This window comes from Scyliorhinus torazame, chromosome 3 (genome assembly GCF_047496885.1).
Source record: "Scyliorhinus torazame isolate Kashiwa2021f chromosome 3, sScyTor2.1, whole genome shotgun sequence".
In the NCBI taxonomy this organism is placed as follows: Eukaryota; Metazoa; Chordata; class Chondrichthyes; order Carcharhiniformes; family Scyliorhinidae; genus Scyliorhinus; species Scyliorhinus torazame.
The window spans coordinates 2758727-3017952 of record NC_092709.1 but is presented as its reverse complement, the minus strand read 5'-3'; the positions used below and the strand labels follow the sequence as shown (position 1 = coordinate 3017952).

Below are 259226 nucleotides of genomic sequence, written 5' to 3'. Positions count from 1 at the left end.
ACTGTCCCTCAGCCCCGCCCCGCCCACTGCCCCGCGGCCCCGCCCCGCCCCGCCCAAAGCCCCGCAGCCCCGCCCCGCCCACTGCCCCGCCCCCCACTGTCCCTCAGCCCCGCCCCGCCCACTGCCCCGTCCCCCACTGCCCCACAGCCTCGCCCCGCCCACTGCCCCGCCCCCCACTGCCCCACAGCCCCGCCCCGCCCACTGCCCCACAGCCCCGCCCAAAGCCCCGCAGCCCCGCCCCACCCACTGCCCCGCAGCCCCGCCCCGCCCACTGCCCCGCCCCCCACTGTCCCTCAGCCCCGCCCCGCCCACTGCCCCGCCCCCCACTGCCCCACAGCCCCGCCCCGCCCAAAGCCCCGCAGCCCCGCCCCGCCCGCTGCCCCGACCCCCACTGCCCCGCAGCCCCGCCCCGCCCACTGCCCCGCAGCCCCGCCCCGCCCACTGCCCCGCCCCCCCACTGCCCCGCGGCCCCGCCCCCCACTGCCCCGCAGCCCCGCCCACTGCCCAGCAGCCCCGCCCCGCCCACTGCCCCGCAGCCCCGCCCCGCCCACTGCCCCGCCCCCCCACTGCCCCGCGGCCCCGCCCCGCCCACTGCCCCGCGGCCCCGCCCCGCCCCACCCACTGCCCCGCCCCCCACTGCCCCACAGCCCCGCCCCGCCCACTGCCCCGCAGCCCCGCCCCGCCCACTGCCCCACAGCCCCGCCCAAAGCCCCGCAGCCCCGCCCCACCCACTGCCCCGCAGCCCCGCCCCGCCCACTGCCCCGCCCCCCACTGTCCCTCAGCCCCGCCCCGCCCACTGCCCCGCCCCCCACTGTCCCACAGCCCCGCCCCGCCCACTGCCCCGCCCCCCACTGCCCCACAGCCCCGCCCCGCCCACTGCCCCACAGCCCCGCCCCGCCCACTGCCCCACAGCCCCGCCCAAAGCCCCGCAGCCCCGCCCCACCCACTGCCCCGCAGCCCCGCCCCGCCCACTGCCCCGCCCCCCACTGCCCCACAGCCCCGCCCCGCCCACTGCCCCACAGCCCCGCCCCGCCCACTGCCCCACAGCCCCGCCCAAAGCCCCACAGCCCCGCCCCGCCCAAAGCCCCGCAGCCCCGCCCCGCCCACTGCCCCGCCCCCCACTGCCCCGCAGCCCCGCCCACTGCCCCGCGGTCCCACCCCTCCCACTGCCCCGCGGCCCCACCCCGCCCACTGCCCCGCAGCCCCGCCCACTGCCCCGCGGCCCCACCCCGCCCACTGCCCCGCGGCCCCACCCCGCCCACTGCCCCACCCCACACAGCCCCCTCCCACAGCCCCACCCCACCGCCCACTGCCCCGCAGCCCCGCCCCCCACAGCCCCCTCCCACAGCCCCCCTCCCACAGCCCCACCCCACCGCACACTGCCCCGCAGCCCCGCCCCGCCCACTGCCCTGCCCCCCGCATCCCCCCCACTGCCCCGCCCCCCCACAGCCCCCCTCCCACAGCCCCACCCCACCGCACACTGCCCCGCAGCCCCGCCCCGCCCACTGCCCCGCCCCCTGCATCCCCCCCCACTGCCCCGCCCCCCCACAGCCCCCCTCCCACAGCCCCACCCCACCGCACACTGCCCTGCAGTCCCGCCCCGCCCACTGCCCCGCCCCCCACAGCCCCCCCACTGCCCCGCCCCCCACAGCCCCCCTCCCACAGCCCCACCCCACCGCACACTGCCCCGCAGCCCCGCCCCGCCCACTGCCCCCCCCACTGCCCCGCGGCCCCACCCCACCCACTGCCCCGCCACGCCCACTGCCCCACCCACTGCCCCGCGGCCCCACCCCGCCCACTGCCCCACCCCGCCCACTGCCCCGCCCACTGCCCCGCCCCGCCCACTGTCCCGCCCCCCCACTCACTACCCCCACCCCGCGGCCTGGCCTTGCCCCCGGAGCTGATACGCATGCGCTAGCTCCCCTCGACAAATGGGGGTACAGTGCGCAGGCGCGATGGTGACCGGGGGAGGGGGAGGGGGATGGTGTTGGCAGCTAATAACCGTCATCATTAATGTTTATTCCCAGCAGCCTGACACTAACGCTGTGTTACTGTGGAAATTAATTCACCTGCCAACAGCCGCACCCAATCCAAACTCTTCACTTCCTGTCTAATGTTATGGGAATCTGCCTTTCCCCAGGTTAGCGCGAGCGTTACCCTCATCCCCGTCCAAAACTACCCGAAAGCTGACTGCGTTGTGCTCACTATTCCCAAGCTGCTCCCCCACTGTCCGGGCTCATTCCCCAATGCCAGCGATGGAGCATCAATGACGACAGACGAGAGTCGTAAGAGTAAACAGTGGCTTTAATCAGCTAAAAGACACCTGCTGGCAGCCGGAGCCAGAATCAGGGCAGGGCTGGAGGTTAGCCAGCTTCATACTGGAGCCCGAGGGGCGGAGCCACAGGCGGAGCCAGAATGAGGGCGGGGCTGGAGGTTAGCCAGCTTTATACTGGAGCTCTAGGGGCGGAGCCACAGGCGGAGCCAGAATGAGGGCAGGGCTGGAGGTTAGCCAGCTTTATACTGGAGCTCGAGGGGCGGAGCCACAGGCGGAGCCAGAATGAGGGCGGGGCTGGAGGTTAGCCAGCTTTATGCTGGAGCTCGAGGGGCGGAGCCACAGGCGGAGCCAGAATGAGGGCGGGGCTGGAGGTTAGCCAGCTTTATACTGGAGCTCGAGGGGCGGAGCCACAGGCGGAGCCAGAATGAGGGCGGGGCTGGAGGTTAGCCAGCTTTATACTGGAGCCCGGGGGGCGGAGCCACAGGCGGAGCCAGCAGGGACAACCCCAGACATGTAACAAACAGTAAGAACAGTAAGTACAATATAATACAGTGGTTTACCACATTCACCCCCTGTCAAAAAAGAGTCCGGCGGGAGGTGAAGTGGACGGGTTGAGTTATAGATCGAGTCTGTCGGGGGCTTTGACTTTCCGCTGTGATCGCCTCAGTCCCGGCTGTGGTGAGGACACTGGTGTCGGATGAACTGTTGAGGCCTGCGTGTCCGGGAGCGTGATAAGTAGCAACGGAGGGAGACAGTGTAGAATCGGGGGTAGTGGTGATGGTCACTGGGGAACCTGCGGGTGCCAAGTCCCGAAGGGAGACTGTGTCCTCCCGCCCGTCATAGTGTGCCACGTAGGCCTATTGGGGGTTTGCATGGAGGAGAAGGACCCGTTCGACCAGGGGATATGACTTGTGACTGCTCGCATGCTTCCGGAGGAGGACGGGCCCTTGAACCATCAGCCAGGACGGGAGCGAGACCCCTGAGGTGGACTTCCTGGGGAAGTCAAACATCCTCTCATGAGGGGTCACATTGGTGGCGGTACACAGGAGCGACCGGATGGAGTGGAGCGCATCGGGAAGGACCTCCTGCCAGTGGGAGACAGGGAGACTTCTAGACCGTAGGGCAAGAAGGTCGGCCTTCCAGACCGTCACGTTCTCCCTCTCCACCTGTCCATTTTCCCGGGGGTTGTAGCTGGTAGTCCTGCTTGAGGCGATGCCATTGCTAAGCAGGAACTGACGCAGCTCATCACTCATGAAGGAGGAACCCCGATCGCTATGGATGTAAGTGGGGAAACCGAACAAGGTGAAGAGGCCGTGCAGGGCCTTGATGATTGTGGCAGAGAACATAGATCATGACAGCACAATACAGGCCCTTCGGCCCTCAATGTTGCGCCGACCTGTGAAACCACTCCAAAGCCCATCTACACTATTCCCTTATCGTCCATATGTCTATCCAATGACCATTTTAATGCCCTTAGTGTTGGCGAGTCCACTACTGTTGCAGGCAGGGCATTCCACACCCTTACTACTCTCTGAGTAAAGAACCTACCTCTGACATCTGTCCTATATCTATCTCCCCTCAATTTAAAGCTATGTCCCCTCATGCTAGACATCACCATCCGAGGAAAAGGGCTCTCACTGTCCACGCTATCCAATTCTCTGATCGTCTTGTATGCCTCAATTAAGTCACCTCTTAACCTTCTTCTCTCTAACGAAAACAGCCTCAAGTCCCTCAGTCTTTCCTCATAAGATCTTCCCTCCATACCAGGCAACATTCTGGTAAATCTCCTCTGCACCCTTTCCAATGCTTCCACATCCTTCCTATAATGCGGCGACCAGAATTGCACGCAATACTCCAAATGCGGCCGCACCAGAGTTTTGTACAGCTGCAACATGACCTCATGGCTCCGAAACTCAATCCCTCTACCAATAAAAGCTAACACACCGTACACCTTCTTAACAACCCTCTCAACCTGGGTGGCAACTTTCAGGGATCTATGTACATGGACACCGAGATCTCTCTGCTCATCCACACTGCCAAGAATCTTACCATTAGCCCAGTACTCTGTCTTCCTGTTATTCCTTCCAAAATGAATCACCTCACACTTTTCTGCATTAAACTCCATTTGCCACCTCTCAGCCCAGCGCTGCAGCTTATGTGTCCCTCTGTAACTTGTAACATCCTTCCGCACTGTCCACAACTCCACCGACTTTAGTGTCATTTGCAAATTTACTCACCCATCCTTCTACTCCCTCCTCCAGGTCATTTATAAAAATGACAAACAGCAGTGGCCCCAAAACAGATCCTTGTAGTACACCACGAGTAACTGGACTCCAGTCTGAACATTTCCCATCAACCACCACCCTTTGTCTTCTTCCAGCTAGCCAATTTCTGATCCAAACTGCTAAATCACCCTGAATCCCATGCCTCCGTATTTTCTGCAGTAGACTACCGTGGGGAACCTTATCAAATGCCTTACTGAAATCCATATACACCACATCAACTGCTTTACCCTCATCCACCTGTTTGGTCACCTTCTCAAAGAACTCAATAAGGTTTGTGAGGCACGACCTACCCTTCACAAAACCGTGTTGACTATCTCTAATCAAATTATTCCTTTCCAGATGATTATACATCTTATCTCGACTTCCGGGTGCGGCGATGACCAGCTAAGTCGCACGTTTCGGCAGCTCCCGGTGGAACGAACTTTTGGGCTCTTAATAGGAGCCCCAACGGCAATTTTAATGGCTAAAAACACTGTGCGGTAAACCAGAAGGGAATTCCCCCTGGACACGGATGGAAAAAGGAGAGGAAAGTGGCCGGATTGCAGAGGATCCTCTAGAGCAGCGGCAAGGAAGGCAGGCACAAAGCAAGATGGCGTCGGAAGGTGGCCGTCTAGTATGGGGCCCTGACCAACAAGAGTTCCTGCGGTGTGGAAGAACTTAAAAAGGAGATGAAGAAGGAGCTGCTGGCCCCGATATTACAGGCGATTGAAGGGCTAAAGGAGGAGCAAAAGACCCAGGAGCAGGAGCTTCGGGTCGTGAAGGCAAAGGCCGCTGAAAATGAAGATGAAATACAGGGCCTGGTGGTGAAGACAGAGATGCACGAGGCACAGCATAAAAGGTGTGTGGAAAGGCTGGAGGTGCTGGAGAATAATGTGAGGAGGAAGAATTTAAGGATTCTTGGTCTTCCCGAAGGTGCAGAAGGGGCGGACGTCGGGGCATATGTGAGCACGATGCTGCACTCGTTAATGGGATCGGAGGCTCCGACGGGCCCGTTGGAGGTGGAGGGAGCTTATCGAGTTATGGCGCGAAGACCGAGGGCTGGAGAAATACCTCGAGCCATAGTGGTGAGATTTCTCCGATATAATGACAGAGAGATGGTCCTCAGATGGGCGAAGAAAACTTGGAGCAGTAGGTGGGAGAACGCGGTGATCTGCGTATATCAAGATTGGAGTGCGGAGGTGGCGAGAAGGAGGGCAAGTTTTAATCGGGCCAAGGCGGTGCTTCACAAAAGGAAGGTCAAATTTGGAATGTTGCAGCCGGCAATACTGTGGGGTCACACACCAAGGGAAGCACCACTACTTTGAGACGGCAGAAGAGGCGTGGACATTTATTGTGGCGGAGAAGCTGGAATAGGCGGGCCAGAAAAAGAATGTTTGGGACAAAGTGGTGGGGTGATTACGTGGGGTGAAGGGGGAGAAAAAGGGGGAAGGGATGATCTCTCAAATTGTTAATCTTGCGACCCTGTAACTTTTCTCTCTTCCCCATGTCGTGGGGGAGAGGGGGGGGGGGAGGATGAGGAATTGTGGGCGCCGGCCATTAGGGGTGGGGCCAAGTGGGAAACGCGGGCTTTGTTCCCGCGCTATGGTAATCATGGCGGGAACAGGGAAGCAGGAAGGAGGGGGCCTCGCACAGTGGGGGCGAGGTCACGGGGGGAAGCCGAGGTCAGCCAGAGTTTGCTGACTTCTGGGAGCAACATGGGGGGTGCAATTACGCTAGAAAAGGATCTAGCGGGGGGGGGGGGGTTAACTGGGTTGCTGCTGCTGGGGAGAAGGGGGAGCTGGTATGGGGTGGGGTGGTCGAGGCGGGAGGGCGCCGTCGGGGGGAGATACGGCTACGTGGTAACCGGGTGAGGAGCTGGATTAAAAAAGGGTATGGCTAGTCGACAAGGGGGGGGGGGGGGGTAAAGAGCCCCCCAACCCGGCTGATCACGTGGAATGTGAGAGGGCTGAACGGGCCGATTAAAAGGGCACGGGTACTCGCACACTAAAGAAATTAAAGGCAGATGTAGTTATGTTGCAGGAGACGCATTTGACACTGATAGACCAGGTCAGACTACGCAAAGGATGGGTGGGGCGGGTGTTTCATTCGGGGTTAGACGCAAAGAACAGGGGGGTGGGTATATTAGTGGGGAAACGGGTACTGTTTCAGGCAAAGACCGTAGTGGCGGATAGTGGGGGTAGATACGTGATGGTGAGTGGCAGATTGCAAGGGGAGGCGGTGGTTCTAGTGAACGTATATGCCCCGAACTGGGATGATGCCAATTTTATGAGGCGTATGTTGGGACGTATCCCGGACCTAGAGGCGGGAAAGTTGGTAATGGGTGGAGACTTCAATACGGTGCTGGACCCAGGGCGGGACAGATCGAGGTTCAGGGCCGGGAGGAGGCCGGCTGCAGCTAGGGTGCTCAAGGACTTTATGGAGCAGATGGGCGGAGTAGACCCCTGTAGATTTAGCAGGCCTAGGAGTAAGGAGTTCTCGTTTTTCTTCTATGTACATAAAGTATATTCACGGATAGACTTTTTTGTTTTGGGAAGGGCGCTGATCCCGAAGGTGACGGGGACGGAGTACATGGCTATAGCTATCTCGGACCACGCTCCACATTGGGTGGACCTGGAGATAGGGGAGGAAAAAGAACAGCACCCGCCCTGGAGAATGGACATGGGATTATTGGCAGATGAGGGGGTATGTTTAAGGGTGAGGGGGTGTATTGAAAGGTACTTGGAGCTTAATGACAGTGGGGAGGTTCAGGTGGGAGTGGTCTGGGAGGCGTTGAAGGCAGTGGTTAGAGGGGAGCTGATATCTATTAGGGCACATAAAGGAAAGCAGGAGGGTAGGGAAAGGGAGCGGTTGTTGAAAGAACTTTTGAGGGTGGACAGACAATATGCGGAGGCACCGGAGGAGGGACTGGACAGGGAAAGGCAAAGGCTACATGTAGAATTTGACTTGTTGACTACGGGTAATGCAGAGGCACAATGGAGGAGGGCACAGGGTGTACAGTACGGATATGGGGAGAAGGCGAGCAGGTTGCTGGCCCACCAACTGAGGAAAAGGGGAACAGCGAGGGAGATAGGGCGGGTGAGAGATGAGGAGGGAGAGATGGAGCGGGGAGCGGAGAGAGTGAATGGGGTGTTCAAGGCATTCTACGAAAGATTATATAAAGCTCAGCCCCCGGAAGGGAAGGAGAGAATGATGTGCTTTCTGGATCAGCTGGAATTCCCTAAGGTGGAGGAGCAGGAGAGGGTGGGACTGGGAGCACAGATTGAGATGGAGGAGGTAATGAAAGGGATTGGGAGCATGCAGGCGGGGTAGGCCCCGGGACCAGACGGATTCCCGGTGGAATCTTATAGGAAGTATATGGACTTGCTGGCCCCGCTTCTGACGAGAACCTTGAATGAGGCTAGGGAAAGGGGGCAGTTGCCCCCGACTATGTCAGAGGCAACGATATCGCTCCTCCTAAAGAAGGAAAAAGACCCGTTGCAATGCGGGTCCTATAGGCCCATTTCTCTTTTAAATGTGGATGCTAAGATTCTGGCCAAGGTAATGGCGATGAGGATAGAGGACTGTGTCCCGGGGGTGGTTCATGAGGACCAAACTGGGTTTGTGAAGGGGGAGACAGCTGATCACGAACATACGGAGGTTGCTAGGGGTAATGATGATGCCCCCGCCAGAGGGGGAAGCGGAGATAGTGGTGGCGATGGATGCCGAGAAAGCATTTGATAGAGTGGAGTGGGATTATCTGTGGGAGGTGCTGAGGAGATTTGGCTTTGGAGATGGGTATATCGGATGGGTACAGTTGCTGTATAGGGCACCGATGGCGAGTGTGGTTACGAATGGACGGGGGTCTGATTATTTCCGGCTTTACAGAGGGACGAGGCAGGGGTTGTCCCCTGTCTCCGTTATTGTTTGCACTGGCGATTGAGCCCCTGGCCATAGCACTGAGGGGTTCCAGGAAGTGGAGGGGAGTGTTTAGGGGAGGAGAAGAACACCGGGTATCTTTGTATGCGGATGATTTGTTGTTGTATGTGGCGGACCCGGTGGAGGGGATGCCAGAGATAATGCGGATACTTTGGGAGTTTGGGGATTTTTCGGGGTATAAATTGAACATGGGGAAAAATGAGTTGTTTGTGGTGCATCCAGGGGAGCAGAGCAGGGAAATAGAGGATTTACCGCTGAGGAAGGTAACAAGAGACTTCCGGTACTTGGAGATTCAGATAGCCAAGAATTGGGGAACCTTACACCGGCTTAATTTAACACGATTGGTGGAACAGATGGAGGAGGACTTCAAGAGATGGGACATGGTGTCCCTGTCACTGGCAGGTAGGGTGCAGGCGATTAAAATGGTGGTTCTCCCGAGATTCCTCTTTGTGTTTCAGTGCCTCCCGGTGATGGTCACGAAGGTGTTTTTTAAAAGAATCGAGAAAAGCATCATGAGTTTTGTGTGGGCCGGGAAGATCCCGAGAGTGAGGAGGGGGTTCTTGCAGCGTAGTAGGGATAGGGGGGGCTGGCACTACCGAGCTTAAGTGATTATTACTGGGCCGCCAATATTTCAATAGTGTGTAAGTGGATGGGAGAAGGGGAGGGAGCGGAGTGGAAGAGATTGGAGAGGGCGTCCTGCAGGGGGACTAGCCTACAGGCAATGGTGACGGCACCGTTGCCGTTCTCACTGAAGAAATACACTACAAGCCCGGTGGTGGTGGCAACATTAAAAATTTGGGGACAGTGGAGACGGCATGGGGGAAGGGCGGGAGCCTCGGTGCGGTCCCCGATAAGAAATAACCATAGGTTTGTTCCGGGGAGAATGGATGGGGGATTTGGAGCATGGCAAAGAGCTGGGGTAGTACAATTGAGAGATCTGTTCGTAGATGGGACGTTTGCGAGTCTGGGAGCACTGACGGAAAAATATGGGTTGCCCCAAGGGAATGCATTTCGGTATATGCAACTGAGGGCTTTTGCGAGGCAACAGGTGAGGGGAATTCCCGCAGCTCCCGACGCAGGAGGTGCAGGATAGAGTGATCGCAGAGACATGGGTGGGGGATGGTAGGGTGTCGGACATATACAGGGAAATGAGGGACGAGGGGGAGATCATGGTGGATGAGCTGAAAGGGAAATGGGAAGAAGAGCTGGGGGAGGAGATTGAGGAGGGGCTGTGGGCTGATGCCCTATGTAGGGTAAACTCGTTGTCCTCGTGTGCCAGGCTAAGCCTGATACAATTCAAGGTTCTACACAGGGCGCATATGACTGGAGCACAGCTCAGTAAATTTTTCGGGGTAGAGGATAGGTGTGGGAGATGCTCGAGAAGCCCAGCGAATCACACCCACATGTTCTGGTCATGTCCGGCATTACAGGGGTTCTGGGTGGGGGTGGCGAAGGTGCTTTCGAAGGTGGTGGGGGTCCGGGTCGAGCCAAGCTGGGGGTTGGCTATATTCGGGGTTGCAGAAGAGCCGGGAGTGCAGGAGAGGCGAGAGAGGCTGATGGTTTGGCGTTTGCGTCCCTAGTAGCCCGGCGCAGGATATTGCTTATGTGGAAGGAAGCCAAACCCCCGGGCGTGGAGACCTGGATAAACGACATGGCAGGGTTTATAAAGTTAGAACGGATCAAGTTCGTATTAAGGGGTTCGGCTCAAGGGTTCACCAGGCGGTGGCAACCGTTCGTCGACTACCTCACAGAACGATAGAGGGAATGAAAAAGAAAGAAAGACAACAGCAGCAACCCAGGGGGGGGGGGGGGGGGAGGAGGGGAGGATCCGGACGGGCTCTCAGGGATGTCATTGGATATGTATAGACATTTGTTATAGGTAATGTATATTGGACTGTTGGATTGTATCTTTGGAGAGTAACTATTTTTGACCAGGCAGTTGCCATTTAGTTTTGTTTTTGTTTCTGTTTATATATAATTTATTTATTTGTTTAAAAAACTGGCCACTGTTATTTATATTGCTTTATTGTTGTTTAAAAGAAAAAACTATGAACTGTTATGTTTGGCCACAAAATCTTGATAAAATATATTTTTTTTAAAAAATACATCCTATCTCTTATAAACCTTTCCAAGATTTTGCTCACAACAGAAGTAAGGCTCACTGGTCTATAGTTACCGGGGTTATCTCTACTCCTCTTCTTGAACAAGGGGACAACATTTGCTATCCTCCAGTATTCTGGTACTATTCCTGTAGACAAAGATGACTTAAAGATCAAAGCCAAAGGCTCAGCAATCTCCTCCCTAGCTTCCCAGAGAATCCTAGGATAAATCCCATCTGGCCCAGGGGACTTATCTATTTTCACATTTTCCAGAATTTCTAACACCTCCTCCTTATGAACCTCAAGCCCTTCTAGTCTAGTAGCCTGAATCTCAGTATTCTCCTCGACAACATTGTCTTTTTCCTGTGTGAATCCCACTACTGTCCTTGACTAGCCCTACTCTTACCCTAGTCATTTGTTTATTCCTGACATATCTATAGAAAGCTTTAGGGTTATCCTTGATCCTACCTGCCAAAGACTTCTCATGTCCCCTCCTGGCTCTTCTTAGCTCTCTCTTTAGGTCCTTCGTCGCTAACTTGTAACTCTCGAGCTCCCTTACTGAACCCTCATGTCTCATCTTTACATAAGCCTCCTTCTTCCTCTTGACAAGTGTTTCGACTGCTTTATTAAACCACGGTTCCCTTGCTCGACCACTTCCTCCCTGCCTGACAGGTACATACTTATCAAGGACACGCAGTAGCTGTTCCTTGAACAAGCTCCACATTTCCATTGTGCCCATCCCCTGCAGTTTTCCTCCCCATCTGATGCATCCTAAGTCTTGCCTCATCGCATCATAATTGCCTTTCCCCCAGATATAACTCTTGCCCTGCGGTATATACCTATCCCTTTCCATCACTAAAGTAAACTTAATCGAATTGTGGTCACTATCACCAAAGTGAAATGAATGAAAATGAAATGAAAATCGCTTATTGTCACGAGTAGGCTTCAATGAAGTTACTGTGAAAAGCCCCTAGTCACCGCATTCCGGAGCCTGTTCAGGGAGGCTGTTACGGGAATTGAACCGTGCTGCTGGCCTGCCTTGGTCTGCTTTCAAAGCCAGCGATTTAGCCCTGTGCTAAACAGCCAAGTGCTCACCTACCTCCAATCTAACACCTGTCCTGGTTCATTACCCATTACCAAATCCAATATATCCTCGCCTCTCGTTGGCCTATCTACATACTGTGTCAGGAAACCCTCCTGCACACATTGGACAAAAACGGACCCATCTAAAGTACTCGAACTATAGCGTTTCCAGTCAATATTTGGAAAGTTAAAGTCCCCCATAACAACTACCCTGTTGCTTTCGCTCCTATCCAGAATCATCTTTGCAATCCTTTCCTCTACATCTCTGGAACGTTTCAGAGGCCTATAGAAAACCCCTAACAGGGTGACCTCTCCTTTCCTGTTTCTAACCTCAGCCCATACTACCTCAATCGACGAGTCCTCATCAAATGTCCTTTCTGCCACCGTAATACTGTCCTTGACTAACAGTGCCACCCCCCCCCTCTTTTACCACCTTCCCTGAGCTTACTGAAATATCTAAACCCCAGCACCTGCAGCAACCATTCCTGTCCCTGCTCTATCCATGTCTCCGAAATGGCCACAACATCAAGGTCCCAGGTACCAACCCATGCCGCAAGTTCACCCACCTTATTCCGGATGCTCCTGGCATTGAAGAAGACACACTTTAAACCACCTTCCTGCCTGCCGGTACACTCCTGCAACTTTGAAACCTTACTCATGACCTCACTCCTCTCAACCTCCTGTATACTGGAGCTACAATTCAGGTTCCCAAGCCCCTGCTGAACTAGTTTAAACCCTCCCGAAGAGGATTAGCAAATTTCCCCTCCAGGATATTGGTACCCCTCTGGTCCAGGTGTAGACCATCCCGTTTGTAGAGACCATAAGACCATAAGACATAGGAGCGGAAGTAAGGCCATTTGGCCCATCGAGTCCACTCCACCATTCAATCATGGCTGATTTCAACTCCATTTACCCACTTACCATAGCCCTTAATTCCTTGAGAAATCAAGAATTTATCAACTTCTGTCTTAAAGACACTCAACGTCCCGGCCTCCACCGCCCTCTGTGGCAATGAATCCCACAGACCCACCACTCTCTGGCTGAAGAAATTTCTCCTCATCTCTGTTCTAAAGTGACTCACTTTTATTCTAAGGCTGTGCCCCCGGGTCCTAGTCTCCCCTGCTAATGGAAACAACTTCCCTACGTCCACGCTATCTAAGCCATTCATTATCTTGTAAGTTTCTATTAGATCTCCCCTCAACCTCCTAAACTCCAATGAATATAATCCCAGGATCCTCAGACGTTCATCGTATGTTAGGCCTACCATTCCTGGGATCATCCGTGTGAATCTCCGCTGGGCCCGCTCCAGTGCCAGTATGTCCTTCCTGAGGTGAGGGGCCCAATATTGCTCACAGAATTCTAAATGGGGCCGAACTAATGCTTTATAAAGCTTCAGAAGTACATCCCTGCTTTTATATTCCAAGCCTCTTGAGATAAATGACAACATTGCATTTGCTTTCTTAATTACGGACTCAACCTGCAAGTTTACCTTTAGAGAATCCTGGACTAAGACTCCCAAGTCCCTTTGCACGTCAGCATTATGAATTTTGTCACCATTTAGAAAATAGTCCATGCCTCTATTCTTTTTTCCAAAGTGCAAGACCTCGCACTTGCCCACGTTGAATTTCATCAGCCATTTCTTGGACCACTCTCCTAAACTGTCTAAATCTTTCTGCAGCCTCCCCACCTCCTCCATACTACCTGCCCCTCCACCTATCTTTGTATCATCGGCAAACTTAGCCAGAATGCCCCCAGTCCCGTCATCTAGATCGTTAATATATAAAGAGAACAGCTGTGGCCCCAACACTGAACCCTGCAGGACACCACTCGTCACCGGTTGCCATTCCGAAAAAGAACCTTTTATCCCAACTCTCTGCCTTCTGCCTGACAGCCTATCGTCAATCCATGTTAGTACCTTGCCTCGAATACCATGGGCCCTTATTTTACTCAGCAGTCTCCCGTAAGGCACCTTATCAAAGGCCTTTTGGAAGTCAAGATAGATAACATCCATTGGCTCTCCTTGGTCTAACCTATTTGTTATCTCTTCAAAGAACTCTAACAGGTTTGTCAGGCACGACCTCCCCTTACTAAATCCATGTTGACTTGTCCTAATCCGACCCTGCACTTCCAAGAATTTAGAAATCTCATCCTTAACAATGGATTCTAGAATCTTGCCAACAACCGAGGTTAGGCTAATTGGCCTATAATTTTCCATCTTTTTCCTTGTTCCCTTCTTGAACAGGGGGGTTACAACAGCGATTTTCCAATCCTCTGGGACTTTCCCTGACTCCAGTGACTTTTGAAAGATCATAACTAACGCATCCACTATTTCTTCAGCTATCTCCTTTAGAACTCTAGGATGTAGCCCATCTGGGCCCGGAGATTTATCAATTTTGAGACCTCTTAGTTTCTCTAGCACTTTCTCCTTTGTGATGGCTACCATATTCAACTCTGCCCCCTGACTCTCCGGAATTATTGGGATATTATTCATGTCTCCTACTGTGAAGACTGACGCAAAGTACTTATTTAGTTCCTCAGCTATTTCCTTGTTTCCCATCACTAGATTACCAGCGTCATTTTGGAGCGGCCCAATGTCTACTTTTGCCTCCCGTTTGTTTTTAATGTATTTAAAGAAACTTTTACTATCATTCCTAATGTTACTGGCTAGCCTACCTTCATAATTGATCCTCTCTTTTCTGATTTCTCTCTTTGTTATCCTCTGTTTGTTTTTGTAGCCTTCCCAATCTTCTGACTTCCCACTACTCTTTGCCACATTATAGGCTTTCTCTTTTGCTTTGATGCATTCCCTAACTTCCTTTGTCAGCCATGGCTGCCTAATCCCCCCTCTGATAACCTTTCTTTTCTTTGGGATGAACCTCTGTACTGTGTCCTCAATTACTCCCAGAAACTCCTGCCATTGCTGTTCTACTGTCTTTCCCACTAGGCTCTGCTCCCAGTCGATTTTCGTCAGTTCCTCCCTCATGCCCCTGTAGTTACCTTTATTTTACTGTAACACCTTTACATCTGATTCTCCCTTCTTTCTTTCAAATTGGAGATTGAATTCTACCATATTATGATCACTGCCTCCTAAGTGTTCCCTTACTTTAAGATCTTTAATCAAGTCTGGCTCATTACATAACACTAAGTCCAGAATGGCCTGTTCCCTCGTGGGCTCCATCACAAGCTGTTCCAAAAAGCCCTCCTGTAAACATTCAATGAATTCCCTTTCCTTGGGTCCACTGGCAGCATTATTTACCCAGTCCACCTGCATATTGAAGTCCCCCATGATCACTGTGACCTTGCCTTTCTTTTTTTTTAAAAATAGTTTATTGAAATTTTTTTTTCCCTGAGCAACATTTTTCCCGCTTACAAAACAAACGAAATGATAACAATAACAAAACAGAAATTTTTAACTTTTTAACAATAATAATAATAATAATACACAAGTAACAAAACCTCATACTCTATTGACCTATACTCAACTAAACCTCCTCCCCCCCCCCCCCCCCTCCCCCTGGGTTGCTGCTGCTGGTCATCTGTCTTCCCTCTAACGTTCCCCTAGGTAGTCGAGAAATGGCTGCCACCGCCTGGTGAACCCTTGAGCCGATCCTCTCAGGGCAAACTTTATCTGCTCCAGTTTAATGAACCCCGCCATATCGTTTACCCAGGCCTCCAGTCCGGGGGGTTTCGCCTCCTTCCACATGAGTAGGATCCTGCGCCGGGCTACTAGGGACGCAAAGGCCACGACATCGGCCTCTTTCGCCTCCTGCACTCCCGGCTCTTCCGCAACTCCAAATAGAGCTAACCCCCAGCCTGGTTTGACCCGGGCATTCACCACCTGCGAGATCACTCCCGTCACTCCCTTCCAATATCCTTCCAGTGCCGGGCACGCCCAAAACATATGTGCGTGGTTTACCGGGCTCCCGCCACACCTCCCACATCTGTCCTCCACTCCAAAGAACTTGCTCAATCTTGCCCCTGTTATGTGTGCTCTATGTAGCACCTTAAATTGAATCAGGCTAAGCCTGGCGCATGAAGAAGAGGAGTTTACCCTGCTTAGGGCATCAGCCCACATACCCTCTTCTATCTCCTCCCCTAATTCTTCTTCCCACTTTCCCTTTAGTTCTCCCACCGACTCCTCCCCCTCTTCCCTCATCTCTCTGTAAATCTCTGACACCTTGCCCTCTCTGACCCACACCCCTGAAAGCACCCTGTCCTGTATCCCCTGTGTCGGGAGCCGAGGAAATTCCCTCACCTGTTGTCTAGTAAACGCCCTCACCTGCATATATCTCAAGAAATTTCCCCGGGGTAACTTATACTTTTCCTCCAGTGCTCCCAAGCTCGCAAAAGTCCCATCTATGAATAAATCTCCCACCTTCCTAATTCCCAACTGGTACCAGCTCTGAAATCCTCCATCCATTCTTCCTGGGGCGAACCTATGGTTGTTCCTGATAGGGGACCCCACCAGGGCTCCCCGCACCCCACTCTGTCGCCTCCACTGTCCCCATATGTTCAGTGTTGCCGCCACCACCGGGTTCGTGGTATACTTTTTAGGTGAGAGCGGTAGCGGCGCCGTCACCAGCGCCTCTAAACTCGTCCCTTTACAGGACCTTCTCTCCAGCCTTTTCCACGCCGCTCCCTCACCCTCCATCATCCATTTACGTATCATTGCCACATTGGCGGCCCAATAGTAATCACCCAAGTTCGGTAGTGCCAATCCTCCTCTGTCCCTACTACGCTGAAGGAACCCCCTCCTTACTCTCGGAACTTTCCCTGCCCACACAAAGCTCGTAATGCTCCTGTCTATTTTATTAAAAAAGGTCCTGGTGATTAAAATAGGGAGACATTGAAATACAAATAAGAACCTCGGGAGGACCATCATCTTAATTGCTTGCACCCTGCCCGCCAGCGATAGAGGCTGCATGTTCCACCTCTTAAAGTCCTCCTCCATTTGTTCTACCAGCCGTGTCAGATTAAGTCTGTGCAAGGTTCCTCAGCTCCTAGCGATCTGAATCCCCAAGTATCGGAAGTTTCTTTCCACTTTCCTTAGCGGTAAGCCTTCTATCTCTCTACTCTGGTCCCCTGGATGTATCACATATAATTCACTCTTCCCCATGTTTAGCCTATACCCTGAAAATTCCCCGAACCTCCTCAAAATTCGCATAACCTCTATCATCCCCCCCGCTGGGTCCGACACGTATAACAATAGGTCATCCGTGTATAACGAGACTCGGTGTTCTTCTCCCCCTCTAGTCACTCCTCTCCATTTCCTGGAGTCTCTCAACACCATGGCCAGAGGTTCAATTGCCAACGCGAACAACAATGGAGACAGCGGGCATCCCTGTCTTGTTCCCCTATATAATCGGAAATACTCCGATCTATGTCGACCTGTAACTACGCTTGCCGTTGGAGCCACATAAAGTAGTCTAACCCAGCGAATAAACCCGTTCCCAAACCCAAACCTCCTTAACACTTCCCATAAATACTCCCACTCCACCCTATCAAATGCCATCTCTGCGTCCATTGCCGCCACTATCTCTGCCTCCCCCTCCACTGAGGGCATCATTATCACCCCTAATAGTCGTCGCACGTTAACATTCAATTGTCTCCCTTTTACGAACCCTGTCTGGTCTTCGTGCACCACCCCTGGGACACAGTCCTCTATCCTCGATGCCAGTACCTTTGCCAGCAATTTGGCGTCCACGTTCAATAGTGAAATAGGTCTATAGGACCCACACTGCAACGGATCTTTGTCCCTCTTCAAAATTAGCGATATCTTCGCCTCCGACATCGTCGGGGGTAGTGTCCCCCCTTCCCTGGCCTCATTGAACGTCCTCGCTAACAACGGGGCCAACAAGTCCACATATTTTCTATAGAATTCCACCGGGAACCCATCCGGCCCCGGGGCCTTCCCTGCTTGCATGCTTCCCAGTCCCTTAATAACCTCGTCCACCTCAATCTGCGCCCCCAGGCCTGCCACCGCCTGCTCCTCCACTTTCGGGAACCTCAATTGGTCCAGGAACTGCCGCATCCCCTCCTCTCCCTCTGATGGCTGAGACCTATACAGTTCCTCATAAAAGGTCTTAAACACCTCATTTATCTTTCCTGCCCTTCGCACAGTGTCTCCCCTTTCATCCCTAATTCCTCCTATCTCCCTCGCTGCTGCCCTCTTTCGCAGTTGGTGCGCCAACAGGCGACGAGCCTTTTCCCCATATTCATACCTCCTCCCCTGTGCCTTCCTCCACAGTACCTCCACCTTTCTGGTGGTCAGAAGGTCAAACTCGGTCTGGAGTCGTCTCCTCTCCCTGTACAGTCCCTCCTCCGGGGCCTCTGCAAATTCGCTGTCCACCCTTAAAATCTCCCCCAGTAATCTATCCCTTTCCTTGGCCTCTGTTTTCCTTTTGTGGGCCCCAATAGAAATCAGCTCTCCTCTGACCACCGCTTTTAGTGCTTCCCAGACCACTCCCACAGGGACCTTGTCGTCGTCATTGACCTCCAGGTATCTCTCAATACACCCCCTCACTCTTGCACACACTCCCTCATCCGTCATCAGTCCCACATCTAATCGCAGAGTGTTCTCTGCTCCCTGTCCTCTCCTACTTCCAGGTCCACCCAATGTGGGGCATGGTCCGAAACCGCTATGGCTGAGTACTCAGCTTCTTCCACCCTAGAGATCAACGACCTTCCTAAAACAAAAAAATCTATCCGGGAGTACACTTTATGGACATGGGAGAAGAAGGAAAACTCCCCAGCCCTAGGTCTAAGAAATCGCCATGGATCCACTCCCCCCATTTGGTCCATAAGCCCCTTAAGTACCTTGGCCGCTGCCGGCCTTCTTCCGGTCCTTGAGCTGGATCTATCTAGCCCCGGGTCCAGCACCGTATTGAAGTCCCCTCCTAAAATCAAATTTCCTGCCTCCAGGTCCGGAATACGCCCCAGCATCCGTCTCATGAACCCCGCATCGTCCCAATTTGGGGCATACACATTAACCAACACGACCTCCATTCCCTCCAGCCTACCACTCACCATTACATATCTACCTCCACTATCTGCTACGATGTTCTTTGCTTCAAATACTACCCATTTTCCCACCAAAATGGCCACCCCTCTGTTCTTTGCGTCCAGTCCTGAGTGGAACACCTGTCCCACCCATCCTTTCCTTAGCCTAACTTGGTCCGCCACCTTTAGGTGCGTCTTTTGGAGCATAACCACGTCTGCCCTTAGTCCTTTCAAATGCGCGAGCACTCGGGCCCTTTTTATCGGTCCATTCAGGCCTCTCACGTTCCACGTGATCAGCCTCACTGGGGGGCTACCTGCCCCCTCCTGTGTCGACTAGACATTACCTTCTCTAGGTCAGTCCCATATCCCGCCTCCGCGCTCCTGCTTGCTCCCCCAGCGTCGCATTCCGCCCCCGACCACCCACTCTTTAGCCATTTCCTTTTGGATTTCCGCAGCAGCAACCCAGTTGTCCCCTTCCCCCCCCTCTCCCCCCCCCCCCCCCCCGCTAGATCCCTATCTAGCTTGATTGCTCCCCCCATATCACTTCCGTAAGTCAGCTGACTTTAACTGACCCCGGCTACTCCTGCTCGCTCCTCGGCCCCCCCGGTGTGAGGGAACTCCCATCCGCCTTGCGCCTGTTTTCCCGCCTTATTCTTTCTGGCGCGGGAACATCCCTTTACCTGACCCGCCTCTTATGGCGCAGCTCCCTTTCCCCTCCCCCTCTCCTTCCCCATTCTCCGACTATGTCCCGCCTTTCCCCCCTCACCGGCGCCCACATTTCCCCAGTGTCCCCCCCTTCCCTGTTTACTTCTCGATTAACTTTCACCATCACATTAACAAAAACAACAATAACAGTTCCCTGCAGCATCAGTCCCTCAGTTCCGGTCCAGTTTCTCTTCATTGATGAAGGACCATGCTTCCTCCACCATCTCAAAATAATAGTGTCTCTCCTGATACGTGACCCATAGTCTTGCCGGCTGCAGCATCCCAAACTTCACCTTCCTTTTGTGCAAAACCTCTTTGGCTCGGTTGAAGCTCGCCCTCCTTCTCGCCACCTCCGCACTCCAATCCTGGTATACCCGTACCACAGCATTCTCCCATCTGCTACTCCGCACCTTTTCAGCTCATCTCAGGACCTCTTCTCTGTCCTTAAGGCGGTAGAATCGCACGATTATCGCCCTCGGTGGTTCTCCCGCTTTTGGTCTTCTCGCCGGAATCCGATTTGCCCACTCCACCTCCATGGGGCCCGCAGGGGCCTCAGCACCCATCAGTGAGCTCAGCATCTTACTTGCGTACGCTCCACAGTCCACTCCTTCCACACCCTCCGGGAGACCTAGTATCCTAAGGTTCTTCCTTCGCGCTCCATTTTCAAGGGCCTCAATCCTGTCAGCACACTTTTTATGAAGTGCCTCGTGCGTCTGAGTCTTAACCGCCAGGCCCAGGACCTCGTCTTCAATACCTGACACCTTCTGCTCCACCACGCGAAGCTCAGTCTCCTGGGTCTTTAATGTCTCCTTAAGCCCCTCAATTGCCTGTAACATTGGGGTCATTACCTCCTTCTTCAGCAGATCCACGCACCGTCTCACAACCTCGTCCGGCTCAGGCCCCCATGTCGCCTGCGATTTCTCCACCGCCATTTTGTTCTCCACTCCCTCTGACCTTGTGGTTGAAGATTCTTCGGGCTGCAGCCGCCGCCGCCGGTTTTTCCCTCCGTCGTTCGGGGGGGGACTCCCTTCCCATGCACCTCACACCGGGTTTTTCGGCCGGCAAAGTCCCCGTTGGGGCTCTTAAAAGAGCCCGAAGTTCCGTCGGAGCTGGAGCCGCCGAAACGTGAGGCTAGCTCATCCCCGCCGCAACCGGAAGTGTGACCATGCCTTTCTGACATGCACTTCCTATTTTGTGGTGCATCTTGTGCCCCTGGTCCTGACCACTGTTAGGAGGCCTGTACATAACTCCCATTATGGTTTTTTTGCCTTTGTGGTTCCTCAACTCTACCCACACAGACTCCACATCATCTGACCCTATGTCGTTTAGTGCTATTGATTTAATTTCATTCCTAATTAACAAGGCAACCCCGCCCCCTCTGCCTACCTCTCTGTCTTTTCGATAGGTTGTGAATCCCTGGATGTTTAAATGCCAGTCCCGAACCCCCTGCAACCACGTCTCTGTGATGCCTACCACATCATACCTGCCAGTCACAATCTGGGCCACAAGCTCATCTACCTTGTTCCGTACACTGCGCGCATTTAAATATAGCACCTTTAATTCTCTATTGACCGTCCCTTTTTGTTTTCTTAGTGTGGTGGACCTTGGTTTACTGTGCCTTTCCATACACTGTGTCATATTTTGTGGGATGGGGACTATCGTAACCTCTCCTGAGTTCTGTCTTTTCGTGCTTTTTTGTATTCCTAAGCAGCTACGCTTCCCACTGATTACTTCACCTCTTGGTTCCCTGACTTTCCCTTCCCCCCCAATCTCTAGTTTAAAGTCCTATTGACCACCCTATTTACTCTTTTCGCCAGAACACTGGTCCCAGCTCGGTTCAGGTGGAGACCATCCCAACGGTATAGGTCCCCCCTGTCCCAAAACTGATGCCAGTGTCCCATGAAAAGGAACCCCTCTTTCCCACACCACTCTTTCAGCCACGTGTTAACTTCCCTTATTCTTGCCTCCCTATGCCAATTTGCACGTGGCTCGGGCAGTAATCCGGAGATTATGACCCTTGAGGACCTGTTTTTTAATTTGAACCCTAGCTCTTTATAATCTCGAAACAGGTCCCACCGACCCCAGAATGAGCCCCAATTATCCAGAAGTCTGAAACCCTCCCACCTGCACCATCCCTGTAGCCACGAGTTCAACTCCTCTCTCTCCCTATTCCTCGTCTCGCTATCACGTGGCACGGGTAACAACCCAGAGATAATAACTCTGTTTATCCTAGGGCAGCACAGTAGCATGCTGGATAGCACAATTGCTTCACAGCTCAAGGGTCCCAGGTTCGATTCCGGCTTGGGTCACTGTCTGTGCGGAGTCTGCACATCCTCCCCGTGTGTGCGTGGGTTTCCTCCGGGTGCTCCGGTTTCCTCCCAAAGTCCAAAGATGTGCAGGTTAGGTGGATTGGCCATGATAAATTGCCCTTAGTGTCCAAAATTGCCCTTAGTGTTGGGTAGGGTTACTGGGGATAGGGTGGAGGTGTTGACCTTGGGTCGGGTGCTCTTTCCAAGAGCCGGTGCAGCCTCGATGGGCCGAATGGCCTCCTTCTGCACTGTAAATTCTATGATATGATAATCTATGATAGATCTAAGTTTCCACCCTAGCTCACTGAATTCCTGCCTTACATCCCTATCCCTTTTCCTACCTATGTCGTTGGTACCTATGTGGACCACGACTTGGGGCTGCTCCCCCTCCCCCTTAAGGATCCCGAAAACATGATCCGAGACATCACGCACCCTGGCACCTGGGAGGCAACACACTAACCGCGAGTCTCTCTCGTTCCCACAGAATCTCCTATTTATCCCCCTAACTATGGAGCCTCCACTGACTAATGCTTTACTCCTCTCCCCCCTTCCCTTCTGAGCAACAGGGACAGACTCTGTGCCAGAGACCTGTACCCCATGGCTTACCCCTGGTAAGTCCCCCCCCCCCCCCCAACACTATCCAAAGCGGTATACTTGTTACTAAGGGGAACGACCACAGGGGATCCCTGTACTGACTGCTTCCTCCCAGCCCCTCTCACCGTCACCCATCTATCTTTATTCTTCGGAATAACTACATCCCTGAAGCTTCTATCTATGACCACCTCTGCCTCCCGAATGATCCGAAGTTCATCCTGTTCCAGTTCCCTAACGCCGTTTCTGAGGAGCTGGAGGTGGCTGCACTTCCCACAGATGAAATCAGCAGGGACACTGACGGCGTCCCTCACCTCAAACATTCTGCAGGAGGAACATTGCACTCCCTTCCCTGCCAACCCCTCTTGATAAAAAAAGAAAAAGAAAGAAAGAGCTTACCTGTTATTCACTCCCCTTCTCAGCAAGCACTCACTCAGCAACCTCTGCGCCCCGCACGATAACACCTGAGGGAAAATAAAAGAAAAACTACTTACCAGTCAACAGCCAGTCCCTTACCTGCAGGCTGTGACGTCACGGTTCAACTTCTTTCGACTTCTACCTGCCCTCGAGCCTTCCTCTTGATCTTAACAGCAGTTGGGTTTTTTTTGGTTAGAGGAGGGGGTAGGGAGGGAAACACTGAAGAAGTGTTTCGGGTTTAAGTGTCACTTGACAACAGCTCCTCCACAAACCACCTTCAAGTTAGGGTGAGCACACAGACGTATGCAAATTTCCCCCGCAACAGCCAATCAGCAGCTCTGTTCTACTGCCCTCTGTTGGATGCTTGTCTTCACTTGAACAGCTAGAGTCTCTTGCTGAGGTACACCTTCAAGTTAGGGTGGGCACACGGACGTATGCAAATTTCCCCTGCAACAGGTTATGTCAGGGCACGGGATGGCGAAAGGGAAATGTGAGTACTCCTCAATGATGTTGAGAAAGTACACATTATGGTCAGTGGAGGAGAGGGGCCCTTTGAAATCGATGCTGAGGTGCTCAAAGGGGCGGGAGGCCTTTACCAGGTGTGCTTTATCCGGCCAATAGAAGTGCGGTTTGCACTCCGCGCAGACCTGGCAGTCCCTGGTCATGGTCCTGACCTCCTCGATGGAGTAAGGTATGTTGCGGGCCTTGATAAAATGGTAAAAATGGGTGACCCCCGGGTGACAGAGGTCATTGTGGAGGGCCCAAAGTCAGCCTACTTGTGCGCTGGCACATGTACCGCGGGATAGGGCATCTGGGGGCTCATTGAGCTTCCCAGGTCGATACAAGATATCATAATTATAGTTGGAGAGTTCCATCCTCCACCTTAGGATCTTGTCATTCTTGATCTTGCCCCGCTGCGTATTGTTAAACATGAAAGCAACCGACCGTTGGTCAGTGAGGAGAGTGAATCGCCTGCCGGCCAGGTAATGCCTCCAATGTCGCACAGCTTCCACAATGGCCTGGGCTTCCTTTTCGATGGAGGAGTGTCGAATTTCGGAACCCTGGAGGGTACGGGAGAAGAAAGCCATGGGCCTGCCCGCCTGGTTGAGGGTAGCGGTCAGAGCAAAGTCAGACGCATCGCTCTCCACCTGGCACGGGATGGACTCGTCCACAGCATGCATCGTGGCTTTGGCAATATCTGCCTTGATGCGGTTGAAGGCCAGGCGGGCCTCAGCCATCAGGGGAAAAATGGTGGATTTAATGAGTGGGCATTTAATGACTTGTCCGCATAATTGGGGACCCACTGGGCATAATAGGAAAAGAACCCCAGGCATATCTTCAGGGCCTTGGGGCAGTGGGGGGAGTGGAAGTTCCAGGAGGGGGCGCATGCGGTCGGGATCGGGCCCTGGGACTCCGTTTTCCACAACGTAGCCAAGGATGGCTAGGCGGGTTGTGCGGAAAACGCACTTCTCCTTATTGTAGGTTAGGTTAAGGAGCTTGGCGGTGTGGAGGAAATGTTGGAGGTTAACGTCATGGTCCTGCTGATCATGGCCGCAGATGGTGACATTATCCAGATACGGGAACGTGGCCCGCAGCCCGTACTGGTCAACCAAATTCAGCTTGCGATTCTCCGGGGTGCTGTCGCCTCATGGCAAGGACATGCCTAGCATACACCTCGTTGACTTCCTTAACATACTGCCCCTTCAACAGTGTTATCGCATCCTCGAACAAGGTAGCGCCTCTGATAAGAAGGAAAACCTGCGGGCTCACCCGGGAGTTGAGGACTCACAGCTTGTGGGTCTCAGTGACGGCAGTGGCTGAGGAATCAATGTAAGATTTGAAGCAGCTTAGCCAGTGTTCAAACGTGGCAGTGGCGTCGGCTGCGTGGGGGTCAAGCTCCAGGCGATCAGGCTTGAGCGAGGGATCCATCTTAAAATTTTAGCTGATTAAATTGATGAACCATCAATGGCGACAGACGTGACTCGGAAGAGTAAACTGTGGCTTTAATCAGCTAAAAGACACCTGCTGGCAGCCAGTCCCAGAATGAGGGCGGGGCTGGAGGTTAACTACCTTTATACTTAAGCCCGAGGGGCGGAACCAGCAGGGACTAACCCAGGCATGTACCAAACAGTAAGTACCATAAGTAAGAACAGTATGTACAATATAATACAGTGGTTCACCACAGCCAGATCCAGTACTGCCCCTTCCGAGTTGGACCATCTACATATTGCATCAAGAAGCCTTCATGGAAACACCTTACACTCTGTCCCACCCATACCCCTAGCACTAAGTGAGTCCCAGTCAATGTTGGGGAAATTAAAATCCCCAACACAAGAACCTCCGGTGGCCGCGATGTGCTCAGTCGATGCCCATCAGGTGGTTCTCCACCCAGTTGGTTCCAACGTCGCCAATTTCTTTGAGGTTTTGGCCCCAAAAGCCACCTAAAACTCCCCCAAATATAAAAGGCACGAACAACGACGACGAGGGGGAAGGAAAATGCCGGCAGTTCGGAGGGACGACGAGAAGGCAGAAGCGGAGGAAAGGGGCAGGAGCAAGGGGCGGGCGGATCAGCGGCCCCACGAGGCGAGGAGGAGGCCCAGGCAAACCAGGAGAGGGGAAGGTAGGCAACCGCGAGCAGGAGCGGACAACGACATTCCCCCCCCTGCACGGGACGGATGGAGGAGCGTTTTAAAAAGGAACTGACCGCTATGAAGGAAGTGATCAAAATGGAGTTCCAGGTGTTGGTGAAGGAGGTGGTGACGGAGGTGATAGCCACTCTTCAGCACACAATAAGACGACCTGGGACAGAAGGTGGAGGCCCAGGAGAAGACAATCCTGGACCTGGAGAAGGCGTCGACGGACCAGGGCGACAGGATCGTGGCTCTGGAGGCCGAGGTGAAGAGGCTGGTGTCGGCCCAGGAAAACTTAATGGGAAGGTCGCGAACCAGGAGAACAGGTCCAGGCGGCAAAATATCCACATCATAGGTCTGCCAGAGGGAATTGAGGGAATGGACCCAACGCTACATCACCCAAATGCTGGGCAATTTAGTTGGGAGGGAGAGCTTTCCAAGCCCCCCAGAAGGTGACAGAGCACACAGGTCGCTCCGGCCTGAACCCAAAACTGGGGATCAGTCGAGAGAGATAATTGCAAAACTGCACTGATACCAGGACTGGGAAAAAAATCCTGAGGTGGGCCTGACAGACGAATTCATGTTCATGGGAAGGGCACAGAATCAGGGATTATCACGACATTGGTGCGGACCTGGCAAAAAAGAGAGCCGAATTCAACAGTGAGACTGGCGCTCAACAAAAAAGGGGTGCGATTTGGCATGCTGTTCCCGCTGGCCAGACTCTGGGTGACATACCAGAGGAAGGAACATTATTTGGGCACCCTGGCAGAGGCTGACGAGTTTGTCAAAGCGAACAACTTGGAGGGAGAGCAGACGCGGCAGCGGTGAAGCTGGCTGGGACAGAGGGAGAAGAGGAATGAGAGTGGAGGACGGACCGAATACAAGGACTGTAATGTGAACTATGTTTTTGGGCGGGTCTGTGCTGCCTCGTTTTTGTTTTCACCTTTTTCAGTTTGAAGATGGGAATGAGAGAAGGGATTGAGAATAGGGGAAGCAGCTAAGGGGGCGAGGTCGGGAATGGAGACAGGTAGGCAGGTTGTTCGCTGATTATGGAGGAGGGCGACAGTGCCCACTGACCAACCGATCAAACCGCAGAACAGGGAGGAAGACGGGCATGGCTAGAGAATTGGGAGCATTCATGGAGCAGATAGGGCGGTGGATGCGTGGAGGTACCTGCGCCCAGGACAAAAGGAGTTCTCGTTCTTTTCACAAGTGCACAAGGTATACACCCGTAGCGACTTCTTTGCAGTGGGGAAATCGGTGCTTCCAAGAATTGTAGGAGCAGAATACTCCGCAATCGTCATCTCCGACCACGCTCCACTCCACATGGATGTGATGTTGGAGACGGGCCAGGCCCAGCACCCCATGTGGAGGCTGGACACGGACAGCCTGGCCGACAAGGCCTTCTGTCAAAAAATATCGCGGGCCATAGCGATTACCTGAGTAACAACCAAAACGGGGAGGTTTCACGCTCCATGTTCTAAAAGGCACTGAAGGCTGTGATTAGAAGAGAGATTGTAGCCTACAAGGCAAGCAGAGATAGGGAAGACAGGCAGCAGCTGGTTAACTCCATCTTGGAGGGCGACATAAAGTATTCTGAGACCCCGACGGCAGAACTGCTGGCGAGAGGAAAAAGCTACAAGTGGACTTTAACCTGTTATCCACCAGGAAAGCAGTGCAGCAACTCCGCCAAACCTTCTAGCACAGTGGTTAGCACAGTTGCTTCACAGCTCCAGGGTCCCAGGTTGATTCCCGGCTTGGGTCACTGTCTGTGCGGGGTCCACACGTTCTCCTTGTGTGTGAGTGGGTTTCCTCCGGGTGCTCCGGTTTCCTCCCACAGTCCAAAGATGTGCAGTTTAGGTGTGTCGTGTTAGGTACACTGGTCTAACACTGGCTGCAACTGGATGCAGCTTAGATCAGAAAGATACTCCAGACCTTGAAGTTAGTTCAATCAGGTTTATTGAACTAATAGCACAGTTAGCACAGTTCTCTGTGAGTTCGACTCTCTGCTAACTTAAGTGTGGTTACTCTGTCTGACTGAACCAGACTAGCTCTTAGCCACGTGGTGGAGGTGTGAGGTTGTAACAACAACCTTGACTGACTCTCCAGATGTTTATCAGTGGAAAGAGGCGGAGTGTGAGTGCCTCATGTCTTTTATAGTCAGATCCCACCCCTGAGTGTCCTGCCTGCTCATTGGTCATGTCCTGTTCTCTGTGTCCATTAGCTGCTTGTCTGTATATCATTATGTGTGTGTCTGCATATCATGACATCTCCCCTTTTTTTATGTTTGGATGACATATGTGAACGTATTTACAAGAATAGGCCAATATTAACATATATACATGCAGTGGATGTGAACATATGTAAATGTGAAAACAGCTGTCTAATGCGAGAACACAGAACATAGCAAACAGAACAAATGTTCGTAAGTCCAGTCTCTGTGGCTTGCGTCTGATCCTGGTCGACCGCCGGAGAGGTGGTGGTGGGGACGACAGCGCCTTGATGGGCGGGATTGAAGCCTGACTGGTGGCCTCGTGAGTCGAGATATCAGGAGGTGGCAAAACAACAGAAGGAAACGGAGAAGAATGTGTTGCGATCAGGCAACTTTGCGCAGTGCCCGTCTGTTTCGTCGCACAACAGAACCATCAGCCAGGCGCACAACATATGAGCGGGGGGCAGCCTGTCGAACAACGACAGCTGGAGCTGACCAGCCTCCATCAGGGATCTTGACCCGAACAGTGTCTGACGGGGATAACACGGGCAAATCGGTGGCATGAGCATCATAGCCCTGTTTTTGCCGGTCTCGGAGTTGCTGCACCTTCTGCAGCACCGGGAGGTGATCCAGGTTGGGCACGTGTATGACTGGAAGTGTCGTTCGCAGGTCGCTGTTCATCAGGAGTTGAGCCGGTGACATGCCAAAGCTTCATTTGGCCCTGTTCAGCTTCAGGACATTGGTGTGGACACGGCGGAATACCTGCTGGAGACGGGAAACATGCTCCTCAAGGATCGTGGACCATATGATGACGTCATCCACGTACACATGAACCCCTTCGATGCCCTCCATCATCTGCTCCATGATGCGATGAAATATCTCCGATGCCGAGACGATGCCGAACGGCAAACGGTTATAGCAGTACCTGCCAAACGGTGTGTTGAAGGTGCAGAGCCTTCTGCTGGACTCATCCAGCTGGATTTGCCAGAATCCATGTGACAAAGAACAAAGAACAAAGAAATGTACAGCACAGGAACAGGCCCTTCGGCCCTCCAAGCCCGTGCCGACCATGCTGCCCGACTAAACTACAATCTTCTACACTTCCTAGGTCCGTATCCTTCTATTCCCATCCTATTCATGTATTTGTCAAGATGCCCCTTAAATGTCCCTATCGTCCCTGCTTCCACCACCTCCTCCGGCAGCGAGTTCCAGGCACCCACTACCCTCTGCGTAAAAAACTTGCCTCGTACATCTACTCTAAACCTTGCCCCTCTCACCTTAAACGCATCTAAATTCGTGAAAAACCGTGCATGTGCCATCTCACTGGTGGGTTCTTCACTGGTGAGTGTTCACGCATTGTATTCTGGTTGAAATCCTTGGGATCAATGCAGATGCGCAGGTCTCCAGAGGGTTTTTTAACCACCACCATCGAGCTGACCCAGTCAGTCGGTTCGGTTACCCTGGAAATGATCCCCTGCTGCTGCAGCTCCTCGAGCTGTTCCTTCAGGCGCTCCTTCAGCGGAGCCGGGACCCGGCATGGTGCATGGACCACTGGCTTGGCATTAGGTCGCAGTAGGATCTTGTACCGATATGGCAAAGTGCCCATCCCGTCAAACACATCTGGATACTGAGCGAGGATGTCGTCAATGCCAGCTTGAAGATCCCCGTTGGAGGATGTAGTTGAATAAACCCGCTGCACCAGGTTTAGCGTTTTGCAGGCACGCGCGCCCAGTAGGGATGCCCTGTCCGGCTTGACAATTTCAAAACTTAGCCATGCGTGGGTGCTCCGGTTGGAGACGAGTAGATGGCAGGACCCCAGTTCCGTGATGGCATTACCGTTATAGTCCAGGAGCTGGCAGGCTGCTGGAAGGACCTTGGGGGGCTTCTTGATGCGTTTGAAGTCTGCCTGTGAAAGGAGGTTGGCAGAAGCACCTGTGTCCAGCTTGGACTGGATGGAGCAGCGGTTGACCTGCATCACCGCTCGCCATTCGCCCGCAGAATCCACAGCGAGGATGGACTGAATGCGAGATGAGTTAGGTGTGGCATGTTCACGTGTGGGAATGATGCCCACTCGGTACGCGGACTCCAGGCACTCGTTCTCTGGATCCGTTGTACTGCCAGGATCAGAATCCTGTAATCGTCGTTGCACATTCTGGACGCACCATCGTTGGAATTGGGAGCGCTGGCCCCTGACTGGTGGTGCAGACCTGCACAAGCCTGCATAGTGTCCAGGCTTCCCGCAGTTTAAACATCGCCTGCCTCTTGCAGGGCACTGTCCCTTTAAGTGGCCCTTGCCACAGTTCAGTGCGGTCGGCAGATGTCTGCACCTGCGCAGTGTGGGTTTCGGCCGCTTCGTTATCCCGTTCGCATCGCGCCTGCGTGGGGCTCCGGGAAAAGCACGCGAGATGGTCGCTGTCTCAATGCTGAGGCGCTGCATCCGGGAGATGGCCTGCACACTCAGTGCCTCGCGGGGGGCAAGTTTCTCATTTTCAGCCAATTTGTATTGAGAATACCGATTTTTTGCGTGCTCATGCACTGTACATGTTTCAATCGCGACTGGCAGGGTCATATACTCGATTTTTAAGAGCTGCTCTCTCAGAGGATCAGAATGAACTCCAAACACGATTTGGTCTCTGATCAGGAAGTCAGCAATATCACCAAAGTTGCAGGACAGCGCTAGCAGGCGGAGGCTAGTTAAGAAGGCTTTCAAAGATTCATCTTTGCCTTGAAGACGTTGTTTGAATGTGTAGCGCTCGAAGATTTCATTGGTGTCCACTTCACAGTGACTATCGAACTTGTCCAGGGTGGTCTGAAACTTTGTCTTTTCCTGGCCTTCGGTGAAGTTAAACGAGTTTGCACTGAGTGCTTAATTTGGTGCATTTGAGTGCTATAGTGAGAGTTTGGTGACTGAGGGAGTTAGGTGAGGAGGAGGTAAGCTGCTCCTTTCATTTTGTTTCCTACATTTCCGCAAAGAACGAGAAGGGAGCCAGGAATTTACAGAGAGTGCAGCTGACTGGGAGCAGAGTCGGAGGGCGGAGATCCAGTTGGTCCACAGGGCAGCTATATTCTGTAAGGTAAGAGGGGATGGAGGCTAGGCCAGTTGCATGCTCCTCCTGTAGGATGTGGATGGTGAGGGAAACCACCGGTGTCCCCGCTGACTATACCTGCGGGAAGTGCACCCAACTCCAGCTCCTCAGAGACCGTGTCAGGGAACTGGAGCTGGAGCTGGATGAACTTCGGATCATCCGGGAGGCAGAGGATTGGATTGGATTAGATTTGTTTATTGTCACGTGTTCCGAGGTACAGTGAAAAGTATTTTTCTGCAAGCAGCTCAACAGATCATTAAGTACATGAGAAGAAAAGGGAATAAAAGAAAATACATAATAGGGCAACACAACATATACAATGAAACTACAAAAGCACTGGCATTGGATGAAGCATACAGGGTGTAGTGTTAATGAAATCAGTCCATAAGAGGGTCATTTAGGAGTCTGGTGACAGTGGGGAAGAAGCTGTTTTTGAGTCTGTTCGTGCGTGTTCTCGGACTTCTGTATCTCCTGCCCGATGGAAGAAGTTGGAAGAGTGAGTAAGACGGGTGGGCGGGATCTTTGATTATGCTGCCCGCTTTCCCCAGGCAGCGGGAGGAGTAGATGGAGTCAAAGGATGGGAGGTGGGTTTGTGTGATGGACTGGGCAGTGTTCACGACTCTCTGAAGTTTCTTGTGGTCCTGGGCCGAGCGGTTGCCATACCAGGCTGTGATGCAGCCCGATAGGATGCTTTCTATGGTGCATCTGTAAAAGTTGGTAAGAGTCAATGTGGACATGCCGAATTTCCTTAGTTTCCTGAGGAAGTATAGGCGCTGTTGTGCTTTCTTGGTGGTAGCGTCGACGTGGGTGGACCAGGACAGAATTTTGAAGATGTGCACCCCTAGGAATTTGAAACTGCTAACCATCTCCACCTCGGCCCCGTTGATGCTGACAGGGGTGTGTGTGTACAGTACTTTGCTTCCTGAAGTCAATTACCAGCTCTTTAGTTTTGCTGGCATTGAGGGAGAGATTGTTATTGCTACACCACTCCACTAGGTTCTCTATCTCCCTCCTGTATTCGGACTCATCGTTATTCGAGATCCGGCCCACTATGGTCGTATCGTCAGCAAACTTGTAGATGGAGTTGGAACCAAGTTTTGCCACGCAGTCGTGTGTGTACAGGGAGTAGAGTATGGGGCGAAGTACGCAGCCTTGCGGGGCGCCGGTGTTGAGGACTATTGTGGAGGAGGTGTTGTTGTTCATTCTGACTGATTGTGGTCTGTTGGTCAGAAAATCGAGGATCCAGTTGCAGAGTGGGGAGCCAAGTCCTAGGTTTTGGAGCTTTGATATGAGCTTGGCTGGGATTATGGTGTTGAAGGCGGAGCTGTAGTCAATAAATAGGAGTCTAATGTAGGAGTCCTTGTTTTCGAGATGCTCTAGGGATGAGTGTAGGGCCAGGGAAATGGTGTCTGATGTGGACCGGTTGCAGCGGTATGCGAATTGCAGTGGATCAAGGCGTTCTGGGAGTATGGAGGTGATGCGCTTAATGATCAACCTCTCAAAGCACTTCATTACGACTGAAGTCAGGGCCACTGGACGGTAGTCATTGAGGCACGTTGCCTGGTTCTTCTTTGGTACCGGTATGATGGTGGTCTTCTTGAAGCAGGTGGGACCTCGGAGTGGTGTAGGGACAGGTTAAAGATGTCCGCGAACACCTCTGCCAGCTGGTCCGCGCAGGCTCTGAGTGCACGACCAGGGATCCCGACTGGGCCCGTCGCCTTCCGAGGGTTCACTTTCAGGAAGGCCAATCTGACTTTGGAAGCTGTGATGGTGGGTATGGGTGAGTTATGGGCTGCTGGGGCACTCGCCAGCGGATTGTTGGTTACCTGCTTGAACCGAGCATAGAATGCATTGAGTTCATCAGGGAGGGGTGCGCTGCTGCCAGAGATACTGTTCGGCTTCGCTTTGTAGCCCGTTATGTTGTTTAGTCCTTGCCACAACAGCCGAGAGTCTGTCTGTGGGGTGATAGAGAAGAGTTACAGGGAGGTAACCACACCCAAGGTACAGGACAAGAGTAGCTGGGTTACAGTCAGGGGAAAGAAAACAAACAGGCAGACAGTGCAGGGATCCCTCGTGGCCGTTCCCCTTCAAAACAAGTATACCGTTTTGGATGCTGTTGGGGGAGATGACCTACCGGGGGAAGGCCCTAGCGGCCAGATCTCTGGCACTGAGTCTGGCTCTGGGGCTCAGAAGGGAAGGGGGGAGAATAGAAAAGCAATAGTAGTAGGCCATTCAATGGTCAGGGGAATAAATAGGAGATTCTGTGGTCGCGAGCGAGACTCCCGGAAGGTATGTTGCCTCCCGGGTGCCAGGGTCAGGGATATCTTGGATCGGGTCTTCAGGATCCTTAAGGGGGAGGGTGAGCAGCCAGAAGTCGTGGTGCACATTGGTACCAACAACATAGGTAGGAAAAGGGGTGTGGAGGTAATAAACAAGTTTAGGGAGTTAGGCTGGAAGTTAAAAGCCAGGACAGACAGAGTTGTCATCTCTGGTTTGTTGCCGGTGCCACGTGATAGCGAGGCTAGGAATAGGGAGAGAGTGCAGTTGAACACGTGGCTGCAGGAATGGTGTAGGAGGGAGGGCTTCAGGTATTTGGATAATTGGAGCATTCTGGGGAAGGTGGGACCTGTACAAGCCGGTCCTTCCCAGCACCTGAACCAGAGGGGCATCAATATCCTGGGAGGGAGGTTTTCTAGTACTCTTCGGGAGGGTTTAAACTAATTTGGCAGGGGAATGGGAACCGGATTTGTAGTCCAGCAACTAAGGTAGCCGATATTCAGGACGCCAAAGCGTGTAGTGAGGCAGTGGGGAAGGGAACACTGACAAAGGAGAGTACTTGCAGGCACGGAGATGGGTTGAAGTGTGTATACTTCAACGCAAGAAGCATCAGGAATAAGGTGGGTAAACGTAAGGCATGGATCGGTACTTGGGACTACGATGTGGTGGCCATCACGGAAACTTGGATAGAAGAGGGGCAGAAATGGTTGTTGGAGGTCCCTGGTTATAGATGTTTCAATAAGATTAGGGAGGGTGGTAAAAGAGGTGGGGGGAGGGGGGGGGGGTGGCATTGTGAATTAGAGATCGTATAACAGGACTTCCGGGTGCGGCGATGACCAGCTGAGTCGCACATTTCGGCAGCTCCCTGTGAAACGGACTTTTGGGCTCTTGATAGGAGCCCCAACGGCAATTTTGACGGCTAAAAACACTGTGTGGTAAACCAGAAGGGAATCCCCCCTGGATACGGATGGAAAAAGGAGGGGGAAGTGGCCAGATTGCAGTGGATCCTTTAGAACAGCGGCAAGGAAGGCAAGCAAAAACCAAGATGGCGTCGGAAGGTGGCAGTTTAACATGGGGCCCTGAACAACAAGAGTTCTTGAAATGCTGTGTGGAAGAGATCAAAAAGGAAATGAAGAAAGAGCTGTTGGCCCCGATACTACAGGCGATCGAAGGGCTAAAGGAGGAACAAAAGACCCAGGAGCGGGAGCTTCGGGTCGTGAAGGCAAAGGCAGCCGAGAATGAGGACGATATACAGGGCCTGGTGGTGAAGACGGAGACGCAGGAGGCACATCAGAAACGATGTGTGGAAAGGTTGGAGGCACTGGAAAACAACGCAAAGAGGAACAACCTGAGGATTCTTGGTCTTCCTGAAGGTGTGGAGGGAGCGGATGTCGGGGCATATGTGAGCACGATGCTGCACTCGTTAATGGGAGCGGAGGCCCCGGCAGGTCCGTTGGAGGTGGAGGGAGCATACCGAGTGATGGCGCGAGGACCGAGAGCAGGAGAAATTCCCAGAGCCATAGTGGTGAGATTCCTCCGTTTTAAGGATAGAGAAATGGTCCTTAGATGGGCGAAGAAAACTCGGAGTAGTAAATGGGAGAACGCGGTGATCCGCGTTTATCAAGACTGGAGTGCGGAGGTGGCGAGAAGGAGGGCGAGCTTTAATCGGGCCAAGGCGGTGCTTCATAAAAAGAAGATAAAATTTGGAATGCTGCAACCGGCAAGACTGTGTGTCACATATCGAGAGAGGCACCACTACTTTGAGACGGCGGATGAAGCGTGGACTTTTATTGTGGAAGAAAAACTGGAATGAGCGGGTTATTAAAAAGAACGTTTGAACAAAGTGGTGGGGCGAATGTGGGGGGCAAAGAGGGGTTTTATGTACTAATCCTGCGATGTGGTAACTTTTCTCTCTCCCACAGGTGGTGATGGGGGAGGAGGGGAGGTGGAGGAGATGGGGCGTTGGCCATTGGGGGCGGGGCCAAGGGAGAAGCGCGGGCTTGGTTCCCGCGCTATGATAATCATGGCGGGAATAGAGAAGCAGGAAGGAGGGGGCGTCGCACGGTGCGAGCCGAGGTCACGGGGGGAAGCCAAGGTCAGCCAGAGTTTGCTGACTTCTGGGAGCAACATGGGGGGAGTAATTACGCTAGCGGGGGATCTAGCGGGAGGGGGTGGGAGGGGGGAATTACTGGGTTGCTGCTGCTGGGGAGAGGGGGGAGCTGGTATGGGAGAGGATGGGCGGGGGGGGCACCGCCTGGGGGAGATACAGCTGCGTGGGAACCGGGTGAGGAGCTGGAAAAAGGTGATGGCTAATCGACAAGAGGGGGGGGTAGGAAGCCCCCCAACTCGGCTGATCACGTGGAACGTGAGAGGGCTGAACGGGCCGATAAAGAGGGCACGGGTACTCGCACACCTTAAGAAACTTAAGGCAGATGTGGTTATGTTACAGGAAACGCACCTGAAACTGATAGACCAGGTTAGGCTACGCAAAGGATGGGTGGGGCAGGTGTTCCATTCGGGGCTAGATGCGAAAAACAGGGGGGTGGCTATATTAGTGGGGAAGCGGGTAATGTTCGAGGCAAAGACTATAGTGGCGGATAACGGGGGCAGATACGTGATGGTGAGTGGCAAACTACAGGGGGAGACGGTGGTTTTGGTAAACGTATATGCCCCGAACTGGGATGATGCCAATTTTATGAGGCGGATGCTAGGACGCATTCCGGACCTAGAGATGGGAAAGCTGATAATGGGGGGAGATTTTAATACGGTGTTGGAACCAGGGCTGGATAGGTCGAAGTCCAGGACTGGAAGGAGGCCGGCAGCAGCCAAGGTACTTAAAGATTTTATGGAGCAGATGGGAGGTGTAGACCCGTGGAGATTTAGCAGACCTAGGAGTAAGGAGTTCTCGTTTTTCTCCTATGTCCATAAAGTCTACTCGCGAATAGACTTTTTTGTGCTGGGTAGGGCATTGATCCCGAAGGTGAGGGGAACGGAGTATACGGCTATAGCCATTTCGGATCACGCTCCACACTGGGTGGACTTGGAGATAGGGGAGGAAACAGGAGGGCGCCCACCCTGGAGAATGGACATGGGACTAATGGCAGATGAGGGGGTGTGTCTAAGGGTGAGGGGGTGCATTGAAAAGTACTTGGAACTCAATGATAATGGGGAGGTCCAGGTGGGAGTGGTCTGGGAGGCGTTGAAGGCGGTGGTTAGAGGGGAGCTGATATCAATAAGGGCACATAAAGGGAAGCAGGAGAGTAAGGAACGGGAGCGGTTGTTGCAAGAACTTTTGAGGGTGGACAGACAATATGCGGAAGCACCGGAGGAGGGACTGTACAGGGAAAGGCAAAGGCTACATGTAGAATTTGACTTGCTGACTACAGGCACTGCAGAGGCACAATGGAGGAAGGCACAGGGTGTACAGTACGAATATGGGGAGAAGGCGAGCAGGTTGCTGGCACACCAATTGAGGAAAAGGGGAGCAGCGAGGGAAATAGGGGAAGTGAGGGATGAGGAAGGAGAGATGGAGCGGGGAGCGGAGAGAGTGAATGGAGTGTTCAAGACATTTTATAAAAAATTATATGAAGCTCAACCCCCGGATGGGAGGGAGAGAATGATGGGCTTCTTGGATCGGCTGGAATTTCCCAAGGTGGAAGAGCAGGAAAGGGTGGGACTGGGAGCACAGATCGAGGTAGAAGAAGTGGTGAAAGGAATTAGGAGCATGCAGGCGGGAAAGGCCCCGGGACCGGATGGATTCCCAGTCGAATTCTATAGAAAATATGTGGACTTGCTCGCCCCGGTACTGACGAGGACCTTTAATGAGGCAAAGGAAAGGGGACAACTGCCCCCGACTATGTCTGAAGCAACGATATCGCTTCTCTTAAAGAAGGAAAAGGACCCGCTACAATGCGGGTCCTATAGACCTATTTCCCTCCTAAATGTAGATGCCAAGGTCCTGGCCAAAGTAATGGCAATGAGAATAGAGGAATGTGTCCCGGGGGTGGTCCACGAGGACCAAACTGGGTTTGTGAAGGGGAGACAGCTGAACACGAATATACGGAGGTTGTTAGGGGTAATGATGATGGCCCCACCAGAGGGAGAAACGGAGATAGTAGTGGCGATGGATGCCGAGAAAGCATTTGATAGAGTGGAGTGGGATTATTTGTGGGAGGTGTTGAGGAGATTTGGTTTTGGAGAGGGGTATGTTAGATGGGTGCAGCTGTTGTATAGGGCCCCAGTGGCGAGCGTGGTCACGAATGGACGGGGATCTGCATATTTTCGGCTCCATAGAGGGACAAGGCAGGGATGCCCTCTGTCCCCATTATTGTTTGCACTGGCGATTGAGTCCCTGGCGATAGCGTTGAGGGGTTCCAAGAAGTGGAGGGGAGTACTTAGGGGAGGAGAAGAGCACCGGGTATCTTTGTATGCGGACGATTTGCTACTATACGTGGCGGACCCGGCGGAGGGGATGCCAGAAATAATGCGGATACTTGGGGAGTTTGGAGATTTTTCAGGGTATAAATTGAACATGGGGAAAAGTGAGTTGTTTGTGGTGCATCCAGGGGAGCAGAGTAGAGAAATAGAGGACCTACCGTTGAGGAAGGTAACAAGGGACTTTCGTTACCTGGGGATCCAGATAGCTAAGAATTGGGGCACATTGCATAGGTTAAATTTAACGCGGTTGGTGGAACAGATGGAGGAGGATTTCAAGAGATGGGATATGGTATCCCTGTCAATGGCAGGGAGGGTGCAGGCGGTTAAGATGGTGGTCCTCCCGAGATTCCTCTTTGTGTTTCAGTGCCTCCCGGTGGTGATCACGAAGGCTTTTTTTAAAAGGATTGAAAAGAGCATCATGGGTTTTGTGTGGGCCGGGAAGACCCCGAGAGTGAGGAAGGGATTCTTACAGCGTAGCAGGGATAGGGGGGGGCTGGCACTACCGAGCCTAAGTGAGTATTATTGGGCCGCTAATATTTCAATGGTGAGTAAGTGGATGGGAGAGGAGGAGGGAGCGGCGTGGAAGAGATTAGAGAGGGCGTCCTGTAGGGGGACTAGCCTACAGGCTATGGTGACAGCCCCATTGCCGTTCTCACCGAGGAACTACACCACAAGCCCGGTGGTGGTGGCTACACTGAAGATTTGGGGACAGTGGAGACGGCATAGGGGAAAGACTGGAGCCTTGGGGGGGGGTCCCCGATAAGAAACAACCATAGGTTTGCCCCGGGGGGAATGGATGGGGGATATGGAATGTGGCAAAGAGCAGGAATAACGCAACTGAAAGATCTGTTTGTGGATGGGAAGTTCACGAGTCTGGGAGCGCTGACCGAGAAATATGGGTTGCCCCAAGGGAATGCATTCAGGTATATGCAACTGAGGGCTTTTGCGAGGCAACAGGTGAGGGAATTCCCGCAGCTCCCGACACAAGAGGTGCAGGACAGAGTGATCTCAAAGACATGGGTGGGGGATGGTAAGGTGTCAGATATATATAGGGAAATGAGGGACGAAGGGGAGACTATGGTAGATGAACTAAAAGGGAAATGGGAAGAAGAGCTGGCGGAGGAGATCGAGGAGGGGCTGTGGGCAGATGCCCTAAGCAGGGTAAACTCGTCGTCCTCGTGTGCCAGGCTAAGCCTGATTCAGTTTAAGGTATTACACAGGGCACATATGACTGGAGCACGGCTCAGTAAATTTTTTGGGGTGGAGGATAGGTGTGCGAGGTGCTCGAGAAGCCCAGCGAATCATACCCATATGTTTTGGTCATGCCCGGCACTACAGGGGTTTTGGATGGGGGTGACAAAGGTGCTTTCAAAAGTAGTAGGAGTCCGGGTCGAATCAAGCTGGGGGTTGGCTATATTTGGGGTTGCACAAGAGCCGGGAGTGCAGGAGGCGAGAGAGGCCGATGTTTTGGCCTTTGCGTCCCTAGTAGCCCGGCGCAGGATATTGCTAATGTGGAAAGAAGCCAAGCCCCCGGGGGTGGAGACCTGGATAAATGACATGGCGGGGTTTATAAAGCTAGAGCGGATTAAGTTCGTCCTAAGGGGGTCGGCTCAAGGGTTCACCAGGCGGTGGAAACCGTTCGTCGAATACCTCGCAGAAAGATAGACGGAATGGGAAAAAGAAGGCAGCAGCAGCAGCCCAGGGTCGGGGGGGGGGGGGGGGGGGGAGGAGGAGGAACCAGAAGGACTCTCAGGGTTGTTGATATATACTGTATAGTATGTATAGGTCGTTGCTACAGATAATTATATATTGGACTGTTAAATTATATTTTTGGAGAGTGTTACTTGTAACAAGGCAGTTGCCAATTAGGGCTAGTTTTCATTTTTGTTATTTATTATTTATTCATTTTTTTTGTTTGTTTTGTTTATAAAATAGGTCATTGTTATTTGTGTTGTTATAATATTGTGTAAAGGATGCACAATGTACTGTGTTGGTTGACCAAAAATTTTCAATAAAATATTTAATAAAAAAAAAAGAGATCGTATAACAGCTGCAGAAAGACAGTTCGAGGAGTATCAGCCTACTGAGGTAGTATGGGTTGAAGTCAGAAATAGGAAAGGAGCAGTCACCTTGTGTGGTAGTATGTATTAGGGGTCATGTGGGACTGGAAGCCCTAATGTCATTGGCTGACAGATCCCGGGTCCTGGTTGGCCGTTGACCTCTAGCTCCGCCCTGAAGGCGGAGTATAAGAAGCCGGAGTCTTTCCCCGCAGGCCAGTTTACTGTCGAGCTGCGGGGGAACAGACACGCTTAATAAAGCCTCATCGACTTCACTCTATTCGTCTCTCGGAGTCTTTGTGCGCCACAATTTATTAAGCGTGCGTAAAAAGGACTATGGAGCTCAGGATCATCCCGGAATGCCTGAGGATCAGCCCCCACGCAGTGAACGCGGCAGCAGCCTTCAAGCACTGGCAGACTTGTTTCGAGGCCTACCTCAGAACGGCCACCGGCCGGGTCACAGAAGACCAAAAACTACAGGTCCTGCACTCGAGGTTAAGCACGGAGATTTTCTCCCTCATCGAAGACGCGGAGGATTTCCAGACGGCGTTCGCAGCACTGAAAAGTCTCTATGTCCGCCCAGTTAACCAAATCTACGCTCGCTACCAGCTCGCGACGAGACGGCAAAGTCCCGGAGAATCGATTGACGAATTCTACGCTGCGCTGCTGATTTTGGGACTAGCCTGCAGCTGCCCTTCGGTGAATGCAAATGAACACACGGACATGTTAATGCACGATGCTTTTGTGGCAGGTATGAACTCCTCCCAAATCCGCCAAAGACTTCTAGAAAAAGAGTCGCTAGGACTCTCAGAGGCACGGGCCCTAGCAGCCTCCCTAGACGTGGCCGCACGTAATACCCGCGCCTACGGCCCCGACTGCGCGGCAGCCCATTGGACTCCGTACGTACCCGTCGCGACAAACCCACCCCCCCCCCCTGGACACCCCACAGGCTTGCGCGGTCCAAACGCCAAGTCGCACCGGGGGCGCCCGCTGCTATTTCTGCGGCCAGGCGAAACACCCCCGGCAGCGCTGCCCGGCCCGCACAGCAATCTGCAAGAGCTGCGGGAAAAAGGGCCATTTCGCGGTTGTGTGCCGGTCCCGCGAGGTCGCCGCTGTCCCGGGAGAACAGGGAGCCCAGCACGCCACTTACGCTCCCCAACCCCCCCAGCGCCCCATGTACGACCCGCAGGCGCAGCCACTCTGGGTCCCGACCACCGCGGTCCCGGGAGAACAGGGAGCCCTGCACGCCGCTTACGCTCCCCAACACCCCCCCCCCCCCGTGCCCCATGTATGACCCGCCGGCGCTACCACTTTGGGTCCCGACCACCGCTCTCCCCGGAGAAGAGGGAGTTCTGCGCGGCTCTAACGCCCCCAAACCCCCCCCCCCGCGCCCCACGTATGACCCGCCGGCGCTACCAATTTGGGTCCCGACCACCGATGTCCCCAGAGATGAGGGAGCCCCGCGCGTCCCTAACGCTCCCCAACCCCCCCAGCGCCCCATGTGCGACCCGCAGGCGCCGCCATTTTGGGTCCCGGCCACCACGAGGGGAGGAACGGCGCCGCCATCTTGGACCACCCCAGACCTGTGCGACGCATGGGGGCAGCCATCTTGTTCACCCCCGACGCCATCTTGTGACCCCCCCCAGCCATGTGCGATGCATGGGTGCTAATAAACGGGCACGAGACACCATGCCTAGTCGACTCCGGGAGCACGGAGAGCTTTATCCACCCCGACACGGTAAGACGCTGTTCCTTGACCACCTATCCCAGCGCACAAAAGATTTCCCTAGCTGCAGGATCCCACTCCGTACAGATCAAAGGTTTCTGCATAGTTACCCTAACGGTGCAGGGGAGGGAGTTCCAAAACTACAAACTACACGTCCTTCCCCAACTCTGCGCCCCCACATTACTGGGATTAGATTTCCAGTGCAATCTACAGAGCCTTACGTTCAAATTCGGCGGCCCAATACCCCCACTCACTATCTGCGGCCTCGCAACCCTCAAGGTGCAACCCCTGTCCTTGTTTGCGAACCTCACCCCGGATTGCAAACCCGTCGCCACTAGGAGCAGACGGTACAGCGCCCAGGACCGGACCTTCATTCGGTCCGAAGTCCAGCGGCTACTAAAGGAAGGCATAATCCAGGCCAGCAATAGTCCCTGGAGAGCACAGGTGGTAGTAGTGAAGACAGGGGAGAAACAAAGGATGGTCATAGACTATAGCCAGACCATCAACAGGTACACACAACTAGACGCGTACCCTCTCCCCCGCATATCCGACACGGTCAATCGGATTGCCCAATATAAAGTCTTCTCCAGCGTGGACCTCAAGTCCGCCTACCATCAGCTCCCCATCTGCCCAAGTGACCGCAAGTACACAGCCTTCGAGGCAGACGGGCGATTATACCATTTCCTAAGGGTCCCATTTGGCGCCACAAACGGGGTCTCGGTCTTCCAACGGGAGATGGACCGAATGGTTGATCAACATGGGTTGCGGGCCACGTTCCCGTATCTCGACAATGTAACCATCTGCGGCCACGACCAGCAGGACCACGACGCCAACCTCCAAAAATTCCTCCAGACCGCCAAAGCCTTGAACCTCACGTACAACGAGGACAAGTGCGTTTTTAGCACCAACCGGCTAGCCATCCTGGGCTACGTAGTGCACAATGGGATAATAGGCCCCGACCCCGAACGTATGCGCGCCCTCATGGAATTTCCCCTCCCGCACTGCCCAAAAGCCCTGAAACGATGCCTGGGGTTTTTTTCATACTACGCCCAGTGGGTCCCCCAGTATGCAGACAAGGCCCACCCCTAATACAGACCAAGACCTTCCCTCTGTCGACAGAGGCTTGCCAGGCCTTCAGCCGCATCAAAGCGGATATCGCAAAGGCCACGATGCGCGCCATCGACGAGTCCCTCCCCTTCCAGGTCGAGAGCGACGCCTCCGACGTAGCTCTAGCGGCCACCCTTAACCAAGCGGGCAGACCTGTGGCCTTTTTCTCCCGAACCCTCCACGCTTCAGAAATCCGCCACTCCTCAGTGGAAAAGGAAGCCCAAGCTATAGTGGAAGCTGTGCGACATTGGAGGCATTACCTGGCCGGCAGGAGATTCACTCTCCTCACCGACCAACGGTCGGTAGGTAGCCTTCATGTTCGATAATGCACTGCGGGGCAAAATCAAAAACGACAAGATCTTAAGGTGGAGGATCGAGCTCTCGACCTTCAAATACGAGATCTTGTACCGTCCCGGAAAGCTGAACGAGCCGTCCGAAGCCCTATCCCGCGGCACATGTGCCAACGCACAAATTAACCGCCTCCAAACCCTCCACGAGGACCTCTGCCACCCGGGGGTCACTCGGTTTTTCCACTTTATCAAGTCCCGCAACCTCCCATACTCTTTAGAGGAGGTCCGTACAGTCACAAGGAACTGCCACATCTGTGCAGAATGCAAACCGCATTTTTTCAGGCCGGATGGTGCGCACCTGATCAAGGCTTCCCGCCCCTTTGAACGCCTTAGTCTGGATTTCAAAGGGCCCCTCCCCTCCACCGACCGCAACACATACTTCCTTAATGTGGTGGACGAGTACTCTCGCTTCCCATCCGCCATCCCCTGCTCTGACATGACCGCGGCCACTGTCATTAAAGCCCTGAACACCATCTTCACACTGTTCGGTTACCCCGCATACGTCCACAGCGACAGGGGGTCCTCTTTCATGAGTGACGAGCTGTGCCAGTTCCTGCTCAGCAAGGGCATAGCCTCAAGCAGGACGACCAGCTACAACCCCCGGGGGAACGGGCAAGTAGAGAGGGAGAACGGCACGGTCTGGAAGACCGTCCTACTGGCCCTACGGTCCAGGGACCTCCCAGTTTCACGGTGGCAGGAGGTCCTCCCGGACGCTCTCCACTCCATCCGGTCGCTATTGTGTACGAGCACTAATCAAACGCCTCATGAGTGTCTCCTTGTCTTCCCTAGGAAGTCCTCCTCTGGAACGTCGCTGCCGACCTGGCTGGCGGCCCCAGGACCCATCTTGCTCCGAAAGCAGGTGCGGGCACACAAGGCGGACCCGTTGGTCGAAAGGGTTCACCTCCTCCAAGCGAACCCGCAGTACGCTTACGTGGAGTACCCCGACGGCCGACAGGACACGGTCTCCCTGTGAGATGTGGCGCCCGCCGGCAACACACACACCCCCCCGACACCATTCACCCAACCCCCCCCCCCTTCCTGCCACCGCCGCACCCCGCGACCGCCCCCTTCCCAGGAGGATCGGTCCCCCTCCCCTCAGGCCCGACCAAGAATAAAGCCCAAGCTGAAACCGTAAGGCTCCCGGAGACGACAACACCGGAACAAGCACCACCACCACCACCGGGGCCGAGGCGATCGACACGGACGACCAGACCGCCCGACCGACTCGTGGCGTCGATCTAAAACAATATATGGACTTTTCACAAGAACATTTTGCTTTTTCTCCCGATACCTTCTGTAAATAGTTGAAACAGGACAAAATTGTACATACTGTATTGCCATATGAATGTTTTCCTCCCAGGACCAGCCCTGTAAACCCTTACCACCATGCGAAGCATCACCCCGCCGGGTTCATTTTTGACAAGGGGTGAATGTGGTAGTATGTATTAGGGGTCATGTGGGACTGGAAGCCCTAATGGCATTGGCTGACAGATCCCGGGTCCTGGTTGGCCGTTGACCTCTAGCTCCGCCCTGAAGGCGGAGTATAAGAAGCCGGAGTCCTCCCCCGCAGGCCAGTCTACTATCGAGCTGCGGGGGAACAGACACGCTTAATAAAGCCTCATCGACTTCACTCTATTCGTCTCTCGGAGTCTTTGTGCGCTACAATTTGTTAGGAGTTTTCTATAGGCCAATAGTAGCAGAGATGTGGAGGAACAGATTGGGAAACAGATTTTGGAACGGTGCAGGAGTCACAGGGTAGTAGTCATGGGTGACTTCAACTTCCCAAACATTGAGTGGAACTCTTTAGATCAAATAGTTTGGATGGGGTGGTGTTTGTGCTGTGTGTCCAGGAAGCTTTTCTAACACAGTGTGTAGATTGTCAGACCAGAGGGGAGGCCATATTGGATTTGCTACTTGGTAATGAACCAGGGCAAGTGATAGATTTGTTAGTGGGGGAGCATTTTGGAGATAGTGACCACAATTCTGTGACTTTCACTTTAGTAATGGAGAGGGATAGGTGTGTGCAACAGGGCAAGGTTTACAATTGGGGGAAAGGTAAATACGATGTTGTCAGACAAGAATTGAAGTGCATAAGTTGGGAACATAGACTGTCAGGGAAGGACACAAGTGAAATGTGGAACTTGTTCAAGGAACAGGTACTACGTGTCCTTGATATGTATGTCCCTGTCAGGCAGGGAAGAGATGGTCGAGTGAGGGAACCATGGTTGACAAGAGAAGTTGAATGTCTTATTGAGAGGAAGAAGGAGACTTATGTAAGGCTGAGGAAACAAGGTTCAGACAGGGCGCTGGAGGGATACAAGATAGCCAGGAGGGAACTGAAGAAAGGATCCTGGGATTATATTCATTGGAGTTTAGGAGGTTGAGGGGAGATCTAATAGAAACTTACAAGATAATGAATGGCTTAGATAGGGTGGATGTAGGGAAGTTGTTTCCATTAGCAGGGGAGACTAGGACCCGGGGGCACAGCCTTAGAATAAAAGGGAGTCACTTTAGAACAGAGATGAGGAGAAATTTCTTCAGCCAGAGAGTGGTGGGTCTGTGGAATTAATTGCCACAGAGGGCGGTGGAGGCCGGGACGTTGAGTGTCTTTAAGACAGAAGTTGATAAATTCTTGATTTCTCGAGGAATTAAGGGCTATGGAGAGAGAGCGGGTAAATGGAGTTGAAATCAGCCATGATTGAATGGTGGAGTGGACTCGATGGGCTGAATGGCCTTACTTCCGCTCCTATGTCTTATGGTCTAAAGGGATTAGGAGAGCTAAGAGAGTGCATGAACAATCTTTGGCGGGTAGGACCAAGGAAAACCCCAAGGCCTTTTACACATATGTGAGAAATATGAGAATGACTAGAGCGAGGGTAGGTCCGATCAAGGACAGTAGCGGGAGATTGTGTATTGAGTCTGAAGGGATAGGAGAGGTCTTGAACGAGTACTTTTCTTCAGTATTTACAAATGAGAGGGGCCATATTGTTGGAGAGGACAGTGTGAAACAGACTGGTAAGCTTGAGGAAATACTTGTTAGGAAGGAAGATGTGTTGGGCATTTTGAAAAACTTGAGGATAGACAAGTCCCCCAGGCCTGACGGGATATACCCAAGGATTCTATGGGAAGCAAAAGATGAAATTGCAGAGCCGTTGGCAATGATCTTTTCGTCCTCACTGTCAATAGGGGTGGTACCAGGGGATTGGAGAGTGGCAAATGTCGTGCCCCTGTTCAAAAAAGGGACTAGGGATAACCCTGGGAATTACAGGCCAGTTAGTCTTACTTCAGTGGTAGGCAAAGTAATGGAAAGGGTACTGAAGGATAGGATTTCTGAGCATCTGGAAAGACACTGCTTGATTAGGGATAGTCAGCACGGATTTGTAAGGGGTAGGTCTTGCCTTACAAATCTTATTGAATTCTTTGAGGAGGTGACCAAGCATGTGGATGAAGGTAAAGCAGTGGATGTAGTGTACATGGATTTTAGTAAGGCATTTGATAAGGTTCCCCATGGTAGGCTTATGCAGAAAGTAAGGAGGCATGGGATAGTGGGAAGTTTGGCCAGTTGGATAACGAACAGGCTAACCGATAGAAGTCAGAGAGTGGTGGTGGATGGCAAATATTCAGCCTGGATCCCAGTTACCAGTGGCGTACCGCAGGGATCAGTTCTGGGTCCTCTGCTGTTTGTGATTTTCATTAATGACTTGGATGAGGGAGTTGAAGGGTGGGTCAGTAAATTTGCAGACGATACGAAGATTGGTGGAGTTGTGGATAGTGAGGAGGGCTGTTGTCGGCTGCAAAGAGACATAGATAGGATGCAGAGCTGGGCTGAGAAGTGGCAGATGGAGTTTAACCCTGAAAAGTGTGAGGTTGTCCATTTTGGAAGGACAAATATGAATGCGGAATACAGGGTTAACGGTAGAGTTCTTGGCAATGTGGAGGAGCAGAGAGATCTTGGGGTCTATGTTCATACATCTTTGAAAGTTGCCACTCAAGTGGATAGAGCTGTGAAGAAGGCCTATGGTGTGCTAGCGTTCATTAACAGAGGGATTGAATTTAAGAGCCGTGAGGTGATGATGCAGCTGTACAAAACTTTGGTAAGGCCACATTTGGAGTACTGTGTACAGTTCTGGTCGCCTCATTTTAGGAAGGATGTGGAAGCTTTGGAAAAGGTGCAAAGGAGATTTACCAGAATGTTGCCTGGAATGGAGAGTAGGTCTTACGAGGAAAGGTTGAGGGTGCTAGGCCTTTTCTCATTAGAACGGAGAAGGATGAGGGGCAACTTGATAGAGGTTTATAAGATGATCAGGGGAATAGATAGAGTAGACAGTCAGACACTTTTTCCCCGGATGGAACAAACCATTACAAGGGGATATAAATTTAAGGTGAATGGTGGAAGATATAGGGGGGATGTCAGAGGTAGGTTCTTTACCCAGAGAGTAGTGGGGGCATGGAATGCACTGCCTGTGGAAGTAGTTGAGTCGTAAACATTAGGGACCTTCAAGCAGCTATTGGATAGGTACATGGATTACGGTAGAATGCTGTAGTCTAGATTAGTTTGTTCTTCAGGGCAGCACGGTAGCATTGTGGATAGCACAATTGCTTCACAGCTCCAGGGTCCCAGGTTCGATTCCGGCTTGGGTCATTGTCTGTGCGGAGTCTGCACCGTCCATCGCGGAGGCTTACACGGCCGGCGGGGAGGAATGGAATGCCCCCACAGCACAGGCCCGCCCGCGGATCGGTGGGCCCCGATTGCGGGCCAGGTCACCGTGGGGGCACCCCCCCCCCCCCCGGGGCCATATCTCCCCCCCCCCCTCCAGGACCCCGGAGCCCGCCCGCGCCGCCAGGTCCCGCGGTAAGGGACCAACTCCAATTTACGCTGGCGGGACCAGCATAGAACGGGCGGGACTTTGGCCTATCGCGGGCCGGAGAATCGGCGGGGGGGGCCCGCTGACCGGCGCGCGTGATTCCCGCCCCCGCCAAATCTCCGGCGCCAGCGGGGGCGGGATTCACGCTGCCCCCCGGCGATTCTCCAACCCGGCGGGGAGTCGGAGAATCCCGCCCCTTGTATCCCAGAATTCTGACATAATAAACTGCTTTTTGTACTTATACTCAGACCTTCGTGTGAATATTTTCACCTCTAACAGACTTCATCCTTGCCATGAGGCTGCAAGAGAGAACCCGATCATGAGTCGCGTGGTTTTATACCGTTTCCCCAAGGTGATGTGAACTGTCTGATTTGCATTAACCCTTTACAGAGAATTCTAGAGCTAAGGGCCTTGGACGTTGAATAGGTGACTACCTTTGGTGGAGTGTTTAAAATCAACCATGCTAAAGTGGCAAAATTGGAGGAGCACAGATATTTCTGAAAATTAGAGGAGGTCATGAAGTGATTTGAAAACAAGGAAGAGAATTTTTAAATTAGCTGTGATACTAAACTGTGTGTGTGTAGGTCGGTGAGCAGAGGGCCTGAGGGCTGAAAGGGATTTGGTACCAGTTAGGACACACAACAGGAGTATTGAATGATCTCAGGTTTATGGATGATGGGAAGTTGGCAAGTCACAATAGTCAAACCCAGATGCTGATTAATGGTGGAGTGGGAATGTTTAATGTGGGGTTCAGACTGGAGAGGTCCGGATGGACGTGGCTGAGCGCCTGGAGCTCTGCTGTTCTTTCTTGCATTTTTATATTCTTTATAAAGGTAGCCACATGGGTGAACTTGTGAAAATGGAGCAGAATATCCCAACCATAAGGTTTACATCTCTTTCCAAGACATTGACAATTCAGAATGACTCTAGCTGGATTGTGTTGTGTTGTATTATATTTTCGCTGGCTGTATTTTGCACTCGGTAATGAAATTCCCGTACCAGCCTCCCCGAACAGGCGCCGGAATGTGGCGACTAGGGGCTTTTCACAGTAACTTCATTGAAGCCTACTTGTGACAATAAGCGATTATTATTATTATTATTATTACTAATTGATTTAAGCATTCGTTCTGACTTGATTAATTAATTTTTTTAAAAATCAATTTAGAGTACCCAATTCATATTTTCCAATTAAGGGGCAATTTAGCGTGGCCAATCCCCCTACCCTGCACACCTTTGTGTTGTGGGGGTGAAACCCACGCAGACACGGGGAGAATGTGCAAACTCCACACGGACAGTGACCCAGAGCTGGGATCGAACCGGGGACCTCGGTGCCGTGAGGCAGCGGTGCTAACCACTGCGCCAGCGTGTTGCCCAACTTGACTAATTACTGATTGGTTATTACTGAGGGTGTGATTTCATCAAAACAATATCAGAGTCCGTTCCGGGTGGGATTAGTGCTGTTGACCACGATGTGTGTAGTACTGGGAAGACCCTATCTAATGGCACTCTGGATTTTTTAGTGCCCTGGGGGGTAACCCCACCCCCGCCGAACCCCCGCCATAAGGCCGCACTTAGCATAATTTCCTGCACTGAGGATCTCCACTGCAGGAAGAGGTCAAAATGGCGTCCCGCTCTCTCGATGCTCCTCCCCCTCCCAATGAGAACCCCCATAGTCCCCACTCACCTATAAGGAGGTTCTCAGGCCTCCAACACCCCACCTCACGTAGGCCCGGCACCCCTGGGCCCAATCTCTGGTGTGGACAAAATGTCAGCCTGCCCCTTGGCACTGCCAGCCTGCCAATGCTCCTGCCACTTCTCTTCCAGGGTTTAATGTGGAAGTGTGGAGCTTAACTCACTGCCACTTCTCTTCCAGGCTTTTATCTAATGCTCCTGCCAACCTGGCAATGTCACCTGGGCATCCTGGTGGGGGCACTGCCAGGGTGTTAGGCTGGCAGTGCCATGGTGCCACCCTGCCCAGAGGTCGACTACCTGGAGGTCCCCGATCGCCTGTGAACCCCTCCCCACCGGGCCATTTCGTCTGGTCCCTGTCTGTGGGGACAAATGTTGAGCAGCAGCTGGCGGGGTCCTCCTCGGCGAGGCCGATCGATGCCAGGTGCCCGTTTGATCCAGGGGCAGCGAAGCTCACTTAACTCTGCTAGTCTGAGCCCCCCTTCGTGGGTGGCATCCAGATTGAGACATCCCGTGAGATGTGGTTTGATCTTGCGAGGCGTAACAATCATCGGGAATCCCGGGAGAGATCTCTCAGGGATCGACTGGCTGAGGCCCACCCCGAATCCGGCGGGATGCGGCCGGTAAATCGCACCCTGAATTTTCTATTTCTCTACCACATATTTAGAAATGCTAAAAAACTTGATTTAATTTTTGTTTACTATCTTTTGTTTGAAAGAAATCGAGAGCAAAATCATTCCTTGTTTTTACTCACCGTTAACACAAACACAGGCTTTCTCTGTAAAAGAGAGAAACAATCGCAAAACTGAAACATGAGGACAAAAGTTTATATAATTTTCTAGAATCTAGAACCAGCAAATACCCATGGCATCAAGAAGACGGGGACCACAAGCCGCCTCAGTAAAGAGAGCAGTCAGCATTTAGCTGCAACCAGATTACGTGATGACCTCCAAAACAAGGGAGGTCAGAACAAGTTCAAAAGCATGTCGTTTATCTTTGAAATGTATAAACCTCTGACAGGACATGACAGGATTAATGCTGAGGAACTTGTTTCCTTGGCTAGAAAGTGGAGAATAAGGGTTGCAGTGTCGGGATAAGGGCTTGTCATTTAGAACCGGGATAAGACATTTATTCACTTGAAGAGGGTTACGAATCTTTGAAATTCTTCACCCTGCAATGCCGGGGATGCTCAGTAACCCTCGGCCAGTTACAAATAGAGACATTATCAATGCTCGTTCAAGGGAATGTTGTCCCGTCAAAAAAGATCTAAGGATAAAAAAGTCCAAAGATGTGCAGATCAGGTGGATTGGCCATGTTATCTTGCTCCGAAGTGTCCAAAGGTTAGGTGGAGTTACGAGGATAGGGGGGGCGATTGGATCTTGGTAGGGTGCTCTTTCAGAGGGTCGATGGTCTGGATCGCCTCCTTCTGCACTGTAGCAATTCTGTGATAAGCCCGGCAACTACAGAGCAGGCAACTAGTTTAACCTTGGTGGTGGGACAGTTTGTAGAAACAATTTGGACAACATTCACAGTCACTTGAACAAATATGGAATGATTAAGGAGAGTGATCACGCATTTGTTGAGAACAAGTCGTGTCTAACTAACTTGCGCAAGTTTTTAAAAATTCATTCAAGCCAGCATTCATTGCCCATCCCTAATTGCCCCGAGAAGGTAGTGGTGAGATGCCTTCTTGTAGTCCATGTGGTGTGCATGACTGAAGTTTTTAAACTAACTTTACTAAGTGTTTTTAGTTAGGGTAACGTGGTTAATGTGGGGTACATGGACTCCACAAACCAATTGATAAAGTGCCACACAACAGGCTTGTCGGCACCAATGGAGAATTGATTAAATGGGCAAATACTCAGCAGGTCAAGCAGCATCTAAGGAGAGGGAAACGGTCCTTCCATCAGAATTTGAAAAGTTGGAGAAGTAACAGATTTTCATCTAGAACTAAGGCAGGAGAAGGGAGAAATGAACAAAACAGGAGGGTAAGTGATGGTATAAGGCAAAAAGGGGTCATAGGAAACAAAATATGGGTCTATCGGAGCAAAAAAGTGAAATATCAAAATCATTACAAGCTCATTGGGCGGGATTCTCCAATCCCGCAGCAGAGTGTCCGGGCCGTGGTAAACACCATCGCGTTTTACGATGGCGTGAACGGGCCGCTGCCAGGACTAATTCTGGCCCGGACAGGGGGCCAGCACGACGCTGCAGCGGTCCAGCTGCCGATCCCGATGCGAACTGTGCGCCGCGGGATCCACGCATGCGCAGTGGTGCCGGCGCCAACGCGGCACGTAGGAAAAGGAGGCCGCCAGCCAGAGAGACCGGCCCGCCGATCGGTGGGACCCGATCACGGGCCAGGCCACATCGGTGGCCTCCCCCGGGGTCGGACCCCCCCCCGCCCCCCCCCCCCCCCCCCATACACAGGCCGCCACCTGACCCTTCATAGAACATAGAACATTACAGCGCAGTACAGGCCCTTCGGCCCTCGATGTTGCGCCGACCTGTGAAACCACTCTAAACCCCATCTACACTATTCCCTTATCGTCCATATGTCTATCCAATAACCATTTGAATGCCCTTCGTGTTGGCGAGTCCACTACTGTTGCAGGCAGGGCATTCCACGCCCTTACTACTCTCTGAGTAAAGACCCTACCTCTGACATCTGTCCTATATCTATCTCCCCTCAATTTAAAGCTATGTGTTTCAGTGTTTCCCTCCCTACCCCCTCCTCTAACCAAAAAAAAACAACCGCTGTAAAGATCAAGAGGAAGGCTCGAGGGCAGGTAGAAGTAGAAAGACGTTGAACCGTGATGTCACGGCCTGCAGGTAAGGGATTGGCTGGTGACTGGTAAGTAGTTTTTCTTTTATATTCCCTCAGGTGTTATTGTGTGGGGCGCAGAGGTTGCTGAGTGAGTGCTTGCTGAGAAGGGGAGTGAATAACAGGTAAGCTCTTTCTTTCTTTTTCTTTTTTTTATCTAGAGGGGATGGCAGGGAAGGTAGTGCAATGATCCTCCTGCAGAATGTTTGAGGTGAGGGACGCCGTCAGTGTCCCTGCTGATTTCATCTGTGGGAAGTGCTGCCATCTCCAGCTCCTCAGAAACCGTGTTAGGGAACTGGAGCTGGAGCTGGATGAACTTCGGATCATTCAGGAGGTAGAGGTGGTCATAGATAGAAGCTTCAGGGATGTAGTTACTCCGAAGAATAAAGATAGATGGGTGACGGTGAGAGGGGCTGGGAGGAAGCAGTCAGTACAGGGATTCCCTGTGGTTGTTCCCCTTAGTAACAAGTATACCGCTTTGGATACTGTTGGGGGGGACGACTTACCAGGGGTAAGCCATGGGGTGCAGGTCTCTGGCACAGAGTCTGTCCCTGTTGCTCAGAAGGGAAGGGGGGAGAGGAGTAGAGAATTAGTCATTGGAGACTCCATAGTTAGGGGGATAGATAGGAGATTCTGTGGGAACGAGAGAGACTCGCGGTTGGTGTGTTGCCTCCCAGGTGACAGGGTGCGTGATGTCTCGGATCGTGTTTTGGGGATTCTTAAGGGGGAGGGGGAGCAGCCCCAAGTCGTGGTCCACATAGGTACCAACGACATAGGTAGGAAAAGGGATAGGGATGTAAGGCAGGAATTCAGGGAGCTAGGGTGGAAACTTAGATCTAGGACAAACAGAGTTATTATCTCTGGGTTGTTACCCGTGCCACGTGATAGCGAGATGAGGAATAGGGAAAGAGAGGAGTTGAACGCGTGGCTACAGGGATGGTGAAAGAGGGAGGGTTTCAGATTTCTGGATAACTGGGGCTCATTCTGGGGTCGGTGGGACCTCTACAAACGGGATGGTCTACACCTGGGCCAGAGGGGTACCAATATCCTGGGGGGGAAATTTGCTAATGCTCTTCGGGAGGGTTTAAACTAGTTCAGCAGGGGCTTGGGAACCTGAATTGTAGCTCCAGTATACAGGAGGTTGAGAGTAGTGAGGTCATGAGTAAGGTTTCAAAGTTGCAGGAGTGTACCGGCAGGCAGGAAGGTGGTTTAAAGTGTGTCTTCTTCAATGCCAGGAGCATCCGGAATAAGGTGGGTGAACTTGCAGCATGGGTTGGTACCTGGGACTTCGATGTTGTGGCCATTTCGGAGACATGGATAGAGCAGGGACAGGAATGGTTGTTGCAGGTGCAGGGGTTTAGATATTTCAGTAAGCTCAGGGAAGGTGTTAAAAGAGGGGGAGGGGTGGCATTGTTAGTCAAGGACAGTATTACGGACGTTTGATGAGGACTCGTCTACTGTGGTAGTATGGGCTGAGGTTAGAAACAGGAAAGGAGAGGTCACCCTGTTGGGAGTTTTCTATAGGCCTCCAAAAGGTTCCAGAAATGTAGAGGAAAGGATTGCAAAGATGTTTCTGGATAGGAGCGAAAGCAACAAGGTAGTTGTTATGGGGGACTTTAACTTTCCAAATATTGACTGGAAACGCTATAGTTCGAGTACTTTAGATGGGTCCGTTTTTGTCCAATGTGTGCAGGAGGGTTTCCTGACACAGGTAGATAGGCCAACGAGAGGCAAGACCGTATTGGATTTGGTACTGGGTAATGAACCAGGACAGGTGTTAGATTTGGAGGTAGGTGAGCACTTTGGTGATAGTGACCACAATTCGATTACGTTTACTTTAGTGATGGAAAGGGATAGGTATATACCGCAGGGCAAGAGTTATATCTGGGGGAAAGGCAATTATGATGCGATAAGGCAAGACTTAGGATGCATCGGATGGAGAGGAAAACTGCAGGGGATGGGCACAATGGAAATGTGGAGCTTGTTCAAGGAACAGCTACTGCGTGTCCTTGATAAGTATGTGTCTGTCAGGCAGGGAGGAAGTGGTCGAGCAAGGGAACCGTGGTTTACTAAGGCAGTCGAAACACTTGTCAAGAGGAAGAAGGAGGCTTATGTAAAGGTGAGACATGAAGGTTCAGTAAGGGCGCTCGAGAGTTACAAGTTAGCTAGGAAGGACCTAAAGAGAGAGCTAAGAAGAGCCAGGAGGGGACATGAGAAGTCTTTGGCAGGTAGGATCAAGGATAACCCTAAAGCTTTCTATAGATATGTCAAGAATAAAAGAATGACTAGGGTAAGAGTAGGGCCAGTCAAGGGCAGTAGTGGGAAGTTGTGCTTGGAGTCCGAGGAGATAGGAGAGGTGCTAAATGAATATTTTTCGTCAGTATTCACACAGGAAAAAGACAATGTTGTCGAGGAGAATACTGAGATTCAGGCTACTACACTAGAAGAGCTTGAGGTTCATAAGGAGGATGTGTTAACAATTCTGGAAAGTGTGAAAATAGATAAGTCCCCTGGGCCAGATGGGATTTATCCTAGGATTCTTTGGGAAGCTAGGGAGGAGATTGCTGAGTCTTTGGCTTTGATCTTTAAGTCATCTTTGTCAACAGGAATAGTGCCAGAAGACTAGAGGATAGCAAATGTTGTCCCCTTGTTCAAGAAGGGGAGTAGAGACAACCCCGGTAACTATAGACCAGTGAGCCTTACTTCTGTTGTGGGCAAAATCTTGGAAAGGTTTATAAGAGATAGGGTGTATAATCATCTGGAAAGGAATAATTTGATTAGACATAGTCAACACGGTTTTGTGAAGGGTAGGTCGTGCCTCACAAACCTTATTGAGTTCTTTGAGAAGGTGACCAAACAGGTGGATGAGGGTAAAGCAGTTGATGTGGTGTATATGGATTTCAGTAAAGTGTTTGATAAGGTTCCCCATGGTAGGCTACTGCAGAAAATACGGAAGCATGGGATTCAGGGAGATTTAGCAGTTTGGATCAGAAATTGGCTATCTGGAAGAAGACAAAGGGTGGTGGTTGATGGGAAGTGTTCAGACTGGACTCCAGTTACTAGTGGTGTACCACAAGGATCTGTTTTGGGGCCACTGCTGTTTGTCATTTTTATAAATGACCTGGAGGAGGGCGTAGAAGGATGGGTGAGTAAATTTGCAGATGACACTAAAGTCGGTGGAGTTGTGGACAGTGCGGAAGGATGTTACAAGTTACAGAGGGACATAGATAAGCTGCAGCGCTGGGCTGAGAGGTGGAAAATGGAGTTTAATGCAGAAAAGTGTGAGGTGATTCATTTTGGAAGGAATAACAGGAAGACTGAGTACTGGGCTAATGGTAAGATTCTTGGCAGTGTGGATGAGCAGAGAGATCTCGGTGTCCATGTACATAGATCCCTGAAAGTTGCCACTCAGGTTGAGAGGGTTGTTAAGAAGGCGTACGGTGTGGTAGCTTTTATTGGTAGAGGGATTGAGTTTCGGAGCCATGAGGTCATGTTGCAGCTGTACAAAACTCTGGTGCGGCCGCATTTAGAGTATTGCGTGCAATTCTGGTCACCGCATTATAGGAAGGATGTGGAAGCATTGGAAAGGGTGCAGAGAAGATTTACCAGAATGTTGCCTGGGAAGATCTTATGAGGAAAGGCTGAGGGACTTGAGGCTGTTTTCGTTAGAGAGAAGAAGGTTAAGAGGTGACTTAATTGAGGCATACAAGATGGTCAGAGGATTGGATAGGGTGGACAGTGAGAGCCTTTTTCCTCGGATGGTGATGTCTAGCAATACTCCAAATGCGGCCGCACCAGAGTTTTGTACAGCTGCAACATGACCTCATGGCTCCGAAACTCAATCCCTCTACCAATAAAAGCTAACACACCGTAAGCCTTCTTAACAACCCTCTCAACCTGAGTGGCAACTTTCAGGGATCTATGTACATGGACACCGAGATCTCTCTGCTCATCCACACTGCAGGGCAGCACGGTAGCATTGTGGATAGCACAATTGCTTCACAGCTCCAGGGTCCCAGGTTCGATTCCGGCTTGGGTCACTGTCTGTGCGGAGTCTGCACATCCTCCCCGTGTCTGCGTGGGTTTCCTCCGGGTGCTCCGGTTTCCTCCCACAGTCCAAAGATGTGCAGGTTAGGTGGATTGGCCATGATAAATTGCCCTTAGTGTCCAAAATTGCCCTTAGTGTTGGGTGGGGTTGCTGGGTTATGGGGATAGGGTGGAGGTGTTGACCTTGGGTAAGGTGCTCTTTCCAAGAGCCGGTGCAGACTCGATGGGCCGAATGGCCTCCTTCTGCACTGTAAATTCTATGATAATCTGTGATAATCTGCCAAGAATCTTACCATTAGCCCAGTACTCTGTCTTCCTGTTATTCCTTCCAAAATGAATCACCTCACACTTTTCTGCATTAAACTCCATTTGCCACCTCTCAGCCCAGCGCTGCAGCTTCCGCATCCTTCAACGCCGAGGTCCCGCCGGCTCAGAGCAGGTTAGAACTGCGCCGGCGGGACTCGTTTTTTTTCTTACGGCCGCTTGGCCCATCCGGGCCGGAGAATCGGCGGGCCAATGGCCGGCATCGGGCGATGTGGCCCGGTTGTGGGGATTCTCTGGCCCGGCCAAGGGCTGGGAGAATCCTGCCCATTGTGACAGAAAAAATGGGAGCAGTGGCAATTAGTTGAAGTTTTTGAACTCTGATGAATTTAACAGGTTGTGAACTGCCTTATTGAAAGACATGGCGGCTGGATTCTCTGAGACTAAGTGTTGACGCTAGGGCAGGATTCATGCATTTCCCACGACAGCAAAACCAGCACCGCACCTGGGCCGATTCAGTGACCGTTAAGGGGCTGTAGCCATGTAAAATGGCTGCGTTCCGATTAATCTGGCCAAAACCCAGTTTAAAACGGCTAACCCGAAAGACTGCTGGGAAAAGCAGCCAAGAAGACACAAGCAGGCAGCTGCAGACAGGTTTGCAGCTTCAGCTCGGGGAACGTAGCCCAGATCGATACTCAGGGCTATCAACAGCCCATCAACCCAGGTATTCTCAGTTTCATTCAGGACTGTTTGCAGCCAATCTATTCAGACATCCACAGTTTAATGGGCTATCCCCGGGAACAATTGCAACATATTAGCAATTGAATGCCGGGCCAGGCCTGTCGGCGCCTGCAGTGGCCGAAACAAAGACAGGTGAGCGACCACCCCCCGATCCAGGAATCGCCTCACCATTGGACACATCGACCCCAGGGATTGGGGACAGAATCCAATCACTTGGGACTCAGGGTCAAGGGCCGCCCCGGGAGGCGGGAAGCCCCTGGGCCCTATAAAAGTGAAGGTCCAAGTTCAGATCTCTCTCTCTCATCTTCGCCTGCTCGAGACCTTCGCAAGACCAGCCACCGGCAAGTGTAAGTTTGAATCCAACGATCGCTATCCGGTAGAGACACGTAGCCACCGACCTGTAGCAGCCTTTTGAATCCCGCGGGCCAGATTTGTTTGGACGAGCCATTCGTTTCCCTGACCTGGTGGGCTCTTCCTAAGTTAAGTATTGGCCAGTAGTGATAGGTTTGTTATATAGAAAGTAGTATTAGGGTATTAATATTGCTTGTTGTATATAATAAATGACCGTTGTTTTAATCCTTACTAAGCGGTGTGCTGTGTTATTAATCATAACCTGAACTTGAACCACGTGGCGGTATCATAAAGATACCTGGCGACTCATGAGCAAAGGTGACCTAAACAGAGCAAATAGACTAAGGTTAAAAAGAGCAACATAATTGGCGACATCCTGACGGGACCCGACATAGAAGTGGAAAACCACTCCGGGAGAACCCCAACAATTAGAATTAGAATCCAATCGGAAACAAAAAAAAAAAAAAACCACAAGTGTTCAAGCGGTTCTGGTTAATAATTCACAATTCGGAAGTGTGTATATGCATGCGTAACTAACAAGGTTATAAGGCAAAACTGATAGATTTTTTGTTGCGTCAAAACTATCGGCAGTCGGTATTTCGGAAATTAGCGCAAGCCGTACCCGCATCTACCACACCACCTTAGCCCCCTGTTCCAAATTCGAACGTACCGAGCAGATAAGAGAGAGCCATGCAGGCAATGCAAGCGATGCAGCACCTCATGAACCCCGAAGAGTTTGCTGTCGCACCAGTCAGCAGCGTAGGAGCGGGACAGTGTCCCGTTTGGGAAGTGGAAATCCACAAAATTCTGCAGGGCAAAGGATGGCCCGTGTGGAAGGATTTCTGCAATAGCGACGACTCAGGTCCCGGAAGTCTCGGGCATACTTGGTGGGAGAACCTGAGTGAGATTCACAGAAAGAGTTTAGCAAAAGCGCGCAAGCCGATGGCAATTGTGTCCTGTCTGGCACAATTGCGAGGCACAGAGGAGGTCGTCAGGACGCTCCGCAAGGAAATAGAAGGCATACATCGGATAAGTAAAACTGATATATGCGAAATTGAGAAAGAGAAGCAGGAATTGAAAGGGAAATTAGCAGCAAAAGACCAAGAGGTGGCTGACGCCAAACGGGGTCACCAATCTTGTCTAGCGCACTTGAGTAGTTTCCAGTCACAATATGAGAAGGCTTATCAGGACACGCAGCGTGCAGTCCTGGTAAAGAAAGAAACAGAAAACCAGTTAGAGACGCTCCAGAAACAATGCAGTGATCTCAAGGCAGCCTTGAGAGCGCTCCACGCCACAACAACGGAACAAAGGCAGAGTACTTTAGACCATGCTAAGTGCCGAAAGCAGATTGCAGACTTGAAAGCACTGCTTTCTGTCCAAAAGGGATTTCAAGAAACCTTTGGGGAAAGTTTAGAACAGGAAGACGGCCCTGATTGGGAAGAATTGGCAAGAGACAGCGCAGAGATTATGTTCAGGGAGCATGTGCGCAGGGAAAGCCCCAAAGGAGGAGAGCACCCCCACCCCCCACACAACAGATAATACAGGCTCCCATGAACCCTGTAACAACCCACCGCACCGCCACAGCAGACGAGGCGGAAGTCTTATATTCCACCCCCCTCACAGTGACCCAATTACGGGATGCGTGTGCCAAAATCACACCGTTCCTCCCCGCTTCAGACCCACACCATTTCTTTGCCACCGTCAAACACCAGGCGACCATGTACGGCCTGGATGAGAAAGAGCAGGTAAAGCTCACCGTCCTCAGCTTAGACCCATCGGTCGCAGCAGCCCTTCCCGACCCACAGAATGTAGGAGGAGGCACCCTTGCAGAAATGCATACCGCGATCCTGGATGCGATCGGGTACAACCGGGGCGACCCCGTAGACGGGCTGAATAAATGCAGACAGAAAATGTCTGAACACCCCACAGCGTTCGCAGGACGCTTGTGGATTCATTTTGAAGCCGTTTTCGGCAACGTAGATCACGCCCATTTGTCCGCAGACAATATGGCCAAGTGGACCCGCACCCTTATCTCCCATGCCACGGAAGCAGGACAGAATGCCTGTCGCAATTATGACCCCTCGGAGGAGGGTCATAATGAGAAGTGGGTGGTCAAAAGATTGTCCCGCGTTTGGGAACAAGCGGCTCACGGTAAATCAGCAACTAGAACACCCGAGGAAAACCAAGCCGCCGCAGACGTGCAGGCAGTAAGAACCACTCTCCACAATCCCAAACCGCAAGAGTGCTACAATTACGGACACTTGGGACATTTTGCTAAGGAATGCAATGGCCCTAAGAAACCACAGAGAGCCCAACAAACAGGCACTCCCAATAAGAAAAAGGCAGAGCCCATACATAGCGTTAGTGCCCAGACAGACGCGACCGGAACGGACTGACGGTGTACAGGCTCCCCCAGCTGGGTCTGCGATACCCTTTGGGATAGGTCAGGACGACCCGTAGTCGCAGCAAATGTTAGGGGACAGCCGATCGAGTTTCTCTGGGACACAGGAGGGTCCCGCACAACCTTAAATTCCTCCACCCTTGATAAGGACACGTGGCCCATCACATCCACTATCACCCTCAGCGGCTTCACAGGCCACTCACAACAGGGGTATATCACGACCCCTGTACCCATCCAGATCGGAATTTTTAATACAAAGCACCCCGTAGTGTTAGTCGACCTGCCCCCACCAGCAGAGCACATTTTAGGGATCGATTTTATGAACTCACACCACCTCTCCTTCGATCCAGTCAACCAGTGTGTCTGGAAGATGGCAAAATCCGCTAGAGCCCCCGCAACACTCAATTTCGGGGACTACATGAACAAGATCAGCGCCGTAAGCGGGTTTTGGTTCAACACCACCACACTCAGCACGGACAGACAGGTTAGGGCAGTCCTGTAAAAGAACAGGGCAGCATTCGCAACCCACAAACACGACTGTGGACGGATGACCGGTTCCGTACAGATAACCGGACCGGACCCTAGACCCCCAAAACAGTACGGATTTCCCCTAGAAGCAGAGGGAGAAATCCTAAAGGTCATAGAAAGTTTATTAGAGCAGGGCGTCCGAAGATCGGTAGCCTCAACTAATAATGCCCCGATTTGGCCAGTAAGAAAGCCCGACGGATCATGGCGCTTGACCATTGATTATCGGGAACTCAATAAAGTCACCCCCTGCAGCAGCCCCCACCGTTGCAACAAGTCCCGAGACCATGCTCAAGCAGGGACTCCATGCCCGATATTTCACGGTTTTGGACGTCAGTAATGGGTTCTGGTCCATTCCATTGGCAAAGGCGTGCCAGTACACATTTGCCTTCACGTTCCGAGCGCAGCAGTACACGTGGACATGCCTTCCACAAGGCTTCCACAACTCCCCCTCCATTTTCCACCGACAGCTGGCAAATGGACTAGCAAAATTTTCTCGCCCTGAATGTCTGGTACAGTACATAGACGATCTACTACTGCAGACAGACACAAAGGAAGAGCACATTGAGCTTCTGTCCGAACTCCTGGAATTACTACATTCCATTGGCTGTAAAGTAAACCCCAAGAAGGCCCAAATAGTGGAAGAAAAGGTGATATATTTGGGTACTATCATCACACACGGCAAACGCGAGATTGAGCACAAAAGAATTGACTCGATCGCTAAATTGCCCCTTCCCCAACACGTGTCATCCCTCCGGACGTTTTTAGGACTGGTTGGCTACTGCCGAAACCACATTGACGGTTTCGCCAGCAAGGCAGCGCCCCTCTCAGACCTCCTAAAGAAAGGAGCCCCCTGGGAATGGCTTCCGAGGCATACGGATGCTGTGGACTCTTTAAAACAGGCACTCATAGCAGCCCCCGCACTACAAGTTCCAGACCCGCTTTCCCCTTACGCCATAGAGGTAGCGACCACAGACCGCACCCTTTCAGCCGTGCTCCTGCAGGAACGGCACGACCAGATAAGACCCGTAGCTTATGCCTCCAGACTTTTAGATGCTGTGGAGCAGGGATTTTCAGCCTGAGAGAGGCACCTGCTCGCAGTTTTCTGGGCAGTCCAGTACTTTTCCTACATTACCGGACTGAACCCCATCACCATTCTGACCGAGCACACCCCCACCCAACTTTTACTGGACGGACGACTTAAAGACGGTACCGTCAGCCAAATCCGCGCTGCTAGGTGGACCCTTCTCTTACAAGGACGGGACATCACAGTAAAACGGACAAAGACTCACACATACTTAGCAGACAATCTACAATACCCCGGAACCCCCCATGAGTGTGAAATCATCTCGCCCCAACATAATACAGGCCCCTTTATAGCCAGAACACCCCCCAGAAAACTAGCCACTCCATCTCAGAACCCCCCTCACCCGGACACGTGTGACCCCCATCAGGATCTATGTGGATGGATCTTCCAGAGTCCTGGATGGGCAACGCATAACAGGTTGTGGGATTTATGTGGAGGACGCGCAGGGACGCGCCCTCGAAGAAATCGCATTAAAATTGCCCGGGCACTTAGGCGCGCAGGCTGCAGAGCTAGCGGCCATCGCCTACATTGTAGAGCACCCAGATTCCTTCCCCAGCCCAGCAGACATATATTCAGACAGCCTATACATCTGCAACAGCCTCACCGAATTTCTGCCCCTCTGGGAAACAAGAGGATTTGTTTCTGCGGATGGAAAACCCCTCCCCTCAGCCCCATTACTCCGCCATATTCTGGAAAAGGCCAAGAACAGGACTTTTGGCATTATAAAAGTCCGCAGCCACCATCGTTCTTCCCCCCCTGGAAATGTAAAAGCCGACGCGCTGGCTAAGGCAGGATCCAGGCATGGGTACTTTTGGAAGCCCCCCGGGAGCGCCCCAGTGAGTGCAGTTCAGGTCGCGCAGACTAGGATCGAGGATCTAGTTGAGGCCCAGAAGCAGGATAGCGCTCTCACTGAGATCGTGAAAGGGAAGTTTCCAGCCTCATACGAGAGGTTCTGGAATACCATAACCACACATGGTGGTGTGGTGCTAAAAGACAGCCTTTACGTGGTTCCTGTACAAGACAGGAATCAGATGATCTGTCTATTCCATGACGGCCATGGACACCAGGGAATAGAACCCACCGCAGCCCATCTCAAGCAGCTTTGTTGGTGTCCAAATCTTAAAGAGGATGTATCCCATTACATCGAAAATTGCCTCATCTGCGCACAGAACAACCCAGATAGATATGCAAAAAAGGCACATCTCAGCCACACCAGACCCGTTAACGGCCCCTGGACTAACCTCCAGATCGATTTTATAGGTCCATTGCCCCCTTGCAGGAATGGCTATAAATATGTTCTGGTGGTCATTGACACTTTTACAAAGTGGGTGGAAGCATTTCCAGCCCGCACCAAAACCGCGAAAACCACCGCCAAAATCCTAACCCACCACATCTTCACAAGATGGGGACTCCCCCGCAGTATTGAATCGGACCAAGGTTCTCACTTTACGGGACGGGTCATGCAGAACGTCCTCACGATATTTGGCATAACCCAAAAATTTCACATTGCGTACCACCCTCAGTCGAGTGGTATAGTGGAGCGCATGAATCGGACCCTAAAAACCACCCTCCGAAAAATGGTCCAGCAAATCAACACCACTTGGGATTCGGTCCTCCCCTTCGCGCTGATGTTTTTGCGTAACACTGTTTCCACCTCCACAGGTTACACCCCACACACCCTCATGACCGGATGCCCCATGAAAGGGACAGAATACTTGCTAGGTTTAGACCTAACCAGCCCCGAAGTCACGGCCCTCACCCACGAGAAGGCCGTGGAACAACTACTTGCAAATATAGAAACGGCTCAGCTAGCAGCCGCTGTTAAATTGGGAACTAAAAGAAAACAGAGCAAGGCCTGTTTTGCTAAGGCAGTACATGCCACGGAGTACAACATAGGACAGCAAGTACTGTTGTCCGTGTACAACCCCAGCACGTTTCTGTCTCCAAAATACTCGGGTCCCTATTCAATTACGGACAAAATAAGCCCGCCGGTATAAAAAATTAAATACCAAAATGGTAAGACTGCATGGTTTCACATAAACCAGCTCAAGGTTTATGGAGCACAGTCAAACCACTCCCACCACGTCATGCTTGACGCAGCCGACCAAACCCCGTCCACATCCAACGTGACCACCCCCACCCCTTCCACGTCCAGCCCAGACACGGACTCGCCACCGACTCCACCCACAAACTTTACGCTCCGCCCCGGAACGCCCACAGACTGCAGCAGCACAGACAGCGACTGTGACTCTGACGATAGCCACAGCACGCCTCCCTACCATCCTGGTCCCACACCCAGCAACTCCAACCTCGACTCCAGTGACCCCTTCCTCATCACCTACTTAAATAAACCCCACCACCGACCACCAAACTACAGGGACGACCCCGACTTTGTTCCCACCCAACTCGACACCACTCATTGGCACCGCGACAACTCCTGCAGACTCGTCCGCAACGACGAGGACGATCCCAACTCACACCACGCAGCCCATTCCGCCCTGATCCACTCCAGAGTTTGGCACTCGGGAGACGGTGACGACCTCGGGCCTGACTCCACCAACCCTTTTGCGACCCTGTTCGCAACCGAGAACCCCTCTCCGCCCCCCTCCTCTCCCCCCCTTTTCTCCCCCTCCCCTTACTCTTCCCCCTCTACTCCCCCCTCCCTCCTTTCCCCCCCTCTTCCATCTCTCCCCCTCTTCCCTCCTCCCTCTTCCCCCCTCCCTCCTCTTCCCCCCTCCCCTCTTCCCCTACTCTCCCTCCACCTCCCCTACTCTCCCCCTCCTCTTCTCCCCTCCTTTCCCCCCCTCTTCCATCTCTCCCCCCATCCCCTCCTCCCCTTCCCCCACCTCTCCTCTTCCCCCCCGCCCCTCCCTCCCCTCCCCTCCCTCCCCTTCCCCCTCCCCTCCCTCCCCTTCCCCCCTCCTCTCCCCTTCCCTCCTCCTCTCCCCCCCCCTTCCCTCCCCCCCCCTTCCCTCCCCCCCCCTTCCCTTCCCCCCTCCTCTCCCTCCTCTTCCCCCCTTCCTCCCCCCCCAACTCTCCCCGGGTGGACGGTGGGGGACTCGGGGCTTTGCAGGGACCGGGTTTGGGAGGGTGAATATTCCCGGGAATTGCAGACTCTGGGAGCGGATGCGGGCGCAAAGACTGGTGGGGTTTCTAAATCTGCTTCCTCAATAAACCAGGGAGCAAACTGCATTGTCCCGGAGGGAAGGTGGGAATTGGATTAGCGCCGGATTGCACGGTAAGAATATAGGGAACCCGGGAACAGGCTGCAGGTAGCAGGCTGCAGGGAGAGAACAGGCTGCAGGGAGGGAACAGGCTGCAGGGAGAGAACAGGCTGCAGGGAGGGAACAGGCTGCAGGGTGGGAACAGGCTGCAGGGAGAGAAGAGGCTGCAGGGAGGGAACAGACTGCAGGGAGAGAACAGGCTGCAGGGAGGGAACAGGCTGCAGGGAGGGAACAGGCTGCAGGATGGGAACAGGCTGCAGGGAGAGAACAGGCTGCAGGGAGAGAACAGGCTGCAGGGAGAGAACAGGCTGCAGGGAGAGAAGAGGCTGCAGGGAGGGAACAGGCTGCAGGGAGAGAACAGGCTGCAAGGAGGGAACAGGCTGCAGGTAGCAGGCTGCAGGGAGGGAACAGGCTGCAGGGAGGGAACAGGCTGCAGGGAGAGAACAGGCTGCAGGATGGGAACAGGCTGCAGGGAGAGAACAGGCTGCAGGGAGAGAACAGGCTGCAGGGAGAGAAGAGGCTGCAGGGAGGGAACAGGCTGCAGGATGGGAACAGGCTGCAGGGAGAGAACAGGCTGCAGGGAGAGAACAGGCTGCAGGGAGGGAACAGGCTGCAGGGAGGGAACAGGCTGCAGGATGGGAACAGGCTGCAGGGAGAGAACAGGCTGCAGGGAGAGAACAGGCTGCAGGGAGAGAAGAGGCTGCAGGGAGGGAACAGGCTGCAGGGAGAGAACAGGCTGCAAGGAGGGAACAGGCTGCAGGTAGCAGGCTGCAGGGAGGGAACAGGCTGCAGGGAGGGAACAGGCTGCAGGGAGAGAACAGGCTGCAGGATGGGAACAGGCTGCAGGGAGAGAACAGGCTGCAGGGAGAGAACAGGCTGCAGGGAGAGAAGAGGCTGCAGGGAGGGAACAGGCTGCAGGGAGGGAACAGGCTGCAAGGAGGGAACAGGCTGCAGGGAGAGAACAGGCTGCAGGATGGGAACAGGCTGCAGGGAGAGAACAGGCTGCAGGGAGAGAACAGGCTGCAGGGAGAGAAGAGGCTGCAGGGAGGGAACAGGCTGCCGGATGGGAACAGGCTGCAGGGTGGGAACAGGCTGCAGGGAGGGAACAGGCTGCAGGGAGGGAACAGGCTGCAGGGAGAGAAGAGGCTGCAGGGTGGGAACAGGCTGCAGGGAGGGAACAGGCTGCAGGGAGAGAACAGGCTGCAGGGAGGGAACAGGCTGCAGGGAGGGAACAGACTGCAGGATGGGAACAGGCTGCAGGGTGGGAACAGGCTACAGGGAGAGAAGAGGCTGCAGGGTGGGAACAGGCTGCAGGGAGGGAACAGGCTGCAGGGAGGGAACAGACTGCAGGGTGGGAACAGGCTGCAGGGTGGGAACAGGCTGCAGGGAGGGAACAGGCTGCAGGGAGGGAACAGGTTGCAGGGAGGGAACAGGCTGCAGGGAGGGAACAGGCTGCAGGGAGGGAACAGGCTGCAGGGAGGGAAGCGGCTGCAGGGAGGGAACAGGCTGCAGGGAGGGAACAGAATGCTCTGTGCAGCCAGTTTGATTTGTAAAGTCTGCTCAATAACCAGAGAGTATTTATTGATGTTCTTCCTGATATTAATGACTATTATCCCCGGGTTAGTGCTGAGCTGACGTGGATCAGAGTGTTGGGCAGAGGCAGTGACATTAATAATGAAACCAGACTCTGGGTTGCACCCAGGAAGTGATGGTGGAAATGTGCAAATCCCGGGAATTCGCCTTGTCACTTTCACCTTGACGCTGAACTTTCACCAGCAGCCACGGGATTGTTCTCATGATTTCCCAGGATGGCTGTTGTTCACAAAAAGATCCCGGAAAATCCATCTCCTTACTTTGTGTTTCCATATGGAAAACGGTTCACAGTCTGCATAATTGTTGATGTAAATTTCACGTGCCAGTGTCAGCTCAGACTGCAGACAGAAAATGGAGCATTTAAATTATGAGGAATCCTGTCAAAATGCGAGTGCTGATAGGTGATTAAATACTCAGAATTTACAGTGCAGAAGGAGGCCATTTGGCCCATCGAGTCGGCACCGGCCCTTGGAAAGAGCACCTCACCCAAGCCCACACCTCCACCCTTTCCCTGTAACCCCACCTAACCTTGGTCACTAAGGGCAATTTATCACGGCCAATCCACCTAACCTGCACATCTTTGGACTGGGAGGAAACCGGAGCCCCCGGAGGAAACCCACGCACACACGGGGAGGACGTGCAGACTCCGCACAGACAGTGATCAAAGCCGGGAATCGAACCTGGGACCCTGGAGCTGTGAAGCAATTGTGCTAACCAAAATGCTACCGTGCTGCCCACCCCGTCCTATAAAAACAAGCATGCCATATGCTTTCTTTACCCCCATTGCCACCTGTGCTGCCGCTTTTAAGGATCTGTGGACCTGCAAGCCCAGATCTCTCTGTGTCTCTCTGCTCCTGATGGTTCTGCCATTTATTTTATAGCTCCCACCTGAATTGGATCTACCAAAATGCATCACCTCGCATTTATCTGGATTAAACTCCATCTGCCATTTCTCTGCCCAATTTTGCAGCCGATCTATATCCTGTTGTATTCTCTGACAATCTTCATCACTATCCGCAACTCCTGCACTTCAGAATCTTTTGGAAAGTCTTTATCAATGGGTTCACAGCAAGCACGGAAATTACAGCGAGACTTCAACTGAGGAAAACTTAACAAAAAAAGCACATAGTTTTCCCCTTCCACTTGACAGAAAAGCTCTCACTCTGATAATGCATCATGCTCTCATCCTCAATCTCTCTTCTCCTCTTCCATTTCTCCCATCTTGTCATTCAAGTTGTACAGTTATAAAGTTTGTGTTCCCAGGGGAGCGAATTAGCTCTTTGATTGCCAACGCAAGCAACATATAATAATAATTTTTATTAGTGTCACAAGTGGGCTTACACTGCAATGAAGTTACTGTGAAAATCCCCAGTCGCCACCGGTGCCTGTTCGGGTACACAGAGGGAGAATTCAGAATGTCCAATTCACCTAACAGCCCGTCTTTTGAGACTTTTGGGAGGAAACCGGAGCCCCCGGAGGAAACCCACGTAGACACGGACAGGGTCCCAAGCCGTGAATTGAATGGGACCCTGGAGCTGTGAAGCAACAGTGCTAACCACTGTGCTACTATGCCGCACAATTGTGGGGAAAATTCAGACCAAGGAACAGAGTTAGATCTAAATAAATGGGGTAAGATCACAAAGCACTGCTAAAATAGTCCGCTGCGCGCGCAGTTGCAGAAGTCCAGCGATGATCAAAACGCATGTCAGCAGTCCGTGCTTCATCCTGTTTTCTGTCTTCCGTGTTCCGTGTGATCCTGGGGGTGCAAGCATCGTATCTGTTATTATCTTCGGTTAATATCTCGTTTTATTTGTCTTTCTCTCCTTACTCCAATTACCCATTATGAACGTCACCATGTGTGACTCCCTCATTTTATTTTTGAAATAATGTTTTGAGAGACAAGAAATACCAATTTTTAAGTGCAGAGATTCTCGCAGCTTGTGGTCGATGTGGGGAGTGGGCGGACAATTTCTCCATCCAGTCTTTACTACAACCAGTGGTGGTTGAGGCTCATCTTAACTGGCCGAATTTTTATAAAGTTTCTTCGTCCCAGGGTTCAAAGGTAGTTCGCGTGTAGCAGCATATGTGGCAACCAAGTGTGTCATATTTGTAAATAGCAGGTGGGGAGCGACCAAAGGGTCGTGGAAGGTAAAAGAAAGAGGGGGTGAGTGTACAGAGCGTGACAAAGGGCATCCTTTAAACCACAATAAAAGAGCAGAGAAGGGGAAACCAAGACCTGTCAAGGACAGCGTAGAGTGTAGGGAACCATTCCAGAGTACTCGAAGTGACGGGAACATGAGGTGTGTGTGGGCTGCGGCAGGGCAAGAATGGGTGGAATCCCCGGGTAGGGCGGTGATCAGTGCCGTTGCTCCACTACCTGAACTTAACTGACCGGATGCATTTGGGGTCCTCAGGTAGGGCGGGGATTAGTGCCGTTACTCCCTACCTGGGTGATCTAACGAGCGGAAAGAATTTGCAGTCATGTGAGATCCAACAATTGTGCCTTTAATGGCCATTGGTCAGTAAATTGCGTCTGTGTCTCTGTGAGAAGAGTAATTATGACTGTATCGAGAAATTGGGTGTCAGGCTGACATCAATTAAAACCATGTATTGGGAAGAAAAGAAGAAGGAAAAAGGCGCGCAGGCTCCATCAGAAATTAGGACACCTGAATACTTCGGTGGTGTCTCTTTCTCATCATCTGGACACCTCAGGGGTCTGTACTAAACAGCGTTGTGAAAGCTTTACCGAAACGAGAGTCAGTATCTGAATCATCACCATCTCCCGGTTGCCAGACTTGTGTCTGCCGTTTCTGTGCCGTGGCCGTTGGATAATCTGAATCGTCGTGTCTTACCAGTCTACAAGAGTTGTCGCGGTGCCAAAGAGGGGCTTGTTTGTCGTGAGGCGTAGGGGCGGTGGGAGTGGAGGGCAAGTTACTGTCATCAGGCGGTGGCTGTGGCGGTGACTGGGGAAGGGCATATAGGGGGTCAAAGATATCTAAGTCGTGGTTCCGGGGGCTGGGGTGACTGGGGGCAGAGAGATCGCGTTCAGGGATAGTAATCAATTCGGGGAGGCTCTCGCTGTCGTCAGAGTCAAGTTCAAGGTGGAAGCCTGTACCTGTGGGCGGAGACAAGCTCGGGTCTGTGGGCGTGGACGTGCTGGCATGGCTGGGGGAGGGCTGGCGTAGGGGTCGGACTAGGTTGTCGATGGGCGGGTTGTGATCGTCTCCTATTGCCAGAGAGATGTGGTGGGAGTGGCTACATTGGGATCCATAGACTGAGTTGGTTTATGTGGAACCAACCAGTTTTGCAAGTACGTTATCTTGTACACAGAGGGGCTCATTTTGTCCGAAATGGAGTAGGGTCCTGCAAATTTGGGGGAGAGGAAAGAACTGGGGTTGTAAAGGGAAACCATTACTTGCTGACCGACTGTGTACTCTACGGGGTGAACTGTTTTGTCAAAGCAGGCTTTACTCTGCTTCCTTCTAGCGCCTAGTCGGACAGCTGCAGCGGGCTGTGCTGCTTTAATATTGTCTGTGACCTGTTGGACCGCTTTTTCGTGGGTGAGGGCGGTTACTGTGGGGCTTGCCAAATCGAGACCTAATAAATATTCAATTCCCTTCATGAGTCGTCCGGTCATGAGAGTGTGGGGGGTGAAACCTGTGGAACTGGAAACGGTGTTCCGAATAAACATGAGGGGCTGGTTTAGCACAGGGCTAAATCGCTGGCTTTGAAAGCAGACTAAGGCAGACCAGCAGCATGGTTCAATTCCCGTTCCAGCCTCCCCGAACAGGCGCCGGAATGTGGCGACTAGGGGCTTTTCACAGTAACTTCATTGAAGCCTACTTGTGACAATAAGCGATTTTCATTTCATTTCATTTTTCAAGGGCGAATGGGAGAACTGTGGTGATATTCTGCTGCACCATCTTCCTAATGGTCGCTTTTAAAGTGCGGTTCATTCTCTCAACAATGCCGCTGGATTGGGGGTGATACGCTATGTGGAATTTTTGCCTGATTCCAAAAATCGTTAAAACCATTTGCATGACTCTGCCAGTGAAGTGGGAACCTTGGTCTGACTCAATGCTGTGGGGGTGACCCCAGCGTGTGAATATCTGTTGCGTCAAAATCTTAGCGGTGGCCTTTGCTGTGTTCATCCGTGAGGGAAATGCTTCTACCCATTTTGTAAAGGTGTCAATTACAACCAGCACGTACTTGAAACCATTTCTGCAAGGGGGGAGGGGGCCAATGAAGTCGAGTTGCAAATTTGTCCAAGGGCCATTCACAGGTCGGGTGTGATGTAATTGTCCTTTCTTTGAGTAAAGTTCAGGATTGTTCTGAGCACAGATAAGGCAATTCTCTGCATAATGTGTTACATCGGTTTTTAAACTGGGCCACCAACACAAAGGTCTTAAATGGGCAATGGTATTGTCTATCCCCTGATGTCCGTGTCCGTCATGAAACTGGTAAATGAGCTGGTTTCTGTCCTGGGTGGGGACCATATAAATTCCATTTTTAAAAACTATGCCGCCCTGTACAGTCAGTGCGTCCTTCCATTTATCATAGGGGGCTGGGAAGGTGCCGTCTAAAACCTGTTTGAGGGTGTCGTCTGCTTTTTGGGCCTGGATAGATCCTCAATATTGGTCTGAGAAACCTGGACTGAGTGTATCGGTTTGCTTTCCGGTGGCTGCCAGAAGTGACCGTGGCGCGATCCTGCCTTGGCTAAGGCGTCTGCCTTTACATTATCGGGTGGGGACGAGCGATGATGGCTCCTTACTTTAATAATACCATATCTGCGGTCTGAGGCTGTCCTAAGAATGTGTTTTAACAACGGGGCAGAGGGTAGGGGTTTTCCATCGGCTGATATAAAACCTCGAGATTCCCACAGGGGTAGGAATTCTGTTAAACTGCTGCACACATACAGGCTGTCCGAGTGTATGCCTGCGGGGGTTAGGAAAGAATTGGGGTGCTGAACTACATAGGCTATGGTGCGAGTTCTGCTGCTTGTGAACCTAGGTGACCGGGCAATTTTAAAGAGATCTCTTCTAGTGGGTGTCCCGGCGCGTCTTCTACGTAAATTCCACAACCAGTTATTCTGACTACATTTTTGATCGTGGAAGAACGTCTACATAAATTTTTAAAGCATTCCCTGTGGCCTGGGAATTCTGTGTTTTACTGCCTGCTCGTGGGTGTAGTGACTTTGGGATAAAGGGTCCTATGTGGTGTTTATCATAGAATTTACAGTGCAGAAGGAGGCCATTCGGCCCATCGGGTCTGCACCGGCTCTTGGAAAGAGCACCCTACCCAAGGTCAACACCTCCACCCTATCCCCATAACCCAGTAACACCACCCAACACTAATGGCAATTTTGGACACTAAGGGCAATTTATCATGGCCAATCCACCTAACCTGCACATCTTTGGACTGTGGGAGGAAACCGGAGCACCCGGAGGAAACCCACGCACACACGGGGAGGATGTGCAGACTCCGCACAGACAGTGACCAAGCCGGAATCGAACCTGGGACCCTGGAGCTGTGAAGCAATTGTGCTATCCACAATGCTACCGTGCTGCCCATGTTGGTCTGCTATGATCTGCCGCTCATGTGGGGTCCCTGCATATTGGAGATTATCGGCCAGAAATGTGTGGGTCTTGGTGCGTTTTAACGTAATGTCCCTGCCTTGTAACAGTAGTGTCCAACGAGCTGCTCTGATTTGGCTGACTGAACCGTCCTTTAATCTACCATCTCGTAATATTTGCGTGGGCGTGTGCTCGGTCAAGATTGTGACTGTGTTAAGGCCTGTGATGCACACAAAGTACTGTACTGCCCAAAAGACTGCAAGCAAGTGCTGTTCACAGGCTGACAATCATTGCTCTACGGGGTCTAATACTCTTGAGACATAGGCTACGGGTCCTAAGTGATCGTGTCGTTCTTGCAGAAGCACTGCTGATAGGGTTCGGTCGGTGGTTGCCACTTCGATGGCATAGGGGAGTCTGGGTTTGGAGCTTGTAAAGCGGGGGCTGTGCCTAGGGCGCGTTTCAAATCATCGATGGCGTCTGTGTGCTGCGGAAGCCATTCCCATGGGGCGTTCTTTTTAAGGAATTCTGAGAGTGGGGCTGCTTTAGTGGCAAAACCATCTATATGATTTCTGCAATATCCTACCAAACCTAGGAATGACCAGAGTGCGGTGACATTTTGGGGCAGGGGCAATTTAACTATCGATTCGATTAATTTCTGTTCAATTTCTCTCTTCCCGTGGGTGATGATGGTGCCTAAATAAAGAACCTTTTCCTTTAAAATCTGGGCCTTTTTGGGGTTGACTTTGCATCCGATGGATTGCAGGAGGCCAAGTAATTCTGAAAGGAGCTGTACACACTCCTCTTTTGTGTCCGTCTGTAGGAGTAAGTCGTCCACATACTGTATAAGGCATTCGGGGCAGGAAAATTTAGAAAGTCCGTTGGCCAATTATCGGAAAATGGAGGGGGAGTTATGGAAGCCTTGCGGGAGGCAAGTCCACATGTACTGCTGCCCTTGAAATGTAAACGCGAACTTATACTGACAGGCCTTGTCTAGCGGGATGGACCAAAAGCCATTGCTGATGTCCAGCACTGTGAAGTACTTTGCCTGTACTCCCTGCTTGAGCATGGTCTCGGGACTCGTGGCAACGGTGGGGGCTGTTAAAGGGGTTACCTTGTTAAGTTCTCGGTAGTCGATCGTTAGTCCCCATGAACCATCGGGCTTTTTTACGGGCCATATTGGGGCATTATTTGTGGATGCTACGGGCCGAATAACTCCTTGGTCTAATAAACTATGAATAACTTTTGATATCTCACCCTCAGCTTGCTGTGGGAAACCGTATTGCTTCCGTGGTTTTGGATCGGGACCTGAAATTGTGACCGTACCTGGGATCTTCCCACAATCGTGTTTGAGTTGTGCGAACGAAGCTTTGTGTTTTATGAGGACCTCTCTAATCATCTGGTCTGCACTAATTATTTGTGGATTAAACCAATAGTCCCCTACTGAGCAAATCCTGTTTCCATAATCCCCTACTGTGAGCTTAGCGGGGGCTCTAGCTGTTTTGGCCATTCGCCAGACACATTTGTTGACTGGGTCAAACGAAAGGTTATGGGAGCTCATAAAACCGATGCCTAGAATGCGCTCCGTTGTTTGGGGCAAGTCGACTAAAACGACGGGGTGCTGGTGCTAATGTTCCCTATCTGAATGGGTCCGGGAGCTGCGATGTATCCTTGCTGTAAGTGGCCGGTAAATCCACTAAGGGTGATGGTGTCTGTGGTGGGCCATTTATCACATTGAAACATGGTGGAGGAGTTTAAAATGGTGCGGGATCGTCCTGTGTCCCAAAGGAATTCGACTGGATGTCCCCGGACTGTGCCTGTGACTACTGGTCTACCTGGTTTGTCCCAGAGTGTGTCGCAGACCCAAGTTGGGGAGTCTGAACACTGTCAATCTGTGGAATTGACTGCTAAATCGCCTGAACAGGCACTAACAGTATGCATGGGCCTAACGTTGTTCCTAGTTGGGGGGGTTTGGTTGTTAGTATCGGTGCTGATTCGGGGGGTTTTGTTGGCATTCGCGGGCGTAATGTCCCATGTGTCCACAATTGTAGCAACCCCGTGGTGCCTGTGCTCTGGGGCGCTGTTCCTCGTGTCGACCCTCGTTTATCCATGCTGGGTCCTGGCTAGTCCTAACTGGGTGCATCTTTGCTTCTATCCAGTCCTGATCTGTCTGTCGGTGTAGGGATTGTTCCCATGCTCTGGAAAGTCATTTTAATACCCACACTTCATTGTGTGTGTGGTCTGCGGGGTATTAATTTACACAAGCCTTTTGACCTGCCTCTGTGGCATGCGAGTCTAAGGTGCGGGACCATTTAGTGGTGCCCTCCTCATTTAGGTGTGCGCGGTTCAATTGTCCGTAGACGGCCATGAAATGAATCGAAAGGCGGCCTGCAAATGCGGTCGGGTGCTCTCCCTTCTTTTGCCTGCAGTGATTTAAACCCTCGACTGGATCTCCTTTGTTATACCCGATGGCATCTAATTCGGCTGTTTTCATTTCCTGTCGGGTTCCTCCTGCTACATTTTGGGGTTCGGGCAAAGCTCAGAACAATGAACTTGACTTCCTCTCTCTCGTCTCGGCCGTACATAACGTTTTGTTGGCGCACCTCCTCAAAGAAGCTGTGCGGGTCTGCGGTGGGCTGGAATGGACTCACTTTCGTGCAAGCTTCTCTTAATTGGGTTGTGGATAGTGGGGTGGTGTAAACGATATCAGGCTCCTCCTGATCCGATGACTTGCGTTGTGTGGTGACCGGATTCATGGGGGTGGAATTGTGAGTGGGGGTGTGTGCTGCCTGTGCAGTCGGTGCTGCGGGTGCTTTTCTTTTCGGGGCGTGGGGGGTTCGATATTGATTTCCCATGTCCTCTACATATATTTGGGCACTTTTGTTTAATTCTTGCCAATCGGGAGCATCTTCCTACTCTAAACCCTGCCCGAAAGTGTACCTGAAGCCATTCTGCACTGAAAGCAGTGACTGTAACTTCTCTATCTGTTGTCGGCATTTTGCGTGGTCTACTGTACTCTGTCTCTGTTCTTTCGTGGAGATGTGGAGCGCTCGCAAAGCTGCTTTTAAATCCGCGCGTTGACTCGTTAACTGTGCTACCTGCTGTTCTGTCTCTTCTCTTACCAGGACTGCGCGCTGTGTATCTTGGTCGGCTTTATCGTACTGGGTCTGAAAGCTGCTAAGGTGAACTAAACAAGATTGGTGTGCCCGTTTGGCATCAGCCATCTCCTTATCCTTAGCCGATAACTATTCCCGAGGTTGCTCGATTATCTTTTCGCTTTCGTTACTGTTTCCCTCGTTCTTCTCTTCCTTCTCAACTAGCTGCCTACGGAGCGTCTTCACGGCCTCCTCTGTGCCTCGCAACTGTGCCAAACAGGACACTATTGCCATCGGCTTTCGGACCTTTCCTACAGTTTAAATACTTCCTCAACTCTTCCTCCCATATGGGGCATTGCTCTGCTCTGTTGGTCGCTGCGACCTCGGGTTCCTGTGGGTTCATTAAACGTTCCAACGCCGGGTAGCACGGTGGCACAGTGGTTAGCACTGCTGCCTCACGGCGCCGAGGTCCCAGGTTCGAATCCCGGCTCTGGGTCACTGTCCGTGTGGAGTTTGCACATTCTCCCCGTGTTTGCGTGGGTTTCGCCTCCACAACCCAAAGATGTGCAGGGTGGGTGGATTGGCCACGCTAAATTGCCCCTTAATTGGAAAAAATGAATTGGGTACTCCAAATTTAAAAAAAAAACGTTCCAACGCTTTAGTGGCCATTGCTTCTAATATCTCTTGCTCTACTGTTAACTTCTCTTTTCCTACCTTTAATTTGGAACAGGGGACGAAGGCGGCGATTTGAACAGCGGATATGGCCTAAGCTATTTTCTGGTTCACAATACTCCCGATAGTTTTACACAATGCTAGCGAGTTTACCTTACTTTCCCTGTTAGGTGCGCATGCAGGTTAGTACACACTTCTGAAATTCGGGGATTTGGTCGATATGGGCTTGCACTTGTGGTTCTTTCTCTTTCACGCAATTGGATTTCAAAGTTTGTGGGTTCTTTCGGAGTGACAAAAAGTCCCGCCAATAATGTTGCACTTTATGATATGATGTTATGTCCCAACAGCGTCGCCAATACTGTGGGTATTTCTATTTATCTCGGTGAACTACAAGCCTTCCCTTATATCGATCAAATGACCACACAACCAGTTAGTTAGTTCAAAAGGTGGTTTATTTACAAACACAAAAGTTACCTCGACATGCAAACACAATATCTACTACGAGTTAAACTACACCTATCAGCTACAATAACCTATACTTAACTTCAGGGCAACCGGCACTGTGCAAATGGAGAAGGCCTTTATCTGGATTTCACTTGGCTGGTTCGAAGAAAGTGGCTCTGTCTCTGCTGGGCTCATCTGTCATGTAGCGATCGTTGGTCTTGAACTTGGCTGGCTGTTCCTGCTACAGTTGGCTGGCACAGGCCGGGTCCAAAAGAGGCAGAACACATGGCTGTGTCCCCTTTTATCCCCCTGGGATTTCGCGCTCTTTGAGGCGGTCCTTGATCTTTGACCCAATAGTTCGACAGGGCTCTGATCACTGCCTTGGATTTCAGCCAATAAAGGGGCGGTGCCTTGGTAGCTGGGCGGGTCCTTAGCGGTCATTGACCTTGGTAGTTGGGCTCTCTGTGTAAAGGGAGTGGCGCCGATCAGTCTGTGGCTGTATTGGTTTTTCGATTGGAGTTCTCTTGTCCTGGGAAAATGGGCCATTAAAATGTAAACGAGCGGGGTTTTGATCAGGTCTAGCTACCTGTGTTTCAAATACACAGAAGCTCTGTCTCTGTCTGAGTCCTGGGTTGGCCATAATTCCCATGGTCCTTTGCAGGTGGGCATCTCAGATGGCTACAGCACAGAAAGGTAGTGGAAATGTGGAACTCTGTCGTCCCAAACATTCCGAGGCTGAGATCAATTTAAAATGTTAAAACTGAGCGTGATATATTTTCATTAGGTACGGTATTGAGGTCTACAGAAACAAGGCAGGTGGATGGAGGTCAAATACAGATCAGCCATGATCCAATTGAATCATGGAACAAATTCAAGCTTATTATGACCTCCCATATTCCTGTTTTCCTAGTTCCAGGTAGAATGCTAATTGTAGCTTCCAGCTTCAAAAAGAAAAGTTAACTGTACGGAAAATATTAATTATAAACATTTCTCACATATACACTCATCCTAAAATATAATTCATGACTATGTTAAAATGTACCTAAGAACACAACTAAATCCAGGTTTTGGTGGAGCTCTCTCTTGCATAAAAGATAAACTTTAATTTAAAATCAGCATCTTTGGAATTGTGCAGTAACCCAGCCTTAGCCCTGAGCTATGCAAAAGAGACTCTAACATTTTGCTGATTATATAAATATTGCAAAGTGTTGTGAACAGCACTGAACAGGTGAACGAGTTGACATTGGTAACTGGGAAATGACTAGAAAACCTAGATAGAGAAATATCAGCAAAAATTAACATATTTGGATTAAAAAGTAGACCTCCTGGTTTTAAATGTTTTTTAAAAAGGCACATCACAAACCGAGTGTACTGTGTTTTTTATTAGAAAATATTTTATTGAGGCATTTATGACTTTAACGCTTTTAAACAGAAAGATCCAACAAATACAAAAAGACCCACAATAATGATGTGCAGGTTAGGTGGATTGGCCATGTTCAACGTGCAGGGTTACAGGGATAGGGCAGGGGAGTGGGCAGAGGTACAGTACCCTTTTGGGGGGTTGGTGCAGATTCAATGAGCTGAATAGCCGCCTTCTGCAATGTAGGATTCTATGGAATCTCTGGGTTCTATAACAGTGAAGGAACGGCGATATGATTCCAAGAGGTGATGAGAAGCATGGATAGAGTGGACAGCCAGAGACTTTTCCCCAGGGTGGGAATGGCTGTCACGAGGGGACATAATTTTAAGGTGGGAGATGTCAGAGGTTCTTTACACAGAGAGTGGTGGGTGTGTGGAATGCACTGCCAGCAGAGGTGGTGGAGTCAGAGTCATTAGGGACATTTAAGCGACTCTTAGACAGACACATGGGCAGCAGTAAATTGAAGGGGTGTAGGTTAGGTTGATCTTAGATTAGGATAAATAGTCAGCACAACATCATGGGCCGAAGGGTCTGTGCTGTGTTGTACTGTTCTATGTTCTGAAACATACTCACCTCCCCCCCCCCCCCCCCCCCCCCCCCCCCCCAAAGCATAGACCCTAACTATCATGGTCCATGTCACGGTTCTCCCTTCATTGGTTTTCCTACCTTTATTCGTCACTTACATGCCCCCCCTTGCTGACGAACTAGTTTTCCTTGAAGAACGATGAATGGCTGCCGTCTCCAAACGAGCCCCTGTAACAAACCTCTTCAGGTGAATTTGATTTTCTCCAGCCTGAGAAACCCCGCCATATCGCTAACCCAAACCCCGTCTTCGGGGGCTTCGAGTCCCTCCATCCCAGCAGAATCCACCTCCGGGCCACCAGGGAGGCAAAGACCAAAACGTGCCTCTGCCCAACTCCCCTCTGCCCCCTGCCCAACTCCCCTCTGTCCAACTCCCCTCTGCCCCCTCTCCAACTCCCCTCTGCCCCCTGCCCAACTCCCCTCTGCCCAACTCCCCTCTGCCCTCTGCCCAACTCCCCTCTGCCCCCTGTCCAACTCCCCTCTGCCCCCTCTCCAACTCCCCTCTGCCCCCTGCCCAACTCCCCTCTGCCCCTGCCCAACTCCCCTCTGCCCAACTCCCCTCTGCCCCCCGTCCAACTCCCCTCTGCCCCCTGCCCAACTCCCCTCTGCCCCCTGCCCAACTCCCCTCTGTCCAACTCCCCTCTGCCCCCTGTCCAACTCCCCTCTGCCCCCTGCCCAACTCCCCTCTGCCCCCTGTCCAACTCTGGCTCCTGGTTAAGCAAGACCTCAATTTAAAAATTCTCGTCCTTGTTTTCAGGTCCCTCCATGGCCTTGCCTCTCCCCATCTCTGTCTTCTCCAGCCCTCCAACCCTCCAACGTATCTACACTTCTTTAGTTCTGGCCTCTTGAGCATCCCTGGTTTTAATTACTGGCCATGTCTTCAGCTGCCGGGCTCCACCTCTGGAATTCCTTCCCTAAACCTCCGCGCCTCTCGACCTCCCGTTCCACCTTTAAGATGCTGCTTAAATCCGACCACTTTGACCGAGCTTGTACATGTTGTGTAGCTTTGAAGTTTGTATTCCCGAGAGAGGCTATTTGCTCTCTCTTATGATGGCCAAGAGAAGCAACATCTTGTGGGGCAATTCTGAATGTAGGGGTCACCTGTCCTTCTATCTCTTTTTGTAGCTTGGTGTCCCATTTTCTTTTATAATACCTCTATGAAGCACCTTGGGGCAGTTTATTGTGTGAAACCAAATAAATGTTGTTGTCCTCGGAAATGGTGTTTGTAGAAAGGACTGGGCCACCTCCTTGAGTAGTTTATTCCATTACAATGACTGCGTTTCACTGACTGTAAAGAGCTGCCAAACATCCTGATGTTGTGCGAGGTGCTACATTAAAGCAAGTTCTTTTTTAAGTATGTACAGTGCTGGCACCATATCAGTGTGGAAACATCCTGGCTTTGGAGGGTAAATAGTGAAGAGCAATTAAGTTGATAGGTCAGGTGGCCATCCTCGTTTCAAAGGAAAGGATAGAAGCACTTTGGTAGAATGGGAACGAATCCCAGCGAGGTGTTCAGTACTAACCAGAGTTTAGTGAAAAGAGACATGGAGTAAAACATGAACAAAAAAACTGAAAACAAACTTAAGAAATAATTTCTTCACACAAAATGATAGGAGTGTAAGTGCAAAAACTTAATCAAAATGTACGATTTTAAAACGGTTATGCTTTGGTCAAAGACCAGGGATGCGATTTAACACACAAAAAAACAATCCCATTGTGGGAATATTGAGTGGGTGTTTCCCGATGTTTGTATGTGGAGAATCGCCTATCCAATGGGCCTCTCTTATTTTTGGGGGCCCCGCCAAGGCCGCACTTCCCTTCATTTCCTACACGAAGGATCTCTGCTCACTGGTGCAGGATGAAATCGGGGAGCCGTTTTTAAATGGTGCCCCAATCTCCCGGTCCCCCAGCGTCCCAGCTTATCTGTCCCTACACCCCAGCTCAGATTGGACAGGGCACTCCCGGGCCTGATGTCCGGCGCAGGAAAAATGCCACCTGGCACCCTGGCAGTGCCACCGGGGAACACTGGCAGGGTCACATTGGCAGTGCCAAGGTGTGCAGGTGGCATCAGCAGTGCCAAGGTGCCACCCAGCCCAGAGGCCGACCACCTGGGGGCCTCCGATCGCCCTGGAGACCCCTGCCCAAGTGCCGTTATGCCTAGGGTGGGGACCAGTGTTTAGCGACGCACGGCTGGAGTCTCCTCGGCGAAGAATTCGATCCCGGGCGCGGGTTCGATCTGGCGAGTGCATATTCAAGTGTGCCTAATTGCACACTTAAATATACAAATTTAGACCCCGCCCATTGTGGGAGGGATCTAGATCGTGACGCCTCGTGAGATTCTGTTGGATCTCGCGAGGTGTAGCGAGCTGGGTAAATCTTGTGAGAGGCCTCTGCGAGATTTACCGATCGCGGCCCGAGTCGGGCACAGTGCGGCCATTAGATTTTGCCCCAAGCATTCACTTTCGACAGAATGCACTTGTATTGACAAGAAGGAAAGTTTTGCTGTGATATAATGTCTTGTTTTTTTTAGCCAGTGAGATGGGCCGACTTGATGGAAAAGTGATCATTCTGTCAGCAGCAGCACAGGGCATCGGGAGGGCATGTGCAATTGTAAGTTTTCACTTCCAGCGTGTACAATGTGGGAAGTGGTCCCGCTGATTTCCGGTTTTAATACCAATGTTGTGACTGATGATGTCCATTAAATAACACCCAAGGCACACGGATCAAATCCTATCTTTAGAAGTCATATCCAGACTTTTTTAAATTGCTTTTGATTTTAGAACAGCCTTAGATAGAATATAAACTAACCTGTAAAACTCACATCAAAATGACCTTTGTGTTTGTTCTCTCTTTAACTTTGAGGCATTCGGAAGAGAAGGTGCCCGGGTAATTGCTACAGATATAAATGAAGAGAAACTAAAAGAATTGGCGCAGTATTCAGGTAATAAATCTGTTTGTTATTTACTGTGACTTTACATCGATCCATGGCATTGATTGATTAATTATCCGTGAGCATTCAGACAGGGAATCTTGTGGTGCAGTGGGTAGTATCTCGGCCTCTGAGTCCAGAAGCTCCGAGTTTGAGACTCACCCCAGGACCTGATGGCTGAGGAAGCTGCAATCGTAACCTGGAAAATCCTTCCAGACATGCCAGTGGCAGGTGGTAAGAGTGTGAGAGACGCCTGGCAGCCAGGCTCGATGCAAAGTGGTGCCCCTCAAGCTATAAGCCTCTGGCAACAGCCTGGGGACCTGTTCCAGGAAAAACCTCGCCATGGGAACAGATAAAAGTCTGTTTTGTGCAGCAGCCGGTGTGGGAAGAGAAACAACGACACTCAAAAAGGGACCTGCTGGAACACTGGGGGATTACAGATCTTTAATTCTGCATAACTTGCTCTCAGAGAAAATATTGGGCGCGATCTCCTAGCCGGGTTGCGCCGGAAAGGCAGCACGGCGCAGCCGGTAGATGCAGGGAGATCCCTCTTCCTGGATCTACCCAGCATGCCACGCCTCTCGAGATCTAACACGATCCCGCAAGATGTCGCAATCTGAATCCCACTCATTGTCGGCGGGATCAGCATTTTGCAAATCTTCAAAATGCTGTCTCCAGGGAGCGGACTCGGAGAGGCTGAATATCAGAGCTGTGAGTAAAATAACTTACCTCGGGGATTCACGGCCTAGTCTCCAGGGGGCGGACTCGGAGAGGCGGAATATCAGAGCTGTGAGTAAAATAATTTACCTCGGGGATTCACGGCCTAGTCTCCAGGGAGCGGACTCGGAGAGGCGGAATATCTGAGCTGTGAGTAAAATAACTTACCTTGGGGATTCACGGCCTAGTCTCCAGGGAGCGCATTTGGAGAGGCGGAATATTAGAGCTGTGAGTATAAATAACTTACCTCGGGGATTCACGGCCTAGTCTCCAAGGAGCGCATTTGGAGAGGCGGAATATTAGAGCTGTGAGTAAAATAACTTACCTCGGGGATTCACGGCCTAGTCTCTAGGGTGCGGACTCGGAGAGGCGGAATATCAGAGCTGTGAGTAAAATAACTTACCTTGGGGATTCACGGCCTAGTCTCCAGGGAGCACACTTGGAGAGGCTGAATATTGGAGCTGTGAGTATAAATAACTTACCTCGGGGATTCACGGCCTAGTCTCCAAGGAGCGCACTTGGAGAGGCGGAATATTAGAGCTGTGAGTAAAATAACTTACCTCGGGGATTCACGGCCTAGTCTCCAGGGAGCGGACTTGGAGAGGCGGAATATCGGAGCTGTGAGTATAAATAACATACCTTGGGGATTTCACTGAAAGGAAAAAACTGAAAAGTAACATTACAGGAAAGCTGTGGCCTGATTGGCTGGTAAGGAATCTGCACTAAATTTGAAAAAAAAATTAATTGACTAAGTAGGGGAATAACTAAATCAGAGGGCCGGGACTAATCCCGGGTAAGGTATAAAATTTGGCACGGGGCGTTTTGCGGCCATGTTTTTTCAGTTACAGGCGAGATTGGGACCTGAACTTGCATGACCGAGATTAATGTATTTAGCATTTAATATTTATAATAGACATCTAGCACCAGGGACCATATAGTTAATTGTAACATAATTTAATAAGAATTTCAAAATTAATTAATTAGTTTATTAATTAATGAGTAATTAATGAGGAATGTCCATCAGAGGGGTAAAGTGCTTCACCTGTGGGATGTGGGAAATCGGTGATACTTCAAGCCTTCCGGACAACTACATCTGCAGGACGTGCACCCAATTGCTCCTCATAGACCGCATGGATCAGTTGGAGCAGCAGTTGGATGCATTTAGGAGGATGCAGGTGCGGAAAGTGTTATAGACAGGGATTCTAGAGATGTGATCACTCACGAGGTGCAGGCAGATAGATGGGAGACCTCTAGAAGGGGCAGGTAGTCAGTGCAGGAATCCCCTGTGGCTGTCCCCCTCTCTAACAGGTATATCGTTTTGGATACTGTAGGGGGGGGAATGGCCAATCAGGAGAAAGCAACAGCAGCAGCCAGAGCAGTGGCACCACGGCTGGCTCTGTTGTTAGCAGGGAGCATCAAAGGGCAGACGAGCAATATTAATAGGGAACTCTATAGTCAGCGGCACAGATAGGCGCTTCTGTGGACGTGAAAGAGACTCCAGGATGGTATGTTGCCTCCCTATTGCCAGGGTCCAGGATGTCTCTGAACGGCACCGTCATTCTGAAGGGGGAGGGTTGACAGCCAAAGGTCATGGTACACATAGGTACTAACGACATAGGCAGGAAGAGTGACGAGGTCCTGCAGAACGAGTTTGGGAAGTTGGGTAATAAGCTAAAAAGCAGGACCTCTAGGGTTGTAATCTCGGGATTACTCGTTGTGCCACGTGCCAGTGAGGCTAGAAATAGGAAGATAGAGCAGCTAAACATGTGGCTAAACTGCTGGTGTAGGAGGGAGGGTTTCAGATACCTGGATCATTGCGATCTCTTCCGGGGCAGGTGGGACCTATACAAGAAGGACGGGTTGCATCTAAACTGGAGGGTGACCAATATCCTGGCTGGGAGATTTGCTAGTGTCACTCGGGAGGGTTTAGACTAGTGTGCCAGGGGGGTGGGAACGGGAGCAATAGGTCAGATGGTGAAATAACTGAGGGGGGACTAGAGAATAGGGCCAGTAAGACTCAGAGGAAGAGCAGGCAGGGAGAGGTTGCTGAAAACAGCGGGACTCGTGGCCTGAAGTGCATTTGTTTCAATGTGAGAAGTATAACCGGTAAGGCAGATGAACTTAGAGCTTGGATTAGTACTTGGAACTATGATCTTGTTGCCATTACAGAGACCTGGTTGAGGGAGGGACAGGAATGGCAGCTAAACGTTCCAGGATTTAGAAGTTTCAGGTGGGATAGAGGGGGATGTAAAAGGGGTGGAGGAGTTGCACTACTGGTTAAGGAGAATATCACAGCTGTGCTGCAGGAGGACACCTCGGAGGGCTCATACAGCGAGGAAATATGGGTAGAGATCAGGAATATGAAGGGTGTAGTCACAATGTTGGGGGTTTACTACAGGCCTCCCAACAGCCAGCAAGAGATAGAGGAGCAAATAGGTTGACAGATTTTGGGTAGGTGTAAAAGTAACAGGGTTGTTGTGGTGGGTGATTTTAACTTTCCCAATATTGACTGGGACTCACTCAGTGCTAGAGACTGGGACGGGGCAGAGTTTGTAAGGAGCATCCAGGAGGGTTTCTTGAAACAATATGTAGACAGTCCAACTAGGGAACAGGCTGTACTGGACATGGTATTGGGGAATGAGCCCGGCCAAGTGGTCGAAGTTTTAGTAGGGAGCATTTTGGGAATAGTGCCCATAATTCCTTGGGCTGGACTCTCCGGTTTTGAGGCTATGTCCCCACACGCCGGCGTGGGAGCGGTGGCATTTTCTGACAGAACAAAAAGCGTAAAATGGGCACCGATGCTCTGTTTGGCTGGGGGCTGGAATGCCGGCCCGAGCTGTTTGGCTGGGGGCTGGAATGCCGGCCCGAGCTGTTTGGCTGGGGGCTGGAATGCCGGCCCGAGCTGTTTGGCTGGGGGCTGGAATGCCGGCCCGAGCTGTTTGGCTGGGGGCTGGAATGCCGGCCCGAGCTGTTTGGCTGGGGGCTGGAATGCCGGCCCGAGCTGCTGATACAACCCGGAGAATTGGCGGGTCCGTGTCCACGCATGCGCACGGCGGGGGCCTGCAGCGGCAGTGCCGTGCTACATCGCGGCGGCTGCTCGTACACCCGGCCTGTGAAATAGTTCCCCTCTTTGGCCGGCTCGCGGATCTACCCCCCCAACACTGCCCGCGGATCGGCCCGCCCCCAACTGTGGCGACGCTGGACTGAGTCCGCAGCCGCAACACCGCGTTCCCGACGGGTGAAACCACACCCGACTGATGCCGTCGGGGACTCGGCCGGTCGGGGGCGGAGCATCGGGGGGGGGGGGGGCCTCAGGCAATGTCCTGAGGGTACGCTGCTTTGGAGGGGGCGGAGCATCGCGAAAGCAGCGCTGCCTCCCAGTTGGTCGGGGCTGTGAGTCTCCGGCTGATCGCCGTACGCGATTTCGGGGTCAGCGACCGGAGAATCCAAGCCGTTAAGTTTAAAGATACTCGTGGAGAAGGACAAGAGTGGTCCTCGGGTGAAGGTGCTAAACTGGGGGAAGGCTAATTATAACAATATTAGGCAGGAACTGAAGAATGTTTGAGGGTGGATGTTTGAGGGTAAATCAACATCTAACATGTGGGAGACTTTCAAACGTCAGTTGGTTAGAATTCAGGACCGGCGGACGTGCGGTTACGGGAATGTGCTGAGCAGTTGCAAATCAGTTAGGTCTCCTCCGAAATACAAATAAGAACATAATAACTAGGAGCAGGAGTCGGCCATCTGGCCCCTCGAGCCTGCTCCGCCATTCAATGAGATCATGGCTGATCTTTCGTGGACTCAGCTCCACTTTCCGGCCCGAACACCATAACCCTTAATCCCTTTATTCTTCAAAAAACTATCTATCTTTATCTTAAAAACATTTAATGAAGGAGCCTCAACTGCTTCACTGGACAAGGAATTCCATAGATTCACAACCCTTTGGGTGAAGAAGTTCCTCCTAAACTCAGTCCTAAATCTACTTCCCCTTATTTTGAGGCTATGCCCCCTAGTTCTGCTTTCACCCGCCAGTGGAAACAACCTGCCCGCATCTATCCTACTATTCCCTTCATAATTTTATATGTTTCTATAAGATCCCCCCATATCCTTCTAAATTCCAACGAGTACAGTCCCAGTCTACTCAACCTCTCCTCGTAATCCAACCCCTTCAGATCTGGGATTAATCCAGTGAATCTCCTCTACACACCCTCCAGTGCCAGTACGTCCTTTCTCAAGTAAGGAGACCAAAACTGAACACAATACTCCAGGTGTGGCCTCACTAATACCTTATACAATTGCAGCATAACCTCCCTAGTCTTAAACTCCATCCCTCTAGCAATGAAGGACAAAACTCCATTTGCCTTCTTAATCACCTGTTGCACCTGTAAACCAACTTTTTGCGACTCATGCACTAGCACACCCAGGTCTCTCTGCACAGCAGCATGTTTTAATATTTTATAATTTAAATAATAATCCCTTTTGCTGTTATTCCTACCAAAATGGATAACCTCACATTTGTCAACATTGTATTCTATCTGCCAGACCGTAACCCATTCACTTAACCTATCCAAATCCCTCTGCAGACTTCCTGTATCCTCTGCACTTTTTGCTTTACCACTCATCTTAGTGTCGTCTGCAAACTTGGACACATTGCCCTTGGTCCCCAACTCCAAATCATCGATGTAAATTGTGAACAATTGTGGGCCCAACACTGATCCCTGAGGGACACCACTAGCTACTGATTGCCAACCGGAGAAACACCCATTAATCCCCACTCTTTGCTTTCTATTAATTAACCAATCCTCTATCCATGCTACTACTTTACCCTTAATGCCATGCATCTTTATCTTATGCAGCAACCTTTTGTGTGGCACCTTGTCAAAGGTTTTCTGGAAAACCAGATATACCACATCCATTGGCTCCCCATTATCTACCGCACTGGTAATGTCGTGAAAAAATTCCACTAAATTAGTTAGGCACGACCTGCCCTTTATGAACCCATGCTGCGTCTGCCCAATAGGACAATTTCCATCCAGATGCCTCGCTATTTCTTCCTTGATGCTAGATTCCAGCATCTTCCCTACTACCGAAGTTAAGCCCACTGGCCTATAATTACCCGCTTTCTAACTACCTCTTTTTTTAAACAGTGGTGTCACGTTTGCTAATTTCCAATCCGCCAGGACCACCCCAGAGTCTAGTGAATTTTGGTAAATTATCACGGGTGCATTTGCAATTTCCCTAGCCATCTCTTTTTGCACTCTGGGATGCATTCCATCAGGGCCAGGAGACTTGTCTACCTTTAGCCCCATTGGCTTGCCCATAACTACCTCCTTAGTGATAACAATCCTCCCAAGGTCCTCACCTGTCACAGCCTCATTTCTATCAGTCACTGGCATGTTATTTGTGTCTTCCACTGTGAAGACCGACCCAAAAAACCTGTTCAGTTCCTCAGCCATTTCCTCATCTCCCATTATTAAATCTCCCTTCTCATCCACAAAAGGACCAATATTTACCTTAGCCACTCTTTTTTGTTTTATATATTTGTAGAAACGTTTACTCTCTCTTTATATTTTTATATTTTATTCTCATAATCTATCTTGCTCTTCTTTATAGCTTTTTTAGTAGCTTTCTGTTGCCCCCTAAAGATTTCCCAGTCCTCGAGTCTCCCACTAATCTTTGCCACTTTGTATGCTTTTTCCTTCAATTTGATACTCTCCCTTATTTCTTTAGATATCCACGGTCGATTTTCGCTCTTTCTACCGTCCTTCCTTTTTGTTGGTATAAACCTTTGCTGAGCACTGTGAAAAATCACTTGGAAGGTTCTCCACTGTTCCTCAACTGTTTCACCATAAAGTCTTTGCTCCCAGTCTACCTTAGCTAGTTCTTCTTTCATGCCATTGTAATCTCCTTTGTTTAAGCACAAAACACTAGTGTTTGATTTTACCTTCTCACCCTCCATCTGTATTTTAAATTCCACCATATTGTGATCGCTCCTTCCGAAAGGATCCCTAACTATGAGATCATGAATCAATCCTGTCTCATTACACAGGACCAGATCTAGGACCGCTTGTTCCCTCGTAGGTTCCATTACATACTGTTGTAGGAAACTATCGCGGATACATTCTATAAACTCCTTTCAAGGCTGCCTTGACCGACCTGGTTAAACCAATCGACATGTAGATTAAAATCCCCCATGATAACTGCTGTACCATTTCTACATGCATCTGTTATTTCTTTGTTTATTGCCTGCCCCACCATAATGTTACTATTTGGTGGCCTATAGACTACTCCTATCAGTGACTTTTTCGCCTTACTATTCCTGATTTCCACCCAAATGGATTCAACCTTATCCTCCATAGCACCGATGGCATCCCTTACTATTGCCTGGATGGCATCCTTCAATAACAGAGCTACAGCACCTCCCTTACCATCCACTCTGTCCTTCCGAATAGTTTGATGCCCTTGGATATTTAACTCCCAGTCGTGACCATCCTTTAACCATGTTTCAGTAATGGCCACTAAATTCACGATGATTTGCGCCATCAACTCATTTACCTTATTCCGAATACTACGAGCATTCAGGTAAAGCACACTTATGTTGCCTTTTTTTACCTCTGTTCTGAATCTTAACACCTCGATCAGTAACCTCTCCCAAGTTATATTTCCTCTTAACTGTTCTCCTAATTTTCCTTGTCGTTGAACCCATATCTTCATGTAACAACCTGCCACGTCGCCTACCATTAACGTTTTACTTCCCGTTTTATTCCTTTTAGTATTACTGGTCCTATTCACAGAGCTCCCCTTAGTCACTGTACCTTGTACTGTCGCCCTTTTTAATTTTTGACTATGGCTTCTCTGCCTTACACTTTTCCCCCTTACTGCCTCTTGTTTCTGTCCCTGTTTTACTACCTTCCAACTTCCTGCATCGGTTCCCATCCCCCTGCCACATTAGTTTAAACCCTCCCCAACAGCTCTAACAAACACTAGAACACCGGTTCCAGTCCTGCCCAGATGCAGACCGTCCGGTTTGTACTGGCCCCACCACCCCAGAACCGGTTCCAATGCCGCAGGAATTTGAATCCTTCCCTCTTGCACCATCTCTCGAGCCATGCATTCATCCTATCTATCCTGACATTCCTACTCTGACTAGCTCGTGGCACTGGTAGCAATCCTGAGATTACTACCTTTGAGGTCCTACTTTTTAGTTTAACTCCTAACTCCCTGAATTCAGCTTGTCGGACCTCGTCCCATTTTTTACCTGTATCGTTGGTGCCTATGTGCACCACGACATGCTGGCTGTTCACCCTCCATCCCCCCTTCCCCAGAATGTCCTGCAGCCGCTCCGAGACATCCTTGACCCTTGCACCAGGGACGCACCATACCATCCTGGGGTCTCGATTGCGTCCGCAGAACCGCCTGTCTATTCCCCTTACAATTGAGTCCCCTATCACTATAGCCCTGCCATTCTTCTTCCTGCCCAGCTGCGCAGCAGAGCCAGCCACGGTGCCATGAACCTGGCTGCTGCTGCCTTCCCCTGGTGAGCCATCTCCCTCAACAGTATCCAAAGCGGTACATCTGTTTTGCAGGGAGATGACCGCAGGGGACACCTGCACTGCCTTCCTACTCTTGCTCTGTCTTTTGGTCACCCATTTTCTATCTCCCTCTGTAACTTTCACCTGCGGTGTGACCAACTCGCTAAACGTGCTATCCACGACGTCCTCAGCATCGCGGATGCTCCAAAGTGAGTCCATCCGCAGCTCCAGAGCCGTCAAGCGGTCTAACAGGAGCTGCAACAGGACACACTTCTTGCACGTGAAGGTGCCAGGGACTGTGGACGTGTCCCAGAGCTCCCACATCGCACACGAGGAGCATAATGACTGTTAGCTGGATTTGGCCCAGAAAATTGGACTAAAACATCCCCTCACCCTCAACAATTCGAAATACAGCAAGGATGCCAGGAAGTAGCAGTTTGAGAGGCGCAGAGACAACAAGAACTGGGGGACAGGAGCAGTGAGCAAGCGGATCAGCAGACCCACGAGGCGAGCGGGGTCCCGGCCAACCCCGATGGAGGGAGACCAGCAACCCGAACCGTCCCCCCCAGCCGGGCGATGGATGGAAGCCCCCCCCCCCTCTCCCCCTCCAGCTGGGCGATGGATGGAAGACGCTCCTCACCAGCAAACTGAAGAAGATGAGAGACGACATTAAGGCCGAAATACAGGCGCCGGTCAAGGTGATGGTGGCGGAGAAGCTGGCCACCATACAGGTGGCAGTCGACAGTATGGGAAAAGGATTGGAAGCCCCGAGAGCACGATAAAGGAGCTGGAAAGAGCCTCAACGGACCAGAGCGACCGAATCGCTGCCCTGGAGGCCGTAATTAAGAGATTGGTGGTGACTCCAGGGAGCCTGAAAAGAAAGGTGAAGGACCAAGAAAATCGGTCAAGGTGGCAGAATATCAGAATAGTGGGCCTGCCAGAGGGAATCGAGGGCAGGGACCCGACCGACTCGGTGGCCCACAGCATCCCCAAGCCGCCAGAGATGGACAGGGTTCACAGGTCACTCTGGCCGAAACAGAAGGCGTGAAAGCAGCCGAGAGCGGTCATTGCCAAGCTACACAGATACCAGGAGGGGCCAGAGAATCAAAGGCCTGCGGCTGGGAGGATATAAATTCAGAGTCTCCCAGGGCATTGGGTAGACCTGGAAAAGTGCAGGGCGGAATTTATTAGGCCAAAGTCTGCCCTGTACAAGAACAATATTAAATTTGGGATGCTATTCCCAGCCAGGCTCTGCATAACGTACCAGGGCAGGAAACATTACTTCTCTGCCCCTGCAGAACCCAATGGGTTCATCCAAAAGAACGGTCTCGACAGACAGCAAAGGAGTCAACGATAAGGAAGGCACAGAGAAGCCGGAGAAGGACTAATGGAACAATTTTGCAGGGGACTGAATTGCCTCGCTGTGAACGGGGGAGCCAGTTTGCAGAAAGGAGGGAGCGAGTGCAGCAGTGCACAGGAGAGGATGAGGAGGGGGTAGAGGGGACACCAATAGAGCGGGAGTAGGAAGGGGTTAGACTGACCTGGGGGGGGGGGGGCACCTCACTAGCGGGAAGGGGAGGACCTGGCCCGGGGGGGAGCACAACACCAAGAGGGGAGAAAGCAGAGGGGTAAACAGGAGGGGGGATTATTGGGGGGGCGGGGGGGGGGGGGGGGGGGGTGGGAGGGGCAGAAGGTGGGGAGGAAATAAATCCGCAGGGGGAACAATACGATGGAAAGGGGAGGGATGAAGAAGTCTCAGAAACAAGCAGCCATTTTGGAGGGTCCCTGAACAAAGGGAAAACCCGGAGCGCAGGTGCCCGGCTCCACGCCCCGAAAGACGCGCTTGTTCGGTGAATTGGACATTCTGAATTCTCCCTCTGTGTACCTGAACAGGCGCCAGAGTGTGGCGACTGGGGGGTTTTCACAGTAACTTCATTGCAGTGTTAATGTAAGCCTACTTGTGACAATAAAGATTATTATTATGGTGAGGATGGTGACGGCGGCCATTTTGGACAGCCCCTAACAAAGGGAAACCCTCGAGGGCAGGGGCACGTCCACAAGCAGAAGCGGGGGGACAAAAGACACCCTATCAGGTGAGTCACCTGGAAAGTCAGAGTCTTCGCCCACCTGAGAAGTTTGAAAGCCGACATAGTATTCCTGCAGGAGACACACCTGAGGGAGAAGGACTGACTGCAGGTAAGGAAGGGCTGGATGGGACAGACCGACCATTCCTGCTACGGGATGAGAGCTCTGGGGGTGGATACCGACTCCTTTATGGTGGGGCAATCGATGTTTCCAGCGATAGTAAGAACCGAATACTCTACGATCGTAATCTCCGACCACGCTCCACATTACATGGATGTGAGGTTACAGATGGGCCTTGCCTAATGCCCCACGTGGAGGTTGGATAAATAGGAGAACATAGAACATACAGTGCAGAAGCAGACCATTCAGCCCATCAACCCGCTTAAGCCCTCACTTCCACCTTATCCCCATAACCCAATAACCCCATCTAACCTTTTTGGACACTAAGGGCAATTTAGCGTGGCCAATCCACCTAACCTGCACATCTTTGGACTGTGTTCACTGTGACAAAGACAGTTATGGACCCGGGGGACGGTACATCATGGTCAGCGGTGTCCTGGATGGGACACCAGTAGGCCTGGTCAAAGTCTACATGCCCAACTGAGACGACATGGTATTTGTAAAGAAGATGATGGCGGAAATCCCCAACATCGACATGCACCGACTGGTCATGGGGCGGGTGGTGGGGGACTTCAACTATGTACAGGGCCCACTGACAGACAAATCAAACCCAGAACGGGGAAAACAACAGGCATGGCTAGAAAGCTGGGAACAGCAGATGGGGGTTGTGGGCCCAGGGTGATTCATGTACCCAGGTGAGAAAGAGTTTTCTTTCTTTTTGCAAGGTCTATACCCATACCGACTCCTTTATGGTGGGGCAATCGATGTTTCCAGCGATAGTAAGAACCGAATACTCTACGATCGTAATCTCCGACCACGCTCCACATTACATGGATGTGAGGTTACAGATGGGCCTTGCCTAATGCCCCACGTGGAGGTTGGATAAGACCTTTTTGCCCAATAAGGTCTTCTGCCAGGAAACATCACAGGCCATAGACGAGTACATTACGTACAACCGGAACGGGGAAGTCTCACTTTCCACATTCTGGGAGGCGCTGAAGGCTGGGATTAGGGGAGACATTACTGCCTCTAAGGCATGCAGAGATAGGGAAGAGAGGGCGGCCAGGCAGCAACTGATCAACTCCATCCTGGAGGTTGACAGAAGATACTCTGAGAACTCGGCCGTAGAAGTTTCTGGCGGAGAGGAAAAAGCTACAACTGGACTTTAACCTGCGATCCACCAGGAAGGCAGTGCACCAACCCCGCCAGACATGGTGTCCTTCAACGAACACGGAGACAAGGCTGGCCGCCTATTGGCTCACCAGATGAGGAAACTGGCAGCAACGATTGAGTTAGCACAGGTGAAGGATAGCAGAGGCAGATTGGTAACCAAACCCAAAAAGTCAATGAAGCATTTGAGGCCTTCTGCCGGGGCTGTACACGCCTGAGCCCCAAGACAGGGACTCGGGGATGAAACAGTTCCTCGATGGACTGGACATGCCAATCGTTGAGGATAATAGGAGGATGGGGCTGGCAGCACCACTAGAACTGGGCAAGGTCTTGGAGAACAACCCAGCGGGTTCCCAGCAGATTTCTACAAACAATTTGCGATGGCACTGGCCACGCACTTGCGGGAGATGTTCACAGACTCGTTAGTGAGGGACACCAGCCTCCAGTGCTTAATACCATATCGCTGATATCCAAGAAAAACAGACCAAACGGAATGCAGATCAAACAGACCAATTCTGCTGGGCAATTTGAAACATCCTCTCCACGTCCACTCTATCCAGGCCTCGCAGTATCCTGCAAGTTTCAATAAGATCCCCCCTCAACCTTCTAAACTCCAACGAGTACAGACCCAGAGTCCTCAACGTGCCTCATTCGACCAGATCTTCATTCCAGGGATCATTCTTGTGAACCTCCTCTGGACCCTTTCCAAGGCCAGCACATCCTTCCTTAGATACGGGGCCCAAAACTGCTCACAATACTCCAAATGGGGTCTGACCAGAGCCTTATACAGCCTCAGAAGTACATCCTTGGTCTTGTATTCTAGCCGTCTTGACATGAATGCTAACATTGTATTTGCCTTCCTAACTGCCGACTGAGCCTGCACATTAACCTTAAGAGAATCTTGAACAAGTGTTTTGTGCTTCTGATGTTCTAAGCATTTTCCGATTTAGAAAATAGTCTGTGCCTCCATTCCTCTTTCCAAAGTAAGCTCACACTTTGTATTCCATCTGCCACTTCTTTGCCCACTCTCCGAGCTTGTCCAAGTCCCCTGCTTCCTCAATACTACCTGTCCCTCTACAGATCTTTGTATCATCTGCAAACTTAGCAACAGTGCCTTCAGTACCTTCTTCCAGATCATTAATGTATATTGTGAAAAGTTGTGGTCCCAGCACAGACCCCTGAGGCACACCACTAGTCACCGGCTGCCATCCTGAAAAAGACCCCTTTATCCCCACTCTCTGCCTTCTGCCAGTCAGCCAATCCTCTATCCATGCCAGGATCTTACCCTGAACACCATGGGCTCTTAACTTATTTAACATTCTCCTATGTGGCACCTTTAACACTTGTTCACTTCCATTGACAAAGCCGTATTTTACCATGCACTTCCAAGTACTCCGCAATCTCATCTTTAATAATGGACTCTAAAATATTACCAATGACTGAAGTCAGTCTAACCGGCCTATAATTTCCGGTCCCCGTTCCTATTCAGCCTGGCAATCGAGCCACTGGTGATTTCCCTGCGAGAGGTGAAAGGCTGGCAGGGGAGGCAGAGAGCACGGAGTCTGACTCTATGCGGCGACCTGCTCCTCTACAACTCGGACCCACAAAGCGTCATGGAAGGAACCATGAAGCTCCTGAGAAGAGTTTGGAGCCTTCTCGGGCTACAAACTCAACCTGAGCAACAGTGAAGTCTTCCCCGTGAACCCGAGAGGGAGAGGGGCAGAGCTGGAGGGATTACCATTCAAACTAGCCCAAAGCAAATTCCACTCTGGGGATCCAGATTGTCCACGATTGGAGACAGATCCACAAGTGGAACCTGAGCAGTCTGGTGGAGGAAGTCAAAAAGGACCCGCAGAGATGGGACACATTCCCGCTCTCCCTAGCGGGGAGGGTACAGACGATCAAGATTAACATACTGCCCAGATTCCTCGTCAATGCGGTTCTTCCCTAACCTTCAGTGTGGTCGACAAAGTGATTATGACTTTTGTGTATGTGGCGGGAGGGAGAAGAACCCAAGGATTTTCAAAACATTCCTACAAATTTCAAAAAATTTGGGCCTGGCTCACCCAAACCTATAGTCCTACTGGCTAAACGCACGGGAATCTGTCCCATTCAGTTAGGACCTGTCCAATGTGCCTTGTCTCATATTTCACCATCTGGCCTGGCTACGTAACATGGCAGCAGAAGATGGCAGCCGAGAGGTAAAGATTGGAAATTAAGAATTTGTTTTCAGACACAAATGTAAAGTGTCTGGGTTTCCCATCGCTGTTCTCTGGCCAATGGCCAAATAGAAACAAGCTGTGGCCTTGTCCCTTCCTAACAATGTAAGATTAGGGGCAAAGTATTTTCTGAGAAGCCATCGGTTGGATACTGAGGAAGATGATCTGGTAAATGTATAAGTGGCATGGTCAGACTTTGCTAACTTTAGAGAGATGAATGCTTATTCTACAGAGGAATAAATACATCATGGAAATTTAACAGGTTATAGGAAAGGTTGTGGAAATTCCATTTGGAATTCTTAATAAGAACCTTTATTGTCACAAGTAGGCTTGCATTAACACTGCGGTGAAGTTACTGTGAAAAGCCCCTCGTCGCCACATTCCAGCGCCTGTTCGGGTCACTGAGGGAGGATTCAGAATGTCCAATTCACCTAACAGCACGTCTTTCGGGACTTGTGGGAGGAAACCGGAGCACCCGGAGGAAACCCACGCAGACACGGGGAGAACGTGCAGACTCCACACAGACAGTGACCCAAGCCGGGAATCGAACCCAGTTCTCAGGTGCTGTGAAGCAGCAGTGCTAACCACTGTGCTACCGTGCCACCTTGTTCAGTGTTTACTGTCAAATGTTGAATTATACCAAAGTGTCGCATACGGATAGACCCCTGGTCCTGACTCCTGAAACAGACATGCTTTTAAATCAATGTTTGCGCTTTAAAAATAAATTCTGGGGAAACAGTCATTTGCGGCAGACTTCACGGCACAAACGGGGACAGGAGAAGGAGGAGATGATTCAGACATGGGTTCAGGCACTGATACAAGAGGAGAGTCACAGACAGAAGAAATGAGCTGGAGACCTTTCTGGCAGAGAGCTGGAATGGAGTAACAATAACAGGAGAATGTACCTCAGGAATGCCCGGTGAATTATTAACGGGCGTTTCAGATGTGATTTGAAATATCATTGTGTGGTAAATGATCTAAAACAGAACAGCAGGGTTTGAGGCAATGCACAAAACTGAATGGTCAGACGTGGAAGGTGATGTTATTGATCAGTCTGAGGGAGGAGCTTCATTCCAGGAATGAATGTATCTGTCGCATGTCGGCTTACATTAACACTGCAATGAAGTTACTGTGAAAAGCCCCTAGTCACCACATTCCGGCGCAGAATGTCCAATTCACCTAACCTGCACGTCTTTTGGGACTTGTGGGAGGAAACCGGAGCATCCGGAGGAAACCCACACAGACGGGGAGAACGTGCAGACTCCGCACAGACAGTGTCCCAAGCCGGGATTCGAACCGGGTCCCTGGCGTTGGTTTAGCACAGGGCTAAATCGCTGGCTTTGAAAGCAGACCAAGGCAGGCCAGCAGCACGGTTCAATTCCCGTACCAGCCTCCCCGAACAGGCGCCAGAATGTGGCGACTAGAGGCTTTTCACAGTAACTTCATTTGAAACCTACTTGTGACAATAAGCAATTTTCATTTCATTTCATTTAATAGTACCATGTAGGACAATGGTTCCACATCCACTGTATGTAGAACAGATTGCTGGAAATGTTATTTAGATTTCACTTACTAAGTGAGGATTGAAGTAAACTCAGGGAATATGAATGTTCTATTTGCTTCTGGTTCGAGGAGGACAGCACATTAACCTCGCTGGAAAGAATGGTGATTCCACGTAGGCTAGCTGGGTAAGCCACTTTATTCTGTTCGGAAATAAAGATAGTTTTAAGTCATTTATATTTGTATTTGTGGAAGTTAAGAATAAGGTGAAGCTTAATTTGTGTTTCTGTATTTGTGTGTGAAGATGGGGTGAAAACTTCAGTTTCAGCTTCATGTTTAAAAAACGGTGTTGGTTAACTCCGATACCTGCATTGTAATGAGGGTTTACGACGTTTAACAAAGTACAGGGTTTTAAAAAATTAAGCTGTTGCTTAGTGGTCAGGGGCCCACACAAGAAATCAGAAACAGTTCGTGCAGCTGAAAGAAAGCCACCCAGGTGGCAGGAACTTTCCACAGACACTGTCAGTACAGGCAGCGAAATACAGAGAGACAAAAAGCAAGTTGCAGAAGCTAAAGAACAGAAAGTCCCAGAAACTAGGGGATGGGACAGACTAGAGTTCCAGGAAGACTGTAAAGTCAAAGGAACAAAGAACAGGAATCTGGAAAAATGGTTCTGTTCCATGAAGTCAAAACGTTGGTGACATTTTACTACAGCCTGTGAAAAAGAGGTGCTGTGTTGGCTTGACTGGGGATCTAAGAGATTTCCTGGAAACGTGAATGCATGTGGTGGGTCCAGGGCAGAGGAGTACCAAAGGAACAGGTTGAAATCCTGAGGGTATGTCCTTGGTGAAGGTATCCGAGAGGACACATTGTTTGGGAGAAGATTCCAAGGTGTGTTCTTTGAGAGCAGAGATTGGAAACCCTCATGTGAAAGCCAGAGATCTCAGGAGAGCAGCTGGCCCACAAGGTGACAACTGGCTGAGGGGGGGGGGGGGGGGGGGTAAATTGATGTGAAATCCACAGAGGTTGTACTGGGTGGCATCTGTCAGGTGGTTTCTAAGTGTGGGATGTCTGACCACATTTTGGCTATTGGTTTACATGGACTGCATACTTACTGTGACCATCAGCGTAGAAGATTAATTTTGTAACTTGTGTTATCATTACAAATCTGTAAATATCTGTAAAGGCATAAATGGTGTTAGGAAAACAAGGGTAGTTTTAAGGGATTTATATTTGTATTGGTAAACATGCGAAACAAGGTATAGTTTTAAGTGGGTTTAATTTAACATTTCTGTGCCTAGAAAGGTAAAATATACAGTTATATTCATGCTGGACAAAGGTGTTTGTATGTGTGGGGTTGGTTAAGTTCCAACTGTGTTCCTATTGTGCTTAGAGAGGGCTACGGCGTGAAGAATAAATAAACCAACAGCGGTTGCTTAGCAACTAGGGCTTTATAAGGTCGAGAAGCGTTTAAATTTTAGTTTAGGTAATTTGATTGCAGCTGGAGATAGGTAGTGAGAGAGAAGACAGCTCTCACAGCTCTGCCAGAAGCAGTTGGTTTTAGAAGGCTATAGAGGGAACATCTCTCTCAGCCTTGCTGGAAGAAAAGCCATACTATGGAGCCATGCTTTAGAAAACAAATGCCAGAAATCTAAAGTCCAGCTAGTTAAGGAAACTAGAGAAATTAAGTGTCCAAGAAGTATTGCTTTACTTCGCCAGGATCCCAGGTTGGATTCCCGGCTTGGGTCATTGTTTGTGTGGAGTCTGCATGTTCTCCCTGTGTCTGCGTGGGTTTCCTCCGGGTGCTCCGGTTTCCTGCCACAAATCCTGAAAGATGCGCTTGTTAGGTGAAATGGACGTTCTGAATTCTCCGTCTGTGTACCTGAACAGGTGCCGGAGCGTGGCGATTTTTACAGTAACTTCATTGCAGTGTTATGTAAGCCTACTTGTGACGATAATAAAGATTATTATAAGTCTGGAATTAAGTGTTCAGAGAAAAATTCAAGGCAAAGTAAACAAAGGGTTCTGAGGCAATTGCAATAACCAGGTTTAATGTGGGACAGCAGCCGTCAAAAGTAAATGAAACGTCTGATGCCATTTTAATACATTCTGGGAATTGAGAGATAAAGCAATTGTGAGCAGTTTGCTAAGAAGCCCTAAAGAGGTTGGTTTAAAATTCTGGACTGGATTTGCGAATAAAAGTGAAGGAGAAGGTTTGTTTAAAAGTGTTATTTGAAAAACCTGGTCTGGATTATGGAATGCAAATCTCAAATGGGAAAGAATTTATCATGAGAGAAGATTTTGAAGTGTTTTGGGGAGTGGAGTTTGGAAACACTCATGTGATAATCATTTTGGGGATTCTGAGAAAACATACTCTCCACTCTGAACCCCAAGTGAATTTGCCCACAGTCACCCTGTGTGCTTAAAAGAGACTGTTTGTTAATGAGACCATTATAGATTAAGATGTACTTTGTAATCTGTGTTAATTCTAACACCTAGAACATAGAACATAAAACGATACAGCGCAGTACAGGCCTTTCGGCCCACAATGTTGCACCGAAACAAAAGCCACCTAACCTACACTATGCCATTATCATCCATATGCTTATCCAATAAACTTTTAAATGCCCTCAATGTTGCCGAGTTCACTACTGTTGCAGATAGGGCATTCCACGGCCTCACCACTCTTTGCGTAAAGAACCTACCTCTGACCTCTGTCCTATATCTATTACCCCTCAGTTTAAAGCTATGTCCCCTCGTGCTAGCCATTTCCATCCGCGGGAGAAGGCTCTCACTGTCCACCCTATCTAACCCCCTGATCATTTTGTATGCCTCTATTAAGTCTCCTCTTAACCTTCTTCTCTCTAACGAAAACAACCTCAAGTCCATCAGCCTTTCCTCATAAGATTTTCCCTCCATACCAGGCAACATCCTGGTAAATCTCCTCTGCTTCCACGTCCTTCCTATAAAGCGGTGACCAGAACTGTACGCAATACTCCAAATGCGGCCGTACCAGAGTTTTGTACAGCTGCAACATGACCTCATGACTCCGGAACTCAATCCCTCTACCAATAAAGGCCAACACTCCATAGGCCTTCTTCACAACCCTATCAACCTGGGTGGCAACTTTCAGGGATCTATGTACATGGACACCTAGATCCCTCTGCTCATCCACACTTCCAAGAACTTTACCATTGGCCAAATATTCCGCATTCCTGTTATTCCTTCCAAAGTGAATCACCTCACACTTCTCTACATTAAACTCCATTTGCCACCTCTCAGCCCAGCTCTGCAGCTTATCTATGTCCCTCTGTAACCTGCTACATCCTTCCGCACTGTCGACAACACCACCGACTTTAGTGTCGTCTGCAAATTTACTCACCCACCCTTCTGCGCCCTCCTCTAGGTCATTGATAAAAATGACAAACAGCAACGGACCCAGAACAGATCCTTGTGGTACTCCACTTGTAACTGAACTCCATTCTGAACATTTCCCATCAACCACCACCCTCTGTCTTCTTTCAGCTAGCCAATTTCTGATCCACATCTCTAAATCACCCTCAATCCCCAGCCTCCGTATTTTCTGCAATAGCCTACCGTGGGGAACCTAATCAAACGCTTTACTGAAATCCATATACACCACATCAACTGCTCTACCCTCGTCTACCTGTTCAGTCACCTTCTCAAAGAACTCGATAAGGTTTGTGAGGCATGACCTACCCTTCACAAAGCCATGCTGACTATCCCTGATCATATTATTCCTATCTAGATGATTATAAATCTTGTCTCTTATAATCCCCTCCAAGACTTTACCCACTACAGACGTGAGGCTCACCGGTCTATAGTTGCCGGGGTTGTCTCTGCTCCCCTTTTTGACCAAAGGGACCACATTTGCTATCCTCCAGTCCTCTGGCACTATTCCTGTAGCCAATGATGACATAAAAATCAAAGCCAAAGATCCAGCAATCTCTTCCCTGGCCTCCCAGAGAATCCTAGGATAAATCCCATCAGGCCCCGGGGACTTATCTATTTTCAGCCTGTCCAGAATTGCCAACACCTCTTCCCGACGTACCTCAATGCCATCTATTCTAATAGCCTGGGTCTCAGCATTCTCCTCCACAACATTATCTTTTTCCTGAGTGAATACTGACGAAAAATATTCATTTAGTATCCCGCCTATCTCTTCAGACTCCACACACAACTTTCCATCCCTGTCCTTGACTGGCCCTACTCTTACCCTAGTCATTCGCTTATTCCTGACATACCTATAGAAAGCTTTTGGGTTTTCCTTGATCCTTCCTGCCAAATACTTCTCATGTCCCCTCCTTGCTCGTCTTAGCTCTCTCTTTAGATCCTTCCTCGCTACCTTTTAACTATCCATCGCCCCAACTGAAACTTCACACCTCATCTTCACATAGGCCTCCTTCTTCCTCTTAACAAGAGATTCCACTTCTTTGGTAAACCACGGTTCCCTCGCTCGACGCCTTCCTCCCTGCCTGACCGGTACGTACTTATCAAGAACACGCAGTAGCTGATCCTTGAACAAGCTCCACTTATCCAGTGTGCCCAACACTTGCAGTCTACTTCTCCACCTTATCCCCCCCCAAGTCACGTCTAATGGCATCATAATTGCCCTTCCCCCAGCTATAACTCTTGCCCTGCGGTGTATACTTATCCCTTTCCATCACTAACGTAAACGTCACTGAATTGTGGTCACTGTCCCCAAAGTGCTCTCCTACCTCCAAATCCAACACCTGGCCTGGTTCATTACCCAAAACCAAATCCAACGTGGCCTCGCCTCTTGTTGGCCTGTCAACATATTGTGTCAGGAAACCCTCCTGCACACATTGTACAAAAAACGACCCATCTAATGTACTCGAACTATATCTTTTCCAGTCAATATTTGGAAAGTTAAAGTCTCCCATAATAACTACCCTGTTACTTTCGCTCTTATCCAGAATCATCTTCGCCATCCTTTCCTCTACATCCCTAGAACTATTTGGAGGCCTATAGAAAACTCCCAACAGGGTGACCTCTCCTTTCCTGTTTCTAACCTCAGCCCATACTACCTCGGAAGAAGAGTCCCCATCTAGCATCCTCTCCGCCACCGTAATACTTCTCTTGACTAGCAGCGCCACACCTCCCCCTCTTTTGCCTCCTTCTCTGAGCTTACTAAAACACCTAAACCCCGGAACCTGCAACATCCATTCCTGTCCCTGCTCTATCCATGTCTCCGAAATGGCCACAACATCGAAGTCCCAGGTACCAACCCATGCTGCCAGTTCCCCTACCTTATTTCGTATACTCCTGGCATTGAAGTAGACACACTTCAAACCACCTACCTGAACACTGGCCCCCTCCTGCGATGTCAAATCTGTGCTCCTGACCTCTATACTCTCATTCTCCCGTACCCTAAAACTACAATCCAGGTTCCCATGCCCCGGCTGCATTAGTTTAAACCCCCCCAAAGAGCACTAACAAATCTCCCCCCCAGGATATTTGTGCCCCTCAGGCTCAGATGTAGACCATCCTGTCTGTAGAGGTCCCACCTTCCCCAGAAAGAGCCCCAGTTATCCAGAAATCTGAATCCCTCCTTTCTGCACCATCCCTGTAGCCACGTGTTTAAATGCTCTCTCTCCCTATTCCTCATCTCACTATCACGTGGCACGGGCAACAACCCAGAGATGATAACTCTGTTTGTTCTCGTTCTGAGCTTCCATCCTAGCTCCCTGAAAGCCTGCCTGACATCCTTGTCCCCTTTCCTACCAATGTCGTTAGTGCCAATGTGGACCACGACTTGGGGCTGCTCCCCCTCCCCCTTAAGGACCCGGAAAACACGATCCGAGACATCACGTACCCTTGCACCTGGGAGGCAACATACCAAACGTGAGTCTCTCTCGCTCCCACAAAATCTCCTTTCTGTGCCCCTGACTATCGAGTCCCCAATCACTAATGCTCTGCTCCTCTCCCCCCTTCCCTTCTGAGCAACAGGGACAGACTCCGTGCCACAGGCCCGTACCCCATGGCTTACCCCTGGTAAGCGCCCCCCCCCCCCCACAAGCATCCAAAGCGGTATACTTGTTTCTCAGGGGAACGACCGCAGGGGATCCCTGCACTGACTGCTTCTTCCCAGTCCCTCTTACAGTTACCCATCTATCTCCAATCTTTGGTGTAACTAATTCCCTGAAGCTGCTATCTATGACGCCGTCTGCCTCCCGAATGATCCGAAGTTCATCCAACTCCAGCTCCAGTTCCCTAACTCGGTCTTGGAGGAGCTGGAGATGGCTGCACTTCCTGCAGGTAAAATCAGCAGGGACACTAACGGCATCCCTCACCTCAAACATCCTGCAGGAGGAACATTGCACTCCCTTCCCTGCCATCCCTCTCACTTTCAACCAAGATCTGGCTAATAAATAAATTTTAAAAAAAAAAGAAAAAATAATAATATAATAATGCACTTACCTCACACCAATGGGTTTTATTATTAGGTTAGAGGAGGAGGGCGGGTGGGAGACACTACACGTGTAGTGTCTCGGGTTTCCTCTCCACCAGAATTTATTGGTGAGGGGGGGGGGGGGGGGGGGGTGGGAGCGGGGGGGGGGAACCTTCCCAGAAGTCCGCGGGTCGAACTTCCGGTTCCTGCCTTAAAAAATAAAATTTAAAAAAATAAAAACATCAAAGAAGAACAGAAACGGGACCAGGTAAGCGTTTCAAACTTAAATACTCACCCACCAGCAGCCCCTGCACTCCGCTCCCGCCGAAACTCCAAGCGCTGCTCCTTTTAACACCTGTGTGTAATTGTTTCGATAAGAGGGGAGTAAAGGTATATTATCATAATCCAATTTTTTTTCATGTTTAATAAATGTTTTTTCCTTCTTGTTTAAAACTAATTAGCTTCGGCTGCTTCACGTTTTATACAAAAAAATAAAAGTTACGGATATTTGAACCAAAGTTCATTCTGGAATCTTCCCGTCCAGTTAGATCGTTGACTCGAACAATGACATAATCTAGGAGACGCCAGTGCTTTGATGTAACATACCTCCACATGGTTTTGTATTTGTCTTTGTGACAGAAGAGGGTGTTTGTTATAAAGAGGCCGCATTGTCACCAGGAGGATTTTAAAATCCTCTATTTTAAAATATTCATTCATGGGACATTGGTGTCGCTGGCCAGGCCAGCATTTATTTCTGAACCATAATAGCTCTTGAGAATGTGGTAATGAGCTGCCTTCTTGAGCCGCTGTAGTCCATGTGGTGCAGGTACACCCACAATGGGGAGGGAGTTCTAAGATTTTGACCCAGCAGCCGGTGGTACAGTGGTTAGCACTGCTGCCTCACAGTACCAGGGACCTGGGTTCAATTCCAGCCTTGGTCACTGTCTGTGCGGAGTCTGCACGTTCTCCCCGTGTCTGCGTGGGCTTCCTCCGGGTGCTCCGGTTTCCTCCCACAGTCTAAAGATGTGCAGGTTAGGTCGATTAGCCATGATAAATTGCCTCTTAGTGTCCAAAGATGTGCCGGTTCAGTGGATTGCCACTGTGCAGGGTTACAGGGATAGGGCAGGGGTATGGGCCGAGGTAGAGTGCTCTTTGGGAGGGTTGGTGCAAATTCAATGGGCCGAATGGCCTCCTTCTGCAATGTACGACTCTTATGGATTCTATGACAGAGAAGAAATGGCGATATGGTTCCAAGTTGGAATGGTATGTGGCTTGGAGGGGAACTTGCAGGTGATGATGTTCCCATGCATCTGTGTCCCTTGTGGTAGAGGTGTCGGGTTTGGGAGATGCTGCCGAAGGAACCGGAGTTGCTGCAGTGAATCTTGTAGCTGGTACCCATGGCCCATTAGTGGATGGAGTGGATGTTGGAAGGGGTGGATTGGGCCAATCAAGAGGCTGCTTTGTCCTGGAGTTTATAAGAATGAGAGATGGTCTCATTTAAACATGGAAAATTCTGAAAGCGTTTGACAGGATAGACAGTGAGACACTATTCCCATTGGCTGGGGAATCAATAACACATGGTCAGTTTCAGGATAAGGGAATGATTATTTAGGTCTGAAATGAGGAGAAATTTCTTTACTCAAAGGGTGTGAATGTCTGGAGTTCTCTCCCCCAGAGGGTTTCAATGCTCCATTATTGAATTGATTGAGACAGGGATAGGTGGATGTTTTAGTGTCTCAGGGAATGAAGGGATGTGGGAACTGGGCGGGAAAGTGGAGTTGAAGTCCCAGATTATCCATGATTATATTGGATAGCGCAGCGTTCGCTGTACGGCCTCCTGTTCCTGTCTTCTCCGTCGGCAGTCCCTCGGAGGAGAGGATGATTCGCTTCCACACTAAAAACCCAGGTGAGTGAGGAGCCCAATGTGCAGCCTGCCGTCTCCGTCACAGGTGGAGCAGAGGGTGGTTGGAGCAGCGGGTGGGTGGATTTTTTGGGTGGGGGCGTTTTTGGCTCGGCAGGGTTACCAGGTGGGCGGGGTTCCCGGGTGGGCGGGGGTCCTGGGTGGGCGGGGTTCCCGGGTGGGTGGGTGGACGGGGTTCCCGGTGGGCGGGGGTCCTGGGTGGGCGGGGTTCCCGGGTGGGCAGGGCTCCGGGTGGGTGGGTGGGCGGGGTTCCCGGGTGGGCGGGGTTCCGGGTGGGTGGGTGGGCGGGGTTCCCGGGTGGGCGGGGTTCCGGGTGGGTGGGTGGGCGGGGTTCCCGGGTGGGCCGGATTCCCGGGTGGGTTGCGTTCTGGGTGAGCGGGGTTCCCGGGTGGGTGGGGTTACCGGGTGGGTGGGGTTACCGGGTGGGTGGGGTTACCGGGTGGGCGGGGTTCCCAGTTGGGTGGGGTTCCGGGTGGGTGGGTGGACGGGGTTCCCGGAGGGTGGGGTTCCCGGGTGGGCGGGGTTCCCGGGTGGGCGGGGTTCCCGGGTGGGCAGGGCTCCGGGTGGGTGGGTGGGCGGGGTTCCCGGGTGGGCCGGATTCCCGGGTGGGTTGCGTTCTGGGTGAGCGGGGTTCCCGGGTGGGTGGGGTTACTGGGTGGGTGGGGTTACCGGGTGGGTGGTGTTACCGGGTGGGCGGGGTTCCCAGTTGGGTGGGGTTCCGGGTGGGTGGGTGGACGGGGTTCCCGGAGGGTGGGGTTCCCGGGTGGGCGGGGTTCCCGGGTGGGCGGGGTTCCCGGGTGGGCAGGGCTCCGGGTGGGTGGGTGTGCGGGGTTCCCGGGTGGGCCGGATTCCCGGGTGGGTTGCGTTCTGGGTGAGCGGGGTTCCCGGGTGGGTGGGGTTACCGGGTGGGTGGGCGGGTTTCCCGGCTGGGCGGGGTTCCGGGTGGGCAGGGCTCCGGGTGGGTGGGCGGGTTTCCCGGCTGGGCGGGGTTCCGGGTGGGCAGGGCTCCGGGTGGGTGGGTGGGTTTCCCGGGTGGGCGGGGTTCCGGGTGGGCCGGATTCCCGGGTGGGTTGCGTTCTGGGTGAGCGGGGTTCCCGGGTGGGTGGGGTTACCGGGTGGGTGGGGTTACTGGGTGGGCGGGGTTCCCAGTTGGGTGGGGTTCCCAGTTGGGTGGGGTTCCGGGTGGGTGGGTGGACGGGGTTCCCGGAGGGTGGGGTTCCCGGGTGGGCGGGGTTCCAGGGTGGGCCGGATTCCCGGGTGGGTTGCATTCTGGGTGGGCGGGGTTCCCCGTTTACCACGTGCACCTCTTGCTGTTGACACTTGGCCTCACCACATTGGAGGGCGGGTATCACTACCGTGAGCTTGTACCAGGTCTGAGTTCTGGTTTCCGAATACTCTCTTCCTCAGGTGACCGACGGCTAACCTGGCTCATGGAAGGTGGTGTTGAACATCATTGATGATGCCTGCCCTTGTTGACATTAGGCTGCCAAGGTTTGGAAAGTGGTCCACGTTATCCAGGATATGGGTTTTGATAACTTGGAGGGTCAGGCGGGTAAGGTTGGTCGAGGATCTTTGTCTTACCGTTGTTTTGTGCAGTGTTTTTCAAACATTTTTTCCCACTTTTACCAAACGGCCGACCTTCGCGATACCATTTTTGTTACCTTAATCCAACAGGTGAGGCTGTTTAGTCCGCACGAACTCGCTCCAATCAGGTTCTCAGGAGGAGAGGGCAATGCAAATATCAGGTGCAGAGTTCAGCCGGTTCCTTTGTGCCGTCCTCATCTTTGTGAGGACGGAAAATCCAACCTCACACCTGTTGGTCATTGTGACGGGAAACGGCATGCGGGGACATCTCCTAGGCAATTGGAGGCCCCCAGGTGGAGGGTATCTGGACAGGGTGGCAACCTGGCACTGCTGATGCCAGCCTGGCACCCTGGCAGTGTTACCTGGGCACCCTGGCAGTGTTACCTGGGCACCCTAGCAGTGCTACCCAGGTACCAACCTGGCACTGCCAGGTTGCTGATAAGACACTGACATGATGGCAGACTGGCGCTGCCAGTGTGCCCTGGTAGCACGTCAGGGAGCGGGCTGAGGGGTGCCCTGCCTGTACGAGGTGAGGTGCAGGGGCTCAAGAATCCCCAAACAGGCGAGTTTGGGCGATAGTGGGTCTGGGGGCCAGGTCGAGAGAATGGCGTCCGATCTCTTCCAGCACTGATGAGCGGAGCTCGGTTTCGGACATGCGACAGAGTGCGGCCTGGGTGGGCCGTTCCCCGCTGAGGCCCCAGAAAACCCAGATTGCTGTTAAAATAGCAAGTCCATTGTCGAGAATGGCCCCTCTGATCCCACCCAGAACAGACTTCTCTTTTCATTAGATTGCACCCCATATTGCCCCTGCTCTGTATCTGCTGCTCTGTATCTGCAGCGCTGTATCTGCTGCCCTGTATCTGCAGCGCTGTATCTGCTGCCCTGTATCTGCTGCCCTGTATCTGCTGCCCTGTATCTGCTGCCCTGTATCTGCTGCCCTGTATCTGCTGCCCTGTATCTGCGGCTCTGTATCTGCGGCTCTGTATCTGCGGCTCTGTATCTGCGGCACTGTATCTGCGGCTCTGTATCTGCGGCTCTGTATCTGCGGCTCTGTATCTGCGGCTCTGTATCTGCGGCTCTGTATCTGCGGCTCTGTATCTGCGGCTCTGTATCTGCGGCTCTGTATCTGCGGCTCTGTATCTGCGGCTCTGTATCTGCGGCTCTGTATTTGCGGCTCTGTATCTGCGGCTCTGTATCTGCACCTCTGTATCTGCGGCTCTGTATCTGCGGCTCTGTATCTGCTGCCCTGTATCTGCAGCGCTGTATCTGCTGCCCTGTATCTGCGGCTCTGTATCTGCTGCCCTGTATCTGCAGCGCTGTATCTGCTGCCCTGTATCTGCGGCTCTGTATCTGCGGCTCTGTATCTGCGGCTCTGTATCTGCTGCCCTGTATCTGCTGCTCTGTATCTGCAGCGCTGTATCTGCTGCCCTGTATCTGCTGCCCTGTATCTGCAGCGCTGTATCTGCTGCCCTGTATCTGCTGCCCTGTATCTGCTGCCCTGTATCTGCTGCCCTGTATCTGTGGCTCTGTATCTGCGGCTCTGTATCTGCGGCTCTGTATCTGCGGCTCTGTATCTGCGGCTCTGTATTTGCGGCTCTGTATCTGCGGCTCTGTATCTGCACCTCTGTATCTGCGGCTCTGTATCTGCGGCTCTGTATCTGCTGCCCTGTATCTGCAGCGCTGTATCTGCTGCCCTGTATCTGCGGCTCTGTATCTGCGGCTCTGTATCTGCGGCTCTGTATCTGCTGCCCTGTATCTGCTGCTCTGTCTCTGCGGGTCTGTATCTGCTGGTCTGTATCTGCTGCTCTGTCTCTGCGGGTCTGTATCTGCTGGTCTGTATCTGCTGCTCTGTCTCTGCGGGTCTGTATCTGCTGGTCTGTATCTGCTGCTCTGTCTCTGCGGGTCTGTATCTGCTGATCCCTCACATCATATTGCTGCTGCTCTCAGCCTTGCAAGAAATGCTGGGCCTCAACCCATTCTTCACTCATGCCGTTGATCACTAATCTCCCCCATTCAGTGCACTGTCCCCTTTGCTCCTAATCACCTGAGCTGTAACCTCTCAAATCCCGACGCCTTTCATCTTCTTCTCTCCCCATAAACCACCTTCTGAGAACCCCATTCTCCAGTGTCCCTCGTCTCTATTCACCCTGTGGGAGGATTGGAACCCAGCCCCAGTTACCAACTCGGACTGTACACTGGAAAGGGGAAAATCCTCATTTTCAGGAAGTAGGAAGGTCTGCAATTTATGACTAATATCTTGAAGCAATTTACAATCCCCGGAATGTTCACCATATTGTCAGTAAAATCAGGAGATGATGGAATAGGTGCACACACCTCATTATAAAAGAATGGGTGATCTATTAAATGGGAACGGCAGTGAATATAATGTACAGGAAGTAGGTCTGGCCTGGGAACTGAATAAGAGGCTAAAGTAAATATTGAAGCTGCAACATTGAAACTGGGTGAACGGCCGTTACCTCCCTGTAACTATACATCAGACCAGAAACGTTCTGAGTTATGTGTATTCAGTATCCTGTAATCAGATAGATTATTTACCGTCTTTAATTATTGAACAGGGTGGGTAAAATGCCATCCTGAACAGTCATTTGCTCTGTTTTAGCATCTGACCTTGTTTGTTAGAACGAGGAGGCGTTGCAAATTTGAACAGTACATTTTTTTCAACATGAAAGTTCAGATTTTAGGAGCTCCTTTGATGTGCAGCCTGGTTTTGTTTGTTTTCCGGGGGCTGAACTCTGCTGGAGGTTAAAAAAAACACGAGAACCTTTTCCCAGGAACGGCGCTCCTCTTAGAGAACCCAGCACATTTCAAATAGAAGTATCGAGCATGGTTTATACTGCCTGCCTCCTTCTGCTCAAAACCAACCCTAACTTTCACTGCAGTAGAGAAAAGGTTGTATATGCAGTGCAGCAATACCGCAGAGGCACTGCGGCCATTCTGCTCACTGAAGCTGAAAGATGATGGGCAGCACGGTAGCACAGTGGTTAGCACGGTTGCTTCACAGCATCAGGGTCCCCGGTTCGATTCCCAGCTTGGGTCACTGTCTGTGCGGAGTCTGCACATTAAGAACATAAGAACTAGGAGCAGGAGTAGGCCATCTGGCCCCTGCCAAGACATTCTCCCCGTGTCTGCGTGGGTTTCCTCCGGGTGCTCCGGTTTCCTCCCACAGTCCAAAGATGTGCAGGTTAGGTGGATTGGCCATGATAAATTGCCCTTAGGGTCCAAAAAGGTTAGGTGGGGTTACTGGGTTACGGCGATAGGGTGGAAGTGTGGGTTAAGTGGGGTGCTCTTTCCAAGGGCCAGTGCCGACTTGATGGGCCGAATGGCCTCCTTCTGCACTGTAAATGTTATGTTCTATGATCTTAATTTGCTTCTAAAGCTATTTAAACATTTGACACTCTTGTGATTCTGTCCAGCCACATATTGTTCTGTTTAGTCAGCGAAGCAGAAAGTACAGTTATGGGTGGATTTGCCAAAAAGAATCCCTTTGTTCCTATATTTTGAGGGGATGAGGAAATGGAAGGGGCCTGTTGCTCTTATTAGCCTTAGTTTTATTAGCCCTGATTATGTCACCTTTGCTCACGAGTCGCCAGGTATCTTTCTGATACCGCCACGTGGTTCAAGCTCGAGTTATGATTAATAAGACAGCACACCGCTTAGTAAGATTGAAATCAACGGTCATTTATTATGTACAGCAATAAATACTTACACAATAATCCTACTTTCTATATCACTACCTACCACTACTGGCCAATACTTTTGGGAATGGCCCACCAGGTCAGGGAAACAAATGGTTTATCGAATTGGGTCTGGCCTGCGGGATTCAAAAGTCTGATACAGGTCGATGGCTAGGAGTCTCTATCGAGTAGCGATCGCTGGAGTCAAACTTACGGTTGCTGGTCGATGGTTCTTGCGAAGGTTGCGAGCCGGAGAAGAAGGGAGAGAAGGGGCGATCTGAACTTGGCCCCTATTTTTAAAGGGCCCAGGGGCTTCCCGCCTCTCGGGGCGGCCCTTGACCCTGAGTCCCAAGTGATTGGACTTGTTCCCAATCACTGGGTTCGATATGTACAATAATGGGGCGATTCCCCGATCGGGGGGTGGTCGTTCACCTGTCTTTGTTTCGGCCACTGCTGGCGCCGAGAGGTCTGGCCCGGCATTCAATTGCTAATATGTTGCAATTGTTCCCGGGGATCGCCGATTAAACTGCAGATGTCTGTGTTGACGTGCTGCTATTGGTCTTGAGTATCGGTCTGGGCCGACTTCCCCAGAGCCGAATACACTATTCTGTCTGCAGCTGTCCGTTTGTGCCCTGTTCACTGCTTTTCCCATCAGCCTTTTCAGTTAGCCATTTTACATCGGGTTTTGGCCAAATTAATCGGGAATCAGCCGTTTTAGGTGGCTACAGGCCAGATTTCAAATCTTAGGCATCATATAAACTCTTGGGCAAGGGGAGAAATCCTTTCCTTTGGGTGTGAAATGTTCACTGAAACTGTAAGTTTTTCAGTTACAACCTGTCTGGGATAACCTGTTGCCCCCTTTCCTCCCTGAGGGGTCACACATCACACAAACTGCACAAGACTGACTGTATTCACTGAAAGACTCTTTATTTGCACTAATTTATCATGCAGAGTTTAACCTTGATAAAATGTCACACAGACTTGAAACTCAGCTTACTAATAAACGTAACTCAGCTCACCAGTCGAACTAAGTATCACCCGAGCAGTACAGCTGGTCAGGTCCTGCTCCAGGAATACTTCACTGGTCTCCGAGCCACTGACTCGGGATCTCTCGCACCGTAATACCAATTTCTTCAGTCTTCTAGAATAATAATAATCTTTTTTGTCACAAGTAGGCTTACATTAACACTGCAATGAAGTTACTGTGAAAAGCCCCTAGTCACCACACTCCAGTTCGGAATTCAGAATGTCCAAATTACCTAACAGCACGTCTTTCGGGACATGTGGGAGGAAACTGGAGCACCCGGAGGAAACCCACACAGACACGGGGAGAATGTGCAAACTCCACATAGAGGGCGAAATTCTCCGGTATCGGCACGCTGTCCGCCGACCGTCGCCAAAAACGGCACAAATCAGTCGGGCATCGCGCCGCCCCAAAGGTGCGGAATTCTCCGCATCTTGGGGGCCCAGCCCCAACCTTGAGGGGCTAGGCTCACGCCGGACTAATTTCCGCCCCGCCAGCTGGCGGAAAAGGCCTTTGGTGCCCCGCCAGCTGGCGCGGAAATGACGTTGGCGGATGGCGCATGCGCGGGAGCGTTAGCGGCTGCTCACGGCATTCCCGCGCATGCGCAGTGGAGCGAGTCTCTTCTGCCTCCGCCATGGTGGAGACCGTGGCGAAGGCGGAAGGAAAAGAGTGCCCCCACGGCACAGGCCCGCCCGCGGATTGGTGGGTCCCGATCGCGGGCCAGGCCACCGTGAGGGCACCCCCCGGGGCCAGATCGCCCCGCGCCCCCCCCAGGACCCCGGAGCCCGCCCGCGCCGCCTTGTCCCGCCGGTAAGAGAGGTGGTTTAATCCACTCTGGCGGGACAGGCATCCTAGCAGCGGGAGAATCACAGGGGGGGCCCCCGCCAACCGGCACGGCGCGATTCCCACCCCCGCCGAATCTCCGGTGCCGGAGAATTAGGCAAGCGGCGGGGGCGGGATTCACGCCCGCCCCCGGCGATTCTCCGACCCGGCGGGGGGGGTCGCAGAATCTCGCCCAGAATGTTCGATGATGTATGTGTAAGACCCTCATGTGGCTGATGTCATCCTCCCGAAGGTCTGGTAATCAGGACACATCTGTTACATGTTCCCTCAGCAGTTTTTCTTTTACCTGAACAGCTTTTTGCAACCACAAAAGTCAGATGACCCTCCTGCTCAGGGTCTGCGAATGTGTGTGGTTGTCCAGCTCCAACGTTATTCCTCCTTTTCATCACAAAATTGTTATCTTGCTTATGACCTTTCTTGTGGTTCCCCACAGTAGGTCTTGTGTCGGGACCCCTGTCTCCATCATTCTTCCCTGTTTATTGTAAAGTTGACCATATTTCCCATCATGCAATCGGGACCCGCAGTGCGTTGGCCATCATGTTCACATGGTCGCCTTTAAAGTCTCCACAGCACATGGCCATGGTGTGGGCTTCGGTTACATTGATAATCACCCTGGAAAGAGAACGGCTACTAAAAAATGTGAATAAGAACATTTTGCCCCACCAACTTTGTAAATTCCAACCAAATTGTTGGATGTTGGAAGCTTGGCTGACATTTAAGTTGGACTTTTAAAAAGATTTGACAAATTACTGCACAAAAGTGTAATAAACAATGTCGTTAATTGCATTACTGTACCAAAGTACTTACTAACAGTTGAGGTTTTGGGGAAGGTACCAGCGATTGTAGAGGCTTAAACATTATGAAAATGAATTGCAGGTGGATCTGGATGCAATGGGTTGTATAGGTCATTCTCCCTTGTATAGCTCTGACAGATATATTTTAATGTAGATAAATCTAACATGATGTACTCTGGGGCAACTCCAAGCATATATATTCAGATAATGAAGCAGTCCATGTCCAAATGCAGCAAGACATGGACAATATTCAGGCTGGGGCGAACAAGGGGCAAGTTACATTCGCACCACACAAGTGCCAGGCAATGACCATCTCCTACAAGAGAGGATCTAACCACTGCCCCTTGACATTCAATGGCATTACCATCGCTGAATCCCCCCTATCAACATCCTGGGGGTTACCATTGACCAGAAACTGAACTGCACCCAGCCACATTAATACTACAAGAGCAAGTCAGAGGGTGAATGTTTTGCAGCAAGTAACTCACCTCCTAACCCCCGAAGCCTGTCCACCATTGACATTATGCATGCAAAGGATTAGGATGGATGTTAAAACGTTTCAGAGAATTTCATTAATCTCTGGAATAAGTTGGTGCCACTTAGCAGTGAGTGCAGATCCCTGTAAATGTTCGGAACAGAGCTGGATATGTTCCTGAATGTGCCCATGTTACCCAAATGTGAAAGTTAGATGGGTTCTTGAATGGAGGATAGGCTGTGTGGATGGACGAGTTGCTTAGTGACCAAATATTTTTCCTAAAGCCTCTGAAGTCAGATGGGCCTTCTTGAAAGTGAACTCCAAGGAAAGCACCAGGTCCTGATGGAGTCCCTGGTCCTTAAAACAAAGTAAGTGCAAAACAGGTGGTAGTACAGTGGTTAGAACTGTTGCTTCACAGCTCCAGGGTCCCAGGTTCGATTCCCGGTTTGGGTCACTGTCTGTGTGGAGTCTGCACAGTCTCCCCGTGTCTGCGTGGGTTTCCTCCGGGTGCTCCGGTTTCCTCCCACAAGTCCCGAAAGACGTGCTGTTGGGTGAATTGGACATTCTGAATTCTCCCTCTGTGTACCCGAACAGGCGCCGGAATGTGGCGACTAGGGGCTTTTCACAGTAAGTTCATTGCCGTGTTAATGTAAACCTACTTGTGACACTAATAAAGATTATTATTATTATGATGTTTGTCTCGATGAAGATTCTCCATCGCTCATGTCAATAGAAACATTTGGTTATTGTGATGTCAGAGTGTTGAGTTTGTGGAATTGAAAAGGTCAGGGTGGAATTATATCGAAAGCAGTAAGTTAGTAATGGAATTAGCTTTAGTTGAATACCCTTTGATTTATTCTGAAGGGCATTTTAATGAGCACTTTGAAATAGTTTCATTTACTCAGCTTCAAAGCGTTTCCTGATCTTTGATCAGGTCTGTGTTTAATTTGAGCTCCTGGCCCTCCCCCTGGGAAGTCCCAGAATTAGGGAGCGAAGACTGTGGATATATTTTTTCATTTGGATCATTTTTCAGGGGAACATTTTGACACAGCAAATGATGAGGTGCCGTGAGATCAATCAATATTTTGTCGTCAGTAATTGGACGGACACTAGCGGGTTCTGTTGTTCCATAATCGCTCAGCATCGTGGGTGAGGAATTTGAGGTGTTAGCAGAAACCCAAACGGGGGTCACATGGTGTGAGCGTGGGGCGGCTGCATTTCCCCGAGCTCCGGCTCCCTCTTTAAACCTGCATTTTATCCTAATGCACATCCCATAATTACTTACTTTTGGGATATGTCTTGCACTGTGCCTGGAATATTCTGCCTGGATTTTACTGATGAGGAGCCGATGTTAAAATTGAGGGGGCTGGGGGTTGGGGGCCGGGGGGCGGGGGTTGGTTGCTGTGGGCCGGGGGTTGGGGGCCAGGGGCTGGGGGCCAGGGCTGGGGGCTGGGGTTTGGGGGCTGGGTGCTGGGGGCCGGAGGTTGGGTGCCGGGGGCTGGGGGCTGAGGGCTGAGGGTTGGTTGCGGGGGGTTGGGGGCCGGGGGCAGGGGTTTGGGGGCTGGGGGCCAGGGGCCGGGGGTGGGGATTGGTTGCCGGGGGGCTGGGACCTGGGGGCCGGGGGCAGCTGGCTGGGGGCCGGGGGCAGCTGGCTGGGGGCCGGGGGCAGCTGGCTGGGGGCCGGGGGCAGCTGGCTGGGGTCTGGGGGCCGGGGGCAGCTGGCTGGGTCCAGTTGGCAGGCGGTTTTGCCGGTGAGCGGACCGGCACCTTGGCGGTGCTGATGGCATCAAGATGGCTGCCATTGCGAATGAAGTTGAGGAGACTGATCTCAGCTGCGAGGTGCAGGTTTTTGCTGCTCACTCATAGCCCCAGAGAAAAGTGGAATTGGAGAAGAAGATCCTGCTTTCTGATAGGACTATCTCCCTGATGAGGGCTCACTATCAGTCCTGGGAAATCCTGCTGCATGGTGAGTCACTTACCCTGACCGAGCGGGGGAGTAGGGGCCGGACAGCAAGTGTTTATGCACCTGGTCTCTTCAGAGCAGCGGGGAATGAATTCCTGGCCGGATTTGAGAGTTGCTGCCATTCTTTTACAGTGTCGATTTGAAGGCTGGGTGAACAGGTCGAGCCGCCCCGTCCTGCTGGGGCCTGGGTTCCCTGTTGCCTGGGCGACGGTGTGGCGAGAGCGAAGACGCTTTATTTGATGGAACTTTGGAGGTGTGGTGTTGGGTGCTCTGAGGTACAGGTGAACCAACACGGTTGCGATTGGTACAACGCAGTTTTACTCCAACTTGTTATTTACTGATCTGTCTTGGTGTTCAGCACGTGGTGACTGTGTGAGTGTCTTGTTGATCAGGTCCTGTCCTTGTCCTTGTCTCCAGATGGACTGTCCACCAGGTGTCGTGTTTCTTGTCTTATACTGTGTCTGCCCTTGTCTGTGATTGGCTGTCGTGTTATGTGTGCTAATTGGTCTGTTGGTCTGTCTATCATGATGTGTGTGTTTGAATATCATGACATCCCCCCTTTTTTTACAAGATTATGTGCCTACGTGGTTATAAATATGAATGTGTCCTGAGTGCAGCTAAAGGTGTGTGTGCGTGATATTTACAGCATGTACATGGGGCTTAACCAAATACAAGGGGCGATGTCGGGTGTGACATGCTAACGAGGTTGTACCATAACAAAAGAAGAAAAAACTTTAAAGTGTGGTCCGGTCAAACGAGATCTGGAACGATAAAACAGTGACATGTTACAATACAATAGTTGCTAAACTTTGACGTGTGAACAGTCTCATAAGTCCAGTCTAGTAGGTGGGCGACGAATCCGGGTTGACCGCCTCAAGGGTGGGTCGAGAACCACCGGCTGAGGTGCGGCCTGGCCACGGGCGGCGACAGAAGGGGCATGGTATATGGCAGCTCCACGAAGTCGCTATCAGGAACCAGTGGAGGACACGGCGTCCGTGTGTGGTTCCGTTGTGAGCGTGGAAGTAGGCGAAGGGCTCGGCGATTGCGCCTACGCACGGATCCATCTGGCATGCGTACCAGGAACGAGCGGGGAGCCACGCGTTGGAGAACTTCGGCAGGTGCTGACCAGCCACCGTCTGGTAGGTGGATGCGGACATTATCTCCAGGGGCCAGGGAGGGAAGATCAGTTGCTCGTATGTCGTACGATCACTTCTAGCGATCACCCTGCAGTTGCATCCGATGCAGTACCGGAGCATGGTCTGTTGTTGGTGCCAGGACGGAAGGCACAGTGGTTCTGAGGGCGCGACCCATCAGCAGCTGTGCTGGTGAGAGACCAGTGGCTAGTGGGGCCGAGCGATAGGCCAGCAGGGCGAGGCAGAAGTCCGACCCGGCAGCAGCAGCCTTGCAGAGGAGCCGCTTGGCAATGTGAGCGCCCTTCTCCGCCTTTCCATTGGACTGGGGATGCAGAGGGCTGGACGTCACGTGTGTGAAGCCATACGAGGCCGCAAAGGACGACCATTCCTGGCTGGCGAAACAGGGCCCATTGTCCGACATGACAGTCATCGGAATGCCGTGGCGAGCAAAGGTGTCTTTGCAGGCCCTGATGACAGCAGACAACGTCAGATCGTGCAGGCGTATGACTACTGGGTAATTGGAGAAGTAGTCCATGATGATAACATAGTCCATGCCGAGCGCGTGAAATAGGTCGACACCCACCTTCGCCCAGGGGGACGTCACCAGCTCATGGGGCAGAAGCGTCTCAGGAGGTTGCGCCGGCTGAAACCTCTGGCAGGTTGTACAGTTGAGCACCATGTTGGCAATATCGTCACTGATGCCCGGCCAGTATACCGCCTCTCGGGCCCTCCGTCTGCACTTCTCGACCCCCAAGTGGCCTTCGTGTATCTGATTGAGAACCATCTGGCGCATACTGTGCGGAATCACAATCCGGTCTAGCTTCAGAAGGATCCCATCAATGATGGCTAGGTTGTCCCGTACGTTACAGAACTGCGGGCACTGCCCTTTGAGCCATCCTCCCGTCATGTGGCGCATCACTCGCTGTAAAAGGGGGTCGGCCGCTGTCTCTCGGCGGATGCGGGCCAGATGAGTCGTCAGCCGGTAGATTTGCCGCTGTCAAGGCCACCTGTGCCTCGACCTGACAGACGAACCCCTCCGCATCTGGCGGCGTGCTCACTGCTCTGGATAGGGCATCCGCCACGATGAGGTCCTTCCCTGGAGTGTAGACCAGTTGGAAGTCGTACCTCCTGAGTTTAAGTAGGATGCACTGGAGGCGAGGGGTCATGGCGTTCAGGTCCTTGTTTATTATGCTGACCAGGGGGCGGTGGTCAGTTTCGACCGTGAACCGTGGAAGACCATTTACGTAATCATGGAACTTGTCTAAACCGGTTAGCAAGCCCAGGCATTCTTTTTCGATTTGCGCGTAGCGCTGCTCTGTGGGGGTCATAGCCCGTGATGCATAGGCAACCGGGGCCCATGACGATGTGTCATCCCGCTGCAGGAGCACTGCTCCAATGCCGGATTGGCTGGCATCAGTTGAGATTTTGGTGGGACGAGACGTGTCGAAGAACGCCAACACTGGTGCCGTGGCCAGTTTGTGTTTGAGCTCCTCCCATTCCAGCTGGTGTGTGTGTTGCCACTGGAACTCTGTGGATTTTTTTACGAGATGGTGCAGAGTCGTTGTGTGGGAGGCAAGGTTGGGAATGAACTTCCCCAGGAAGTTGACCATGCCAAGGAATCGTAGGACAGCCTTCTTGTCGGCCGGCATGGCTGTGATGGCGCTCACCTTGTCTGCATCCGGACGGACCCCTGACCGGGAGATGTGGTCCCCCAGGAACTTCAACTCGGTCTGGCCAAAGGCGCACTTGGCTCGGTTGAGGCGCAGGCCGTTTTCCCGTATGCGGGCAAAAACGCGCTGGAGACGATGTATGTGCTCCTGCGGTGTGGTGATCCAGATGATGACGTCGTCCACATATACGCGCACCCCTTTGTGCCTTCCATCATCTGCTCCATGATTCTGTGGAAGACCTCGGATGCCGAGATGATGCCAAATGGCATCCGGTTGTAGCAGAATCTGCCGAAAGGGGTGTTGAAGGTGCATAGCTTTCGGCTGGATGGGTCCAGTTGGATCTGCCAAAACCCTTTAGAAGCATCCAGTTTCGTGAATATCTTCGCCTGGGCCATTTCACTGGTGATCTCCTCCCGTTTGGGTATGGGATAATGTTCCCGCATAATATTATTATTGAGGTCTTTGGGGTCTATACAGATGTGGAGCTCGCCAGAGGGCTTCTTGACACACACCATGGAGCTGACCCATGGCGTGGGCTCCGTGACCCTGGATAGGACCCCTTGGTCCTGGAGATCCTGCAGCTGCAGCTTGAGGCGGTCTTTAAGTGGCGCAGGAACCCTGCGAGGTGCGTGAACGACCGGGATGGCGTCCGGTTTGAGGCGAATTCGGTAGGTGTATGGCAGTGTTCCCATGCCTTCGAATGCCTCCTGGTTGTGGGCGAGGAGCGATTGGAGCTGTGCGTTGAACTCAGCATCCGGGAAGTCAGATGTGTCGTCTGGAGAGAGAGACAGAATTTGTTGTACAAGGTGGAGAGCCTTACATGCCTGTGCGCCCAGCAGGGAGTCCTTCGATGAGCCGACTATCTCGAACGAGAGTGTGGCCGTGTGTGTTCTGTGTGTCACCTGGAGCTGGCAGGATCCCATGGCCGGGATAACATTCCCGTTGTAGTCGACCATCTTGCACCGGGATGGCTGGATTGGTGGTCTGACCTTCATGGCATAGAATGCTGACCATGCTATGAGGTTGGCGGAGGCGCCAGTGTCCAGGCAGAAAGTGATTGGCGATCGGTTGACCGTCAGGGTGGCACTCCATTCATCGGCCGGATTGATGGTGTTGACCCGGTTCGCATCAATGACCGCAACCCGGAAGGCGTCTTGGTCATCTGTGTCGTTGGGTTGGATGTCCTGATGTGGAGGCTGGATGGTTCGCACGTGTCTGCGAGGTTGTCGGAGATGTGGAGGATCCATCGGTTGAACCGCTCGACAGTCGGCAGCGTAGTGGCCCATCCTGCCACAGCGTAGGCATTGTCGGGTTTTTGCAGGACATTGCCCTTTTAAATGTGCAGCTCCACAGTTGCCGCACGTCATGACGTCATGGTGTTCGTTACGCCACTGCGCATGCGCAGTTCGGTCTTGCGTCGGGCACGCCTGCGCAGTGCGTCCCTCAATGTTGCCGTAGGTTTTGGCGCGCACAAACGCGGGAGACCTCAAAAAGCGCGCGAAACGGCCGCCCTCGTCCGGGCCGCGGGCCGGGAGAAACACGATTGCCTGGATGCGTTCGGCCTCGTGGGCAGCCTGGCTTGCCGATTCGATCGCTTGGGACCCCCTCCGTGCCGATTCGGTCGCCTGAAATTGGGCAAAGCGGCTGGTCGCATTTTCATGGAGGACACAGGCTTCCACTGCAGATGCTAAGGTCAGGCCTTTAATTTTAAGAAGCTGCTGGCGTAGGCCACTGGAGGCAACACCAAAAACGATCTGGTCCCGGATCATGGACTCTGAGGTGTTGCCGTAACCGCAGGACTGCGCGAGTATGCGGAGGTGCGTCAGAAAGGGTTGAAAGAGCTCATCCTTACCTTGCAGGCGTTGCTGAAAGACATACCTCTCAAAGCTTTCATTGACCTCAACGTTGAAGTGCTGGTCGAGCTTGAGGAGGACCGTGTCATATTTAGATTTGTTCTCGCCTTCCGCGAACACCAAGGAGTTGTCTACATCGATGGCGTGCTGACCTGCGGTAGTGAGGAGCATGGCAATCTTTGTTTCGTCCGAGGCGCCCTGTTTTTCGTTGGCTCACATGTACAGTTCAAATCGCTGCTTGAAGAGCTTCCAGTTGGTGCCCAGGTTCCCAGCGACTTGCAACTGCTGCGGTTTGTTGCGGATGTCCATGGCTCAGGATGGCAGATTTGCCGGCAGGTATCGATCCACTCACTGGTACCATGTGGTGTTGGGTGCTCGGAGGTACAGATGAACCAACACGGTTGCGATTGGTACAACGCAGTTTTACTCCAACTTGTTATTTACTGATCTGCCCTTGTCTGTGATTGGCTGTCGTGTTATGTGTGCTAATTGGTCTGTTGGTCTGTCTATCATGATGTGTGTGTTTGAATATCATGACAGGAGGGATCATGAATAATGCTCAACGATCCTGTCATGACTTTGGCCTTTCCAAGCATCTTAGAAGCTGTTATTATCTTCCAGTTTGTCAATAACTTTATTCCCTGTGATTATACTTTTGATTTCATGATGTAAGAGTACGAAGGCGAGGACCACCTGTATTCCTGTTGTGGAAAAACTGAGTCGGTCATGTGACATGTGGTTCGTGCCGAGCTTTGCTCTTTTTTGTAATCTGCTGTAATCATTGCATTCCCAAAGAGGGAGTGCATTTTAGTCACCCCTCACCTCCATAAGACCAAAGACATAGGAGCAAACTTAGGCCATTCGGCCCATCGAGTCTGCTCCACCATTCAATCATGGCTGACATGTTCCTCATCCCCGTTCTCCTGCCTTCTCCCCATAACCCCTGATCCCCTTATTAATCAAGAATACTTTTCTTCCTGTCGGTCGGTTTTAGAGACAATGAGTCGGGCCACTGCGGGGTGCAGGGTGGATGCTCGTTCTCCTCGGTGATTGGGTCTCCTCGGTTGAGGAGGTTGTGATTTTTCTTGTGTCGGGGTGGCAGATGCGCTGCCTTGGGTGCAGTTATAGAGGGGTGAGGCTGGTTGAGTGTCGGCATGTTCTGGGTTTGCTGGGTGCACTGACTCCGAGGTGCAAGGGCAGGACTGGGCCTGGCCCTGTACTGCAGCTGGTAGCCTGTTGCTCCCTTATGTTTGGGGCATTTTTTCTGAGTAGAGACGTCCGGAGAGGCTGAGTGAGGTTTTGAATTTGCAATTTTTTCCCTTCTTTGTCTTGTGGTGAGGGGTGTGCCAGGGATTCTGGGGCTCCTGGCTGTGACGTGGCTCTTTTCACCCTAAGACCCTCTGCTCCTGGTGATTTTACTTTTGTACCCTGTCTCGGTTAATATGTTGGGAGGGGCTGAGCACACTGACTATAATCCGAACTAATTGTAAACATATCGCTGGTCCTCGCTGTATAAATGAGGAATGATGATCGCTCTGTACTGTGTATGTGGGACGATGATCGCTCTGTACTGTGTATGTGGAACGATGATCGCTCTGTACTGTGTATGAGGAATAATCGCTCTGTACGGTGTATGTGGAACGATGATCACTCTGTACTGTGTGTGTGGAACGATGATCGTTCTGCACTGTGTATGTGGAACGATGATCGCTCTGGACTGTGTATTTGGAACGATGATCGCTCTGTACTGTGTATGTGGAATGATGATTGCTCTGTACTGTGTATTTGGAATGATGATTGCTCTGTACTGTGTATTTGGAATGATGATTGCTCTGTACTGTGTATTTGGAATGATGATTGCTCTGTACTGCGTATGTGGAATGATGATCGCTCTGTACTGTGTATAGAACATAGAAAATACAGCACAGAACAGGCCCTTCGGCCCACGATGATGTGCCGAACCTTTGTCCTAGATTAATCATAGATTATCATTGAATTTACAGTGCAGAAGGAGGCCATTCGGCCCCCCGAGTCTGCACCGGCTCTCGGAAAGAGCACCCTACCCAAACTCAACACCTCCACCCAACACCAAGGGCAATTTGGACATTAAGGGCAATTTATCATTGGCCAATTCACCGAACCCGCACATCTTTGGACTGTGGGAGGAAACCGGAGCACCCGGAGGAAACCCACGCACACACGGGGAGGACGTGCAGACTCCGCACAGCCAATGACCCAAGCCGGAATCGAACCTGGGACCATGGAGCTGTGAAGCAATTGTGCTATCCACAATGCTACCGTGCTGCCCTTAAGAACAAATAAATCTACACTATATAATTTTACCGTAATCCATGTACCTATCCAATAGCTGCTTGAAGGTCCCTAATGTTTCCGACTCAACTACTTCCACAGGCAGTGCATTCCATGCCCCCACTACTCTCTGGGTAAAGAACCTACCTCTGATATCCCTCCTATATCTTCCACCTTTCACCTTAAATTTATGTCCCCTTGTAATGGTGTGTTCTACCCTGGGAAAAAGTCTCTGACTGTCTACTCTATCTATTCCCCTGATCATCTTATAAACCTCTATCAAGTCGCCCCTCATCCTTCTCCGCTCTAATGAGAAAAGGCCTAGCACCCTCAACCTTTCCTCGTAAGACCTACTCTCCATTCCAGGCAACTTCCTGGTAAATCTTCTTTGCACCTTTTCCAGAGCTTCCACATCCTTCCTAAAATGAGGCGACCAGAACTGTACACAGTACTCCAAATGTGGCCTTACCAAAGTTTTGTACAGCTGCATCATCACTTCACGGCTCTTAAATTCAATCCCTCTGTTAATGAACGCGAGCACACCATAGGCCTTCTTCACAGCTCTATCCACTTGAGTGGCAACTTTCAAAGATGTATGAACATAGACCCCAAGATCTCTCTGCTCCTCCACATTGCCAAGAACTCTACCGTTAACCCTGTATTCCGCATTCATATTTGTCCTTCCAAAATGGACAACCTCACACTTTTCAGGGTTAAACTCCATCTGCCACTTCTCAGCCCAGCTCTGCATCCTATCTATGTCTCTTTGCAGCCGACAACAGCCCTCCTTACTATCCACAACTCCACCAATCTTTGTATCGTCTGCAAATTTACTGACCCACCCTTCAACTCCCTCATCCAAGTCATTAATGAAAATCACAAACAGCAGAGGACCCAGAACTGATCCCTGCGGTACGCCACTGGTAACTGGGATCCAGGCTGAATATTTGCCATCCACCACCACTCTCTGACTTCTATCGGTTAGCCAGTTTGTTATCCAACTGGCCAAATTTCCCACTATCCCATGCCTCCTTACTTTCTGCATAAGCCTACCATGGGGAACTTTATCAAATGCCTTACTAAAATCCATGTACACTACATCCACTGCTTTACCTTCATCCACATGCTTGGTCACCTCCTCAAAGAATTCAATAAGATTTGTAAGGCAAGACCTACCCCTCACAAATCCGTGCTGACTATCCCGAATCAAGCAGTGTCTTTCCAGATGCTCAGAAATCCTATCCTTCAGTACCCTTTCCATTACTTTGCCTACCACCGAAGTAAGACTAACTGGCCTGTAATTCCCAGGGTTATCCCTCGTCCCTTTTTTGAACAGGGGCACGACATTCGCCACTCTCCAATCCCCTGGTACCACCCCTGTTGACAGTGAGGATGAAAAGATAATTGCCAACGGCTCTGCAATTTCATCTCTTGCTTCCCATAGAATCCTTGGATATATCCCGTCAGGCCCGGGGGACTTGTCTATCCTCAAGTTTTTCAAAATGCCCAACACATCTTCCTTCCTAACAAGTATTTCCTCGAGCTTACCAATCTGTTTCACACTGTCCTCTCCAACAATATCGCCCCTCTCATTTGTAAATACAGAAGAAACGTACTCATTCAAGACCTCTCCTACCTCTTCAGACTCAATACACAATCTCCCGCTACTGTCCTTGATTGGACCTACCCTCGCTCTAGTCATTCTCATATTTCTCACATATGTGTAAAAGGCCTTGGGGTTTTCCTTGATCCTACCCGCCAAAGATTGTTCATGCCCTCTCTTAGCTCTCCTAATCCCTTTCTTCAGTTCCCTCCTGGCTATCTTGTATCCCTCCAATGCCCTGTCTGAACCTTGTTTCCTCAGCCTTACATAAGTCACCTTTTTCCTCTTAACAAGACATTCAACCTCTCTTGTCAACCATGGTTCCCTCACTCGACCATCTCTTCCTTGCCTGACAGGGACATACATATCAAGGACACGTAGCACCTGTTCCTTGAACAAGTTCCACATTTCACTTGTGTCCTTCCCTGCCAGCCTATGTTCCCAACTTATGCACTTCAATTCTTGTCTGACAACATCGTATTTACCCTTCCCCCAATTGTAAACCTTGCCCTGTTGCACGTACCTATCCCTCTCCATTACTAAAGTGAAAGTCACAGAATTGTGGTCACTATCTCCAAAATGCTCCCCCACTAACAAATCTATCACTTGCCCTGGTTCATTACCCAGTACTAAATCCAATATTGCCCCTCCTCTGGTCGGACAATCTACATACTGTGTTAGAAAAGCTTCCTGGACACACTGCACAAACACCACCCCATCCAAACTATTTGATCTAAAGAGTTTCCACTCAATATTTGGGAAGTTAAAGTCGCCCATGACTACTACCCTATGACTTCTGCACCTTTCCAAAATCTGTTTCCCAATCTGTTCCTCCACATCTCTGTTACTATTGGGGGGGCCTATAGAAAACTCCTAACAAGGTGACTGCTCCTTTCCTATTTCTGACTTCAACCCATACTACCTCAATAGGGTGATACTCCTCGAACTGCCTTTCTGCAGCTGTTATACTATCTCTAATTAATAATGCCACCCCCCCACCTCTTTTACCACCCTCCCTAATCTTATTGAAACATCTATAACCAGGGACCTCCAACAACCATTTCTGCCCCTCTTCTATCCAAGTTTCCGTGATGGCCACCACATCGTAGTCCCAAGTACCGATCCATGCCTTAAGTTCACCCACCTTATTCCTGATGCTTCTTGCGTTGAAGTATACACACTTCAACCCATCTCCGTGCCTGCAAATACTCTCCTTTGTCAGTGTTCCCTTCCCCACTGCCTCATTACATGCTTTGGCGTCCTGAATATCGGCTACCTTAGTTGCTGGACTACAAATCCGGTTCCCATTCCCCTGCCAAATTAGTTTAAACCCTCCCGAAGAGTACTAGCAAACCTCCCTCCCAGGATATTGGTGCCCCTCTGGTTCAGATGCAACCCGTCCTGCTTGTACAGGTCCCACCTTCCCCAGAATGCGCTCCAATTATCCAAATACCTGAAGCCCTCCCTCCTACACCATTCCTGCAGCCACGTGTTCAACTGCACTCTCTCCCTATTCCTAGCCTCGCTATCACGTGGCACCGGCAACAAACCAGAGATGACAACTCTGTCTGTCCTGGCTTTCAACTTCCAGCCTAACTCCCTAAACTTGTTTATTACCTCCACACCCCTTTTCCTACCTATGTCGTTGGTACCAATGTGCACCACGACTTCTGGCTGCTCCCCCTCCCCCTTAAGGATCCTGAAGACACGATCCGAGACATCCCTGGCCCTGGCACCCGGGAGGCAACATACCTTCCGGGAGTCTCGCTCGCGACCACAGAATCTTCTATCTATTCCCCTAACCATTGAATCTCCTACAACTATTGCTTTTCTATTCTCCCCCCTTCCCTTCTGAGCCCCAGAGCCAGACTCCGTGCCAGAGACCTGACCGCTAGGGCCTTCCCCCGGTAGGTCATCCCCCCCAACAGCATCCAAAACGGTATACTTGTTTTGAAGGGGAACGGCCACGAGGGATCCCTGCACTGTCTGCCTGTTTGGTTTTTTCCCCCTGACTGTAACCCAGCTATTCTTGTCCTGTACCTTGGGTGTGGTTACCTCTCTGTAACTCTTCTCTATCACCCCCTCTGCCTCCCGGATGATCCGAAGTTCATCCAGCTTCAGCTCCAGTTCCCTAACACGGTCTTTGAGGAGCTGAAGTTGGGTGCACTTCCCACAGGTATAGTCAGTGGGGACACCGGTGGTATCCCTCACCACCCACATCCTACAGGAGGAGCATGTAACTGGCCTAGCCTCCATCCCCTCTTACCTTACAGAATATAGCTGCTGTGTGGACTAACTAGATCTCCGACTCTGCTCCCAGTCAGCTAAACTTTCTGTAAATTCCTGGCTCTCTTCGCACTCTTTGCGGAAATGTCGGAAACAAAATGAAAGGAGCACCTTACTCCCTCCTCACCTAACTCCCTCGGTCACCAAACTCTCACTATCGGACTCAAAAAGCACCAAATTCAGCACTCAGTACGTGGAATGATGATCGCTCTGTATTGTGTATGTGGAACGATGATTGCTCTGCACTGTGTACATGGAATGATGATCGCTCTGTACTGTGTATGTGGAATGATGATCGCTCTGTACTGTGTTTGTGGAATGATGATCGCTCTGTACTGTGCATGTGGAATGATGATCGCTCTGTACTGTGTATGTGGAATGATGATCGCTCTGCACTGTGTATGTGGAACGATGATCGTTCTGTACGGTGTATGTGGAACGATGATCGCTCTGTACTGAGTATGTGGAACGATGATCACTCTGTACTGTGTATGTGGAACGATGATCGCTCTGTACTGTGTATGTGGAATGATGATCGTTCTGTACTGTGTATGTGGAATGATGATTGCTCTGTACTGTGTATGTGAAATGATGATCGCTCTGTACTTTGTACGTGGAACGATGATTGCTCTGTACGGTATATGTGGAATGATGATCGCTCTGTACTTTGTATGTGGAATGAAGATCGTTCTGTACTGTGTATGTGGAACGATGATCGTTCTGTACTGTGTATGTGGAATGATGATCGTTCTGTACTGTGTATGTGGAATGATGATCGCTCTGTACTGTGTATGTGGAATGATGATCGCTCTGTACTGTGTATGTGGAACAATGATCGTTCTGTACTGTGTATGTGGAACGATGATCGCTCTGTACTGTGTATGTGGAACGATGATCACTCTGTACTGTGTATGTGGAACAATGATCGCCCTGTACTGTGTATGTGGAACGATGATTGCTCTGTACTGTGTATATGGAACGATGATCGCTCTGTACTTTGCAGACGATACGAAGATTGGTGGAGTTGTGGATAGTAAGGAGGGCTGTTGTCGGCTGCAAAGAGACATAGATAGGATGCAGAGCTGGGCTGAGAAGTGGCAGATGGAGTTTAACCCTGAAAAGTGTGAGGTTGTCCATTTTGGAAGGACAAATATGAATGCGGAATACAGGGTTAACGGTAGAGTTCTTGGCATTGTGGAGGAGCAGAGAGACCTTGGGGTCTATGTTCATACATCTTTGAAAGTTGCCACTCAAGTGGATAGAGCTGTGAAGAAGGCCTATGGTGTGCTCGCGTTCATTAACTGAGGGATTGAATTTAAGAGCCATGAGGTAATGATGCAGCTGTACAAAACTTTGGTAAGGCCACATTTGGAGTACTGTGTACAGTTCTGGTCGCCTCATTTTAGGAAGGATGTGGAAGCTCTGGAAAAGGTGCAAAGAAGATTTACCAGGATGTTGCCTGGAATGGAGAGTAGGTCTTACGAGGAAAGGTTGAGGGTGCTAGGCCTTTTCTCATTAGAGCGGAGAAGGATGAGGGGCGACTTGATAGAGGTTTATAAGATGATCAGGGGAATAGATAGAGTAGACAGTCAGAGACTTTTTCTGCAGGTGGAACACACCATTACAAGGGGACATAAATTTAAGGTGAAAGGTGGAAGATATAGGAGGGATATCAGAGGTAGGTTCTTTACCCAGAGAGTAGTGGGGGCATGGAATGCACTGCCTGTGGAAGTAGTTGAGTCGGAAACATTAGGGACCTTCAAGCAGCTGTTGGATAGGTACATGGATTACGGGAAAATGATATAGTGTAGATTTATTTGTTCTTAAGGGCAGCACGGTAGCATTGTGGATAGCACAATTGCTTCACAGATCCATGGTCCCAGGTTCGATTCCAGCTTGGGTCATTGTCTGTGCGGAGTCTGCACGTCCTCCCCGTGTCTGCGTGGGTTTCCTCCGGGTGCTCCGGTTTCCTCCCACAGTCCAAAGATGTGCGGGTTAGGTGAATTGGCCAATGATAAATTGCCCTTAATGTCCAAATTGCCCTTGGTGTTGAGTTTGGGTAGGGTGCTCTTTCCAAGAGCTGGTGCAGACTCGGGGGGCCGAATGGCCTCCTTCTGCACTGTAAATTCAATGATAATCTATGATTAATCTAGGACAAAGGTTCGGCACAACATCGTGGGCAGAAGGGCCTGTTCTGTGCTGTATTTTCTATGTTCTATGTTCTATGTTCTATGTACTGTGTATGTGGAATGATGATCGCTCTGTACTGTGTATGTGGAATGATGATCGCTCTGTACTGTGTATGTGGAACGATGATCGCTCTGTACTCTGTATGTGGAACGATGATCGCTCTGTACTGTGTATGTGGAACGATGATCGCTCTGTACTGTGTATGTGGAACGATGATCGTTCTGTACGGTGTATGCGGATCGATGATCGCTCTGCACTGTGTACGTGGAATGATGATCGCTCTGTACTGTGTATGTGGAACGATGATCGTTCTGTACGGTGTATGTGGAACGATGATCGCTCTGTACTGTGTATGTGGAACGATGATCGCTCTGTACTGTGTATGTGGAACGATGATCGTTGTGTACTGTGTATGTGGAACGATGATAGCTCTGCACTGTGTACGTGGAATGATGATCGCCCTGTACTGTGTATATGGAACGATGATCGTTCTGTACGGTGTATGTGGAACGATGGTCGCTCTGTACTGTGTATGTGGAACGATGATCGCTCTGTACTGTGTATGTGGAATGATGACCGTTCTGTACTGTGTATGTGGAATGATGATCGCTCTGTACTGTGTATGTGGAATGATGATCGCTCTGTACTTTGTATGTGGAACGATGATCGCTCTGTACTGTGTATGTGGAAGATGATTGCTCTGTACGGTATATGTGGAATGATGATCGCTCTGTACTGTGTATTTGGAACGAAGATTGCTCTGTACGGTGTATGTGGAATGAAGATCGTTCTGTACTGTGTATGTGGAACGATAATCATTCTGTACGGTGTATATGGAACGATGATCGCTCTGTACTGTGTATGTGGAACGATGATTGCTCTGTACGGTGCATGTGGAATGAAGATCGTTCTGTACTGTGTATGTGGAACGATGATCTATCTGTACTGTGTATGTGGAACGATGATCGTTCTGTACGGTGTATGTGGAACGATGATCGCTCCGTACTGTGTATGTGGAATGACGATCGCTCTGTACTGTGTATGTGGGACGATGATCGCTCTGTACTGTGTATGTGGAACGATGATCGTTCTGTACTGTGTATGTGGAACGATGATTGCTCTGACCTGTGTGTGTGGAATGATGATCGCTCTGACCTGTGTCTGTGGAATGATGATCGCTCTGTACTGTGTATATGGAACGATGATCGTTCTGTACGGTGTATATGGAACGATGATCGCTCTGTACTGTGTATGTGGAATGATGATCATTCTGTACTGTGTATATGGAACGATGATCGCTCTGTACTGTGTATGTGGAACGATGATCGTTCTGTATGGTGTATGTGGAACGTTGATCGTTCTGTACGGTGTATGTGCAACGATGACCGCTCTGTACTGTGTATGTGGAACGATGATCGCTCTGTACTGTGTATGTGGAACGATGATCGTTCTGTACTGTGTATGTGGAAAGATGATCGTTCTGTACTGTGTATGTGGAATGATGATCGCTCTGTACTGTGTATGTGGAACAATGATCGCTCTGTACTGTGTATGTGGAACGATGATAGCTCTGCACTGTGTACGTGGAATGATGATCGCTCTGTACTGTGTATATGGAATGATGATCGTTCTGTACGGTATATGTGGAACGATGATCGTTGTGTACTGTGTATGTGGAACGATGATCGCTCTGTACTGTGTATGTGGAACGATGATTGCTCTGTACGGTATATGTGGAACGATGATCGTTGTGTACTGTGTATGTGGAACGATGATAGCTCTGCACTGTGTACGTGGAATGATGATCGCTCTGTACTGTGTATGTGGAACAATGATCGTTCTGTACTGTGTATGTGGAACGATGATCGCTCTGTACTGTGTATGTGGAACGATGATCGCTCTGTACTGTGTATGTGGAACAATGATCGCCCTGTACTGTGTATGTGGAACGATGATTGCTCTGTACTGTGTATATGGAATGATGATCGCTCTGTACTGTGTATGTGGAATGATGATCGCTCTGTACTGTGTATGTGGAATGATGATCGCTCTGTACTGTGTATGTGGAACGATGATCGCTCTGTACTCTGTATGTGGAACGATGATCGCTCTGTACTGTGTATGTGGAACGATGATCGTTCTGTACGGTGTATGCGGATCGATGATCGCTCTGCACTGTGTACGTGGAATGATGATCGCTCTGTACTGTGTATGTGGAACGATGATCGTTCTGTACGGTGTATGTGGAACGATGATCGCTCTGTACTGTGTATGTGGAACGATGATCGCTCTGTACTGTGTATGTGGAACGATGATCGTTGTGTACTGTGTATGTGGAACGATGATAGCTCTGCACTGTGTACGTGGAATGATGATCGCCCTGTACTGTGTATATGGAACGATGATCGTTCTGTACGGTGTATGTGGAACGATGGTCGCTCTGTACTGTGTATGTGGAACGATGATCGCTCTGCACTGTGTACGTGGAATGATGATCGCCCTGTACTGTGTATATGGAACGATGATCGTTCTGTACGGTGTATGTGGAACGATGATCGTTCTGTACGGTGTATGTGGAACGATGGTCGCTCTGTACTGTGTATGTGGAACGATGATCGCTCTGTACTGTGTATGTGGAATGATGACCGTTCTGTACTGTGTATATGGAATGATGATCGTTCTGTACGGTATATGTGGAACGATGATCGTTGTGTACTGTGTATGTGGAACGATGATCGCTCTGTACTGTGTATGTGGAACGATGATTGCTCTGTACGGTATATGTGGAACGATGATCGTTGTGTACTGTGTATGTGGAACGATGATAGCTCTGCACTGTGTACGTGGAATGATGATCGCTCTGTACTGTGTATGTGGAACAATGATCGTTCTGTACTGTGTATGTGGAACGATGATCGCTCTGTACTGTGTATGTGGAACGATGATCGCTCTGTACTGTGTATGTGGAACAATGATCGCCCTGTACTGTGTATGTGGAACGATGATTGCTCTGTACTGTGTATATGGAACGATGATCGCTCTGTACTGTGTATGTGGAATGATGATCGCTCTGTACTGTGTATGTGGAATGATGATCGCTCTGTACTGTGTATGTGGAACGATGATCGCTCTGTACTCTGTATGTGGAACGATGATCGCTCTGTACTGTGTATGTGGAACGATGATCGCTCTGTACTGTGTATGTGGAACGATGATCGTTCTGTACGGTGTATGCGGATCGATGATCGCTCTGCACTGTGTACGTGGAATGATGATCGCTCTGTACTGTGTATGTGGAACGATGATCGTTCTGTACGGTGTATGTGGAACGATGATCGCTCTGTACTGTGTATGTGGAACGATGATCGCTCTGTACTGTGTATGTGGAACGATGATCGTTGTGTACTGTGTATGTGGAACGATGATAGCTCTGCACTGTGTACGTGGAATGATGATCGCCCTGTACTGTGTATATGGAACGATGATCGTTCTGTACGGTGTATGTGGAACGATGGTCGCTCTGTACTGTGTATGTGGAACGATGATCGCTCTGTACTGTGTATGTGGAATGATGACCGTTCTGTACTGTGTATGTGGAATGATGATCGCTCTGTACTGTGTATGTGGAATGATGATCGCTCTGTACTTTGTATGTGGAACGATGATCGCTCTGTACTGTGTATGTGGAAGATGATTGCTCTGTACGGTATATGTGGAATGATGATCGCTCTGTACTGTGTATTTGGAACGAAGATTGCTCTGTACGGTGTATGTGGAATGAAGATCGTTCTGTACTGTGTATGTGGAACGATAATCATTCTGTACGGTGTATATGGAACGATGATCGCTCTGTACTGTGTATGTGGAACGATGATTGCTCTGTACGGTGCATGTGGAATGAAGATCGTTCTGTACTGTGTATGTGGAACGATGATCTATCTGTACTGTGTATGTGGAACGATGATCGTTCTGTACGGTGTATGTGGAACGATGATCGCTCCGTACTGTGTATGTGGAATGACGATCGCTCTGTACTGTGTATGTGGGACGATGATCGCTCTGTACTGTGTATGTGGAACGATGATCGTTCTGTACTGTGTATGTGGAACGATGATTGCTCTGACCTGTGTGTGTGGAATGATGATCGCTCTGACCTGTGTCTGTGGAATGATGATCGCTCTGTACTGTGTATATGGAACGATGATCGTTCTGTACGGTGTATATGGAACGATGATCGCTCTGTACTGTGTATGTGGAATGATGATCATTCTGTACTGTGTATATGGAACGATGATCGCTCTGTACTGTGTATGTGGAACGATGATCGTTCTGTATGGTGTATGTGGAACGTTGATCGTTCTGTACGGTGTATGTGCAACGATGACCGCTCTGTACTGTGTATGTGGAACGATGATCGCTCTGTACTGTGTATGTGGAACGATGATCGTTCTGTACTGTGTATGTGGAAAGATGATCGTTCTGTACTGTGTATGTGGAATGATGATCGCTCTGTACTGTGTATGTGGAACAATGATCGCTCTGTACTGTGTATGTGGAACGATGATAGCTCTGCACTGTGTACGTGGAATGATGATCGCTCTGTACTGTGTATATGGAATGATGATCGTTCTGTACGGTATATGTGGAACGATGATCGTTGTGTACTGTGTATGTGGAACGATGATCGCTCTGTACTGTGTATGTGGAACGATGATTGCTCTGTACGGTATATGTGGAACGATGATCGTTGTGTACTGTGTATGTGGAACGATGATAGCTCTGCACTGTGTACGTGGAATGATGATCGCTCTGTACTGTGTATGTGGAACAATGATCGTTCTGTACTGTGTATGTGGAACGATGATCGCTCTGTACTGTGTATGTGGAACGATGATCGCTCTGTACTGTGTATGTGGAACAATGATCGCCCTGTACTGTGTATGTGGAACGATGATTGCTCTGTACTGTGTATATGGAACGATGATCGCTCTGTACTGTGTATGTGGAATGATGATCGCTCTGTACTGTGTATGTGGAATGATGATCGCTCTGTACTGTGTATGTGGAACGATGATCGCTCTGTACTCTGTATGTGGAACGATGATCGCTCTGTACTGTGTATGTGGAACGATGATCGTTCTGTACGGTGTATGCGGATCGATGATCGCTCTGCACTGTGTACGTGGAATGATGATCGCTCTGTACTGTGTATGTGGAACGATGATCGTTCTGTACGGTGTATGTGGAACGATGATCGCTCTGTACTGTGTATGTGGAACGATGATCGCTCTGTACTGTGTATGTGGAACGATGATCGTTGTGTACTGTGTATGTGGAACGATGATAGCTCTGCACTGTGTACGTGGAATGATGATCGCCCTGTACTGTGTATATGGAACGATGATCGTTCTGTACGGTGTATGTGGAACGATGGTCGCTCTGTACTGTGTATGTGGAACGATGATCGCTCTGCACTGTGTACGTGGAATGATGATCGCCCTGTACTGTGTATATGGAACGATGATCGTTCTGTACGGTGTATGTGGAACGATGATCGTTCTGTACGGTGTATGTGGAACGATGGTCGCTCTGTACTGTGTATGTGGAACGATGATCGCTCTGTACTGTGTATGTGGAATGATGACCGTTCTGTACTGTGTATATGGAATGATGATCGTTCTGTACGGTATATGTGGAACGATGATCGTTGTGTACTGTGTATGTGGAACGATGATCGCTCTGTACTGTGTATGTGGAACGATGATTGCTCTGTACGGTATATGTGGAACGATGATCGTTGTGTACTGTGTATGTGGAACGATGATAGCTCTGCACTGTGTACGTGGAATGATGATCGCTCTGTACTGTGTATGTGGAACAATGATCGTTCTGTACTGTGTATGTGGAACGATGATCGCTCTGTACTGTGTATGTGGAACGATGATCGCTCTGTACTGTGTATGTGGAACAATGATCGCCCTGTACTGTGTATGTGGAACGATGATTGCTCTGTACTGTGTATATGGAACGATGATCGCTCTGTACTGTGTATGTGGAATGATGATCGCTCTGTACTGTGTATGTGGAATGATGATCGCTCTGTACTGTGTATGTGGAACGATGATCGCTCTGTACTCTGTATGTGGAACGATGATCGCTCTGTACTGTGTATGTGGAACGATGATCGTTCTGTACGGTGTATGCGGATCGATGATCGCTCTGCACTGTGTACGTGGAATGATGATCGCTCTGTACTGTGTATGTGGAACGATGATCGTTCTGTACGGTGTATGTGGAACGATGATCGCTCTGTACTGTGTATGTGGAACGATGATCGCTCTGTACTGTGTATGTGGAACGATGATCGTTGTGTACTGTGTATGTGGAACGATGATAGCTCTGCACTGTGTACGTGGAATGATGATCGCCCTGTACTGTGTATATGGAACGATGATCGTTCTGTACGGTGTATGTGGAACGATGGTCGCTCTGTACTGTGTATGTGGAACGATGATCGCTCTGTACTGTGTATGTGGAACGATGATCGTTCTGTACTGTGTATGTGGAAAGATGATCGTTCTGTACTGTGTATGTGGAATGATGATCGCTCTGTACTGTGTATGTGGAACAATGATCGCTCTGTACTGTGTATGTGGAACGATGATAGCTCTGCACTGTGTACGTGGAATGATGATCGCTCTGTACTGTGTATATGGAATGATGATCGTTCTGTACGGTATATGTGGAACGATGATCGTTGTGTACTGTGTATGTGGAACGATGATCGCTCTGTACTGTGTATGTGGAACGATGATTGCTCTGTACGGTATATGTGGAACGATGATCGTTGTGTACTGTGTATGTGGAACGATGATAGCTCTGCACTGTGTACGTGGAATGATGATCGCTCTGTACTGTGTATGTGGAACAATGATCGTTCTGTACTGTGTATGTGGAACGATGATCGCTCTGTACTGTGTATGTGGAACGATGATCGCTCTGTACTGTGTATGTGGAACAATGATCGCCCTGTACTGTGTATGTGGAACGATGATTGCTCTGTACTGTGTATATGGAACGATGATCGCTCTGTACTGTGTATGTGGAATGATGATCGCTCTGTACTGTGTATGTGGAATGATGATCGCTCTGTACTGTGTATGTGGAACGATGATCGCTCTGTACTCTGTATGTGGAACGATGATCGCTCTGTACTGTGTATGTGGAACGATGATCGTTCTGTACGGTGTATGCGGATCGATGATCGCTCTGCACTGTGTACGTGGAATGATGATCGCTCTGTACTGTGTATGTGGAACGATGATCGTTCTGAACGGTGTATGTGGAACGATGATCGCTCTGTACTGTGTATGTGGAACGATGATCGCTCTGTACTGTGTATGTGGAACGATGATCGTTGTGTACTGTGTATGTGGAACGATGATAGCTCTGCACTGTGTACGTGGAATGATGATCGCCCTGTACTGTGTATATGGAACGATGATCGTTCTGTACGGTGTATGTGGAACGATGGTCGCTCTGTACTGTGTATGTGGAACGATGATCGCTCTGTACTGTGTATGTGGAATGATGACCGTTCTGTACTGTGTATGTGGAATGATGATCGCTCTGTACTGTGTTCGTGGAATGATGATCGCTCTGTACTTTGTATGTGGAACGATGATCGCTCTGTACTGTGTATGTGGAAGATGATTGCTCTGTACGGTATATGTGGAATGATGATCGCTCTGTACTGTGTATTTGGAACGAAGATTGCTCTGTACGGTGTATGTGGAATGAAGATCGTTCTGTACTGTGTATGTGGAACGATAATCATTCTGTACGGTGTATATGGAACGATGATCGCTCTGTACTGTGTATGTGGAACGATGATTGCTCTGTACGGTGCATGTGGAATGAAGATCGTTCTGTACTGTGTATGTGGAACGATGATCTTTCTGTACTGTGTATGTGGAACGATGATCGTTCTGTACGGTGTATGTGGAACGATGATCGCTCCGTACTGTGTATGTGGAACGATGATTGCTCTGACCTGTGTGTGTGGAATGATGATCGCTCTGACCTGTGTCTGTGGAATGATGATCGCTCTGTACTGTGTATATGGAACGATGATCGTTCTGTACGGTGTATATGGAACGATGATCGCTCTGTACTGTGTATGTGGAATGATGATCATTCTGTACTGTGTATGTGGAACGATGATCGCTCTGTACTGTGTATGTGGAACGATGATCGTTCTGTACGTTGTATGTGCAACGATGACCGCTCTGTACTGTGTATGTGGAACGATGATCGCTCTGTACTGTGTATGTGGAACGATGATCGTTCTGTACTGTGTATGTGGAAAGATGATCGTTCTGTACTGTGTATGTGGAATGATGATCGCTCTGTACGGTGTATGTGGAACGATGATCGCTCCGTACTGTGTATGTGGAATGACGATCGCTCTGTACTGTGTATGTGGGACGATGATCGCTCTGTACTGTGTATGTGGAACGATGATCGTTCTGTACTGTGTATGTGGAACGATGATTGCTCTGACCTGTGTGTGTGGAATGATGATCGCTCTGACCTGTGTCTGTGGAATGATGATCGCTCTGTACTGTGTATATGGAACGATGATCGTTCTGTACGGTGTATATGGAACGATGATCGCTCTGTACTGTGTATGTGGAATGATGATCATTCTGTACTGTGTATATGGAACGATGATCGCTCTGTACTGTGTATGTGGAACGATGATCGTTCTGTATGGTGTATGTGGAACGTTGATCGTTCTGTACGGTGTATGTGCAACGATGACCGCTCTGTACTGTGTATGTGGAACGATGATCGCTCTGTACTGTGTATGTGGAACGATGATCGTTCTGTACTGTGTATGTGGAAAGATGATCGTTCTGTACTGTGTATGTGGAATGATGATCGCTCTGTACTGTGTATGTGGAACAATGATCGCTCTGTACTGTGTATGTGGAACGATGATAGCTCTGCACTGTGTACGTGGAATGATGATCGCTCTGTACTGTGTATATGGAACGATGATCGTTCTGTACGGTATATGTGGAACGATGATCGTTGTGTACTGTGTATGTGGAACGATGATCGCTCTGTACTGTGTATGTGGAACGATGATTGCTCTGTACGGTATATGTGGAACGATGATCGTTGTGTACTGTGTATGTGGAACGATGATAGCTCTGCACTGTGTACGTGGAATGATGATCGCTCTGTACTGTGTATGTGGAACAATGATCGTTCTGTACTGTGTATGTGGAACGATGATCGCTCTGTACTGTGTATGTGGAACGATGATCGCTCTGTACTGTGTATGTGGAACAATGATCGCCCTGTACTGTGTATGTGGAACGATGATTGCTCTGTACTGTGTATATGGAACGATGATCGCTCTGTACTGTGTATGTGGAATGATGATCGCTCTGTACTGTGTATGTGGAATGATGATCGCTCTGTACTGTGTATGTGGAACGATGATCGCTCTGTACTCTGTATGTGGAACGATGATCGCTCTGTACTGTGTATGTGGAACGATGATCGTTCTGTACGGTGTATGCGGATCGATGATCGCTCTGCACTGTGTACGTGGAATGATGATCGCTCTGTACTGTGTATGTGGAACGATGATCGTTCTGTACGGTGTATGTGGAACGATGATCGCTCTGTACTGTGTATGTGGAACGATGATCGCTCTGTACTGTGTATGTGGAACGATGATCGTTGTGTACTGTGTATGTGGAACGATGATAGCTCTGCACTGTGTACGTGGAATGATGATCGCCCTGTACTGTGTATATGGAACGATGATCGTTCTGTACGGTGTATGTGGAACGATGGTCGCTCTGTACTGTGTATGTGGAACGATGATCGCTCTGCACTGTGTACGTGGAATGATGATCGCCCTGTACTGTGTATATGGAACGATGATCGTTCTGTACGGTGTATGTGGAACGATGATCGTTCTGTACGGTGTATGTGGAACGATGGTCGCTCTGTACTGTGTATGTGGAACGATGATCGCTCTGTACTGTGTATGTGGAATGATGACCGTTCTGTACTGTGTATATGGAATGATGATCGTTCTGTACGGTATATGTGGAACGATGATCGTTGTGTACTGTGTATGTGGAACGATGATCGCTCTGTACTGTGTATGTGGAACGATGATTGCTCTGTACGGTATATGTGGAACGATGATCGTTGTGTACTGTGTATGTGGAACGATGATAGCTCTGCACTGTGTACGTGGAATGATGATCGCTCTGTACTGTGTATGTGGAACAATGATCGTTCTGTACTGTGTATGTGGAACGATGATCGCTCTGTACTGTGTATGTGGAACGATGATCGCTCTGTACTGTGTATGTGGAACAATGATCGCCCTGTACTGTGTATGTGGAACGATGATTGCTCTGTACTGTGTATATGGAACGATGATCGCTCTGTACTGTGTATGTGGAATGATGATCGCTCTGTACTGTGTATGTGGAATGATGATCGCTCTGTACTGTGTATGTGGAACGATGATCGCTCTGTACTCTGTATGTGGAACGATGATCGCTCTGTACTGTGTATGTGGAACGATGATCGTTCTGTACGGTGTATGCGGATCGATGATCGCTCTGCACTGTGTACGTGGAATGATGATCGCTCTGTACTGTGTATGTGGAACGATGATCGTTCTGTACGGTGTATGTGGAACGATGATCGCTCTGTACTGTGTATGTGGAACGATGATCGCTCTGTACTGTGTATGTGGAACGATGATCGTTGTGTACTGTGTATGTGGAACGATGATAGCTCTGCACTGTGTACGTGGAATGATGATCGCCCTGTACTGTGTATATGGAACGATGATCGTTCTGTACGGTGTATGTGGAACGATGGTCGCTCTGTACTGTGTATGTGGAACGATGATCGCTCTGTACTGTGTATGTGGAACGATGATCGTTCTGTACTGTGTATGTGGAAAGATGATCGTTCTGTACTGTGTATGTGGAATGATGATCGCTCTGTACTGTGTATGTGGAACAATGATCGCTCTGTACTGTGTATGTGGAACGATGATAGCTCTGCACTGTGTACGTGGAATGATGATCGCTCTGTACTGTGTATATGGAATGATGATCGTTCTGTACGGTATATGTGGAACGATGATCGTTGTGTACTGTGTATGTGGAACGATGATCGCTCTGTACTGTGTATGTGGAACGATGATTGCTCTGTACGGTATATGTGGAACGATGATCGTTGTGTACTGTGTATGTGGAACGATGATAGCTCTGCACTGTGTACGTGGAATGATGATCGCTCTGTACTGTGTATGTGGAACAATGATCGTTCTGTACTGTGTATGTGGAACGATGATCGCTCTGTACTGTGTATGTGGAACGATGATCGCTCTGTACTGTGTATGTGGAACAATGATCGCCCTGTACTGTGTATGTGGAACGATGATTGCTCTGTACTGTGTATATGGAACGATGATCGCTCTGTACTGTGTATGTGGAATGATGATCGCTCTGTACTGTGTATGTGGAATGATGATCGCTCTGTACTGTGTATGTGGAACGATGATCGCTCTGTACTCTGTATGTGGAACGATGATCGCTCTGTACTGTGTATGTGGAACGATGATCGTTCTGTACGGTGTATGCGGATCGATGATCGCTCTGCACTGTGTACGTGGAATGATGATCGCTCTGTACTGTGTATGTGGAACGATGATCGTTCTGAACGGTGTATGTGGAACGATGATCGCTCTGTACTGTGTATGTGGAACGATGATCGCTCTGTACTGTGTATGTGGAACGATGATCGTTGTGTACTGTGTATGTGGAACGATGATAGCTCTGCACTGTGTACGTGGAATGATGATCGCCCTGTACTGTGTATATGGAACGATGATCGTTCTGTACGGTGTATGTGGAACGATGGTCGCTCTGTACTGTGTATGTGGAACGATGATCGCTCTGTACTGTGTATGTGGAATGATGACCGTTCTGTACTGTGTATGTGGAATGATGATCGCTCTGTACTGTGTTCGTGGAATGATGATCGCTCTGTACTTTGTATGTGGAACGATGATCGCTCTGTACTGTGTATGTGGAAGATGATTGCTCTGTACGGTATATGTGGAATGATGATCGCTCTGTACTGTGTATTTGGAACGAAGATTGCTCTGTACGGTGTATGTGGAATGAAGATCGTTCTGTACTGTGTATGTGGAACGATAATCATTCTGTACGGTGTATATGGAACGATGATCGCTCTGTACTGTGTATGTGGAACGATGATTGCTCTGTACGGTGCATGTGGAATGAAGATCGTTCTGTACTGTGTATGTGGAACGATGATCTTTCTGTACTGTGTATGTGGAACGATGATCGTTCTGTACGGTGTATGTGGAACGATGATCGCTCCGTACTGTGTATGTGGAACGATGATTGCTCTGACCTGTGTGTGTGGAATGATGATCGCTCTGACCTGTGTCTGTGGAATGATGATCGCTCTGTACTGTGTATATGGAACGATGATCGTTCTGTACGGTGTATATGGAACGATGATCGCTCTGTACTGTGTATGTGGAATGATGATCATTCTGTACTGTGTATGTGGAACGATGATCGCTCTGTACTGTGTATGTGGAACGATGATCGTTCTGTACGTTGTATGTGCAACGATGACCGCTCTGTACTGTGTATGTGGAACGATGATCGCTCTGTACTGTGTATGTGGAACGATGATCGTTCTGTACTGTGTATGTGGAAAGATGATCGTTCTGTACTGTGTATGTGGAATGATGATCGCTCTGTACTGTGTATGTGGAACAATGATCGCTCTTTACTGTGTATGTGGAACGATGATCGCTCTGTACTGTGTATGTGGAACGATGATCGTTCTGTACTGTGTATGTGGAACGATGATAGCTCTGCACTGTGTACGTGGAATGATGATCGCTCTGTACTGTGTACGTGGAATGATGATCGCTCTGTACTGTGTATATGGAATGATGATCGTTCTGTACGGTGTATGTGGAACGATGGTCGCTCTGTACTGTGTATGTGGAACGATGATCGTTCTGTACGGTGTATGTGCAACGATGACCGCTCTGTACTGTGTATGTGGAACGATGATCGCTCTGTACTGTGTATGTGGAACGATGATCGTTCTGTACTGTGTATGTGGAAAGATGATCGTTCTGTACTGTGTATGTGGAATGATGATCGCTCTGTACTGTGTATGTGGAACAATGATCGCTCTGTACTGTGTATGTGGAACGATGATCGCTCTGTACTGTGTATGTGGAACGATGATCGTTCTGTACTGTGTATGTGGAACGATGATAGCTCTGCACTGTGTACGTGGAATGATGATCGCTCTGTACTGTGTATATGGAATGATGATCGTTCTGTACGGTGTATGTGGAACGATGGTCGCTCTGTACTGTGTATGTGGAACGATGATCGCTCTGTACTTTGTATGTGGAACGATGATCGCTCTGTACTGTGTATGTGGAACGATGATTGCTCTGTACGGTATATGTGGAATGATGATCGCTCTGTACTGTGTATTTGGAACGAAGATTGCTCTGTACAGTGTATGTGGAATGAAGATCGTTCTGTACGATGTATGTGGAATGAAGGTCGTTCTGTACTGTGTATGTGGAACGATGATAATTCTGTACGGTGTGTATGGAACGTTGATCGTTCTGTACAATGTATGTGGAATGATGATTGCTCTGTACTGTGTATGTGGAATGATGATCGCTCTGTACTGTGTATGTGGAACGATGATCGCTCTGTACTGTGTATGTGGACCGATGATCGCTCTGTACTGTGTACGTGGAACGATGATCGTTGTGTACTGTGTATGTGGAACGATGATAGCTCTGCACTGTGTACGTGGAATGATGATCGCCCTGTACTGTGTATATGGAACGATGATCGTTCTGTACTGTGTATGTGGAACGATGGTCGCTCTGTACTGTGTATGTGGAACGATGATCGCTCTGTACTGTGTATGTGGAATGATGATCGTTCTGTACTGTGTATGTGGAATGATGATCGTTCTGTACTGTGTATGTGGAACAATGATCGCTCTGTACTGTGTATGTGGGACGATGATCGCTCTGTGCTGTGTATGTGGAACGATGATAGCTCTGCACTGTGTACGTGGAATGATGATCGCACTGTACTGTGTATATGGAACGATGATCGTTCTGTACGCTGTATGTGGAACGATGGTCGCTCTACTGTGTATGTGGAACGATGATCGCTCTGTACTGTGTATGTGGAATGATGATCGCTCTGTACTGTGTATGTGGAATGATGATCGCTCTGTACTTTGTATGTGGAACGATGATTGCTCTGTACGGTATATGTGGAATGATGATCGCTCTGTACTGTGTATTTGGAACGAAGATTGCTCTGTACGGTGTATGTGGAATGAAGATCGTTTTGTACGGTGTATGTGGAATGAAGGTCGTTCTGTACTGTGTATGTGGAATGATGATCATTCTGTACGGTGTGTATGGAACGTTGATCGTTCTATCCGGTGTATGTGGAATGATGATCTCTCTGTACTGTGTATGTGGAACGATGATCGCTCTGTACTGTGTATGTGGAACGATGATCGCTCTGTACTGTATATGTGGAACGATGATCGCTCTGTACTTTGTATGTGGAACGATGATTGCTCTGACCTGTGTGTGTGGAATGATGATCGCGCTGACCTGTGTCTGTGGAATGATGATCGCTCTGTACTGTGTATATGGAACGATGATCGTTCTGTACGGTGTATATGGAACGATGATCGCTCTGTACTGTGTATGTGGAATGATGATCATTCTGTACTGTGTATGTGGAACGATGATCGTTCTGTATGGTGTATGTGGAACGTTGATCGTTCTGTACGGTGTATGTGCAACGATGACCGCTCTGTACTGTGTATGTGGAACGATGATCGCTCTGTACTGTGTATGTGGAACGATGATCGTTCTGTACTGTGTATGTGGAAAGATGATCGTTCTGTACTGTGTATGTGGAATGATGATCGCTCTGTACTGTGTATGTGGAACAATGATCGCTCTGTACTGTGTATGTGGAACGATGATCGCTCTGTACTGTGTATGTGGAACGATGATCATTCTGTACTGTGTATGTGGAACGATGATAGCTCTGCACTGTGTACGTGGAATGATGATCGCTCTGTACTGTGTATGTGGAACGATAATCATTCTGTACTGTGTATGTGGAATGATGATCGCTCTGTACTGTGTATGTGGAACAATGATCGCTCTGTACTGTGTATGTGGAACGATGATCGCTCTGTACTGTGTATGTGGAACGATGATCGTTCTGTACTGTGTATGTGGAACGATGATAGCTCTGCACTGTGTACGTGGAATGATGATCGCTCTGTACTGTGTATATGGAATGATGATCGTTCTGTACGGTGTATGTGGAACGATGGTCGCTCTGTACTGTGTATGTGGAACGATGATCGTTCTGTACGGTGTATGTGCAACGATGACCGCTCTGTACTGTGTATGTGGAACGATGATCGCTCTGTACTGTGTATGTGGAACGATGATCGTTCTGTACTGTGTATGTGGAAAGATGATCGTTCTGTACTGTGTATGTGGAATGATGATCGCTCTGTACTGTGTATGTGGAACAATGATCGCTCTGTACTGTGTATGTGGAACGATGATCGCTCTGTACTGTGTATGTGGAACGATGATCGTTCTGTACTGTGTATGTGGAACGATGATAGCTCTGCACTGTGTACGTGGAATGATGATCGCTCTGTACTGTGTATATGGAATGATGATCGTTCTGTACGGTGTATGTGGAACGATGGTCGCTCTGTACTGTGTATGTGGAACGATGATCGCTCTGTACTTTGTATGTGGAACGATGATCGCTCTGTACTGTGTATGTGGAACGATGATTGCTCTGTACGGTATATGTGGAATGATGATCGCTCTGTACTGTGTATTTGGAACGAAGATTGCTCTGTACAGTGTATGTGGAATGAAGATCGTTCTGTACGATGTATGTGGAATGAAGGTCGTTCTGTACTGTGTATGTGGAACGATGATAATTCTGTACGGTGTGTATGGAACGTTGATCGTTCTGTACAATGTATGTGGAATGATGATTGCTCTGTACTGTGTATGTGGAATGATGATCGCTCTGTACTGTGTATGTGGAACGATGATCGCTCTGTACTGTGTATGTGGACCGATGATCGCTCTGTACTGTGTACGTGGAACGATGATCGTTGTGTACTGTGTATGTGGAACGATGATAGCTCTGCACTGTGTACGTGGAATGATGATCGCCCTGTACTGTGTATATGGAACGATGATCGTTCTGTACTGTGTATGTGGAACGATGGTCGCTCTGTACTGTGTATGTGGAACGATGATCGCTCTGTACTGTGTATGTGGAATGATGATCGTTCTGTACTGTGTATGTGGAATGATGATCGTTCTGTACTGTGTATGTGGAACAATGATCGCTCTGTACTGTGTATGTGGGACGATGATCGCTCTGTGCTGTGTATGTGGAACGATGATAGCTCTGCACTGTGTACGTGGAATGATGATCGCACTGTACTGTGTATATGGAACGATGATCGTTCTGTACGCTGTATGTGGAACGATGGTCGCTCTACTGTGTATGTGGAACGATGATCGCTCTGTACTGTGTATGTGGAATGATGATCGCTCTGTACTGTGTATGTGGAATGATGATCGCTCTGTACTTTGTATGTGGAACGATGATTGCTCTGTACGGTATATGTGGAATGATGATCGCTCTGTACTGTGTATTTGGAACGAAGATTGCTCTGTACGGTGTATGTGGAATGAAGATCGTTTTGTACGGTGTATGTGGAATGAAGGTCGTTCTGTACTGTGTATGTGGAATGATGATCATTCTGTACGGTGTGTATGGAACGTTGATCGTTCTATCCGGTGTATGTGGAATGATGATCTCTCTGTACTGTGTATGTGGAACGATGATCGCTCTGTACTGTGTATGTGGAACGATGATCGCTCTGTACTGTATATGTGGAACGATGATCGCTCTGTACTTTGTATGTGGAACGATGATTGCTCTGACCTGTGTGTGTGGAATGATGATCGCGCTGACCTGTGTCTGTGGAATGATGATCGCTCTGTACTGTGTATATGGAACGATGATCGTTCTGTACGGTGTATATGGAACGATGATCGCTCTGTACTGTGTATGTGGAATGATGATCATTCTGTACTGTGTATGTGGAACGATGATCGTTCTGTATGGTGTATGTGGAACGTTGATCGTTCTGTGCGGTGTATGTGCAACGATGACCGCTCTGTACTGTGTATGTGGAACGATGATCGCTCTGTACTGTGTATGTGGAACGATGATCGTTCTGTACTGTGTATGTGGAAAGATGATCGTTCTGTACTGTGTATGTGGAATGATGATCGCTCTGTACTGTGTATGTGGAACAATGATCGCTCTGTACTGTGTATGTGGAACGATGATCGCTCTGTACTGTGTATGTGGAACGATGATCGTTCTGTACTGTGTATGTGGAACGATGATAGCTCTGCACTGTGTACGTGGAATGATGATCACTCTGTACTGTGTATATGGAATGATGATCGTTCTGTACGGTGTATGTGGAACGATGGTCGCTCTGTACTGTGTATGTGGAACGATGATCGCTCTGTACTTTGTATGTGGAACGATGATCGCTCTGTACTGTGTATGTGGAACGATGATTGCTCTGTACGGTATATGTGGAATGATGATCGCTCTGTACTGTGTATTTGGAACGAAGATTGCTCTGTACAGTGTATGTGGAATGAAGATCGTTCTGTACGATGTATGTGGAATGAAGGTCGTTCTGTACTGTGTATGTGGAACGATGATAATTCTGTACGGTGTGTATGGAACGTTGATCGTTCTGTACAATGTATGTGGAATGATGATCGCTCTGTACTGTGTATGTGGAATGATGATCGCTCTGTACTGTGTATGTGGAACGATGATCGCTCTGTACTGTGTATGTGGACCGATGATCGCTCTGTACTGTGTACGTGGAACGATGATCGTTGTGTACTGTGTATGTGGAACGATGATAGCTCTGCACTGTGTACGTGGAATGATGATCGCTCTGTACTGTGTATATGGAATGATGATCGTTCTGTACGGTGTATGTGGAACGATGGTCGCTCTGACCTGTGTGTGTGGAATGATGATCGCTCTGACCTGTGTCTGTGGAATGATGATCGCTCTGTACTGTGTATATGGAACGATGATCGTTCTGTACGGTGTATATGGAACGATGATCGCTCTGTACTGTGTATGTGGAGTGATGATCATTCTGTACTGTGTATGTGGAACGATGATCGTTCTGTATGGTGTATGTGGAACGTTGATCGTTCTGTACGGTGTATGTGCAACGATGACCGCTCTGTACTGTGTATGTGGAACGATGATCGCTCTGTACTGTGTATGTGGAACGATGATCGTTCTGTACTGTGTATGTGGAAAGATGATCGTTCTGTACTGTGTATGTGGAATGATGATCGCTCTGTACTGTGTATGTGGAACAATGATCGCTCTGTACTGTGTATGTGGAACGATGATCGCTCTGTACTGTGTATCTGGAACGATGATCGCTCTGTACTGTGTATGTGGAACGATGATAGCTCTGCACTGTGTACGTGGAATGATGATCGCTCTGTACTGTGTATATGGAATGATGATCGTTCTGTACGGTGTATGTGGAACGATGGTCGCTCTGTACTGTGTATGTGGAACGATGATCGCTCTGTACTTTGTATGTGGAACGATGATCGCTCTGTACTGTGTATGTGGAACGATGATTGCTCTGTACGGTATATGTGGAATGATGATCGCTCTGTACTGTGTATTTGGAACGAAGATTGCTCTGTACAGTGTATGTGGAATGAAGATCGTTCTGTACGATGTATGTGGAATGAAGGTCGTTCTGTACTGTGTATGTGGAACGATGATAATTCTGTACGGTGTGTATGGAACGTTGATCGTTCTGTACAATGTATGTGGAATGATGATCGCTCTGTACTGTGTATGTGGAACGATGATCGCTCTGTACTGTGTATGTGGACCGATGATCGCTCTGTACTGTGTACGTGGAACGATGATCGTTGTGTACTGTGTATGTGGAACGATGATAGCTCTGCACTGTGTACGTGGAATGATGATCGCTCTGTACTGTGTATATGGAATGATGATCGTTCTGTACGGTGTATGTGGAACGATGGTCGCTCTGTACTGTGTATGTGGAACGATGATCGCTCTGTACTTTGTATGTGGAACGATGATCGCTCTGTACTGTGTATGTGGAACGATGATTGCTCTGTACGGTATATGTGGAATGATGATCGCTCTGTACTGTGTATTTGGAACGAAGATTGCTCTGTACAGTGTATGTGGAATGAAGATCGTTCTGTACGATGTATGTGGAATGAAGGTCGTTCTGTACTGTGTATGTGGAACGATGATAATTCTGTACGGTGTGTATGGAACGTTGATCGTTCTGTACAATGTATGTGGAATGATGATCGCTCTGTACTGTGTATGTGGAATGATGATCGCTCTGTACTGTGTATGTGGAACGATGATCGCTCTGTACTGTGTATGTGGAATGATGATCGTTCTGTACTGTGTATGTGGAATGATGATCGTTCTGTACTGTGTATGTGGAACAATGATCGCTCTGTACTGTGTATGTGGGACGATGATCGCTCTGTGCTGTGTATGTGGAACGATGATAGCTCTGCACTGTGTACGTGGAATGATGATCGCACTGTACTGTGTATATGGAACGATGATCGTTCTGTACGCTGTATGTGGAACGATGGTCGCTCTACTGTGTATGTGGAACGATGATCGCTCTGTACTGTGTATGTGGAATGATGATCGCTCTGTACTGTGTATGTGGAATGATGATCGCTCTGTACTGTGTATGTGGAACGATGATCGTTCTGTATGGTGTATGTGGAACGTTGATCGTTCTGTACGGTGTATGTGCAACGATGACCGCTCTGTACTGTGTATGTGGAACGATGATCGCTGTGTACTGTGCATGTGGAACGATGATCGTTCTGTACTGTGTATGTGGAAAGATGATCGTTCTGTACTGTGTATGTGGAATGATGATCGCTCTGTACTGTGTATGTGGAACAATGATCGCTCTGTACTGTGTATGTGGAACGATGATCGCTCTGTACTGTGTATGTCGAACGATGATCGTTCTGTACTGTGTATGTGGAACGATGATAGCTCTGCACTGTGTACGTGGAATGATGATCGCTCTGTACTGTGTATATGGAATGATGATCGTTCTGTACGGTGTATGTGGAACGATGGTCGCTCTGTACTGTGTATGTGGAACGATGATCGCTCTACTGTGTATGTGGAACGATGATTGCTCTGTACTGTGTATGTGGAACGATGATCACTCTGTACTGTGTATTTGGAACGAAGATTGCTCTGTACAGTGTATGTGGAATGAAGATCGTTCTGTACGATGTATGTGGAATGAAGGTCGTTCTGTACTGTGTATGTGGAACGATGATAATTCTGTACGGTGTGTATGGAACGTTGATCGTTCTGTACAATGTATGTGGAATGATGATCGCTCTGTACTGTGTATGTGGAATGATGATCGCTCTGTACTGTGTATGTGGAACGATGATCGCTCTGTACTGTGTATGTGGACCGATGATCGCTCTGTACTGTGTACGTGGAACGATGATCGTTGTGTACTGTGTATGTGGAACGATGATAGCTCTGCACTGTGTACGTGGAATGATGATCGCTCTGTACTGTGTATGTGGAATGATGATCGTTCTGTACTGTGTATGTGGAATGATGATCGTTCTGTACTGTGTATGTGGAACAATGATCGCTCTGTACTGTGTATGTGGGACGATGATCGCTCTGTGCTGTGTATGTGGAACGATGATAGCTCTGCACTGTGTACGTGGAATGATGATCGCACTGTACTGTGTATATGGAACGATGATCGTTCTGTACGCTGTATGTGGAACGATGGTCGCTCTACTGTGTATGTGGAACGATGATCGCTCTGTACTGTGTATGTGGAATGATGATCGCTCTGTACTGTGTATGTGGAATGATGATCGCTCTGTACTTTGTATGTGGAACGATGATTGCTCTGTACGGTATATGTGGAATGATGATCGCTCTGTACTGTGTATTTGGAACGAAGATTGCTCTGTACGGTGTATGTGGAATGAAGGTCGTTCTGTACTGTGTATGTGGAATGATGATCATTCTGTACAGTGTGTATGGAACGTTGATCGTTCTATCCGGTGTATGTGGAATGATGATCTCTCTGTACTGTGTATGTGGAACGATGATCGCTCTGTACTGTGTATGTGGAACGATGATCGCTCTGTACTGTATATGTGGAACGATGATCGCTCTGTACTTTGTATGTGGAACGATGATCGCTCTGTACTGTGTATGTGGAACGATGATCGCTCTGTACTGTGTATGTGGAATGATGATCGCTCTGTACTGTGTATGTGGAACGATGATCGCTCTCTACTGTGTATGTGGAACGATGATCGCTCTGTACTGTGTATGTGGAACGATGATCGCTCTGTACTGTATATGTGGAACGATGATCGCTCTGTACTGTGTATGTGGAATGATGATCGCTCTGACCTGTGTATGTGGAATGATGACTGCTCTGACCTGTGTATGTGGAAAGATGATCGCTCTGTACTGTGTATATGGAACGATGATCGCTCTGTACTGTGTATGTGGAACGATGATCGCTCTGTACTGTGTATGTGGAATGATGATCATTCTGTACTGTGTATGTGGAACGATGATCGCTCTGTACTGTGTATGTGGAACGATGATCGCTCTGTACTGTGTATATGGAACGTTGATCGTTCTGTACGGTGTATGTGGAATGTTGATCGCTCTGTACTGTGTATGTTGAACGATGATCGCTCTGTACTGTGTATGTGGAAAGATGATCGTTTTGTACTGTGAATGTGGAACGATGATCGCTCTGTACTGTGTATGTGGAACGATGATCGCTCTGTACTGTGTATGTGGTACGATGATCGCTCTGCACTGTGTACGTGGAATGATGATCGCTCTGTACTGTGTATGTGGAACGATGATCGTTCTGTATGGTGTATGTGGAACGATGATCGCTCTGTACTGTGTATGTGGGACGATGATCGCTCTGTACTGTGTATGAGGAATGATGATTGCTCTGTACGGTGTATGTGGAATGATGATCGCTCTGTACTGTGTATGTGGAATGATGATCGCTTTGTACGGTGAATGTGGAACGATGACCGCTCTGTACTGTGAATGTGGAATGATGAACGCTCTGTACTGTGTATGTGGAACGATGATTGCTCTGTACTGTGTATGTGGAACGAAGATCGCTCTGTACTGTGTATGTGGAACGATGATCGTTCTGTACGGTATATGTGGAAAGATGATCGTTCTGTACTGTGTATGTGGAAAGATGATCGTTCTGTACTGTGTATGTGGAACGATGATCGCTCTGTACTGTGTATGTGGAAAGATGATCGTTCTGTACTGTATATGTGGAACGATGATCGTTCTGTACTGTGTATGTGGGACGATGATCGTTCTGTACTGTGTATGTGGAACGATGATCGCTCTGTACTGTGTATGTGGAATGATGATCGCTCTGTACTGTGTATGTGGAACGATGATCGCTCTGTACTGTGTATGTGGAATGATGATCGCTCTGTACTGTGTATGTGGAGCGATGATCGCTCTGTACTGTGTATGTGGAATGATGATCACGCTGTACTGTGTATGTGGAACGATGATCGCTCTGTACTGTGTATGTGACTCTGTGAGTTTTTACTTTCGTTTTCACATTTGGCTGCTGTAGGCTCAGACAGAGAAGTGTTCTGGCCTGTCTCTCTATTTTCAATATTAAAGAGTTATTCCAGGGAAGAAACCCAATGATTATAGTTACCTGCTGTTTTGGTAAAAATGAAAATGAAAAATGAAATGAAAATCGCTTCTTGTCACAAGTAGGCTTCAAATGAAGTTACTGTGAAAAGCCCCTAGTCGCCACATTCCGGCGGCTGTTCGTGGAGGCTGTTCCGGGAATCGAACCGTGCTGTTGGCCTGCCTTGGTTTGCTTTCAAAGCCAGCGATTTAGCCCTGTGCTAAACAGCCCCTGGGGTTTTAGGTCTATGGTACCTTGTTATTGAATTGGAACAGTTAAAGGGTAATTTATTAAGGGTTATACATAGATTTTTGTAGCTGTGTGGGGTCATTGTGTTTGTAGTTGATAAAAATTATTTCTCTGTGTGTTTACACAAATGTTTACTAAATTCGTAGAATAAAGTTTGTTTCTTGATTAAAAGCGCCAAAGAAATCTGTTGAATCAAACCTGACAGTCAGGCTCTTGTGCTTATCCCAGCCAAATGTAATAAACAGTTATGGGTCAGGTGCACTCCATGATATACTTTGGAGTTTTCTAAACCCTAGCCCCTAACATTGGGGTTATGATCGGCTGCTGTAAGGGTGTGGACAGGTCAAATGTCCGAGAGGAGGACGCTATTGGTGTCTCTGGTTTGACCGGAGTTGAGGGAGATATGGGGCGAAATTCTCCCGAAACGGCGCGAAGTCCGCCGACTGGCGCCCAAAATGGCGCCAATCAGACGGGCATTGCGCCGCCCCAAAGGTCCGGAATGCTCCGCATCTTTGGGGGCCGAGCCCCAACATTGCGGTGCTAGCCCGACGCCGGAGGAATTTCCGCCCCGCCAGCTGGCGGAAACGGCCTTTGTTGCCCCGCCAGCTGGCGCGGAAATTACATCTCGGGGCGGCGCATGCACGGGAGCGTCAGCGGCCGCTGACAGTTTCCCACGCATGCGCAGTGGAGGGAGTCTCCTCCGCCTCCGCCATGGTGGAGACCGTGACGGAGGCGGAAGGGAAAGAGTGCCCCCACGGCACAGGCCCGCCCACGGATCGGTGGGCCCCGATCGCGGGTCAGGCCACCGTGGGGGCACCCCCCGGGGCCAGATCGCCCCGCGCTCCCCCCCCCCCCCAGGACCCAGGAGCCCGCCCACGCCGCCTGGTCCCGCCGTTCAAAAGGTGGTTTAATCCACGCCGGCGGGACAGGCAATTTATCAGCGGGACTTCGGCCCATCCGGGCCGGAGAATCGAGCGGGGGGGGGGGGGGCCGCCAACAGGCGCGGGCCGATTCCTGCCCCCGCCGAATATCCGGTGCCGGAGACTTCGGCAACCGGCGGGGGCGGGATTCACGGCAGCCCCCGGCGATTCTCCAACCCGGCGGGGGGTCGGAGAATGACGCCCATGTTCTGGTGCGTGATTGAACATGGCGCTAAGATCTTATCCTGTATTCCTATGGATGTTGCGTGGGAAGGTGTCCACCATTTTACCGTGTTTTCATTGTCTTGCCCTCTTCCCTTTGTTCTCCAGTGATATGGATGGAGATGCTAAGTTGAGTTGTGTTTACTGATGTACTGTATTGTTGTTCCTCTGTCCACTGTATTGTTGTTCCTCTGTCCTCCTCTGTCCACTGTATTGTTGTTCCTCTGTCCACTGTATTGTTGTTCCTCTGTCCTCCTCTGTCCGCTGTATTGTTGTTCCTCTGTCCACTGTATTGTTCCTCTGTCCTCCTCTGTCCACTGTATTGTTGTTCCTCTGTCCTCCTCTGTCCACTGTATTGTTATTTCTCTGTCCACTGTATTGTTGTTCCTCTGTCCTCGTCTGTCCACTGTATTGTTGTTCCTCTGTCCTCGTCTGTCCACTGTATTGTTGTTCCTCTGTCCACTGTATTGTTGTTCCTCTGTCCTCCTCTGTCCACTGTATTGTTGTTCCTCTGTCCACTGTATTGTTGTTCCTCTGTCCTCCTCTGTCCACTGTATTGTTGTTTCTCTGTCCACTGTATTGTTGTTCCTCTGTCCTCGTCTGTCCACTGTATTGTTGTTCCTCTGTCCTCCTCTGTCCACTGTATTGTTGTTCCTCTGTCCTTCTCTGTCCACTGTATTGTTGTTTCTTTGTCCACTGTATTGTTCCTCTGTCCTCCTCTGTCCACTGTATTGTTGTTCCTCTGTCCTCTGTATTGTTGTTCCTCTGTCCTCCTCTGTCCACTGTATTGTTGTTCCTCTGTCCTCCTCTGTCCACTGTATTGTTGTTCCTCTGTCCTCTGTATTGTTGTTCCTCTGTCCTCCTCTGTCCACTGTATTGTTGTTCCTCTGTCCTCATCTGTCCACTGTATTGTTGTTTCTTTGTCCACTGTATTGTTCCTCTGTTATCGTCTGTCCACTGTATTGTTGTTCCTCTGTCCTCCTCTGTCCACTGTATTGTTGTCCCTCAGTCCTCCTCTGTCCACTGTATTGTTGTTCCTCTGTCCTCCTCTGTCCACTGTATTGTTGTTCCTCTGTCCTCCTCTGTCCACTGTATTGTTGTTCCTCTGTCCTCCTCGGTCCACTGTATTGTTGTTCCTATGTCCACTGTATTGTTGTTCCTCTGTCCTCCTCTGTCCACTGTCTTGTTGTTCCTCTTCCTCCTCTGTCCACTGTATTGTTGTTACTCTGTCCTCCTCTGTCCACTGTATTGTTGTTCTTCTGCCCTCCGCTGTCCACTGTATTGTTGTTTCTCTGTCCACTATATTGCTGTTCCTCTGTTCTCCTCTGTTCACTGTATTGTTGTCCCTCAGTCCTCCTCTGTCCACTGTATTGTTGTTCCTCTGCCCTCCTCTGTCCACTGTATTGTTGTTCCTCTGTACTCCTCTGTCCACTGTATTGTTGTTCCTTGTTCCTCCTCTGTCCACTTTATTGCTGTTCCTCTGTCCTCCTCTGTCCACTGTATTGTTGTTCCTCTGTCCTCCTCTGTCCACTGTATTGTTGTGCCTCTGTCCTCCTCTGTCCACTGTATTGTTGTTCCTCTGTCCTCCTCTGTCCACTGTATTGTTGTTGCTCTGTCCTCCTCTGTCCACTGTATTGTTGTTCCTCTGTCCTCCACTGTCCACTGTATTATTGTTCCTCTGTCCCCATCTGTCCACTCTATTGTTGTTCCTCTGTCCTCCTCTGTCCACTGTATTGTTGTTCCTCTGTCCACTGTATTGTTGTCCCTCTGTCCTCCTCTGTCCACTGGATTCCTGTTCCTCTGTCCTCCTCTGTCCACTGGATTCCTGTTCCTCTGTCCTCCTCTGTCCATTGTATTGCTGTTCCCCTGTCCTCCTCTGTCCACTGTATTGTTGTTCCTCTGTCCTCCTCTGTCCACTGTATTGTTGTTTCTCTGTCCACTGTATTGTTGTTCCTCTGTCCTCGTCTGTCCACTGTATTGTTGTTCCTCTGTCCTCGTCTGTCCACTGTATTGTTGTTCCTCTATTCTCCTCTGTCCACTGTATTGTTGTTCCTCTGTCCACTGTATTGTTGTTCCTCTGTCCTCCTCTGTCCACTGTATTGTTGTTCCTCTGTCCACTGTATTGTTGTTCCTCTGTCCTCCTCTGTCCACTGTATTGTTGTTCCTCTGTCCTCGTCTGTCCACTGTATTGCTGTTCCTCTGTCCTCCTCTGTCCACTGTATTGTTGTTTCTCTGTCCACTGTATTGTTGTTCCTCTGTCCTCGTCTGTCCACTGTATTGTTGTTCTTCTGCCCTCCGCTGTCCACTGTATTGTTGTTCCTCTGTCCTCCTCTGTTAACTGTATTGTTGTTCCTCTGTCCTCCTCTGTCCACTGTATTGTTGTTCCTTGTTCCTCCTCTGTCCACTATATTGTTGTTCCTCTGACCTCCTCTGTCCACTGTATTGTTGTGCCTCTGTCCTCCTCTGTCCACTGTATTGTTGTTCCTCTGTCCTCCTCTTTCCACTGTATTGTTGTTGCTCTGTCCTCCTCTGTCCACTGTATTAGAACATAGAACATAGAACAATACAGCGCAGTACAGGCCCTTCGGCCCACGATGTTGCACCGAAACAAAAGCCATCTAACCTACACTATGCCATTATCATCCATATGTTTATCCAATAAACTTTTAAATGCCCTCAATGTTGGCGAGTTCACTACTGTAGCAGGTAGGGCATTCCACGGCCTCACTACTCTTTGCGTAAAGAACCTACCTCTGACCTCTGTCCTATATCTATTACCCTTCAGTTTAAAGTTATGTCCCCTCGTGCCAGCCATATCCATCCGCGGGAGAAGGCTCTCACTGTCCACCCTATCCAACCCCCTGATCATTTTGTATGCCTCTATTAAGTCTCCTCTTAACCTTCTTCTCTCCAACGAAAACAACCTCAAGTCCATCAGCCTTTCCTCATAAGATTTTCCCTCCATACCAGGCAACATCCTGGTAAATCTCCTCTGCACCCGCTCCAAAGCCTCCACGTCCTTCCTATAATGCGGTGACCAGAACTGTACGCAATACTCCAAATGCGGCCGTACCAGAGTTCTGTACAGCTGCAACATGACCTCCCGACTCCGGAACTCAATCCCTCTACCAATAAAGGCCAACACTCCATAGGCCTTCTTCACAACCCTATCAACCTGGGTGGCAACTTTCAGGGATCTATGTACATGGACACCTAGATCCCTCTGCTCATCCACACTTTCAAGAACTTTACCATTAGCCAAATATTCCGCATTCCTGTTATTCCTTCCAAAGTGAATCACCTCACACTTCTTTACATTAAACTCCATTTGCCACCTCTCAGCCCAGCTCTGCAGCTTATCTATATCCCTCTGTAACCTGCTACATCCTTCCACACTATCGACAACACCACCGACTTTAGTATCGTCTGCAAATTTACTCACCCACCCTTCTGCGCCTTCCTCTAGGTCATTGATAAAAATGACAAACAGCAACGGCCCCAGAACAGATCCTTGTGGTACTCCACTTGTGACTGTACTCCATTCTGAACATTTCCCATCAACCACCACCCTCTGTCTTCTTTCAGCTAGCCAATTTCTGATCCACATCTCTAAATCACCCTCAATCCCCAGCCTCCGTATTTTTTGCAATAGCCTACCGTGGGGAACCTTATCAAACGCTTTGCTGAAATCCATATACACCACATCAACTGCTCTACCCTCATCTACCTGTTCAGTCACCTTCTCAAAGAACTCAATAAGGTTTGTGAGGCATGACCTACCCTTCACAAAGTCATGCTGACTATCCCTGATCATATTATTCCTATCCAGATGATTATAAATCTTGTCTCTTATAATCCCCTCCAAGACTTTACCCACTACAGACGTGAGGCTCACCGGTCTATAGTTGCCGGGGTTGTCTGTGCTCCCCTTTTTGAACAAAGGGACCACATTTGCTGTCCTCCAGTCCTCTGGCACTATTCCTGTAGCCAATGATGACATAAAAATCAAAGCCAAAGGTCCAGCAATCTCTTCCCTGGCCTCCCAGAGAATCCTAGGATAAATCCCATCAGGTCCCGGGGACTTATCTATTTTAAGCCTGTCCAGAATTGCCAACACCTCTTCCCTACGTACCTCAATGCCATCTATTCTATTAGCCTGGGGCTCAGCATTCTCCTCCACAACATTATCTTTTTTCTGAGTGAATACTGAAGAAAAATATTTATTTAGTATCTCGCCTATCTCTTCAGACTCCACACACAATTTCCCATCCCTGTCCTTGACTGGTCCTACTCTTTCCCTAGTCATTCGCTTATTCCTGACATACCTATAGAAAGCTTTTGGGTTTTCCTTGATCCTTCCTGCCAAATACTTCTCATGTCCCCTCCTTGCTCGTCTTAGCTCTCTCTTTAGATCCTTCCTCGCTACCTTGTAACTATCCATCGCCCCAACCGAAACTTCACACTTCATCTTCACATAGGCCTCCTTCTTCCTCTTAACAAGAGATTCCACTTCCTTGGTAAACCACGGTTCCCTTGCTCGACGCCTTCCTCCCTGTCTGACCGGTACATACTTATCAAGAACACGCAGTAGCTGATCCTTGAACAAGCCCCACTTATCCAGTGTGCCCAACACTTGCAGCCTACTTCTCCACCTTATCCCCCCCAAGTCACGTCTAATGGCATCATAATTGCCCTTCCCCCAGCTATTACTCTTGCCCTGCGGTGTATACTTATCCCTTTCCATCCTTAACGTAAACGTCACCGAATTGTGGTCACTGTCCCCAAAGTGCTCATCTACCTCCAAATCCAACACCTGGCCTGGTTCATTACCCAAAGCCAAATCCAACGTGGCCTCGCCTCTTGTTGGCCTGTCAACATATTGTTTCAGGAAACCCTCCTGCACACACTGTACAAAAAACGACCCATCTATTGTACTCGAACTATATCTTTTCCAGTCAATATTTGGAAAGTTAAAATCTCCCATAATAACTACCCTGTTACTTTCGCTCTTATCCAGAATCATCTTCGCCATCCTTTCCTCTACATCCCTAGAACTATTTGGAGGCCTATAGAAAACTCCCAACAGGGTGACCTCTCCTTTCCTGTTTCTAACCTCAGCCCATACTACCTCGGAAGAAGAGTCCCCATCTAGCATCCTCTCCGCCACCGTAATACTGCTCTTGACTAGCAGCGCCACACCTCCCCCTCTTTTGCCTCCTTCTCTGAGCTTACTAAAACACCTAAACCCCGGAACCTGCAACATCCATTCCTGTCCCTGCTCTATCCATGTCTCCGAAATGGCCACAACATCGAAGTCCCAGGTACCAACCCATGCTGCCAGTTCCCCTACCTTGTTTCGTATACTCCTGGCATTGAAGTAGACACACTTCAAACCACCTACCTGAACACTGGCCCCCTCCTGCGACGTCAAATCTGTGCTCCTGACCTCTATACTCTCATTCTCCCTTACCCTAAAACTACAATCCAGGTTCCCATGCCCCTGCTGCATTAGTTTAAACCCCCAAAGAGCACTAACAAATCTCCCCCCCAGGATATTTGTGCCCCTCAGGTTCAGATGTAGACCATCCTGTCTGTAGAGGTCCCACCTTCCCCAGAAAGAGCCCCAGTTATCCAAAACTCTGAATCCCTCCCGCCTGCACCATCCCTGTAGCCACGTGTTTAAATGCTCTCTCTCCCTATTCCTCATCTCACTATCACGTGGCACGGGCAACAACCCAGAGATAACAACTCTGTTTGTTCTAGTTCTGAGCTTCCATCCTAGCTCCCTGAAAGCCTGCCTGACATCCTTGTCCCCTTTCCTACCTATGTCGTTAGTGCCAATGTGGACCACGACTTGGGGCTGCTCCCCCTCCCCCCTAAGGACCCGGAAAACACGATCCGAGACATCACGTACCCTTGCACCTGGGAGGCAACATACCAAACGTGAGTCTCTCACGCTCCCACAAAATCTCCTATCTGTGTCCCTGACTATAGAGTCCCCAATTACTAATGCTCTGCTCCTCTCCCCCCTTCCCTTCTGAGCAACAGGGACAGACTCCGTGCCAGAGGCCCGTACCCCATGGCTTACCCCTGGTAAGTCCCCCCCCCCCCACAAGTATCCAAAGCGGTATACTTGTTTCTCAGGGGAATGACCGCAGGGGATCCCTGCACTGACTGCTTTTTCCCAGTCCCCCTTACAGTTACCCACCTATCTCCAATCTTTGGTGTAACTAATTCCCTGAAGCTGCTATCTATGACCCCTTCTGCCTCCCGAATGATCCGAAGTTCTTCCAACTCCAGCTCCAGTTCCCTAACTCGGTCTTGGAGGAGCTGGAGATGGCAGCACTTCCTGCAGGTAAAATCAGCAGGGACACTAACTGCATCCCTCACCTCAAACATCCTGCAGGAGGAACATTGTACTCCCTTCCCTGCCATCCCTCTCACTTTCTACCAAGATCTGGCTAACAACTAAATTAAATTTTTATAAAAAATAATAATAATATAATAAAATATGGTACTTACCTCAGACCAATGGGTTTTATTATTAGGTTAGAGGAGGAGGGCGGGTGGGAGACACTACACGTGTAGTGTCTCGGGTTTCCTCTCCACCAGAATTTATTGGTGAGGTTCTTCCCAGACGTCCGCGGGTCGACTTCCTGTTCCCGCCTAAAACACTAATTTAAAAAAAAAAGAAAAATTCTCAGCTCCTGCTGAAATTGACTAACCAGCCAGCTGTTCTCCCGCCGAAATCGACTGGCCTGCCCCTGCAAAGACAAGTGCTTTTAAAGGTTGACTTACCTCCCAGCAACCTCCTTCCGCAATGCTCCTCTGTTGTATTGTTGTTCCTCTGTCCTCCTGTGTCCACTGTATTGTTGTTCCTCTGTCCACTGTATTGTTGTCCCTCTGTCCTCATCTGTCCACTGTATTGCTGTTCCTCTGTCCTCCTCTGTCCACTGCATTGTTGTTCCTCTGTCCTCCTCTGTCCACGGTATTGTTGTTTCTCTGTCCTCCTCTGTCCACTGTATTGTTGTTCCTCTGTCCTCCTCTGTCCACGGTATTGTTGTTCCTCTGTCCTCCTCTGTCCACTGTATTGTTGTTCCTCTGTCCACTGTATTGTTGTTCCTCTGTACTGCTCTGTCCACTGTATTGTTGTTCCTCTGTCCTCCTCTGTTGATTGTATTGTTGTTCCTCTGTCCACTGTATTGTTGTTCCTCTGTCCTCCTCTGTCCACTGTATTGTTGTTCCTCTGTCCACTGTATTGTTGTTCCTCTGTCCTCCTCTGTCCACTGTATTGGTGTTCCTCTGTCCACTGTATTGTTGTTTCTCTGTCCACTATATTGCTGTTCCTCTGTTCTCCTCTGTCCACTGTATTGTTGTTCCTCTGTCCACTGTATTGTTGTTCCTCTTCCTCCTCTGTCCACTGTATTGTTGTTACTCTGTCCTCCTCTGTCCACTGTATTGTTGTTCTTCTGCCCTCCGCTGTCCACTGTATTGTTGTTCCTCTGTCCTCCTCTGTTAACTGTATTGTTGTTCCTTGTTCCTCCTCTGTCCACTATATTGTTGTTCCTCTGACCTCCTCTGTCCACTGTATTGTTGTGCCTCTGTCCTCCTCTGTCCACTGTATTGTTGTTCCTCTGTCCTCCTCTTTCCACTGTATTGTTGTTGCTCTGTCCTCCTCTGTCCACTGTATTAGAACATAGAACATAGAACGATACAGCGCAGTACAGGCCCTTCGGCCCACGATGTTGCACCGAAACAAAAGCCATCTAACCTACACTATGCCATTATCATCCATATGTTTATCCAATAAACTTTTAAATGCCCTCAATGTTGGCGAGTTCACTACTGTAGCAGGTAGGGCATTCCACGGCCTCACTACTCTTTGCGTAAAGAACCTACCTCTGACCTCTGTCCTATATCTATTACCCCTCAGTTTAAAGTTATGTCCCCTCGTGCCAGCCATATCCATCCGCGGGAGAAGGCTCTCACTGTCCACCCTATCCAACCCCCTGATCATTTTGTATGCCTCTATTAAGTCTCCTCTTAACCTTCTTCTCTCCAACGAAAACAACCTCAAGTCCATCAGCCTTTCCTCATAAGATTTTCCCTCCATACCAGGCAACATCCTGGTAAATCTCCTCTGCACCCGCTCCAAAGCCTCCACGTCCTTCCTATAATGCGGTGACCAGAACTGTACGCAATACTCCAAATGCGGCCGTACCAGAGTTCTGTACAGCTGCAACATGACCTCCCGACTCCGGAACTCAATCCCTCTACCAATAAAGGCCAACACTCCATAGGCCTTCTTCACAACCCTATCAACCTGGGTGGCAACTTTCAGGGATCTATGTACATGGACACCTAGATCCCTCTGCTCATCCACACTTTCAAGAACTTTACCATTAGCCAAATATTCCGCATTCCTGTTATTCCTTCCAAAGTGAATCACCTCACACTTCTCTACATTAAACTCCATTTGCCACCTCTCAGCCCAGCTCTGCAGCTTATCTATATCCCTCTGTAACCTGCTACATCCTTCCACACTATCGACAACACCACCGACTTTAGTATCGTCTGCAAATTTACTCACCCACCCTTCTGCGCCTTCCTCTAGGTCATTGATAAAAATGACAAACAGCAACGGCCCCAGAACAGATCCTTGTGGTACTCCACTTGTGACTGTACTCCATTCTGAACATTTCCCATCAACCACCACCCTCTGTCTTCTTTCAGCTAGCCAATTTCTGATCCACATCTCTAAATCACCCTCAATCCCCAGCCTCCGTATTTTTTGCAATAGCCTACCGTGGGGAACCTTATCAAACGCTTTGCTGAAATCCATATACACCACATCAACTGCTCTACCCTCATCTACCTGTTCAGTCACCTTCTCAAAGAACTCAATAAGGTTTGTGAGGCATGACCTACCCTTCACAAAGTCATGCTGACTATCCCTGATCATATTATTCCTATCCAGATGATTATAAATCTTGTCTCTTATAATCCCCTCCAAGACTTTACCCACTACAGACGTGAGGCTCACCGGTCTATAGTTGCCGGGGTTGTCTGTGCTCCCCTTTTTGAACAAAGGGACCACATTTGCTGTCCTCCAGTCCTCTGGCACTATTCCTGTAGCCAATGATGACATAAAAATCAAAGCCAAAGGTCCAGCAATCTCTTCCCTGGCCTCCCAGAGAATCCTAGGATAAATCCCATCAGGTCCCGGGGACTTATCTATTTTAAGCCTGTCCAGAATTGCCAACACCTCTTCCCTACGTACCTCAATGCCATCTATTCTATTAGCCTGGGGCTCAGCATTCTCCTCCACAACATTATCTTTTTTCTGAGTGAATACTGAAGAAAAATATTTATTTAGTATCTCGCCTATCTCTTCAGACTCCACACACAATTTCCCATCCCTGTCCTTGACTGGTCCTACTCTTTCCCTAGTCATTCGCTTATTCCTGACATACCTATAGAAAGCTTTTGGGTTTTCCTTGATCCTTCCTGCCAAATACTTCTCATGTCCCCTCCTTGCTCGTCTTAGCTCTCTCTTTAGATCCTTCCTCGCTACCTTGTAACTATCCATCGCCTCAACCGAAACTTCACACTTCATCTTCACATAGGCCTCCTTCTTCCTCTTAACAAGAGATTCCACTTCCTTGGTAAACCACGGTTCCCTTGCTCGACGCCTTCCTCCCTGTCTGACCGGTACATACTTATCAAGAACACGCAGTAGCTGATCCTTGAACAAGCCCCACTTATCCAGTGTGCCCAACACTTGCAGCCTACTTCTCCACCTTATCCCCCCCAAGTCACGTCTAATGGCATCATAATTGCCCTTCCCCCAGCTATTACTCTTGCCCTGCGGTGTATACTTATCCCTTTCCATCCTTAACGTAAACGTCACCGAATTGTGGTCACTGTCCTCAAAGTGCTCACCTACCTCCAAATCCAACACCTGGCCTGGTTCATTACCCAAAGCCAAATCCAACGTGGCCTCGCCTCTTGTTGGCCTGTCAACATATTGTTTCAGGAAACCCTCCTGCACACACTGTACAAAAAATGACCCATCTATTGTACTCGAACTATATCTTTTCCAGTCAATATTTGGAAAGTTAAAATCTCCCATAATAACTACCCTGTTACTTTCGCTCTTATCCAGAATCATCTTCGCCATCCTTTCCTCTACATCCCTAGAACTATTTGGAGGCCTATAGAAAACTCCCAACAGGGTGACCTCTCCTTTCCTGTTTCTAACCTCAGCCCATACTACCTCGGAAGAAGAGTCCCCATCTAGCATCCTCTCCGCCACCGTAATACTGCTCTTGACTAGCAGCGCCACACCTCCCCCTCTTTTGCCTCCTTCTCTGAGCTTACTAAAACACCTAAACCCCGGAACCTGCAACATCCATTCCTGTCCCTGCTCTATCCATGTCTCCGAAATGGCCACAACATCGAAGTCCCAGGTACCAACCCATGCTGCCAGTTCCCCTACCTTGTTTCGTATACTCCTGGCATTGAAGTAGACACACTTCAAACCACCTACCTGAACACTGGCCCCCTCCTGCGACGTCAAATCTGTGCTCCTGACCTCTATACTCTCATTCTCCCTTACCCTAAAACTACAATCCAGGTTCCCATGCCCCTGCTGCATTAGTTTAAACCCCCAAAGAGCACTAACAAATCTCCCCCCCAGGATATTTGTGCCCCTCAGGTTCAGATGTAGACCATCCTGTCTGTAGAGGTCCCACCTTCCCCAGAAAGAGCCCCAGTTATCCAAAAATCTGAATCCCTCCCGCCTGCACCATCCCTGTAGCCACGTGTTTAAATGCTCTCTCTCCCTATTCCTCATCTCACTATCACGTGGCACGGGCAACAACCCAGAGATAACAACTCTGTTTGTTCTAGTTCTGAGCTTCCATCCTAGCTCCCTGAAAGCCTGCCTGACATCCTTGTCCTCTTTCCTACCTATGTCGTTAGTGCCAATGTGGACCACGACTTGGGGCTGCTCCCCCTCCCCCCTAAGGACCCGGAAAACACGATCCGAGACATCACGTACCCTTGCACCTGGGAGGCAACATACCAAACGTGAGTCTCTCACGCTCCCACAAAATCTCCTATCTGTGTCCCTGACTATAGAGTCCCCAATTACTAATGCTCTGCTCCTCTCCCCCCTTCCCTTCTGAGCAACAGGGACAGACTCCGTGCCAGAGGCCCGTACCCCATGGCTTACCCCTGGTAAGTCCCCACCCCCCACAAGTATCCAAAGCGGTATACTTGTTTCTCAGGGGAATGACCGCAGGGGATCCCTGCACTGACTGCTTTTTCCCAGTCCCCCTTACAGTTACCCACCTATCTCCAATCTTTGGTGTAACTAATTCCCTGAAGCTGCTATCTATGACCCCTTCTGCCTCCCGAATGATCCGAAGTTCTTCCAACTCCAGCTCCAGTTCCCTAACTCGGTCTTGGAGGAGCTGGAGATGGCAGCACTTCCTGCAGGTAAAATCAGCAGGGACACTAACTGCATCCCTCACCTCAAACATCCTGCAGGAGGAACATTGCACTCCCTTCCCTGCCATTCCTCTAACTTTCTACCAAGATCTGGCTAACAACTAAATTAAATTTTTATAAAAAATAATAATAATATAATAAAATATGGTACTTACCTCAGACCAATGGGTTTATTATTAGGTTAGAGGAGGAGGGCGGGTGGGAGACACTACACGTGTAGTGTCTCGGGTTTCCTCTCCACCAGAATTTATTGGTGAGGGTCTTCCCAGACGTCCGCGGGTCGACTTCCTGTTCCCGCCTTAAAAACTAATTTAAAAAAAAAAGAAAAATTCTCAGCTCCTGCTGAAATTGACTAACCAGCCAGCTCCACTCCCGCCAAAATCGACTGGCCTGCCCCTGCAAAGACAAGTGCTTTTAAAGGTTGACTTACCTCCCAGCAACCTCCTTCCGCAATGCTCCTCTGTTGTATTGTTGTTCCTCTGTCCGCCTGTGTCCACTGTATTGTTGTTCCTCTGTCCACTGTATTGTTGTCCCTCTGTCCTCATCTGTCCACTGTATTCCTGTTCCTCTGTCCTCCTCTGTCCATTGTATTGCTGTTCCTCTGTCCTCCTCTGTCCACTGCATTGTTGTTCCTCTGTCCTCCTCTGTTGATTGTATTGTTGTTCCTCTGTCCTCCTCTGTCCACTGTATTGTTGTTCCTCTGTCCTCCTCTGTCTACTGTATTGTTGTTCCTCTGTCCTCCTCTGTCTACTGTATTGTTGTTCCTCTGTCCATTGTATTGTTGTTCCTCTGTCCTCCTCTGTCCACTGTATTGTTGTTCCTCTGTCCTCCTCTGCCTACTGTATTGTTGTTCCTCTGTCCTCCTCTGTCTACTGTATTGTTGTTCCTCTGTCCATTGTATTGTTGTTCCTCTGTCCTCCTCTGTCCACTGTATTGTTGTTCCTCTGTCCATTGTATTGTTGTTCCTCTGTCCTCCTCTGTCCACTGTATTGTTGTTCCTCTGTCCTCCTCTGTCTACTGTATTGTTGTTCCTCTGTCCTCCTCTGTTGATTGTATTGTTGTTCCTCTGTCCTCCTCTGTCCACTGTATTGTTGTTCCTCTGTCCACTGTATTGTTGTTCCTCTGTCCACTGTATTGTTGTTCCTCTGTCCTCCTATGTCCACTGTATTGTTGTTCCTCTGTCCTCCTCTGTCCACTGTATTGTTGTTCCTCTGTCCACTGTATTGTTGTTCCTCTGTCCACTGTATTGTTGTCCCTCTGTCCTCATCTGTCCACTGTATTCCTATTCCTCTGTCCTCCTCTGTCCATTGTATTGCTGTTCCTCTGTCCTCCTCTGTCCACTGCATTGTTGTTCCTCTGTCCTCCTCTGTCCACGGTATTGTTGTTTCTCTGTCCTCCTTTGTCCACTGTATTGTTGTTCCTCTGTCCACTGTATTGTTGTTCCTCTGTCCTCCTCTGTCCACTGTATTGTTGTTCCTCTGTCCTCCTCTGTCTACTGTATTGTTGTTCCTCTGTCCTCCTCTGTTGATTGTATTGTTGTTCCTCTGTCCTCCTCTGTCCACTGTATTGTTGTTCCTCTGTCCTCCTCTGTCCACTGTATTGTTGTTCCTCTGTCCACTGTATTGTTGTTCCTCTGTCCTCCTATGTCCACTGTATTGTTGTTCCTCTGTCCTCCACTGTCCGCTGTATTGTTGTTCCTCTGTCCACTGTATCGTTGTTCCTCTGTCCTCCTCAGTCCACTGTATTGTTGTCCCTCTGTCCACTGTATTCCTGTTCCTCTGTCCTCCTCTGCCCACTGTATTGCTGCTCCTCTGTCCTCCTCTGTCCACTGTATTGTTGTTCCTCTGTCCTCCTCTGTCCACGGTATTGTTGTTTCTCTGTCCTCCTTTGTCCACTGTATTGTTGTTCCTCTGTCCTCCTCTGTCCACTGTATTGTTGTTCCTCTGTCCGCCTCTGTCCACTGTATTGTTGTTCCTCTGTCCTCCTCTGTCCACTGTATTGTTGTTCCTCTGTGCTCCTCTGTCCACTGTATTGTTGTTCCTCTGTCCACTGTATCGCTGTTCCTCTGTCCTCCTCTGTGCACTGTATTGTTGTTCTTCTGTCCTCCTCTGTTCACTGTATTGTTGTTCCTCTGTCCTCCTCTGTCCACTGTATCGTTGTTCCTCTGTCCTCCTCTGTCCACTGTATCGTTGTTCTTCTGTCCTCCTCTGTTCACTGTATTGGTCGTCCTCTGTCCTCCTCTGTCCACTGTATCGTTGTTCCTCTGTCCTCCACTGTCCGCTGTATTGTTGTTCCTCTGTCCACTGTATCGTTGTTCCTCTGTCCTCCTCTGTCCACGGTATTGTTGTCCCTCTGTCCACTGTATTCCTGTTCCTCTGTCCTCCTCTGTCCACTGTATTGCTGCTCCTCTGTCCTCCTCTGTCCACTGTATTGTTGTTCCTCTGTCCTCCTCTGTCCACTGTATTGTTGTTCCTCTGTCCTCCTCTGTCCACTGTATTGTTGTTCCTCTGTCCGCCTCTGTCCACTGTATTGTTGTTCCTCTGTCCTCCTCTGTCCACTGTATTGTTGTTCCTCTGTCCTCCTCTGTCCACTGTATTGTTGTTCCTCTGTCCACTGTATTGTTGTTCCTCTGTCCTCCTCGGTGTATATGATGCTAAGACATTTTTGCCGGACCACCATTTGACCATTTCTTTACAGCTGGAAGGCAGGAGCTTCCTGGTTGGCTATTGCAGGTATTCATCAACTCTCTGCCCTTTACAACCCCATCTAGTATCTGCACAATCACTGACTTGATCCATCAGTTCCTTGTCTAAGCTGCCTAATCAGCAAGGCTCGGTATTCCTTTTTGATTTTGCATGCGCGAGATCAGCTCGGCACAGTTTCAAGGACTCAGCGTTTTGATTGGATGCTGTTTTGTGGCAGGCCAGCTGCGAGTAGAGGGTTTCATCCATATTGTGAGATCGCAGTAAAGTGGCCACAGTCCCAGATGACCATGGGCTGCTTTCCCCTTTGAGGGGATTTAACCCGAGGATCACCACACCTCAGGCGAGGGGCAAAGTGGACCTTCATGAATAACCTCAGCGGTAAGGGAGATACCCAACGAGGTGTCTGATTTTCACATTGCAGTGTGATTGTTTTGGTGGTGTTGTGAAGTCTGACGGTCGAGCCAGACATTTACAAGCCTGACAAAGGGACGGAATAGTCATCCTTCACAAGCAACTGTATCGACAGAATTGATTCACCGCCGAACATGACTTCATGGCCCTGCTCGAAAGCAAGACATGAACATGTTTGTTCGACTTGGGCAGGACTAAAGGGCAGCCCTGTGCCTGTACGCACAAGCTGCTCAAAATACTCAAAAGTGATGTTCCATTACCACCCTATCATCTTCTCTATGACCAGCTTCACACAACCTGAACTGGAGAAACGGTTAAGTGAGTTGCTACATGCAGGTCTGCGTGGGTTTTCCACACACGCAGTGAAAGATTCCTACTCACAGTGACTATACCGACCTGCATAGCAACAGCAACGCCGTGTCTGTGTGTTCATTCAATATTGTGCTGCCTAAGGGAACCGTAGACATTTGCTCTGTGTCATGAGATCACGACGATCTAAACATGTTGTCACATTCTAAATCGGTAATCATTCAACTTGGGAACTTCGCAACTCAATACAGTGAGTTCAGCTCTGATGACACCATGTTTGCTGAAAGAGGTGGTGTTGGAATTGCAATCACCTCCAGGCCAAGTTCTCACTAACGTTTTGTCGGTTTTGACGAGAAACATGTTTCTGATGGAATGCGACCCAACCCTCAACCCCTTACCTATTTCCGATATGTCGGTGATATGTTTTCTACATTTGAAGCTGGAGCTGAATGTAAGAATTTCCTCACAAACCTTGACGCTCAAATTCACCCTCAACATGGAGCTGTCCATTAAGCTGCCTACCCTCGATGTGCGAATTGAGAAATCCTCCAATGGCTTCTCCTGTACTGTCCACCACAGGCCCACACTCACTGGTTAATATGTGCATTGGGAATCCAACAGTGGCACGGCAGCAAGCTGCAGTATCGACAACCTCATTAATGGGGGGCAAGCAATTTGCTCATCGTGCAAACTTGGTGCTGGAATAGGGCACGTCACCGTTACCATGCAGGATAATGACTCTCCCCGTCATCATTAATCACAACTGATAATGGAAAATACAGAAATTATATCTGCATTGAAGAGATATTTTGTTTCTGTCTTCAGCGAGAAGATGTAAATAACATCCTGGAAATAATTATAAATCAAGAGGTGAAAGAAAGCAAGGAACTCAAAACAATTACAATCACCAGCAAAAGGGCACTGGGGAAATTATTGAAACTAAAAGGTGCCAAAAGCTCAGATCCTGATAGACTTCATCCTGGAGACAAAGGAGCTGCGGAAATGGCAGATGCATTGGTTTTCATTATCCAAAATTCCCATCATTTTGGAAAGGTTCCGTCTGTTTAGAATCTCGCAAATTTGGCAGATGCAGTATAATGTGGGAAAAAGATAGATGCCTTTCTAAAGAATAAAGGGATTCGGGGATATGGTGTACGGGCCGGAGAGTGGAGCTGAGTCCACAAAGATCAGCCATGATCTCATTAAATGGCGGAGAAGGCTCGAGGGGCCAGATGGCCTACTCCTGCTCCTAGTTCTCATGTTCTTATGTGAACTTGTCCATTTTGGCAGGAAGAAATTATTTAAATGGAAAGAGATTGCAGATCTCTGAGTTGCAGAGGGGCCTGGGTGACCTGGGACATGAATCAGCAGACGTTAACATTCAGGTACAACGAGTGATTAGGAAGGGAAATGGAATGTTGTTGTTTATTGCAAGGAGAATGGAAGCTAAAAGTAGTGAAGATTTGCTACAGTTGTAGAGAGTGTTAATGGAAAATGTGGCTGGAGAAGTAATAATAGGAAACAAAGAAATGGCAGAGGAACTGAATAGTAACTTTGCATCAGTCTTCACGGTGGAAGACGCCAGTGGGATGCCCGAGCTCCAGGAGAGCCAGGGGGCAGAGGTGAGTGCAGAGGCCATCACTGAGGAGAAGGTTCTGGGGACACTGAAAGGTCTGAAGGTGGGTAAGTTACCTGGACCGGATGGACTACACCCCAGGGTTCTAAAGGAGATAGCTGAGGAGATTGTGGAGGCATTGGTGATGATCTTTCAGGAATCACTGGAGGCAGGAAGGGTCCCAGAGGACTGGAAAGTGGCTAATGTAACACCGCTGTTTAAGAAGGGAGGGAGGCAGAAGATGGGAAATTATATGCCGGTTAGCCTGACTTCAGCCATTGGTAAGATTTTAGAGTCTGTTATTAAAGATGAGATTGCGGAGTACTTGGAAGTGCACGGTAAAATAGGACTGAGTCAGCACGGCTTCGTCAAGGGGAAGTCGTGTCTGACAAATCTGTTAGAGTTCTTTGAGGAGGTAACAAGGAAGTTAGACAAAGGAGAACCAGTGGACATGATTTATTTAGATTTCCAGAAGGCCTTTGACAAGGTGCCACATAGGAGATTGTTAAATAAGTTAAGAGCCCGTGGTGTTCAGGGTAAGATCCTGGCATGGATAGAGGATTGGCTGACTGGCAGAAGGCAGAGAGTGGGGATAAAGGGGTCTTTTTCAGGATGGCAGCCGGTGACTAGTGGTGTGCCTCAGGGGTCTGTGCTGGGACCACAACTTTTCACAATATACATTAATGATCTGGAAGAAGGAACTGAAGGCACTGTTGCTAAGTTTGCAGATGATACAAAGATCTGTCGAGGGACAGGTAGTATTGAGGAAGCAAGGGAGCTGCAGAAGGATTTGGACAGACTAGGAGAGTGGGCAATGAAGTGGCAGATGGAATACAATGTGGAAAAGTGTGAGGTTCTGCACTTTGGAAGGAGGAATGGAGGCATAGACTATTTTCTAAATGGGGAAATGCTTCGGAAATCAGAAGCACAAAGGGACTTGGGAATCCTTGTTCAAGATTCTCTTAACGTTAACGTGCAGGTTCAGTCGGCAGTGAGGAAGGCAAATGCAATATTAGCGTTCATGTCAAGAGGGTTAGAATACAAGACCAGGGATGTACTTCTGAGGCTGTATAAGGATCTGGTCAGACCCCATTTGGAGTATTGTGAGCAGTTTTAGGCCCCGTATCGAAGGAAGGATGTGCTGGTCTTGGAAAGGGTCCAGAGGAGGTTCACAAGAATGATCCCTGGAATGAAGAGCTTGTCGTATGAGGAACGGTTGAGGACTCTGGGTCTGTACTCGTTGGAGTTTAGAAGGATGAGGGGGGATCTTATTGAAACTTACTGGATACTGCGAAGCCTGGATACAGTGGATGTGGAGAGGATGTTTCCACTTGTAGGAAAAACTAGAACCAGAGGACGCCATCTCAGACTGAAGGGACAATCCTTTGAAACAGAGATGGAGAGGAATTTCTTCAGCCAGTGGGTGGTGAATCTGTGGAACTCTTTGCCGCAGAAGGCTGTGGAGGCCAAATCACTGAGTGTCTTTAAGACTGAGATAGATAGGTTCTTGATTAATAAGGGGATCAGGGGTTATGGGGAGAAGGCAGGAGAATGGGGATGAGAAAAATATCAAACATGATTGAATGGCGGAGCAGACTCGATGGGCCGAATGGCCTAATTCTGCTCCTATGTCTTATGGTCTTATGATGAGATGACTTCTGGAGCACAAGTCTCCTTATTGAAGAAAGGATTTAATTGCATTAGTCACAGTTCAGAGAAGGTTTGTATAACGGGTTACTGGGATGAAGTGGTTTTATGAGGAAACGTTGGACAGGTTGGGCCTGCATCCAGTGTAGTTTAGAAGAATGAGAGGAGATGTTACTGATAGGTGGAGAGAGGTCATGTGATACAAACTTGTGCGTGGATACTTGAATTTGGGATTTGGTGGGGATGTTGTAGCCGTTGCTGGATTCAGCGGCAGTCTTTCGCTGTTCCTCTCTCTCCCTCCCTCTCTACAATATTCCACCAAAGCTTTGAACACTGTTTGGGTGAGTTAGGTGTTTCTACATTCCTGTAGCAGGCTGAAGCTTTCGACTAAAAACTATTGGATTTCTACAACACTTTCCGGGAGTAAAGGGACATCCAGCCATAACTTTAAACCAATGGACTCGCTGCAGAAGCAACGTTTTTGAATACAATCAGAGAATCTTTTGTAGCGCACAATGACTTACGAGAGAGACGAATAGAGATGAAGTCGATGAGGCTTTATTAAGCGTGACTTGTTCCCCGCAGTTCAGCAACAGACTGGAGCTGCGGGGAGAAGCCCAGGTTCTTATACTCCGCCTTCAGGGTGGAGCTAGGGATCAACAGCCAACCAGGACACGGGATCTGTCAGCCAATAGCATCGCGGCTTCACAGTCCCACATGACCCCTAATGCATACTACCACATTCACCCCTTGTTAAAAATGAACCCAGCGGGGTGGTGCTTCGCATGGTGGTAGGGGTTTACAAGGCTGGTCCTGGGAGGAGAAAATTTTTTTTTGGCATGTCCTTTCAATGCTCTACACTTTGCCCTACATTGGGCTATGTACAGGGTTTGTGAACTATTTACAATATTCGTAAGAGGAAAAGAACATTCTCGTTAAAGTCCACAACATTCTTGTGTTACACCGATGCCACGAGTTGAGCGGGCGGTCTGGTCTTCCTTGTCGATCGCCTCAGCCCCGGTGGTGGTGGTGCTTGTTCCCGCATTGTCGTCTCCGGGAGCTTTTCGGCGTCTGCTTCTGTTTCACTCCTGGTCGGACACGGGAGGAGGACCGATCCTCCCGGGAAGGGGGCGGTCGCGGGGTGCGCCGGTGGCAGGGACGGGGTGATCGGTGTCGGGGGGGTGTGTGTGTTGCCGGTGGGCGCCAGGTCTCGCAGGGAGACCGTGTCCTGTTGGCCGTCGGGGTACGCCACGTAGGCGTACTGCGGGTTCGCGTGGAGAAGGTGAACCCTCTCGACCAACGGGTCCGACTTGTGCGCCCGCACATGTTTCCGGAGCAAGATGGGTCCTGGGGCCGCCAGCCAGGTCGGCAGCGACGTTCCGGAGGAGGACTTCCTGGTGAAGACAAGGAGGCGCTCATGAGGCGTTTGGTTAGTGGTGGTACACAGCAGCGACCGGATGGAGTGGAGAGCGTCCGGGAGGACCTCCTGCCACCGTGAAACTGGGAGATCCCTGGACCGTAGGGCCAGTAGGACGGTCTTCCAGACCGTGCCGTTCTCCCTCTCTACTTGCCCGTTCCCCCGGGGGTTGTAGCTGGTCGTCCTGCTCGAGGCTATGCCCCTGCTGAGCAGGAACTGGCGCAGCGCGTCACTCATGAAGGAGGACCTCCTGTCGCTGTGGATATATGCGGGGCAACCGAACAGTGTGAATATAGTGCTAAGGGCTTTAATAACTGTGGCCGCTGTCATGTCGGGGCAGGGGATGGCGAAAGGGAAACGGGGGTACTCGTCCACCACGTTCAGGAAGTATGTGTTTTGATCGGTGGAGGGGAGGGGCCCTTTGAAATCCAGACTGAGGCGTTCAAAGGGGCGGGAAGCCTTAATCAGGTGCGCTCGATCCGGCCTGAAAAAATGCGGTTTGCACTCAGCGCAGATGTGGCAGTTCCTGGTGACAGTACGGACCTCCTCCACGGAGTAGGGGAGGTTGCGGGACTTTATAAAATGGTAGAACCGAGTGACCCCAGGGTGGCAGAGGTCTTCGTGGAGGGTTTGGAGACGGTCTATTTGTGCATTGGCACATGTGCCGCGGGATAGGGCATCGGACGGCTCGTTCAGCTTTCCGGGACGGTACAAGATCTCATAGTTGAAGGTGGAGAGCTCGATCCTCCACCTTAAGATCTTGTCATTTTTAATTTTGCCCCGCTGTGCATTATCGAACATGAAAGCTACCGACCGTTGGTCAGTGAGGAGAGTGAATCTCCTGCCGGCCAAGTAATGCCTCCAATGTCGCACAGCTTCCACTATGGCTTGGGCTTCCTTTTCCACTGAGGAGTGGTGGATTTCTGAGGCGTGGAGGGTTCAGGAGAAAAAGGCCACGGGTCTGCCCGCTTGGTTAAGGGTGGCCGCTAGAGCTACGTCGGAGGCGTCGCTCTCGACCTGGAAGGGGAGGGACTCGTCGATGGCGCGCATCGTGGCCTTTGCGATATCCGTTTTGATGCGGCTGAAGGCCTGGCGAGCCTCTGTCGACAGGGGGAAAGTAGTGGACTGGATTAGTGGGCGGGCCTTGTCTGCATACTGGGGGACCCACTGGGCGTAATATGAAAAAAAACCCAGGCATCGTTTCAGGGCTTTGGAGCAGTGGGGAAGGGGAAATTCCATGAGTGCGCGCATACGTTCGGGGTCGGGGCCTATTATCCCATTGCGCACTACGTAGCCCAGGATGGCTAGCCGGTTTGTGCTAAACACGCACTTGTCCTCGTTGTACGTGAGGTTCAAGGCTTTAGCGGTCTGGAGGAATTTTTGGAGGTTGGCGTCGTGGTCCTGCTGATCGTGACCGCAGATGGTTACGTTGTCGAGATACGGGAACGTGGCCTGTAACCCGTGTTGATCAACCATTCGGTCCATCTCCCGTTGGAAGACCGAGACCCCGTTTGTGACGCCAAATGGACCCTTAGGAAGTGGTATAGTCGCCCATCTGCCTCGAAGGCTGTGTACTTGCGGTCACTTGGGCGGATGGGGAGCTGGTGATAGGCGGACTTGAGGTCCACGATGGAGAAGACCTTATATTGGGCAATCCGATTTACCATGTCGGATATGCGGGGGAGAGGGTACGCATCTAGCTGTGTGTACCTGTTGATGGTCTGGCTATAGTCTATGACCATCCTTTGCTTCTCCCCGGTCTTTACTACTACCACCTGGGCTCTCCAGGGACTATTGCTGGCCTGGATTATGCCTTCCTTCAGCAACCGCTGGACTTCAGACCGAATAAATATCCGGTCCTGGGCGCTGTACGTCTGCTCCTAGTGGCGACGGGTTTGCAATCCGGGGTGAGGTTTGCAAACAAGGATGGCGGTTCAACTTTGAGGGTTGCGAGGCCGCAGATAGTGAGTGGGGGTATTGGGCCGCCGAATTGAAACGTTAGGCTCTGCAGGTTGCACTGGAAATCTAATCCCAGTAATGTGGGCGCGCAGAGTTGGGGAAGGACGTAGAGCCTGTAGTTTTTAAACTCCCTTCCTTGCACCGTTAGGGTCACTATGCAGAACCCTTTGATCTCTACGGAGTGGGATCCTGCAGCTAGGGAAATCTTTTGCGTACTTGGATGGATGGTCAAAAAACAGCGTCTTACCGTGTCGGGGTGGATGAAGCTTTCGGTGCTCCCGGAGTCGATCAGGCATGGTGTCTCGTGTCCGCTGATCAGCACCGTTGTTGTCGTCGTCTGGAGCGTCCGGGGCCGTGCTTGATCCAGCGTCACCGAGGCCAGATGTAGTCGTAGTGTCTCAGCGTCTTCTTCGGACCCCGTGGAGCCGTCGATGCTGGGGTCCTTTGTTGTCATCCAAGATGGCGGCATCCATGAATCGCACGCGGCCGGGGGTGGACAAAATGGCCGCCCCCATGCATCGCACATGGCTGGGGGGTCACAAGATGGCGGTGCCCATCCTCCCCTCGTGGTGGCCGGGACCCAAAATGGCGGCGCCCGCGGGTCGCACATGGGGCGCTGGGGGGGGGTTGGGGAGCGTTTGGGATGCGCTGGACTCTTTCTTCTCCGGGGACAGCGGCGACCCCCGGGACCGGCACACAGCCGCGAAATGGCCCTTTTTCCCGCAGCTCTTGCAAGTCGCTGCGCGGGCCGGGCAGCGCTGCCGGGGGTGTTTCGTCTGCCCGCAGAAATAGCAGCGGCCCCCCCGGGATGATCTGGCGTCTTAACCGCGCAAGCCTGTGAGGGAGGGGGGGGGGGTTTGTCGCGACGGGGGTCCACGGAGCCCAAGGGGCTGCCGCGCGGTCGGGGCCGTAGGCGCGGGCGTTTTGCGAGGCCACATCTAGGGAAGCTGCGATGGCCCGTGCCTCTGAGAGTCCTAGCGACTCTTTTTCTAAAAGTCTTTGGCGGATTTGGGGAGAGTTTATACCTGCCACAAACGCATCGCGAATTAACATGTCCGTGTGTTCAGTCGCGTTTACCGGCGGGCAGCCGCAGCCCCGTCCCAAAATTAGCAGCGCGGCGTAGAATTCGTCTAGCGATTCTCCGGGACTTTGCCGTCTCGTTGCGAGTTGGTAGCGTGCGTAGACCTGGTTCACTGGGCGAACGTAGACGCTCTTTAGTGCTGCGAGCGCCGTCGGGAAATCCTCTGCGTCTTCTATGAGAGGGTAAATTTCCGGGCTCACCCTCGAGTGCAGGACCTGTAGTTTCTGGTCTTCTGTGATCCGGCCGGGGGCCGTTCGGAGGTAGCCTTCGAAACAAGCCTGCCAGTGTTTAAAAACTGCTGCCGCGTTCACTGCTTCGGGGCGATCCTGAGCTCCATAGTCCTTTAAGCACGCTTAATAAATTGTAGCGCACAATGACTTACGAGAGAGACGAATAGAGATGAAGTCGATGAGGCTTTATTAAGCGTGACTTGTTCCCCGCAGTTCAGCAACAGACTGGAGCTGCGGGGAGAAGCCCAGGTTCTTATACTCCGCCTTCAGGGCGGAGCTAGGGATCAACAGCCAACCAGGACCCGGGATCTGTCAGCCAATAGCATCATGGCTTCACAGTCCCACATGACCCCTAATGCATACTACCACGCATACTACCACATCCTTATTAACTTCTCTTGTTTCATCTTCAGCTTGTCCAAATTTAATCTCTGATACTCTGATATTTTTTGCATGTTTTGGGGTTGAGTGTGTGTTTCCGTACGTTAATGGAAACAAGGACATAGTTTTAATATTTTTACCCGGGTGGGTTTTAACAAAATAAAAATAAAACAAAATAAAATATGTTTAACTCACGAATATCATAATTAATCCAAACAAATACAGTCAAGTACATACTGAATACAGCATCTTATTTAAAATTTGAAACCTTTGCGATAACGAAACAGAGAAAAGAGGTAGAACTGTGTTTCCCTCCTCACCTGGTCACAACAGCACATAAACAGGTGGTGAACGGGAGAGTGGGGTCGATTAGAAACCAACACGGAGATTTCCACAAGGAGATGGGGGCGTGGCTCGGGTATAAAATTAATATTCTTCATCTGTCTTCACCAAGGAAGATGCTGTTGCCAAAGCCATATTGCAAGAGGTTGTGGTTGAGGCAGTGGATTGGCTAAAAGGTGACAGAGAGGTGCTATTAGATAAGCTGACTGTACTTAAAGTCGGTAAGTTGCCAGGACGGTAAATCACTGGGGCGGTAAGTCACCAGGTCGGTAAGTCACCAGGTCGGTAAGTCACCAGGTTGGTAAGTCACCAGGTCGGTAAGTCACCAGGTCGGTAAGTCACCAGGGCAGTAAGTCACCAGGGCGGTAAGTGACCTGGTTGGTAAGTCACCGGAACGTGAAAAAAGGTTTTGAGAGAACTGTCAGGTCTATCCTATCAGAAATGCATTGAAATGTTTGGGTGAAATCTCGCGAAAAGAGAAGGCTAATGGGTGACTTGATAGAGGTTTTTAAAATTATGAAAGGTTCTGATAAAGAGTCGATACAGAATTTAATTTGTGATAGGAGAAAACCTAACGAGCGTCAATATAAGGGGGCGGGATTCTCTGAACCCCACCGGGTCGGAGAATCGCTGGGGGGCGGCGTGAATCCCACCCCCGCCGCCCGCCGAATTCTCCGAAGGGTGAAAAGTCGTCGAGGCGTCAATAGCGCCGCCCTCGTCAGAGAATGGCAGGGGCGGGCGCGAGGCAATGGATTCCGGGGCTGCCCATATTCTCCTGTCCGGATGGGCTGAAGTCCCGCCGACGTGACCCGTCAAAACACCTTTTTAATGGCGACAACCAGGGCTGATGGTTGACACCGTCCAGCGTGGAGGTAGGTCACGGCCTGGGGGGTGGCCGCAGGAGAGGTGATGGCGTGGCCGCAGTGTGTGGTGTGGGGGAGAGGTGTGTGGGGGTGTGTGTGCGGCGGGGGGGGGGGGGTGTGGTGGGGTGAGCTTTGGGGGAGTGCCGGGGAGGGGGGATGAGTGTCGGGTACGGAGTGGTGAGTGCCGGGGAGGGGGGGATGAGGGCCAGGGAGGGGTGGTGAGTGCCGGGGATGAGTGCCGGGTACGGGGGGGGTGAGTACTGGGGAGGGGGGGAAGAGTGCCGGGGAGGGGGGAAGAGTGCCGGGGACGGGGGGATGAGTGCCGGGGACGGGGGGGATGAGTGCTGGGGATGGGGGGGGATGAGTGCTGGGGACGGGGGGGGATGAGTGCTGGGGACGGGGGGGATGAGTGCTGGGGACGGGGGGGATGAGTGCCGGGGATGAGTGCTGGGGACGGGGGGGATGAGTGCCAGGTACGGGGGGGATGAGTCCTGGGGATGGGGGGGGGATGAGTGCCGGGGAGGGGGATGAGTGCCGGGGAGGGGGGAAGAGTGCCGGGAACGGGGGGATGAGTGCCGGGGACGGGGGGGATGAGTGCTGGGGATGGGGGGGGGATGAGTGCTGGGGACGGGGGGGGGATGAGTGCCGGGGATGAGTGCTGGGGACGGGGGGGATGAGTGCCAGGTACGGGGGGGTGAGTGCCGAGTACGGAGGTTGAGTGCCGTGGAGGGGGGGTGAGTGCCGTGGAGGGAGGGTGAGTGCCGTGGAGGGGGGGTGAGTGCCGTGGAGGGGGGGTGAGTGCCGGGGAGGGGGGGATGAGTGCCAGGAGGGGGGGGGGCGAGTGCCGGGTACGGGGGGTGCGAGGGCAAGGGAATTTGCCCGCCTGGCCAGGTGCGATCTTCCAACAGTCGCGCCCATGCAGCCCATGTCACCTGGCTGGGGGAGGGGGGGTACGGGGGTTGAGTGCCGAGGAGGGGGGCTGAGTGCCGGGGAGGGGGGGGATGAGTGCCGGGGAGGGGGGGATGAGTGCCGGAGACGGGGGGGATGAGTGCCGGGGACGGGATGGATGAGTGCCGGGGACGGGGGGGATGAGTGCTGGGGATGGGGGGGGATGAGTGCCGGGGACGGGATGGATGAGTGCTGGGGATGGGGGGGGGGATGAGTGCCGGGGACGGGGGGGATGAGTGCCGGGGACGGGGGGGATGAGTGTCCGGGACGGGGGGATGAGTGCCGGGTACGGGAGTGCCCAATGACCCCCAGGCCTCTACATGGGTCGGGGGTGCGAACGGAGGGACGCCCCTCCGACACCTGGTGCTGCCAGTCCTGGAGGCCCGTGCTGGTATCGACAAGGGTCTGCAGGTTTGCAGCCATGGAGCTCAGGGAGTTGGCAATCCCTGTCTGTAACTGTGCGACGCCGGCTAGCACATGGGCAATGGCGCTGATGCCCTCAGCGATGGCCTGCTGAGACTGGGCCATGGCCTGCTGAGACTGGGCTATGGCCTGCTGAGACTGGGCTATGGCCTGCAGAGACAGGGCCACGGCGTTGAACGCCTCTGCCATCTGCCGCTGGCGCTGGCTCATGGCCTCCTGTGAGAGGGCAGCCATGTCCTGGGCCACAGATGCCGCCTGCACGGAAAGCCCCAGGCCTCGCAAACCGCTCCCCATGTCTGACACCGTCGCACCCATTGCCTCCACCGCAGATGCCACCCGTGCGGTGTCGGCCTGGGTGGCACGCATGACCGGCACCACTCCCAGCTCCTGGACGCGGGTGGACTCCTCCACCTGCGACTGCAGCCGCCGCAAGCCGCCCGTCACCCTCTTCTCTCGTCTCCGGGTCGGTGGTTGCATCGGATCTATGTGTGGGTGTGGTAACTCCAGGAACCCGGGATCCATCTGGGCGGCAGATGTTCGCTTGCGCCAGGATGCCCTCCGACCTCCCGGCCTCTCTGCTGCTCCTACCTCCACCTGCTGTACCGGGACGGCTGTGTTGTGCGCACCAGTGAGTGTACCAGACGCCTCATCACTAAAGTGCCCAACCGAGGTGAGTGTTTCTGCGATGGTGGAGGGTGTTGGTGACAGCAGTGGCGTTGTGTCGTGCTCTTCGTCCCACTCTGAGTCCATGGCACTTTGGGGTGGGGGTTCGTCTCCACCCATCCACTCTGTGTCACTGTCCAGTATTTCAGTTTCCTGGGTAGGGGTCTCCTGGGTAGTGGTGTCCTGCGAAGTGGGTTTGTGGCTCGGCTGCGATGGGGGCCTGTGGCTGCCCCTCTCGTCGCTGGGTGGCACATGCCTGCGTTGCCGCACCCGCACGAGACGGGGGCGTCGTCTCCCTGTTGCTCCAGGTCTCTCCGTCTCCCGTGGCCTCCGAGGGGCATCCTGTGGGCGGTCGGCATCTGCGGGGATGGGTGCCTCGATGTTTGCTCCTGCGATACACAATGAAGCATGCATGGTTAGACACGCAGGCAGTGATCAGGTGATATGGGGGAGGGGGGATATGGGGTAGGGGCGAATAGGGGATATGGGGACGGGCTGTCGATGGCTCACCTGCTGGTGGGCCCCCGACCTCTGCATCAGCAACCTCCCGGTCCTCAGGTCCGCCAGCCAGTTCCAGGGCCCTTTCCTCGTGTACGGTCAGTGGCCTCTCATCAGCGGGGCCTCCTCCAGTCCTCACATGCTCCCTATTGTTGTGTGCGCGCTTCTCCTGGGGGGGGGGGGTAAAGGGAACAGTGTTAGACAGGTATATGAATGCACGGCATAGGTTGCGCGTATAGTGCAGAGGTTAGGGTTAGGGTTGGTTTCACCTGGGGGGGTGCCGCACATCGGGGTAGGAGGGGGGGACTCACCCTGGCTGCCCTGACGAGGTCGTTCACCTTCTTGTGGCACTGGGTGCCTGTCCGTGGTGTCAGGGCCGCAGCGGTGACGGCCTCTGCCACTTCCCTCCACAGACGCCGGCTGTGGCGTGGGGCGACCCTGCGGCCGTGCCCGGGATACAGGGCCTCCCTCCTCTCCTCCACCGCGTCCAGGAGCGCCTCGATGTCGCGGTCCTCGAACCTCGGGGTTGCGTGGCGGGCGGCCATCTTGTCGGGTCTTCTGGGGTGGGGGGGGGCACGTCTTTTGAGCCGTCACGCCGCTGCTAGCCCATTCGGGGTCGGAGAATTCGCGTTTGGGGGGTCCCGACGGCGGAGGGATCCGCGCCGTTTTTGCCGCCGGGTCCCGGACATCGCGCCAGTTTTCAGAGAATCCCGCCCAGGGTCACTTGTTTATCCAGAGAGGGGAGAATGTGGAACTCGCTCCCACGGGGAGTGGGGAGAATGTGGAACTCGCTCCCACGGGGAGTGGGGAGAATGTGGGACTCGCTCCCACGGGGAGTGGGGAGAATGTGGGACTCGCTCCCACAGGGAGTGTGGAGAATGTGGGACTCGCTCCCACAGGGAGTGGGGAGAATGTGGAACTCGCTCCCACGGGGAGTGGGGAGAATGTGGGACTCGCTCCCACGGGGAGTGGGGAGAATGTGGAACTCGCTCCCACAGGGAGTGGGGAGAATGTGGGACTCACTCCCACAGGGAATGGGGAGAATGTGGGACTCGCTCCCACAGGGAGTGGGGAGAATGTGGGATTCACTCCCACAGGGAGTGGGGAGAATGTGGGACTCACTCCCACAGGGAGTGGGGAGAATGTGGGACTCACTCCTACAGGGAGTGGGGAGAATGTGGAACTCGATCCCACAGGGAGTGGGGAGAATGTGGGACTCGCTCCCACAGGGAGTGGGGGAGAATGTGGAACTCACTCCCACAGGGAGTGGGGAGAATGTGGGACACCGGGGGAGAATGTGGGACTCACTCCCACTGGGTGTGGGGAGAATGTGGGACTCGCTCCCACAGGGAGTGGGGAGAATGTGGGACTCGCTCCCACAGGGAGTGGGGAGAATGTGGAACTCGCTCCCACAGGGAATGGGGAGAATATCATAGAATTTGCAGTGCAGAAGGAGGCCATTCGGCCCATCGAGTCTGCACCGGCTCTTGGAAAGAGCACCCTACCCAATCCCACAACTCCACCCTATCCCCATAAACCAGTAACCCCACCCAACCAATAATAAGAGCAATTTTGGACAGTAAGGGCAATTTTGGACACCAAGGGCAATTTAGCATTGCCAATCCACCTAACCTGCAGATCTTGTGAGGGAGAATGTGGGACTCACTCCCACTGGGTGTGGGGAGAATGTGGGACTCGCTCCCACAGGGAGTGGGGAGAATGTGGGACTCGCTCCCACAGGGAGTGGGGAGAATGTGGAACTCGCTCCCACAGGGAATGGGGAGAATATCATAGAATTTGCAGTGCAGAAGGAGGCCATTCGGCCCATCGAGTCTGCACCGGCTCTTGGAAAGAGCACCCTACCCAATCCCACAACTCCACCCTATCCCCATAAACCAGTAACCCCACCCAACCAATAATAAGAGCAATTTTGGACAGTAAGGGCAATTTTGGACACCAAGGGCAATTTAGCATTGCCAATCCACCTAACCTGCAGATCTTGTGAGGGAGAATGTGGGACTCACTCCCACAGGGAGAGGGGGAGAATGTGGGACTCGCTTCCACGGGGAATGGGGAGAATGTGGGACTCGCTCCCACAAGGAGTGGGGGAGAATGTGGGACTTCCACAGGGAGTCGGGGAGAATGTGGGACTCGCTCCCACAGGGAGTGGGGAGAATGTGGAACTCGCTCCCACGGGGAGTGGGGAGAATGTGGGATTCGCTCCTCCAGGGGGCGTCATTCTCTAACCCCATCCCGCCGGGTCGGAGAATGGCCGTTGGCCGCCGTGAATCCCGCCCCCGCCGAAGTCTCCGGTACCGGAGACTGGGCGGGGGCGGTAATCGGGCCGTGCCGGTTGGCGGGACCCCCCGCTGGATTCTCCGGCCCGGATGGGCGGAAGTCCCGCCCAGAAATTGCCTGTCCCGCCGGCGTAAATCAAACCTGGTATTTACCGGCGGGAGCAGGCGGCGTGGGCGGGCTCCGGGGTCCTGGGGGGTGGGGCGCGGGGCGATCTGACCCCGGGGGGTGCCCCCACGGTGGCCTGGCCCGCGATCGGGGCCCACCGATCCGCGGGCGGGCCTGTGCCGTGGGGGCACTCTTTCCCTTCCGCCTTCGCCACGGTCTCCACCATGGCGGAGGTGGAAGAGACTCCCTCCACTGCGCATGCGCGGGAAACTGACAGCGTCCGCCGACGCTCCCGCGCATGCGCCGGGAAACTGACCGGCCGCTGACGCTCCCGCGCATGCGGCGCATTTCCGCGCTAGCTGGCGGGGCAACAAACGCCATTTCCGCCAGCTGGCGGGGCGGAAATCCCTCCGGCGTCGGCCTAGCCCCTCAATGTTGGGGCTTGGCCCCCAAAGATGCGGAGCATTCCGCACCTTTGGGCCGGCGCGATGCCCGTCTGATTGGCGCCAGTCGGCGGACATCGAGCCGTTGGGGGAGAATTTCGCCCAGGGAGTGGGGAGAATGTGGGACTCGCTCCCACAGGGAGTGGGGAGAATGTGGGACTTGCTCCCACAGGGAGTGGGGAGAATGTGGGACTCGCTCCCACAGGGAGTGGGGGAGAATGTGGAACTCGCTCCCACGGGGAGTGGGGAGAATGTGGGACTCGCTCCTACAGGGTGTGGGGAGAATGTGGGACTCGCTCCCACAGGGAGTGGGGAGAATGTGGGACTCGCTTCCACAGGGAATGGTGAGAATGTGGGACTCGCTCCCACTGGGAGTAGGGAGAATGTGGGACTCGCTCCCACGGGGAGTGGGGAGAATGTGAAACTCGCTCCCACAGGGGAGTGGGGAGAATGTGGGACTCGCTCCCACAGGGAGTGGGGAGAATGTGGGACTCGCTCGCACAGGGAGTGGGGAGAATGTGGGACTCGCTCCCACGGGGAGTGGGGAGAATGTGAAACTCGCTCCTACAGGGAGTGGGGAGAATGTGGGACTCGCTCCCACTGGGAGTAGGGAGAATGTGGGACTCGCTCCCACGGGGAGTGGGGAGAATGTGAAACTCGCTCCCACAGGGGAGTGGGGAGAATGTGGGACTCGCTCCCACAGGGAGTGGGGAGAATGTGGGACTCGCTCGCACAGGGAGTGGGGAGAATGTGGGACTCGCTCCCACGGGGAGTGGGGAGAATGTGAAACTCGCTCCTACAGGGAGTGGGGAGAATGTGGGACTCGCTCCCACTGGGAGTAGGGAGAATGTGGGACTCGCTCCCACGGGGAGTGGGGAGAATGTGGGACTCGCTCCCACAGGGAGTGGGGAGAATGTGGGACTCGCTCGCACAGGGAGTGGGGAGAATGTGGGACTCGCTCGCACAGGGAGTGGGGAGAATGTGGGACTCGCTCGCACAGGGAGTGGTTGAGTCATGTTGGGCAAAACTAGGGAAAAAAATTACGGAGAAAAAAATAGAGATTTCTGTTGATCGGATGCAATGAGGAAGGGCTGGAGTGGACTTTAATGGACCATGAACCCTAGCATGGATTGGTTGGCCTGAATGATCTGTTTCTGTCTCGTAGATCCCATATGATCCTGTCTGTGAATTGCGTGTTTGTGAATCAGATTAAACAATAAAATAATCTGAATTTCTGTTGAATGTTTTTGCTTCCAAACAGGAATTGAAACTAAAGTTCTAGATGTGACTCAGAAAGAACAAGTAGAAAAGCTGGCCAAGGAAATTGAAAAAATTGATGTCCTGTTTAACTGTGCCGGGTAATAAATATATAAAATTTAAATATATTGTGGGGTAAAGCCTCTGTTGACCAAAGAATGGGCGTTTGCCTTTATATTAACACTTACTTAGAGCTTTTGTAACTTTCAGAGACTGTATGGACCCACTTTCATAGTGAGATGAGGGTCTATAACATCGTGCAGTAAGAGGCTCTTGATGAACAACTGAAAATTACGTCAGTGGAACTCTACAATTGAGAACCATGATCGAAGTGTCACAGCCTGAAATAATTTAGTGCTTGCTGTCTGAAAGTGGGATGACATTTGCTGCAAGTGCGCAGTTAATCTTTATTTTTAATCTTTATTATTGTCACAAGTAGGCTTGCATTATCACTGCAATGAAGTTACTGTGAAAAGCCCCTTGTCGCCACATTCCGGCGCCTGTTCGGGTACACAGAGGGAGAATTCAGAATGTCCAATTCACCTAACAGCACGTCTTTCGGGACTTGTGGGAGGAAACCGGAGCACCCGGAGGAAACCCACGCAGACACGGAGAACGTGCAGACTCCACACAGACAGTGACCCAAGCCGGGAATCGAACCTGGGACCCTGGAGCTGTGAAGCAACAGTGCTAACCACTGTGATATCGTGCTGTCCCATAATGTGTGTATGCGGGTTAAGATGTATGCCCACATTATGACTGATCAAGAGGTGATTGGGGTCTTGTAAAAGTGAGATAATCATTGATTTGTAGGTGAAGTGCTCTGCTGATAGATTTTGAGAACCATTTGCTTGTTTACAGATAGCCCACTAATGGAATATTATTTCGGTTTGGAGGACCCTGGCATATAATTTATTTTGAGGGGTATTATGATTGGTCCTGGTTAAACAAGTCAAGGGACATCTTGTAAGAAGAGACAAAACAATGCCTTATGCTTTGGGTACAGGTGAAGTAGTTAATGTAAGGACCGAGGTCTGTCTGAAGAGTCAGTAGATCTGAGAACTCTATTCTCAACAGCGATGTTTCAGTTTGGTCCTGAAAGATTCCCCCCAAAAGATCCTGCAGAGAGAAAAACAAATAATACTCTGGTTGTGAACTTTATTCATGAGTCGTATTTAATATATATTGGTTTGCTTAATTGGAATATAGTGGCAGGTTTAGGAAGTAAGTTCAAGTTTCTTCTTTTGCTTCAGAACTGTAGTAACTGTGAACTGTAAAGCTAATTCTTTGTTGTAATGTGGTTAATTCTGTGATTAAATTAAAGTTTGTTTTAACAGATATAATAACTACTGGCCAGTGTCAATACTCCTGTGGGGCAGTAACTGTGAACACTCCTGTGGGACAGTAACTGTGAACACTCCTGTGGGACAGTAACTATGAACACTCCTGTGGGACAGTAACTGTGAACACTCCTGTGGGACAGTAACTATCAACACTCCTGTGGGGCAGTAACTGTGAACACTCCTGTGGGACAGTAACTGTGAACACTCCTGTGGGACAGTAACTGTGAACACTCCTGTGGGGCAGTAACTGTGAACACTCCTGTGGGACAGTAACTGTGAACACTCCTGTGGGACAGTAACTGTGAACACTCCTGTGGGACAGTAACTGTGAACTCTCCTGTGGGACAGTAACTGTGAACACTCCTGTGGGACAGTAACTGTGAACACTCCTGTGGGACAGTAACTGTGAACACTCCTGTGGGACAGTAACTGTGAACACTCCTGTGGGACAGTAACTGTGAACTCTCCTGTGGGACAGTAACTGTGAACACTCCTGTGGGACAGTAACTGTGAACACTCCTGTGGGGCAGTAACTGTGAACACTCCTGTGGGACAGTAACTGTGAACACTCCTGTGGGACTGTAACTGTGAACACTCCTGTGGGGCAGTAACTGTGAACACTCCTGTGGGACAGTAACTGTGAACACTCCTGTGGGACAGTAACTGTGAACACTCCTGTGGGACAGTAACTGTGAACACTCCTGTGGGACAGTAACTGTGAACACTCCTGTGGGGCAGTAACTGTGAACACTCCTGTGGGACAGTAACTGTGAACACTCCTGTGGGACAGTAACTGTGAACACTCCTGTGGGGCAGTAACTGTGAACACTCCTGTGGGACAGTAACTGTGAACACTCCTGTGGGACAGTAACTGTGAACACTCCTGTGGGGCAGTAACTGTGAACACTCCTGTGGGACAGTAACTGTGAACACTCCTGTGGGGCAGTAACTGTGAACACTCCTGTGGGACAGTAACTGTGAACACTCCTGTGGGACAGTAACTGTGAACACTCCTGTGGGACAGCAACTGTGAACACTCCTGTGGGACAGTAACTGTGAACACTCCTGTGGGGCAGTAACTGTGAACACTCCTGTGGGGCAGTAACTGTGAACACTCCTGTGGGACAGTAACTGTGAACACTCCTGTGGGACAGTAACTGTGAACACTCCTGTGGGACAGTAACTGTGAACACTCCTGTGGGGCAGTAACTGTGAACACTCCTGTGGGACAGTAACTGTGAACACTCCTGTGGGACAATAACTGTGAACACTCCTGTGGGACAGTAACTGTGAACACTCCTGTGGGACAGTAACTATGAACACTCCTGTGGGACAGTAACTGTGAACACTCCTGTGGGACAGTAACTGTGAACACTCCTGTGGGACAGTAACTGTGAACACTCCTGTGGGACTGTAACTGTGAACACTCCTGTGGGACAGTAACTATAAACACTCCTGTGGGACAGTAACTGTGAACACTCCTGTGGGACAGTAACTGTGAACACTCCTGTGGGGCAGTAACTGTGAACACTCCTGTGGGACAGTAACTGTGAACACTCCTGTGGGACAGTAACTGTGAACACTCCTGTGGGACAGTAACTATGAACACTCCTGTGGGACAGTAACTGTGAACACTCCTGTGGGACAGTAACTGTGAACACTCCTGTGCGACAGTAACTGTGAACACTCCTCTGGGACAGTAACTGTGAACACTCCTGTGGGACAGTAACTGTGAACACTCCTGTGGGACAGTAACTGTGAACACTCCTGTGGGGCAGTAACTGTGAACACTCCTGTGGGACAGTAACTGTGAACACTCCTGTGGGACAGCAACTGTGAACACTCCTGTGGGACAGTAACTGTGAACACTCCTGTGGGACAGTAACTGTGAACACTCCTGTGGGACAGTAACTGTGAACACTCCTGTGGGACAGTAACTGTGAACTATCCTGTGGGGCAGTAACTGTGAACACTCCTGTGGGGCAGTAACTGTGAACACTCCTGTGGGACAGTAACTGTGAACACTCCTGTGGGACAGTAACTGTGAACACTCCTCTGGGACAGTAACTGTGAACACTCCTGTGGGACAGTAACTGTGAACACTCCTGTGGGACAGTAACTGTGAACACTCCTGTGGGGCAGTAACTGTGAACACTCCTGTGGGACAGTAACTGTGAACACTCCTGTGGGACAGCAACTGTGAACACTCCTGTGGGACAGTAACTGTGAACACTCCTGTGGGACAGTAACTGTGAACACTCCTGTGGGACAGTAACTGTGAACACTCCTGTGGGGCAGTAACTGTGAACACTCCTGTGGGACAGTAACTGTGAACACTCCTGTGGGACAGTAACTATGAACACTCCTGTGGGGCAGTAACTGTGAACACTCCTGTGGGACAGGACCGTTTCCTTACAGTTTTACAAATTGAAAATATTTGAGTTCTCATCCGGGATCCTAATTTTCACATATTGATCAGTTTGCCTATCATAATTCAATGGTTCAGGCAGCACGGTGGCGCAGTGGTTAGCACTGCTGTCTCACGGCGCCAAGGTCCCAGATTCAATCCCGGCTCTGGGCCACTGTCTGTGTGGAGTTTGCACATTCTCCCCGTGTTTGCGTGGGTTTCACCCCCACACCCAATGGTGAGCAGGGTAGGTGGATTGATCACGCTAAATTGCCCTTTAATTGGGAAAAATGAATTTGGTACTCTAAATTTAAAAACATAATAATTCAATGATTGATGCTGTTCTGACCTTCGTCCATCTAATCCAACAGCACACTGATTGATTCGGCCATTATGCCCAAGCTATCTTGGTTGATTTTTCTTCAGTTTTTATTACCTTGCAACCATTCATGCTAATTGCATGAAAATTGGGCGGCATGGTAGCACAGCGGTTAGCACTGTTGCTTCACAACTCCAGGGTCCCAGGTTCGATTCCCCGCTGGGTCACTGTCTGTGCAGAGTCTGCACGTTCTCCCCGTGTCTGCGTGGGTTTCCTCCGGGTGCTCCGGTTTCCTCCCACAAGTCCCGAAAGACGTGCTGTTAGGTGAATTGGACATTCTGAATTCTCCCTCAGTGTACCCGAACAGGCGCCGGAATGTGGCGACTAGGGGATTTTCACAGTAACTTCAGTGTTAATGTAAACCTACTTGTGACAATAAAGATTGTTATTATTATTATTAATTGAGAAATTTAAATCCTTGATGGCAACCCCACTTTCCAGCTTTGGATCAGTGTATTCCTTCACAACAGGACAAAACAAATGTTAGTTTCAGGAATTTAGTCAGAGGCAAGGTTAATTAATGCTCAATATCTGGGTGCTGTCTCCTTTACTTTTCATCATCTGCACTGGGGAAAATTATATTTTTTAATATTTCTGGTGTCGACTCTGGTATTCTGTAAAGCAGGATTGTGGGGGCTTTGTGTGCATACATGACTCATTTACTTAAACTGGGAGCTGAATATCTAGGGGCAAAGTTTGACAAGCAGGCATTTAGGGTCAAGTTGGATGCTCTACAGGTACATAAGACATGGGTAGAAATTTGCATTAGGAGATAAAGGGTTGTTGTGTTTGGTTTATTTTGTGGTAAAGGTCAAAGGGAAAAGATGAAAGGCAAAAAACATATTTAAAGATGGGTTGGGAGCTGTGTTGGGCCTGGCCATTTAAGACGTCCTGGAGTTTGCTTTGTGCTAGGAGAGAGCTTCGAAAAGAAGCAAAGTGAGCAGCGTCCAGCAACCCAGAAAAGTGGATGTTTTTTTTCCAGAGAGCAGGGTTTTGTTTAAAAGTCTGCAATGTCCACAACCAAGTGGAGGATAGAGAGCGAAGCCCTGTGACATCAATTCGCTACAGCAACAGTGGGGTGTGCCTTGTGGTAATATTACCGGAATGTTATAGATTAAGGATCTATAAGGACTATTGTCTAAAGAGGTGTTTATTTGTGAGTCTAACCCAAGTAAGAACCTTTTGGGAGAATGTTCTGTGGGCCTAATTTTAGCTGTATAAATGTAATCATGTGTGTTTAAGTTTTCTTTTTTTAATAAATGTTTAATTTAATATATAAAATCTCCAGAAGTGTTACTGGAATTTGTGGCTCCTGACTTCAGTAGAGGGATTTTCTCGTGGTAAAATGCAAATAGCAAATAGCTGTGAATATCTGTCAGGTTTCCTTTTTTGGATTTGGGTCACATGACACTTACCACTTGCAGGATCATAAAAACACGAATGATTGTCAATCAATAAAGGTCATGAAGTATGTTGATACCGTAGTTGTGGTTCTTGTCAGGACTAATGAAGGAAACTAGAAACTTAGTGCAGAGGATGATAAAATGGTGCGATAACAATTCTCTTAAACTGAACAAAGAAAACAGACAAAAGAATTAGTTATAGACATGAGGAAAAAGCCAGTTAATTATATTTCTTCATGTGTGGACATTGAAATTGCTGCTGACTACAAGTATCTAGGTATCAGAATAGTGATAATTGGATTGGAGGAAGTAATGTACAGATGTGATGGCCAAGGGACATTCACTATTATACTGCCTCTGAAAATCGATATGACCGTAGCTGAGAGTATGATCCTTTTTTGAATGTCTTTCCTGGTACTGCTGTCTTGGGAAAGCACATTCTCTAAGGAGAAAGAGATTACTGAACCAAACAGGAAGGATAAAAAGCAAAATACTGCCATTGATCTGAAATAAAAACAGAAAATGCTGTATAAACCCAGCAGGTGGCAGCATCTGTGGAGGGAGAAACGGAGTTAACATTTCAAAGAAGAGTCCTATAGACTCGAAATGTTATCTCGGTTTCTCACTCTGCACATGCTGCCAGACGTGCTGAGCTTATCCAGAATTTTCTGTTTTTATTTCAGCAGGAAGGGTATTTGGAAAGCTTTGGCGGGATTTTCTGACCCCGCGCCGGGTCGGAGAATCCCCGGGGGGAGGCGCGAATCCCGCCCCACCGCCCTGACGGCGGATTCCCCGGCGCTGCTTTTCGGGCGGTGGCGGGATTCCCGGCACGCCGGTCGGGGGCCATTGGCAGCGCCCCCTCCCCGGCAATTCTCCGGGCCCCGATGGGCCGAGCGGCTGCCCATTTTAGACCCGTCCCGCCGGCGTGAATCACTCACCTCATGCACGGCGGGACCTGGCAGGGGAGTATGCGTGGGCGGTCCTCGGTGGGGGGGGGGGGGGCGCGGGGGGATCCGACCACAGGGGGGCTCCCACGGTGGCCTGGCCCGCGGTCGGGGGCCACCGATCTGCGGGCGGGCTTGTTCGGTGTGGGCACTTCTTCCTTCCTTGTAGGGCTCCACCATATTGCCCAGGGGCCGGCGCAGAGAAGCGAACCCCCCGCGCATGCGGGAATCACGCCGGCTGTTCCGCTCATGTGCGAACTCGCGCCGGCCCTTTGACGCCGGCTGGAGCGGCGCCAACCACCCCCCCCCCCCACCCCCACCCCCACCCCCACCCCCCCGGCGTCCACCTAGTCCCCAAAATGTGGAGAATTCCGATCTTTCTTGATGAAATCTGCCTTAAAGAATTTTGAAGAAATGTTTAGTCTGTTTATTTGTAACTGTATAGATCAAAAACTGAGGAATAGATATGGTATTGTATGGCCCAAGGAAGAATTTATTAGCTTTTGGTGAAGATGGAGAACTGAATCCTGGAGGTTTTAAAAGATGTGTCAATACTGGGAGATGGTTTGAATTAACTTATTTCTAGAATGTTGTGGGTTGCTTTATTTAGAATGTTGTTGATTGTTTTAGAATGCTGCAGATTGTCACAGCCATCCAAATGTGAGCAGAGTTTTCAGAGCAGGTTGTTGGGTGTGGGTTAGCCTGAAGCCTCCTTAATGAGATGGAAGCTCTTAATAAAATATTTCTTTTTCTGATTTGCAATTGCCGGATATCAACCAGGCAGGGAAAACCATAAGAAAGAGCTCTGTAATTGGAATAACCTTGAGTTAACGTGACATTGCAGAGGTGTGCACTTTGCTGAGCACACCCTTTGTTTGTTACCGTCGGGGTCATCTAAAAACTTTTCTTTTTACTGCCTTTCATTCTGTGTTACAGCTTTGTCCATCATGGCACAATTCTGGAATGTGAAGACAAAGACTGGGACTTTACCATGAACCTTAATGTTCGCAGCATGTATTTGATGATCAGAACCTTTTTACCGAAGGTAAGTCCCTTGGGATTCCAGTGAGTGGCAGACCTCACTATTCCAGCGCTGCCGACATGTAGCTGTGCCATTCAACTGTTGGCTTAAACTAAGATAAAGATCCTGACTATCAGGGTATTTTACTGAGAAGACAAGACATTTCTTTCTGAGTAACAATAAACCGTTGGGCAAATAATCAGTAACGTGGCAACGGTATCATGGTAACTAAGTGAGAGATCTGAAGAAAGGATCTTATACAACATAGAATTGTACAGTCTCTGCATTTCAGAAACAGAATTTACAGTGCAGAAGGAGGCCATTCGGCCCATTGAGTCTGCACTGACCCTTGGAAAGAACACCCTACTTAAGCCCACACCTCCACCCTATCCCCATAACCCAGTAACCCCTCCTAACCTTTTTGGACACGGCAATTTAGCGCGGCCAATCCACCTAACCCGCACATCTTTGGACTGTGGGAAGAAACCGGAGCACCCGGAGGAAACCCACGCAGACACAGGGAGAACGTGCAGACTCCACACAGACAGTGACCCAGCGGGGAATCGAACCTGGGACCCTGGCGCTGTGAAAGAACAGTGCTAACCACTGTGCTACCGTGCTGCCCACCAATCAGTCCAACTAGTCTGCATTGGTATTTGTTCTTCACACAAGCAGGGTAAATGTCATGCCCACAATGAATGTAAACGGTTAATTTTCTTGAAACTATTCCTTCACCAATACCTTAACTGCACCATGGAAGAGGAGCTGCGCTCATAAATGCAGTTATATTGAAACCGTAGGAGTTAACTCCATCACAGCACCTCATCTCTCTAATACCCGAATTTTCCCATTGAATCTTATCAATAAATGCCTCTATCTTGCTTATTAGAGCACAGTAAGAAGTCTTACAACAGGTTAAAGTCCAACAGGTTTGTTTCAAAATAAACCTGTTGGACTTTAACCTGGTGTTGTAAGACTTCGTACTGTGCTCACCCCAGTCCATCGCCGGCATCTCCACATCATTGCTTATTAGAGTTATCAGTGGGGACTGTATCGATGCCCTTAGCTGACTGGGGCCTGGACTCATGATCCGGAGATGAAAGTTCATATCCCACCATGCAGCTGGTTTTAATGAAAAGCATTTGGTTGTATTGGTAATGGTGATGGAACTACCGGAGTGACACCTGGTTCACGACTGCCTTTTAGGAGCGTTCAAAATACAAAGGGGGCAGTAAGTGAATTTGCCATCAAAAGCCCCCCCAAAACCCGGAAACATCAATCATGGGGGATTCAGTGAGGAGAATCTGTGAGGAGATCCTCCTCCAACCACAGGCTGTGGTTTCTCCCACACTTGTTACTGATAGGCTAACAAGCCTATCTGCATTAGCCTATCAGCAGCAAGCATGGGAGAGAAACAAGCCATAATTGAAAGAGCAGCAGAAAAGTGATTGGTTGTTATCAGCCTGAGCACAGGAATGACGGAGACTCACACCTGGCACCTTGCCAGCCACCATGATTTTTATGTCTCGAGCTGTGCCAACAATTTTATTTCTTTTTCTCTTTTTAAAACATTTACAGTACTCAATTCATTTTTTCCAATTAAGGGGCAATTTAGCGTGGCCAATCCACCAACCCTGCACATCTTTGGGTTGTGGGGGCGAAACCCACGCAAACACGCGGAGAATGTGCAAACTCCACATGGACAGTGACCCAGGGTCGGGATTCGAACCCGGGACCTCGGAGCCTTGAGGCAGCAGTGCTAACCACTGCGCCACGGTGCTGCCCCCCCCCCCCCCCCCCCCGCTGTGCCAACAATGAGGGTCCTGCTAACGACAGGGGGGCTGACATAATATTCAATAGTTGCACCTGAGGACACATGTGTCGAGAGGCAACGATTGGCTGGAGAAGGCCACAGATTTTGATTTTATTAGTACTTTTTGAGGGCCAGGAACATCAGGTGTGTTCCCCCAGGCCCGAGAATGAAATGTCCAGCTGCGGCCTCATCTCTGATCCCCTGCCCTATCTTATTGATTGTCAGGAACCATCCCCACCGGTCATCAGCTGCAACATCCCCACTCCCATCCACCAGCCAACCAGTAAATAAGGCTCCATTGTTAAAATCGGCAGGGCATCTACCACCCTAACAGCCCTGGTCTGCAATCTACCAGCAGGCTAGCACACTCACTTTCTGTCTCCCAGTACAAATTCAGGCCTTGAGCTAAATAACAGTCACTATCCAACAACTCGAGGTTAAAACGTGTGGATGTCGGGTAAGAGCAGAATGGAATTTAACTTCATTGTTGGTAACGATGAACATGTATCTAATAATAATCTCTATTATTGTTACAAGTAGGCTTACATTAACACTGCAATTAAATTACTGTGAAAAGCCCCTAGTCGCCACACTCCGGCGCCTGTTTGGGTACACAGAGGGAGAAGTCAGAATGTCCAATCCACCCAACAAGCACGTCTTTCGGGACTTGTGGGAGGAAACCGGAGCACCCGGAGGAAACCCACGCACACACGGGGAGAACGTGCAGACTCCACACAGTGACCCAAGCTGGGAATCGAACCCAGGACCCCGGCGCTGTGAAGCAACAGTGCTAACCACTGTGTTACCGTGCCGCCCACAGTCTTACAATAGTCTTGCACTCACAGAATCATCAATTCAGTGGCATGTTAAATGCGTCAGAATCTTCAGAGTAGACGCAGAAAGCACATTTAATACATCAGACTAATATAAGGGAACCTGAATTTAATCAAGAAAGAAAGAAACGCTGCCGTTAATATAACGCCTTCCAGATGTTCCAGTACAATTCAGTACTTTTGAAGTGTAGACATTATTGTAGGAAATGCAATCATACAGAAATCTCCTGGAAACAGCAATGAGATGTGACCTGTTATGTTGAGTGAGAGGGTGGGAGTTGTGGGGGCCGAAGGGGCGGGCGTAAAGGTGGGCTGGGATGCTGCTGGTGGATTAAACAGGAGGAGGGGGCTCCCAAGCATCCCCATCTTCAATGGTGTACCTACACCACGGGGACTGCAACGGGTCAAGAAGGCAGCTCACCCACAAGGACAATTAAGGATGGAAAATAATGCTGACCTCGCAACTCTCCCATTCCCATGAACAAAAAAGGCCAACCTTCTGATAAATTATCCCATCGAGGGAAACTGGCTTGTTTCAGCAGATGTTGGGTGTGATTTTGAGGGTTAGTTTGCTGCTGGCACTGATTTTGAGGGTTAGTTTGCTGCTGGCACTGATTTTGAGGGTTAGTTTGCTGCTGGCACTGATTTTGAGGGTTAGTTTGCTGCTGGCACTAATCCAGTGATGGCCACGAAATCTCCCGAGGGGGCCACAATGGAATTTGCACCGGCAAGATCCCTAAAAAGGGAGTGAAGCTGATTTGCATCAACGTAAATGTAATGAGACAATTTATGCTGCAGCATCAGCCCCGTAAAATACCCCCCCCGCCCGGGCTGAGGATACTCCCCGCTCCCCCTCCCCGGCAGAGAACACCACCCCCCCCCGGCTGAGAATACTACCCCCCCACCCCCCAGCTGAGAAAGCTCCCCCACCCTGAGAACGCTCCCCCCAGGGGTCACTGCCGGGGGATAACCCTGCTCCATTGTGGTGGGGGGAGGGAAGAGGAAGATTCCCTACCAATACCTCTGTGGTGACAGGGGCCTCCAAAGCTTATGGGATGTGGGGGTCCTCCATGGCAGTGCGGGGTGGGAGGGAGTTTATTTTTTTCGCGGGTCGTGCCCCGATATCTGTGGAGTCAGCCTTGCTGCCTCTATCAGGCATGGAGCAAACCGGCCCCTGCAATTTCCTTTGGACGGTGTTTCTGGAGCGAAACACGATGGTGTTCTGTCAGAACCTGAGACTTGGCCATGATTTGTGGAAAATTCCACCTTTGCCGTTTCCTCCCTTTAAGGATAATTTGGTTTTTGCGTTTCAGTTACTGGTATGTTTTACACTTGTATCAGTTAGGTATCATAGAATCATAGAATTTACAGTGCAGAAGGAGGCCATTCGGCCCATCGAGTCTGCATCGGCTCTTGGAAAGAGCACCCTACTCAAGCCCACGTATCTACCTTATCCCAGCAACCCCCACTTAACCTTTTTTTTGGACACTAAGGGCAATTTATCATGGCCAATGCACCTAACCTGCACACATTTGGACTGTGGGAGGAAACCGGAGCACCCGGAGGAAACCCACGCAGACACGGGGAGAACGTGCAGACTCCGCACAGACAGTGACACAGCCGGGCATCGGACCTGGGACCCGTGAAGCAATTGTGCTAACCACTGTGCTACCATGCTGCCCTCGTATGCTCTTGATGACTGTCACAAATATTTTATTCCAATAAATTTACAATTTGTTATCAAGGAAGGGTTTAGATAAAAACATTTATGTCAGTGAACCTGGAATGTCTTCTGGTCTATACAACAGGTGTGATTGAGATTGTCATGCAGCCTGCAGGTGGATTTTGTCAGTTAAATCTGTACCGATCACTATGTGAACAAACCTCATCCTGTTTCTTTCATTGCTTTTCTGTTTAAATGCAGATGCTTGCTCAGAACTCTGGCAATATCATCAATATGTCCTCTGTGGTATCCAGCATCAAAGGTGAATAATTAGCACTGTCACCATATCACTCACCCGCTGTCGAAACTAATCAGAAAGCAGGACAAATTGTCTCTCTGATTCCTATTCATTTCACCTTCTCTTTAAAAGCGTCGCTTCCAGAGCGCACAATCTGATTTGGCTACTTCCTCCCTCATATTACTCAACAACTGATCATCATTGCGCTTGTATCCAATCACAAACCAAATCCTGAACTTCCACCACACGCGACATGCTGACTATGGAGGCCTCCAGGCGTCAAACTTAAATGATCCAAAGGGCCAGGTTTCTCCTTATGAAAGTAGTGGCGGACCAGATCAATATTGTTTTCCAATCCAATGTTTCATGCAATCAGACACAAGTCTTTAATTTTTTTCTTTTTTCAAATTTCCCTCCTCTTGTCTGATTCCTTGTTGCAATGTCCCGTTATATTGAGATATCAAATGATGTCAACAGAGAAGGTAAGGACAGCCAATCAACATCCTGCAGCTCAGTGTGGGGGTTACCCTTCTTGTTCATAAATTCTTCAATCTCATGTCCCATTTCTAGGAAGTACTAAGCCAGAGCAATTCTGCAAAGTAAACTAATTGTCAGAGATTGACTCATTGTTTTCAGTCTGAGAACAGTGTCCTTGCAGTCAGCGTCACAGAGAAGCAGACTGGGAACGGTGTCCTTGCCGTCAGCGTCACAGTGAAACAGTCTGGGAACGGTGTCCTCACAGCGAAGCAGTCTGAGAACAGTGTCCTCACAGTCAGCGTCACAGTGAAGTAGTCTGGGAATGGTGTCCTTGCAGTCAGCGTCACAGTGAAACAGTCTGGGAACGGAGTCCTCACAGCGAAGCAGTCTGAGAACAGTGTCCTCGCAGTCAGTGTCACAGCGAAGCAGTCTGAGAACAGTGTCCTCGCAGTCAGCGTCACAGTGAAGCGGTCTGGGAACGGTGCCCTCGCAGTCAGTGTCACAGTGAAGTAGTCTGGGAATGGTGTCCTTGCAATCAGCGTCACAGTGAAACAGTCTGGGAACAGTGTCTTGCAGTTAGCGTCACAGTGAAGCAGCCTGGGAACGGTGTCCTCACAGTCAGCGTCACAGTGAAACAGACTGGGAACGGTGTCCTTGCAGTCAGTGTCACAGTAAAGCAGTCTGGGAACGGAGTCCTCGCAGTCAGCGTCACAGTGAAACAGTCTGGGAACAGTGTCCTGCAGTTAGCGTCACAGTGAAGCAGTCTGGGAACAGAGTCCTCACAGTCAGCGTCACAGTGAAGCAGTCTGGGAACGGTGTCCTCGCAGTCAGCGTCACAGTGAAGCAGTCTGGGAACAGAGTCCTCACAGCGTCACAGTGAAGCAGTCTGGGAACGGTGTCCTCGCAGTCAGTGTCACAGTGAAGCAGACTGGGAACGGTGTCTTCACAGTCAGTGTCACAGTGAAGCAGACTCTCACACTCACACACACACACAAACACTCACACACGTACTCACACTCACACACAATCATTCTCACACATGCACACTCACTCATACACACACACACACACACACTCACTCACACACATTCACTCATACACACACACACACTCATACAAACTGACTCACACACACACTCACTCATACACTCACACACATACACACTCATACACACCCACATTCACACACACTCACCCTCACACACTCACAACATTTGGACTCCTCTTGAACTTTGACCCATTCTTTTTCATCAGCTTAGTCCTTTATTCCTTTCTTCATATGCTTAAGTAACGTCCCCTACAATCTGTCCATATTACTGGGCACAGTTGCTCCATGTGGTAGCAGTGGTCCCATTCTTACCACTTGCTGCAAAAAAATGTTAGAATTTCCATAGAATATCGACAGTGCAGAAAGAGACCATTTGTCCCATTGAGTATACGCTGACCTACTGACCCACGAAAAGGGCATCCTGCCTAAGCCCACTCCCCCACCCCTATCCCCATAACCCCACCAAAACGTTTGGGCAACATTAGCCTGGCCAATCCACCTAACCTGCACATCTTTGGACTGTGGGAGGAAACCGGAGCACCCGGAGGAAACCCACGCAGACAAGGGGGGAACGAACAAACTCCACGAGCCTCCCGAGACTGGAATTGAACCCGGGTCCCAGGCGCTACAGCCGTCACGTGTCTGATACCCAGAATCACCTCCAACTGTTGACCGGAAAGACTGAAGCCATTTGGTCCCAAATTGTGTTTCCTGACCACCGTCCCTGTATAATCCTTCTGGTAATGTCTGAAACAAACAAAGAACAAAGAACAAAGAAATGTACAGCACAGGAACAGGCCCTTCGGCCCTCCAAGCCCGTGCCGACCATGCTGCCCGACTAAACTACAATCTTCTACACTTCCTGGGTCCGTATCCCTCTATTCCCATCCTATTCATATATTTGTCAAGATGCCCCTTAAATGTCCCTATCGTCCCTGCTTCCACCACCTCCTCCGGTAGTGAGTTCCAGGCACCCACTACCCTCTGCGTAAAAAACTTGCCTCGTACATCTACTCTAAACCTTGCTCCTCTCACCTTAAACCTATGCCCCCTAGTAATTGACCCCTCTACCCTGGGGAAAAGCCTCTGACTATCCACTCTGTCTATGCCCCTCATAATTTTGTATACCTCTATCAGGTCTCCCCTCAACCTCCTTCGTTCCAGTGAGAACAAACCGAGTTTATTCAATCGCTCCTCATAGCTTATGCCCTCCATACCAGGCAACATTCTGGTAAATCTCTTCTGCACCCTCTCTAAAGCCTCCACATCCTTCTGGTAGTGTGGCGACCAGAATTGAACACTATACTCCAAGTGTGGCCTAACTAAGGTTCTATACAGCTGCAACATGACTTGCCAATTCTTATACTCAATGCCCCGGCCAATGAAGGCAAGCATGCCGTATGCCTTCTTGACTACCTTCTCCACCTGTGTTGCCCCTTTCAGTGACCTGTGGACCTGTACACCTAGATCTCTTTGACTTTCAATACTCTTGAGGTCCCATTCACTACCTTGGTGCTGTGTTTGACACTGAGATGAGCTTTTACACTCATACCTGCTCCCTCACCAAGGTTGCTGATTATTCATTGTGCTCACATGAATGCAGGTGGTTGGTTTTAAGTGGGGATTCACTTGAACCCTGAATAAATAGATGCAGATTTAAAATGTGGTTTTGGGTTAGGAGGTGCATGCTTAAATATAAAAGTGTGTAAAGATAGGTTAAAGTTCCATCCTTGATCAATTGCCTTTCTGGAATAAAACATGGCATGTTAGGTATTTTTAAAGGATTTATACTTATATTATTATTGAATAACAGCCATTATTCAAGAAGGGAGGAAGGGATCAAGCAGGAAACTACAGGCCGGTCAGTCTAACCTCAGTGGTGGGGAAACTATTGGAAGCAATTCTGAGAGACAGAATTAATCTGCATTTGGAGAGGCCGGGATTAACCAGGAGCAGTCAGCGTGGTTTGGTTCAGGGGAGGTCCTGTCTGACCAACTTGATTGAGTTTTTCCACGAGGTGACCAGGTGTGTCGATAAGAAAAATACATTTGGCGTAGTCTACTTGGATTTCAGCAAGGCTTTTGATAAGGTCCCACATGAGAGACTGACAGCGAAGGTAAGAGCCCATGGGACCCAAGGAAATTTGGCAAATTGGATCCTGAATTGGCTGAGTGGCAGGAAGCAGAGGGTGATGGTCGAGGGGTGTTTTTCTGACTGGGAGGTTATATCAGTGTTGGGGGTCCTTGCTGTTACTACAACACCTGGGCAAGTGCACAATCCATTCCAGCCCCACCTGTCCTGGAGTCACAACACAAGCAAATTAACCAATAATTCTTATAAAAATATCTCAAATCTTTGGTCCTTGGCTAGCCATTAATTACAGTCACCAGGTTTGTAAGTTTAAACACAATTGCTGTTTATTTATTACAAGAACACATATGAAATACACAGTAAGTACAACTGCTTAACGGCAAGCTATACCTTACTTCCCCTTTTACTTACCCACACACACAAGACAGACAGACCCAGAGGGGTGGACATGGGGGAAATAATAAGGAGTAAGGTCCTTGCTTCAGATGATGTGGTTGACATTCCAATCACTAAGTACATTTCAGTCACTCAAGCATGTGATTGCAATGCACTTACCTATCTTTGATGTGGGTGATGTTTGTAAACATTGGGGTTTCAGCATTTAGAGTCACCCACCCAGGAACGGAGATGAATGAATCAAGACTGCAGCTGTTTTTTGGAAGCTGTCAATCACAGAATGATTGAGCTGCTGCTACAAGATCTGAGGGGTTTAGACACAGCTGTGTCACAGCTGTGCTCTTTCCCAGAATGGACACATGGAGCGTCATTCTCCGCCGGCGGGAGTCTCCGTTTTGCCGGCGCCCGGGGGTTTCCCGACGGCGTGGGGCTGCCCCACGATGGGAAACCCCGTTGACCGTCCGGTGTTACGGAGACTCCCGCCGGCCGGTCGAGGCGGGATGGAGAATTTCGCTCATGGTGCTTCTAGATAAGTGTTACAGCTGGGATTTTGTTCACTGATCCTGTCTGGAATCATTAAAGCTCGACAGTGCAGATGAGGCCATTCGGCCGATCGAGTCTGCACCTACCGTCTGAAAGAGCATCTAGGCCCAATCCCCCTTCCCTATCCCTATAATCGCATCAAAACTTTTGGACACTAAGGGCAATTTATCGTGGCCAATCCACCAAACCTGCACATCTTTGGACTGTGGGAGGAAACCGGAGCACCCGGAGGAAACGCACGCACACACGGGGGGAACGTGCAGACTCCGCACAGACAGTGACCCGAGGTCAGAATCAAACCCAAGGTCCCTGACGCTGTGAGGCAGCAGCAGCAGTGCTAACCACTGTACCGTGCCACCCGTAAGACTGCTCTCTAGGTTCCAGACAGGGCCATTTTTCTGAAGGGTCTGTGGGAGGGGGCATATATTTAGGGGTCCTTGTGGGGATCCCTTTATTCAGTGGGTCCTTATTTGGCGTCCCTCTAGTTGGGGCGTCCCTGTGGAGGGGGTTGGGCCCTCTCATTTGCGGGTTTCCGTGGGTGGTTCCTTTAGTTAGGAGGTCCCTGGGGAAGGGTCTCCCTGTTAAGGGGGTCTCTCTTGGGTGGGTCTCCCATTTTAGGGGGTCGCAGGGACATGGGGCCATGTGGTGGGAGGGGTTCTGGTGAAGAATGGTGGCCAGGTTGTGCATGGGGATGGGTGACAGTTCTCAGATGGACTTTGGGGGTAACTCTCTAAATGGGTTACCCCCCCCTTGGCCCACCGCGAGGACCACCATGTTAGGCTCAGGTCTGGGGAGACCTGTAGGAATCCCCACCCACTTGATTGCCGGCCTAGGGGACTGGTCAATCGCAGAGGGCCAGAGGATAGGGTGCTGGGCCCGCAAAGTGGATGCAAGTGGCTCATTAAGACCCATTTTCATTCATTTACAACGGCCTGCTGGAGCGTGGGCACAAATCCCGATCCCACCGGGGGGTTGGAGCATCGCGATTGGGCAACGATCCCGATTTTCTGCTGCATCGAGGACCCCGATACTGGCGGCTGGGGGGGGGGGGGGGGGGGGGGGGGGTGGAGTTCCCGGGCCTTTGTCTTTTTATTTGACAAAATCAATTTTCTGTTTCTTCAGTGGAGTTTTTTTTAAAGTTTAGAATACCCAATTAATTTTTTCCAATTAAGGGGTAATTTAGCGCGGCCAATCCACCCACCCTGCACATCTTTGGGTTGTGGGGGTGAAACCCACGCAAACACGGGGAGAATGTGCAAACTCCACACAGACAGTGACCCAGAGCCGGGATCGAACCCGGGACCTCGGCGCCGTGAGGCAGCAGTGCTAACCACTGCGCCACCGTGCTGCCCTTTCCCTATAAATTTAGATCGATGTTCAGATTATGTTTTTAGATAGCCAATAACTGATGTTCATTGTTTATTCTGGAAGAGGTTTAGTGGACTTTTTGGAGAGAGAACGGTTCTGTTAAACGCTCCTCCTATATTCCTCACAGGGGTTGTGAACAGATGTGCGTACGGAACCTCCAAGGCAGCTGTTATTGGATTGACCAAGTCCGTTGCTGCAGACTTTATTGAACAAGGCATAAGGTGCAATTGTGTATGTCCAGGTGAGCTTGAAGCTGCCTTTCTCATTTTTTCAGGACCTTCCTAGTTGTAAAAATGTTGCCTGTACTCCTTCATTTCCATTCCTCGCATTTGCATTATCTTCTGGGATGTTCTGACACAGAAGGAGACACTGGTGTGTCTGCAGCAGCCAATATGGGTAAAGCAAGCTTGAGGATGACCAGTTTCATGTGCAGTGGCTGCATTGGGATTAGACATTGAGTCACGAGAGGATGACGAGGCAGCAGTGGACCACAAATAGAGAAGGAAAAGGAAGATGGATTAATAATAATCCTTATTATTGTCACAAGTAGGTTTACATTAACACTGAAGTTACTGTGAAAAGCCCCTAGTCGCCACATTCCGGCACCTGTTCAGGTACACGGAGGGAGAATTCAGAATGTCCAATTCACCCAACTGCACGTCTTTCGGGATTTGTGGGAGGAAACCGGAGCACCCGGAGGAAACCCACGCAGACACGGGGAGAGCGTGCAGACTCCGCACAGACAGTGACCCAAGCCGGGAATCGAACCTGGGACCCTGGAGCTGTGAAGCCACAGTGCTAACCACTGTGCTACCGTGCCGCCCACAATTGGAGGTGAAGGAGGCAAAGCTGCTCATTCTCTTCTGTGAAAGTAATGATCTTCCCTTTAATCTTGACTAATGCATTTTCTCTGCTGATGCCTCCCAACTACCCAGCTAATCTGGGGCGTCATTCTCCGACCCCCCAGCGGGGCGATCTGGCCCGCGATCGGGGCCCACCGATCCGCGGGCAGGCCTGTGCCGTGGGGGCACTCTTTCCCTTCCGCCTCCGCCACGGTCACCACCATGGCGGAGGCGGAAGAGACTCTCCCCACTGCGCATGCGCCGCCCCGACATGTCATTTCCGCCAGCTGGCGGGGCGGAAATCCCTCCGCCGCCGGCCTAGCCCCTCAATGTTGGGGCTCGGCCCCCAAAGATGCGGAGCATTCCGCACCTTTGGGACGGCGTGATGCCCGTCTGATTGGCGCCGTTTTGGCGCCAGTCGGCGGACATCGTGCCGTTTGGGGAGAATTTCGCCCCTGATTCCTATAAATATAAAGGGGATGATAACCCCCCCTGTGCAATAAGTCGAGTGTTGTTTACCATCTGTTAATACAAACTTTATTTCCAGCTCTGTTTGAATTGTTTCAGAAATATGCTCCAAACACACAGTACGTCACACAATCTTTAATTGTTTTTATTTCCAAGGTACTGTGGACACCCCGTCCCTGAGAGGGAGAATCCAAGCCCAGCCCAATCCACAACAGGTATGAGGCTGTCACCATGTTCCAGTCCAGCTTTAACGGGCTATAAGTGTGTGGCTGATCTGTGAGGAGGAGTTTACCCATTGTGAGGAATTATTGTTGGAGTGAGTGATGAAAAGTGGCATGGGCCGCTTCAGGCATTTTTAATTTTTTGAGGCAGTAATTACTCGTTATAAAAACAGAAAATGCTGGAAATCCGGCAGCAGGTCAGGCTGATGTGAAATTGTTCAACTCAATGATCAGAACCTCTTCCTCTATTTGTTTAGTTGTTTCTGCAGCCCCCCCCCCCTTGCTTCTTTCTTTATTATAAAATCATAAAAAGTAAGAGCAGGAGCAGGCCATTCAGCCCCTCAAAGCTGCTCCGCTATTTAATAAGATGATAGCTGATCTGATAGTGACCTCAATGCCACATTCTGACAACCCCCATAACCTTTGACTCCTTTGTAGAGCAGGTGTATGTCTAACTCTACCCAGCCTGCACTGCCCTCTGGAGAAAAGAATACAAAATAATTCTCCGTTATGCTTTGCATTCAGACAGAATTCACACCTCATCTGGACAGCTCTTTACGATACACATTACTACTCTGTTTGGCTTTTATACCACAAAACCTTTCGTCATTTAATCTCTTCGACCTACAGCCGTATCAGGGATCTTCTCTACAGCTGTAAGGGAAATTAGAAAATCACATTAAAGGAGGAGGTCAGAGTGCAGATTAGCAATGTGGCGGATGGTCAGCAGAAAATAAAGATGAGGGACAGAACGGTGAATGTCTTTATGCACCAAGGAATTATAGAAGAGTCGGGAAATCTGACAATGGAACAAATTTAAAAGCTTTGTATCTAAATGCAAGAAGCATCCGTAACAAACTTAATGAGTTAACGCCGCAAATAGAAACAAAAGGTTATGACTTGGTGGGGATTACTGAACCGTAGTTACAGGGAGACCAGGGGCGAAATTCTCCCCAAACGACGCGATGTCCGCCGACTGGCGCCCAAAACGGCGCCAATCAGACGGGCATCGCGCCGCCCCAAAGGTGTGGAATGCTCCGCATCTTTGGGGGCCGAGCCCCAACATTGAGGGGCTGGGCCGACGCTGGAGGAATTTCCGCCCCGCCAGCTGGCGGAAACTGCCTTTGTTGCCCCGCCAGCTGGCGCGGAAATGACATATCGGGGCGGCGCATGCGCGGGAGCGTCAGCGGCCGCTGACAGTTTCCCGCGCATACGCAGTGGGGAGAGTCTCTTCCGCCTCCGCCATTGTGGAGACCGTGACGGAGGCGGAAGGGAAAGAGTGCCCCCACGGCACAGGCCCGCCCGCGGATCGGTGGGCCCCGATCGCGGGCCAGGCCACCGTGAGGGCACCCTCCGGGGCCAGATCACCCCGCGCCCCCCCAGGACCCCGGAGCCCGCCCACGCCGCCTTGTCCCGCCGTTCAAAAGGTGGTTTAATCCACGCCGGCGGGACAGGCAATTTATCGGCGGCACTTCGGCCCATCCGGGCCGGAGAATCCAGCGGGGGGCCCCGCCAACCGGCGCGGCCCGATTCCCGCCCCCGCCGAATATCTGGTACCGGAGACTTCGGCAACCGGCGGGGGGCGGGATTCACGGCAGCCCCTGGCGATTCTCCAACCCGGCGGGGGGTCGGAGAATGACGCCCCTGATCTGGGAATTGAATGTCCAAGGGTACACAGTATTTCGGAAAGATAGGGTGAAAGGAGGTGGCGCAGCCCTGCTGGTGAGGAAAGGGATCAGTGCTGGAATGAGAAATGATATAAGCAGTGGAGAACCTGAGGCGCGATTCTCCGACCCCCCACCGGGTCGGAGAATCGCCGGGGGCTGGCGTGAATCCCGCCCCCGTCGTGTCCCGAATTCTCCGCCACCAGAGATTCGGCGGGGGCGGGTATCGCGCCGCGCCGGTCGGCGGGCCCACCCCCGGCAATTCTCCGGCCCGCAATGGGCCGAAGTCCCGCCGCTGTCAACCCTCTCCCGCCAGCGTGGATTCAACTACCTTTTGAACGGCGGGAGCAGGCGGCGCGGGGGGGATCTGGCCCCGGGGGGTGCCCCCACGGTGGCCTGGCCCGCGATCAGGTCCCACCGATCCGTGGGCAGGCCTGTGCCGTGGGGGCACTCTTTTTCTTCCGCCTTCGCCACGGTCTTCACTATGGCGGAGGCAGAAGAGACTTCGCCCCCCCGCGCATACGCGGGGATGCCGTGAGCGGCCGCTGACGCTCCCGCGCATGCGTCGCCCGGCGAAGACCAGAACATATGAGAGTTCCCGAGAACAACAGTTTGCACGTTCTCCCCATGTCTCCGTGGGTCTCATCCCCACAACTCACAAAGATGTGGAAGGTGGGTGAATTGGCCGCGCTAAATTGCACCTTAATTTGAAAAAAACAATTTGGTACTAAATCAGCATGGTGGCACGGTGGTTAGCACTGCTGCCTCACAGCGCCGAGGTCCCGGATTCAATCCGGTGACTCTCTGTGCGGAGTCTGTACATCCTCCCCGTGTCTGCGTGGGTTTCCTCCGGGTGCTCCGGTTTCCTCCCACAGTCCAAAGATGTGCAGGTTAGGTGGATTGGCCATGATAAATTGCCCTTAGTGTCCAGGATGTGCAGATTAGGTTATGAGGTTGCAGGGATGGGGTGGGTGGAGTGCTCATTTGAAGGGTTGGTGCAGACTCGATGGGCCGAATGCCTCCTTCTGCTCTGTAGGATTCTCTGATTCTACGATTCCAACAACGCTCACACCTGTCCTTTGTCCCAGGGAAAATCCACTCAGCCTCACTTTGGTCAGATGCACCCTGTGCACCACCTTGGACTGGATCAGAATAAGCCGAGCACAGGAGGGTATGGAGTTGACCGTGCGAAGGGCCTCGTTCAACACCACCTCATCCAGAATAGGACCCAACTCACCCTCCCATTTCCCCATCACCTCACCCTCCCATTTCCCCATCACCTCACCCTCCCATTTCCCCATCACCTCATCCAACGGAGCCGACTCTACTGATAGGATCTGGCTGTTTCTGCACAAAATAACCCCCTTCACCAGACCCAACCAAAGGCAAAATCTTCTTCAACAGGGAGGAGGCTGGAGCCGAGGGAAAGGAGGGAAAAGCCTTGCGCGACAAATTGTGAATCTGGAAGTCTGTGAAAAGACTGGAACCAGGCTGTTGGAATTTCTCAATCCGCTCCTTGAAACTGACTAACCTCCGCTCCACAAACGGGTTTCCAAACCTCTCCAGACCCTTTCCCTCTCAGGACTTAAACGTCGAGTCCAAACCCGCTGGCAGGAGAAGGTCCTGGCGATGGTCGAGGGGTGTATTTATGAACACGGGGAGCAGGCCAGCCGCCTCTTAGCTCACCAGCTGAGACAGCACGCAGCTTCCTGGGAGATTGCGCAGGTGCAGGATTCGAGTGGCCGCCTGGTTTCCACCCGCCTCAGGCCAAGTTGGTTTTGAAACATTTTATTGGGATCCCTATAGCTCGAAGCCCTGGCGGAGAGTTTGGCCATGGTGTACTTTTTGGGATGGGTTTTCCATCTCAGTGATGGAGAGGGAAAGAGTTGGAATCCCGGTTGGGCCCCGAGGAAATTCGGAAATGTATTGGGTGATGCTGATGGGTGAAGCTCCCGGCCCTGATTGTTTCCCCATTGAGTTTTAGAAGATGTTTGCATAACAATTTACAACTCCTTGTCCCGTGTTCATTGCTTGTGACACTTGGCCTCTATCTCCCTGATACTGAAGAAAGACAAGGACCCTATGGAATGTGGTCCGTATTGACCTATTCCGCTCTTGAACCTGGGCGCCAAGTTACTCGCAAAAGAGCTGGTAATGCAGTTGGAGCCCTGCCTCCCAGAGGTGATCTCGGAAAACCAGACAGACGGTGTGAAGGGTCGGCAATTGCCCTCTCCCCCTCTTCAGTACCCGAGCTGGAGGTGATGCTTTCCCCAGACGCTGAAAAGGCGTTTGATTGGGTGAAGTGGAAATATCTATTTGTAATTCTTGGGAGGTTTGGATTTGCACGAAGGTTTATATGCTGGATTTGTTTATTGTACACTGCTGGTGCTCACACAAATGTTTTGAATTCAGTCTACTTTCCGTTGAATTAGGGGCGAGGGAGGAATGACCTTTGGCTCTGCTCTTGTTGGAATCATAGAATCATAGAATTTACAGTGCAGAAGGAGCCCATTAGGCCCATCGAGTCTGCACCTGCCCTTGGAAAGAGCTCCCTACTTAAACCCACACCTCCACCCTATCCCCGTAACCCAGCAACCCCACCTAACCTTTTTGGACACTAAGGGGCAATTTATCATGGCCAATCCACTTAACCCGCACGGCTTTGGACTGTGGGAGGAAACCGGAGCACCCGGAGGAAACCCACGCACACACAGGGGGAACGTGTAGACTCCGCACAGACAGTGACCCAAGCCGGAATCGAACCTGGGACCTTGGAGCTGTGAAGTAACTGTGCTAACCACTGTGCTACCGTGCTGCCCATTGCTCTGGCAATAGAACCACTCGCCTCAGCGCTGAGGCCTTCTCTTAAATGGAGGGGGATAAATCAGGGAGGAAGGGAGCAGAGGGTGTCCTTGTACATGGATGACCTGCTCCTTTACCTCACGGACCCAGAATCCACGGGGATGAGATGACGAAGATGGTTGGGAGCTTTGGCTCCTTCTCTGGTTATAAATTTTAAATGGGGGGTGATGCAGAGCGAGGCAGCAGCGTGGGTTCAATCCCCGTACCGGGCTGGGTGGTGATGCAGAGCGAGGCAGCAGCGTGGGTTCAGTCCCCGTACCGGGCTGGGGGGTGATGCAGAGCGAGGCAGCGGCGTGGGTTCAATCCCCGTACCGGGCTGGGGGGCTGGGTGGTGATGCAGAGCGAGGCAGCAGCGTGGGTTCAGTCCCCGTACCGGGCTGGGGGGCTGGGTGGTGATGCAGAGCGAGGCAGCAGCGTGGGTTCAATCCCCGTACCGGGCTGGGGGGCTGGGTGGTGATGCAGAGCGAGGCAGCAGTGTGGGTTCAGTCCCCGTACGGGGCTGGGGGGTGATGCAGAGCGAGGCAGCAGCGTGGGTTCAATCCCCGTACCGGGCTGGGGGGCTGGGGGGTGATGCAGAGTGTGGCAGCAGCGTGGGTTCAGTCCCCGTACCAGGCTGGGGGGCTGGGGGGTGATGCAGAGCGAGGCAGCAGTGTGGGTTCAGTCCCCGTACCGGGCTGGGGGGCTGGGGGGTGATGCAGAGCGAGGCAGCAGTGTGGGTTCAGTCCCCGTACGGGGCTGGACGGTGATGCAGAGCGAGGCAGCAGCGAGGGTTCAGTCCCCGTACCGGGCTGGGGGGCTGGGTGGTGATGCAGAGTGAGGCAGCAGCGGGGGTTCAGTCCCCGTACCGGGCTGGGGGGCTGGGGGGTGATGCAGAGTGAGGCAGCAGCGTGGGTTCAGTCCCCGTACCGGGCTGGGGGGCTGGGGGGTGATGCAGAGTGAGGCAGCAGCGTGGGTTCAGTCCCCGTACCGGGCTGGGGGGCTGGGGGGTGATGCAGAGTGAGGCAGCAGCGGGGGTTCAGTCCCCGTACCGGGCTGGGGGGCTGGGGGGTGATGCAGAGCGAGGCAGCAGCGTGGGTTCAATCCCCGTACCGGGCTGGGGGGCTGGGGGGTGATGTAGAGCGAGGCAGCAGCGTGGGTTCAATCCCCGTACCGGGCTGGGGGGCTGGGGGGTGATGCAGAGCGAGGCAGCAGCGTGGGTTCAGTCCCCGTACCGGGCTGGGGGGTGATGCAGAGCGAGGCAGCAGCGTGGGTTCAGTCCCCGTACCGGGCTGGGGGGTGATGCAGAGCGAGGCAGCAGCGTGGGTTCAGTCCCCGTACCGGGCTGGGGGGGCTGGGGGGTGATGCAGAGCGAGGCAGCAGCGTGGGTTCAGTCCCCGTACCGGGCTGGGGGGGCTGGGGGGTGATGCAGAGCGAGGCAGCAGCGTGGGTTCAATCCCCGTACCGGGCTGGGTGGCTGGTTAGTGATGCAGAGCGAGGCAGCAGCGTGGGTTCAATCCCCGTACCGGGCTGGGGGGTGATGCAGAGCGAGGCAGCAGCGTAGGTTCAGTCCCCGTACCGGGCTGGGGGGGCTGGGGGGTGATGCAGAGCGAGGCAGCAGCGTGGGTTCAATCCCCGTACCGGGCTGGGGGGGTGATGCAGAGCGAGGCAGCAGCGTGGGTTCAATCCCCGTACCGGGCTGGGGGGTGATGCAGAGCGAGGCAGCAGCGTGGGTTCAGTCCCCGTACCGGGCTGGGGGGCTGGTTAGTGATGCAGAGCGAGGCAGCAGCGTGGGTTCAGTCCCCGTACCGGGCTGGGGGGTGATGCAGAGCGAGGCAGCAGCGTGGGTTCAGTCCCCGTACCGGGCTGGGGGGTGATGCAGAGCGAGGCAGCAGCGTGGGTTCAATCCCCGTACCGGGCTGGGGGGCTGGGGGGTGATGCAGAGCGAGGCAGCAGCGTGGGTTCAATCCCCGTACCGGGCTGGGGGGTGATGCAGAGCGAGGCAGCAGCGTGGGTTCAGTCCCCGTACTGACTGAGGTTATTCTCAACCTTGCCCCTCGCCTGAGGTTAAATTACCACCAGCTCAATCAAATTATTGTAGTCTGGTTAATCGGGTCAAATCGTACGTACGGAAGTGGGTAACCTCTCCCTCCCCTTGACGGGCAGGTTTCAGGCTGTTGAGATGAATGTGGTCCCGAGATTTTAATTTATTTTTCAGCTTCTCCCGTTTTCTCCCCAAGTCCTTCTCAAATTAATAAATTAGTGTCGTCATTTATTTGGCGGGTAAGACTCCAAGAATCTGTAGGGTGTCCCCCAGAGAGATGGGCAATCAGAGGACTTGGCATTGCCCAATTTATTACTACTGGACAGCCAATATTCAGAAGGTACCCGGGGTGGTTCAGTGATCCGGGTTCCATATGGGGCAGATGGAGGCGAGTTCCTGTTAAGGTTCTAGTTTTGGTGCATGAGTAACCGTATCGCTGCCATTCTCTCCGGAAGATTTTCCTTGAATCCGGTAGTGTTGTCCACTCTGAGAATCTGGGAGAAGTTCAGACAGCATTTTAAACTCAGCTCCATGTCTTTGCTGGCTTCTATCTGCAGTAATCGTTGTTATTGTAACTTGAATGAACTATTTTATAATATTTTGTTTATGAAAAAATGACAATAAACCGTTTTTTTTTAAAAAAGCAAACAACCCCCAACCCCTCCGCCCGCGGATACTACCCCCAATCCCTCCGCCCGTGGATACTACCCCCAATCCCTCCGCCCACGGATACAACCCCCAATCCCTCCGCCCGCGGATACTACCCCCAATCCCTCCGCCCGCGGATACAACCCCCAATCCGTCCGCCCGCGGATACTACCCCCAATCCCTCCGCCCGCGGATACAACCCCCAATCCCTCCGCCCGCGGATACAACCCCCAATCCCTCCGCCCGCGGATACAACCCCCAATCCCTCCGCCCGCGGATACTACCCCCAATCCCTTCGCCCGCGGATACTACCCCCAATCCCTCCGCCCACGGATACTACCCCCAATCCCTCCGCCCGCGGATACAACCCCCAATCTCTCCGCCCGCGGATACAACCCCCAATCCCTCCGCCCACGGATACAACCCCCAATCCCTCCGCCCGCGGATACAACCCCCAATCCCTCCGCCCACGGATACAACCCCCAATTCCTCCGCCCGCGGATACAACCCCCAATCCCTCCGCCCGCGGATACAACCCCCAATCCCTCCGCCCGCGGATACAACCCCCAATCCCTCCGCCCGCGGATACTACCCCCAATCCCTCCGCCCGCGGATACTACCCCCAATCCCTCCGCCCACGGATACTACCCCCAATCCCTCCGCCCGCGGATACAACCCCCAATCTCTCCGCCCGCGGATACAACCCCCAATCCCTCCGCCCACGGATACAACCCCCAATCCCTCCGCCCACGGATACCACCCCCAACACCCCCGCCCACGGATACTACCCCCAATCCCTCCGCCCACGGATACCACCCCCAACCCCTCCGCCCGCGGATACAACCCCCAATCTCTCCGCCCTCGGATACCAACCCCCAACCCCTCCGCCCGCGGATACTACCCCCCAACCCCTCCGCCCTCGGATACCACCCCCAATCCCTCCGCCCACGGATACAACCCCCAATCCCTCCGCCCACGGATACAACCCCCAATCCCTCCGCCCGCGGATACAACCCCCAATCCCTCCGCCCGCGGATACAACCCCCAATCCCTCCGCCCGCGGATACTACCCCCAATCCCTCCGCCCACGGATACCACCCCCAACCCCTCCGCCCTCGGATACAACCCCCAACCCCTCCGCCCACGGATACCACCCCCAACACCCCCGCCCACGGATACTACCCCCAACCCCTCCGCCCGCGGATACTACCCCCCAACCCCTCCGCCCTCGGATACTACCCCCAACCCCTCCGCCCACGGATACTACCCCCAATCCCTCCGCCCACGGATACTATCCCCCAATCCCTCCGCCCACGGATACTACCCCCAACCCCTCCACCCACGGATACTACCCCCAACCCCTCCGCCCGCGGATACCACCCCCAACCCCTCCGCCCGCGGATACTACCCCCAACCCCTCCGCCCACGGATACCAACCCCCAACTCCTCCGCCCGCGGATACTACTCCCAACCCCTCCGCCCGCGGATACTACCCACAACCCCTCCGCCCACGGATACTACCCCCAATCCCTCCGCCCACGGATACAACCCCCAATCCCTCCGCCCACGGATACTACCCCCAACCCCTCCGCCCACGGATACTATCCCCAATCCCTCCGCCCACGGATACAACCCCCAATCCCTCCGCCCACGGATACTACCCCCAACCCCTCCGCCCACGGATACTACCCCCAAACCCCTCCGCCCGCGGATACCACCCCCAACCCCTCCGCCAGCGGATACTACCCCCCAACCCCTCCGCCCACGGATACTACCCCCAACCCCTCCGCCCCGGATACCACCCCCAGCCCCTCCGCCCACGGATACTACCCCCAGCCCCTCCGCCCACGGATACTACCCCCAACCCCTCCGCCCCGGATACTACCCCCAGCCCCTCCGCCCACGGATACCACCCCCAACCCCTCCGCCCGCGGATACCACCCCCAACCCCTCCGCCCGCGGATACTACCCCCAACCACTCCGCTCGCGGATACTACCCCCAACCCCTCCGCCCACGGATACTACCCCCAACCCCTCCGCCCGCGGATACTACCCCCAACCACTCCGCTCGCGGATACTACCCCCAACCCCTCTGCCCGCGGATACTACCCCCAACCCCTCCGCTCGCGGATACTACCCCCAACCCCTCCGCCCACGGATACTACCCCCAACCCCTCCGCCCGCGGATACCACCCCCAACCCCTCCGCCCGCGGATACTACCCCCCAACCACTCCGCTCGCGGATACTACCCCCCAACCCCTCCGCTCGCGGATACTACCCCCAACCCCTCCACCCACGGATACTACCCCCAACCCCTCCACTCACGGATACTACCCCCAACCCCTCCGCCCGCAGATACTACCCCCCATTCCCCATAAGGGAATAGTGTAGATGGGCTTTAGAGTGGTTTCACAGGTCGGCGCAACATCGTGGGCCGAAGGGCCTGTACTGCGCTGTATTGTTCTATGTTCTATCCCCTCCGCCCTCGGATACCACCCACCATCGCCCTCGCCCTCAGATACTACCCCCCATCCCCATCGCCCTCGGATACTACCCCCATCCCCATTGCCCCCGGATACTACTCCCCAACCCCTCCGCCCTCGGATACCACCTACCATCGCCCTCGCCCTCAGATACTACCCCCCATCCCCATCGCCCTCGGATACTACCCCATCCCCATTGCCCCCGGATACTACCCCCCAACCCCTCCGCCCGCGGATACTACCCGCCATCCCCATCGCCCGCGGGTACCACCCCCAAACCCCTCCGCCCGCGGATACTACCACCCAACCCCATATCCCGCGGATACTACCCCCAACCCCATCGCCCGCGGATACTACCCCCCATCCCTATCGCCCGCGGATACTACCCCCCATCCCCATCGCCCCTCGGATACTACCCCCCAACCCATCGCCCGCGGATACTACCCCCCCATCCCCATCGCCCGCGGATACTACCCCCCATCCCCATCGCCCGCGGATACTACCCCCCCATCCCCATCGCCCGCGGATACTACCCCCCCCATCTCCATCGCCCGCGGATACTACCCCCATCCCCATCGCCCGCGGATACTACCCCCCATCCCCATCGCCCGCGGATACTACCCCCCATCCCCATCGCCGCGGATACTACCCCCCCATCCCCATCGCCCGCGGATACTACCCCCCATCCCCATCGCCCGCGGATACTACCCCCCAACCCCAGCGCCCGCGGATACTACCCCCATCCCCATCGCCCGCGGATACCACCCCCAAACCCCTCCGCCCGCGGATACTACCCCCCACCCCCCATCGCCCGCGGATACTACCCCCCAACCCCATCGCCCGCGGATACTACCCCCCCATCCCCATCGCCCGCGGATACTACCCACCCATCCCCTCCACCCGCGGATACTACCCCCAACCCCTCCGCCCGCGGATACTACCCCCCAACCCCATCGCCCGCGGATACTACCCCCCATCCCCATCGCCCGCGGATACTACCCCCCATCGCCCGCGGATACTACCCCCCATCCCCATCGCCCGCGGATACTACCCCCCACCCCCATCGCCCGCGGATACTACCCCCCATCCCCATCGCCCGCGGATACTACCCCTCATCCCCATCGCCCGCGGATACTACCCCCCATCCCCATCGCCCGCGGATACTACCCCCCATCCCCATCGCCCGCGGATACTACCCCCCATCGCCCGCGGATACTACTTCCCATCCTCATCGCCCGCGGATACTACCCCCCCATCCCCATCGCCCGCGGATACTACCCCCCATCCCCATCGCCCGCGGATACTACCCCCCAACCCCATCGCCCGCGGATACTACCCCCCATCCCCATCGCCCGCGGATACTACCCCCCAACCCCATCGCCCGCGGATACTACCCCCAACCCCATCGCCCGGGGATACTACCCCACCCAAATAAGCCAATAGAGGAAAGGCGAACAGAGAACGCTAAAATCTACGTCTGAAAAACATAAACTGAACGAAAGCAAGAACTCTAAACCCATTCTGTAAAAAAACCTACCAAAGTGAGCTGCAGCCAACTCTTCCACACCGCTCCCGTTGGCTAACTCTTCCGTTAACAGGGTGGCTCCCAACTAGAGTGAAGAAAAATGGCTACAAACAGCAAAATACCAAAGCCCCGTAACTCATTGCGCTCTGACAGGGTGCGATATATTATCATAACATTCGGAACACAATCCTACATCAAACTATCCCCAAATCTAAACCCAAATCTTAAACATTCCTCTCCTGGCACATCAAATAAATATTCCTTTCCCTCGGAAGTCACTCTTAGCCACGCTGGGTGCACCACACCCAATCAGACTCCAGTTCTGTACAGGGCGCTGTTGGCTTTGTTGAATGAAGCCCTCTTCGTTGCTATCTCTGCTTGATAAAACCTGATGGTGTGGCCTTCCCATTTGAAGTCACGATGCTCCCTCACCCATCTCAGAACCCGCTCTTCCCCTTTGAAGCTGTGAAACTTCACTATTACCCTTGCCGTGGATCCTGAGGACGAGGCCTCTGTCGGAGTGTCCAACTGAGGAGGGGACATGAATCCACCCTCTCCCACCATCTTACTGAACATCTCCGCAAAGTACCCCATGGGCTTCCATCTCCCCTGGCAGCCTCACTATTCAAACGTTTTGCCTCCTGGACCGATTCTCTAAATCATTCACCTTGGCCTTCAGCGATGTATTCACTTCGGCCGCCAGAGACAACTCCGTTTCCTGTCAGGCAATCTGATCACTATGTTACAAAATGGCCTCTTCCATGTCTTTTATTATGGATCCATGGCTTTCACACATTCTCCAGAACCACTCAATGGGGCCCATCCATTCCCGCTGCAGGATTTGCTTTGTTCATTGTTCCGTACTCCAGTCCCTGAAGCTAGTTTCAGTCACATGGCCACAGAGTTAACATGGAGTCCAAGCCACTATGATACAAAAAGAAGTTGACAATGGTTATTCACTTTTACCTATGTCCCAGATTGAGCTCAAATATTTGTTCGCTATGTCACCCTGAGGTGAACAGCCATGGGATCTCACGTACTGGAAAGGTGGTTCATCCTTAAACAATGAGGTGTTTAAACTTCACAGGTCGCTCTGAAGTTCCCTTATTCAGGTTCATGTTTAACTAAATCGTGGCCATAGAATCAAACACTGTTCACAGTTTAAATGCCCACAGGCGCATGTTAAGCTGCAGCCACCCTAACAGGTTTTGTGGCTGCTTTCACAGAATAATCTCTTACAGTCTGTGATATCCAATATCCTCGTATTTAAATAACTGAGTACTCCCTCTGTTCCAGGCTTTACAAGAATTCCTGGAGAGACAGAAGACTGGCAGAATGGCCACTGCCGAGGAGGTGGCCCACCTCTGCGTGTATCTGGCATCTGATGAAGTAGGCAGAAAATCGGTGACTTAAAAAGCTGTTCACGTCTATAACCCGAAAACCGTTGATCCTATAATGTCACCGGAACACAGACAGTGGCGGTGATTTACCCCTCCCAGAACAAATTAGATAATTCCACATTCCGGTGTTGAGGAAATCAGTGGCTGAAAGCGCGAATCTCGGAATGCTCCCTGCGTGGCCACGTTCACCCAGTGAATTCTCACTGAAGCTGGAGGCAGCAATCATTTGTACAACAGTGTGGCACAGGGGCATGTGTATTAATCATGAATTGGTGATGCTAACAGATATCAATTAAGATTTATCATCCACTGCGGCAACAATAGCGGTAAGAAGAGCCCTTTCCACATCGTCAGGTCTACATATTCAAACCAGGAAATAGGAAATGTAAGACTAAGATTGAGCGGGCCTTTGAGGGCTGTATTGATTGGGGTCATTGGAGCACATGCCGCCAGTCCCTTGTTAAATAGAACAAAGAATAAAGAAATGTACAGCACAGGAACAGGCCTTCGGCCCTCCAAGCCCGTGCCGACCATGTTGCCCGCCTAAACTAAAATCTACACTTCCGGGGTCCGTATCCCTCTATTCCCATCCTATTCATGTATTTGTCAAGATGCCCCTTAAACGTCACTATCGTCCCTGCTTCCACCACCTCCTCCGGCAGCAAGTTCCGGGCACCCACTACCCTCTGCGTAAAAAACTTGCCTCGTACATCTACTCTAAACCTTTGCCCCTCTCACCTTAAACCTATGCCCCCTAGTAATTGACCCCTCTACCCCGGGGAAAAGCTTCTGACTATTCACTCTGTCTAGGGGCCCCTCATAATTTTGTAGACCTCTATCAGGTCGCCCCTCAACCTCCTTCGTTCCAGTGAGAACAAACCAAGTTTATTCAACCGCTCCTCATAGCTAATGCCCTCCATACCAGGCAACATCCTGGTAAATCTCTTCTGCACCCTCTCTAAAGCCTCCATATCCTTCTGGTAGTCTGGCGACCAGAATTGAACACGATACTCCAAGTGTGGCCTAAATAAGGTTCTATACAGCTGCAACATGACTTGCCAATTTTTATGCTCAGTGCCCTGGCCAATGAAGGCAAGCATGCCGTATGCCTTCTTAACTACCTTCTCCACCTGTGTTGCCCCTTTCAGTGACCTGTGGACCTGTACACCTAGATCTCTCTGACTTTCAATACTCTTGAGGGTTCTACCATTCACTGTATATTTCCTACCTGCATTAGACCTTCCAAAATGCATTACCTCACATTTGTCCGGATTAAACTCCATCTGCCATCTCTCCACCCAAGTCTCTAAACGACCTAAATCCTACTGCATCGTCTGACAGTCCTCATCGCTATCCGCAATTCCAGCAACCTTTGTGTCGTCCGCAAACTTACTAATCAGACCAGTTACATTTTCCTCCAAATCATTTATATATACTACAAACAGCAAAGGTCCCAGCACTGATCCCTGCGGAACACCACTAGTCACAGCCCTCCAATCAGAAAAGCACCCTTCCATTGCTACTCTCTGCCTTCTATGACCTAGCCAGTTCTGTATCCATCTTGCCAGCTCACCTCTGATCCCGTGTGACTTCATCTTTTGTACCAGTCTGCCATGAGGGACCTTGTCAAAGGCCTTACTGAAATCCATATAGACAACATCCACTGCCCTACCTGCATCAATCATCTTTGTGACCTCCTCGAAAAACTCTATCAAGTTAGTGAGACACGACCTCCACTTCACAAAACCGTGCTGCCTCTCGCTAATACGTCCATTTGCTTCCAAATGGGAGTAGATCCTGTCTCGAAGAATTCTCTCCAGTAATTTCCCTACCACTGACATAAGGCTCACCGGCCTGCAGTTCCCTGGATTATCCTTGCTACCCTTCTTAAACAAAGGAAAAACATTGGCTATTCTCCAATCCTCTGGGACATCACCTGAAGACAGCGAGGATCCAAAGATTTCTGTCAAAGCCTCAGCAATTTCCTCTCTTATCTCCTTCAGTATTCTGAGGTAGATCCCATCAGGCCCTGGGGACTTATCCACCTTAATATTTTTCAAGATGCCCAACACCTCGTCTTTTTGGATCTCAATGTGACCCAGGCTATCTACACACCCTTCTCCAGACTCAACATCTACCAATTCCTTCTCTTTGATGAATACTGATGAAAAGTATTCATTTAGTACCTCTCCCATTTCCTCTGGCTCCATACATAGATTCCCTTGCCTATCCTTCAGTGGGCCAACCCTTTTCCTGGCTACCCTCTTGCTTTTTATGTACGTGTAAAAAGCCTTGGGATTTTCCTTAACCCTCTTTGCCAATGACTTTTTGTGACCCCTTCTAGCCCTCCTGACTCCTTGCTTAAGTTCCTTCCTACTTTCCTTATATTCCACACAAGCTTTGTCTGTTCCCAGCCTTTTAGCCCTGACACATTCCTCCTTTTCCTTTTTGACGAGGCCTACAATATCTCTCGTTATCCAAGGTTCCCGAAAATTGCCGTATTTATCCTTCTTCCTCACAGGAACATGCCGGTCCTGAATCCCTTTCAACTGACACTTGAAAGCCTCCCACATGTCAGATGTTGTTTACCCTCAAACATCCGCCCCCAATCTATGTTCTTCAGTTCCCGCCTAATATTGTTATAATTAGCCTTCCCCCAATTTAGCACATTCACCGTAGGACCACTCTTATCCTTGTCCACCAGTACTTTAAAACTTACTGAATTGTGGTCACTGTTCCCGAAATGCTTCCCTACTGAAACTTGTACCACCTGGCCGGGCTCATTCCCCAATACCAGGTCCAGTACCGCCCCTTCCCTAGTTGGACTGTCTACATATTGTTTTAAGAAGCCCTCCTGGATGCTCCTTACAAACTCTGCCCTGTCCAAGCCCCGAGCACTAAGTGAGTCCCAGTCAATATTGGGGAAGTTGAAGTCTCCCATCACCACAACCCTGTTGTTTTTACTCTTTTCCAAAATCTGTCTACCTATCTGCTCCTCTATCTCCCGCTGGCTGTTGGGAGGCCTGTAGTAAACCCCCAACATTGTGACTGCACCCTTCTTATTCCTGATCTCTACCCATATAGCCTCACTGCCCTCTGAGGTGTCCTCCCGCAGTACAGCTGTGATATTCTCCCGAACCAGTAGCGCAACTCCGCCTCCCCTTTTACATCCCCCTCTATCCCGCCTGAAACATCTAAATCCTGGAACGTTTAGCTGCCAATCCTGCCCTTCCCTCAACCACGTCTCTGTAATGGCAACAACATCATAGTTCCAAGTACTAATCCAAGCTCTAAATTCATCTATCTTACCTGTAATACTTCTTGCATTAAAACATATGCACTTCAGGCCACCAGACCCGCTGTGTTCAGCAACTTCTCCCTGTCTGCTCTGCCTCAAAGCCGTACTGGCCCTATTCCCTAGTTCTCCCTCAATGCTCTCACCTTCTGACCTATTGCTCCGGTACCCACCCCCCTGCCATACTAGTTTAAACCCTCCCGTGTGACACTAGCAAACCTCGCGGCCAGGATATTTATGCCTCTCCAGTTTAGATGCAACCCGTCCTTATATAGGTCACACCTGCCCCAGAAGAGCTCCCAGTGGTCCAGATAACTGAAACCCACCCTCCTACACCAGCTGTTTAGCTACGTGTTTAGCTGCTCTATCTTCCTATTTCTAGCCTCACTGGCACGTGGCACAGGGAGTAATCCCGAGATTATAACCCTTGAGGTCCTGTCTTTTAACTTTCTGCCTAGCTCCCTGAACTCCTGCTGCAAGGACCACATCCCCCTTCCTGCCTATGTCATTAGTACCAATATGTATCATGACCTCTGCCTGTTTGCCCTCCCCCTTCAGGATGCCCTCTACCCGTTCGGAGACATCCTGGACCCTGGCACCAGGGAGGCAATATACCATCCTGGAGTCTCTTTCACATCCACAGAAGTGCCTATCTGTGCCCCTGACTATAGAGTCCCCTATGACTATTGCTCTTCTGCGCTTTGACCCTCCCTGCTGAACATCAGAGCCAGCTGTGGTGCCACTGCTCTGGCTGCTGCTGTTTTCCCCAGATAGGCTATCCCCCCCCGACAGTATCCAAAGGGGTATACCTGTTCGAGAGGAGGACAACCACAGGGGATTCCTGCACTGACTGCCTGCCCTTTCTGGTGGTCACCCATTTCTCTGCCTGCACCTTGGGTGCGCCCACATCTCTATAACTGCTATCTATGACGCTTTCTGCCACCTGCATGCTCCTAAGTGCATCCAACTGTTGGTCCAACTGATCCATACGGTCTGTGAGGAGCCACAGTCGGGTGCACTTTCTGCAGATGAAGCCATCCGGGACGCTGGAAGCCTCCCGGACCTGCCACATCTCACAGTCAGAGCACTGCACCCCTCTAACTGACATTGCGTCAATTAATTAGTAAATTAAATTAAAAATAAATACTTATTGAATTTTTAAAAAAGTTACTGCTAACTATATGTTTCCTAGCACTATATTTCTACTATAAATATGAAAGCTAAATACAATACTCTCCGATCTCTGGCTTAGATACCCCTCTAAATTATGATTAAGTAATTAATTAATTATGTTTAATTAGTTTAACAATGTTTAATTTTTAAATCTAGTGCAGATTCCCTCCCAGCCAATCAGGTCATAGCTTTCCTGTGACATCACTTTTCAGTTGCCCCCCCCCCCCCCCCCCCCCCCAAGTCGGATCACTCAGAATAGCCGAATATAGGGGCTGTTTAGCACAGGGCTAAGTTGCTGGCTTTGAAAGCAGACCAAGGCAGGCCAGCAGCATGGTTCAATTCCCGTAACAGCCTCCCCGAACAGGAGCCTGAATGTGGCGACTAGGGGCTTTTCACAGTAACTTCATTGAAGCCTACTTGTGACAATAAGCGATTTTCATTTTCATTTCATTCATTTCATATACCCGGCTCCCTCGCTCACTCCCGCTCCCGGGAATGAAGGCCGCTGGAACCGGGGGGGGTAAGTTTTTATATCACTTACCTGTTCCCAAGCTGCTCCCCGGCTCCCTCGCTCACTCCCGCTCCCGGGAATGAAGGCCGCTGGAACCGGGGGGGTAAGTTTTTATATCACTTACCTGTTCCCAAGCTGCTCCCCGGCTCCCTCGCTCACTCCCGCTCCCGGGAATAAAGGCTGCTGGAACCGGGGGGGGGATGTTTTTATATCACTTACCTGTTCCCAAGCTGCTCCCCAGCTCCCTCGCTCACTCCCGCTCCCGGGAATGAAGGCTGCTGGAACCGGGGGGGGGGGGGGGTAAGTTTTTATATCACTTACCTGTTCCCAAGCTGCTCCCCGGCTCCCTCGCTCACTCCCGCTCCCGGGAATGAAGGCCACTGGAACCTGGGAGTAAGATTTTATATCACCTACCTTCCCAGAACAAGTTTTATAGCGAGGCGATACCTCGTAATGTTACACAGAGTCAAGACCAAGCGTAACATTTACATCGCTCAGGGTTAAGGGGTGAGGTGGCAATTAGTCCTGGGGGTAGAAACAGACAAATACAGGGTGGGGGTGGGGAACAGGTGGGAAATGGGGAGAGAGGGAATAGAAGCCAGAGAGGGGAAAAGGGAAGGGATGGAGATATCTGCAGGAAACTCCTCAGTGGGTTAGCTTTGTGAGGAAATTAATTCATTGCATTCTCGAGGACCAGAATTATCTGCAAATCCAAGTCTCTCCATCTGTGGGAAATGTTTGACATGAATTAATGATTGGGGGGTGGGGAGGGGGCGATAGCACACGGGGTGGGGGGGGGAGGGGGGGGGGGAGAGGTGGGAGGAATATAAACCATAGTGAAGGGTGCGAGATGGTGGTCGCAGTGGGGAGAAGATGGTCCGGAGGATTGATGGTAAGGTGGGGAGAAGATGGTGATCTGGGGAAAGCATTGTTGAGGTCAGGGAGGGGGTGATTGGGGCAGGGATGATGGGCAGGGAGAAAGAATTTGGTTGAGGTGGGAGAGATGTTGATGGGAAGGGTGTAGACAGAGGGGAGATTGTGGTTGGGGGAAAGTGATTGGTGCGGAGAACACGTTGTCAAAGGAGAGATGATGGTGGGACGGGCAGGGGGGGAATTGGTCAATCATGGGCAGGGGATTTGGTAAATTGTTGGCCCAGTCTGGGCAGTACACTTGCTGCCCCTAAGCCCACAAACAGTCCTGGATCATTCTTTCCCTGCCGCCTTTTGCCTGATTGGTTTTCTGAGCTCCTGAAATAGGTAAAAATGTAAAATCTGATGGAAGCATTTAGCATCATTAAAATACTTTACTGACATCCCTCCTGACATCTTATAAGTCTCCTCCTTCTCCTGTCACCGCCATTAAAACCAGATGTGAGCAAGGTGAGATTTTTACTCCCCACCGCCCCGTCCATACCTGCCACTCTTGGGAGTTAATATTGTTCCTTGCCTTGCCTCTTCGAGGCAGCTATAAAATTAACGATAAAATAAACAGAAAATGCTGGAAAAGCTCAGTGGGTCTGGCAGCATCTGTAGAGAGAGAAACAGAGTTATAGCTTCGAGTCCCGATGGTTATTCAGAGCTCGGAGCATTCTGGGTTCCGATGAAGAGCTATCGGAACTCGAAAGGTTATCTCAGCCTCTCTCGCCACAGATACAGCCAGACCTGCTGAGCTTTTCCAGAATGTTCTGTTCTTATCGCACAGACTCAACTCTTTCACAAACAAGACATCTTCCCTCCGGTGCCAGGTCCCGCTCTCCCTGAGGTTTTGACCCTCATGCCTAAGATAGGACCAGGTGCTCATTCTCGTATTAAAACTACTTTTTTCTGTTGACAAATCCTTTGGTTCACTTTGCATTCATTTTGAGCTGTAATTTGATTACTGTAAGTTTATGATTTTTATGTTTATTTTTATTTGCAGTCAACCTATGTGACTGGAAAAGAATTTATCATCGATGGAGGATGGAGTTTGTGAATTGATGCGGCACAGACGGTGAACAACACAAAATACCCCAATCAACGCAGCCCAATCCTGCTGGATGGGAACATCACGGGAGGTGTTCTTGCAATTCGGAATGGATGACGGGTCATTTTTCAGTTCTGTACATTTACAGAGCAATTTATTTTTTCAACGTGACTTCCAGACAGCCCACCTGGACTACAGTTTAACATATCGCCCAACTACTCGCTAAATGGACTTTCCTATAATTCTGCGCCACAGAAACATCAGCCAATCAGCCGTCCAAATGATCCCACGCCCCTGCCTTCGCCCCTAAAACCTGCAAATTCTCCCAATTCGGAGAGTTACCCAGTTTCCTTTTGAACGTGTTTCCACCATCTCGCTGACAACTGGCTGCTTTGTATTTTCCCTCGTGCTGCATTATCCCTGGTTCCTTAACCAGCCACATTCACTCTTTGTTCTCTGATTATTAACCCTTATTTGCTTCTTGATTTTGAACACCTCCGACAAATTTTCCTTTTCTCTGTTCTGAGAATAGGAACCCCAATTTCTCAAGTTTTTCCTGAAGTCATTCACCCCCCCACCATACCCAACCTGCTAAATCTCCTTTCACCCCCTTGCCTAAGGTTTTGACATTCTTTCTAAGACTGGTCTCCAGAGTTGAGCTAAATACACCGTTCCTATCTCTAACCGAGATGTGTGTGTCTATGTATTTACATTGTGTATTTATCATCTCTCTTGTTTTTCACGTATGGAGCGATCTGTTTGGACTGTATACAGAACAATACTTTTCACTGTACCTTGGTACACGTGACAACAAATCAAATCCAAATCCAAAGAAAGACTTGCATTTATACAGTGCCTTTCATGACCACTGGATATCCCACAGCTCTTTATAGCCAATAGTGTAGTCCCTGTTGTGATGTCGGAAAATAGCAAACGTGTGCACAGCAAGCTCCCACAAAGAGCAATGTGGTAATGAGCAGAGAATCTTTCTGTGATTTTGATTGGCCAGGACACCAGGGAGAAACCCTCCCTTCTCCTCTTTGAGGCGGTGCCGGAAGATCTTGTACATCCACCCAGGGGGACAGGTTGTGCCTCAGTTTAACATCTCATCCGATAGACGGCACCTCCCACAACACAGGGCTCCAGCGCTACTGCACTAAAGTGTCAGATTTGTTTTTTGTGCTCAAGTGCTGGGCTGGGTCTTGAACCCACAACCTTCAGAGGCAACAAATCACAGCTGACGCTTGAGGAGGATTGTAAGATTGGGCCTAGAGCCTCCACAATTTCCACTTGTATTTCCATTAACAGCCCAGGATACATCCCATCTCAGTCAGGTGGCATTTGTACTTTCAGCATTGAAAATCAGATCTCCTTGTGACCTGTTTGAATCCTGTCCAATTTCTGTCACCTCGGAAGCATTCTCTTTTTTAGTGAATACAAATAAAAAGTACTTGCTCCAGCCACGCCCCCACCCGCAGGAGCTCCTTCCGCAGCTCTAGTTGGCCGTACTCTTCCTTTGACAATCTCGTCGTGCCCAAAACGGGACGTGACGAGGCCGGTAAATCTCACGAGATCTGACAAAATCTCGCAAGGTGTCGCGATCTGGATCCCGTCCATTGAGATCAGGACCCAGATTTGCATATTTAAGAACGCGGTTAGTCTCACTTGAATATGTCTAAACGAGATCTACCCAGTGCCCGGGACCTAACGGTCTCGTCTCGGAGGCCCCGGGCGGGCGCTGTTTGGCACTGAGTTCCCCAAAAATGGACCTGGCCATTGGGGTCTTCCAGGCGATTGGGTGCCTGGGCTCTGGGTGGGGTGGTACCCTGATACCGCCGATGCCACCCAGGTACCGTGGCACTGCCACCCTAGCAGTGGCGCTCGGGCGCCACCCTGGCAGTGCGGAGCTTGTTGGTGAAGGAATTGGGACTAAGTGCAGTTTCTTGCTGAGGCCCAGAATAAAGCAGAGTCCTGTTTAATAGCGGGGTCATTCTCGGTGTGCCCAGTGCCAGGAGCTGGACGTGCTCGAAACGGGACTCTGTTTCATTCCCGTTAAATCGCGTCCTATATGTTTACAGAAGACGTTTAGATTCCCTGTTTATGTTTTCTGATCTATTCTCATATATTCTCTTTATTTCTTTTTCAGTTCCCTCCATTTCTTGTACTAAAATATGAGCCTGATATTTATCACAAGTCTCATTTTCCGTTTTACTTTTGTCTCGAAATCATCCAGGAAGATCTAGCTTTTAATCATCTTCCTTTTGCTCTGAATAGAATCTTGCTCCTTCATGTCCAAATTATCTCCTGTTCAAAGGTTTTCCAACGCTCATTTACTCTGCCACGATTCCTATTCACCCGGACAAGTCGCTGAAAATCACTCTCATCTAATTGAATATTTTCACATTTGATTTTTCCAGGTCCTTTTCCACAACTACACGAAATCTAACAATATATTGCAGTGACTTCCCCAGATGCCCTCCGGCTCAAATGCTCCATTTTCCCCACTTCATTCCCCAGGTGGGGTTTTGTTTCCTTCCTAGTTGGACTAGGAAGATAAAGTTCTCTTGTACACACCTCCAAAATTCCACCCCTCCTTTTCCCTTTACACTGTGATTTTCCCAATCTATATCAGGATAATTGAAGTTCCTCATTCTCATAACTCTAAGGAAATTTAATCCTCTATCACTGTCTCCCCAGTGGGTGGTCTACACTCTGCACCCCGCGGTCTAATAATTCCTCTGTTGTTCCTTCATTCTAAGCAAATCAATTCTGGCCAGGATTTTCCAAGACCGTGAATTCCCGCCCAAAGTCAACAGATTCTTGCCTGGTCAGTCAAATTATCCATCCCACCGGCGACGATCCCCACCCTGGCCGGGACCTCAAAACCCTGGCCCCTGTCTTTGACCTTTGAAGTGCATCATTACTTTTCAGTGCTGCATCAGTATCTTAGAACAAAGACCCCTTCTTCTCCCCTCATCTTTTCTGCAGACACAGTTGCCAAGGTTATTCAGTACCCATTCCTCCTTGAGTTTGAGTCTGGTCCCTGGCTGCCTTTACCCCATGTCTGATTCCTCCTACTCTATATTCTATTGTTGTTCTCCCCACTCCCTGTGAATGTCTCCTCTCTAATACTTCAGCTTGGCGCCCCTCTCCCCGTCTATTTCGTGTAAATCTCCATCATATCCAGCAGACATTGATGTTCTCCTGTGATAGTGCAACCTGTTTCCATTGCTGCAGACTGCTTCCAATCCCCAGCAATCTGACGGGCTCACTCTCTGCCATTTCTCCAGTCTTGCATTAGCCTGTTGTAACTCACTGTCATCACAATCACTAGTTGGGTAACCTTTTCTTTCCCTACCTGTCATTGGTTGCAACATGAACCACGATTTCTGGATGTTCACCTTCCTTCTCCCTTTGCCAGGTTTGCAAAATTTGATTTGCTAATGATTTCCCTAGAATTACGCTTGTAACTTCACCAAGAGCAAATGTTGCAGGATGCAAATAAAATTCAATGCTCAGATTCTGTTTCCAATTCTGTGTAAAATATTGAAAAATACTGTGCAATATGTCAACTCGCAGGAGACATTTGGCAGAGTGGGGGCACTTTATTCTGAAGGAGAAATGGCCAAGAGGAGAACTGACAATTCTTTAAAAGTATGTGTCGTCTTTGAGAAAGTTGGATAATTTGGATAAGTGTGAGGTTACTCACTTTGGAAGCAAAAACAGGAAGGCAGATTACTACCTGAATGGTTGTAAATTGGGAGAGGGGAGTGTGCAGCGGGACCTGGGTGTCCTTGTGCACCAGTCGCTGAAGGTAAGCATGCAGGTGCAGCAGGCGGTAAAGAAGGCTAATGGTATGTTGGCCTTCATTGCGAGAGGTTTCGAGTACAGGAGCAGGGATGTGTTGCTGCAATTATCCAGGACCTTGGTGAGGTCACACCTGGAGTATTGTGGGCAGTTTTGGTCTCCTTCTCTGAGGAAGGATGTTCTTGCTCTCGAGGGAGTGCAGCGAAGGTTTACCAGACTGATTCCAGGGATGGCGGGACTGTCATATGAGGAGAGATTGACTAGGTTGGGATTGTTCTCGCTGGAGTTCAGAAGAATGAGGGGGGGTCTCATAGAGACTATAAAATTCTAACAGGACTGGACAGGGTAGATGCAGGGAAGATGTTACCAACGACGGGTGCGTCCAGAACCAGGGGTCACAGCCTGAGGATTCAGGGTAAACCATTTCGGACAGAGATAAGGAGACATTTCTTCACACAAAGAGTGGTGAGCCTGTGGAATTCATTCCCACAGGAAGTAGTTGATGCTAAAACATTGAATATATTCAAGAGGCGGCTGGATATAGCACTTGGGGAGAATGGGATCAAAGGCTATGGGGAGAAAGCAGGATTAGGCCATTGAGTTGGATGATCAGCCATGATCGTGATGAATGGCGGAGCCGGCTCGAAGGGCCAAAAGGTCTCCTCCTGCTCCTATCTTCGATGGATCTATGTATGTAAGTGGATGTGTGTAAACAGACTCTGCTTGTGCACCAATCAAGAGCCAGAGGAAACACATACAAAACAGCTGTTAGTACATTTAAGGTCCTGCCTTCTGATTTCCAATATTTTTCATTATTCATTTTGTGGGAATAACTCTTTCAGGTCAGTCGCTCTTCCTCTGGAAGATAACTCAATAATTTGTCCCAATTTTTAAGAATATCCTCGTTATCCAATTTAATTTTAATTAAATTGATTCTGTCTACACCTCTCGCTGCCTCAGGAAGGCAGACAGCATTATCAGAGACCCCTCCCACCCAGGCATTGCCTTCTTCCAGACCCTTCCATCAGGCAGAAGGTACAGAAGTCTGAAGACCTGCACATCCAGACATAGGAACAGCTTCTTCCCCACAGCTACAAAACTCCTCAACGACTCCCCCTCGGACTGATCTGTTCCCTGTAAGAACACTATTCACGACGCCCTATGCTGCTCTTGCTTATGTATTTGCTTTGTTTGGCCCCTTGTTCCGCACTGTAACCAATCACTGTTAGTCGATGTACCATTTGTCAATGTTCTCTGTTGATTATTCTTGTGTCTACTTTGTACGTACTGTGTACATTCCTCGGCCGCAGAAAAATACTTTTCACTGTACTACGGTACATGTGACAAATCAAATCAAAATTTGAGGAATGTCAAATTCAGTCATCCGGATTCGGTTCTTCACGTTGAGTTAGAATCAAGAAAACCTCCTCCTTTTGCTCTCCACTTTCAAAATACCTTTTAAGCATATTCACATGAAGCACTCGGTGAGTCTTCCTTCTATTTGGTGTTCTTACCACATAATTCACCTCACTTAATTTCCTTTCAATCTGATAAGGTCCACAAAACCTAGCTTTTAAAGGTTCATCTATCACTGGTAACAACACTAAAACTTTATCTCCCTCCATTGGCAAAATTATGAACTTTTGCTTTCGTGTCCGCTACCTATTTCATCACATGCTGTGCAACTTTTAAATGTTGTCTAGCCAATTCTCCTGCTCTATTTAATCGTTCTCTAAAATTTGATACTTAATCCGATAATGTAATTTCCGATTTCTCACCCACCAATTTCTCCTTAATCAATTTAAGTGGTCCTCTTACCTCATGACCAAAAATTAGTTCAAAAGGACTGAATTTGGCTGACTCATTAGGAGCATCCCTAATTGCAAATAATACGAATGGATAATCTTGACAATAAGCCCTCAACATTGTCTTTAACGTCTGATGCCACCTTTCTAACGTGATTCTGGATGGGTACGTAGTTGATTTAAATTGTTTTACTCCTAAGCTATCCATAACCTCTTTGAATAACCTCAAGATAAAAATTTGTTCCATGATCCGATTGAATTTCTGTGGGTAGTCCATATCTCGTAAAGAATTTAAGTAACTCCTCTTTAATCTTTTTAGCTTTAATATTATGTACTGGAATGGCCTCTGGAAGCCTAGGAGGCACATCCATTATAGTCAAAAGATATTGATTCACACTTTTTGTTTTAGGAAGCGGTCCTACACAATCGATTAGGACCCTTGTAAAAGGTTCCTCAAATGCTGGAATGGGTATTAAGGGTGCTGGTTTTATCACCGTCTGACGTTTCCCTATCACTTGACATGTGTGACATGATCGACAAAATGTAATTACATCTTTATGTAGTCCAGGCCAATAAAAATGTGTTTGTAATTTAGCTTGAGTTTTCCTTATCCCCAAATGCCCTCATGTGCTACTTGCAACACCTCCTTTCTATACCCTACCGGCAATACTACTTGATGAACTTCTGCCCACTTTTCATCCGCCTGCATATGTAAATGTCTCCATTTTCTGATTAAGACATTTTTAAGGTAATAACACTCTGGTATACTCTCAGATTCCTCTTCCGTGTATGCTTTCTGATACATCCGTTTTATTTCTATATCATTCTGTTGCAACTCCATCAATTTTCCTGAACTAAAAATATCCGCCTCATCCTTCACCTGTTCTTGTTTTTTCCCAACCATCTGATCAAAATCGCTTCTGATAATTGAATTTCAACTTCATCTTCACTCTTTGATTTCTCCTCTTGTCTTAACCTGTAACTTTGCGACCTTGTTACTACACAATCTGGAAAAATCCCAGGATATTCATCCTTCAACAATTCAATTGTTTGTTTTTCCTCTGGCTTATCAACCACAGTGGGAATCACTCCCACCTGTGATCCAACTATATCATTACCCAAGATAAACTGTATTCCTGGACAAGATAGTTTCTCTATTACTCCTACTACCACTTCACCACTCTTCACTGGACTTTCCAACCTCCCCTTATATAATGGAACTCTACTCCTCTCACCCTGAATTCCACATATCACCACCTTTTCTGGCAACATTCTTCCCAAACTACACAACTCCTCATCTTTTAGCTCCCTTATCTCAAAAAAATTGACTTCTTTACCTACTTCTGATACACACAAGTAAATTCCTGAAAAAGATCTGGCCCCTTCTTATCAACCTCTTCATCAGGCTGTGCGTTTTTTTGCACCTCCTTCGTTTCCCTTGGGCTTTCCTTCACCACTTTAACAAACCCCACTGGATTGTCCTGTTTTACCACATCAGCCTTCCCAGTGCTTTTCTTCAACTCCCAACACTGTGACTTTACATGGCCTAGTTTATTACAGTGAAAACATCTGAAACCTTTCTGGATTTCTTTTTTAACCTGAGGTGCACTATCCTTATCTTCCATCAGATCCCTTTTACCTTTACACTTGGGTATTTCTCTTTTTCCTAGTTTCTATCCGTCAAAGAATGAAACTGCTGTTTGAAACCAAACTTTGATTTATGAACTAATTCATAATCATCTGCCATTTCTGCTGCTAATCTCACAGTTTTAACCCTCTGCTCTTTCACATGAGTTCCCACTACATCCAAAGTTATCATTTTTCTAAGAGCTTGATACATTTGGCCTATTTTCAACGCCCTTATCCACCTATCAAAATTACTCTGATCCTTTAAATTTTTAAACCTTTGTCTGTAAGCTTCAGGCACTAGTTCATATGCACCTCAGATGGATTTTTTCACCTCCTCATACGTCCCAGATACCTCTTCTGATAGTGATGCAAATACTTCACTAGCCCTAACTACCAGCTTTGTTTGAATTAGTAATTTCAAACTTTTATCCCGGTCGAGCCCCCAAATTTTGTTATGGGTCAGGGTTTAGAAACTCCAAAGTATATTCTGGAGTTCACCTGACCTATAACTTTTTGGCTAGGATGAGCACAAGAGTCTTCACTTGAGGTGTGATTCAACAGTCTGCCTAGACACTTTCATCAAATAAGCTTTATTCTAATAACTTAGTCAACATTGATATAAACACACAGCAAAAATGTGGCCATTTCATTTGTTTAGCTACCTTCTCAAATGAAATGAGAAAGGCTTCTACATCCTTCTCATCAAACCTTGGCAATGCTTGGACATATTTAAATAGATCCCCACCAAGCCTTTGATTATGATGCTCTTGCTCTTTCTCACTATCCTCATCACTATCCTCAAACTGTACGTTTCTCTTTACTTCCGCCAATTTTAACTGCAGTTCATGTTTGATGGCCAGTTTCTGATGTTCAAAGTCTCTCTCTTTTTCTCTTTCCTCTTTTTCTTTTTCCCTGACCTGTACCTCCCTTTCTCTCGCATTTTGTTCTGTTAGGGCTATTTGTTCTTTTAACCTTTCCTTTCTCTCTTTTTCTTTTTCCCTGATCTGTACCTCCCTTTCTCTCATTTTTGTTCTGCTAGGGCTATTCCTTCTTTTTCCCTCATTTTGAATTCAAGCTGCTTTAATTCTTTTTCATTTTCAAGCTGCTTGATCTATAATTGAGTTCTTGTCATTTCCAATGATTCTGACTGTGTCTCAGGCAATTGGAAATGTGAAGCTACCACTGCAATGACCTCTTGTTTTCGTACTTTGTCAGGCAAAGTTAACTGCAATTTTTTTGCCAAACCTAAAAGCATCTTTTTAGTCTCCGCTTGTAAGGTACTGCGTATGATCTTCTCCACCCCCAAAAAACTTCTGAGCCGCTGAACGAGCCATTATCCACAACACAATCCCTATTTAAGCCAGCCCAATCACGGAAGATAGACTTTTATCCCGGTCAAGCCCCCAATTTTGTTATGGGTTGGGGTTTAGAAACTCCAAAGTATATTCTGGAGTTCACCTGACCTATAACTTTTTGGCTAGGATGAGCACAAGAGTCTTCACTTGAGGTGTGATTCAACAGTCTGCCTGGACACTTTAATCAAAATAAGCTTTATTCTAATAACTTAGTTAACATTTATATAAACAAACAGCAAGAGTTTTTATCAATTACAAACATAAAGATACCCCATAGCTACAATAATCTATGTACAACACTTAATGAATTCCCCCTTAACTGTTCCAATTCAAAAACAAAATCCCATAAACCAACCCCCTTTCCAAGGGCATGGCCCAGCACTCTGCCTTCTCACTTGAATAAGACTGGCTTTCCCTGAGATTCTGACCCCGGCTCACCAGCAGGTTTAAACCCTTCCGCAAAGCAAACTCTACCTAAAGCCACCACCAAGGTGATTTTTACTGGAACAGATATTTTAAATGAAAATACAGAGAGACAGGCCAAACACTTCTGTTCTCTGACTGAGTCCACAGCAGCCAAATATGAAAGCAAAACCAAAAACAGCTCACAGAGCCACAGTCCAGCTCCACCCAAACAATGACATCACTGAAGCCATGTGATAAGACAAAAACATTTCAGACAAAACATCCAGCAGAGGGCAGCAGAGAAGAGCTGCTGATTGGCTGTTGCGGGGAACATTTGCATCAGTGCATTGCTGTCACTGTATCCAGAAGGTGTTCCTGAGCAAGACACCCTCTGTGTTCAAGTGAAGGCAAGCATCCAGCAGAGGGCAGCAGAGTGGAGCCGCTGATTGGCTGTTGCGGGAACATTTGCATCAGTGCATTGCGGTCACTGTATCCAGAAGGTGGTTTGTGGAGGAGCTGTTGTCAAGTGACAGTTAAACCCCAAATACTTCTTCAGTGTTTCCCTCCCTACCTCCTCTAACCCCCAAAAAAACAATCACTGTGTAAGGATCCCAGCCGAGTAAAGATCAAGAGGGAGACTTGAGGGCAGGTAGAAGTAGAAAGAAGTTGAACCGTGACATCACAGCCAGCAGGTAAGTGATTGGCTGGTGACTGGTAATTCGTTTTTCTTTTCCCTGAGGTGTGTTGATAAGGTCAGGTTTTTCTATTTCTATTTTTTTATCATGTGATTGGTAACAATTTTTCTTCTTTTTTTCCCCCTTTTTCATTTATCTATTATTTGATATTATAGTTGGACGAAGTTAAGCTTAAGATTAAAAATGGCAGGAGATCTCAGACCCGTGTTATGCTCCTCTTGCTCAATGTGAGAGCTCAGGGACATGGCTGATGTCCCTGGCTCCTTCACGTGCAATAAGTGTGTCCAGCTGCAGCTCTTGTTAGACCGCATGACTTCTCTGGAGCTGCGGATGGACTCACTTTGGAGCATCCACGATGCTGAGGAGGTCGTGGATAGCACGTTCAGTGAGTTGGTCGCACCGCAGATTAGGATTGCTGAGGGAGAAAGGGAATGGGTGACCAAAAGGCAGAGAAAGAGCAGGAAGGCAGTGCAGGTGTCCCCTGCGGTCATCTCCCTCCAAAACAGGTATAGTGTTTTGGATACTGTTGGGGGAGATGGCTCACCAGGGGAAGGCAGCAGTAGCCAGGTTTATGGCACCGTGGCTGGCTCTGCTGTACAGAAGTGCAGGAAAAAGAGTGCAAGGGCTATAGTCATAGGGGATTCAATTGTAAGGGGAGAAGATAGGCAGTTCTGTGGTCGAAAACGAGACTCCCGAATGGTATGTTGCCTCCCAGGAGCACGGGTCAGGAATGTCTCAGATCGGCTGCAGAACATTCTGACGGGGAGAGTAAACAGCCAGTTGTCGTGGTGCATATAGGCACCAATGATATGGGTAAAACACGGGATGAGGTCCTACAAGCAGAATTCAGGGAGTTAGGAGCCAAGTTAAAAAGTCGGACCTCAGAGGTAGTAATCTCAGGATTGCTACCAGTGCCACGTGGTAGTCAGAGTAGAAATGAAATAATAGGCAGGGTGAATGCGTGGCTTGAGAGATGGTGCAGGAGGGAGAGGTTCAGATTTTTGGGACAGGTTTTTGCACTGAGTGCTGAATTTGGTGCTTTTTGAGTGCGATAGTGAGAGTTTGGTGACCGAGGGAGTATAAGGCTTCATTTTTATCTAAAGTTTAGTCTTTCTTTTATTTAGTTTATTAACTTAAAAGTTGCTGTTTGGTTTAGAAGAAGGTGAATTTTCAATCAGCTTTAAACAGGCTTCTACTTCTGGGCACTTGCAGCTGGAGCTTGTTAATTAGTTAATTGGATTAGGCCAGTTTTTCAGAGGCGAGATTCACAGTATAAAAGTGATCCCCTACAGTGCAGACTTTGTTTGCACTGAGTGCTGAATTTGGTGCTTTTTGAGTGCGATAGTGAGAGTTTGGTGACCGAGGGAGTTAGGTGAGGAGGGAGTAAGGTGCTCCTTTCATTTTGTTTCCGACATTTCCGCAAAGAGTGCAAAGAGAGCCAGGTGTTTACAGGAAGTGTAGCTGACTGGGAGCAGAGTCGGAGGGCGGAGATCTAGTTAGTCCACACAGCAGCTATATTCTTTAAGGTAAGAGGGGATGGAGGCTAGGCCAGTTACATGCTCCTCCTGTAGGATGTGGGTGGTGAGGGATACCACCGGTGTCCCCACTGACTATACCTGCGGGAAGTGCACCCAACTTCAGCTCCTCAAAGACCGTGTTAGGGAACTGGAGCTGAAGCTGGATGAACTTCGGATCATCCGGGAGGCAGAGGGGGTGATTGAGAAGAGTTACAGGGAGGTAACCACACCCAAGGTACAGGACAAGAATAGCTGGGTTACAGTCAGGGGGAAAAAAACAAACAGGCAGACAGTGCAGGGATCCCTCGTGGCCGTTCCCCTTCAAAACAAGTATACCGTTTTGGATGCTGTTGGGGGGGATGACCTACCGGGGGAAGGCCCTAGCGGCCAGGTCTCTGGCACTGAGTCTGGCTCTGGGGCTCAGAAGGGAAGGGGGGAGAATAGAAAAGCAATAGTTGTAGGAGATTCAATGGTTAGGGGAATAGATAGGAGATTCTGTGGTCGCGGGCGAGACTCCGGGAGGTATGTTGCCTCCCGGGTGCCAGGGCCAGGGATGTCTCGGATCGTGTCTTCAGGATCCTTAAGGGGGAGGGGGAGCAGCCAGAAGTCGTGGTGCACATTGGTACCAACGACATAGGTAGGAAAAGGGGTGTGGAGGTAATAAACAAGTTTAGGGAGTTAGGCTGGAAGTTGAAAGTCAGGACAGACAGAGTTGTCATCTCTGGTTTGTTGCCGGTGCCACGTGATAGCGAGGCTAGGAATAGGGAGAGAGTGCAGTTGAACACGTGGCTGCAGGAATGGTGTAGGAGGGAGGGCTTCAGGTATTTGGATAATTGGAGCGCATTCTGGGGAAGGTGGGACCTGTACAAGCAGGACGGGTTGCATCTGAACCAGAGGGGCACCAATATCCTGGGAGGGAGGTTTGCTAGTACTCTTCGGGAGGGTTTAAACTAATTTGGCAGGGGAATGGGAACCGGATTTGTAGTCCAGCAACTAAGGTAGCCGATATTCAGGACGCCAAAGCATGTAATGAGGCAGTGGGGAAGGGAACACTGACAAAGGAGAGTATTTGCAGGCACGGAGATGGGTTGAAGTGTGTATACTTCAACGCAAGAAGCATCAGGAATAAGGTGGGTGAACTTAAGGCATGGATCGGTACTTGGGACTACGATGTGGTGGCCATCACGGAAACTTGGATAGAAGAGGGGCAGAAATGGTTGTTGGAGGTCCCTGGTTATAGATGTTTCAATAAGATTAGGGAGGGTGGTAAAAGAGGTGGGGGGGTGGCATTATTAATTAGAGATAGTATAACAGCTGCAGAAAGGCAGTTCGAGGAGTATCACCCTATTGAGGTAGTATGGGTTGAAGTCAGAAATAGGAAAGGAGCAGTCACCTTGTTAGGAGTTTTCTATAGGCCCCCCAATAGTAGCAGAGAAGTGGAGGAACAGATTGGGAAACAGATTTTGGAAAGGTGCAGAAGTCATAGGGTGGTAGTCATGGGCGACTTTAACTTCCCAAATATTGAGTGGAAACTCTTTAGATCAAATAGTTTGGATGGGGTGGTGTTTGTGCAGTGTGTCCAGGAAGCTTTTCTAACACAGTATGTAGATTGTCCAACCAGAGGAGGGGCAATATTGGATTGAGTACTGGGTAATGAACCAGGGCAAGTGATAGATTTGTTAGTGGGGGAGCATTTTGGAGATAGTGACCACAATTCTGTGACTTTCACTTTTGTAATGGAGAGGGATAGGTACGTGCAACAGGGCAAGGTTTACAATTGGGGGAAGGGTAAATACGATGTTGTCAGACAAGAATTGAAGTGCATAAGTTGGGAACATAGGCTGGCAGGGAAGGACACAAGTGAAATGTGGAACTTGTTCAAGGAACAGGTGCTACGTGTCCTTGATATGTATGTCCCTGTCAGGCAGGGAAGAGATGGTCGAGTGAGGGAACCATGGTTGACAAGAGAGGTTGAATGTCTTGTTAAAAGGAAAAAGGTGACTTATGTAAGGCTGAGGAAACAAGGTTCAGACAGGGCATTGGAGGGATACAAGATAGCCAGGAGGGAACTGAAGAAAGGGATTAGGAGAGCTAAGAGAGGGCATGAACAATCTTTGGCGGGTAGGATCAAGGAATTACTAGGGTCAATTACTAGGGGGCATAGGTTTAAGGTGAGAGGGGCAAAGTTTAGAGTAGATGTACGAGGCAAGTTTTTTACGCAGAGGGTAGTGGGTGCCTGGAACTCACTACCGGAGGAGGTAGTGGAAGCAGGGACGATAGGGACATTTAAGGGGCATCTTGACAAATATATGAATAGGATGGGAATAGAAGGATACGGACCCAGGAAGTGTAGAAGATTGTAGTTTAGTCGGGCAGTATGGTCGGCACGGGCTTGGAGGGCCGAAGGGCCTGTTCCTGTGCTGTACATTTCTTTGTTCTTCTTTGTTCTTTGAAAACCCCAAGGCCTTTTACACATATGTGAGAAATATGAGAATGACTAGAGCGAGGGTAGGTCCGATCAAGGACAGTAGCGGGAGATTGTGTATTGAGTCTGAAGAGATAGGCGAGGTCTTGAATGAGTACTTTTCTTCTGTATTTACAAATGAGAGGGGCGATATTGTTGGAGAGGACAGTGTGAAACAGATTGGTAAGCTCGAGGAAATACTTGTTAGGAAGGAAGATGTGTTGGGCATTTTGAAAAACTTGAGGATAGACAAGTCCCCCGGGCCTGACGGGTTATATCCAAGGATTCTATGGGAAGCAAGAGATGAAATTGCAGAGCCGTTGGCAATTATCTTTTCGTCCTCACTGTCAACAGGGGTGGTACCAGGGGATTGGAGAGTGACGAATGTCGTGCCCCTGTTCAAAAAAGGAACTAGGGATAACCCTGGGAATTACAGGCCAGTTAGTCTTACTTCGGTGGTAGGCAAAGTAATGGAAAGGGTACTGAAGGATAGGATTTCTGAGCATCTGGAAAGACACTGCTTGATTAGGGATAGTCAGCACGGATTTGTGAGGGGTAGGTCTTGCCTTACAAATCTTATTGAATTCTTTGAGGAGGTGACCAAGCATGTGGATGAAGGTAAAGCAGTGGATGTAGTGTACATGGATTTTAGTAAGGCATTTGATAAAGTTCCCCATGGTAGGCTTCTGCACAAAGTAAGGAGGCATGGGATAGTGGGAAATTTGGCCAGTTGGATAACGAACTGGCTAACCGATAGAAGTCAGAGAGTGGTGGTGGATGGCAAATATTCAGCCTGGATCCCAGTTACCAGTGGTGTACCGCAGGGATCAGTTCTGGGTCCTCTGCTGTTTGTGATTTTCATTAATGACTTGGATGAGGGAGTTGAAGGGTGGGTCAGTAAATTTGCAGACGATACCAAGATTGGTGGAGTTGTGGATAGTAAGGAGGGCTGTTGTCGGCTGCAAAGAGACATAGATAGGATGCAGAGCTGGGCTGAGAAGTGGCAGATGGAGTTTAACCCTGAAAAGTGTGAGGTTGTCCATTTTGGAAGGACAAATATGAATGCGGAAAAGAGGGTTAACGGTAGAGTTCTTGGCATTGTGGAGGAGCAGAGAGACCTTGGGGTCTATGTTCATACATCTTTGAAAGTTGCCACTCAAGTGGATAGAGCTGTGAAGAAGGCCTATGGTGTGCTCGCGTTCATTAACAGAGGGATTGAATTTAAGAGCCGTGAGGTGATGATGCAGCTGTACAAAACTTTGGTAAGGCCACATTTGGAGTACTGTGTACAGTTCTGGTCGCCTCATTTTAGGAAGGATGTGGAAGCTCTGGAAAAGGTGCAAAGAAGATTTACCAGGATGTTGCCTGGAATGGAGAGTAGGTCTTACGAGGAAAGGTTGAGGGTGCTAGGCCTTTTCTCATTAGAGCAGAGAAGGATGAGGGGCGACTTGATAGAGGTTTATAAGATGATCAGGGGAATAGATAGAGTAGACAGTCAGAGACTTTTTCCCCAGGTGGAACACACCATTACAAGGGGACATAAATTTAAGGTGAAAGGTGGAAGATATAGGAGGGATATCAGAGGTAGGTTCTTTACCCAGAGAGTAGTGGGGGCATGGAATGCACTGCCTGTGGAAGTAGTTGAGTCGGAAACATTAGTGACCTTCAAGCAGCTGTTGGATAGGTACATGGATTACGGGAAAATTATATAGTGTAGATTTATTTGTTCTTAAGGGCAGCACGGTAGCATTGTGGATAGCACAATTGCTTCACAGATCCATGGTCCCAGGTTCGATTTCGGCTTGGGTCATTGTCTGTGCGGAGTCTGCACGTCCTCCCCGTGTCTGCGTGGGTTTCCTCCGGGTGCTCCGGTTTCCTCCCACAGTCCAAAGATGTGCGGGTTAGGTGAATTGGCCAATGATAAATTGCCCTTAATGTCCAAATTGCCCTTGGTGTTGGGTGGAGGTGTTGAGTTTGGGTAGGGTGCTCTTTCCAAGAGCTGGTGCAGACTCAGGGGGCCGAATGGCCTCCTTCTGCACTGTAGATTCAATGATAATCTATGATTAATCTAGGACAAAGGTTCGGCACAACATTGTGGGCCGAAGGGCCTGTTCTGTGCTGTATTTTCTATGTTCTATTGGGACTGGTTCTGGGGGAGGTGGGACTACTACAAATTGGACGGTCTACACCTGGGCCGGACTGGAACCAATGTCCTTGGGGGTGCTTTTGCTAATGCTGTTGTGGAGGGTTTAAACTAACGTGGCAGGGGGATGGGAATCAAATGAGGAGGTTAGTGGACAGTATGGAGGTAGTAACTAAAGCCTGTAAGGAACTAGATAATAAAGTCAGCGTGACTAAGGGGAAGAGTAGGCAGGGAGCAGATGATGAACGCAAAGGGACTGGTATTTGTTTTAATGCAAGAAGTATAGTAGGTAAGGCAGATGAACTTAGGGTTTGGATTAGTACCTGGGAGTATGATGTTATTGTTATTACTGAGACTTGGTTGAGGGAAGGGCATGATTTTTTAAAATATATATATATTTATTAAAGTTTTTTAACACAAATTTTCTCCCTTACAAACAATAACCCCCCCCCCCCCTCGTAACAACAAAAACAGAGAAATCGCGCAGAGCAAGATATATACATGGCAGAATGATATATTTACACAGCTTTGTACACTGGCCCTCACCCGTACGTGCCAGTTTCCCCAACCCTTCATGTTATCTCTTGCTCATCCACCCTCCCAGGCAGTCCCCCCTTTCCCCTCCCCCCTCCCAGGACGTCCCCTCCACCCCCCCCCCCCCCCCCCCCCCCCAGGGTTGCTGCTGCTGCTGACCGACCTTCCTCTAACGCTCCGCGAGATAGTCTAGGAACGGTTGCCACCGCCTGTAGAACCCCTGCGCAGACCCTCTCAAGGCAAACTTAATCCTCTCCAACTTTATGAACCCAGCCATATAATTTATCCAGACCTCCAGGCTGGGGGGCTTCACCTCCTTCCACATTAGCAAGATCCTTTGCCAGGCTACTAGGGACGCAAAGGCCAGAATGCCGGCCTCTTTCGCCTCCTGCACTCACGGTTCGTCCACTACTCCAAATATTGCTAGCCCCCAGCTTGGCTTGACCCAGACTTTCACCACCTGAGATATTGCTCCCGCCACTCCTCTCCAGAACCCCTCAAGTGCCGGGCATGACCAAAACATATGGACATGGTTCGCCGGGCTCCCTGAGCACCTTCCACATCTGTCCTCTAGCCCAAAGAACCTACTCAACCTTGCCCCCGTCAAGTGCGCTCTGTGGACCACCTTAAATTGTATCAGGCTGAGCCTGGCACACGAGGAGGAGGAATTAACCCTACCTAGGGCATCAGCCCACAGACCTTCCTCGATCTCCTCCCCCAGCTCCACCTCCCATTTACCCTTCAACTCTTCTACCAGCGCTTCCCCCTCTTCTTTCAACTCCTGGTGTATTTCCGACACCTTGCCCTCCCCGACCCATACACCCGAGATCACCCTATCTTGAACTTCTTGTGCCGGGAGCAACGGGAATTCCCTCACCTGTCGCCTCAGAAAAGCCCTCACCTGCATATACCTAAAGGCATTTCCCGGGGGTAGGGAAGGGCATGATTGGCAACTAAATATCCCAGGATATCGATGCTTCAGGCGGGATAGAGAGGGAGGTAAAAGGGGTGGAGGAGTTGCATTACTGGTCAGAGAGGATATCACAGTTGTGCTGAAGGAGGGCACGATGGAGGACTCAAGCAGTGAGGGGCTATAGGCAGAGCTCAGAAATAGGAAGGGTGTGGTAACAATGTTGGGGAGGTACTACAGACCTCCCAACAGCGAGCGTGAGATAGAGGTACAAATATGTAAACAGATTATGGAAAGATGTAGGAGCAACAGGGTGGTGGTGATAGGAGTTTTTAATTTTTCCAACATTGACTGGGATACACTTAGTATCAGAGGTCTAGATGGAGCAGAATTTGTAAGGAGCATCCAGGAGGGTTTTCTAGAGCAGTATGGAAAGAGTCCAACTCTGGAAGGGGCCATACTGGACCTGGTGCTGGGGAATGAGCCCGGCCAGGTGGTTGAAGTTTCAGTCGGGGATTACTTTGGGAATAGTGATCACAATTCCATAAGTTATAGAATACTCATGGACAAAGACGAGAGTGGTCCTAAAGAAAGAGTGCTAAATTGGGGAAAGGCCAACTATACCAAAATTCGGCAGGAGCTGGAGAATGTGGATTGGGAGCAGCTGTTTGAAGGTAAATCCACATTTGATATGTGGGAGGCTTTTAAAGAGAGGTTGATTAGAGTGGAGGACAGACATGTCCCTGTGAAAATGAGGGATAGAAATGGCAAGATTAGGGAACCATGGATGACAGGTGAAATTGTGAGACTAGCTAAGAGGAACTAGGCGACTGAAGACAGACAAAGCTTTGGAAGAATATCGGGAATATAGGACCAATCTGAAACGAGGAATCAAGAGGGCTAAAAGGGGTCATGAAATATCTTTAGCAAACAGGGTTAAGCAAAATCCCAAAGCCTTTTATTCATATATAAGGAGCAAGAGGGTAACTAGAGAAAGGATTGGCCCACTCAAGGACAAAGGAGGAAAGTTATGCGTGGAGTCAGAGAAAATGGGTGAGATTCTTAACGAGTACTTTGCATCGGTATTCACCGAGGAGAGGGACCTGATGGATGTTGAGGTTAGGGATAGATGTTTGATTATTCTAGGTCAAGTCGGCATAAGGAGGGAGGATATGTTGGGTATTCTAAAAGGCATTAAGGTGGTCAAGTCCCCAGGTCCGGATGGGATCTATCCCAGGTTACTGAGAGAAGTGAGAGAGGAAATAGCTGGGGCCTGAACAGATATCTTTGCAGCATCCTTGAACACGGGTGAGGTACCGGAGGACTGGAGAATTGCTAATGTTGTCCCATTGTTTAAGAAGGGGAGCAGAGATAATCCAGGTAATTATAGCCCGGTGAGCCTGACGTCAGTGGTAGGGAAGCTGCTGGAGAAGATACTGAGGGATAGGATCTATTCACATTTGGAAGAAAATAGGCTTATCAGTGACAGGCAACATGGTTTTGTGCAGGGAAGATCATGTCTTACCAACTTAATAGAATTCTTTGAGGAAGTGACAAAGTTGATTGATGAAGGAAGGGCTGTAGATGTCAAATACATGGACTTCAGTAAGGAATGTGGTAAGGTTCCCCATGGTAGGCTGATGGAGAAAGTGAAGTCTCATGGGGTCCAGGGTGTACTAGCTAGATGGATAAAGAACTGGCTGGGCAACAGGAGACAGTGAGTAGTAGTGGAAGGGAGTTTCTCAAAATGGAGAACTGTGACCAGTGGTGTTTCACAGGGATCCGTGCTGGGACCACTGTTGTTTGTGATATACATAAATGATCTGGAGGAAGGTATAGGTGGTCTGATTAGCAAGTTTGCAGATGACACTAAGATTGCTGGAGTAGCAGATAGTGAAGGGGACTGTCAGAGAATACAGCAGAATATAGATAGATTTGAGAGTTGGGCGGAGAAATGGCAGATGGAGTTCAATCCGGGCAAATGCGAGGTGATGCATTTTGGAAGATCCAATTCAAGAGCAAACTATACGGTAAATGAAAAAGCCCTGGGGAAAATTGATGTACAGAGAGATCTGGGTGTTCAGGTCTATTGTACCCTGAAGGTCGATAGAGTGGTCAAGAAGGCATACGGCATGCTTTCCTTCATCGGAAGGGGTATTGAGTACAAGAGTTGGCAGGTCATGTTACCGACAGTTGTATAAGACTTTGGTTCGGCCACATTTGGAATACTGCGTACAGTTCTGGTCGCCACATTACCTAAAGGATGTGGATGCTTTAGAGAGGGTGCAGAGGAGGTTCACCAGGATGTTGCCTGGTATGGAGGGCGCTAGCTATGAAGAGAGGTTGAGTAGATTAGGATTATTTTCATTAGAAAGATGGAGGTTGAGGGGCACCTCATTGAGGTCTATAAAATCGTGAGAGGTATAGAAAGGGTGGGTAGCAAGAAGCTTTTCCAGAGTGGGGGACTCAATTACTAGGGGTCACGAGTTCAAGGTGAGAGGGGAAAAGTTTAATAAGAACATAAGAATTAGGAGCAGGAGTAGGCCATCTGGCCCCTCGAGCCTGCTCCACCATTCAATGAGATCATGGCTGACCTTTTATGGACTCAGCTCCACTTTACGGCCCGAACACCATAATCCTTAATCCCTTTATTCTTCAAAAAACTATCTATCTTTATCTTAAAAACATTTAATGAAGGAGCCTCAACTGCTTCACTGGACAAGGAATTCCATAGAGTCACAACCCTTTGGGTGAAGAAGTTCCTCCTAAACACAGTCCTAAATCTGCTTCCCCTTATTTTGAGGCTATGCCCCCTAGTTCTGCTTTCACCCGCCAGTGGAAACAACCTGCCCGCATCTATCCTATCTATTCCCTTCATAATTTTATATGTTTCTATAAGATCCCCCCTCATCCTTCTAAATTCCAATGAGTACAGTCCCAGTCTACTCAACCTCTCCTCGTAATCCAACCCCTTCAGCTCTGGGATTAACCTAGTGAATCTCCTCTGCACACCCTCCAGTGCCTGTACGTCCTTTCTCAAGTAAGGAGACCAAAACTGAACACAGTACTCCAGGTGTGGCCTCACTAACACCATATACAATTGCAGCATAACCTCCCTAGTCTTAAACTCTAGCAATGAAGGACAAAATTCCATTCGCCTTCTTAATCACCTGTTGCACCTGTAAACCAACTTTTTGCGACTAGCACACCCAGGTCCCTCTGCACAGCAGCATGTTTTAATATTTTATCATTTAAATAATAATCCCTTTTGCTGTTATTCCTACCAAAATGTATAGCCTCACATTTGTCAACATTGTATTCCATCTGCCAGACCCTAGCCCATTCACTTAGCCTATCCAAATCCCTCTGCAGACTTCCAGTATCCTCTGCACCTTTTGCTTTACCACTCATCTTTGTGTCGTCTGCAAACTTGGACACATTGCCCTTGGTCCCCAACTCCAAATTATCTATGTAAATTGTGAACAGTTGTGGGCCCAACACTGATCCCTGAGGTACACCACTAGCTACTGATTGCCAACCAGAGAAACACCCATTAATCCCCACTCTTTGCTTTCTATTAATTAACCAATCCTCTATCCATGCTACTACTTTCCCCTTAATGCCATGCATCTTTATCTTATGCAGCAACCTTTTGTGTGGCACCTTGTCAAAGGCTTTCTGGAAATCCAGATATACCACATCCATTGGCTCCCCGTTATCTACCGCACTGTTAATGTCCTCAAAAAATTCCACTAAATTAGTTTGGCGCGACCTGCCCTTTATAAACCCATGCTGCGTCTGCCCAATGGGTCAATTTTCATCCAGATACCTCGCTATTTCTTCCTTGATGATAGATTCCAGCATCTTCCCAGTCCTCTAGTCTTCCACTAATCTTTGCTCCTTTGTATGCTTTTCCTTCAATTTGATACTCTCCCTTATTTCCTTAGATATCCATGGCCGATTTTCCCTCTTTCTACCGTCCTTCCTTTTTGTTGGTATAAACCTTTGCTGAGCACTGTGAAACATCGCTTGGAAGGTTCTCCACTGTTCCTCAACTGTTTCACCATAAAGTCTTTGCTCCTAGTCTACCTTAGCTAGTTCGTCTCTCATCCCATTGTAATCAGCACAAAACTCTAGTGTTTGATTTTACCTTCTCACCCTCCATCTGTATTTTAAATTCCACCATATTGTGATCGCTCCTTCCAAGAGGATCCCTAACTATGAAATCCTGAATCAATCCAGTCTCATTATACAGGACCAGATCTAGGACCGCTTGTTCCCTCGAAGGTTCCATTACATTCTAGGAAACTATCGAGGGTACATTCTATAAACTCCTCCTCAAGGCTGCCTTGACCGACCTGGTTAAACCAATCGACATGTAGATTAAAATCCCCCATGATAACTGCTGTACCATTTCTACATGCATCAGTTATTTCTTTGTTTATTGCCTGCCCCACCATAATGTTACTATTTGATGGCCTATAGACTACTCCTATCAGTGACTTTTTCGCCTTACTATTCCTGATTTCCACCCAAATGGATTCAACCTTATCTTCCATAGCACCGATGTCATCCCTTATTATTGCCCGGATGTCATCCTTAAATAACAGAGCTACACCACCTCCCTTACCATCCACTCTGTCCTTCCGAATAGTTTGATACTCTCGGATATTTAACTCCCAGTCGTGACCATCCTTTAACCATGTTTCAGTAATGGCCACTAAATCATAGTCATTCACAATGATTTACGCCATCAACTCATTTACCTTATTCTGAATACTACGAGCATTCAGGTAAAGTACACTCATGTTGGCTTTTTTACCTCTGTTCTGAATCTTAACACCTCGATCAGAAACCTCTCCAAAGTTATATTGCCTCTTAACCTTTCCCCTAATTTTCCTTGTCGTTGAACCCATATCTTCATGTAACAACCTGCCGCGTCGCTTACCATTAAATGTTTTTGCTTCCCGTTTTATTCCTTTTAGTATTCCTGGTCCTATTCACTGAGCTCCCCTCAGTCTCTGTACCTTGTACTGTTGCCCTTTTTGATTTTTGACTATGGCTTCTCTGCCTTACACTTTCCCCCTTACTGCCTTTTGTTTCTGTCCCTGTTTTACTACCTTCCAACTTCCTGCATCGGTTCCCATCCCCCTGCCACATTAGTTTAAACTCTCCCCAACAGCTCTAGCAAACCCCCCTCCCCCCCCCCCCCCCCCCCCAGGACATCGGTTCCAGTCCTGCCCAGGTGCAGACCATCCGGTTTGTACTGGTCCCACCTCCCCCAGAATCGGTTCCAATGCCCCAGGAATTTGAATCCCTCCCTCTTGCACCATCTCTCGAGCCATGCATTCATCCTATCTATCCTGACATTCCTACTCTGACTAGCTCGTGGCACTGGTAGCAATCCTGAGATTACTACCTTTGAGGTCCTACTTTTTAGTTTAACTCCTAACTCCCTGAATTCAGCTTGTAGGACCTCGTCCCGTTTTTGACCTATATCGTTGGTGCCTATGTGCACCACAACAGCTGGCTGTTCACCCTCCCCACCCCCCCCACCCCCAGAATGTCCTGCAGCCGCTCCCGGACATCCTTGACCCTTGCACCAGGGAGGCAATATACCATCCTGGAGTCTCGATTGCGTCCGCAGAACCGCCTGTCTATTCCCCTTACAATTGAGTCCCCTATCACTATAGCCCTGCCATTCTTCTTCCTGCCCAGCTGCGCAGCAGAGCCAGCCACAGTGCCATGAACCTGGCTGCTGCTGCCTTCCCCTGGTGAGCCATCTCCCTCAACAGTATCCAAAACGGTATATCTGTATTGCAGGGAGATGACCGCAGGGGACACCTGCACTGCCTTCCTACTCTTGCTCTGTCTTTTGGTCACCCATTTTCTATCTCCCTCAGTAACTTTCACCTGCGGTGTGACCAACTTACTAAACGTGCTATCCACGACGTCCTCAGCATCGCGGATGCTCCAAAGTGAGTCCATCCGCAGCTCCAGAGCTGTCAAGCGGTCTAACAGGAGCTGCAACTGGACACACTTTTTGCACGTGAAGGAGCCAGGGACAGTGGACGTGTCCCTGAGCTCCCACATCGCACACGAGGAGCATGACACGGGTCTAAGATCTCCTGCCATGTCTTAAACCTTCGGTTAACTTCAACAACTACAATTTCCACACAAAAAAAGAAGAAAAAATAAATAAATATACCAATGAAAAGAAAAAGAAAAAAAAACTACTTACCAGTCACTTACCTGGGATAAAAAGCACTTCCTCCCCACCCAGCTTCGAATTCCCACCTAGATTCAAATTCCCAAACTCACTCTTTGCTGTCTCACTCTGGCTCACTGAGAGAACTCACTGGGAGTGAGTTACAAGTTGCTCTTTTTAAACTGTCCTGAGTTGACTCCCCTCCCCCACCTGCTTTTCGATCAAAGTAGATTAAAGTGACTGACACTTAACTGCCAACCAGTTATGTGAGTGAGTGGGGCAGCCCTTGTTAACCTGCACTGCACAATACTAGCTTAATTTAAATTAATTTAAACTCCTGAAATTTAAAAGGAGCTGCCTTACTGATTTGATTTGATTCAATTCCCACCTAGATTCCAATTCCCAAACTCACTCTTTGCTGTCTGACTCTGGCTATGTCTTCTGTGGCTCACTGGGAGAACTCACTCCAGGGAGATATGCGTAGAAAGTTCTTTACGCAGAGGGTGGTGGGTGCCTGGAATCCATTGCCGGCGGAGGTCGTAGAGGCGGGCACAATAGCGTCATTTAAGATGTATCTAGACAGATACATGAATGGGCAGGGGCAGAGGGATACAGATCCTTAGAAAATAGGCGACAGTTTTAGATAGAGGGTCTGGATCGACGCACGTATGGAGGGCCGAAGGGCCTGTTCCTGTGCTGTAATTTTTCTTTGTTCTTCTTAAAGGGACACTCCCATGCCAGGGTTCAGTTATCAGAAAAAATCTTTAATCAGATTGCTGACAAAGAACAACAGCAGTTGGAGGATGGAGCGGATAGCTTTAGTTCAAGGAAGGTGGTAGAATTACATCAGAAAGATTCAGAGATAAAGCAGTTGTATCAGAAAGCATATACAGAAATAGAATCTGAGTGTATGCTGGAGTATTATTACATTAGATATAATGTATTGATGAAGAAGTGGACATCTTTACATATGCAGGGAGATGAGAAGTGGGCGGAGGTTTATCAAGTGGGATTACTGGTGAGTTATAGAAAAGAGGTTTTGTGGTTAGGTGGACTGGCCATGATAAATTGTCCTTTCGTGTCCAAAAGTTTAGGTGGGGTTACTGGGTTACAGGAATAGGGAATGTGGGCTTGAGTAGAGTGCTCTTTCCAAGGGCTGGTGCAGGCTCAATGGACCGAATGGTCTCCTTCTGCGCTGTCAATTCTATGATTCTATGACTCCTTTCTTTGCCCTTTACAGAAGTGCATGAAGATGGAGCTGAGGTAGATGATCAGCCATAAATGTAACGAATAATGAAACAGCCTCAAAGGGCCAAACCAACGACTCCTATTCCTATTTCTTATATTCTGAAATGCAATCCAGCCAATTTCCTAATAAAAAGTGATGGAAGATGTTGTGGAGAGTCCCATTGAACCAAACTTGCCAATGCCCATGTCTAACATCAGCAAAATTGCACTCACTGTTGGCCTCAAAAGAGAGATGCCCACAAAGATGTGTGTGGCTTAGATTTCCACTTAGATCGCCATTTTCCTGACGTCAGTTTGAATCTCTCCCAGTATCCCGACATACTGATGTTATCGTGCAGGGTAAACAACCAATCATAATAAAGTATTCTCAAATTCAGCAAATCAGAAAGCAAAGGTCACTTGTGAGCCTTTATCTTCAATTTCACAGAGTGAAAATTGGGATCATCATAATCATCAGAAACACTCTTGTAAAAAGGTTAAGATTTTAATCTATTTTATACAAATGGGAAGACTCAACATTCCACAGATAGAAAATATAGTTTTCCAGGCCAGAGAGGTTTTCAGCAGTAATTATGAACGTAGTAACTGCTAAAAGTGTGAACAGCCCAAATATATCATTAAATAAGATGCAACTTTATTAAGGGGTTTTAAATCAAGGCCAAGTGTAAAAAGGCAACTTCTCATTCGTTTGGTGTTTCTAATTGATTACAGTTTGCAGAGATTTTAACAGCACACTTTACAGGGAAGTGTAGGATCACTGACAATATTTCCTGGAGATCTGCATTTAACCGCACATATATGGATATATCCAGAAATTGGTGTCAACTTCAAAGAAGTGATTACAGCGAACTGTCAGTTTTGTCGTAATTTCTAATCCAATATCTGGGTTATATTGGATTTCCTTTACACTATTAAATGATCTCCGTAGAAGTAGATGATTTCTAAATAAAAAACAAAAGAATTTCCCAGTGACTGATGGAAAGAATCAAACAAGATTTCACATTTTAAAACTTACTGGAACAAAAAACAAAATTAACACAGATCAAACGTTTCTTAACAGGCAACTAATACATCAATTTAAAGAATAATAATAATCTTTATTGTCACAAGTAGGCTTACATTAACACTGCAGTGAAGTTACTGTGAAAATCCCCTAGTCGCCATATTCCGGCGCCTGTTCGGGTACACAGAGGGAGAATTCAGAATGTCCAAATTACCTCACAAGTACGTCTTTCGGGACTTGTGGGAGGAAACCGGAGCACCCGGAGGAAACCCACGCAGACACGGGGAGAACGTGCAGACTCCGCACAGACAGTGACCCAAGCCGGGAATTGAACCTGAGACCCTGGAGTTGTGAAACAACAGTGCTAACCATTGTGCTACCGTGCTGCCCACTAGGGGTACTTCCAAAATATGCCTTACAAAGCACTTTTACACAATGCCTCACTGGCAGTAATGACAGCAACAGTCCCACAGTCACTCCTAACTCTGCATTAGGGTTACTTATCCCTGCCTTGCTAGGCCAAAGCCAGTGTGTGCTGACACTCAGCCACCACCAAGGGTCAGAATCTAGAATAGTTTGGACAGGAAGCTTCAAACTTTGTCATGTCTAGACAAAAACAAAACTGACCATCATTGACATCCATGATCTTCAGTTTGTGGATGACTGCTCAGTGATGCCTCACTCTGCGAGGACATGATAAGGACGCATGACCTCTTCAATACATCCTACATGAAGCTTGGCCTACATTTAAACATTGCCAAGATGAAAGTCCTTCATCAACCTTCTCCAGGCCAGATGAACAACCCTCATGTAAATGGGGTGGCTCTGGAGTATATGCAGAACTTCCCATATCTCGGCATCCACTCTTCCAATTCACTAATGTAGCCATCTCAGATGGCCACCTGCAAAGGACCATGGGAATTATGGCCAACCCAGGACTCAGACAGACTCAGAACTTGTGTATGTATTTGAAACGCAGATAGCTAGACACAATCGAAACCCCCGCTCGTTTGCATTCTAATGGCCCATTTCCCCAGAACAAAAGGACTGTACTCAGGTCACCGATACAGACACAGACTAAGCCGCGCCACTCCCTTTACTCAGGGAGGTCAATGGCCGCTAAGGACACGCCCAGCCATCAAGGCACCCGCCACTTTATTGGCCAAAATCGAAGGCAGTGATCGAAGCCTGTCGAATTATTGGGTCCAAGTTAAGGACCGCCCCAAAGAGTGCGAAATCCCAGAGGGATAAGAAGAGACACAGCCGTGTGCTCGGTCTCTCTTGGACCCGGCCTGTGCCAACCCAGGTGCAGCATAACGACCAGACAGACAAGTTCAAGACCAACGATCGCTACCAGACGGATGAGCCCAGCAGAAACGAAGCCACTTCTTCCACCCAGCCAGTGTTGCATGTCGAAGTAATCCTTGTGTGTAAATGTTATGGGTGAGGCGTTTTCAGAACCCCAAATGTATCATGGAGTTCAACCAACCTCTCCCTTTAATGGATTTGTTGCTTTTCCGAGCACACGGCTTTTTCCCTAAGTGTGGGATTACTATTGGACACGTGGGTTTTTAAACACAAAACACTGTTTATTCCAGGAACTCAACTTAACATCTTAAATAAACATTGGATCACTTAACACCCCTTACTTCAAAGATAACTCAGAAAATATTACAACAGTAAATAATTCCTCAAAATGTTCCATCAAACTTCCAAGAGACTTAACACTTTTAAACAGTATCACATCAGGTTAAAGGATATATATATATTTTTTTCTTTGTTCTTCTTCCTCCAACCAGAATCCTTCTCGATTGCCAGTCTCTTTGAACAAAGTCTCTGCAATATCCATCCTCTACTCCTCGGCATTTCTCTTTAGATTCAGATACTTTAGTTCAATCTGACCACAGAGTCCCTTGCAATTCTCCAATACAGGAGCATTGGTTACCACAGCTTTCAGGCAGTCAAATGCCTGTTGAAAGTCCGCTGACAATTGAATTTTTTAACATTTCTTCAGCAATTCCATCAGTGGAGTAATCACGCCACAAAACTTTTGCACAACTGTTCGATCAAATCCACTCATGCTAAGAAATCGCATTATTTCCCTTCGTCTTGAGGATAATGGAAACTCCGCAAGGAAAGTGATTCGGGCTTCTCCAAATTCACTTTTGGCTAGGTTCATCACCAAACCCGCCTCCTGAAGTCGATCGAAGAACTCCCTCAGATGTTTTAAATGTTCTGTCCATGTCTGGCTGAAAATTACCAGATCATCGATGTATACTGCACAATTGGGTAATCCTGAAACGACTGTATTAGTTAACCGTTGAAATGAGGCTGGGGCGTTTTTCATGCCAAATGGCATAACTTTGAACTGGTGTATACCATCTGGAGTCACAAAAGCTGAAATCACCTTCGCCCTTTCAGATAAAGGTGCCTGCCAGTAACCTTTCAGTAAATCCAATTTGGAAATAAAAGCGGATTGTCCCACTTTCTCAATGCAATACTCCAAATGTGGAATAGGATAAGAGTCCGTTCTTGTAACTGCATTCACTTTTCTGTAGTCCACACACAACCGTTGGGTACCGTCTGGTTTAGGTACCATCACTATGGGTGAGCTCCATTGGCTGCAACCCACTTCAATTATGCCATTCTTCAGCATACTCTCAATCTCTCTGTTAACCTGTGCCAATTTTAAAGGATTAAGTCTATATGGATGTTGTTTGATTGGAACAGCATTTCCCACATCTACATCATGTATAGCCATTTTAGTACTTCCCGATTTATCTCTACAAACTTGCCCATGTGATATCAATAACTCTTTCAGGTCAGTTTGTTTTTCCTCTGGAAGGTAACTTAACAATTCATCCCAATTTTTAAGAACATCCCCATTTTCCAATTTAATTTGAAGTATGTCAAATTCACAGTCATCTGGATTTGGTTCATCACTTTGAGTTAGAATCATTAAAACCTCCTTTTTCTCTCCATCCCTTTCAAAGTACCTATTAAGCATATTCACATCACACACTCAGTGAGTCTTCCTTCTATCTGGTGTTTTTAACCACATAATTCACCTCACTTAATTTCCTTTCAATCTGATACGGTCCACAAAACCCAGCTTTTAAAGGCTCCCCTACCACTGGTAACAACACTAAAACTTTATCCCCACTGGCAAAACTATAAACTTTGGATTTCTTGTCCGCTACCCATTTCATCACATTTTGTGCACCTTTCAAATGTTGTCTAGCCAATTCACCTGCTCTATTTAATCGTTCCCTAAAATTTGACACGTAATCCAATAATGTAATTTCCGATTTCTCACCCACCAATTTTTCCTTAATCAATTTAAGTGGTCCTCTTACCTCATGACCAAAAATTAGTTCAAAAGGACTAAATTTGGTAGATTCATTAGGTGCATCCCTAATTGCAAACAATACGAATGGGATTCCTTTATCCCAATCCTCAGGATAATCTTGACAATACGCCCTCAACATTGTCTTTAATGTCTGATGCCATCTTTCTAACGCTCCCTGCGATTCTGGATGGAACGCAATTGATTTAAATTGTTTTATTCCTAAGCTAGCCATAACTTCTTTGAATAACCTTGAGGTAAAATTTGATCCTTCATCCGATTGTATTTCTGTGGGTAGTCCATATCTAGTAAAGAATTTAAGTAACTCCTCCAGAATTCTTTTAGATGTAATATTACGTACTGGAATGGCCTCTGGAAACCTAGTAGACACATCCATTACAGTCAAAAGATATTGATTCCCACTTTTTGTTTTAGGAAGCGGTCCTACACAATCGATGAGGACCCTCGTAAAAGGTTCCTCAAATGCTGGAATGGGTATTAAGGGCGCTGGTTTTATCGCTGCTTGAGGTTTCCCTATCACTTGACATGTGTGACATGATTGAAAAGATTTAACTACATCTTTATGTAGTCCAGGCCAATAAAAATGTTTCTAGGTTTTAGATTGAGTTTTCCTTACTCCCAAATGACCTCCCACTGGTACGTCATCTGCTACTCACAACATCTCCTTTCTATACCCTACCGGCAATACTACTTGATGAATCTCTGCCCACTTTTCATCCGCCTGCATATGTACAGGTCTTCATTTTCTCATCAAGACATCATTTTTACGGTAATAACACTCTGGTATACTCTCAGATTCCTCTTCCGTATATGCTTTCTGATATATCCGTTTTATTTCTACATCTTTCTGTTGTAACCCTGCCAATTTTCCTGAACAAAAAATATCCTCCACCTGTTCTTGTTCTTTTTCAACCATCTGATCAAAAATCGTTTCTGATGACTTCCGGTTGCGGTGATGCCGAGCTAGCCGCACGCTTCGGCGGCTCCAGCTCCGACGGACCTTCGGGCTCTTTTAGAGCCCCAACGGGGAATTTTTCGACGACGCAACCCGGTGTGGGGTGTGTGAGAAGGGAGTCCCCCCCAAACGAAGGAGGAAAAAACCGGCGGCGGCGGCTGCAGCGCGAGGAATCGTCGACCAAAGGGTCAGAAAGAGAGAAGTACAAGATGGCGGCGGAGAAAGCGCAGGCAACATGGGGGCCTGAGCAGGATGAAATCGTGAGACGGTGCGTGGAGCTGCTGAAGAGGGAGGTGCTGACCCCGATGCTACAGGCAATTGAGGGGCTCAAGGAGACATTAAAGACCCAGGACACTGAGTTCCGCGTGGTGGAGCAGAAGGTGACAGATATTGAGGACGAGATCCTGGGCCTGGCGGTTAAGACTCAGACGCACGAGGCACTTCATAAAAAGTGTACTGAAAGGATCGAGGCCCTAGAAAACGGAGCGCGAAGGAAGAACCTTCGGATACTAGGTCTCCCTGAGGGTGTGGAAGGAGTGGACTGTGGAGAGTACGCAAGTAAGATGCTGAGCGCACTGATGGGTGCTGAGGCCCCTTGGTGGTGGAGTGGGCAAATCGGATTCCGGCGAGAAGACCAAAAGCGGGAGAACCACTGAGGGCGATAATCGTGCGATTTTACCGCCTTAAGGTCAGAGAAGAGGTCCTGAGATGTGCTAAAAAGGTGCGGAGTAGCAGATGGGAGAACGCAGTGGTACGGGTGTATCAGGATTGGAGTGCGGAGGTGGTGAGAAGGAGGGCGAGCTTCAACCGAGCCAAAGAGGTGTTGCATAAAAGGAAGGTGAAGTTTGGGATGCTGCAGCCGGCAAGACTATGGGTCACGTATCAGGAGAGACACTATTATTTTGAGACGGCGGAGGAAGCATGGTCCTTCATCAAAGAAGAGAAATTGGACCGGAACTGAGGGACTGATGCTGCAGGGAACTGTTATTGTTAATGTTATGGTGGAAGTTAATTGAAACAGGGAAGGGGGGGGAGACATTGGGGAAATGTGGGCGCCGGTGAGGGGGGAAAGACGGGACATAGTCGGAGAATGGGGAAGGAGAGGGGAGGGGAAAGGGAGCTGCACCATAAGAGGCGGGTCAGGTAAAGGGATGTTCCCGCGCCAGAAAGAATAAGGCGGGAAGACAGGCGCAAGGCGTATGGGAGTTCCCCCACACGGGGGGGGGGGGGGGGGGGGGGGGGGGGGGGGGGTCGAGGAGTGAGCAGGAGTAGCCGGGGTCAGTTGAAGTCAGCTGACTTACGGAAGTGATATGGGGGGAGCAATCATGCTAGATAGGGATCTAGCGGGGGGGGGGGGGGGGGGGGCAACTGGGTTGCTGCTGCGGAAATGCAAAAGGAAATGGCTAAAGAGTGGGTGAGCGGGGATGGTGTGCGACGCTGGGGGAGCGAGCGGGAGCGCGGAGGCGGGATATGGGACTGGCCTAGAGAAGGTAATGGCTAGTCGACACGGGAGGGGGGCAGGTAGCCCCCTAGTGAGGCTGATCACGTGGAACGTGAGAGGCCTGAATGGACCGATAAAAAGGGCCCGAGTGCTCGTGCATTTGAAAGGACTAAGGGCAGACGTGGCTATGCTCCAAGAGACGCACCTAAAGGTGGCGGACCAAGTTAGGCTAAGGAAAGGATGGGTGGGACAGGTGTTCCACTCAGGACTGGACGCAAAGAACAGAGGGGTGGCCATTTTGGTGGGGAAATGGGTAGCATTTGAAGCAAAGAACATCGTAGCAGATAGCGGAGGTAGATATGTAATGGTGAGTGGTAGGCTGGAGGGAATGGAGGTCGTGTTGGTTAATGTGTATGCCCCAAATTGGGACGATGCGGGATTCATGAGACGGATGCTGGGGCGTATACCGGACCTGGAGGCAGGAAACTTGATTTTAGGAGGGGACTTTAATACTGTGCTGGACCCGGGGCTAGATAGATCCAGCTCAAGGACCGGAAGAAGGCCGGCAGCGGCCAAGGTACTTAAGGGGTTTATGGACCAAATGGGGGGAGTGGATCCATGGCGATTTCTTAGACCTAGGGCTAGGGAGTTTTCCTTCTTCTCCCATGTCCATAAAGTGTACTCCCGAATAGATTTTTTTGTGTTGGGAAGGTCGTTGATCTCTAGGGTGGAAGAAGCTGAGTACTCAGCCATAGCGGTTTCGGATCATGCCCCACATTGGGTGGACCTGGAAGTAGGAGAGGACAGGGAGCAGAGAACACTCTGGCGATGAGATGTGGGACTGATGGCGGATGAGGGAGTGTGTGCAAGAGTGCGGGGGTGTATTGAGAGATACCTGGAGGTCAATGACGACGGCGAGGTCCCTGTGGGAGTGGTCTGGGAAGCATTAAAAGCGGTGGTCAGAGGAGAGCTGATCTCTATTGGGGCCCACAAAAGGAAAACAGAGGCCAAGGAAAGGGAAAGATTACTGGGGGAGATTTTAAGGGTGGACAGGGAATTTGCAGAGACCCCAGAGGAGGAATTGTACGGGGAGAGGAGACGACACCAGACGGAGTTTGACCTTCTGACCACCAGAAAGGCGGAGGTACTGTGGAGGAAGGCACAGGGGAGGAGGTATGAATATGGGGAAAAGGCTAGTCGCCTGTTGGTGCATCAATTGCGAAAGAGGGCAGCAGCGAGGGAGATAGGAGGAATTAGAGACGAAAGGGGAGACACGGTGCGAAGAGCAGGAAAGATAAATGAGGTGTTCTAGACCTTGTAGCGTACAAAGACTCCGAGAGACGAATAGAGTGAAGTCGATGAGGCTTTATTAAGCATGACTGTTCCCCTGCAGTTCAGTAGTAGACTGCCTGCGGGGGAGGACTCCAGGTACTTATACTCCGCCTTCAGGGCGGAGCTAGAGGTCAACGTCCAACCAGGACCCGGGATCTGTCAGCCAATGACATCACGGCTTCACAGTCCCACATGACCCCTAATGCATACTACCACATTCACCCCTGGTTAAAAATGAACCCGGCGGGGTGATGCTTCGCATGGTGGTAAGGGTTTACAAGGCTGGTCCTGGGAGGAAAACATTCGCATGTTATTACAGTATGTACAAGGTTTTTTTTTTGTTGCGAACTATTTACAGTAATCGTCAGGAAAAACAAAATGTTCTCGTTAAAAGTCCACATTGTACTGTTAGATCAACGCCACAAGTCGGTCGGGCGGTCTGGTCGTCCGTGTCGATCGCCTCGGCCCCGGTGGTGGTGGTGGTGCTTGTTCCGGTGTTGTCGTCTCCGGGAGCCTTATGGTTTCAGCTTGGGCTTCACTCCTGGTCGGGCCTGGGAGGAGGGGCGATCCTCCTGGGAAGGGGGCGGTCGCGGGGTGCGGCGGTGGCAGGAAGGGGGGGGGGGTTGGGTGATTGGTGTCGGGGGGGGGGGGTGTGTTGCCGGCGGGCACCAGATCTCGCAGGGAGACCGTGTCCTGTCGGCCGTCGGGGTACTCCACGTAAGCGTACTGCGGGTTCGCGTGGAGGAGGTGAACCCTTTCGACCAACGGGTCCGACTTGTGCGCCCGCACATGCTTTCGGAGCAGGATGGGTCCTGGGGCCGCCAGCCAGGTCGGCAGCGACGTTCCAGAGGAGAACGTCCTGGGGAAGACAAGGAGGCGCTCATGAGGCGTTTGGTTAGTGCTAGTACATAATAACGACCGGATGGAGTGGAGGGCGTCCGGGAGGACCTCCTACCACCGTGAAACTGGGAGGTCCCTGGACCGTAGGGCCAGTAGGACGGTCTTCCAGACCGTGCTGTTCTCCCTCTCTACTTGCCCGTTCCCCCGGGGGTTGTAGCTGGTCGTCCTGCTCGAGGCTATACCGTTGCTGAACAGGAACTGGCGCAGCTCGTCACTCATGAAGGAGGACCCCCTGTCGCTGTGGACGTATGCGGGGCAACCGAACAGTGTGAATATGGTGTTCAGGGCTTTAATGACTGTGGCCGCGGACATGTCAGAGCAGGGGATGGCGAATGGGAAGCAGGAGTACTCGTCCACCACATTAAGGAAGTATATGTTGCGGTCAGTGGAGGGGAGGGGTCCTTTGAAATCCAGACTAAGGCGTTCAAAGGGGCGGGAAGCCTTAATCAGGTGCGCACCATCCGGCCTGAAAAAATGCGGTTTGCACTCTGCGCAGATGTGGGCGTTCCTTGTGACTGTACGGACCTCCTCTAAAGAGTATGGGAGGTTGCGGGACTTAATAAAGTGGTAGAACCGAGTGACCCCCGGGTGGCAGAGGTCCTCGTGGAGGGTTTGAAGGCGGTTAATTTGTGCGTTGGCACATGTGCCGCGGGATAGGGCATCGGACGGCTCGTTCAGCTTTCCGGGACGATACAAGATCTCGTAGTTGAAGGTGGCGAGCTCGATCCTCCACCTTAAGATCTTGTCGTTTTTTATTTTGCCCCGCTGTGCATTATCGAACATGAAGGCTACCGACCGTTGGTCCGTGAGGAGAGTGAATCTCCTGCCGGCCAGGTAATGCCTCCAATGTCGCACAGCTTCCACTATGGCTTGGGCTTCCTTTTCCACTGAGGAGTGGCGGATTTCTGAAGCGTGGAGGGTTCGGGAGAAAAAGGCCACGGGTCTGCCCGCTTGGTTAAGTGTGGCCGCTAGAGCTACGTCGGAGGCGTCGCTCTCGACCTGGAAGGGGAGGGACTCGTCGATGGCGCGCATCGTGGCCTTTGCGATATCCGCTTTGATGCGGCTGAGGGAAGGTCGTGGTCTGTATTAGGGGGCGGGCCTTGTCTGCGTACTGGGGGACCCACTGGGCGTAGTATGAAAAGAACCCCAGGCAGCGTTTTAGGGCTTTTGGGCAGTGCGGGAGGGGAAATTCCATGAGGGCGCGCATACGTTCGGGGTCGGGGCCTATTATCCCATTGCGCACTACGTAGCCCAGGATGGCTAGCCGGTTTGTGCTAAAGACGCACTTGTCCTTGTTGTACGTGAGGTTCAAGGCTTTAGCGGTCTGGAGGAATTTTTGGAGGTTGGCGTCGTGGTCCTGCTGATCGTGGCCACAGATGGTTACATTGTCGAGATACGGGAACGTGGCCCGTAACCCGTGTTGATCAACCATTCGGTCCATCTCTCGTTGGAAGACCGAGACCCCGTTTGTGATGCCAAATGGGACCCTTAGGAAATGGTATAATCGCCCGTCTGCCTCGAAGGCTGTGCACTGGCGGTCACTTGGGCGGATGGGGAGCTGATGGTAGGCGGACTTGAGGTCCACGGTGGAGAAGACCTTATATTGGGCAATCCGATTGACCATGTCGGATATGCGGGGGAGAGGGTACGTGTCTAGTTGTGTGTACCTGTTGATGGTCTGGCTATAGTCTATGACCATCCTTTGCTTCTCCCCTGTCTTTACTACTACCACCTGTGCTCTCCAGGGACTATTGCTGGCCTGGATTATGCCTTCCTTTAGTAGCCGCTGGACTTCGGACCGAATGAAGGTCCGGTCCTGGGCGCTGTACCGTCTGCTCCTAGTGGCGACGGGTTTGCAATCCGGGGTGAGGTTTGCAAACAAGGATGGGGGTTGCACCTTGAGGGTTGCGAGGCCGCAGATAGTGAGTGGGGGTATTGGGCCGCCGAATTTGAAGGTTAGGCTCTGTAGATTGCACTGGAAGTCTAATCCCAGTAATGTGGGGGCGCAGAGTTGGGGAAGGACGTAGAGCCTGTAGTTTTTGAACTCCCTCCCCTGCACCGTTAGGGTAACTATGCAGAAGCCTTTGATCTGTACGGAGTGGGATCCTGCAGCTAGGGAAAGCTTTTGTGCGCTGGGATGGATGGTCAAAGAACAGCGTCTTACCGTGTCGGGGTGGATAAAGCTCTCCGTGCTCCCGGAGTCGACTAGGCATGGTGTCTCGTGCCCGTTTATCAGCACCGTTGTCGTCGTCGTCTGGAGCATCCGGGGTCGAGCTTGGTCCAGCGTCATTGAAGCCAGACGTGGTTGTAGTGGTTGAGCGTCTTCTTCGAACCCCGTGGAGCTGTCGACACTGGGGTCCGTTGTTGCCGTCCAAGATGGCGTCGGGGGTGAACAAGATGGCTGCCCTCATGCATCGCACATGGCTGGGGGGTCACAAGATGGCGGCGGGGGTGGACAAAATGGCCGCCCCCATGCATCGCACAGGTCTGGGGTGGCCCAAGATGGCGGCGCCCTTCCTCCCCTCGTGGTGGCCGGGACCCAAAATGGCGGTGCCTGCGGGTCGCACATGGGGCTCTGGGGAGCATTGGGAACACGCAGGACTCCCTCTTCTCTGGGGACAGCGGTGGCCGGGACCCAAAGTGGTAGCGCCGGCGGGTCATACATGGGGCGCGGGGGGAGGGGGTTGGGGAGCGTAAACGGCGTGCAGGGCTCCCTGTTCTCCGGGGAGAGCGGTGGTCGGGACCCAGAGTGGTTGCGCCTGCGGGTCGTACATTGGGCGCTGGGGGGGTTGGGGAGCGTAAACGGCGTGCAGGGCTCCCTGTTCTCCCGGGACAGCG

At 50.3% G+C, this 259226-nt stretch overlaps 1 protein-coding gene across 2 annotated transcripts; it reads left to right on the top strand.

The window, feature by feature from the left end:
- Positions 1-64439: 64439 nt before the first annotated feature.
- Positions 64440-226190, top strand: bdh2 (3-hydroxybutyrate dehydrogenase, type 2). 2 transcript variants are annotated; one of them, XM_072495190.1, is made up of 10 exons: positions 64440-64586; positions 80479-80558; positions 80811-80889; positions 183572-183668; positions 190980-191088; positions 195635-195695; positions 201722-201835; positions 203061-203119; positions 215625-215717; positions 222626-226190. In XM_072495190.1, the coding sequence occupies exons 2-10, from the start codon at positions 80487-80489 to the stop codon at positions 222677-222679; spliced, it is 738 nt and encodes a 245-aa protein (XP_072351291.1). In that variant the 5' UTR covers positions 64440-64586; positions 80479-80486; the 3' UTR covers positions 222680-226190. The 2 variants fall into 2 exon arrangements, with proteins under 2 accessions (XP_072351291.1, XP_072351292.1); XM_072495191.1 differs by lacking the exon at positions 215625-215717.
- Positions 226191-259226: the final 33036 nt, after the last annotated feature.

Bases quoted from the DNA above. Each gene is read 5' to 3' on its own strand.
- bdh2 (XM_072495190.1), top strand. From the start codon at position 80,487: ATGGGCCGACTTGATGGAAAAGTGATCATTCTGTCAGCAGCAGCACAG. The intron at 183,669-190,979 runs GTAATAAATATA...TCTGTGTTACAG, and splicing joins GTCCTGTTTAACTGTGCCGG to CTTTGTCCATCATGGCACAA. The intron at 203,120-215,624 runs GTATGAGGCTGT...CCTCTGTTCCAG, and splicing joins CCCAGCCCAATCCACAACAG to GCTTTACAAGAATTCCTGGA.